At 36.8% G+C, this 288,358-nt stretch overlaps 18 protein-coding genes and 4 long non-coding RNA genes across 37 annotated transcripts in view; 8 read left to right on the top strand and 14 right to left on the bottom strand.

Annotated features, from left to right (window-relative positions):
- Nucleotides 1–11,951, bottom strand: part of LOC110378983 (tissue inhibitor of metalloproteinase) — a 37,664-nt gene extending 25,713 nt beyond the window's left edge. The window contains exons 1-2 of one of the 4 annotated variants that reach the window (XM_064034144.1): nucleotides 11,776–11,951; nucleotides 2,150–2,336 (exon numbers count right to left, since the gene is read on the bottom strand). In XM_064034144.1, the coding sequence (XP_063890214.1) occupies nucleotides 2,150–2,336; nucleotides 11,776–11,936 (348 nt within the window). In that variant the 5' untranslated portion in view covers nucleotides 11,937–11,951. Of the gene's footprint in view, nucleotides 1–2,149; nucleotides 2,337–9,260; nucleotides 9,292–11,619 lie in introns of those variants that run through there. The other 3 variants (XM_021338460.3, XM_021338459.3, XM_049846757.2) reach the window with 3 other exon arrangements.
- LOC110378997 (synapsin) overlaps nucleotides 1–25,582 on the top strand; it is a gene marked incomplete at its 5' end in the record, with an annotated part of 58,473 nt that extends 32,891 nt beyond the window's left edge. The window contains 6 exons of the mRNA XM_049846896.2: nucleotides 20,887–20,979; nucleotides 21,169–21,281; nucleotides 21,506–21,602; nucleotides 22,187–22,354; nucleotides 22,525–22,759; nucleotides 22,942–25,582. Coding sequence (XP_049702853.2) covers nucleotides 20,887–20,979; nucleotides 21,169–21,281; nucleotides 21,506–21,602; nucleotides 22,187–22,354; nucleotides 22,525–22,759; nucleotides 22,942–23,153 — 918 coding nt within the window. The remainder of the gene's footprint in view (nucleotides 1–20,886; nucleotides 20,980–21,168; nucleotides 21,282–21,505; nucleotides 21,603–22,186; nucleotides 22,355–22,524; nucleotides 22,760–22,941) is intronic.
- LOC135116705 (uncharacterized) lies at nucleotides 2,919–4,123 on the top strand. Its single transcript, XR_010276389.1, has 3 exons — nucleotides 2,919–3,510; nucleotides 3,599–3,740; nucleotides 3,877–4,123. It is a non-coding gene; the product is annotated as an uncharacterized LOC135116705 (long non-coding RNA).
- On the bottom strand, nucleotides 4,033–5,564 carry LOC126055596 (uncharacterized). Its single transcript, XR_010276388.1, has 3 exons — nucleotides 5,006–5,564; nucleotides 4,712–4,917; nucleotides 4,033–4,417 (listed from the first exon to the last, which is right to left on the bottom strand). It is a non-coding gene; the product is annotated as an uncharacterized LOC126055596 (long non-coding RNA).
- Nucleotides 25,583–25,675: 93 nt separating the features above from the next.
- On the bottom strand, nucleotides 25,676–30,327 carry LOC110378996 (piercer of microtubule wall 1 protein). 3 transcript variants are annotated; one of them, XM_049846935.2, is made up of 4 exons: nucleotides 30,052–30,327; nucleotides 28,399–28,485; nucleotides 27,932–28,059; nucleotides 26,750–26,885 (listed from the first exon to the last, which is right to left on the bottom strand). In XM_049846935.2, the coding sequence occupies exons 1-3, from the start codon at nucleotides 30,221–30,223 to the stop codon at nucleotides 27,938–27,940; spliced, it is 381 nt and encodes a 126-aa protein (XP_049702892.2). In that variant the 5' UTR covers nucleotides 30,224–30,327; the 3' UTR covers nucleotides 26,750–26,885; nucleotides 27,932–27,937. The 3 variants fall into 3 exon arrangements, with proteins under 3 accessions (XP_049702890.2, XP_049702892.2, XP_049702891.2); XM_049846933.2 differs by lacking the exon at nucleotides 27,932–28,059 and having other exon boundaries at nucleotides 25,676–26,885; XM_049846934.2 differs by lacking the exon at nucleotides 26,750–26,885 and having other exon boundaries at nucleotides 27,742–28,059.
- Nucleotides 30,328–31,010: 683 nt separating this feature from the next.
- Nucleotides 31,011–43,107, top strand: LOC110378979 (uncharacterized protein). 2 transcript variants are annotated; one of them, XM_021338452.3, is made up of 14 exons: nucleotides 31,011–31,460; nucleotides 31,862–31,959; nucleotides 32,219–32,304; nucleotides 32,622–32,774; nucleotides 35,343–35,482; nucleotides 36,955–37,080; nucleotides 37,490–37,581; nucleotides 37,669–37,762; nucleotides 37,865–38,021; nucleotides 38,171–38,342; nucleotides 38,911–39,127; nucleotides 39,279–39,371; nucleotides 39,447–39,594; nucleotides 39,680–43,107. In XM_021338452.3, exons 1-14 carry the CDS (start codon nucleotides 31,275–31,277, stop codon nucleotides 42,421–42,423), a joined length of 4,506 nt encoding a protein of 1,501 aa, XP_021194127.3. In that variant the 5' UTR covers nucleotides 31,011–31,274; the 3' UTR covers nucleotides 42,424–43,107. The 2 variants fall into 2 exon arrangements, with proteins under 2 accessions (XP_021194127.3, XP_049702708.2); XM_049846751.2 differs by lacking the exons at nucleotides 31,011–31,460; nucleotides 31,862–31,959; nucleotides 32,219–32,304; nucleotides 32,622–32,774 and adding an exon at nucleotides 32,948–34,011.
- LOC110378978 (glycine dehydrogenase (decarboxylating), mitochondrial) lies at nucleotides 42,566–49,004 on the bottom strand. Its single transcript, XM_021338451.3, has 18 exons — nucleotides 48,668–49,004; nucleotides 48,472–48,550; nucleotides 48,250–48,385; nucleotides 47,974–48,138; nucleotides 47,489–47,717; nucleotides 47,187–47,410; nucleotides 46,919–47,094; nucleotides 46,608–46,837; nucleotides 46,309–46,485; nucleotides 45,918–46,102; nucleotides 45,570–45,771; nucleotides 45,246–45,395; nucleotides 44,692–44,804; nucleotides 44,292–44,439; nucleotides 43,896–44,103; nucleotides 43,611–43,783; nucleotides 43,449–43,529; nucleotides 42,566–43,365 (listed from the first exon to the last, which is right to left on the bottom strand). Exons 1-18 carry the CDS (start codon nucleotides 48,884–48,886, stop codon nucleotides 43,255–43,257), a joined length of 3,006 nt encoding a protein of 1,001 aa, XP_021194126.3. The 5' UTR covers nucleotides 48,887–49,004; the 3' UTR covers nucleotides 42,566–43,254.
- Nucleotides 49,005–50,911: 1,907 nt separating this feature from the next.
- Nucleotides 50,912–52,468, top strand: LOC110378975 (uncharacterized). The gene is made up of 2 exons (XM_021338447.3): nucleotides 50,912–51,379; nucleotides 51,881–52,468. Exons 1-2 carry the CDS (start codon nucleotides 51,067–51,069, stop codon nucleotides 52,231–52,233), a joined length of 666 nt encoding a protein of 221 aa, XP_021194122.1. The 5' UTR covers nucleotides 50,912–51,066; the 3' UTR covers nucleotides 52,234–52,468.
- Nucleotides 52,326–61,696, bottom strand: LOC110378974 (phosphoribosylformylglycinamidine synthase). Of its 4 annotated transcripts, XM_049846752.2 has the most exons (25): nucleotides 61,588–61,696; nucleotides 61,250–61,385; nucleotides 60,447–60,852; nucleotides 60,040–60,353; nucleotides 59,821–59,957; nucleotides 59,618–59,730; nucleotides 59,278–59,531; nucleotides 59,028–59,159; nucleotides 58,813–58,941; nucleotides 58,596–58,724; nucleotides 58,417–58,491; nucleotides 58,142–58,333; nucleotides 57,871–58,044; nucleotides 57,264–57,412; nucleotides 56,774–56,977; nucleotides 56,246–56,441; nucleotides 55,687–55,816; nucleotides 55,334–55,449; nucleotides 54,813–55,081; nucleotides 54,581–54,713; nucleotides 54,385–54,486; nucleotides 54,154–54,300; nucleotides 53,854–54,070; nucleotides 53,438–53,673; nucleotides 52,326–53,212 (listed from the first exon to the last, which is right to left on the bottom strand). In XM_049846752.2, the coding sequence occupies exons 3-25, from the start codon at nucleotides 60,722–60,724 to the stop codon at nucleotides 53,022–53,024; spliced, it is 4,017 nt and encodes a 1,338-aa protein (XP_049702709.2). In that variant the 5' UTR covers nucleotides 60,725–60,852; nucleotides 61,250–61,385; nucleotides 61,588–61,696; the 3' UTR covers nucleotides 52,326–53,021. The 4 variants fall into 4 exon arrangements, with proteins under 4 accessions (XP_049702709.2, XP_021194118.3, XP_021194121.3 ...); XM_021338443.3 differs by lacking the exon at nucleotides 61,588–61,696 and having other exon boundaries at nucleotides 61,250–61,542; XM_021338446.3 differs by lacking the exon at nucleotides 61,588–61,696 and having other exon boundaries at nucleotides 61,254–61,536.
- Nucleotides 61,697–62,083: 387 nt separating this feature from the next.
- On the bottom strand, nucleotides 62,084–67,258 carry LOC110379641 (probable RNA-directed DNA polymerase from transposon BS). Its single transcript, XM_064034322.1, has 3 exons — nucleotides 65,963–67,258; nucleotides 63,537–65,610; nucleotides 62,084–62,097 (listed from the first exon to the last, which is right to left on the bottom strand). The coding sequence occupies exons 1-3, from the start codon at nucleotides 67,256–67,258 to the stop codon at nucleotides 62,084–62,086; spliced, it is 3,384 nt and encodes a 1,127-aa protein (XP_063890392.1).
- Nucleotides 67,259–68,369: 1,111 nt separating this feature from the next.
- Nucleotides 68,370–75,104, top strand: LOC110379006 (serine/arginine repetitive matrix protein 1). Of its 6 annotated transcripts, none has more exons than XM_049847317.2 (16): nucleotides 68,370–68,455; nucleotides 68,541–68,703; nucleotides 69,164–69,253; nucleotides 69,646–69,768; nucleotides 70,716–70,886; nucleotides 70,967–71,097; nucleotides 71,182–71,288; nucleotides 71,422–71,584; nucleotides 71,671–71,759; nucleotides 71,849–71,951; nucleotides 72,038–72,082; nucleotides 72,268–72,387; nucleotides 72,537–72,614; nucleotides 72,974–73,075; nucleotides 73,348–73,469; nucleotides 73,560–75,104. In XM_049847317.2, exons 2-16 carry the CDS (start codon nucleotides 68,689–68,691, stop codon nucleotides 74,927–74,929), a joined length of 2,829 nt encoding a protein of 942 aa, XP_049703274.2. In that variant the 5' UTR covers nucleotides 68,370–68,455; nucleotides 68,541–68,688; the 3' UTR covers nucleotides 74,930–75,104. The 6 variants fall into 6 exon arrangements, with proteins under 6 accessions (XP_049703274.2, XP_049703273.2, XP_021194165.3 ...); XM_049847316.2 differs by having other exon boundaries at nucleotides 72,941–73,075; XM_021338490.3 differs by lacking the exon at nucleotides 72,038–72,082 and having other exon boundaries at nucleotides 72,941–73,075.
- A 160-nt stretch (nucleotides 75,105–75,264) lies between these two features.
- LOC110379008 (prisilkin-39) lies at nucleotides 75,265–79,404 on the bottom strand. The gene is made up of 3 exons (XM_021338494.3): nucleotides 79,245–79,404; nucleotides 76,076–76,235; nucleotides 75,265–75,848 (listed from the first exon to the last, which is right to left on the bottom strand). Exons 2-3 carry the CDS (start codon nucleotides 76,233–76,235, stop codon nucleotides 75,406–75,408), a joined length of 603 nt encoding a protein of 200 aa, XP_021194169.3. The 5' UTR covers nucleotides 79,245–79,404; the 3' UTR covers nucleotides 75,265–75,405.
- Nucleotides 79,405–82,675: 3,271 nt separating this feature from the next.
- On the bottom strand, nucleotides 82,676–111,453 carry LOC110378995 (collagen alpha-2(IV) chain). Its single transcript, XM_064034142.1, has 22 exons — nucleotides 111,221–111,453; nucleotides 100,359–100,548; nucleotides 97,775–97,991; nucleotides 97,295–97,491; nucleotides 96,892–96,921; nucleotides 96,694–96,780; nucleotides 96,020–96,319; nucleotides 95,561–95,599; nucleotides 95,369–95,407; nucleotides 94,845–94,970; nucleotides 93,984–94,703; nucleotides 93,253–93,540; nucleotides 92,302–92,466; nucleotides 90,948–91,361; nucleotides 89,523–90,332; nucleotides 88,524–88,847; nucleotides 87,606–88,262; nucleotides 86,924–87,355; nucleotides 85,583–86,077; nucleotides 84,629–85,519; nucleotides 83,908–84,171; nucleotides 82,676–83,683 (listed from the first exon to the last, which is right to left on the bottom strand). Exons 1-22 carry the CDS (start codon nucleotides 111,248–111,250, stop codon nucleotides 83,058–83,060), a joined length of 7,341 nt encoding a protein of 2,446 aa, XP_063890212.1. The 5' UTR covers nucleotides 111,251–111,453; the 3' UTR covers nucleotides 82,676–83,057.
- Nucleotides 91,219–92,926, top strand: LOC135116704 (uncharacterized). The gene is made up of 3 exons (XR_010276387.1): nucleotides 91,219–91,355; nucleotides 92,341–92,691; nucleotides 92,863–92,926. It is a non-coding gene; the product is annotated as an uncharacterized LOC135116704 (long non-coding RNA).
- Nucleotides 111,454–127,958: 16,505 nt separating the features above from the next.
- Nucleotides 127,959–162,704, bottom strand: LOC110384111 (uncharacterized). Its single transcript, XM_064034321.1, has 69 exons — nucleotides 162,361–162,704; nucleotides 162,170–162,271; nucleotides 161,502–161,689; nucleotides 160,818–161,141; nucleotides 160,298–160,505; nucleotides 159,821–160,000; nucleotides 159,443–159,568; nucleotides 158,858–159,157; nucleotides 158,508–158,675; nucleotides 157,343–157,465; nucleotides 156,938–157,240; nucleotides 156,620–156,793; nucleotides 155,735–155,869; nucleotides 155,346–155,651; nucleotides 155,080–155,256; nucleotides 153,411–153,542; nucleotides 152,998–153,318; nucleotides 152,739–152,915; nucleotides 152,489–152,623; nucleotides 152,365–152,398; nucleotides 150,907–151,022; nucleotides 150,657–150,791; nucleotides 150,248–150,566; nucleotides 149,991–150,043; nucleotides 149,741–149,875; nucleotides 149,330–149,650; nucleotides 149,071–149,247; nucleotides 148,821–148,955; nucleotides 148,694–148,730; nucleotides 148,152–148,267; nucleotides 147,868–148,036; nucleotides 147,495–147,811; nucleotides 147,236–147,412; nucleotides 146,952–147,120; nucleotides 146,576–146,895; nucleotides 146,317–146,493; nucleotides 146,069–146,203; nucleotides 145,658–145,978; nucleotides 145,399–145,575; nucleotides 145,115–145,283; nucleotides 144,745–145,058; nucleotides 144,486–144,662; nucleotides 144,236–144,370; nucleotides 143,825–144,145; nucleotides 143,566–143,742; nucleotides 143,316–143,450; nucleotides 142,905–143,225; nucleotides 142,646–142,822; nucleotides 142,396–142,530; nucleotides 141,985–142,305; nucleotides 141,726–141,902; nucleotides 141,476–141,610; nucleotides 141,065–141,385; nucleotides 140,806–140,982; nucleotides 140,556–140,690; nucleotides 140,145–140,465; nucleotides 139,886–140,062; nucleotides 139,636–139,770; nucleotides 139,225–139,545; nucleotides 138,969–139,142; nucleotides 138,334–138,462; nucleotides 134,573–134,728; nucleotides 133,756–133,899; nucleotides 132,170–132,300; nucleotides 131,297–131,842; nucleotides 129,940–130,128; nucleotides 128,775–129,034; nucleotides 128,515–128,691; nucleotides 127,959–128,431 (listed from the first exon to the last, which is right to left on the bottom strand). Exons 1-69 carry the CDS (start codon nucleotides 162,416–162,418, stop codon nucleotides 127,969–127,971), a joined length of 13,827 nt encoding a protein of 4,608 aa, XP_063890391.1. The 5' UTR covers nucleotides 162,419–162,704; the 3' UTR covers nucleotides 127,959–127,968.
- On the bottom strand, nucleotides 151,295–152,378 carry LOC135116703 (uncharacterized). Its single transcript, XM_064034141.1, has 4 exons — nucleotides 152,082–152,378; nucleotides 151,823–151,999; nucleotides 151,573–151,707; nucleotides 151,295–151,482 (listed from the first exon to the last, which is right to left on the bottom strand). Exons 1-4 carry the CDS (start codon nucleotides 152,347–152,349, stop codon nucleotides 151,445–151,447), a joined length of 618 nt encoding a protein of 205 aa, XP_063890211.1. The 5' UTR covers nucleotides 152,350–152,378; the 3' UTR covers nucleotides 151,295–151,444.
- A 2,067-nt stretch (nucleotides 162,705–164,771) lies between the features above and the next one.
- On the bottom strand, nucleotides 164,772–174,036 carry LOC110384156 (leucine-rich repeat-containing protein 15). Its single transcript, XM_021345288.3, has 8 exons — nucleotides 173,912–174,036; nucleotides 171,706–171,867; nucleotides 170,635–170,785; nucleotides 168,310–168,453; nucleotides 167,768–168,224; nucleotides 167,430–167,689; nucleotides 167,199–167,324; nucleotides 164,772–165,173 (listed from the first exon to the last, which is right to left on the bottom strand). The coding sequence occupies exons 1-8, from the start codon at nucleotides 173,961–173,963 to the stop codon at nucleotides 164,921–164,923; spliced, it is 1,605 nt and encodes a 534-aa protein (XP_021200963.3). The 5' UTR covers nucleotides 173,964–174,036; the 3' UTR covers nucleotides 164,772–164,920.
- Nucleotides 174,037–181,710: 7,674 nt separating this feature from the next.
- Nucleotides 181,711–212,906, top strand: LOC110384181 (RYamide receptor). The gene is made up of 11 exons (XM_021345328.3): nucleotides 181,711–182,461; nucleotides 193,034–193,128; nucleotides 193,814–194,016; nucleotides 199,648–199,796; nucleotides 204,141–204,262; nucleotides 204,967–205,061; nucleotides 205,777–205,902; nucleotides 210,299–210,399; nucleotides 211,580–211,670; nucleotides 212,257–212,334; nucleotides 212,414–212,906. The coding sequence occupies exons 1-11, from the start codon at nucleotides 182,451–182,453 to the stop codon at nucleotides 212,795–212,797; spliced, it is 1,455 nt and encodes a 484-aa protein (XP_021201003.2). The 5' UTR covers nucleotides 181,711–182,450; the 3' UTR covers nucleotides 212,798–212,906.
- A 494-nt stretch (nucleotides 212,907–213,400) lies between these two features.
- On the bottom strand, nucleotides 213,401–230,095 carry LOC110384193 (glutamine synthetase 2 cytoplasmic). Of its 2 annotated transcripts, none has more exons than XM_021345342.3 (8): nucleotides 229,908–230,095; nucleotides 228,652–228,825; nucleotides 227,465–227,626; nucleotides 224,778–224,991; nucleotides 224,522–224,594; nucleotides 223,324–223,508; nucleotides 219,517–219,656; nucleotides 213,401–213,664 (listed from the first exon to the last, which is right to left on the bottom strand). In XM_021345342.3, exons 2-8 carry the CDS (start codon nucleotides 228,815–228,817, stop codon nucleotides 213,516–213,518), a joined length of 1,089 nt encoding a protein of 362 aa, XP_021201017.2. In that variant the 5' UTR covers nucleotides 228,818–228,825; nucleotides 229,908–230,095; the 3' UTR covers nucleotides 213,401–213,515. The 2 variants fall into 2 exon arrangements, with proteins under 2 accessions (XP_021201017.2, XP_049702929.2); XM_049846972.2 differs by having other exon boundaries at nucleotides 229,971–230,095.
- A 355-nt stretch (nucleotides 230,096–230,450) lies between these two features.
- On the top strand, nucleotides 230,451–237,232 carry LOC110384122 (uncharacterized). The gene is made up of 6 exons (XM_021345228.3): nucleotides 230,451–232,101; nucleotides 232,450–232,672; nucleotides 232,986–233,115; nucleotides 233,203–233,304; nucleotides 233,433–233,574; nucleotides 236,910–237,232. The coding sequence occupies exons 1-6, from the start codon at nucleotides 230,554–230,556 to the stop codon at nucleotides 237,030–237,032; spliced, it is 2,268 nt and encodes a 755-aa protein (XP_021200903.3). The 5' UTR covers nucleotides 230,451–230,553; the 3' UTR covers nucleotides 237,033–237,232.
- Nucleotides 237,233–239,022: 1,790 nt separating this feature from the next.
- On the bottom strand, nucleotides 239,023–286,778 carry LOC110384180 (transmembrane protease serine 12). The gene is made up of 12 exons (XM_021345326.3): nucleotides 286,628–286,778; nucleotides 268,995–269,103; nucleotides 268,248–268,341; nucleotides 268,038–268,170; nucleotides 267,481–267,541; nucleotides 267,020–267,126; nucleotides 265,115–265,236; nucleotides 259,096–259,316; nucleotides 256,230–256,432; nucleotides 249,065–249,221; nucleotides 245,300–245,458; nucleotides 239,023–239,496 (listed from the first exon to the last, which is right to left on the bottom strand). The coding sequence occupies exons 2-12, from the start codon at nucleotides 269,058–269,060 to the stop codon at nucleotides 239,380–239,382; spliced, it is 1,440 nt and encodes a 479-aa protein (XP_021201001.3). The 5' UTR covers nucleotides 269,061–269,103; nucleotides 286,628–286,778; the 3' UTR covers nucleotides 239,023–239,379.
- On the bottom strand, nucleotides 242,952–245,286 carry LOC135116702 (uncharacterized). Its single transcript, XR_010276386.1, has 2 exons — nucleotides 243,290–245,286; nucleotides 242,952–243,202 (listed from the first exon to the last, which is right to left on the bottom strand). It is a non-coding gene; the product is annotated as an uncharacterized LOC135116702 (long non-coding RNA).
- Nucleotides 286,779–288,358: the final 1,580 nt, after the last annotated feature.

The raw sequence follows: 288,358 nt of genomic DNA, 5'->3' as shown, positions 1-288,358 counted from the left end.
AAATCGTTTATTGCAAGTATTCATCGCGGCAGTTGGTCTTAATACTCTTAATTGAAACATTGCAGCTAACCCGTTTTTAGAAAGTTTTGGCTGGATGCCAACAGCTGTTCTGTACCAACTTTTCGTGCCTACCCGGATTTTTGTTTCACCTTAAAAGTCAAGGTTACACATACAGGTGAATATTGCCAAAGGTTAAAATCGCTGGATTCATTCACAGGTGTATCAAAAGATAAGAAAGATCTTACGTATTCTTACGTGGAACTTTACGGCTACTATACTTTAGGTACTAACATAAATGCATCGCCGTGACCGAAAACAATTTATAATGAATACCTAATGTTTTATCGTCTATAGCAAAGTTATCAAGATAATTATAATAGTTCATTGAATAACAATAGGCTCTAAGATAGGCGGTTACAAGAAAAACACTCAAAGGCTTGATAATAATTATCGTCGATAACACTTAACTAGGTATATTTTACCACTCCTGCAGTATTATTATAATGACATAGATTGAACATATTTTCTATCTAGAAGAGTCACTTGATCACTCACGTTTATTATAATGCGGTTATAGTGGTTGTACTTCAGCAATGACGCGTTGTTTAAAAAGATTCAGTTATTGTCATTTTTGTATGCGTAAATAGAATATGTTTATGAACGGAGAAGTTTTACGGTTGTTTCCCGGCCTAACGTCAGATAGTGAAGCGACGCGGCGCTACCTCTGGCTGTAATCCAACGGGTTTATATTAATGGATGATTAATAGCGCTACGTGTCGGAACCATATATCAATCCCGGCGTCTGTTCCTGCCGAATCACCGACGTTCCCCTAAACATATTTCGTAATACGTTACGATTCCAATTGTGATTCAATCTCAACTTAGAGCAATGACCATGTGATGACGACATCTATAAAATTTTACAAGACAACGACGCAAGTGCTTGCTTAGTGCCGCCTGGTATGTGAAGCCGTAGAGTAAATATTTTGTTCGCGTATGGCCTAAGAATTTCGCATACCAAACATGTAATACGAGTGAGCTGGATGTTTACTCCCCTTATCTGATTAATGCCTTAGTTTGGGTTGGAGTTAGGCGAAAACAAACTACTAACTAGCTACGTAGATAAACAATCTTACTAAAACATTAACCTTGACCGACTACCTGGATCTTGTTATTCACAAGTCGTAATTGGCAGGACGTTTACACTAAAAAATTGCAAAATCAGAAGAAAAGTAATGGTTTAAATTGAGTCTGTCCATTTTAAATTTATTTTAGTGCTGAATAATATTTGATTGAAGCCAAACAAATGGAACACAGACAACCTTTTTTACTGTTGCTGAGTGATTGAAGAAATATTAATATTCTCGTGGGTGATGTGATGTGACTGAGTAAATAACCACAATTCATATTTTACGTCATTATATGACTACTTGTAGCTAAAAACAGTCAACATAGTGCTGACTGCAAAGTGCGAAGAACTGTACCTTAGCGTTAATGTCAATAATGGTTAATGACCGGTTGGCCTTCACAATTACATTTATCGTATATCTCTTGGTGTACAAGAGTCATAAAATAATGTAATGTATCGAAATTCTTGTCTTTATCATCAATCACCTTGTAATAGCGATGACGTCATTGTGCATCGCTGAAGGAACAGGCAACATGCATCTGGACACGTTCAGGAAGACTTGTCTGTTACATGTCTAGACGTAAATATTTTTCATATGAAATTCCAAGTGTCGTGAATCAACATCAACGTAAAAGATACATATAAGAGATTCTTTTATATTAACTTTGAGCTTTAATCAAATAATGTTACATGTTACCTGTGTACATTTGTTTTCGTTTGTATACTGCGTCTTATGATGCTTTCGCATGACGCTCAACGTTCATGGTTTTTAAAAGACACTCGAGGCATTGGATTTATAATAAACATTAATATTTAATGATTAGCAAAACCTTGAATGATGAGCAGGAACAAAATATTATTTACGCATTCAAAAAAATTTGCATTATGAGTCACGCATTACGCACAAGCATCGGCTTTAGTTGAATTCATTCAACTAATGAACCGTAGTAATCGAGCTCAACTGTGAAAAATTGTCCGTCATTAATGCGGCTACTGTTTATTTATGTGGACTTCACTCACATTATCGGCTGGTATGACGCCTTTCCCGAAATCGTCATCGGTCACGTTTATTTTGGGAGCCACAAACATTGCCCGAGTCGTAGGTACGTAGGCATACGCACCCGCGGCCAGGCGTGACCGATGCACCTCGCCGTCATCGGAACTATAATTGCTGACTATCTGCCTACATTGGTTCCAACGACTCGAACTATTACAATTAAACACACTTGATTGAACATCTCTATGATCTTACGTGGAATTGTCTACAAGTTACGTAATCATGAACAAATTGAATTAAGCATCTATGACACGGAAAATTTAATGATATGAGTTTATGACTTCGTGTTAGATACGTGTGCATGAATAACTTTATTTTTATTATATGAATAACGATCTATTTTACAGACCTGTTTGACCATTCATTGTATTGGGTGGCATCTTAAAAAAGATAACTAGCCCGGTTAGGGCAAGTGTGAGGAATCAAGTACAGTCAACTTCAGGTCAGTGGTAACAGTTTTATAGGAAAATCGTACTTATTACTATTGAGTTAAGGTGCATGACAGTTACCACTGATGTGCAGTCTACTGTACATGAATTTATTTTAAAAAAGCTTTGAAGAGAGTGAAATGTGAAGTTTAATCATAAGATTTTACACAGTTAAAGGGGTATATAAACAGTAATTAAATTGGCGATGAAATTTTATAGCAGCAATACAGCAATTGCATAGAAAGTATTACAGTAATTATACATGCATTGAGGTTTTAAAATTAATTTAAATTCAGAATCGTGTTCGTGACTTTATCAGCGATGTCGAAAGTGCACGCTAGGGCTTAACTCGCCGAAGAACAGGGGGTCTACTCTAATTCACCGAAAAACGAAGTTTCGTACGAAATTTCGCGAACTTCTTACCATGGTTCTATTTCGTTCCGAAATTTCGTACGAACGAAGATTGTTTGACGTTTATTGTCTATAAACCTACTCTAATTCGAAATGCTACGAACGAATATTTGAGTTTGACAGACGAAACTTCGGAATTTTAACCTCAAATTCAACGAAACCAAAAGAGTTATCGTTTGATTTTCGTGTTACTTTTCGTTTTGTGAATTTTGTGTGAAAATTATTGGCAAAGGCTACAATAATGCTTTTAACCAAAGCAGCTTTACGTAAAGATAGTGTAGAGCGAGGAGGGAAAATATTACCGAAATTCTCGACGTAGAGTTTGTAGGAAATCACAGACTCAGTCGGCAATTTTTCAAAGAGTTGTGCCAGGAATTCGTGCGTTTATTATCTCTAAACAATGCATATTGCAATTGCTAGACCTTCTGGAGCATGAGGAACAATATTTTAATAGAAAATAATTTCATTCTCTGAACACCCAAGTTGTAAGTATAAGAACTAAACATCAATGATTTAATTGAGGCATTGACTGTTATTTATTATGATGCTGATCAATCCTTTATTATTTTCCAGATTTGTGACAGTGATTACCTACTATGTAACAAATGTGGATGTGTCATTTGGGGGAGCAATACACATGATGCTTATATTTGGAGAGAGTGTGTTATTAGAAGCCACTTCAAGGGTCTCCAGAATGATACAGTTTATCTGTTAGGTATGTTTGACTTTATTGCATTTTGAATATATTTGTTCAAGTTGGGACAAAAGTGGTACCCCAAACTTTCACATTTATATTATTAATTTTGTGTAGTAGTGTTATTCACATATTTTCATATACATGTATGTTTTAGGTGACTCTGGGTATGCTCTAAGGGAGCATATGATGACACCTATAGATAAAGCTGTTGAAGATTCTCTTGAAGGCAGTTACAACTTTGCAGAGCTTTGTTAATGCAAATTTTAGAAAGGAATAGGTAGGACAAAGTTCTACTCAAGCACATCATAACATGCTCCAGAAGAACTGTATGTTTATTGATTTTAAGAATTTGACATGATGTTATTTCTTTACTTTAGAGTTTAATAAAAGAATAAATTATATACTTAAAGTTTTATTTACTATTACCCTGTTTAAACATAACAAATTAATAACAAAGAAATACTATACACAATTAATAACTAACAAAATCTTAATTCCTATCCACATATTATTTTATTGTGTTATGCAGCTGCAATAGGGTAGGACTGATGCCTGCCAATTCGCCCCTGATGCCTGCAAGCTCTGCGTTTTTCACCGTCTCTCTCTCTGGGCACGCTCCTCTTCATATTGATACAATCTGCTTCTTACACCTGTGCTTGCAGATCGTCTCCTTGTAGAGTGTGTATGTCGAGAGGCTGCAAAACAACATTCCAATTTCAGTCAATAGCTCAGAACAACAGCGTAAACAAAATATGCCTAAGACACTTGAAAGGGTTAAGTAACAACAAAAAGTTCTCAACTCAACACTTGACCCATTTAATACCATATGCAAACATAATAAAAAAGATGCAATCATTATTCAATAGTAAAGTTAATCTGTATTCTTTATGAAGAGTATTTCATAATAATACACTTAAAACAAAGTTATCTATGTTGTGTACATTTTCTTTATAATAGCATTACTCAATTTACCACAATAAAATACTTACAAGGTGTGAAAGTCAAGCATTCTTGTGTCAACGATAGTGGTGCATAGGCGGCTGTTACAGCTGGACTCCCAGGTTGTAACAGCTGCCTATCTTCCTGGCTGGGTTCAACTATTCAATCTCCCGCGAGCTAAATTTCTATGTTCGTCCAGGAAATTGAGAAGGGTTTCTATTTGCTCAAGAGTTGCCGTATGTGGAGCCATTTTAAACTGAAAATATAAATGGTTATTATTAGAAAAGGCAATGGTGTTAGAGCAAAACCAAATATTATATTTGTATAATATGATAGTTACTTACAAAGTGTTTAAATCCAAAACAAAACTTGTTGCGAACCAAAATACAGCAGACGTCGTACGTAGAAGTCGGATTGTTGTAAAGTACGACATGATACTTCCTTAAGGAACGCGGACCTTTGTATCTCACTTGGAAACATGATTTATTTAATACGACACTTGAGAAACACACTCCAGAAAACTTTACAAAGTATTCAAACAAAAAATTCTTAGTTGACATGTTATGATTAGATTGTATTATGCAGCTATTTTTGGTTGTCATACGTCATTACCCATTTTTGGCATGAAATAGTACTCTTCAAATTAGTTGGTTAGCCATGACTATCGAAGGGTTTTTTGTAGTGTCGAGTCGAAAGTAGTTGAAAATATTTTTTTAATCTAAAAGTTTAAATTGTTTGCATGAATATTACAAGAAATATGTAATGAATCACATTTATAACGCTACATCAATAAGTAAAGCTGAAAAGTTTAATAATTTCAAGTTAAAGTAAAAACCGTAACTTAGTTTAGTCGACATCATAAAAGCCCCACACCATATTATAGATTTCATTCGTTCACGAAAATTGTCTATGGTTCCGAACTTCGTATGCGCATCCGAAAATGAAATAGAGTAGGGTCACTAACGACACTTCGTTTCAATTTCGTTCGATATCGAAGTTTCGTTTCGTTGAATTAGAGTAGACCCCCAGGACAGTCTTACATAAGGGATACCGAGCTAAACCGGGTCACATAATAACGTCACTGGGTTTTAACTTATCAGTTGAATGTCACGATACAATTACACATATAGAGATGTGTTTACTCGATAGAATACATCGTCACACGTAATAATATGCAAATTATAAATGCAAACACTTTAAACCTCTAGTCGTCGGCAAAATTCCGATGTTCTAGAGTACATATGTATGCAGATATTACCACTCATGCTATATTAAATAATCTTGACGAGTCTACTCATATTCTAACGAAGGATGTCGACGTTTCGACATAATGTTTATATTTTCTAAGAGCAGTTGAGACAGCATTTCATGTTATATTATGTATTTGAGTTAGGTTTCTAACGCGTAGGTATTATTCACAGTCATTTGCTAGTCAAGTATTTGCGGATTCATTATTTGCTGCTAAAACTTTCAAGCTTTCGTAACTAGAGGTACTTAAACATTTTCAGTGTAGATTCTACGCGAGCATTTTCCAAGTACGCTAAAATTTTCTGTTTGTGTTTTCAAAAAACTGTGAATTTAACTTTATATCAAGGAAATTCCAGATTGCGTCTATTCTTGAATCTTTTCAAAGTACCGAAGCTATCAAATACATATATGATAAAAATTAAAATTGGTGTTGGTTTTAATAAAAAGTTATGTTTCAGAGCTGTGACTTTCATTGCCCTGAATTTGTTACGATTACGAGACGTGAAATAAGATGACGCAATAATATAATCGAACTGATTCCTTACACTGTTTCATTAAAGTCTTCATTTATAATTGCTTTTATAATTTCCCACTGTATACCTACTGGCTGTTATCTTATTATGAAAGTAACCTTGTTATATAAAGGTGAATGCTATTTTAGTCCTTAAAGCTCATACGTATTACGTTTTACGTTCCGAAATGGACCGTACTCCATGTATCATCAGCCGTTAAAAAAAAAACATTTATGGAATCTACTGAGGTAAGATTAATAGGTACAGATGTGTTTGGACTGGTATTAATTTCATATTTTTTTCCTAAATGAAAATAGGAAGGTAATCAATATTGTACTGATAATTTATTAAGATCTGGCCAATATACAGACGTAAACATCATATACAATTTGTGTATGTAGTCGTGCAACTGCAACACAGATCGTGCACCAAAACGCGGCGCCCGCGCCGTCTCGCCTAAATACCGCGCGTTTCCGATCGCGACGCGAAACTAATTCAGTTTCGCACCACTTGTCAACAGAAACTTTACATTTTCTTGAATACTTTTAACTAAGATTTTAATTTTCTTTAATAATAATATTATAACAAGTTATTTTTCGCCAGTAAGTAAACCACCTTGGCAAAAATTGTTTTACGCAGCTCATCAATAATGTTTCAAAGGTTAATGCGTTGACCTCCAGACGTTAAACACGATTACACGAGCGAAGAAAGTTTTAATAGATGCTGATGAAATTCTTTAACCGATTCCTAATCAATTAGCCAATATTCATAAGGTAATCAATATCTATTAACTCGCGCAATTAAATAACATTTTATTATCTCGATTATAACGATGATCCAACCCGTCAAGTTATTCATGATGAAATCTGCCTGTGAACATTTTTGACGTGAAGCAGGGACCACCCGGTAAATATGGCTGTGTTATATCAGCTGATCCGAATATAAGGGAAGTGTCAAAGACGGTCTAGAGAGAGCTTAAGCTAGGCATCTTGTATTACCGTTACTGCGACGAGGCGCCAACCACTGGTCGCGGCGACCGCGTACTTCGTACACCATATCACAATATTATAAATTGAATACTTATCACGATCAGAACAGCATACATGCTGTTTACCTGAATTTATGAGCAATATACTCCAACTTGTTTGCTAACTTTGTTTCTTCATTTATCGGAACTTAAACAGAATTACTTCCTTAAGGAGTCAAAAGATTCAATGGAATTTAAAAGTAATGGATTTTACAGCAAGAGGATTGTAGCAAAGATACATAAAATGGATATTGATAGGACATATGGTCATGTGTTAGATTAATAAAGAAATGAGAAATCGGAAAAAATAAGTGTGTAGCATGCATTTGCTGGCGCCTCACGTCCAGGACTACATATAAATCGTCGGCTTACGTGGGCGGGGACAATTGTCGGTCTTTACTGATAAACGCTAGAGATGACCCGCGCCCCCAAGGGAAACGCTGTCGTGAGAAAGTGCCTGACATAAAAGAATTCCGAAAGCAATAACATATTCATTCTCTACTTCATCTTTCTAGGAATTTGTCGCATCATGTAATGCAGCGATAGGGACGTCAGTGAAATGTGCGCGACATTTACTAGCATTCGCAATTATAATTTGCTGAAACGGCGCATGTCCCAGTTAGCAACACGTAACAGACTAATGGACGCTCTTTAGCCGATGTTAGTAAATTGTAAATTATGACGCAATCATTTCATTTTAAAATGATTTTGTGTGATTGCAAGGCAACCTTTAATAAGCAAATATGCTTGTAGAAGTAGCAACTTTTTTATAAAAATCGTAAAACGTATGCATATGGAAATGCAATTTCCACCCAAAAACAAACTAAATAAGGTAATTGGTGAATTCAATATTGGTCTGCGGACATTGGACTTTTACATTTTACATTTAGTCTATCTACGCTAGACTTCCAATAGATATGACAAGATTTGCTCTGACTGTAAACAAACCTTCAATCATTTTCAGATTCGCCTTGGCTTTCACTCACTAGCAATCTTTCACATTACGTAACTCTTCCTGGGTTTCTTCAGTCATTAATCTTTTGCTGTCCTTCCTATGGTACTTAGGTTTGTGTCGCATTCTGTTGTGGGTTGTGCTGCGCATACTTATTATTAGGTATTTGTATAGCTGGTACAGTGTTGAAAAGCGCACCGTACACAAACCGCTTTTGTCACCTGCATTCAATAGATGGGCTCATTGTTTTCATTCCAACGCAATGTAACGTGAGCTTACAGCTCACTTGCGGTCGCGGCGACCTACGCGCCCGCCTCGCACTCCATACTATCACAATTTCTACATTATCTCGAATACTCCTAAAACTGGTCCCGTAAAATATTTACATTACAGGCGTGTTCATTTGGCGTTTCGTGTTAAATTATATCAATTCTTCTACTCGGTTTATGTTCGTGAACTCGATCAATAAAGAGGAACGGCGCACGGCATTTTAAATTAAGATAACAATTTTATTGACTTCTAATTCAATTCGTAACGTTTTTCTTATCTTTTCCACTTAAAGCTCTTACTAACTTTCACGTTAGTTGCAACATTGCATAGACAAGAATCGTCGGCTGGTTCTCAATCACAAGTCGTGTTTGAACTTGGCCCGTGTGCTCTGCGACACTGGGTCAACGAGGCAGGGCTGGGTACTGCGCCGCGCTTTGCTGTAGTGCGTTCGATCCGGCGCGACAATTAATATAGTGCACCGTGCAATAAGCGCAGGCGGCGTGTGGGTCTACATATTATACACGTTTGACCTTGTCGTAATGTCCACTACGAGATTATTTATAGTTAAGAATTTGCTACAAGTTGCTTACTGGACCAGCCGCTTTTGATTGAAATTATTAACTGCAATTGAAGAAAAACATTATAATTTAGATTTGCTACTGTATAAGCGTGCACACATTTGTCGCTATGATTGAACTTGATCTCACTAACTACTCGAGCCTATTAACCATGACCCCTGAGTCTGTCAAGTAAGAGTTTGCCTTATGTTGTTGTAACTACCATTCCATTAAGTCATATACTTTAATAACCGCAAACATCTAAATTATACGTTAAAAACAGCGCTATAAATAAAGTTTAATTAATTAATCACAACCCGTCTTTGATCGTCAATTAATCGTGTCTAGTGAGCATGAATAATGTTGAACAAATGCTCAGTGAATTACTGCTTTTCATGAGTAATTATACTTTGAGCCATCCTTTAATATTGTTGTTGGGATAAAATAGTAGTGGTGCTATCATAGTAACAGTCATAGAGAGTTATATTACGTTACATCCTGAACCGGGGCTCATGATTAACATCTTCCGCGAGCAGGGTCAGCGTGCAGGGGTTACGGCCTGACAGGCCCTGCGACTAGACCTTCTGGATTTATCTAATAAAACATGATTTGTGCCAATGGATTAAACGTGCACGGCTCGTACATTACGGTACTCGTAAAATGCGATATGGATTTATCGAAACTTATGTAACACAAACATTGTTATACTATTTACAGAAACATTATACTTATGAACTGGTTCTCGTAGCACGTAGGTAGCTATTTAAATAAGGGTCACAACACAAACAACTGTGAACACAACAAACCCAAACAGAGTACGATGATCTAAACGCCTAGTCAAGCAATTTGCTCCAAATGGCCATTATGCAATAAAATCATTTGAATTAATCAATAGAGCGGAGTGGGTCCTGGCAATACGGTCGCTAACGACACACTTCCTTCTGCGCTGCTTCGGCGGCACTACATCACCCTGGGTTCTGCACCCGACACACTTATTGTTGCAATTGAACGCTATACTTAATAGCGATATAAATAGAACTCCGGTTTCTCACGATTATTGTAACTTATGCTAATATGGTATCAATGTCAATATTACGTTTTTGCTATTCACGGTTCTCTCCATGGGTGGTTAATATTCCTGCCGATCCGCTAATGACGGTGCTAAAGTTGTTGTGTACAAATTGTTTTTCTTCTGATTCTATACAGCGCGAGTTAAAAGTAAGATTTATACATATTTTGTTACGGAATTAAACATCTTTAACAAAATAAAGCAGATCTATTTTAACGAAATTACGTTAGAATATTTACAATTCCTAAAACTCTGGAGGTTTTCCTATGCGTCAGGTGAGTACCTAAGTACCTAGTAGAAATTGATAAAACGCAGTATTTAGATCAATTGCGCATAGTATCACGTAACACAGATTCCGAGAATATCACCTGTTTGTATTAAATAGTATTTCTAAACATATGTCTAGTAACCTGTGCTCAGCAGTAAGTCGAGGACGCTAACCAAACGCTAACGATGTTTACAAAATGGATCACGTACTTTACAAGTAACATTCACTAAATAGGTACAACTGAGCAAATATTTTACACGTTGATAAGGTTACATTCTTAATTAGATTATGAACGATTAATCATAATTTATTGAATGACAATTCGGAATAAATTTGACGTCATAAATAATTTCGGATATGAACAACGAATGTAAACAAACATTGAACAAACAACAAACATTTGTTAAGCGCAAAAAACAGCTGACGTTTAATGTAAGTTGCGACATAAACTTATGTCCGAACATGTTTTATAGTAAATATTTAATTTATTTCATGAACTACCTAACTCATGAATTTATGATAGGTTGCAGACTTAAATCGGTGCCAACTCTCAAGCGCACATGAGTTTAATTGTGTAATTAGAAACGGATTGTTTGTTAGTGCCGCATATTTTAAAAGTAAACATTACTTTCAATTGTGCAACGGTTTCGGAAAAATACGACGCATTAAACAATCATAATATGTCCGATTTTGCATAATGGTACAAATTTTGACTCTCGTAGCGATTTTCGTCACGGACGTTATATTATAAACTGCTTGCTAACGTACACGAAGTAAAGAGCATTATGCATATTTATATACAACTAAATATAAAGTTCATCATTGCATCATAACACATACAGCGATTATCTGAAGGTATATAATTAGGTGCTCGTATCGCATTTGATTTAAATAAGACTTAGAGTTTGTGTTACAATAATTATATGGAAAACAATTGACCTAATAATATTGCATCTTCACCTTGAGACAAACGTTTGTAATAAAACAATACAACACAATTTTCCTTGAAGAAAGCAAAAACAAATCAGCAATAGTAAATATGTAAACAAATGCACCTGCACTCGAGGGTTTTCGATTCAGCTGATCAGGTTAATTCATCCAATGAGGAAGCACATGCACTGCCAAAGACACACTGGTCCTTGTCAAATAGATGATCAAACAAATTGGTGAGTGTTGATAAATATGAATGTGTCGTGTATGCTCTCGCGCACCGGTTCGGAATCGCAGGCGACACGCGCTCCCCGTAACGGACAATCAGTAACTGAACGCTGCGTTGAGTCGGACTAGTTATAATGCGCCCACTGAGGCCATCAATAACTTCACCAACACGTGGGTCCGGCGATGTCGGCCGGCACGTCGTGATATCACACATGCACGGTAACGCGCTTATCGGTGCATCGCCTGTAAAAAGCTCATGATTCATCAGAATTAGGTTTCGCGTGACATCACCACGCTATGCGAGTAATGTAAACAATATGGGCTCGAGCTCCGATCTGCCTCGGCAGCTTCATGTATCGTTCAGCTCTCTGTGTGTGCCAACATACCATCCAAGTACCACGTTTGTGTTATAGTCGTCATTGTAAGTTGTAAATATTTGTCTCCACCGAGCCACGTGTGAAAATGATTACTTGGAAACGCAAAATTCTTGAAATACTTCTAAGGAATACTGGCTTGGCGGTTTGAGCCCGGATTTGCTGGAAGTGTGGGAAAGCATCACATTAATTCTCTCTGTATCTGCATAGTATTTCATCGTAATGGAGGTAAATGTTCTCGGCCGTAGAGAAAACGGACTAAATGATTGTACTAATAAGTTTGGGTGGAGTAGGAAGGGAACCAGCTTAATTAAAAAATTGCCTATAGAAAGTTGTTCCATTTACTCCGTCCATATTTTCCTTATTCAGTTGGTGAACCTCCCTTATATGTTAGACCTCTATTTGAGAAGCATTCGATAAGCGTAATATTCTCACAAGATGTGGAATTAACGCTATTAACGTGAAATTAAGTTGTTTAGTAAACCATAGCTGTCTGGACGTAATAAATGGAATGGGCGTGAAGATTGTGTCATATTGAAATGGTATTATTGTAATACATAGAATCAATAAATAAAGTATAGAGATAGCCATTATTTTAACAGTTAAAGTAATTTATAAGTATGGCCATATAAGGGGCGACAGGTGGTTTTAGCATGAATTGAGTCATCTCTAATAAAGATTTATTCCGCTGTCCTTTCTTTGACCATACTTAATAATATTTATAATGTAGTTAAGAGTGCGGTTAATTTAGGGCTCTTACCCCACTGGGAGGTGCGAAGCGTAGGCGTTTTTTGGACATTTTATTAGTGTGCTATAGGTAAATGGTGTTCTTGCTAAACCTTATGTTGGGTGCTTGCTTGTGTTGCAAAACGTAGCAAAAAGAAAACTGAATTTCAAATTAAAACGAATAAATCCAAACGAATGCATTTAAATAAATCCCACCATCAAAGTTTGTTTTAATTTAGACAATTTAGTCTACTTTAATTAGGTAAAAAACTAAAAAAAAACGTGTCAAGCAAAATGTAGCGCTGAAATATGTATAATGTGATGACAGCATATTCTATATTACTAGTAACATCTTTGGCAGAGGAATGCATTCCATATCCTTTACGGCACATGCACACTGCAAACTTTCAGTCGGCCGATAGCTTGTTTCGGGTCATAAATCATTATGACTTCATGAAGAGGAATGGAAGTATGCACATTATAAAGATCTGGTACTTAGCTAGTTTAAGACCGACTGATAACTATGATTGGAATCAAAACTATCGTAAAAAAAAAATCAAAGCCGTCGACAGTCGGCCGACTGTTTAGTCTTCAGTATGCGCACAGTCTTACTGTGACACAAATGCTGACGAACGGAAGTTTGTGGTGCCAAATCGGACAAAACATTGACACTTTCACGTCTTACCGCGTTTCATTACGTGGTATAAACATCTGGAGATGAAACAACAACAGAAATTGGCAATTGTTTCTTTTCCCGGAAAACGTGGAAATAGAGGAACGTCAATTATAATCGAGAACCGATCTTACGTGGTCTGCGGACAATGCTCGGATATGACTTCTGTTTGTAAACCTAACAGCGTTCTAGCGTTTTGTTTGCAAACATACGTAGATATGCGTATGGGTGCATCTAGTAAGGTTCGTCTTTATAATATTACATGTAGGTTCCTATGTAGGACAGTATTGTCATAGGTCGGGCGATTATTATAGTTCAAGCATGCAACACTCAAACAGACTCTATGTTTACAGGATTTGCAATCTACTGCGTCATCGTCTGCCTGGGTTTTTACCCACTTTTGTTGCGTTTGACTTTCAGACTAACCGCTTGCAGCTGAGTTTCAGTGTTTTACATCGAGAGCTTGTCCATCTGGCTTTCTGTTACATGTGTAACTTAATTCCTCCTTCGTTGTCAGACTTTCTGGCTTTTGACTGCCTGTAACGATTGCCAAAGATATTCAAATGACAGTCGCGAGTGACCTACCAAATTAACTTACTTTCCGAAGTAAGGACCATGATCCTATTTTACGTTATCCGAACATATTTTACCCTTTAACCAGCATTGCATAAAATAAACAATCTTCTACGAGAATATAATTTACCATGATAAAAATTGGGATCCATAGTAATGTCAAACTGTAATCTGAATTTAATCGTGAATATTTGTGACACTTGTATGAATAATAAATTGTGTTGCATACAGTATAAAAGACAAGTAAGTTACGTCGAAGACCTTTCACGATCATTTAAATTCAAATCAGACGAAAGATTTTGTGAGATAAGGTCAGGTAGGGAATCAAGTCATCGGCATCCCGTCACAGTTACATAAAAAGGGCGCAGTGATCCATCCTGCATATTTATGTTAACCTTTCTCGACTGCGAACACGTTAGCATCACCAAGATACATTTTTTAAAATTATTATACAAAGTTCGTAAAATTATACTGAGAACGTTTTCTAAAAAAAAACCTGAATGCGGGCATCGTCAAACAGTTGCGCGTGCAATGGAATAATACCATCGTATAAAACAGAAAATACACATTTCTAAGTAAAAAAACCGGAATTTTAATTGTTCTCTACTTATTTTTCAAATATTGTTCCGAAACTCATCGCTACGTCTTAGGTAACAATTTCCTACTTACGCCTTGCAACACTTAACGAGCTAATTACGTGCAATTTATCAAAGGGCTCAATAATTCTCGATGCGTGTACTACGCTTGTTTGTAGACACGAGCTATCTCTTATCAATGTAGGTCGAGACAAGTTGCCGCAATGTTTCCTACTCCTTGTGTACCTTATTGCATCCTCCTGCGTTAGAAACAAAAGGACTCAAGTGAGGAAGAGGCAGCTTAGGCTCTTCCAAAATAATTTTCAGGAAGACAAATCTTTCATAAACATGCTAATTCTAAAATTTGCAAAATAATAAAACTGGCTTTGTGTTATTAACTTTCCAAGCAATTAATTGTAGCACAATGCATGAAAAAACACGTGAAACATGAAGGTCACACAAGAAAATTTGTACCTAGACGAAAATTGGCAATGATTTTCGTTCTCGTAATGCACACACAATTTGGGACTTTATTACTCTTGGGAAATTGTGTTTTCATTTTCAGTACATTGGGGATTAATTCATGTTTATTGTTTGCATTTTAGTTTGCTGACGTGAAAGCAAGTTTTATGGCTTAGATGACGCATGGCAGGTGACGGGAACCTATTAATCTCGGATATAAGTTGATTACCGTCACCATTGGTACTTCAATCGTTCCCATTTGAATCGTTTCCGTTCCAATAGCTTTCACGTCAATATCAGAATGTTATGACTCATCAATATTTTACGATTGACTATTATGTCAATTTTAGACTTTTGATGCGTTTATTTCGTAGAAATACTAGGACAAGGTTAAATACTCATTTTGAAGTGAATCCAGAATTTTGCGCAGTAAACTGAGACAGAAATCGTAAATGTAACGCATGGGTAGCCTTCATTTGCTTCATTTCAAAGACAGGCTTGTAATTTGACGTCTGAAATACGTCTACTTACTTTGCCAAGTAGGATATATTGCTCAATTTTGTGGGAATACCGTAGGTGTGTTATCTAACGAGGAACATGCTTCAATTAAACAGGCATTAGTAGGTACCCCACGATGGATGGTGTAATTATCAAAGTGCCTCGCTGTAATTTTAACACTTTGATAATATATAAAGATAAAATACTAAGAAGGTACCTACGAGTTCCAGCAACCAACGTAAGGTTTCTCAGCACACTATTAAGCTGGCTTTTATACTGTTATCACAATTTTCCAGTTAATAAAAATGCGTAATGCATAAATAATGCAGCAATAGGCGGGTCTTAGATACTTATTTTAATTGAACTATGTACTATTAATTATTGCTATTACAATTTCCTGTTGACTTAATATTGAGCGCAATTTCCATTCGATTCTTCAAGAAATACAAACTCTGGTTGCGGGTGTTAACAGTCTTAATGCCTACTCAAATACATTGTACTTTGTTTATTAATTAAACATGACACTTGTTCCTCCTTTGTAAAATCACACAATGCGGATTTTAGGATTATTATAGTCTTTAGACAATGGTCAATGGCCATTATCAGGTAGCAATCAGGTGCGTGTAGTTTAAAAAGCGTAGTGTTTATACAACGTTGTAACAAAATTTAAACAATTTACTGCAATACATGTGTATGTAGTTAAATAAAAGTGTTAGGCATGTGGATTAATTTCCCTTATATTAATGAAGGAGGTAAGTATACTCAATTATTAAATATATTATTGCTTCATTGTTGCGAAAAAAAAAGTATTTAGGTCTTATGAAGTTAATTTCCAATGACCCGTTGCCACTGTAAAACCGAGGTCAAGTTGGTATGACTGGGCAACAAGTCGCAAGGGCTAACTGCTACCTCTCTCAATTGAAACCGCAGTTTTATTCCTACAATAAAGTGGACATTAAGATAAATATCGAAAATAAAATAAATTACGCTACCGCATTCTAAATATATTATTCTGCATATCAAGCTGGTCCTTACCTATATAAAACAGGCAGATTATACAATGATCAAAACAGATTCGTGATCTCACTTAGTACTTATTAGCTATGAGCTCAGATCCTGGATAACAGTACGGTGAACATAAAAAGCTCTGAATTTAAAGTAGAGACTGGCGCCGCGATTTTTTTGTCTTATTAACACTTATTACACATGCTTACATTAGAAAATGTAAGCTGCACCGATGTGATAATGATCTCCGACGTAATACGGTCGATGAGCACATTTCTCACCTTCAGTGAGGTCAACAACATATATAGAGATCAATATTGCGTATTTTGCCGACTAACATTATACTAAATATTACAATGTTTACCTCCAGTTTAAGTAAACGTGGACTTCGAGGCATCGGCTAAGATATGTTTAATTTAGCTCGAACAAAAGCTGAAGGCGTGGTCGTAAACAATTTCGATTGTCTTCGAGTCAGTTTGCATTCTAAAGCACGTACTGCCTGATTGATCTCGATGATACCAATACCGGATTTATTACAGAAATACAGGTACAGATGACAGAGGCAGCCATTCAATTTCGTTGATGTAGCACCGATCACATAGAACTGATTTATGATCGCATTCATACAAGGCGGCAAGATAACATCAAACTTCAAAGGCGGCAATTACAGTGATAAATGACAATATTATTATTGTCTTGTCCTTTGCGGACAATAAATACACCATCGAGGACTGTGCGATATTATTTCTCGCCTGTTTATGATCATTAAGAACTATTGTCAGCGAGCATATGCCGATATTTGAATTGAATGCTTCCACAGTCGCCACTGTTATCAGCTAGATTGATCAGCAGATACCTTTCAGATAAAATGATGCCGCTTAAATGAATGTCATTCAACAGTAGCGCCAAGGAATTCAATTACCTTCCTTAGTATTATCAATATTGCAACAGAATATTGTTCATAGAAAGATCTGAGCTATCATTTAACAAATAAGTTTTCAGAAGAATTACTCATCAGAAACTACGCATGTTTCCTTAACCATATTTGCATAGAGTCACAATAGCCTGACTAAGGGACCGACACAAATAGAACGAACGGATATGCCATTAAAACGTTAAATCCCTAAACTATGCGTAAATGTCACGAGGCTACGTTGGTGACGGTCCATAAATAGTATTATACAAGAATTCTTTATGAAGAAGGCGTGCGTCATCGATACAGAGAAGGAAGTGCGTGTGTTGAAGCAAACAGCGAACAGTCAAACACTTGATGTCGAGCCGCCCACGGCGACGCCTCGGCCCATCGGCGCTCGCCATCCGCCCGCTGCACTAACTGTGATTGACACCGCATTAATACTATCCCGAGATGAAATGCAGACCTTTCTTAACAGTTTAATATTAGGATCTACACGTACACATTCCAAAACTATTATAAGCGTCTAAAAATACCTTGCACGTGTAATTATTCCCCTCGTAAAGAAAATAAATTGCTGACTATCATAGCATATTTTTAAATAGTTTTTAGTATTTTAGTTTTAAAATGTGTATCTTGCCCGTCCTAACCTACGGTGCGCAAACCTGGTCTCTCACAGAGTGTCAGAAGTCCAAGCTCAAGGTTTGCCAAAGAGCAATGGAGCGTAGTATTTTAGGTATCAAGCGGATGGACCGAGTACGCAATACCGTCATACGCTCCAAAACAGGAATCTTCGATGTGGGCCAAAAAATAGCAAAATTAAAATGGGATTGGGCTGGGCACGTCAGCCGAATGCATCCAGACAGGTGGGCCAATATTGTTGCTCAGTGGATACCACAGGATGGCCACCGCAGACGTGGTAGGCCCCGGAAGAGGTGGCGTGACGATCTGGACGCCTACAACCCTAACTGGTGGGAGCACTCTAAGGATCGAGAGGTGTGGAAACAAAATGGGGAGGCCTTTGCCCAGCAGTGGGACAATAAGGGCTAAGAAAAAAAAAAAAAGTTTTAAAATGTGCGATCAGCTGAATTGAAGACTGGGTCAAAATACAAAGTCCATATTGAGTTGAACAAATATTAACTACCTATACATAATTATAACGACACAATTAAAAACTAGAACCATTAGTAACAAAAATAAAAAAAAACCTCGTTTAATCAGCCGATTATTTAATCAATTGTCGCTGTAGTTGGCCATAAGATGGCTAGAGAACGATTATTCTACTTGTACTTTGCTGGAGTTCCCGAGTTCCAAATACAAAGCCAACTTTCTTCAACTCGAGAACTTGACTGACTTTATATCAGACCTTTGACTTTACGTAGTCATACGTGAGTCCCAGTTGCACCCATACGTAAATTAACATAACTCCTTCATAATATCGAAACGTGTAGTAATAAAATCTCAGTTATAAGTAAGGTTGAAGTTGAACTGACAAATGTTAGGTTACCATAATTCTACAATAATACGTGGTTTGCCGATACTCAGTAACAAATACCATTTCCAGTTAAGTAAGAAACCACAAGTTGGTCACCAGTTATTATTGCAACTATTGCCGAACCTACGTTTCATTTGCAGATCAAATTACTTACTTTCTTGTAATTTTAACTTTACATTTTCTGTTTTAACGCTTATAACAGGCAATTATGAAAGCGATAATACGTAAAATCAATTTATTATAATCAAAATCGTATGGAAATAGAAAACAATTATGCATTGAAGCTTTGCCAATTTATTCCAATCTGCCACTACAAGTTATACTGCTAGGGTGGTCAGCGTTATTACATCTAATTTATTCAGACTGAATAATAACTGTTATTTGCGTTATTTCCTTAATAAAAGAAATAAGCATAACGTATATTATAGGAATATAATAGCTATTACAATTAACCACAGTTATGCATTAATTCCCTGCATACCTAAATCAGTGTTATTGGATTTTTCTTTTTTTCCGTCGAAACTTATAGCAGAGGACGTTTGCTCCAAAATGTTCACCACAAGTATTAAACTCTCTCCTCTCTTACGGACAAAACTATTTTTTTAACGCAATGAAATCAGAATTAGCTTATCTAACAACACTATTTAATTAATGGCTACCGATATCGATACTTTAATGCGGTAGCTAACAATAGTATTATTCAAACAATTCGTAGCTTTCCAAAAACTTATCCGTAATGCCTTCTAGGCACCATTACCCTCCAACGTGCGATCAATAAGGGAAACAAATTAATAGCCTGCGTAGACGCCCATTTCCCCAACCTATTTAATACACGATCACTACGCAATCCATTATTGTTATATAACGTATCAAATGTAACAATAACAAAAGTATTATTTTCAAAAGCTAATAAAGCCAACAACATATAAGAAAACGTGCAGTGAATTAGGGTTGACATAAAGTCTGTCTATCACACATTAATGATGTAGTTACCATCCAATAGGTCAAATTCAATTTATCCTTCAAATAATATTGGACGATTGTTTCATAGAAAATATTATTAGGTACAACAAAACTATAACGAAAAAAGACGCTTCATCTACGAAAAGAATTTTATTTCCCAGTACTATCGTCAGGGGACACTTTGTTTTTTTTTCGTCTGACTTTGGTCGCAAGTTTCAGAAAAGCGTTTGCTTTCACGATAACAACAGCTGTGGAAGCCGGGTTAACAGTCACGATATAATCTAACCGGTGACAATACGTAGATGATCATTCCGTGCTTCGAAGCTATTAAGATTGTTATCGTTCTACAAAATTAACTGAAGGTTATGAAACGCTAACGCACACACATTGCATATGATTTACTCATAACAAACCTATAATTACATTCATGACTTACACAATACGCCCTTATAAATAGCGCTTTGTTTTCAAGAATGCGCAGCGCGGAAATTCCCTAAATTCGGTTCTCGTAAATTCGGGAAATTGCCAAATAACAGCGTTAGCCATGAAATGTGCTTCATGCAAACCAAATCGAATAATAAGTCATGTCAACATAAAGTAATCATGACATAAATCAAATTAACGATCCCTGCAAGATTTGCGCGTTAGTTGAGTAATCTACCAACTACGGAATTGATATAAATAATAGTTGCTAACTTATTGATTGTTTGAATGTTCTAAGATTTGTATCTCGTACTTTAAGAGTATATTGCTGCAAGAAAAGAATGTTATTTCTCGAGAATATATGCATTTTTAAAACAATGGAATCACGTCGCGGTCTTTCGGAGAGCAGACGAGCTTATGTAAGGCCGAGCTTTGTGCTCAGTGATCACGATAATGTTGTAACGTTTGCGTATGATTGTTGCAGGTCACGGCGCCAAAATTCCCGGTGGTGATCAAGATAGGGCACGCACACAGCGGCGTCGCCAAGGTTAAAGTTGACTCCGTGGCTGACTTCCAGGTAACGGTCATCACTCTTCCAATTAAATAATGACGTGATGTATTACAATGCCTATCACGAAGACACAGTTTTACCATACATTTTATTATGAGGGGAAAATATTTACTTAATGAGTAACTGAATTTAGTAGTAAATTGTTGTTGTGGTTGTAGTAATGTAATGTTAATCCTAATGTTATTTTTATTCTAGGATATCGCCGGGGTCGTGGCTATGTTAGGCACCTACTGCACGGTGGAGCCTTACATCGACGCAAAATACGACATCCATATACAAAAAATCGGCACTAACTACAAAGCTTTTATGTGAGTATTTATTGCACTACCTATTTTTAATCGTCCATAGTCTGGCGCCTACAAGAAACATCAAAGAACCTCGCAATTCTGATTACAAACAAAATGTTGCAGGCGTTCTCAATGTTGGCAAACACGCAATTACGTAGATTTAAGAATGGTATTACGTGTGAAGTGTGATATCACACTTTGTGTCTGTAACAACCGTCTATAAATAAAGCTCAATTATTTTTCAGGCGCAAATCTATATCGGGAAATTGGAAAACCAATCAGGGATCTGCGATGTTGGAAGCTATCGGCATGAACGATAGATACAAGATGTGGATTGACGAGGTTCGTATCTTTTTTATCAGTTTTTCGATTTAACCTTTCGAAGGATAGCATAAATGAGATGTGAAAAAGAATGATGTTCATAAAAACCAATATAATATATACTTAAGTAGGTAGGTAGATAAGCTCTTATATTTTTTTATTCACACGCGGAAACTACATATTTTATTTATTCCTAGTTCAACCATTTGTTGATTAATTGGTATTTATTAAACATAAATCGCTAAGCAAGAAACACCGCATAATATTAGCACACGATTTGAATATATTTCAAACTGTCACGCTTATCTAGGGGTCAATGATAATCATGCATAATAATTAAAAAACACGGCAGGTGTTAGGTTACTTGTATAAGAACGGAAAAATAATTTACATCTCAGTGTTATATCCATTGATCAAACAGGACATAAAGGTTTTTACGGGTGCTATTAGACAACGTAAATACAATTGGATGTTTTTGACATCACTACATAGTATAAAACAAAGTCGCTTCAAATCGTCGCGTCAATTTATAAAACGTTAACTAAATCAGAATCCTTTTTAATATTTTTTACCCTATGTACTGTCACGAAAAAAATCGATTGTAGGTGAGCGAGATATTCGGCGGTCTGGAAGTTTGCGCCTTGGAGTTGGTGGTCGGCAAGGACGGTCGCGAGCATATCATCGAACTCAACGACTCTGCCACCTCCTTCATGGGCGACTCGCAGGAGGAGGACCGCCGCCATCTTGCCGAACTGGTGTTGCAGCGTATGCAGGTAAACACTCGATGAACACAGTGTCTTTCTTCTCCCAACTATGGTTTGATGCCGAAAATCAACACTCTTGTAGCTGTAAAACCAAATGTATGAGAACAAACAATGTTTCCTAGCAGTTTACGTTTACCTCGATGATATGGCTGACTCGAAATATTTTTTTTACATTTCAGGCGGTATGCCGTCCCGGTATAACGAAGACCACTTCCCGGAGCTCAGTATCGGGCAGCTCTGCAGCAGGATCGCCAACTGAGGAGCGCGCGCCGCCGGTGGGAGCGCCGGGGCCACCGAGCGTACCACCACCCGCGCCGCTAGCCTCGGCTGCTAGCATTGACCGCCCGCTGCCGCCGATACCCGCGGAGCCGTCCCAGCCACCGCCGCCACCTCTCACGCGACGCGACTCCCAGGGTAACCGACCACGTGAATATCATCCTTTTAGATATTATTTTTAGTAGATAAGAAGACTTCTTTTCTTAATATCCTTTCGAGAGATTTGCTCAGCTGATGGTTTAGTTGAAGCTCAAGCTGCATTGCTCATGCTGTTGCTCATTGCTGCTACTGCCAATACCATATTCTATTACTGCCTACAGCTTCTCAATCATCGACGATGTCGTCAGTGTCAGCTGCGCCGAGCACCACTAGCAGTTCTGCTCCGACAGCCGCCGCCCCGAGCGCGAGCTCCACCCCGGGCCGCGGGGGCTTCGCGCGGCAGGGCTCCCTCAGTGCAGCGCTCACCGAAGACGCCGAAGACACCATGAAAAATCTGCGCAAGACATTCGCTGGAATATTCGGTGACATGTAAACTCAATGTCATCAAAACTATTCGGACAATAGACGATGTAATTAAAAAGAAAGAAAACGAGAAACATTTTAACAAAACAAACCCCAAAAGAATTCACACAAACCCAAATAAAGTCACTTTCGGCAATGACGACCTAATAAATTCACTACACGTCTGTTGCCCGCAGCATTAACTCGTAGTTAAATAGTCATGTAACTGTCTCAGTATACATTTTACTGAAAAACCAAAATGGTCATGATACTTTAGTAAATTGGTAACGGCAGAGAACCAAAATAACCCAACCCAATGAGAGAATGCTTTTATGACAATTTTAACTAGCAGAGGACCCATCCAATTGCACATGTTTGAGGTCATCCCTCTTATAGTATGTTGATTACAACCTCGTTATGAACAGAATTTTAAGCATAGTATGTAAAATAACTATAGATTTTTACAATAAGTTTATTATAAATATGAAAATACGAATCAACTGAGCTGCATTGTGATCGAACCCGTTCGGTATCCGCGAGGCGCGTTGCCTTGCGTGTTGTAGTGTTTCTCTCTGTCTCCGACTCCCTTCTACACTCGCTGCACCTTCGTACGAGAACAGTATCAAGTGGACGTAAGCAAATATACACTATTCTTTATTAATAGTTGTTACGGAAGACAAATAATTCAAAGCAATACTAGGATGGGGATATAAAGGCGACAAGAACAAGTGATTAGAGTATATCGATTTCGGAAATCGAACTATACTTAATTGAAAACATTCGATTCTACGAAATGTTTAATTACCAATTCTGGGATGTGAAATGAGGCACTCATAGACGTTGAAAAGAGAAATCAATATACGCTGTCGTCCTGTTAGATCTAATTTGTTGGCAATTGGGATATGAGCAATGCTATTGAAGACAATATTGTTAAACGCAAGAATTGATCCACATTTTATATATTATACCTTATTACTAGTTGTATTTCATAGTCTTAAGAATATATTGTTATATGTACGTCTTCGTATGTGTGAATCACGCTTCGTTTATCACGTAGGTATCGATGTATCTACAAATCAATATTGTTTATGCTACTTCTTCATCAATTATTGTAATAAGCATATGCTATCGAGATTTATTATATCTATTTACTACTACAGACTCGTGATTTTCTTGGTTTCATGAGGAGAGGTTGGCGAGGTGGTCAACGTAGTGTGATGATACGTCATATCAGAATGACTCGTGTGCATCTTGGCTAGTGCATTGTGCTATCATGACTATTCAAAGTTTAACTTTAAACTTATTATAAAGTAATGTTATACTATTTTTTAGCTAATGCGAATCCTACGTAGACATTTCAATGTGTAGTTAATATTTAATTTACTTAATCACACTTTCGTAAAACATTCATAAATTAATACCTTGTAAATTTTAAGCGTTTTTATATAACAAACAGATAATATTATAACCAAGCCCACTTGTTATCGTAGATTTTACAACGAAAATAGTTATATACGTATACAAATGTAAGTTAATAACTCATTATGTTAAGACAGTGGTATCAGAAGCAAGCGTTAAGTTTGAGCAAAACAATAGGTACCTGCGTTTAGTTGGTTGAGACTTGAGATACTATCAGTTTATAATATTTTACGACTATCCTTCGTTGTTGGCGCCGCGGTACTGGCATACCGTATACCTAGTACCTAGGTAACGTTTAAGTAAATATACTATAATTGACTCGTGTAAGTCTGCACCGGTAGTTAGATTTTGACACAAATCCTTAGTATCGATAGCCACGACGTAGGTACGTGTAAACTAATTACGTGTCTATAAAATGCGCAATTAGATAATTATTACTACTTTTTCATACAAATAAATTAAATTAATAATTGAATTATATTTAGTGGATGTTATGAATTTCATTTAGTACGACATATTTACTTATTTAAAATTTTAGCATATTTTATTTAATTTATATAGTTTGAAGACTTTGACATATGTTACTTGTTAAGAATATAATATAAACACTCAAATTAATATAAATGCTGTTGTTGTTGTTGCTAACAAGTTATACAATGTGTACTCAATATGAAAGGGATGGAAAGAGTCACGGTGAGGGACGCGACCCGGCTCCTGAGTCGCGCTACCCTTGCCTATGTAACGACTTATCGTGACTTCCATCTTCTATAGGTAATTAAAGGGCATGGTAGGTCACAACATTAGTAGATAATAATCTGCTTGACGGATTTAAAATTAAAACCAAAGGGTTTATGGAACTACCATAATGATATGATAATTTATTAACGTTATAAGCCCTGAGAGGTTTTCGTAGGAGTTTGCAATAATATGATATTTTTATCGTGTGTGGCCTCCATGTCCTAGTTCGGATGGAATATGTTAATGGAATTTGAATGCATGTTAATCTATATAATATGAATAATAATAAATACCTTTTTGGTAAGTCAATACCGATGGTGGTTATTTCATTTCAATTATCCTTTCCTCCTTATATTTTTTTGAATAATATTATAAAATAACAATAAATAACACAGATTTTCAAAAGGTATGTGTTTATTGGAATATTTAAATACCTATACAATCATCGATTTATAGATTAAACAATAACATAAAAATGTGTAAGCCATAATAATTTATTGATTGTAGGTATGCGAACTCTTGCTTTTTTATATATAATGTGAGTATGGTGCGTATGAATAATGACAAATCAATCTTATATCTTTATATCCTCCAAAATTACCTAAATATTCCTGGTGAATGGGTCATGAGGATAGTATGGAGATAAACGAAAATTATTTTCAATAACTGCACTTGAAATATTTTGAATACCATTTACCAGTATTCATCTGTGAAACACGTCATAAATCGATGGCTTGTGCGTAATGTTAGTTTGATAATACTAATATTTATGAAGGATATCGATTCTATTCTACCTTCCATGATAGTATCATAATATATTTCAATGCACACAAAATCCACCAATAAGGTGTCAACAATATTCTCTAGTAATGATAAAATTCTTCAAAATTGATTGTGAAATCCTAATAGAAATAATTCAAAAAGAAAAGCCTAAAAAACAAAAACATGAAATTGCTACAAACTAATGTAAATGCACTATTTTGATTGCAATAATCGCTTCAAAAACTTTTGATGAATGGCTGTTTACAAACTGTCATCATTGGAAAAGATAAACATTGGTAAGATTGAAACCAAGTACTTAGATTAAGTACCTACATAATCAGTTTATCCTTAACTTTGGCGCCATCCTGTCCTTTCATTGTCATGAGTTGAATCAGAGATAAACAGAGGTAGAAGTTCCTCAGTACGGTAAAGTTTCAGTTTCCCTCTAGTTGTCATCATTTGACAGTTGCACGACTATGATAAGGGTACCGAGTCCGTGTTATACATTATAAAATTATCTAGTTACCTGTGTTGTAGGTTATAACTAGGTATTGCCATGGTGCTAAAATGCAATTTCCTTTTTCTAAATTCGATCGAATCTTCAAACTACGTGCAAAGTAATATCTATTTGCGTACTACTACTACATCATGTAAATATTGACACAGAAAATTTTGAGAATTCTCGTCTTATGAATTAGTTAACGTTGGCGGTACTTCAGCTAGTGGTATCCTACTTGATCCATGCCAGTGTTGAGGCTGTAGTTCCTATACATGCCGGCAGCTGACAGCTTGTTCGTGAACCGCTGGCCAGCAGGGAAGAACACTAGTGGTACCGAGTAATATCCTGAAATTATTAAAAAATATTAATTAAGCCACGTAAGTATAGAATCTAAGACGGATGTGTCTATTGAAAAAAACGTGCCTTTGATTGGTGAACGAAACCATTGTGATGGAGATTGATAGCAAAAGCATTTACAGAGCAGTAGCAGTAGTCACCTACTTTATTTTGTAAAATTGCTAGCTGGTTTTCGTGCTTGTTCTTTACATTGGTCAAAAATTATTTGCTCTATTTTCAAGCAATTTTCTCACCCTTTCTACTACTGTGTCGTTTTGATACTTGTTAAAAAAAAACAGTATTCAATAATACCACAATACGATCCTTACTAAGTAGCTCCTTTTCTCATAAAAAATCCCTACCAAAAAAAAACTATGCTTAGAAATGTATCTTTAGTTCCATAGCTTCTTTCCTAGGTAATGCTTACGTTTTACTATTCCATAGATATTTTCATGCAACAAAGTAAACCAGGCGGTAGGTACCAACAACAAATTGGCCACTTTTCAGTAATATATGCGTTAGTGGAAGCCAGAGTGGCTCAAGGCCTCGTAGATAAGAGATATGATTATGTGTGAAAGTGTCATAAAGTGCAATGTATTCGAGTTTTCAGTGCCGTCATTTGTGTAGAAACTAATGTGCAACACATTCTACTTATAACTGAGCATGGCTTAGCCTAAAAGAGAGTGAATTGTACGGAAATAATATTTTAAATGAAAAGAAAAAAAAAAAGAAAAGAAACAAACATGAACATTAAATAAAAATAAAGTTTATTTATTACGTAACATAAGCTCTTCTTCTTATGAATAGATATTAAGAACTTAGTATACCTACCAAGTATACTTATTTATAATTAATTTATGACTACATAAAATATATCCCACCAACTTAAAAAGTGACAAATAGCCGAGCCTGTCCAATTTAAAAAATGCAAACAAATGTTTTATAGTTGACAAATGACAGACTACAGGAAAAATAAAACATGAAGAAAAGATACTCCGCATGCAATGGAGAGTAAGCAGAACATGCAAAAAATAATTCCTTTCAATACTTTATACCCGTCTTTAAACAATTCGTTTATCGAAGCCAGTATTAAGAGAATAATTCCGGTACATCCCACCCTGAGCCAAGCTAGTAGAAAATGATTGCGCTCTGGGAAAATACTCTCTGGTTACTGTACGCCAACCTAAAAGATCGGAACAGAAACAAATTATTACATGAGATATACGATTTAGATTTCATCAACCATGTCTGAGAATGTTTATTAAGCGACTAGACAGTCGAACGAACCTGTAAGTAGAACTTATGTATCTACGTATGTATCTCTAGTGTTGTGTTAGGTACTGTCTGTATCTGAATTGAAAAGATTTTGATTATTGTAGTAGGGAAGGTGATTCGTGTATTTAGCCTAGATTTACCTGAGGTGCCATCATTATATCATTACGTAAAAGGTATTTCTTTTTAGTATATGTACTGATGTAAATATACATATGGGAGTGTAATTTAGGTATATAATTTTATTTACCTGGAGGATACCATCCGTAGTCGTTGGCAGTTGTTCTGTAGAATGGATGCTGCTTGCTCACTTGACACCCATACCCGTTGAACCAATCTGAAATGATCAGAATATTTATAATTGTGCATAAACCATCGTAATTTCTGAAAATATCTACCTCACTTTCAAAATGAAAGTTAAATCAATTTGTCTCCAAAGCTTTATTGAAAACTAGCTTCTGCCAGCGGTTTCACGATAAATGGGCTGTCTAACACTGAAAGAAATTTTCAAATCGGACCAGTAGTTCCTGAGATTAGCGCGTTCAAACAAACAAACAAACTCTTCAGCTTTATAATATTAGTATAGATGCTAGGAAAATATTATGTGTTTTTCTCTAGCACTAAACACTTCTTTAAAATTAAGGTGTGGTTGGACTTAAACATTAATTACTTGTAATGAGATTTATATCTATCTCTAAGGCATAAGGTTGATCGAAATCCAAAAAAAAAGAAACGATAGACACAATGCTTCACTGTTTGTTCCCCATTGATTACAAATGAAAGCCCGCATACTTTTTAACGAGCTAAGATCAATGACACTGTAAAGTTGTTTCCAAGTGTTAACTCAAATTACTCGTGGTGGAACTAAGTTTGTAGCTAAGAATTTTCTTAAGTACCTATTCGAGTAAGAAATTATTCGCAACATTACGCCAGCGTGACGTCGACGTATGTATGATAACATTCATTACGTATGAAATGCCGGCGCCACTTAGTCGGGAGCTCCTTGTCAAAACATCTTAGGGATCACGATGCCCTTGTGGAAACTATATTTAAGCTCCTTCAATTTAAAAACCCTTTGTTTATGAAGAAAGTTGACTCTAATGCCCAGAGAGACAGCTTTAGATGAGTCCCAAAAGTATCACTTCAATTTCTTACAGTCATCATTATGAGAATCTTGTCTTAGTATTTTGGCTTTGTTTCATCTCTAGTGGATGGGAAGGCACATTGTTATTGATTTTTTATAAACTCATCATTTGTGGTAGATTTTTACTTATTCTACACCACTGTACACAATACTGTTTTTTATAACTCTACAAATCAGTTATCAGTAATGATTATGTAAAGTTGGATCCTTGGACTTGAATTATGTATTTTAATAGAACTTTGCTGAAAAGTTTTGACGTTATTATTTTTATTTTTACCTATCAATAGCCACGAAAATTACTTAGCGAACTCGGATCGACTGCTGAATGAAATTTAATTTGGTAAGCCCTGTTTTGAAGAACTTTTTTCACAAACTAATTTTAAGGAATGGGACGTTATATATTAAAGGGCAGGGGTAACAGGTCCTTAGGAAAACAACTAAGGAATTGCCTAATAAAGGCTTCTCATTCGCATGATATACCCATCATTTATTCTCACCCGGGACCAACTAGACATGATTATTTATGAAATATATAAACCGACCAAAAAATCAGCTCCATAAAATATTCATTTTATTCCAGTTTTCAGTATTTATTGTGATATCAACAATTTCAACTATCGAGCAGCTAGACTCTAGTTATTACGATTCATGAGATACAGCCTGGCGACAGACGGGAAGGATAGCCTTAGGATAGGGCACCCTAAAAATGACTGCACTTCTTCACCTAGATTAGTTCGTGTCTTAGTAATGTACACTTACGGGGATGTTCAAATCTTTTTGGTAGATTGCAGGTGGTGTACAAATCTGAGGTCTTCACATCTTCTTTTCTCATTTCTCTTAGCGTTGACTCCTTGTCGGTGCATGTTGCTGAGCAAAAGCCAGGTTTTGCGTTGGGTATAAAAGCTTCATCTTGCGGCTGTTGCTCGCTCATTTCTTTTCACAATCTCTGTTTAGCTCTGTAATTCAACTCGAAATATAATTATCGCCCGCAGTTTCAGCAGTCTGGACAATTGATGTTCGCAAACAAAGGCGTTACCGTGACAACTTGACACAGTTATTTTCCTTAACAACGTAATTTTTTTGTTCTGTGCTATTTTTAAACTGAAAATATCCAAAATTGTAATTTATTTAGGTCGTCAATATAAGATATTTACTTAATTTCGAAGACAATTAAATAGTTAAACTGACTCTGGGAATTGCTTACTTTTTGATGGGCACAATATAAGTACCATTACCTAGGCATTAAAATTCAAGGGTTTTTTCCAATAATTAAGTCGGATTTCGAAAAACAAGTAGCTTTATCAAACTCCGTACTTAAAATATTAGGCTTAACGCACACTGAACAAATGAACTATTGTTTATAGATAGCGAAATAAAATTTAATTCGGTTTAGAGTATTGTGAAGCGCTAGGCACACACCACCAATGAAACAATATAATATCGTTGTTATATCAATACGGATAACACTGTTTATTGCTTCTACTGAAAGTAAATAGTCCTATAGGTAGGTTAATTCATGTAAAGGTTTCGCACATGTTTTCGTATGCTCTACATAAATAATGTCCAGGTAAAGGTGCCTCCTTGATCATTGAAATGCTAACATTAATGTGGAAATTGCCAGTGTCCGGTAACCTTAAGCTCATTGGGCATGCATTCGAATGAATATATTAGTCGTTATCAGCACTATCGGGAGCTAACCGACACTAAACGAGTGGGTGACTATCGCGCCTCCTGCCACCACGCCGCGTCACTTACGACACAGCTCAGCAATCGCACACATTTTAAACTTTAATTACCAAACAGTTCTAAACTCCACAAGTGTCACCAAAGAGATCCATAAACAAGTTAGATTTTTAAAAAAATCTTACAGAGCCAAGACGAGTTGATCTTAAAAAAAAGTAATGTCAGACAACGTCATAACATAACTTTAAACAAGCCGTGAAAATCATAATCATTATCCATAAGTATAAATCAAATAAACAATGCAAACGATAAGTGCCCAGCAACCCATTAATCTGAAAGTCGTGAGGTTCGAATTGGATTTTTCCGCCCTGGTAAATGAAAAACCGCGTCCTGAGAAGAAAACCAAGAAAATTAGGATACCGAAGATCAATAACAAAAAGCAATCTCCGATACCGCCTCCGCCTTTGATAAAGAATACTCCGCAGGTAAGCTACTGCTATTTTAACATAAAGGAAAATTTGGTAATACCTACGTCGAACCTTGGAATGGAATGGACTTTATAAATTCTCACTTCAGGGTATTGTATTCTCTGACAGCAATTCGACCTATAAGCGTATAGTATCGCTATCTCACGAAGCACAAACGCGGTCCTACTACTTATGTTTAGAAGTAAGTATCCAATAAAGTATAGGTTTTCTTTAGAATATGCTTTTTTGACCGACCCACGTACTGACTAATAAAGTGGCTTCAATAATGATTTGAAGAAAAGTCACATCACCAATCTTCAAGTAATTTCTGAATCTTGTCTGTCAGCGATATCTTATGTGAAGTTATGTGACTGGAAATCTTATTTTGGAAATGCTAATTTATTTTTAATTTTATACAGAAACGAGGGGTCAAAGATCTAGTAGAAGATTTGCTTGACGAATTGTATTCGAACCAAAGAGACTGGAGTGGTAACAGTGGAATCGATTGTAGTCATGGGTAAGAGCACAGATTACTTTATATTTACTTAGTAAGAGTTAGTATGGATAAACTGATAAACTTAAAGAGTCAATACATATAATGCGCTTTTCACAAAAGAGGTAAGCAGAGGAATTCTTCAATAATATAACGATGTGCTCCAAGCAGATATCTAAAACAAATAAAGCCAGAGTGACCTTAGAGCCATTACAAAATGCTAATATTCAAGTTGTAGACGCGTCAATAAGTTCGCAGTAATAATTTATGATTTTATGTCTAGTTCTACATCAGCATCCTTCACTTCGTGTCAATCTAATTGTGGAGAGAAAACAGAAGCCATTGAGCGAAGCTATTTGGAAGCGTTGGGTAAGAACACTTTCAATCAATCGCTTATCTTTGTTTATTTAATCAAAGTAATTTACATTGTGAGCGGCTAGACACAAAAATTTAAAAATTCTAGATTTTAAGAACTTGGCTTTTAGCCAAAAGCAATTTTTCTAGAACATTTGAAAGATTGGGTGATGTTTACAAATAAAGTTTTATTCTACAGAAATCTACTATGTAGCATCTTTCCTTCAATTTCATGAATGAACTCTCACAATGTTTTTAAGTTAACTAGTAGGTACCTGTACCTACATGCGTAGTGTAAAAGTCATTTTGAAAGAATTGTCATACAATTACAGATATTGATGACCTTTGGGAACAAAAGATCGAATGGGAAGAGAGACTGCAAATGGCGGGAGAGCGCCTGGCGAAAAAAGTTCGGGTGCGAGATAGACTGCGGAGACAGCAGAACAGACTCTGTGCAGCCTTCACCGTACTCCTAAGACACATCAGTAAGCATTGAATGAAAAGGGAAATTGCTATCATATCATATAGAAATAAGTAGTCATTTATTTATGAAAACTCTTGGATAACTTCGGAGGATTTGGTCATTTCTTGGACGTAAAATTGCCGTAACATTTAAGAATGAAAATCTGACCTTCGTAAAACCGAAGGGTCAAAGCTATACTCGTCACAAGTTATCTCAAACCTGATGAAACAAAATTTCATGAAGTCATTACTCAATCAGTTAACTTTGTGACATGTGACGTCCCATGATCGATATAATGGCTATTATATCATCATATCGATATACCAATAGCTTAACGACCAAAATGATAAACGAGTTAAAATGGCGTAGTGTCAATATTTTCTGAAAATTAATTGCCAGTTAATGTCCGTAAAAGGCCTCCATCACACGGTAAATCAAATTTCTATCTAAGTCCAAATGGGTAAAACATCTTCTTCACGAGCAAATTGTTTAACAACTACCTACCTAATGGCGGTTTCCTAAAAGCTTTGTACAATTTTCGCTAAACAATGAATTGTTTCTGAATTAACATTTCCAATGTAACATTTATGAGCCTTATTCATAGATAGCCGGTATTACTATTTCATTCATGGGACTTAAAATAGATTCACGCATATCAAAGCTAACTTTACTGGGTATGAGGTGCTTTCCCGTCTATCTGTTTCCGAAACTGACGTACACAGCGGCGCTCAATCGATACGCAACGCACACAGACAACTGGCCGGGGTCCCTTTGCGCATGCCCGCTGGCTTGTACTATGAAACACTGTCACAAAACAACATGGCAAGGGTCTATTTTCCCTCTGAGCATACAAGCAGTGTGTACTACCGTAAACTAAAATCTTATTCAGTTCAGTGGTACGAGGTTGGAAGCCCCGTCGCTTCGTTTCACGACTTTCCCAGTAAACATCACATCAGCTGGTCGACTACGCAGTCTCAAATGCTCTCGAGATATGGCTCATAATTTTTCAATATTTCGGTCTAAGTCATCGGAATCGAAAAGCAAAATAGCTGGTAATGTCGGTTCTTAGCGCTGGGATGTCGTGCCCGTACCCACCTGCAGTGCTACTGCATAGACTTAAGCCGTCAGGTCGTTAACTTAGTGCTTAGTGCAGTTGTGAAGATATGCGTTTATTGTCAAATGTGTTCCACTTACAAGACAGATGAGTGCACTCCTAAACTCTCTGAGGAGCTTGGCAGGTGCATCGAAGCCCGGCTCAGGTACGTCGATTCTTTTATTTCAGTTATATGTGTTGATTAAGAAAGTATCCTTAGGAAACCTTTGAAGTACTGCGTTTGTGATCTTTATCATAGTTACGTTACGTCCGTGATTGATTGTGATTTGTTTTATGTTTAAATACTGATTTCCAAGTCAATGTTATTTCTTTATTACGTTAGTTGGATGTAATAATCATAAACCTAACAGACACTCCTTCTTTATTGTCTGAACCAAATTACTTTATTATGTAAATGTGTAGTTTCGTATCAGTCATTGGCGACTCTTGCGAAATTATCCTCATTGTTTCCATGAAAACATCAGTAGATAGCTAAATAGGTTTCATTCGATATTTATATAATGTTATGGTAGTGTCAAACCTAACCTATATTCATTGATATACGACTCCAGTAAATTGGATACAAAATAAGGATATCTAAAAGATAAGTAATATTTGGATAAAAGACCTACATAATGTGTTCAAGATAGTAAATTATTGTATCAGAATCGGTCTTAAACTCATAGTGTCCATTTCTGCACGAAGAAAGATATAAAAATAGCATGTGTGAAATGTATGTTAAATCGATACTTTTTAATAAACAAACTCATACAGGCTTTTTGCATCAGGCGTTTGTAATTTGTCTCCCAATCCCCCAAGTAGATGATTGAATCAAAAATGTAAGCGAGTTGCGAAAATCGTAAAGTTAATGCGAGCCAAATAAAATTTCAGTTAATTGCAATGAGTTTGGTGATGCTCGACCTATCAGTAATTATTATAAACAGATTATAAGAACAGTGATATAAGATAGATTAAGAATGCCAGGTATGCAGAAATATTGCCAAGTTCCTGCAAAAGCTTAGGATAGACCTATTGAAAGAATCTTTTAGATGGATTCTTCAAATCGCAGGCAGCAAATTCTTGGTTCCAAAGATTTATCAAACATACACACAACATTGTCAGTGATGTTAAGATTCAATTTAGCAGGACAGAAGGTATATCGTGATCTTTGTGTGTGACACTGACACCCTTGCGTACCGAGAAAGACCTTTTTGTGAGGGAAATCGTCGAAACTCTTACTGACTAAAACCACCTTGTTCTGCGGTCCTTTATTTACCACGGCCGCAATAACTCTTTCGAACAATCCCGCAGCCCCGGCAGGCTTCGGCCTTAAGGGGACTCCGCTGAATTGGCAGGTTTCAACCCTAATTTTGAATTTCGCTGATTCTCTTTGAGAAACACGAGACCTAAGTTCCTTCTGTAGGTAAAATAAAATTAGCTAACTAAAATTATTTATGTAATTATACATACATTAACATTCGCATTTTTGGTGTAAAGCGGGCGAGAGTGGCGCTCGTTTCGGCGTGACCCCCGGCGGGGGCGAGGGCCCGGGCGAGGGCGGGTATGCGGAGTGGCTGCATGCGATGCGCCTGGTCGCGCGTCTCCCAGCCGGCGTACCCCAACACTTCCGCAGAAAGGTAACCACTAGACATGTCAACAAGTCAGGAGATTATAGAGGACTTTTCAGTAACGTGAGATGCTAGAGAAAACTTCTGGTTTCAGATTGGATTAAACTTCGGAGTGTTATTTTTTATTGTCACTGCGAAGGCTGTATGAAAAGAATTCATTGAGCCCTAAACCCGTGTAATAGAGGAGAATAAAATCTTTGAAAGATATTAACATTCACATTAAGGATTTGCTTCTGTAGAACGATATCCAACCTTCAATTCTTCACACACACGCTTCGCAATCTTTCCCGCCGATTAGCCACCAGCCGAGACCCTCAGCGATTCTCTACGAGGTGTATGGATTTTCATAAAAATCACCGTCACTGTCACCGTCTATTGATGAATTCTAACCATACTAAGAAACAAATGTAGACGCTTTTATATCGAATACTGAAGCTCCAAATAGCAAATACCACATTCATAAATAAACTAAGTTATCCTAAAAATAAACAGTAACCTTTGTCTACTTGTTTTCACGAAATCACATTTCTGAAAGTTCCGAGAGAGCACTGGCGTAGAACTTGTCGTTTTACCTTTCGTAAATAAGTTACGGTTGACGTCATTCTTATTTAGGTATATCCTCTCTTTCAAGATAACGTATATTCGTCGAGTTTTAGAAAATTAACATAAGTTAAACTACTATAAAAAGACTATAAAATCAAATAAGTAGGTAGTAATTAACAGTCCTCGTAGTGTTGCTCAGACTTGGTTAAAAGATAACAATCTTTATTTTTTTTTATTTTCTCTTCAATGACAGTGTTCTTTGTAACAAACCCATAACTAGCGACACACATAGTCTGATGTGGTTTTCATTCGCGATATTTGGTCGCATTGAGTGACCCTGAAAGTCATTTCCACTTATAATCCGAACCAAGTATAATCGTATAGAAGGCTCTCGTAAGATTTATATCTCGATATTCTGTTAGTGCTTTAGTGACCTTTTTCCATTAATCATTTCTAGTTCATTTTGCCTAAATGTTTTTGTTTATTTGAAGACTTCACTTGAGTAAATTAATATGTACGTTTCACTAACAGCGCTGTCGTCGATCGTTCTGAAATAATAGCGGCTCTTGCTTTGTTCTCTAGGGACAAATCTATTAGGTTTCGCAGCTATTTTCTCTCCAGACGAATATATATTTGTCTAGATCCGTTTTGGTATTATTATTTTCAACAACTGGTATATTACATAGTATGATTTAGTACAAGCTGTTGTCTGCGACTCACATATTATAGACGGATATGATATAAAAGTTTGTCTCTCTCACATAACAAAATAATCTATAATGGCAAAACATGACGATCATCATGTCGATCAACATGTTGATATAATGCCGCATTAGCTCGAAATAAACAAACTTTTGTGTTTGAATTTTTCATATAATTTCATTTAACAACATTAAAGTTTTCATTTTATTTACCACTGTTCTTTGAAATATACACAGCTATGGCTGACACTGGCGGAGCGTCACTTAACGGCGAGGAATATAGACTGGCCGTCAGCGGAGCGCGCCTGTTTCCGCGGCACCGCGCAGCCCGATGACACCGAGCTTGGCGCGCAAATACTGAAGGTATTATGTACTATAGAAACAAAATGCAATCGGATTCAAGTTACACCAGGAATAACCATACATTTCATAAGTTCAAACTTGGAATACCTTTACTTCATGTTAATGAGGAGGTTTACATATTGTTTGGTATATGTTCCTAATTCCCGTGAGGATTAGTAATTCGATTATTAAATAAATCATACACGTACCTACATGTATGAAGCTACATAACAGCCAGCCAATATAATTTCTCATATGATCCAGTAAATTGGATGTCCACACTAGATATGAAAGTAGATGGTTTTCTGAAGGTTATTGGATGAGAAATGGCTTGTAAGAAATTAATAAGGTTAGAAACAAGAAATTCGCAGTACATTAACAAGAAATAGCTTGTGTATTTTTTCTTACTGAAACCTAATATATTTCCAAGGATTTACATCGTACTGGATGTTCTCTATTCTGCGGAGCAGAAGGTCGGGAAAATCAGGCGATGCTTCGCAGAGTCCTGTTGGCATATGCAAGGTAACATTACTTTTCAGTGTTGAGCAATACTATGACTTTATTTTCATTCTAATAAGGTTGATAATGATATTTTTATTACATTTTTAGATGGAACAAAGATGTCGGTTACTGTCAAGGTTTCAATATGTTAGCTGCAATCATATTAGAAGTTATGGACAAGTCGGAATCAGATTCGCTAAAGGTAGAGTTTGTAAAATTATCCATATTTTGAACAAAATGGAATAATACGTAAGTATACTTTTTTGCAACCTTCAACAATTAATCCAATTATTTCTGTTTTTAGGTAATGATATACCTAGTGGAGGCGGTATTGCCCGAGGGCTACTTCGCAGATGATCTTCGAGGATTGTCTGCGGACATGGCAGCGTTTAGAGACCTCCTCCGATTACGCCTACCCCGCCTCGCCCAACACATGGATCACTTACAAAGGATATCTGATGGTATTTATACTTCTATATTTAAATCTGATTCTTAAAAAAAGACAACAAAGAAATAAAAACTATAAGAAGTTCTTTCAATGACGCGAGTCTGGACTTCCGAATGGCCGGTAGTAAATTTTAGAACGATAACTTTTTATTTGAATTTACAGGTGGTGGTGTGGAACCTCCTTTGCCTGACGTGTTTACTATGCAATGGTTCCTCACATTGTACGCGACGTGGTTACCGAGGGAGTTCTTGTTGAGGATATGGGACCTTGTTCTTTTGGATGGGAATGAAGTGTTACTTCTCACTGCGCTAGCTATATGGGATATGCTGCAAGAGTGAGTATTTATTTACTCTTTCGCTTGCACTCTTTATATCTAAATAATGAACTATTTGAAGCAACTACCTCATCTCGTATATACTAACTAAAAGATAGTTGAAGCATTTGAAGCATAGTGGGTGATATCAACACTCTAAACAATAAAGCAATTCTTATTTTTATACTACTAAATTCATAAATTCAAATATAAAAATATTATGACCGTTTCGCTCATGATCTAAAAATGATGTTTATTTCAGTTTTATAAATAGGTAGATACGTATATGCAACTTTTCAAAGATAACATTCAGATTGATATGAAACGCATAATCGGATCGGCGACCACCCCCGCTTTCCTGATATCAACGCTATCCATATTAGAGTTATGACCGATAAAACGATAAAATTTAATATGGCTCATTTTTGCTTTAGTTAAGCTTAGATACGCCTACCCGAATAAATATATGCACATATAGTGACATTCCTATATGTATTCAGAACATTATTTACTAGTATGCTAGGCAACTAAAAATTCTGCTAGGTATTTCTTGAATGACCTTGACTTGTAATATTCCTTTTCTTTGCAGCCGTATCCTATCAGCTCGTTCAGCGGACGAGTTCTACAGCTGCATGGGAGGCGGCGCTGGTGCAGTGTGGGAAGCTGGTGACGCTCTCGTGGCGAGGGTCGTGGCATTCGGCTCGGCTCCCGAGCTGCCCCGACTGCGAAGTCTGCACAGATACCGTGTAGCACCACCAGCGCCGCCCACTTCGGCCCCCATATATCACCCACCTTTACATTCTGCTGTAGGTTCTATTTTGTTCTTTGTCAAGCTGCTTTAAGTGTTAGTCCGTTTATTCGAAATTTTACTACAAGACTTGGGTATACCTTTTCTTGACAGGAGTAGCTACTTGAATTCGGCGAAAGTTATGTTAAGACTTGTGTTTTGTATTCCAGATGCAGTCGATGACGAAACGTGGGCTTCGACTGTTTTATTCAGAAGATGAAGGTGATTCTAGTGATGATGGCAACAAAATGGCATTAGCTACGGTAAGATTTATAGTTTTAAAGCCGCGAACTTTAGTGTGTTATTACTACCCACATGTAATTCGTTTTTATTTGTAGTTCGTGCCTCGACGAGAAGACCGCATAGCAGCTGGGGATAGACTGTCGTTAGATATTGGGGCCTTGAAACGTCAATACGCGCGTCTGCGAGAAAGGCAGAGACAAGCTCATGTTATCTTAGCAGCAGCTTGTGCTCGCCATGCAGCAGGTATAAGCTTAAATTAAGTACCGATAGTTTCTACACATTTAGTTTTAAAAATATGCTATAATCGTATGTTATTTACAATTTCCAGTCGGCGTACCTACCTCACCAACATCACTTACGGTGAACAATCTACTCTTGGGCAAGAGCGCTCTCGTGAGTTCCAGAGGACGAAGACTTGGTCCACCTCCTGGAGCGGTACCACCATCACGACAAACATCAACTTTAGATAAATCTGACCATCGATCACGAGGTCATTCGAATGAAACTATTAGTTGGAATGAAGAAAAAAGCCGAAAGACCCTCAGCAGACGCAATTCTGTTAAATGGAAAGATATTAAAAAGGATAAAACTAAACAAAAAGAAAGAAAAGCGTCCATTGATTTAGATGAGGCTGGCGACGGAATTATTGTTTCTGAATTGGAAGCCAATCAAATGATTGCTACCGTGAGATCTCGTAGTTCAAGCGAAACCTCTTCTTACTCTTCACACAGTGCTTCTAGTACAGACACAAGTCTTTGTGATGAAAATGAACGAGGAAGTGATTCCGAACCTGAAATTCCAGATGACAAGGAAAAGCACCTTGTTAATATTAAGAATAAGAATATTTCCTCCTCCCCAACTCTTAAACAAATCAAAAGCACCCATTCTCTAAACAAAAAAGACAATGCTTTAGTACGTTCGCCTGAAATTCAGGCAAAAGTAAATTCCGTTGATAAGCCAATCAAGGATATTTCAGAATATTTAGATTCTGCCGCTGGCGAACCACTGCGTACTTACATCGATGGCTTTGAAAGTAAATTAAAAGATAGCCTAAATGTTAGTACGGAGCTTACGGTTTTCAATCCTACTAGTATATCACCCTGCTCACCACGAATGACATCTGAAAGAAATGAAGTATTGCAAAGACTTAATAGATCAAAATATGAAGAAAATTCAACGAGCAGAGAAATAACAAGGCCTACGAGTTTTTCAAAATCACCTAATGTCTTTACTGAACTGAGTCCTATTGATCTTTCTCCTTGTAATTGTGGCATAGGTCATAAACCTCCTTATGACTACGATTTTGAAACAAATTTCAAACGGCCGGCTGTAGATGAACCTATATCTAGACCCCCAGATATTATAGACAGCTTCACGATGTATGCTAACTTTGTGCCTGACATAGATTTATCTGATAAAAATATCTCCGATATCGAAAGTCTACCGGGAAGTCCTGGAGCTGAAAGTATTATAGTGAGTGAAGACGAACCACCAATACCTTTAAAAATTGATAAATACTTTGAGCATAGCCCGGAATTCTTTGGAGCACGAGTCACAGACCCAAATAGTGTAGATATTCCAAATCGGCGCTCCACTAAAAGACTTTCCCGGCTGCCAAAAAAACCTGACTCTTTGACTTTACAAAGTAGCCATAATGAGAAACTTATTAAGGAGGAAGCAGAAAGAGCATCATCATTACCACAAAGTCATAGTTTTGCTAAGAAAATATCTGATTCAGACTTAAGAGAAACAAGTGATCTGTTTAGTGCGGCAAAACGAGAAACTCCGGAGATAACCAAAGAACAAAAAGATATATTTTCCCCCAAAGATTACATTTTGCAAACTGGGAGGAAAAATAGTGAACGGGCACTACAAATAATTCAAGAGAACTCAAAAATTTTGAGCAGGATATTAACAAAACAAAATATTACTGAAGCGAAGAGCCCTACTAGCAAATATCAAATAACAAAAAGTGATGAAAATGTTCTCGATAAACAACGAAATATTTACTCTAAAATCGCTCCAGAAAAAACTGCTGAGAGTAAGCTTATTGATTCACCTTTACTAAAAGAATCTACCTCGGATTCATTAATAGGCTATAGAAAAAGAAATGTCAATGATGGAGCAACTGAAACTGATTTTGTGAGAATACGACCTATTTCTATAGATGATCCTTTTTCATTAGAAGTGCGGGGTTCATCCACCAGGGAAGAAGAGTTTTCTATAAAAAACACAAAAAGTCCAAGTAGTGAATGTTTAGGTAATAAGACCGATTTATATGGATGGGAAAATAAGGGGTTCTTAGCAAAAAGCTTTTTGGAGAAAACTGATAATTTTGATTATGATTACAAAAGAAAAGCCAGTGATCTTTCTAGTTACGGTGACGCATCAAATAAAGACCTCAAGCCTATTACATCTTCTGAATGGACTCGCCATTCATTTTCAGGTGAGTCCAAACCATCAGTTACTTTGCCATCTACGGAGCCGAAAGATACCTCAACGTATGATAAACGTTACACTTCAGATGATTACAATTACCCATTTTCAAGTAAATATAACGACTTCGTGTTGTCTAAAGCAAGTGATATTTGTAGCAAAACGGTCAACCAAGGACCCAAAGTTTGCGAAAATATATCTAAGACTGATACCAGCCAAGTTAGTGACTTTGCTCATGTTGTGACTTCCTCTATTAGTTTCACGTATGAACCTTCAGTAGAAGACGACTCACCTACGGGAGCGAAAAGCAATTCAAGTGATACTTTGTGTCAAATCACGTCGTTAGATCAAGTGTCTACGCCAATATCGCCTAAGATGTTTCCTCGAGATACTCCCACTATTCCGAAAGACTACACAGAAAAAAGTGATAGAACCAAAGTAGAGTCAGACGATACTTGCAGTGCTATCACTTCGCTGATCGAGACGGACACTCTGTCGTCGCTGTCGTACCCCCGCAGTCCGTCGACGGGGTCCTACCACCCCTTTCCCACGCGCCCAGTGCTCCGCATGCCTAAAGAGTTAGGAGTGCGATTGGGCATGTACCCTAAAGATGTGATCAATTCCCCATCAAAATAAGAATAAACTTATAGGTTACCAATAGCAAACGACACTATTTCTAAGGTTTTTTGAGGCTTAAACATACAAGATCAAGTTTATTATCAACTTTTTTTAGGTTTTTTTTCTCCTTTCATCAAAGTAAGATAAAAATCCATCACAAACTTTTAGAATTCTATTGTTTTAATTTAGTTTTATGATTTACATATTATGTTATTAAATTATATATATTTTGAATGTAAAACTTATCTTCTGCTAGATATTATATTTAAGTATTTGTTTTGTTTTAAAGCTTGGAAGCTAAAATGTTGCTCTATTAATATTACAGTTTAGAAATATTATACGTACATTTGAAATACAAAATGTTTCACTAAATATAAAGCGCTTGCGGGAAGTTTACAAATTAATATTGTTATGTAATGTGAAACTTTGGTATTTCAAATAGTAATTTGAGCTAGTAACAAAACAAACACGTTGCCTTGAATCCAATTTAAATGTTATGCGTAATAAATAATAATCCTTCGCAATATTAAAATATTTGTACAATAATAAGGTAGATAGATTACTGTTTGAAGTCAATATAATTTACGGCAATTACTTATTTGTACTGCTATAGAATAATATGCAAAGTGAAGAAGATTATGTTGTTAGAAGACAATATTTTATTCTACAACAGTATTGAGAAAATATACATAATGCGACAGATGGTTCATTCTTTCATTATTAATTTATTACACCCTTAAGTAACATAAAATATAAATAATACAAAACATTTGGGATATAAAGGGTTAAAAACATTTCGTTTTTATTTAATGTCATCCCATAAATTAATTTAAATACATTGCAAATAGCTTAGAAATCGTCTAGCACCGGTGGGCACGTACACACGAGATGTTTGTCTCCATACATGTCATCAATACGGCCCACTGTTGGCCATATTTTTGTTTCTCCTTTCACAAATGGCTGCAACAAAAATATTAACTTCTTGTACTCTCTGAAAAATGGAAGACCGAATAGAATTTAAAAAGATGAAACGATTATCTTACCGCTGGGAATGCAGCCTGTTGACGACTGTACGGGCGATTCCAGTCTTCAGAAATGACTTCCTCTTGCGTATGTGGAGCCATCTAAAAAACAAAATAGAACATAAAGAAATGCTGAACAATAGGACAAGCACTTATGTATGACAAAACTGTATATAAAATGACCTTTAAGGGATTTAGACGCTTGTCCATATTTCCATCTTCTATGTCTTTAATTTCCTTTCTGATTGCGATCAGAGCTTCACAGAAGCGGTCCATCTCCTGAAGGTCCTCAGATTCCGTGGGTTCTATCATTAGAGTGCCAGCTACTGGCCACGACATTGTAGGGGCGTGGAAACCTTGAAAACAAAAATAAAGTGTTATGGATTTCAGAACTTTCAAATCGTAAATGCCAAATTTTACAGGCCCATAAAACCACAATAGAAATACAGTTTCAATTCTGAAACATACCAAAGTCCATAAGTCTTTTAGCTATGTCACCAGGCTCGATGTTGGCAGATTTCTTCAAATCCCTAACGTCGATGATAAATTCGTGTGCCACAAGACCTCGTTCGCCCTTGTACAAAGTTTTGTAATGGCCCTCCAGCCGTTTAGACATGTAGTTCGCGTTTAGAATAGCCACCTGAGTAGCACGCCTCAATCCTTTGGGACCCATCATCTAAAACATAAATTTTGGTTTATTCTGGGCTCTCATAAGCTTAATAATAAAATTACACTGTATTTATAGTCCCAAAGCTTACCTTTCTTAAATGGTTAAAATAGGAGATTAAACAATACATGCACTTGTGCCAAGGAAACGGGCTTTTCAACATTTGAGACACCTTACAATTGTTCTTTAGTACTTACCTTTATATAAGCCCAGGAAATAGGTAGGATAGCTGATGATCCAAACGGTGCAGCACTCACAGAACCGAAACTATGAGCTGCGTCACCCAGGTCTGCTAATGGATCAACAACAGGATGTGACGGCAAGAATGGTGCCAGGTGAGCTTTCCTAAACAAAGATGTTATCGTCAAGATAAATTGCCATTGATTTGCACCTAACAAAATTGTTTTGGTAACAGAGTCACAAAATTCACGCTTTCCACGTGCTATTTTAGCTGAAGCTTTCCTCGCAGCTCTCCTCCATTTTTGTTTAGACGTACAACAGAAGTAGGTTTCTAGGGTTATTACTGCTTATATCAAGTTTAACTTATAGTATACAGATGTTTGTTATTTCTATCTAATAAAATAAAAGAAAACTTACACTCCAATGGGCCCCATGCCAGGACCTCCACCGCCGTGAGGGATGCAGAACGTTTTGTGTAAGTTTAAATGTGACACGTCGCTGCCGTAGTCTCCAGGTCGGCAAAGGCCCACCTGTCAAACAATATAGGTATTCATAAGATCTATTTTAAAATTAATAACATTTTGTATGACAAACATCATTATAGCCACGGACGAACAAATAACCCACCCAAATTACCTTTAACTTTCTCGATTTAACGAAGTCATAAATTGGACATTACGCCCAAAATGGAGCCCATAAAAACGTTGATATTGACTCCATAAGAAAGGCATTCCAAAATATTTACGATTCGTTTGGCGCTTAAAACAGTTCATAGCTACTAATTTCGGCACAATTTGATCGAAATTCGCGCATCAATAAAACCTACTCCCCATTTAGCACGTAACAGGGGAAAATTCTCGTTTCAAAACAAAATTTGTGAAAGTGAAATAATAATATTTTGAAACATTCGCTTTGAGCCCCATGAAAAATAATAACTGAGATTTATTAAGCTGCATTAAAATCCAAAATACCTGTGCGTTCATGTTGGCTCCGTCGAGGTACACTTGGCCACCGTGTTTGTGCACCAACTCACACACATCAGCTGCACGCTCCTCAAATACTCCGAAGGTACTCGGGTAAGTCAACATCAGACATGATATATTCTCGCTGTGCTCCTCTACCTGAAATATCATTAAATTTTATATATGTTTTCAACAAAAAAAAAACAGGGTTTTCCATGGAGAGACTTGCTCTCTGACTCGGGACTCAATTTCTATTTTCAATTTTTGTCTACTATTAAAAATACAGCTGGAAGAATATATAACAAATATACGAGTACGTGTGAGAGTTCTTACCTTCTCTTTAAGATGTGCCATATCTATGTCACCAGAGGGTGTGACTCGTATGGCACAGACGCGCATACCGGCCATGTGCGCGGACGCAGGGTTGGTGCCGTGCGCGCTCACCGGGATCAGGCAGATGTTACGCTTTGTGTCACCACGGAACTCGTGGTAACGCTTTATTGTACGCAAACCCGCGTACTCGCCTTGAGCACCACTGAAAAATACAAATTCAAAAGTAATATTAAAATGCATGTATAAGAATTTTACAAAAAATATATAGACAAGGGCATATTATATATTCTACCTCCATCACTAGACACTGCATTACATGAGAAAATGGGATAATCGCTTTCGACTCACCTATTAGGTTGGAAAGAGACGCGATCGTATCCTGTAACGGCACAGAGATCACGAGCTAGCTCTTCAAACAACTGATGGTACCCTTTGCACTGGTCTAGTGGAGCGAACGGGTGGATGTCAGTAAAGTGCTTGAACGAACACGGCATCATCTCCGTTGTAGAGTTCAGCTTCATTGTACAAGAGCCCTGCAGGTGGTAACAGAGTAAAGTCATTCAATAAAACGTACATAATCACGTGCAAATAAACTGATAAAGACCCCCACGAACTTCTCACGTTAACTTGTTATTTACTAACACTGTGATAAACTTTTGATTGTGTTAATGATTTTTTTAAAGGTCAAATGATAAGGATATTCTAACTGAAGTTCGCGTTGATATTCAAATGAACTTACCAATGGAATCATCGAATGAACCAGTGACACATCTTTGTTCTCAAGGCGCTTCATGTAGCGCACTATTCTTGTTTCAGAGTGGTGCATATTGAAGACAGGGTGAGTTAGATATGGAGAAGTTCGTCTGAATGGGCCTTGTTGCACGCTGCGGCTTCTTACGTCGTCAGATTTGGTTACCTGTAAGGATATTTACACGTTAATTGGCAGTGTTAACAGCACATTATATTCTTCTTCAGTCTAAAATCGAAATTGTTTAGTTTTGATGCGCATTTGTTATGTAAACTATTTCTCAAGTTTACCTCTTCAACGGGTTTAGCATCGAAAATCCACAGCAAGTCATTAACGTCTTCCATTGTAGTAGTCTCATCCAGGGCTACTCCCACAGCACCATCATCGAAGTACCTAAGGTTGATCTTCTTCTGTTGTGCGCGTGATTTGATCGCACTGGCATCGTGTTCAGAATTAGGGACAACGTGAAGTGTGTCAAAATATACGTCGTTGGATTGCTTGTGACCACGTTCCCTTATACCTGAAATATTATAAAAACAATCGTACTTTTCAATACTGAATGGTAGTAGAGCATAATGTTTTGTTCTAAATGAGCTCTTACCGTGATCGAGTACTAGAGTCGCATTATGAACTCTGGTCGCGATGTCTCTCAAACCTTGCGGGCCGTGGTAGACTGCATACATAGCAGACATATTGGCTAACAGCGCTTGTGCTGTACAAATGTTTGAAGTCGCCTTGTCTCTACGTATGTGCTGTTCTCTTGTTTGAAGTGCTAACCTAAAATTCATTGGGGGTTATGTATGTAGTTTAGATTGTAAGCTTATTTTTTTCTCTATAAAATATTTTATTCTGATATTCTCTGGTAGTACCTGTAAGCATCTCTCCCAGTAGCATCTCTGGTAACTCCAACCATACGGCCAGGCATCAGACGAACTAGCTGATGTTCGGCTGCGAAGAAACCGGCATGTGGTCCTCCGTAGCCTAGGGGAACTCCCAGCCGCTGTGATGTGCCAACTGCGAGGGCAGCACCACATTCCGCTGGTGGTCGCAGAAGTGCAAGTGCTAGCAAATCCGTTGCCACCACCACTAATGTCTGTAAATTGTATTTGTTTTATGAATGAAATTGGTTTATTTATTGGTACTTGATGGACACAGCATGTTTGAAACTTACACCATGTTCATGTGCAGCTGCCGCCAATCCAGAATAATCGTATACCAAGCCCCTTGTATCTGGGCACTGTAGCAACACTGCAGATATGTCTCTCTGAGCGAAGTCCACTTGACGAACATCTGGAACCACGCTTACTTCTAACCCCAAAGCATCGAGACGAGTTTGTACTACAGCTAACGTTTGTGGGTGCAGTCTCTCTGATACTACGAATTTCATTCGCTTGTTTAACCTGTAGAATATACGACATTTTAACTTTTTTAATGTATCTACAATAATTTATTAACAGTAAATTACAATTTATAATAGTAAATTATTGTTGCTTTCAATAAGGGGATATTTTGGCTTCAAAAAATAATTTCAGAGCAAATTAGAACGTTTCCAATTATTTAATGAGACATGCCTTGACCTTTTATCAACATTGTTCATATTTCAATTTCGATAGTACCTAACTCTTAACAATTATTAATTACATGAGTAAGTTTTACCTATGACAAAGAGATAACGCTTCAGCTGCAGCGGTGCCCTCGTCAAGCAATGATGCGTTAGCAACGTCTAATCCAGTGAGGTCGCTGACCATAGTCTGATAGTTGAGGAGACTCTCCAATCTTCCTTGAGCGATTTCTGGTTGATACGGTGTATATTGTGTAGTCCTGTCAAAGTTAACAAGGGTATTTTTAACTGCGTCAATTTGGAAAAAAAAATTGTTGTCGCAAAGTATAGTAAATATAGGTAGAGTTAAAACAAAGTTGAAGAATAATTACCATCCTGGATTTTCGAACAAGTTGCGCATAATGCTGTGTGGGACACAGCAGTTGTGATAACCCATGCCTATGTAAGACCGCCATATTTGATTTTTCTCTGATATTTTACGTACAGTTTCAATTAGGTCATGTTCACCTGAAATAGAAAAGTTATTGATTAATTACCTAATTGAACAAATAATCACAGTACATTGTCAATTAATATTCCAAATGATTACTCACTCATAGGTTCACTGATGTCCATGAGACCATGAAGCTGAATTTTTTGTGGTACTGCATCGTCCGTTAATTGATCTAAGCTCTAAAATTAAAATGAAGGCAAAATAATGAATACTAATTTTCAATCGAATATTAACATCATCATCGCTATAGGATATGATCACTGATTTTAAGAGAGGTGTGTGTGTGTGTTACTTGCCTTATAACCGAGCGAATCCAACATAGTCACTACATCTTGATCTCTAGGTCCTATATGCCTGCTAGGGAAGTCTACACGTTCAGGAAACAAACTATCTGACTTTGTTGTTTGCGTAATACATCGAACACCATTTTTCCACAATTTTTCATTCGAAAAACCTTTTTGCAAATTATCAAGTGCGTTTTTCGGCACTAAACCGCGTTTAATAAATCTGTACATTTTTAAATGTTAGCAAATGTGCAACAATTAATATGTATTAACCATTTTATTGTCCGACTTACGAAAGCGACAGTAATGTACTGATAGAGAGGTCAAAACGTCTCTCAAGTACAGAAGATAAGGAGAATAAGTAAATATTATAATGATTGTTTGTAGTACACAATTGTAGTCATAAACCGGGTCATTATCGTTATTGGTATTATTGACTCCATTTAATAATGACGACATACAAGTAATAGCTTAGAAAATAATATTTACTAGATCAAGAATGTCTGACTTATGTACGATACCTACGCAATAAATATGTGACTCTTCTTTTAAAGGCAAGTTTGAAAAAAAGAAGAGATCTTCTTTTTTTCAAACTTGCCTTTAAAAGAAGAGTCACATATTTATTGCGTAGGTATCGTACATAAGTCAGACCTCCTTAAGATGAGCTCAATTTTTTCCCATATTTTCTCTATTTGTGTTCTTCTTGTTAACTTATTTTTGCTATATACGATACGTGTTACAATAATTTTCCTCGGAAATACAGCTTCTTGAAAAACGCTTAAGAAAATACTCCATGAAAATTGCCTGAGTGTGTGCAATTCTTAACATAGGCTTTAAACTTGTACATGATTTAAAATTATAAAGTGTGAATTAATGGTTATTACAAACAGAATCATATTGATGCACCTATTCGATTTAATTAGGTAATAGTCTTCATAAATTATATACTAAGTACCTACCTATTTATTAGATACCTACTACGCTTCCTTCATATAGTTACGAGAAGATCATTAGCGAAAGAAGAACTTACACCACACCACCGTCTTTAGTTTATTTAAACACAGGAATATAAACGTCATACTTAATCACAGTTCACACTTTCGTCTATAAAGCCCGTATCTATGTGCTTTAAAAAAGATATGGTACTTATGGGTAGGTACTTATTAACTTCTCATTGAAAGACGTTAAGCTACTATGGCTTTCTTTTTAATGTTAGGTACTCACCCGGTGGATTCTATTGTCTATATTCGGGACTTTTCCAATATAACTCTGCTCTATTTTCTGCTTATTTATTTGTTGATACAAAAATAGTTGAAGGTAGGGAGGCTATTTTAGTTCTAAACGAAGCAATTTTTTTGATAACTAGGCATTTCTATTCTTGTAAAAAGTGGTTAGAAACAACCCAATAGATACTTTGTAAGTAAATCAAAATACCTGCACATATTTTTACCTATCAAAATAGGTAGGTTTCAATTTTTTAGATACCTACAGGTTTTAGTAGATACCTATAGGTACCGCAATGAAAAAATCCTTTTCTAGTAGGTACCTAAGTAGGTATGTTTCTATATGAAACGACTACGCAAGTAAAACCATGGGAAACAGCTGGTTTATGAAAAATCTTCGCTTCGTTTGTTTTAAAATTTCAGGTATTTTACTTTTTTCATTTATATACCTATTTACATGTTCTAGTTTTTGGCTTTTATGACATCTAAGAATAAGAAAAGAAAGACATTTTCTACACCTATTAACTAAATTCCAGCTATTTATTAATTAAAACTTTATTTGATGACAACCTTACACTTACGGAGTTACCTTGCATATATGTGCATACATATTTATAGGTACCCTTTTTCATATCTGCTACCTTCGAAGAAAGCAAGTATCAACTGACGTTATAGATCTAGGTAGGTGTATCATATTATTACGTAGGTTTACGTAATACAACACGACACAATTCCGTTTACTAGGTACGTAATTTCAGGTAAATCCCCTTTCGTAAATAAAATGTCAAAAATTGTTGCCACGATACTTTTTACGCAGCAAGTTATATTTCGGAGTCTAGATTAAAATCTCTATAGGTTAATGTGCTACGTCTATATAAAACAAAAGGATAATTAAACTATATTTATTAACTTTGTTTTTACATAACCCACCTAAGCTTTGCACACGTACATTCTGTTGTCTATATTCTTGAGTTCTCATTAAAATTTCACATTTGCCTCAAGTGCATTGGAATGTTACTGTCAATGTCAAAATCTACAATATTACGAATACGTCGTCAACAACAAACTTTAGTAGTAGAACTTCGATCGATTCAATATACTTTAATTTATTTCCCGATACGAATTAGTTATAATTGTAGTGGTACTGCGTATTTTTCTCAAGACTACGATCTGTGTTATAAGACTAACATGACTCTATCAGAATACTCTCAACTAAAGCAATACATAATATTCTCAGTGGGGACAAACGAAAGACACAGTGAAATATTGAGTTCATTGAAAGAGTTTTTCAGAGATAGTATCAATTCTGTGAGAAGATTTGAACAAATCACCAGCATCGGACACCTGTTGAGGGTTTTAGAAATTCGTGACCTACTATCTGAAGATAATGTAGAATGCTTAAAAAACATAGCTTTGAGACTCCCTAATTCTCAGGATGTAATGCAAAGAATAACGGACTATGAACGCTGTCATGTTCCAAGGGAGTATGGGAATTATTACAGTGAGTACCTAACTTTTTGATTTTTTACTATACCTCATCCAGTTTTGCGGATATAGACACAGTTAAAACCGTTAATGTCAACATCATTTAGAACAACAACATAAAATCAAAGATCCTGGCTGAATTCTATACATGTTAAAATACACAGTACAATACAAAGTACCTTTAGTACTCGTAAATTGTATTAGAAAATAAAGTGCAATGCAAGTCTAGTCTGACAAAGCAACTGCAAACTTGATATCAATGCCTATTTAAAATATTTTTCCTTGTATGGTTGACCTACCTACTGCCTCTTGACAGCTTTTAATGAAAGGAATGACTACCACTTTGAGGAATGGGACATCCATTCTACGGTAAGGATGTTAGGCTGTATAATTTTGAGAAGTGGTTTTTGCAACCGAATGCTTGCATGGAGTTCTCCCAAATGTTGCATTTAGTTATAAGAATTATATGTAAAAATAAATTAATAAGACACTATATGAGCCTTTGTTTTTGTTGCAGCTGCTTCAACACAAAATCAGAAAAAGGAGCCAGAAGACAGTTTTATCACCAGCAGTCCATTGACTTCTAATCTAAGTAAAAGGAAGAAACAGAGAATTTTCGAAACTATCATTGAAGAGATCGGCAGCTTCTGGCGTGACCTCGCCAGGAACCTGAAGATTCGTGAATGTGTCATTGATGACATAGATTTCCAGAATAAAACATTAGCTATAAAAGCTACAAAAATAATGGAAGCTTATGAATACAAAGCCGATCCACAGAGATGGTTTTTTGTTCTTTGCGATGCTTTAGAGAAGACTCGCAGGAAAGATCTTGTTAGATCCATACAAGAAATTATGGCAATGAATATCTGACATTGATTGATTGTTGATTAGGTTGTTAAATCTTTTAAGCTTTAGACCTAAGGATCATTTAAATGTATTATGATTTAAAAATAAAACCCATATTATTTCCTTAAACAATTTAATGTTCAAAACATAGTATATAAAATACTTCCTTTATTGATTGTACATATTATATCACTTTAAAATATAAAAATATTTAGATCTGTTACAAACCTTAACAATAATTAAACAACTTTGAAATGTATATTTTGTTTTATAATAGAAGCGATAGACGTTCCTAATAGGTTTCATAATACAATGTGCAATAAATTCATGGAATGTAAAATTGGAAGACAGTACATTTTAATTCAAGCTTATAAAACTACGTTAACAATATTCGAGCAAAATAAGATTGTAATTCTCTGTAAATTGATAAAAAATACTCTTAATTAGTAACAATGAATATAAAACGATATTCGATTCTGCACCTTGTGATCGACAACTATTCTGCACCTTGTTTATTTATTTCATTCTCTCAATTTTCTATCCTTCCATTTAACTATTAACAGCTTTCTTCTTGATTACTTTTCTTAACTTTTATTACAATTCACGTCAAATGACTTGTCCCCTTTAAATTCAGCATTTGATGCCTTGCATTAGCACAGTAGTTTTTGTCCAGACAATCTGACTACTGTGCAGTATTAGTGGCAAACTTTAGAGGGAGAAAGTACTTAATGTGATTGGCAGCTGTATCTTAATTTATTTAATAAATTCGAATTACAAAAACTACGGTTAAGTTTAGTTTTTTTTTTCAAATTTTACTGGTGTGAAGCCCAAGAGTATGCGTTTTGGAAGAGTCTAGACCAGGGTGAGGCTTGGCTGGTGGGGTTAGCGGCGCCGGCGGGAGCAGCCGCGGTCACGCTGCACTGCCAGCGAAGCACGCAGCGCTCGGGGTGCGGCATCATGGCGATGTGACGACCGTCGCGAGAACGGACTCCGGCAATACCCACTGTAGAACACAATCATAAAAGTTATAGGCACTGTAACTTGGTAAACAAAACCGAAATGTTTGTACATATCGGGAAACCGTATACACCGCTTCATGCGAAAAGCGTCCAAAACCCAGTATGTAAAGGTAGGTATTATTTAAAATCTTACATCTAATTTGACCAAATAAAATTACAACTAAATTAAAATGTCGCTTATACACAGATTTCAGTCGACTACTACGTACCTGGGCTTCCATTAGGATTCATGGGGTATTCCTCAGTTGGTTCACCACTATCATCGACATACTGCATGGCTACTTGTCCATTGTCCTGTAGTTTGTCGAGCAAGCGCGGCTCGGCGACGGTGAAGCGTCCCTCGCCGTGAGCCACCCACACTCCCAGTACACTACCGCCCATACCACGGAACCATACATCTGAGTTATTCTCCGTTATCTTTACAGCTGACCAGCGGCATTCGAATCTATAAACGAGAAAACGACTTAATATAAGACCTAATTAACTTTACAGTACCCTGGAATATCATCATTTGGGGCTCTTTGTATACAAGGCTAAATAATACTCAAATGAAAACAGCACAAAATAATATGTCGGCGACACATCGTGCACGAAACTATGACTTAGTAACACAAAATATTCTTACCTTTCTGAAGCATTATGGTCGAGGAATACTTGAGTTTTGTTAGCACTCTTTGCTGTGGTTTCTGGGTCTACCCAGCCTAGAAGGGCCATGAGCTGGCATCCATTGCACACGCCCAACGAAAATGTGTCATTTCTGTTCTTGAAGTGGGAGAACTGTGAGCTAAGAGAGTCTGAGAACAAAATGCCTGCTGCCCATCCCTTTGCTGAACCCAACGTATCTGCAAAAAATACATATTATTTTTAATTGCAAGATAACTATACATTTATTTATATTAAACCTCATTGGTATTTGAAAATTTACCAGCATAACTGAAACCACCGGGGAACACCAAGCCTTGGAACGCATCCAAAGTGATCTTCTTGTTTTGTAAATCACTCATTGTCACGTCGAAGACATCAAAGTTTGCCATCATTAGAGATGCAATCATTTCCCTGTCACCATTTGTACCTAAAAAATCGAAAATAGATTAGAATATAGTTCTTATAAAAATCTGCTGATTTAATTATGTATACATAATATGTATTGGCCTACCTTCTTCACGAAGAACAGCTACTCTAATCGGTTTTGTCTTCACAACCGCCGCTGATGGATCGAAAGTGACATTGTATGTCACGCCCTTCCTCTTAGCAAGTCCTGAAAAAAGTTACCGCAAATGTAAACAAACATGTTATTTTATCTTCCATATTTTATATCAAAATAGCGTCATACATATAATATATGAATTTACCTTGCCATTCCTGACGAACACAGTCGCTGTTGGCTTGCAAGCATTCCAGTTGGTAACTTGTTTCTTCCCACATTCTGTACACGTCAATCAGCTTCGTATCTAGAACCTTTTTGCCGTTCACTTTTATGGTCACCTGCAAAAAATATGTTCTATTAATTACTGCTGCAAAGATTTAATTTATTTTTAATCTCCATATAAAGAAGGTTGTTGATTATAAATGAAAATTACAAACCTCAGAATTCATGCCATAGTGTCCAGAAGTGCCAATTTGTTTGGCATTCACTCCGTTCTTCTTGTATTCGTTGAGGACGTACAATACATTATCGCGTGAAACTTCGACAATTATTCCCAATTCCTCGTTGAAAAGCGCTTGAATGTCTGACACATTCTGTTCTACTTGAATGTCGAGGTTCATACCGCGAATGCCACCGATACCCATCTCTAAGGCTGTGGTCACAAATCCTCCTTCGCTCACGTCGTGCCCAGATAGCAGTTTACCCTCTAAAATAGATATAAGTCATGAGAATAAGATATATAAATGAGGAATGGAAAATTATAAGGATTCTGTACGGAATGTAAACAAGCAATTTCTTATGGGGAATAAATTCACCTAATACCTATTAGCGGTCTCATCGAGTAGCTTTGCTTGTTCGAAGTTGGATGCTAGTGACTTTAGAGTTGTCTAAATATATGAACAAAAGACTACAGACTAACTTCTGAGAAGCAACATGATTTGTCAACGTCTGTACTAACCCTTCAATAGTTTCTGTGTTACTTTGAACATGGCCTTGAGAACCGCAGGGTCGTCAAGATCTGGTGGGTTGTCACCGAGTTGCTTGTAGCATTGAGCCAACGCTGATCCGCCAAGTCTGGAACATTATCATTAGTTAATAAGTCAGTAACTTATGAAGAATGGTTCATAAATTCTAAAAAATACCGATTTCTGAAATTCTAGCAAAAAGTTCGATTCGGTCCCAAAAGAGTGCATATGACTGGATTTACTTAAACAGTGGTGACATATTTTTGGACGTTTGTCGTAAGTCTTCCCGCTCTATAAATAGTATTAGGTACCTACATTTGTTCTTCAAAATCTAAATTTTACAAACCTGTACTTTCCAGGACTGACTGGTACGTAAACAAGAGCCGATCCTTCTTGTAATAGTGCAGGTTCAATTTTGACCGTGATGTCTGGGCAAGGCGCGTAAGTTGATACCACTAAAGTTCCTGGCGACTTCACTGTAGCAAAACAAATTATTATTAACTTCCCTGCAGTCATAGGAAAAGTACCCTCAAAAAGGATCATCCAAGATGGTTAAAAATACTCACGTACTTCTAAGACGACGCAAAGTACATAAGGGGAGTATATTATAGTATATATATAGTAAGTAGAGAGAGTATACAAGGTAGCAGGAGGGAGTATAAAGGGAGAGCACATAAGCGAGTACTAAGAGGAACTATATAAGGGGAGTACATAGAAAGAAGAAATGAGAGTGACGTCACAAGTAAATTAGAGTTGTGGGTTTGTCCACCACTGTCTATTATTACTTCAATTAAAATTGTCTGAACCGACTGAGATGAACATTCGGTGTAGACTTTATCCTTTTATATCAGTTTTTTCTCATGTAAAACGGCTGAATGTGAACCAAAGAAGCAGTAATCACAAACCTTTTTCCCCGGCAACTTGCGCACACATAGACAAGGAGTCCTTGCCACCGTCGACAGCGACGCCGACTCTCGCCATAGCGTCGCATACGGCGCGGCACGCAATCACTAGGGCTCCGCCCTCCGCGCCCGTCTTGCCCGCCCACATCCAGTTGCCCGAGCACTTCACGTCTTCTAACTCGCTAATGCCCGCGAACACCTGGGTAAAGTAAAAAAAATCTGTTGGCATTCAAGTGTACACGAAAAATTATAATTATCAAAATATGTATAAAAAGTTTCAAATGGGCTCCGGGCAAAATGGGAAATAGGTATTAAAATTTCGACAAGTATTGGTTATCAATCAAGGAGTGATTCGGCTCCTTGCTTTTCTGTAATGTAATGTTAGTTCTTTCTTGACTTCAACTGAAGTAGGTTTTACCATAACACGGTATGCCGCCATAACTTCGATAAGAAAGAGATCAATTCAAGCTCTTTTACTGTCCAAAATCAATTTGAATAAGGAATCTGTTGGTATAATATAAAAATACTCACTAAATTAGTAAGAGCCTCTCCCAAAGACATGCGAGCTCCCGCCGCAGGGTCCAACAGTCCCTTAATGTTCTGAGTACCGATAGAAGTGGCCGACCCAACGAGGTCATAGTACGAGAGTGCAATTATTGCACAATCAGCCAGGGGTGTGTGTAGTGGTCCCACACACTGCTGTTGAGCTATTAAGCCTGTGACGCAACGGTCCACCTGAAAAACAAAAGTTGGATATAAAATTACGGCAGAATACATTGACGTGAATTTACAGGTCAGTTAAAAAAAAACTTCTTGAATTTTTTATGTGATACTGATAAACGTGATAAAGAAATAAACCTCATTATTATAAAATATTAGTGTGGTAAAGAGGTCGGCAAAAAGTTTGTTTCACATTATAGAATACAGAAGGTAAGGAGTATGATTGGCTATCAGTTGCACTCAGAAAATTGATAGCCTTTAAATTGCTACCTACACTCATGTCCAACGAATTGCTACCTACCTTATTAGTCAAATATCTCTTGCTAGCAACATTCACCACTCTCAAGACCCTGTTCAAAGCATCATGTACGGTGACATTTTGTGGCAAAGACAATGGCAGCTTGGTTCTCTTCTCCGTGACCAAATCAAATGTCTTTCGCGGCATATTACCTAGAACAATAAGTACGATAGGTATTACTTACTTTATTAACATACAAGGTCATTAACACATAGATACTAATGTAGAAACACATGTTTACTTATTATTTGACGTACATATCTTCTCAATTTTGCTCTTATCAATTGCTATCGAACCATTTTAAATTAGCGCGATCTCTACGTTTAATGTTTTTAATATTTCTATAGAAACAGATGTAAATATAGTATTATGATATTTATGACGCAAAAGTGAAATAAGATTATGGTGGCCTCATGCGTAATAAATGTGTATAGTGAATATTGTCTCCTTACATAAACAGCCAAGTATGATGACATCCCTACATACCTATTGATTATAATACGTCATAATAAAAGAAAAGTCTAAATACTATTACCTACTATGTCTAAGTCTGAATTTAAAATAAGTTGTGCTAGGCATACTTAAATATTGTACAAGTCTAACTACTTACCCAAAACAGCTTCTAAATGAAGATCATACGGCATCTTAGACTGGGTCTCAGGCTTGAGTCTCTCATTTCTATTCAAATATTTGTTGGTGTAAGCATCTTCTACTAAACTCATGTACCCATCTCCCGTGACTTCACCCACGAACGACACTGGGCATCTTTCACGACGACAAATATCTGCAAAAATAAATAAATAAGTAATTGATTAATTAAATTATATAACAATATTAATTGGAAATTATTAAAAGATTTTAATGTATTGTTTTTTTCATACCTTCAAGGACGGCCCTATTTTCCTTGGAACATAGCAAAGCATCGTTCTCTTGGTACTCTGCACCCCAAAGTTCTAAGGTCGTGATAGTCGGGTCTCCTAATTGGAACTCCTTAGTATAAACGACAGCACCTTCTGGCTCCACCAATTCTTTCAGCACATTACCATTACCACCTGCACCTTGGTCATGAATCGCTATAAAAAAATAAAAAAAGTTAAGTCTGTTACATTCACTACTGTTCTAATTTTAAAACCTTCTTTAACTCAATTTTACTCACATTCAACAGGGTTGATATCTGCTTCCAAACATCCTCGAACAACTCTGTTGAGACGGTTACCCATTTCCGCATCACCTGTAATAAAGCTTCAATTAAATCATGGAAATTACAGCAAAAACACATAGATAAAGAATCTCCTTCGTTGGAAGTCGTTTAAACATATTAAACTTTGCGCTCACCTCTCTGTACTGCTCCAAAATCTAAAGCGTGATCTCTAGCATCTCCTCCCTGAACAGCCACCGAAGAAGCGGCGCCGCCTCCCACACCAATACGATACACTGGACCTCCAACCTTCACCAACATCATTCCTACAAGACAGCAAAAATATTTTATAAAAAGTTTTGTTGATAAAAGCTGCAAGTTTATTCTTTATTTAAAATTTAAAATGAATCAAACCTTTTTCTGGTTTATTCTTCTTAATCATATTGTGTGGCATGTATCCAATACCCCCACTGAACATGATCGGTTTAACAAACTCCTCTCTGACATTATCGCCATTCTTCAAACCATATGATTGAACAAAACCTGCAATAAAAATTACATTATAGTGTAAACCTAAGAATTATTAAATTGTTTAAGGTCTTTTTTATAAATTTTATTTGAAAACTTGCCTGAAATCAGTGGTTCTCCAAACTTGTTACCATAGTCCGATGCACCGTTGCTGGCATCAATAATAATTTGCAGGGGGCTTGCAAAGTTGTTAGGGTACTCCCAACCCTTTTCTTCCCAGGGCAATTCATAACCTATAGAAAAATATTTCATATTTTAGCTAGCATATAATGTGCCCTCTTGAAAGCTTAGTAAAGAGTACATAGTTTAGGTCATATTCCATCTTATGTTCATTTTCAAAGGTATAATTACCAGGTATATGCAGATTTCCAACACTGTATCCCGCAGTGCCAGCCACTGTGTGCCCACCACGTCCCACACCCTGAACATCCCTGATACGTCCGCCAGTGCCTGTCGTTGCCCCACTGAATGGAGCCACAGCTGTCGGCATGTTATGAGTCTCTGCAGTGAATATAATGTCTGATTCCGTGTCCTCTTTAACAACCTGAGACGGATCCCTGACATTGGTTGGCCGCAGTTTTGAATGTTTAAAACCTTTGATGGCACTGAAATTAAGGAACAATTTAAATCGCATTCATAAAAGGATTTTATATTAGACACATTCAAACTATAATGTATGTGTATAACATACCTGCTGTTGTCCCCAAACTTGATAACATTATTATCATTTGATGTCTTCTGTGTTGAAGCTACCATATCAATTAGAGATTCATTTATCTCTTTGCCATCTAACACTAATTTTCCCTGTAAAGAAGCAACATATTAGAGTAATATAGGCATCAGCATTTATTATATATTCATAAATGATAAGAGATTTGATCGAATACAATTTACCTTAAAGAACCAATGACGTGAATGTTCACTATTACTCTGGGCAAGGTCAAATAACTCTACACTGGTAGGGTCACGCTTCAATTTATTAACAAACATGTCCATGTAGAAATCCATGTCCCAAGAATCAAAAGCCAGCCCTATAAAAGATAATTAATTACAAATAATACATTTCTTACCATAATCAACAAAATTTCAAAGATAAAAACTCCTTGTACTAACCCAATTTCTTATTGACTTTTTCCATTGCTGGTCTACCTTCTTTCAGAAGGGGCACTACAAACCAAGGCTCTAAATCCTTAGGTAATCCTTCATTGAAACTAACCCTTGGTAGATTTTCTTTTGTGTAAACACATTGGGTCATCCTATCATGCAATGGTGCAGCCAAAGCTTCATGTAACTTTTCCGAAACATTCTTAGGCCTTCCAAATGTGATAAGGTATCTAGTTGAAACTTCCAAGCGTATAACATCATGCAAGCCAACGCTCTCGCATATCTGAACGGAGTTACTTGAGTCTGCCGTTGAGAAATTAAACCTGCAAGGGTCACATACCTCTTAATTTCTATTTAAAATTATTAATTTTAAATCCAAAATGAAAAAAAGTATATGTATAATATTTAAAACATACCTTGGTCCAATCTCTATTATTGTTTGGCTCCCTTTCACATCTTTGTATACAGTTTCATTTCTCAATGCTTGTGGCTGAAGAGGAGAGCTGAGGAGCCACTTCAAAACTTTAATTTGATTAATGTTGAGATAGTCACAGCCTTCCCTGAGCTCCACATGGTAACAAAGTTCAGTGGACAACTCAACTATATCTGCATCAACTTGTTGCAACTTTTCAAGGATCTCCTTGGTCTTATGTGCACTAAATGCTTCAGAACAGAAGAACCTTATAATACACATATTGAACTCTTATGTTTAAACAGAACAGTATCCAAATTCAGAATGATTGAAGAATAAAGTTCGTAGATGATGGTAGTAAATATCTTACATCAATGTCAGAGTTCAATTGTTATCAATTCCAATGTTATCTGTAACAAATAAAGACAAACAACTTTAGCTTATGCAATTCAGCTTACCAATACCAATATGAGTAACACTGTACTTTTTTGGTAGTATTAATGTGTTATTGATTGAACTACTTAAATAGTAAATATAGTTCATAACAAATTTTGAGGTTTAAAGTAAACAACAAACTCACTAATTACCTACTGAAGGTTTTCATCATTTGTTTGTGATTTCACCAAAAAAGAACTATCTACTATTCTTGGGTTTTAGGTCTTACAGTAGTTAATTGATATAAATGACCTTCATACCTATAAAATTAAAGATCCGTAGGCATAGAGGAGTTCTTACACTGGATAATTTTGTTTGAGATAATGTCTTCGTGAGTAAAAAATACCTACTATTATTTCATAGAATACATACCTACATTGAAACTGGATATTAATGACGATTCTTCAAACTTTCCGCTCGATAGTGTATTATCGGCAAACAAATTACGAGTAACACGTGGTCACCAGAGTCACGCACTTACTGCTGCCGAATGCCGACTGGTTGTCGGCTGGGGAAAAAGCTATTCAGTTCAATCAAGCATGAAATTAATTTGTATGTATTGAGCTCATTCAAACGTTAATAACATCTTATCAACTTTTGTATACTCGAATCGAAAATACGCGATTGGATTGCATCAAACTCCAAGACAATTGAATCTAATTTACAAAACACAATAGCTACGTGCTTCGTATTCGACAGCTTTTATTTACCTTCTCATATGTTATGCTAAATTTCAATTCTGGAAGGAAGAAATAAATCAAAAATCTGTATTTTGCAATTATTCAATAGTCGGGAACGAATCACAACAAACACTAAAAAGAATACCAAGAGTTCGAGTTGATTGAATCAAGTTTACAAATGAAAACTTGTTACTTTAACAATAATAAAGCATTTAAACAAACTTCAAAATGAGGTTCTGATTACTGTATAGGTATAAAAGTTAGGCATCAGAGAAAAATCTTAATAAACGTTTAAAATATGAAAAACAATTTGTTGATTTTGAAAAATAGCGCCATGCCACCAAAACAAACGTGTTCTATTCTATTCTATTTTTATTTATGGCAATCCGTGTCGATGTCAATGTCGACGATTCTGCCAATGACAAGTGAAATGAGAAGCAAGTCGTGCTTGTGATTAAAAAAAAAAACAAAAAAACAAAAGGAATTTAAGATGCTGTTGTAGCCGATCTTGTGTAACTTTAACTTGTTAGTAGGACGACACTGAAACAAACAGAAATATATTTACATATATAAAAATAACAACAAAATGTTAGTAACATATAACATATACCACAACCTAACTGTAGTCTAAGAATAGGCCACAGTTTATAATTTAATGTTGTTTCGATGTATAGACATTAGCAGCAACTGGAGCAGTTCTGGACAGGAGTGTGATAAGAGGGAACGGAAATTAATAGGGAGAGGAATTTTGAGTTTTTGGAGACGACCATATAAATCGAAAGAGGAGTTATTAGGGCAGTTAAAAAATATATGGTCCAGGGTACCCTCATCCAGTCCGCACTCGCAGAGGGATGAATCCTGCACCCGAATTTTACGCAAAAAGACCGGAGTGCAACAATGACCTATCCGTATTCTACACAGGACTGAAATAACCTGTTTGGGGTATTTTTTAAAATGAGAGAACCACGGTTTTGGTTTTACAACCGGTTGGATAGCATAATAGGAGCTACCTTTCTTTTTGCTGGAGATATTCCACCATTCCTGCCACGAGGTGTCAAGACTCAATTTAGGGAGGTTTAGTAGGTCATGCCCTTGAAGGGAGAAGTGTGCAAGGTCAGCTGACTCAGATGTGCATGCGTCTTTGGCCAAGGCGTCGGCACATTCATTTCCCTTTATACCGCAGTGACTGGGAATCCAAACTAGGTGGACTACTTTTTCTTGCCTAGCGCAGGAGTAAAGGGACTTTTTTATTTCCAGGACAGTAGGACAATGGAGTTTAGTTCGAAAGGAATTCTGGGATAGGGCTTGGAGACAACTAAGGGAGTCAGTAAAGATAACTCCGAAGTTGATCTCGTGGGACTCTATAAAGCGACAAGCTTCCAATAATGCCACGCACTCGCCTGTAAATATAGAAGACTCCTTTGGACATCTAAATTTAAGAATGATTTTCGAGTTCTGATAATAAACCGCGGCCCCAGTATAACCATCATTAAATTTGGAAGCATCCGTGAAGAACCTTTGAAACCCGGTCCATCGTTCACCCAATGCCGCATTAAAGGCCGAATTTGCCGATGGGGAGTTTTTAGATATGCCAATGTTATAAAATATTTTAGGAGTAAAGCAAAGTACTTCATAGGAGTAATTAAATAAGGGAAGTCTGGGATGTGATGTAATAGGGGATTCTAAATTTTGGAAAAATCGGAATGCTTTTAGGAAAAGGGGGAGTTCTTTATGTTCCCAATATTTTGAACTGTGACATAGGGTGTCAAGCTCTCTGAGTTTTGGGATGAGAGGGTGAGATGACTTGGGAAGAACCCTGGATAGGAAACGGGAAGCGAGATACTGCCGTCTTAGGGCTAGGGGGGGTTCAGCGCATTCGACCTGCAAGGCGTTAATAGGCGACGACTTCATGCAGCCTGAGATGATTCGAAGGCATTGAGACTGAATCCTATCTAAACCGGCCAAGGCACCTTTGTTACCTGGAATCACCAGGTGTGACCCATAGTCCAGGATACTGCGGACTAAGGCATTATAAACTAATTTCATAGTGAAGGGATGGGCCCCCCACCAGACACCTGCGAGAGCTTTTAGGATGGAGATTGCTCTTTCGCATCTCTTAATTAAATAATTAATGTGATGAACGCCGGTTAATTTGGAGTCTAAGTAAACCCCTAAAAATTTAGCTTTTTTCGCTATGGGGATGCCTTGTCCTTGGATGTTAACGGAAACCTGAGGGATCAGCAGTTTTCGGGAGAAAATCACTACCGAGCTTTTTGGGGCAGATAATTGGAGACCATGGTCCAAAAGCCATGTGTGCAGAGAGTCCAGGGAGAGACAGAGAGATGAGGCAGCGTCCACAATTGACGGATTGACTACATACAACACCAGATCGTCGGCGTATTGTAGAAGGTGACAGTCAGAATTGAGGCAGGAGCCGATGTCTGCTGTGTACAGGTTGTACAGTAGAGGGCTTAAAACTGAACCTTGAGGAAGGCCCTTCCACGTTTGTCTCACCTCAAATACCTCTCCCTGCACTCTGAGCATCAAAAAGCGAGACATGAGGAGTGCGCATATACATTGTACCATCTTACCCGGAATCCTCAGCTGTAGCAATTTTTGCCTGAGAACTGGAAGAAGGACGCTGTCGTATGCGGAAGATATGTCAAGGAATGCGGCTACAGCAGATTCATTTTTGGAAAAGGCTGTACGGATATCGGTAACCAGAATTGCCACACTGTCCATGGTACTCAGCCCCTTTCTGAAGCCAAACTGATGACTCGGCAGTAAATCCCTCGACTCTACCAACCACTCAAGTCTGTTTTTAATTAAATGTTCAAGTAACTTGGCCAAAACTGAGGACAACGCAATTGGTCTAAGGCCATTCGGATCATCAGCAGTCTTGCCGGGCTTCAAAAGAGGAATGACTATCTGAATTTTCCACTGGTCAGGGACCCAACCAAATTGGTAACAATAATTTATAATTCCTAAAAAATATTGTTTAGCATCAGAACCGAAGTGAGCTGCAAATGAATACGGTATGCCGTCCATGCCAGGGGCGGTATCCCTAACATGACGTAATACCGCATCAAGTTCCTCCAATGAAAAGGGTTCATCCAGGGGATCATTCAAAATATTAACAGGCGGGAGCAGAAGTTCTGAGGAAGAAGGAACATAGGCTGGAGCAATTTTGTCGAAAAAGGATTCAGCAGTTTCTCGCGTGATGGGGGAAGAGATAGATGGGGAGCAGCCTCGCCTAAAGCGATTAATGCTCTTCCATACTGCTGATATGGGAGTGGAAGGGGACAGAGAAGTGCAGAACTTGACCCAACCTCGACGTTTCTTCTTGTGAAGAAGCCGCCGAGATTGAGCCAACACTCGTCTGTACCGTATAAGATTGTCGTTATTCATCGCATCATTGTACTGTTTTTCGGCCTCTTTCCTTTCTTTAACAGCCGATGTGCATTCTTGATCCCACCATGGGGGTGACGGGATCTTATTTCTGGCACAGTTGCGCAACGGAAAGATAGAATCTGCGCTTGAAATAATGGCCGAGATAAAGCCATCGTAGCAGTTCTTAGCATGGCAGTGACCATTAAAATCTTGGGAACTTGAAGTTAAATTTGGAAGCATACTAATTTTCTCCTCCAGTAAAGATGCAAACCTCGACCAATCGGGTTTGGACAAGTTGTACTTCAATAGTGGAGGAGAAGTTTTCTCTAAATAAGTTTTATTAAGAAAAGTTATAACAATGGGGTAATGGTCGCTACCATGCGTAAGGGTAGTACATTGCCAATGAATTGATGCCGCCAACTCTACGGAACAGAATGTGAGGTCTACACAACTCTTTTGCTGACCGGGAAGGGATCTACGAGTAGGACTACCATCATTTAGGATGCAAAGGTCTAGGTCATCTAAGATTTCTACCAAACCTTCCCCAAAGGAATCACAGCGATTGGAACCCCATCTAAAATGGTGACAGTTAAAATCACCCATGACAAGCACGGGTCCTACAATGTTGTTCAGAATATCTCTAATAGTAGCTAAGAACCTGTGCTGTGGGTGGGAGATATAGACAGATAAAACTGTGATACCTTCTACTCTACCTGCGACTATATTCATATCACCATCCAGAGCAGAAAGTGTCAAGGTCGACAGTGGAACACGATTATTAACAAGAAGAGCCGACCCTCCATAGCCATCAGATCTGTCACATCTGAGAACATTAAAATGTGGTATATTAAAACTGAGACTTGGGGTGAGCCAAGTCTCAGCAATTGAGCAAGCCAAAGGCTTGAATTTATTAAGAAGGAATATGAGGTCGTGTTTCTTATGCCACACGCTCCTCACATTCCATTGCAGGAATATTTGACGGGACGCCATTTTTAATTTTTGAAAGAAGATTTACTAGTTGATAGGCAACGTTGGACGGTATTTCAGCATTATTAGTGGATACAATAGTAGTTAAGAGTTTAATAAGAACTTCTATAATTGATGAAGCATTATTGCCGGTGAATGGATTATTTAGAGCGCAGCCGTCAGGCTGTGAAGGTGCAGGGGAGTTAATAATTTGCTGATGAGCAGCTTTATCATAAGAGGGAGATAGAGGGGCATGGGTCTTCGGCTTGAGAAAAACGGTTTTGCGGTATGACTGAGTGGAGGTGGGAACTGCTTTTGTAGCATTCGCATAGTTGCGAGAAGCAAGTGGGACAGTTTTGCTAGCCTCAGCATAAGAAAGGGACTTCTCAGCCATAACAGTCTTAATGGCCTTCTGTCTGCCCAGCTCCGGGCATGATTTGCTATTTGCAAAATGATTCCCCGAGCAAAGCACACAGAATGCCTCCGCCTCAGAAATGCTGCAACCATCACCAGGGTGATCATGGCCGCATTTACTGCAGCGGGGTTTAGACCGGCACACAAGTTCCACATGACCATACCTGCAACACTTGCGGCACTGGATGGTGGGATAAACATATTGTTGGACTGGGAGGGAAGTGTAGCAGCAAAACACCCTTGGCGGTAACACCTGACCGTCAAAGGTAAGGACACATGTTTCTGTGGATTTAAATTCGGTCACTCCATCAATTATCACTTTCCTATTTATACGACGAACTTTGAGAATTTCACCGCAACCTGAGGGGACTTGTAGGTATCTTTGGGCTTCCTCTTCAGTTAAATCAGTAGGAACACCAGTAACAACACCCATACGGGTTATATTAAACGTAGGGATGGAGGCCACAAAGCTATTCTTGGGAAGAATGTTATTAATTAGAAAAGCATTTGCATCCTGAGGGGATTTAAATTCCACAGAAACACGGTTCCTGCCAACTTTTTTAACTCCATCACGGACAATGTTAACTATGTTCTGTTTTTGGAGAAATATTCCAAAGGTAACAGGATGCAGAGATGTACCGGCATTAGGCTGGGGTTCCAATCGAGAGACGTGGACAATGAACGGTGCCTTATCTGTAGCAGAGTACCTGCTGCGGCCGACTAAATTCCTTTGTTGTTTCGGTGGTGGGGTTGCCACGACAATGTTTGCATCATCTCCGGAGCGTTTCCTGGCATTCGAGGCAGATAAGTTCTGGGAGTCCGCGATGCTGCAAGCAACATCGGCGAATTGGGATAAAGGATAGTTAGGGGAAAGCGGAGCATATGCAGAGATGTCGGGAGGATCGGGATCGGGAGGTTTATTGCGATCCATCGCTAATTAAAACTAGCTATTTACCGAAACAACAGAACAACACTGGTAACGAACACAAGGACAACACACAAACACAACAATAAGTCACAAAAGGTCACTAAAACACTTGAAAAAACTAAAAATTCTAGGCACACGTGCTAACCAATAACAACCTGCGGCGAGAATCTCAAACAAACGTGTTTTTTAAGACTCCATTTTGTTTGACATTGACATTTGTTTTTTTTTTAAGCCAAGTCAATGTACCTTACAGCCATGTTGAACTGATTCCTGTCGCACAAAAGGCCAAAGACGTTTCGTAAGGCGCTTTCTATGCGATCAATTAAATTGCGCAATGTTTCGAATAGGGTAAAATGAAACTTTGGTTTTACAATGTTATTGTAGCGGCCTGCAAGCCGTAGCTTAAAAATATCATAGACGTAATATAGTAAACAGGATTGCGTACTCATACCCAAAAAACGAGCTGAGTGAAGCAGATAGTACTGGGGCCGTCTGTCCCATTCTAATAGGGTAACTATGAGATTAAGCTATGTGAGACAAATCCGAATTTGCTAAGATTATTAAACAGAGAACAAACGGGGACAAACATTCTAATACATACATTATGAATTTAGTATGATCACAGACGTATCTGTGCCAGCTAGATACGCCAGACAATTCAATATTCAATTTTGACATTATTAACTTAGGAGAATCCCCTGTATGCGTGTATTTGCATTGCTTTTTAGATCATTTGGCAACTTTTTGATTTCAGAATGTGCGCAATTTTTTTCGTGGATCAAAAATCATGGGTTTTAAGATTTTTTATAGATTTCGCATCGAGCTCCGCGAAAAAGTAATAAAAAGATACAAATACAATTATTCTTTATTGTGGTACGTAGGTAAACAGTGAGTTGTTACATGGCTTTGTACACAGCTATGACCCGCCATAACGGTATACAATAATTTTAATGTAACATACGATTATAAGATTATAAGATGCTTAGTATACTCTCTGTCCCATATACCCATTCTTCGAGGCGCATTCATTCAAAATGTTCGTAGGGTTTTGTTTTTATGTTTTTGAGTTTTGCTAAAAACTGCCAAAAAGTTTTTTTTTTAATAATTTCTGTCTATGGTTTTTAAGTTTGTCGTTCTCTATTCTATCTAGCTCTGCTTTTTTTCTCTTCTATTTGTCTATTCCCTGATTTCAATATGGCGGTTGGTCACATTTTCGCGTTTTTGAGAATGTAATTTTGTGAGATATTTAATAGAATTTATGTTAAAAGCTGTTTGTTATTTTCAGAAAATAGCAGTAACTCATTCTGAGCAATTGTAGTTTCGTGATTCAAGAGAATAGTTGTGGGGACGACTTCGGCGTCCTCACGCCTTGGGGATATCTTCACCCTAGGCTCCATCGAGTGAAATATTGATTTTATTTTTTCACCCTAAAAATGATGATGTACACGGTAAGATATACTACATTAATTGTATTCGCTTCTATTAAAAAGTCGATAAAATATATGATTAGTTTGTGGTGCTTGTTGGATGTTTTATTTTAAACAATGTATTAGTGTTTGTATGAGCACAACGCGCTGTTTCATGTGGTATTTGCGTGCGCCGCCAGGTCCATTGCAATACATTTCTAAGTAAAATCAAACGGCTCCAGCGATATTATTTGTAAATAATAATTTTAGCACTAAAGATGTTTTGGTACAAGTGACATTTGATATTTCAATTATTATTTGAAGCTGGACCAGAATGCATTGCATAAATGTTGTATAGGTTATAGCGATTTTTGGATATAAGTAAACAAAATTTGCAGTACCTTCAGTAGGATTTGTCAACTATGCAAATTGTATGTAGAAATGGTAAGGTTATTCATAAAATATGTTGCTTCAGTAGAATGTTATTTGTATGTTGTTTCAGGGTACAAGTACGGAGCAGGACACCCGCTTCAGCGACAAGGAGAAGAAGCTGATGAAACAGATGAAGTTCGGTGACTGTTTGACTCAGCAGGTAGATAAACATTTCATTTTTGTTTATTAAAAACAAATGCAATTGTAATATAAATATCTGACTTTTTGAAATTTCTTTTAAATACTGGTTTATCAAAGCAATAATAGATATCAAAGAAATATAGAGTTTTATTTATATCAAAGGAGATATTTAATACCAAACGTGGGGAGCAACTTTATACACCGGGATAATTAACTATATTACTGTAGAGTTTCATCCAAATTCTTTTAGTTTTTGGGTAAAGATAAACATAGCAAACATAAACATAACTTCACAAATTGTTCTCTTGATACAGGAGTGATGAGGGAATTGCTGTTGCCTAATTAAATGGAACTTACTGTAGGGTGTTAAGTTTAAAGTGTTGTTTTTTAAAGTTTCCAAATTGCATATAGGTGGACATGTCGAAGGTGAAGCTGGACGTGCTGAAGCCCTGGATCACTCAGAAGATCACAGAAATTCTCAAGATGGAAGATGATGTAGTCATTGACTATGTCAACAACCAGCTTGAAGAGAAGGTGAGTGACTACCTTTTATTTCTTCTCTTGTGTATTTCTATTAATAACAAAATGTAATCATTGCAGTTTCTTTACAGTAATACTTTAGATTATATTACTAAACATTTGGTATGCAGAAAGTGTATATAATCTAACTCTGTTCAAAAGAAACTGCAATTGAAGTATGATGTCAAATGTATATTGATTGCGTATGGATATTTTTATGGTCCACACCGGTTAGTGCGCCGTCGAAGCCGCCTCAGCCCGCTGCCGCCAGCTCCCCGCCGCCGCCCGCCGGCTCCGCTCTTTCGGAGGCCCTTAGCATTCGCAATCGGTATTTACGGGGAAATTAAATACTATAACCATGCTAACTGTAAAGCATCAAACGCAGTGGAGATCCCTTGTTTGCGACATTTAAGTAATCAAATGTATGAAAGCAGATTTTGTTAAAGTCGTTAAGAGAATTGTTGATTTGACTCGAGGTACGGAAGTCCCGTTTTAGGCCTTGCGTTCAGCATAATGTGGTTGTGTTCGCAAAACCCTTACAGGTGCAAGTGGTAGAAGAGAGAAGAAAGAAATCCGCGAGGCATCGTCGTCAGGCGGCGCAGCGTAGCAGAGCTACGAAGCGGTCAGCGCGCGACGCCGCGTCTTCTCGCTGCCGGCGCGTCCTCGTTGCTGATGCAGCTCCACCACTAATGAACATTTACATTACATGTACTTGCTACACTCGCTTCCTTACCCGAGTCATTTCTCTGCCGGATAGTTCATTCTGACTGGATCATAACTTGGCGCTCTTAACGACTTTTCAATTATTTTTATTTTCCTCAAGTTTTTTTTTGTGAAACACATTTAGTGGAACAAAAATCCATACTTTTAGGGGCAAAAAGGTAGGATGTAAAATAACGATTTTGATGAAGATTAATAATACAAGATCTTTTCTTTCCCGATCCTGTTTCCTCGACTCCTAGTTCCCTTGTCCCAAGAAAATGCAGATCAACTTAACTGGATTCTTGAATGGGAAGAATGCGCGACTCTTCATGGGTGAGCTGTGGGAGCTGCTGCTGAGTGCTCAAGCCAGTGAAAATGGCATCCCGGAGACCTTCACACAGCAGAAAAAAGAAGAGATTAAGAAAAGAATGGTGATTATTATTTCTTTCATGCAATACGCCAAAATAATAGTAAACATGAAATATTTCATTTGTTTATTTAATTGATATAGGAAGAGCAGCAGAAGGACAAGGACAAAGACAAGGATCGTCGCAGGTCGCGGTCTCGATCGCGGTCTCGGCGTCGTTCCCGGGAGCGGCGGCGCTCGCGGACCAGGTCTCGCGACCGTTCTTCTGATAGGAAGTGAGTTCATTCTAGTTCTCGCATAGAATACATCTCATTAAATTTAATGTGCTCAAATATAATTCAACTTTTTAAATATAATAGACACCGCAACGGAGGCAGCCCGCGTCGCTCGAGGAGGCGTAGCCGCGATAGAAGCAGCCAGTCGAAGTCTTCACATGTCGAAGATAATAAAGCAGCTGAGCCTAAAGGTAAAGAATAAACAGCTTGCGAATAATACATATAATATGTATCAGGCTTCTCCTACATTTTATGCTTAGAGTAACTTAATTTTAATGATACTTTTTTCTATTATGAAATCTGAATCGTTTTTTGTTGGTGCAGAAAATGGAAAATCTCCAGAGAAGAAAGAAGAACCGGAGGTTAAGGAGGAAGTCAACCACAACACGTCAAATGACACAACTAAGGACGAGAGTAAAGAGAATGTCCTCAAGGAAGATAAAACTGAAGATGAAGGACAGAAATCTCGTTCTGCTTCACCTGAAAAGTATGATTCCGTCATAAACTTGCCACTACAACGGCACTATTGATAAGCTGATTTTATGGTTTTATTTACCGTTTTATTCATTTTAGGTCCGCCGGCGATAAGCCTGCCGAAGATAAACCAGCTGAGAAAGCCAGGCGCTCATCTAGCGAAAGACGATCCACGTCTGCATCATCACGTACGTATTACCCTCTCTTTTTTTGAACTAAAACAATTACAATCAATTATGTGTGCATACATTCTCAGTGATAATTTAAAATGTTATAGGTGGTAGTGCAAAGAAAAGATCATCGCATAAGAAACGTCAGTATCGCTCTAATCGCGATTCGTCGACGAGCGTCAGTCCCAGACGTAGTTCTCGCAGAGAAAGGTAAGGCTTATTTTAGATACACTACTCGTATGACCGATTAGTTTACTCATTCATTTCTATCACTCATTAACTATTAACGCGGCTAGGTCGCGAGCGCGAGAGGCTTCGGCTCGACCGCCGAGTCCGAAACCGTGAGTATACGGCACAGAAACAACGGCGCGAACACAAAATACAAATATAGGGATTTTGACTAAAAAATTGTCTTTGAAATGAAATTGTATATAAAAGATGGGATACTAAGTTTTTTAGTCAACATCTCTATTGTACGTGGAATTACGTATCTACTAATTCATATTATTTATTTTCGATGATATAGAAGCAAGTCTCGACGTCGCAGCAGCCGACGCCGGTCGTTAGAGCGCCGCGAGAGGGAACGTGAACGCGAGAGAGAGCGAGAAAGGGAACGCAGACGACGGGAAAGGGAGAGGAGAGAAAGGTCAACTTACTATTGATGATTTTATAAATAAAGACAATATTTAAATGAAATCTATTTTAGCCTCTATTTTATTGTAATTATAAACTAAAATACGTAGTATAAGAAAACTGTGGTGTACTGAGTAAATTAGTAAATTTTTTACATTTTAGGTCCCGCGAACGTCGTCGCTCTCTGGAGCGTCGCAGGCGGTCACGCTCGCGTTCACGCAGACGCGGTACCAGGGAGAGGTAATTTATTCAATCTTAATATTACAACTCGTATAATCTACTTATAGCCTTATTCTAACTATGTATTGAGATTGGTTGCTAATCTAAATGGAATCTAAGTACAGTGTTTTGCCCGGGGTCTGCCTCTCTGACCTGAAACCAGTTATTAGGGAACCTCAATAGACTTCTCAACTTCAAATGTGACTTCTTTACTACCAATATTTCTGGACTGCTAAAAGACAGCCAGGACTCAAAAAAATAATTAAAGATGATAATAGCTGAACTTTATACGTAGCATATTAAGTAGTTGGATGGGTTGAATGAATGAATTGTTTGAATATGATGAGGTCTCGTGATCGCCGACGTTCCCGGTCCCGCAGGCGCTCGGCGTCGCGGTCGCGGCGGCGCTCGGGGCGACGCTCGCGCGACCGCCGCTCCCGCGACCGACGCTCGCGCGACAGGCGCTCCAGGGATAGGTCTAGGTAATCTATTACATTAATTTTTTTTACCTACTTCTTGCGGTCTCATCCGCGTCTCGAAGGATTTACTTTTCATACCAAACAGAAAAGTTCCATCTCATATCATATTCTGAAATATATGCACTGAAAGAAATGCCTCTCTAAAGCTTCATCGACATCCAATCATATATTTTTTTATTGAAAGTTACAAAGATTTAATCATCCTATATTTTCTACATTTTCATTGGAAGTTTGTATGGCAGAAGTGTCTTATGATATTGAATGTCTTTATGTAGGGAGAGGAGGTCCAAGGATCGCACCAAGGACAGAAGATCGAGGGACAGGAAGTCACGTGATAGAAGATCAAGCGACCTAATCAAGGAACGATTGGAGAAGTCTGTCTCTATTCCTCGTAAAGGTATGTTTATCGTTGCGTTCTAGGATTTATGATATTCATAAACAGAGTGCAGTAATATCGTGATCATGCAATTATGTATTTAATTTGTAGAAAACTTGGAGAAGCTGCATAAAAAGTCATCTGAACGAGTATCACTGCCACGCGAGCAGTCTAAAGAACGAGCTGTATCTAGTTCGAGTAGGGAATCTTCTGTCGCCAATGAAAAACCGGTTCCGACAAACGATGAGCAGGCTAAACCAGCACAATCATCTGACGACGAAGAAAGAGAGGACATCATTGCTATTCCAACCTTACGTGAATTTTCTAAGAGTTTATCTCGGACCCCATCTCCTTTCTTAAGAAAACATGAAATTGAACATAAGAAATCGGATAGGTCTGGCGATGATGCATCTGTGAAAGAACAGAATGATGAGGAGTCTAAGCCTCGAGAAGTGAAGAAAGGAAAACGCAAAACTCAACAATCTGAATCAGAAAGCGAAAGTAGTGAAGAAGTACCTAAAAGCAAGGCTAAGCCAAAGGTCAAACGCAAAGATAAAGCCACTTCTAAAAAGACAAAGAAACCCAAAAAAGAAAGCTCATCAAGTGAAAGTGACTCCGAAGATAGTTCGTCGAGTGATTCTGAAGATGATAGGAAGAAGAAGAGCAAAAAGACTGCTAAAAAGAAGTTGGCAAAGAAGTCACGTAAGAAAAGAGCCCGTTCCTCTAGTTCGGAGTCAAGTTCGGAAGAAGAAGTCAAACATAAGAGCTCAAAATCTAAGCAAAAGAACATTCCAGAAGAATCTGATGGGGATAAAAAGTCAAAGAAACGTAACAAAGATACCACCCTTGAACACTCTAGGTCAGAAAAGAATGACAGTAAGCAAAGCAAGTCTAAGAAAATTGAGAATTCTGATGACTCGCGTGATGACAGTTCCGACAGTGATGAGAAGTCTAGCAAGAAGAAAGTTGTTAAACGCGATACAAGTTCTGAGAAGGAAACAAGACGGTCAAAGAAACTGGACGCATCTAAAGAACGTGCTGTTTCACCTGAAGGCGTTAAAAGTAGGAAAGCAGAAGAGAAAGTTGTGAAATCGAAGCATTCAGAGGAAGTAAAATCTAAGTCACGTGATGATACTGAAAAGAAAGCTAAGAAACGTGAAAAAGAAGAATCTTCTTCAGACAGTGATCAGGTATCAAAGAAGAAGGCCAGGAAGAAGGTATCTGATTCAGAATCGGAATCCGACAGTGATGAACCTAAGAAGTCTAAAAAAGCTAAAAAGCATAAGAAACATTCTAAGAAGCATAAAAAACACAAGAAACATAAGAAGGCTTCAAAGAAGAAGGATGACTCTTCAGACAGTGACGAAGCTGAAGAGGAAGAAGAGGAAGGCAAGGTGAATAACGAAGATTTAGAAAAAAAACTTCGTGAAAGAGCGTTGAAATCGATGAAGAAACAAACGAGTGTTTCAGGGTCAGACTAACCCATATTTTTTTGTCCACCGCGCTTACAAAACTGACTTTTTGAAGGAGGTTCAGTGGCTTAGAATAATTGTCTTATTTTACGGTATGTTACGATTTTAAACATGAAATAGCATGTATGATTTTAATTAAGATTACGTGTATGTCACACTGTTAGTAATAAAGTTTTAAATTGTGTATCCTTGTTTTCATTTACATAAACAACTCGATGTTGTCTCCTCTGCCATCGTTAGTTATGGGCTAACTATCCAAGTAACTATTTTGGATAAGTGGTGATATTGTAAATTGCGTCGGTTTTTTGCATTATTTAACTATTATATATTTATGAAAACAACCATTGTCATGAACATGATTTATTGTAGATGTGGATTATAAACGTACAGCAGGAAATGAGACAGATACTTAAATTATAAACTTTGGATGTACTTTGGTAACTTACATTGAGAATAAATAGATGTATATTTTGAACATAGCCTCATTATTTAGAATAACCTCTGTACCCTGTAACTAAACTTGGGGTAATGCCGCTATTGTAAATGCTACCACCGTAGCCGGGTCTTCTATAATAGCCGTATCCTAAGTGGTTTGCTCCTTGGTAAGATGGATTGCTGTAGCCGTAGTATGAGTTGAGTCCGCCATTGCCGGCGTAACCACCGTATCCTCCATAACCTCCCTTGTAGCCTCCATAGCCAGAGGTTGCGCCGTAGCTGCCGTATCCTGCGTTCCCGGCATAGCCGCCGTAGCCAGAATTACCGGAGTAGCCACCGTATCGTGGATACTCGCTGTCATAACCATTGTAGCCATATGGGCTATCATAGCCTCCGTATGCTCCGTAGTTGTACCTGCTGTCTATGGAGCCGTACCCTGTTACCCCTTGAGCACTTGGGTATCGACTCCAGTCAGAATACCGATCAGCTGCATCTGAAATAACAAAGATTACTGATTTTTAAAGTTGACACATGAGTGCAAAAGAACATTTTTTTACCGTTGCCTGTAAAACGGCTTAGGTCCAGATTGAGTTTTGTACCTAGATAAGATAGCATTTTGTAAACATCTCCCGTAGAAAAACACTCGCAATAAGTGGTTCAATCCAAATATTTATAAAATAACTTCTGATAATTATATTGGTAGATTTAGTAGGCACTTACATCCACTACTCGCAGCAGTTTTTAAGTCATCTTTGTCGTCGTTTAGAATTTGAGATTCTGCAGCAGATTTTGCGGAGCCTGAGGCTTCGTTAGCAGGTGCAGCACATGTGTCTTCAAATAACATTACTGCAGCCAGAAGGAGAACGACTCGTAACGCCATCTGACAAAGAATACGTTAAGTATTATTTGTAGTATTTACAGAATTTTCTTTTCCTATGAGAAAAGTTCGACATTATTTCCACCCATCATCAAATCCCTTTTATAAGTTTGGTTTTTGATGGTTGGCATTTGTTCATTTATAATTTTACATGAGGGCAAACGCGCGCTGCTTTGTGTGGTACCAAAGCCCAGGTCCTTAGTGCTTATCTTATGCCAAAACTAAGTTATTCAATTAGTAGGGACCTAACTCAGATGTTATTAGGAAACTTAGGGAAAACTTGGCAACATGACCGCCCCGTCCACCCGCTAGAAGTCATCCTGCATAATAATCTGTTAGCACTATCTATCCGTGCAGGTCGCTTCCAACAGGTATCTGTGGAGATCAAAGGGGGAGGCCTATGTTCAGCAGTGGACGTCCTATGGATGAGATGATGATGATGATCAATCCGTGCGAAAACCTGTGCGTTTTGTTGTTTTGTGGAATTCGGTGATTCATATAATTTGCCACAATTTACTTTCTGTAAGCTATTTAGGTACTTGCTTACAATATTTCCCACCGTAGTCATTGTAGGTTCGCCCTTAAAAAGTATCTTATTTAGTTAGATACCTATGTACTAAACTAACCCTATGAACACCTGCTTATCCTTATGCAGGTACTGTGAGTATATGTGAATTTGAATTTTCAGCGATAACTAGGTACCTATCAGATGTAGGTATTGTGGACGTGTAAGTCTCACAATTTTTAGAGATTTAGAGAGAATTCATATTTAGAGAATTTTACTAATCGTACAGAAGTTCTTGATATTACCATGTTAGAAGATTTGATCAAACTCTTCAGCTTAGCATCGTAATATTCCCTATTTGATTGATAGAATTATTCGTTACGTCATTATAACTTAGTTACACTAATTTAGTTGTTATCACTACCGTTCTGACTATATAATAGTTCCGTTCTTCCTTAGTTCCGCTGCAGGTAGTTCAATTAGCTTTATGTGAAGTGATTTGTATGCCAACGCCTTTGACCCTCGAAACAATAATGATCACGTTGTTAAACTTACGTTGTTCTCACGCAACATAAGTGTATAGGTAGGTAAGTTCAAGAGTAGACCGTTTCATAATCTATTCAATGATTCAATGTCGAGGTTCAAAAAGTTGTTTAAAAGTGCTTTTTCTACGCGACGTGTGCCAATCTAATTTGTTGATGCAACCTATGTAGTGGAAAACTTAATCTAGGAAAGTACTGTCAGCAACAAAAGTTGCTTGGGTAGTTCAATCAACATTACAAAATAAGTGAAGGATATAGTTATCACTATCGTCTCATAACATCTCTCACTAAATAAGATGAAATATCTCACATACCGTCAGTTGCACAAAGCTCCATTAAAATTAAAACTCCATTAAATCTATTGCTAACACTTTTTATCTTGTTGACAGGGTAATAACAATATTTAAAGAAGCTTTAACTTTAATGGAGCTTTGTGCAACTAACGGATAAACTTGTAAGCAACGAAATAGCCAATTGGACATCAGAAAATTTCAAAATCCCAAAATTTCAAAATTCAAAGTCCAACTTAAATTATCAGCACTACGTTTGCAGACGCGGTGTCCACTCATGAACATTATTTATTCCTACTAATATTACCATTGAAAGTTGGCATGTCGTATAGATATTATTTGAATGAATACCTATATTTTAATGTTTGCTTTGTTTAGTATAATGTTTGTTCCTCTTTCGCGCTACAACTATTGAACTGATTTTAATAGAACTTGGTAGGTAGTCATGGATAACTATAGGTATAAGGTGGCTTATTTATACTAACTTACCATACCTACTAATATAAACGTGAAAATTGGTAGGTTTGTATGGATGTTCGTTCCTCTTCACGCTAAATCTACATAACTGATTTTAATGAAGGTTTGCAGTAATATTATTTACACTTATCTCAATCACGGAATAGGCTACATTTTGTCAATATGCGGGAAGTAGTTTCTAGGGAGGCGGCCGGTAGCTAGTGGATATTTCTACAAATACAAAAGTTATTTAAATTGGTTCAGCATTTTCTAATAAAGCGGCAGATATAGGTAGTGTAAGACACAGGTAGGTATATCTCGGGACACTGAATAAAAAAATCTGAATGATAAAAAAATAGATGGGAGGAAAAAATGATTGGCATAATAAGTAAAAGTGAACCGGTCACTTATAAAAATAAGAACATGAATACGATGTAATAAGGACTTTCACTGAAATGAACAAGGCGCGGCGTAAAAGCAATACGGACCTGCTATTGCTGTCGTACCGACATATTTTTTTATTTCCAGTTTGTACACTGCAAACTTTCTGCGCTGCCTCGGAAGCGATCAAGTAGGATATTAAATAGAGTTTTATATTAAAAATATGAATGTTACGTTTTAAATACACATAAGTACATAGTATAGTAGAGAAGAAGAGATTCAACACAGTCCTAGTAGTCTGCATTTTTTGCTTTAACAGTTTAATACCAAGTTACTTCGATATTTATATATTCTAGGTACATCTTAAATTTTAATCTGGTGTTTTTTAATTGTCTACTTACTGATTTATAACATAACTTTCATGCATATTTTTACGCTATTGTTTATAGCCGGTACTAAAGCGCACGTCTTATGGCCAGTATTCTAAAACATCTAGCGTGGTACACGATTATCCCTAAGTGCCTAATCTTGCAGAATGGACTACCTATATCCAACCGAGATTTTTTTTTTCTAGCATCATAAAATCATCATATCCGCTTATCCCTAATTAAATGCCAAACCACTTCAGATTATATTATAAATAGGTACTCCGTTTCAAATTATTTAAAATTTTGATTTCGGATAAGTAAATTAGGCAACCACCGTACTCGAATATTTTCATAAGAAAAAAAATATTATATAGAGTGAGGGAAGGGAGAAATAAAATAATTTCTAATGATGAAATTTAAAAAATACCGCTAAATTAAATTACCATAAATATTGAAAATTAAGTACTTACGGCGGCAATATTTTTCAGGAACTAACTTTATAAAAAATAGAATTTCACGAACAGTATGGAGTATAGCACCGACACAGGTAGTACGTTATAAGTGGAGATGCGCTCTGTGTACGTGTGTGTACGTTCCAACCTTTATAAACCGTGGGAGTTTTTGTCTTGTAATTGACAATGGTCACTGGGGAGGTAATGAGTCCGTTTGTAGGCAACTCGTCCTTCTGTCAAGAAGACTGTGACGCATACGTACGTAAACGTAATACAATCATTATCAGTATACGTTATAATGATACCTCTATTCTCTCAGGACTCGTGTTATGGTCCCAAACTGCACTACACAACAATATGCGGAAGCTCGCTCCGGCTAACCCTGAAGGTATTCGCATAGGTGGCTACTTCGGAATGGACAATGGTGGATATTAATATTTACGTTGTCAAGTTCGTTTGGCATCTCATACATATTTAAAGTTAGAATTTATAAACTGTATGAATAAAACTTAGGTTTTAGAAGATAATAATGTACGTAGCTGGTTGCTGACAGTTGTGATCAATTAAAAGGCATGGAAGGCGGTTAAGAACATTATGCCTGATATTGCGGGTTCGAATCCGTTCAGCGGTTCATGCATACCTATTGTTAATTTTTCAGGTTTGCACATTGCAACGAATGACAATTTGAATGCAAGCATGTCATGTCATCCGTGCAAATCGTGCTACGCCCATCGTTTAAACAGATTACTATGGACCACGACTTTACGATTTTTTTCTTCAGATGACAAACTTATTTAATTGTCTTAAGAAAAGTATGAATAAACATAACATAAATACATGGTGAAATGAGCATGGTGGGTAAAGTACTCCCACGCTTGACTGGCTAGGTTGGAGGTCGCGTTGCCAAGGTCGCACTCATCCCTGTCCCCTTCGTTGGACACACGTATAGTTTTTACTTCAAACTTTTTCAACTGCCTGCGTTAGATCCTATTTGTTTGTCATTTTTTGCCCCGCTTTAGTAAGTACCTACGCGTCGTTAACATCTTGGCGTATTTAAACATCTCTTCAGATAATTAAAACTGCACCCTACCAACACTGCAGTCTTGTAGGTAAAATGAAATAGGTCAGTGTGCGCCCTAATTATGTTCCTATAAATGTTTTATTAAGTGTGATAATAAAAAGACAGTTTACACATTTTTGGTACATAGGTTAATGTGCCCGCTGTTGCACGTTCAAAGTTGAAAGTAATGCTTCTAATAATGCCTCTCTACCCGCCCGGCTGCTCAGAATCTGTTTTAAAGATGCATTTGTCCATTATGAGCGTAGCATTGCCTATATAAAATGTAATATGTTCTAAGTATAACTTGTTAAATAATGGCAACAGACGAAGGTAGCACTTTCCCAATAGCATTGCCCAATAGTGTACTTAAAACAAAGTTGTTTGTGTAGGGAAAACCATTTTCTTGTTCTACAATAAGTTCACGACACTATGATGAAACAGTAGATTAGTCACCTATTGTCGTTCTTAGTTTATGATGGTTGGTTAAATTACGTACCCTACGTATTAAAGTTATTAGACAATAGATATCAATGTTTATAAAGTTAGATAAGTCATAGTCAAGAGTGATTACTATGTGTCATTTAGCTGACTGGCGATTTATGTTCAGAGTTATTTTTTTACTTGTTTTCCTGTTTGTTGTTAAAGAAATACGAAAATTTAGACGAATACTGAATGGGCAACTAAAAATGCCTTGGAAAAGTGTGGTGTATGTCTCCAGATATTTTTTTAGGTTTCTTATTTTAGCCTTGTGTTATGTTGAAAATTCTTCCGCATAAATTCGCATAACTGAGAATTTATATTAAAGTACCTAAAAAGACATTAAAAAGATGTCGTGGAGTTCTCAAATTGTAGTTTTTGTACAATTTGTGTGACAATTATGCTGGCAATGTAAGTTTAAACAGCAGATATATCCAACCATTTAGTATGGTGTTCGCGGACAAGGCCATGACTCACATAATATTGTAATGGCCATGCCTTAAAAAAATAAGATTGTCGTCCGTCAACAATTTTTGAATGTAATTATCAAAATTTGTATATTTTGGGCAGAGTTCGAGAATCCAAATCTTATTGTTTAGTAAAATGGTTCCCATGTTTTGTGTCACTTGATAGAATACCAAATTGTTAGACTCTTGGCTCTTGGCAGACAAGTACCTATGTATTTTGTAACACGTAGGTATTTATTCTTAAAGACGATAGCATATTTCCATTGGTATCTTTCTAGATTTACCTAAACAGATAATCCTAAATGTTACATAGTAGGTACGATAAAAATAAATAAATAAATTTTTGTATGCTATGGTTTAAGGTTTGGTTTTTTGTGGGTAATTTTTACAGAATGGCAACCTGTAGCATCCATGCTTAATTGCTACAATAAGATTCTAGGTTTATTAGGTTCCTAAATTAAATGAAATTAAACAATTATAAAGTTAACAGCAAACAGCACTGAAATTGACAACCAATTTGCGTAAAGCTGGCATACAATAACCCTGAAATGAAAAAAGCACATGCTCTACTTAGATTGAGCTGATTTATAGATTTGAGAACAAGGTCGGCATAGATAGTGTGTAGATAAGTAGCCAATGTAAAGCTTTTTATTCACTCAGGACTTATTGTTTCGTAGTCTCATCTTTTATACCATATGAATGAATACCATATGTGAATTTGTGCGTTTTTATCATAAGGTAGAGATCATTAATAGAAACATGTTTCAATGTAAGTACTGAATAAAACAAAAAATATACTCAACCTTTAATTTCAAAACGGACTGGATTTAAGATAGGTAGAGAAAGATGAAACTTTATTGAAGTTACATTTTCTAAGAATAGTTATAAACGTAGTGGATTTGTTTATCTGAGCTGTATAGAAGCCCTGTGAGCCGGAGGATAATGTCTAGAGCCTCGCAGTGACCCGTGACGACGCATTGGAGTCACGGCTGTTGTGCTGTACAATACACCACAAATACGTAACTACTTACATGCATACATGTGAAACGTCTGATAAGAGGATTTTTTACATAAAGGGTTTTTTATCTGCTAACGTATTCTAAAGCGATTATATTCTATCAAAACTGTTCGTTGAACCGAGCTCATGGGTGCAAGCGTTCGCTGCTATTGATTTGGAATTCCTAATTTGTGGGTGTAGGTTATGAGTATGACAATAGGCTGTCTTATTTTCTAATCCGTTGTAGGTACACCTAGTTGAACTGATTTTTTTGACATTGCAGTTCTCATTGATATCAGTAATAATATCAGTTTTCGATTTGCTCTTGATTAATATGTATCTATTTATACTTTTATCAAGGTAATTCCAAAGCTTAACCACATATGCGTGCGTTTAAGATGTTATTGGTACCAATAGTTAATAAAGTGGATTCATTTAAACATCGGAATTATATTAAAATATATTTATTATTTCTTTACAGTTTCCATTCAATACGTCTCAACATTAATGGTTTTTTCAAAATGTTTAAAACAAAAATAATAAATGACATCATTACTTTAAATTGTAAATATTACATACAGAAGCGTATCATGAAATAATAAAAATACTTATATACTTATGCAAATATTATACAATTTTCTAAAACCTATATTTTCATGACGTACATGTACCTATATTTGTGGGCAATAAATATTGTGTTTACGTCATCTTTAAAATTTTGAGATCGTCCAAGAATATTTACCATCGGACAGTCTCAAAATTAGACAAGTTGTAGCCCAAATCACCTGAAAGAATTTTGGCATACAACTGAATAAAAATAATATGGCTACTTAGTTTTTCTCGACCTTAGACCTAGTTTTATTCTCATTCTTAGTTTCATTCTTCTCCTTTTTTTTGTTATTCTTTTCGTTCGTTGCAAGTATACGCGGATGAGCAGCGATAGTGCGCATACCCTTTCTTAAAGGCTTAATTTGATTTCTGAGAAGGTCGTCTAATTCAGACAGAGATTTGATTTCTTTGAGATCGTTGAAATCAGCGCTTCGGCCCCCATTGAGTCTGCCGAGGTATCGGTATATGTCTTGGTTGGCTTGGCATTGTGCACAATTGTATTGCACAGGAACCGCGTTAGGGAAGTTCTCCTGAGCGCTGTTCATGTTTGTGCCGTTTCCTGGGCAGTAGGGTACAAACACTACGGGGATAAATCCAATAATGCCGTAGGGTGCATATTGTGGCTGGTTTTGGTGTTGATGCTGTGGTGGAGACGTTGCCTGTGGTGGTGCTTGAGCTTGAGTCGTACCGTTCTGTCCTGGCTTCAGTAAATAGCACGGGCATGACGACGGACTGGGAACGATAGGCAGTGGATACGGGATGACGTAAATAGGGAATGGTGGCATTTGACCAGATGGGACGGTTGCAGGTGGTTGAACCCCAGTGCCTGATGGTGATACTTCAGAATCTGAAAAAGATGATGTTTTTGTAAGTTTTGCTCAAGTTAACTTTAAAAATAATTACCTAAGTTAACTTGACAGAGATCAAAATTAAGTGTGAAAAGGGCTGCATTGTGTTGGCTCACGCTCCACATCCACCTCCCATAAATTCGGGAGTTTATAGCACTTTATAGCAGCGACACTCAAAATAGTAGGAAGTACCAGAAGTAGTAGTAGTTCTGAAGAAACCAACCTGGGTACTGTCCTGGGTATCCAGGTTGACCTGGTTGTCCAGGATATCCTGGTTGTCCAGGTTGTCCTGGTTGTCCGGGCTGTCCTGGTTGTCCTGGGTATCCTGGCTGACCAGGCTGGCCTGGGTATCCGGGCTGCCCTGGTTGACCCGGTTGTCCTGGATATCCTGGCTGACCAGGTTCTCCAGGCTGTCCTGGGTATCCTGGCTGACCAGGTTGGCCGGGTTGTCCTGGTTTACCCGGTTGACCGGGTTGCGCTGGTCCGCCTAAAAAGAATAAAAATAAATTAGCTGCCTGTAGGTATTGGTTTTTCTTCATCATCATTATTTATTTAGCTTGATGGTAGTTCGTAGCCAACCCATTTGTTTAGTTGTTTAACTGGCTTTAGGCTATCCGTAAAACCTATACGTATGTAGAGCTTGATGAGCGAAGCTGACCGCAGTCTTAGTCCGTTATCGGTCAAAACCGTGCATGTAGCTGGAGCAAGTTAACATGCGCAAGTGAGAAGTGACAAGTGCACGCGGGTGGGTATTTTGGTTAGATACATGCGTATCGCTCGACCCGCACGTTTTTAAGATGTATGTAACCTGCGCATGTGCCTCAACATGCGCAAGCTGCTTGCACCGTGTTATGCACCCTTATTTAACTTCGAACTATTTTTGTAACAAAGATTACCAAATTAATGGCATTAACATTAAACATACTTGTAATTTTATGTCTCACCTGGTTGTCCGGGCTGGCCTGGGTATCCTGGCTGTCCTGGGCCTCCTTGTTGACCTGGTTGTCCAGGTTGTCCGGGCTGTCCTGGGTATCCTGGTTGTCCAGGTTGCCCTGGTTTGCCGGGTTGTCCTGGCTGACCAGGCTGTCCTGGGTATCCTGGTTGTCCGGGTTGTCCTGGGCCTCCTTGTTGACCTGGTTGTCCTGGCTGACCGGGCTGTCCTGGGTATCCTGGTTGTCCGGGTTGCCCTGGTTTGCCGGGTTGTCCTGGCTGACCAGGCTGTCCTGGGTATCCTGGTTGTCCGGGTTGTCCTGGGCCTCCTTGTTGACCTGGTTGTCCTGGCTGACCGGGCTGTCCTGGGTATCCTGGTTGTCCGGGTTGCCCTGGTTTGCCGGGTTGTCCTGGCTGACCAGGCTGTCCTGGGTATCCTGGCTGTCCAGGTGTACCGGGTTGTCCTGGCTGACCAGGCTGTCCTGGGTATCCTGGTTGTCCAGGTTGGCCTGGTTTGCCGGGTTGTCCTGGCTGACCAGGCTGTCCTGGGTATCCTGGCTGTCCAGGTGTACCGGGTTGTCCTGGCTGACCAGGCTGTCCTGGGTATCCTGGTTGTCCGGGCTGTCCTGGGCCTCCTTGTTGACCTGGTTGGCCTGGCTGACCGGGCTGTCCTGGGTATCCTGGTTGTCCAGGTTGCCCTGGTTTGCAGGGTTGTCCTGGTTGACCGGGCTGTCCTGGGTATCCTGGTTGTCCAGGTTGCCCTGGTTTGCCGGGTTGTCCTGGCTGACCAGGCTGTCCTGGGTATCCTGGTTGTCCGGGCTGTCCTGGGCCTCCTTGTTGACCTGGTTGGCCTGGCTGACCGGGCTGTCCTGGGTATCCTGGTTGTCCAGGTTGCCCTGGTTGTCCTGGCTGACCAGGCTGTCCTGGGTATCCTGGTTGTCCGGGTTGTCCTGGGCCTCCTTGTTGACCTGGCTGGCCTGGCTGACCGGGCTGTCCTGGGTATCCTGGTTGTCCAGGTTGCCCTGGTTTGCCGGGTTGTCCTGGCTGACCAGGCTGTCCTGGGTATCCTGGTTGTCCGGGTTGTCCTGGGCCTCCTTGTTGACCTGGTTGGCCTGGCTGACCGGGCTGTCCTGGGTATCCTGGTTGTCCAGGTTGCCCTGGTTTGCCGGGTTGTCCTGGCTGACCGGGCTGTCCTGGGTATCCTGGTTGTCCAGGTTGCCCTGGTTTGCCGGGTTGTCCTGGCTGACCAGGCTGTCCTGGGTATCCTGGTTGTCCGGGTTGTCCTGGGCCTCCTTGTTGACCTGGTTGGCCTGGCTGACCGGGCTGTCCTGGGTATCCTGGTTGTCCAGGTTGCCCTGGTTTGCCGGGTTGTCCTGGCTGACCGGGCTGTCCTGGGTATCCTGGTTGTCCAGGTTGCTCTGGTTTGCCGGGTTGTCCCGGGTAGCCCGGTTGTCCTGGCCCTCCTAAAAGATTAAATCATTTATTTCTTTATGAACATGCATCATATTGCCAATGCGTTATAATGTGTTCCTGAGATTAGCACGATCAATTACGTAAGAAAACATATAAAACATATTTGATATTGAATATACCGTATTCAATATCAAATATGTTTTAAGAGATTTAGGGCTTAGTCAGTGAGTATCATTTCATTTTTTATCTAAATATTTAAACCTTCCGGCGCATACCTCTGGTTTTCCAAATTTAAAGTTTAATGATAAACGTACTGTTCAAGAACACATAAATAAGGGCTCACCGACGGTCATTCTACAGACTGACAGTTCTATTTATCTATCTATCTACCAACCAAAACATCCTTCATATTTATGCTTCAATAGGTTGATCAATGATTTCAGATTTGGAAACTAAAGTCACTTCACGTTTTTTATCGCAGTAAGCTATAAATACACTTTGATAACGCTTAAAGCTACGAAAATGTATATGTATAGGTTTAGGTATATTATAGGTACCATAGTGTGCATTCAAGTGTATGTATGGCCGAATTTCTCAGTTTTACGTAAACTCAGTTATTCATATTATATATTGGCTCTATTAGCGTAAAATGCACGAACTTATTCAATTGGTTGTGCGCCATACTAATAGTCAAAATCATTTATTGAAACGAGGCTGATTTGATGAGCACTTTTTCACGTCATAATTACAAACAGACAGCACCCCCAAAACTTTTTCTTTCACCCCGTGCGGAGACTGGTCAGTTTAAATTCTACATAAATACACAACGCCTGATCTGTACATGTTCTCTGAGATCTATTTAATATAAAAGGCAATTATTATTTAAAATTCCTTACCTGGTTGTCCGGGTTGTCCGGGCTGTCCTGGATATCCTGGTTGTCCAGGTTCTCCTGGCTGGCCGGGCTGACCTGGGTATCCTGGCTGACCAGGTTGTCCTGGGTATCCTGGTTGACCAGGCTGTCCAGGTTTACCAGGTTGTCCGGGTTGCCCTGGATATCCTGGCTGTCCTGGTCCACCTTGTTGTCCTGGCTGACCGGGTTGTCCCGGGTATCCTGGTTGTCCGGGTTGTCCAGGTTTGCCGGGTTGTCCTGGCTGTCCAGGTCCACCTTGTTGGCCAGGTTGTCCTGGCTGACCAGGTTGTCCTGGGTATCCTGGTTGTCCTGGCTGACCTGGTCCTCCTTGTTGTCCTGGCTGACCAGGTTGTCCAGGGTATCCTGGTTGACCGGGCTGTCCTGGCTTTCCGGGTAGTCCAGGTTGTCCAGGTCCACCTTGAATAAAGTAAGAAGTGTTTTTGAGACCCGCGACATTTACACGCATTCAATTACCATTTAATATTTGTAAAGGGCTAAAATCACAATGGCTTTCAATTGTTTCAGAGTTCTTAGAAATACCTAGATTCCACTGAAGTAAAATTCTAAATGATTGCATTTTCAGATTTCAGATTTGCAGAAACTGAAAATTTCCATCTCTAAGACTTAGCAAATACATATTTTAAATAAGTAATGTTTAGTGAATTACCTGGTTGGCCTGGTGTTCCTGGCTGACCTGGTTGTCCGGGGTATCCTGGTTGACCGGGCTGTCCTGGTGTTCCGGGTTGTCCGGGCTGACCAGGCTGTCCTGGGTATCCAGGCTGTCCTGGTCCTCCTTGTTGGCCTGGTTGTCCGGGGTATCCTGGTTGACCGGGCTGTCCTGGTGTTCCGGGTTGTCCGGGCTGACCAGGCTGTCCTGGGTATCCAGGCTGTCCTGGTCCTCCTTGTTGGCCTGGTTGTCCGGGGTATCCTGGTTGACCGGGCTGTCCTGGTGTTCCGGGTTGTCCGGGCTGACCAGGCTGTCCTGGGTATCCAGGCTGTCCTGGTCCTCCTTGTTGGCCTGGTTGTCCGGGGTATCCTGGTTGACCGGGTTGTCCTGGTTTACCGGGCTGTCCGGGTTGTCCTGGCTGACCTGGTTGTCCGGGGTATCCTGGTTGTCCGGGCTGTCCTGGTGTTCCGGGTTGTCCGGGCTGACCAGGTTGTCCTGGGTACCCTGGTTGACCCGGCTGTCCAGGTTTTCCGGGTTGTCCGGGTTGTCCTGGGCCTCCTTGTTGGCCTGGTTGTCCTGGCTGACCAGGTTGTCCGGGGTATCCTGGTTGACCGGGCTGTCCTGGTTTACCAGGTTGTTCAGGCTGTCCTGGTTTACCTAAAAATAAGTAAGATGTGTTGAATATCAGAGCCCTAAGAAATTTTTACGAATCCTTTATTGTTTAAAAAAAAGCTTTAATTTATTTGAACGACGCTTGCCTTCAATTTTAAAGTTCTTTGTTAGTGGTTTTAACAGATTCCATTGAAGTAAACTTTAAAATTATAGCAATGTTTCGGTTTTTTTCGAAGGTAAAAATGTCTGTATTCTGTTGAGACGAAGTGAAAACGTATTTTACATAAGTTATATTAAATCCGTTACCTGGTTGGCCTGGGAATCCCGGTTGACCTGGTGTGCCCGGTTGTCCTGGCTGTCCTGGGTATCCTGGCTGTCCTGGTCCTCCTTGCTGTCCTGGCTGACCAGGTTGTCCTGGGTAACCTGGTTGACCGGGCTGTCCTGGTTTTCCGGGTTGTCCGGGCTGTCCTGGGTATCCTGGCTGTCCTGGTCCTCCTTGTTGGCCTGGTTGTCCTGGCTGACCAGGTTGTCCTGGGTATCCTGGTTGTCCAGGTGTACCGGGTTGTCCTGGTTTGCCGGGTTGTCCGGGCTGGCCTGGGTAACCAGGTTGACCGGGCTGTCCTGGTTCACCTTTAAAAAAGTGAGATGTATTTAAGTTAAGAGACCTTAAACATTCTTTAAATAAAACAATAAAATAGCTATCATTAGACTTTGTTGATGGTTTGTCAGTTTATACAGATTCCATAAAGCGCTTTGAAGAGCAACTTTAGTTAAAGCAATTACCAACTTTTTTTTGAGTTTCCTGTAAAATTTTGACAGTTACTGTGTGTGTATGCGTGGTTGCATTTTTTGCTAAACGTTAGCCATAATTTTATGACGACGTATTGATCAACACTTATCGCTGGGCACAGGGAGAGTAAGGATGGGGATGAAGTTGCGATTGACATTTGAAAAAAAACCCACGACGGTAAAAATCTTATTGAAAAATAATTAAATAACTCAAAACCCCCGACTTAACCCAATTATTATGTTACTAAATATTATAATAGACGTAAAAATACTTTCTAAAAGAGTTGATTATATTATTTGCATTCGTATTTTTGCTCGACATCGATAACGGCAACAGGTAGATACGGTTTTATAATAATGGAACGGAACTTTTGGTGCGCGAGTCCGACTCGCACAAGGCCTACTTACGTATTTTATTTTTTCTTTGCGCAAATTGTCATACATTAACCAGTTACAGACACAGTGAGACTGTTCTCTGGTTTCTTTCTTTCTTTACATTATAATTTTATGTGTTACCTGGCTGTCCTGGGTATCCTGGTTGACCGGGCTGTCCAGGTTTGCCGGGTTGTCCGGGCTGTCCTGGTCCGCCTTGTTGTCCTGGTTGACCAGGTTGTCCTGGGTATCCTGGTTGACCGGGCTGTCCTGGTTTGCCGGGTTGGCCGGGCTGCCCTGGGTATCCTGGCTGTCCTGGTCCTCCTTGTTGGCCTGGTTGTCCTGGCTGACCAGGTTGTCCTGGGTATCCTGGTTGTCCGGGCTGTCCAGGTTTGCCGGGTTGTCCGGGCTGTCCTGGGTATCCTGGCTGTCCTGGTCCGCCTTGTTGTCCTGGTTGACCAGGTTGTCCTGGGTATCCTGGTTGACCGGGCTGGCCTGGGTAGCCTGGTTGTCCTGGCTTACCCGGCTCTCCAGGTTGTCCGGGTTGTCCTGGGGATCCTGGTTGGCCGGGCTGCCCTGGTTTGCCGGGTTCTCCGGGCTGGCCTGGGTAACCTGGTTGACCGGGCTGTCCTGGTTTGCCGGGTTGGCCGGGCTGCCCTGGATATCCTGGCTGTCCTGGTCCTCCTTGTTGGCCTGGTTGTCCTGGCTGACCAGGTTGTCCCGGTTGTCCTGGGTATCCTGGTTGACCGGGCTGTCCAGGTTTGCCGGGTTGTCCGGGCTGTCCTGGTCCTCCTTGTTGGCCCGGTTGTCCTGGGTATCCTGGCTGACCAGGTTGTCCTGGGTATCCTGGTTGTCCGGGCTGGCCTGGGTAACCTGGTTGTCCAGGCTTACCCGGTTCTCCAGGTTGTCCGGGCTGGCCTGGGTAGCCAGGCTGTCCGGGCTGTCCTGGTTCCCCTTAAAACAAGTAAGAAGTGTATTAGATTCGTACGATGACATTTTATAATATAGTTTACAAAAGTGGCAATTTTGTTTACATTTATCCAGTAACACTATAATTTTTTAACTTTGGAATTGAAACTAACTTTTGTAGATAATTTATTTGACATTTTATCGAAGTCTAAAACACAAAGTTAGTCTTGCACGTCGGGATTTAAATATATGATCTTAAAAATAAAATGTTTGGGTTTAAAGCGGGTAAAGTAGTACTACAAGATCCTTTAGTTGAAAATTACCAATAAAAATGGGATCCTAACAAAATATATCAAAAAACGTTCCAAATCGTGTTTTTAATATAAGTTTATCTCTTAAGCCAACGTGCAAGTGCTCTTTTGTGTTTTGGGCTTTACTACTGCATCTAATAATAATTTATAAGAAATTATACATTACACCTCGCCGAACAAAAATGCTTAAGACTGGTGTAATTGACGCTGGTTGTTTACGGACATTAAACGGCATTAAACTGAAATGTATTGTAACGTTTCGGTTTTTCAAAACTTAATTTACCGCTGCTGTTACAAAAGTCAAAGACAGTGAGAACGTACATTACATAAGTTATTTTTCATGAGTTACCTGGTTGTCCTGGGTATCCTGGTTGACCAGGTTGTCCTGGGTAACCTGGTTGACCGGGCTGCCCAGGTTTGCCGGGTTGTCCGGGTTGTCCTGGCTGACCAGGCTGTCCTGGGTATCCTGGTGTGCCGGGCTGTCCGGGCTGTCCTGGTCCTCCTTGCTGGCCTGGTTGACCAGGTTGTCCTGGGTATCCTGGTTGACCAGGCTGTCCTGGTTTCCCGGGTTGTCCGGGTTGTCCTGGGTATCCTGGTTGACCGGGCTGTCCTGGCTGACCAGGGTATCCTGGTTGACCGGGCTGTCCAGGTTTCCCGGGTTGTCCTGGGTATCCTGGCTGTCCTGGCTGTCCTGGTCCTCCTTGTTGTCCTGGCTGACCAGGTTGTCCTGGGTATCCAGGTTGACCGGGCTGTCCTGGTTCACCTTTAAAAAAGTTTGATGTACATAAGTTAAGAGACCTTAGACATTCTTTAAATAAAATAAGAAAATGGCTGTCATTAAGAAGAAGATTAAGATTTACTAAGTCGATTGTTTGTCAGTTTATACAGATTCCACAAAGCGCTTTGAAGAGCAACTTTAATTGAAACAATTATCATCTTTTTAAGGGGATGAAGTTGTGATTGCCATTTGAAGAAATCGGCAACTTAAAAATTTACTTATTATTTAACAGTTGCCCATTGCGGAAATGTAACTGTTGACGATCATTGGAACTCAAAATTAGAGTTTCTTGATGTGCGCAGTACTATTCAAAATATATTGGGTGTATTCAGTGGTTTAGCCACAGGAGTTTTCATAATTTACAACATCATGTGTAAAGCAGAGATAAAGTTAGGAGTATTGAATGTTTTCACCAGTTGACAGCTGTCAGTTTTCAAGGGAGAATTTCAGTTGTTTGTAATATGACTGACTCTTATATGGTGTTCTAATTCTCGCACATTTTTATTCTATTTACTTTTAAAAAAATATTTTTAGGGTTCCGTACCCGAAGAGTAAAACGGGACCCTATTGTTTTCGCGCCTCTGTCCGTACGTCCTTCCGTCCGTCACCAAGCCGTATCACATGAACTGTGATAGTTAGAGAGTTGAAATTTTCACAGACGATGTATTTCTGTTGCCGCTATAACAAAAAATACTGATTGTTTTGCGTATTTTTGCTCGATGTCGATAACGGCAACAGGTAGATACGGTTTTATAAAAATGGTACGGAACCCGTGGTGCGCGAGTCTGACTCGCACTTGTCCGGTTTTATTTTTATGTATTTTATTTTTTCTTTGTGCTAATCGACATATATTAACCAGTTACAGACACAGTGAGACTGTTCTATGGTTTCTTTCTTTCTTTTCATTATAATATTTATGTGTTACCTGGCTGTCCTGGGTATCCTGGTTGACCGGGCTGTCCAGGTTTGCCGGGTTGTCCGGGCTGTCCTGGTCCGCCTTGTTGTCCTGGTTGACCAGGTTGTCCTGGGTATCCTGGTTGACCGGGCTGGCCTGGGTAGCCTGGTTGTCCTGGCTTACCCGGCTCTCCAGGTTGTCCAGGTTGTCCTGGGTATCCTGGTTGGCCGGGCTGCCCTGGTTTGCCGGGTTGTCCGGGCTGGCCTGGGTAACCTGGTTGTCCAGGCTTACCTGGCTCTCCGGGTTGTCCGGGCTGTCCTGGGTATCCTGGTTGTCCTGGCTGTCCTGGTCCTCCTTGTTGTCCTGGCTGACCAGGTTGTCCTGGGTATCCTGGTTGACCGGGCTGTCCAGGTTTGCCGGGTTGTCCTGGGTATCCTGGTTGTCCTGGCTGTCCTGGGTATCCTGGTTGTCCTGGCTGACCAGGTTGTCCTGGGTATCCTGGTTGACCGGGCTGTCCAGGTTTGCCGGGTTGTCCTGGGTATCCTGGCTGTCCTGGTCCTCCTTGATGGCCTGGTTGTCCTGGCTGACCAGGTTGTCCGGGCTGTCCTGGGTATCCTGGTTGACCGGGCTGTCCAGGTTTGCCGGGTTGTCCGGGTTGTCCTGGGTATCCTGGTTGACCGGGTTGTCCTGGTTCACCTTGAAATAAGTAAGAAGAGTATAAGAGACCTATGAAATTTATATGAATCGAAATACAGATTCTTACTAGTGACTCGTGTATGTACCAAAGGAAAATACCCACCTGCGTGCCCTTGGCACTTGCGCATGTTAACTTGCTCCGGCTACATGCACCGTGTAGTGTAGATGCACTTTAGATCAAATTTTTGCAATGTTCGGTTTCCTGATTTCTTGCTTTCTTTCATTATTACTTTACAAGCAATTTTTATAAGTTACCTGGTTGTCCTGGGAATCCGGGCTGACCAGGTTGTCCGGGCTGTCCTGGGTATCCTGGCTGTCCTGGTCCTCCTTGCTGTCCTGGTTGACCAGGTTGTCCTGGGTATCCTGGTTGACCGGGCTGTCCAGGTTTGCCGGGTTGTCCGGGTTGTCCTGGATATCCAGGCTGTCCTGGTCCTCCTTGTTGGCCTGGTTGTCCTGGCTGTCCTGGGAATCCTGGTTGTCCTGGTGTTCCGGGTTGACCGGGCTGGCCTGGGTATCCCGGTTGGCCAGGTTGTCCTGGCTGTCCTGGTTTTACTGGGTATCCTGGTTGGGCACCTGGTAATATTACAATAGATTAAGATTAATGTATTCCCCACACATATGGAAAAATGGAAATAGCGCATGTCCAATAACCCTTTACGTACTTTAAGCATATTGGTTGCTTGTTATATTTTCAAATATAGTATTGCTTCAAAGTTACGGTAGAATATTAAAGAATGAATATCTTATATGCAGGAAGCCCGGTGCACACAATTTGAAACAGGTGTGGAGGTAAGAAGGTTAAAGTTTGTAACAAAATCGCGAAAAATCATATGTATAATTAATTGCTTGTGCATTTATAATATCACAGCCGCCTTTAAAAGAAAAGTTGAAGTGTTGTGGAAAACAATACAATTGCTACACATAAATTGTGTATGTTTGGTATAAATAGTGAATCAATTGTAGATATGGAAAGTGGTCTTGTTTAATGAAATGTGTTCAATGGCGTTCTATCTTACCTGGTCCTCCTGGGCCTCCCGGGCCTCCTGGTCCACCTGGTCCTCCTGGTGTACCGGGTGATCCGGGGCTGCCTGGGGCGCCGGGTTGTCCTGGGTAGTAGCCTCCGGTGGAGGGACCACCGGGGCCATTAGGACCACCGGGCCCTCCTGGACCTCCTGGACCACCTGGACCACCTGGGCCTCCTGGTGTGCCGGGTGATCCTGGGCTTCCTGGGCTGCCGGGTTGTCCTGGGTAGTAACCGCCGGTAGAGGGACCACCGGGGCCGTTGGGGCCACTAGGTCCTCCTGGACCGCCGGGGCCTCCTGGGCCACCTGGTCCTCCTGGTGTGCCGGGTGATCCTGGGCTGCCTGGGCTGCCGGGTTGTCCTGGGAAGTAACCGCCGGTAGAGGGACCACCGGGGCCGTTAGGACCTCCGGGACCTCCTGGACCACCGGGGCCTCCTGGGCCTCCTGGTCCTCCTGGTGAGCCGGGTGATCCTGGGCTGCCTGGTGCGCCGGGTGGTCCTGGGTAGTAACCACCAGAGGGGCCATCGGGGCCATTAGGACCACCGGGACCTCCTGGACCTCCTGGACCACCTGGTCCCCCAGGTCCTCCTGGTGTGCCGGGTGATCCTGGGCTGCCTGGTGTGCCGGGTGGTCCTGGGTAGTATCCACCAGAGGGACCGTCGGGACCATTCGGGCCTCCCGGGCCTCCTGGTCCTCCTGGGCCACCTGGACCTCCTGTACAACAAATAAATATATCATTTATTTTGTAAGTCGTGTTGCGGGAGCCGTCTGAATCTCCCCTTAACTAGAACTTACCAGGTTACGGTCGGCTTTGGCGAAAGAAGCAAATTAGGGAAAAATCTAATATCTGCTTACCTGGTCCGCCGGGGCCGCCTGGTGACCCTGGTGACCCTGGAGAGCCTGGGGTACCTGGGGTTCCTGGAGTTCCAGGGTAGTAGACGCCGTCAGGTCCGTAGAAACCATCAGGACCATTAGATCCTCCTAAAGTGAATGATGACGGGTTACACACAAGTGGTTAATCAAGCCCTTGATTTGTTAGCACAAGAAGCTGCCGATAAGTTAAGAACGCACCTCGACGCTACGCTGCAAATATACTCAAACCAAATATTTAATATTTTGAAATTTATTTATTAAGGCGTTTACTTTTTAATTTGCAGACGAAGTTTGTGCGTTCTTACCTTTCTCATGAAATTGATACTGATTGATAAAGGTTTATGAAGATTTCAGGAATCAATGTCTGATGCCTTTGTTAATTGAACTATAAATCGAGATTGTTTTATTGCTTAACTTCCTAACCGGGGTATTCAAAGTAGCAAGTCATAATGTTTGTTGTTAATTTCACGAGAGTGTGTCGTGGTTGAATGATGAAGAGATCTTACCTGGTCCAATGGGCTGTCCTGGGTAATATCCTCCGCTGCCTGTAAGAGTTAGCACAAATGGATGGGTTAGTGACAAAGATGGCGCTCGTTAAATTGTAAAACATTCAAGGATCTCATGTGTATGTTTGACGTTGACGTTAATTGTTAACGATTAATTAAATGTATTAGAAATGTAATGTATGAATTTCTCACCTAAGTCTGTACCTTGTCCAGGATAGTATTCACCAGAGCCTGGAAGTTGTTAGACACACGCAATAGTTAGTACATGAGATGACAACGAAAATTGTTACTGAACATAATGAATTTATTTTGCTTGTTTTAATAAACTGAACGTTGAATATGATTTGGCTTGACAGTCAAAGCAAACGCAATAAAAAAAGCAAATGTAGTTACATAAAACAGACCACGAACGACACGAATCACGGAATTTCTTAAACCCATTTTCTAAAATATTACAAAGGACGTCAAACGATATTTACTCAGATTTTCCGTGTTTCGAATATTCGAGGAACTATGTAGATTGAATCCACCAACGACGGATACAGCTCCAAAGTTCACAAAGACCTATGTATATTAGTCATGTTAATTCTCCAGTGCGGATCTGGTTTTGCTACTCTACATAGGTGTTAATAAACGTTAGTCACGTCTTACCGGGGTAGTAGCCTGGTGTGCCAGCCGTGCCTGGGAATCCTGGGGTTCCGGGAGTGCCTGCCGTGCCTGGGAATCCTGGTGTTCCGGGAGTGCCCGCCGTGCCTGGGAATCCTGGTGTTCCGGGAGTGCCCGCCGTGCCTGGGAATCCTGGTGTTCCGGGAGTGCCCTCTGTGCCTGGGAATCCTGGTGTTCCGGGAGTGCCCGGGGTACCTGGGCTACCTGGCGTACCTGGGCTACCTGGAGATCCTCCTGTGCCTGGGTAGTAACCACCACTCGGTCCGCCGGGGCCGCCTGGTCCACCTAATGTGACATAAACTCCGTTGTAGAATGTTATGGTTGTTGCGTGAGTGAAATTAAATTTATAGAAAAATTATTAGCTATTCTTTCGTTAAAGTAACATGCAGGATCGTAATATTAAATAGAATTAATGGAACTGTGGTGTTCTATTATAGTTGTGATCTAATGTTTGCCTCTATACAATAATAGTCCGTAAAAACATAAACCATTTACTCTGTTCCTTTACTTAAAACATGATATCATTGGCATATATAGTTTTTATGGTCGATCAAGATCATCGATGTTTATGATTGACAATGAAATCCTGACATGTAATCGATCGTTTTTAGAGTATATATTAGCTTTTGTTATACAAAATTATAAAGTAGTTAGTTCACCTGGTCCACCTGGCGAGCCGGGAGTGCCCGGAGATCCGGGGGTGCCGGCGGTACCTGGAGTACCCGGGGTACCTGGAGTGCCTTGCCCTGGAAACAATTAAAAATTATTATAAGTAAATTACACAATCAATTACCTTTCTTCAAAAGTAAAAATGACTGAAAAGTTAATAAGGTATGAGGGAGATAATGTGAACTTACATGATCCTGGGCCGTAAGGTCCATTAGGTCCTGAAAAACAAAATAAATAGATTATTATCAGTCACAGCAACAGTTGTAAGTACTTAAAGAACACCTTTATTCTAGTGAAATTGACTAAAGGTCAAATTAACTAAGTTATAAATGTTGTTTAGTAAAATAGTAGGTAAATAAGTTAGTTAATATAATTTAAGTTTCGAAATACAGAACCTTTTGAACTTTCAATTTAGTTTCTGTTTTATTGAAAATTGAAACTTAAAACTTACTACTTTAACGAAGTATAAAATAATGTCATCTATACTTATTGATAGGTAAATGTGATAAATTGGGACGTATCCAGCTTTTGTTGCTGACAGTACCTACTTTAGGGTGGGGAAAATGCTTATTAAATTGTTCTTATTTGTACCTTGTCCACTCTGTACGGGTGTAACGTTGGAGTTCTCGCTGCTGCTGTCTACAGGACGCGGCGGTTTCGGTTTCGGTTTTGGTTTCGGCAGAGGTTTAGCGGGAACTCCGCCGGGAGTGCGACCACATCCCTTGGGGAAGTACAGTTTGTTCCACGGGATGAGTTGGCCTGGCTGAGTGTTAGCCGCTTGTCCAGTCCTGTAAGCAGTCAATTGTTTTTATTAGATTGTGCTCTGTGTTTTTTCTTGAGTAGGTAATGTATTTATGTGATAAAAAGGGCTAAATATCAATGATGTAATATTAATACTACACATGTATAGATTTATAAGTATCTAGAGTTATATTATTCCTTTATGTTTTCAATGTATAATATCAAATAAAAAACTAGTTATGACATCACTTTTAGATCATTGATTAATAAATATGCTAGTAACGAGCAATTGTGCAACATTGTATGACAGCAAACTTATATCCAACTTACGCTTCATCGTATTCGTATTTCTCATCAGGGAACACCTCGACAGGTTTCTCTGGTTCCACTACTCTGTACCCGTGGCTGTCAGCGACGTAGTGAGTAGCTCGGAGGAAGCCGTCAGGGTCTACGTAACCATAGCAACCGTAGGTGACGCCGTCCGGACCACGGTTCTCATGGTGGAACTGCCCGTTCGGACCAACGTCATAACCGAAGCCGTATGCACCTGAATCAGACATAAAACCAGTTTAGAAATGATATAAGTCTATAAATTTAGACACAGCCATTAAACTACGTCTTAAACTTAAACAGCGAACATTCCAGTTTGTTTCGAGTATTGTGTTAAAAAATGGTGACCATTTTTTTTTGTGCTACAAGGTTTTTCAGTTGATGTTAGAGGTGGGGTGGTGACGAATTTAGAACATTTATCTCAACAGGCGGTGCCACTATGATAAATTACATGGCGTCAAGCAAGAACTGAAAAACTAACATTTTTGCTTTTTAGGAAAGTGGCTTTCTAGCAGGTATTTGAAGGTCAGATCTGACAGTCAACAATAAAAGAATTTCAGATATTTATTTTATTTTCAGGTAAATCTTAGGCTCAACTTCGTTAAATAAGGTACATTGTGGCATCAGCTTATGGAATTTCGTATAAATAGCATTTACCATCTCAAAACACCTAATACCTATTTAGTTTCTGGTTTGTCATGTTTAAATTCAAGTTTATTCAATGTACCTACTATTATTTTCGAGAGAAATACCTACTAGTTGAAACATGGTTTACAGAATATCAAATACTTGTAGGTATATTGACGTATTATTGCTCGCGACCGCGTATAAGGGTTCACCAACCATAAATGCAAAGGAATCAGTATTACCTAAAATCATAGCTTTCATATAAATTCAATATTACCTAAGACCCGTAGTTTATGTTATGAAAAATACTCAGTACCTATAGTAAAAAAGTCAGTATAGTAAAACTCTTTCACGAAGTCGTGAGTAAACCAAGTGAAAGCTTTTTATACTTCTGTTGAAACTACTTGTGCGTGATATTACTGAAGTAAGCATTGTAATATAATATAAAGAAACCTACATAGAATGGTTTCAGGACCAAGAAGCGGAAATGTTAAATAAACTCTTTAGTACTAAAACGTGTCTTGATGTACATGAAAGTTACAAGCGTGTCTCACGAAGAATGATTACAACGGCAGCTGTTATGTGTCAAAAAACTAACGCGACAAATGAGAGTAATTTCCACTTTCGTCTTCACCTAAAATTTCATGAGCCATTATCTACACGTTCATAGTTCTAGAGTAGTAGAGTCTAAAGAACCTGAGGTTCTTATCTATCACATTATATTGTAAAGCAATGTAAGTACGTAGCACTGCTTGCTTTCCTTAGAATGAAATATTGAGACGAGATATAATTAAAAGACATTTTTGTATCCGGAATAGGCAATCACGATAATGATTATATCTCCGAAAATAACGTCGGACAAAACGGTACATTTGCATAATATCAATAACCGAAAATGCGTAAGAGTCGAGAAACAGGTTTCATTAAATCTTGGGGTACAAAATAAAACGTTAGTGTACGTTTTCTTATGGAATTTATTTTCCTTGGTGTGCGTGTCAAGAATGTGAGACGGGGATCTACTGGTGTGGGAAATTATATCCATTTCAAGCTGTCTCATTAAAATTCAGACTACGGATCCCGGCCACAATTAAGTCCTGACCACCTGGGACAATCCATTAAATTAAAATGGGTGGGCGGTATCTGTGATGTATGCAACAACATTTATTTGGAATCCAAGATAAGTGAAACAAATTTTAGCGTTATGTTCTCAAGATTTTGTAAACATTTGACGAGGTTTAATGATATTTATTTTCAAACTTTCATAAATTAACCTACCAATTAAGAGAACTTTTCCCCTAGACAAATTTATTTACGCAGGTAGTAGCAATTTACCCAAGAGGTAGCAAGTAGTAAATATACCCGGACGGACTTGTGAAGTACTTACTACTTTACATTTACTGCTTGAACAAAGGCAAGTGTGAGATTACGCACTTTGGTAACTGCATACCACTTTGTTACTAAGTAACTAGTTTTATGTTTATTACGAAAGGCGTTAGTAAATATGTTAAGTCTAGCGGCTTCAAAATAAAACACAAACAAAATAGGTCCTCAACGACCTTTAAAATACGTTTAAACGAGATTCTTCAATACACAAGGATTCCGATATTCGCATTCTTAATTAAATACATTTTTAACAACACGAATTGGTGAAAAGATCAATCATTCTTCTTCAAAACTGAGATTAATGTATTTCTCCCCGCATAGGATATTTACATCGTTGGATGATCGATGGCGTTTTGACAGTTAATGTCAAAGTTGTGCGGATCTCTGGAAAGTTAAGATGCTAATCTATGTTTCTGTCTAGACCTAGTGACATAATAAAGAACAGAAAAAACTTGCGAAGTAAGTTCGGGAGGTGCAGGTATCGTACTAAAGTGAGTACCGGTTTTAGGCGACTAGACCCATTTATCTAAGTGGCCATGGAATAAATTGTGATAAATCTCTCTTATACACTTACTTGTGTCATAGTTGGTTTCGTAGTACTGTTTCTTCTCGGCGTCTTCGATGTCTACGACGACTTCGTTGTCGGCTTGTCCCTGGTAAGGACCGTACTGGCGAGCCTCTCGGGCCTCCGCGATTACTTTGGGATCATCTTTTGGTGGGTTCTTTGGAGTATCCTTGCTAGCACTTACTATGGCTAGCGCGGCCTGAAAATAAAAGAAAAAGAGTTATGTTAAATGTGACAAATAACATTTAGTTGTAGAACCTTATGTACAAAAGAAAGAAAAAGAAAGACTAACTTCTTTTTGAGAAGTGGAAAACTCGTTTAAATAACTCTCATAAAAACTCAAGCTACAAAGTGTTTTTGAATTTGTAATGACTTAGAATAGATAAAATTATGAAATATTTGATAATCATGTAAATATTTGATAGTGTTGTGTTTACCATAAGAAGTAAATGACATAATTATGCTAAACATATGGGTCTAATTAATAAAACACGACTTGAGCTCTAGTGACATAATGCCCTGGGTAAGTTCGCTAGCACACGGAATGGTAAATCCAGCATTTTAAAATTACACAAAAACAATTACCTAAGAATTCTGAAAGGTCAAATCCAATAAACATAAAAGTCATTACTATTCTGCATCAAAACGAGGATGACGACATTGTCTATTTACCTCATACAACTTATTATAAAATTACTACGTAATCATTCGTAAAGATATTTAGATTTGGTCATAATATTATGCTATCATGGCACATGGTTATTGTGCGAATGAATGAATAGTCTTTATATCATTGCAATTAACATATGGTATTTACCTACCTATACAAGTTTAAATTTACGCCCAGTGTAGTTTGTGTCATCAAACTGGCTACGACTTTGGTGACTCGCTGATTTTATAGTCATAATCATAACTTTGTGTTTTGTGCACAAGTCAATTGATTACTATTAGATGGTATAATAGAGACTAACAATAAGTTTAAATTGTTTAATAAGCTAATTTTAATTTAAGCGTTGGTGGTTTAATTTGTTTTTAGACACAGCTATTAATACTCGGTACTAACTCGATATAAGTAATGACACTGACAATCACAATCATAATGCCAATGACTGAAAATCGATTGGTCAAAAAATAAAATAATTAATCGACCAAACAAGGCAATTATAGAAAAAATAAAACTCCGCATTTCAGTTAAGTTGATTAGATTTGTCGTTGGGGTCAAACAGACGAAGTGCAAGTGCGAGTGCCGACAGGTTGCACAATCAAACTATTGAGTGAGGTATGTGCAATCATTTACAAATATTATTGTCTAGACTCCACCACTACGACATTCCTCATCATTCAGTTTATTTATTAATCGTTTGTGGTAATGAAATTAAAGATTTAACCATATTCAATGAAAGTTTGTTTTTGTTTTTGGGGTCAAGACGCCAAGGATTTAATCAAGGATTCGTGACTCCAATACCAGGTGTTTTAACACCTTCAATTATTTAGGTGTTAAACAGCACACGGTGACTCTGAAAACATTATTGTTTGCTCCTTGGACCCGCGGTAAGGCAACTTGTTGCAAAACTGTCAATGAGCCTCACTGCTGAGTACATCGTAAATATCAAATGTTCAACAAGTTTTATTGATAATAGCAACACACATGATGGCAAATTTAGCCTTACTTGTAGCATCGAGCTTATTGCGTGACCAGCTATTGTATAAATCCAAGTGTTTAAGTAAAGGTTATTCTATCAGTCGTACATTAGAGCTGTTATGGTAATTTTATGAACACATTTTATTGATCGAGTTACCAAACACATACCACATTTGTTGCATGATATGCCTATTACATAGATTTGTATATTTATAGTCGAGTGCACATTTAGAAAAAGTTTGCGTGAAGGGAATATTTAAGAATGATAACACGGAAGCTAATCAAGTCGAGGACAGAAATGCGGATGATGGTTTATCGGGTCGCAATGACTCATCTTGGACAGTAACTCACAGCTGAATGAGAATAGTTTTATTTTTATGTCAATTCTATTTTTGTCAACAAATCTGATCTCAGATAACGATCAAGTCGGTCAAAGTAAAAGAAATATTCAGTCAGCGTTTGGGGTTTGTATAAATTTATCCCATTGTAACGCCGAACACGTCTGGTTCAAAGTTTTGCACTGTCCGTCAATGTCCGTGACCGTAACCCCCTAAACTGTCGCCTTATGTTTCAATCTCACGTACTAGCGAGACAAGCATCAGAAACAAATTGTTTTTTGATCTGGGACATAAACGTGTAAGCATTTAAAAAGGATTCGCAAGTCACGTCGAATTGTTAAAAAGAAAAATCGCAATACAATGGAGTTGACACAGAAACCTAAAGTAACTTCTGATCCTCTGAATGGCGGCACGTGGTGTACAGCAGAGCGATTATATTAATGACTTCATAGTCATTTGTCGAGTTTCTGAACTTAAACTACAGTTTATCATCTTCGGCACTTGGAGTTACAGAATGTTAAGCAAAGTTTAAGTGAAAGAGTCCCGGTGGGCCGATGTGAACTTAAGTTACCTTTGGCCAAAGCGTTCCTTTTTCCGCACATAAAACTTTTATTTTTATTAAATCGATTTAGGTATAGGTATAATTTATAAATAGAAAAGAAATGTAATTGTAAAACTTTGCGACCGTTTTGGCTTTCTATTTTTTTTGCTTCATGTTTGTAAAATTTGGCTTATTTCATGAATCGTATGTAGACGTAGTCTATTCGTTTACCTTCCTCCGCGGTTATTACGGTAGGTAGGTGAGTAATATATGAAATGTTTCAGTGTAAACGCGTCGCATTATCCCAACATCTTTATGGCTCCGTGGTTACTCAGATTTTATTTCCAAGCGGATCTTCAAGGCACGCGTGCCCTTGCACATTGCCGTTAAATATTTATTAAATTACAACTTCAACAAGACTATAATAAACATCTATTATGATTTTCTATTCTATGCGACATTACACAGCATCATTAACAATACAAAGATCTACCAATGCGTCAAACATTTTGCAAGTGGAATCACTAATTACAAGAATAAGTAATACCTAACCATATTGTGACTTACGATTAACGGTACTTGTGATTGTCAATTATGTCACGTTTTTATCTCGATTTTTCGGTGACCAAGTACATCAGAATAAATCTCGATTTAATGTTTTACATAACAGATTTTATTGTTTTATTTCGTCAATAACCCTTCAGTGTACGCTGTCTGGCTGTTAAGCATTTCCATACTTTATTGCCGAATAGGGTACACGATCCTTGACATAATTCGAAGCTGCGAATTTTTGTATTGTGTAATGAATGGGATCCCAAACACAATGTATTTTATATTGACGCTTCAAATTGTTGAAACACATTATTTTACATATTCCGAATAAAGTTTTTTAATTTATGAATCTTTTATAGCATTGGATTAAAGTATACGCATTAATCAATGTTTAGTTTTTATAATTTGTAATCTTTTTTAGCTGCATACTGGGCGTGTTTAAGGCTATAGTTCAAATGTCATCCAACACCACAGGTTGGCGTATTATTTTTATCTAGGTAATTATTTATTATTCGAGGACATTGTTTGATAGCCACAATAAGACGAATAATCAACTCGTTTTTCTTTTAATTTTATCGTCGAAGTTGTTGAAGCGACGATTGTTTGCATGGAAAGCAACCTAACGAAGTATTTTTGGGTAGTGTGGTGGTAGATACAATTAGATAAAATGATAAAAAAATACTAAACTGCATTTGAAGCTTTTTTCGCATCTGTATAAAAAGTACCTAATTATAAATAGTTTTTCGATCACGAGATGTTAACCAGTATTTATATTATGTCAAGGTGCGGTTGGGTGACGCCACCGGGTTATGTCACACACTCTCCGACGCTCGCCTCTAATCTAAACGCTAAGTAACTCTACAAACTGTCGAAGGTCGCTTGCATCCGGCACCCATAGCTCTCTGAGCTTATTTACTTACTCTGTGACTAACAGTGAAAGTGGTTGGACTCCGTTAACCTTTGCTATTGACCACTTATATCAATGGGTCACAGTATAATACAGTCGATAACCTACATTTCTCCATGACAAAAACTTGCATCACAGGCTCAATCAAACATTTTTTTGATCGTCAATCAGAATGACGGCGATGTCGTCACTGTTCGCAGAGGTCGTTCGTGGTCTTCTTATCGTATTTTTATTCTTTGAACTTTAATTATGAAGTCATCAGCAAAAGAGATTTTTGTTCTGACATTTCACGATGTGAGTAGGGTCATCATTTGTAGCCCATCACTTGTGCAAATATTACAAAAAGTAAAAAGGTGCATTCGCCAATGTCAATATTGTGTACCGTGTTTAAGTGGACAAGTTTGTAAATTATTTATTGGTATTTGTTATACTAATATCGTTTAGAGGCTCATCTAGTGATTAGACTTGATTTCTTAATTAAGAAGACAATTAGAATTTCATAACGGTCAAACAGCGCTTTGCCGGAGTACCGTCGTGAGAATTGGACGTGATTGCTTCATCTGCGGGATCACGATAACGCTTGCGACGTTACACAGATCGATGGCGATCACACTTCGGTCAGATTAGTCCAATTTTCCTAACATTGTTGTCTAGTCTAGCACAATCCGACCCAGAATCAGTGGGTGAATGGGGGAAAGAAAACGTCCTAGCGCTCGGCTGACATCGTTGTGCGTGGCGTGAGAACTAGAAAGAATTGCCCAACTTCATCCAATTATGTGTATAACATACTAAATACTTACAGTAGAATTTTATTCTAGGTATGGCCGATGAATTCTTTGTAGCTATTCAGCATAATTTTATAGTTCAATATATTTTTTTTTACATATATTTTCATACTTCGGAAAGTGACCTGTTGCGTTCTCTTTATTTTGCAAGATAGTGTAAAGTTTTAGTATGAATATAATATTTATTTTATTTTCCTATATCAAAATCTATTCAGTTTTGTTTGTTTTTACTGACTTGAAACTGCGTGATCATTTTCGGCAAGTATTCAAATTATTTAGGTAGAATAAATTTAAAATTCGGTAGCAATTTTGACGTGGAAGTGACTTAATCCTCCTAAAAGCTGCTATAACGAATAATTCAAGTATTATTCCAAGTATTGAAGGACCCTTCATGAAACTTTTGACAAGGATAAGAGGCTTTAAGGTGTATTAAGTAATAGCTAACGTTATTATAAGTTTCCGTACGTATTAGGTATTCGAAGTTATTTACGTCACATTCACACACATTTCACAATGCGAGCCAAAAATATGCCTTTACTCATTATAGTTTAACTGTGATATTCAATTTACGACTTTTACGCCTAAGTACTACTAAATAATCAAGGATTTCAAAGGGTATATACTGTTATTTAACTTAAAAGCGTGAATTTAACAACAGCATGTTCTTGCATAGTAAACTGTTGTAATAAGGTGTTAAATTTAGTGCTTCAAGGAGACATATTTGAGGACTAAGTAAGTAGGAGTGTAGAGGTTTGTTTTGTCGCTACAACATCTTTCGTGATTGATCACCGCAAAACGATGTTCATAGCAAACAAACAATTTGAATACAAATTCCTAGATCCTTGTTTATGCTTGTTCATTTGCATCATGTTATTGCACTTGTGAGTCTGTGTTCAAGTGCTTGTGTTGATTTAGACAGCCTAAACCTTCAGAGATTGATATTTTTGAAAGGCCGCTGTAGTCGCATCAGCTAGGAGAGTTACGTCATGTCATGACCCCGGCACTTGGCCCGTGAGGCGCACCAACAAACATCCTCAACCTTTAAACTATTTGTATCCTCCCGTATATACGACATTGTTTTATTATTTAATGCCGATCCAACCGGTATCGTTGTATCCGAAGTTAAAAGTAGAGATGACTCACATTACGCATTCCTAATAAGGTAATTTAATGCCAGTGACGGATACTCGTTTTATTTAGGTTCCAAATTAATAAAAAAACCTTTACCCAATGCCTGATCTCATTTATGCGTCAAGTATTTAGCCGTCCCAACAGACGAGATTTTGACAGTAAGAAATGCCATAACTGTTTCAAAATACCGCGGATGCTATTTTGAATACTGACCATTCTGCGATGACCTCCCATAATTTAACAAGAACTTAATCCGATGACCTTTGACTAATGGTGATGTTATTAAAAATGTATTATAATATATTTGTATGAGATCATTAGTAACCCCGCAAACGGAAAAACAACCGTGTATTTATTTACCTAACTAATAACAGTTTATATTTTCAAATATTAACAACATTGTTTGTGCATTATCATCACAATGATCAGCACACAATCTGAATCAGAGCTTTCATTCATAAATGTGCAACTTAATCGGATGAATACAAAAGGAGGATTAAAAATTTAAAAATAAATGCCACACACGTGCATAATGGCTATTTTTACCTGGAATGGTATTTTTCACTCAAATTAACTTTGTGAGCCGATTATAATGCAGTCCTAATATGAGTTTGCGTTTTTGTTATCCCGCATTATCTTGGCTTCGGCGGCAAAATAAACAAGTTGATGTGTTAATGATAATAAGATGAAGGTGTCCGGCGGTACTCGGAGCTTTTTAACATTTTAAATCCTGCCAAAGGTTTTGACGAAATGATTGACAGGACAATGGAGGAGACAGATCTCCATCGGCCGGCATCAGAACGCCCATCTGTTGTTCCTCTCGATGAAACAATGTCAATGTCCTGTTATACCATCCTGTGAGAGTCGTTAACCTTCTTACGTATATGTAGAAAACACAATCTTACCTTCCAAAACTGAATTTGTGGTGTTTCTCATATTTCCATAGCTTTAGCGACAATAAAGCTTAATTTAACACGACTTTACAAAAACGGCTATCGTCGCGACATGCGTGGGAGATTAATCGTCATTAAAAATAGAAATAGGCGAAATTAGAAACAGGTTATGTGGATACGTTTAGGCAATGCACGGACTAGAACTACAATTGGAAATTATTTGGAAGATGTGAAGCAACGTCTTTCTTTAACGCTGTCTTTCAGGCTGACTTAATAATAAATCATTACGATATATCGGAATTATATGTAGGTAATCTAGGAAGTTGAGAAGCCAAATGTCAAATATAGTTCTTGTTATTTGTATTTTAGGGTTAAGCACTTCCTCACGTGGAGGGTCGCGGCGGTCGTCGATGAGACAGAAATTACTAACATCTAGCGAGAGAAGTGCGACTAGACACAAGACTATGAGTCAGTTCACGATCAACGTAGCCGACGTCACCACTCATAGATCTCTTAACGGACCGCTATTGTCGGCGTCCCCGACGCCACGCTCCACTATCCAATCATTTGTTATGTAAACCAACACAATGCGTTGTAACGTTTAACTCTAATGATGTCTGCTAGTACCTATAGATACACCATGTCAAAGAAACCAACCCAGTTTTTTCCACTTTTGTCTTTCAATCTATTCACAAATCCCGCTTGAATGCCACTGAATAGCCTGACAACAGCCGTTAAGACAATGCTGAATTAATATTGCTTGGGGTAAACCAGTTCAAATATTGATTTTCGTTTTATTGTGAAGCGACAGACTAATTAAGGAGAGTAAACCAAGTCAGAAAGTTGGGGTTTGTAGAAAGTAATTTAAAGAATAGAGCTCATTTCCGTGTCTTTCTAAGTAACAGAACTACTCACTTTTCCGAGTGTTGGATGAAGAAAAAGTTTTATTCTTAGGTAAAAAATATTCTTTATCGACTTTTATGAAAATTATCTTTTACTAGGTACCAAAGTAAGCCTAGATTTTCTTCATGATATAAAGTTTGTATACAGTTTTCTTAAAACTTATAAAGTAATCCTATTGACTTCGAAAGTCTTAGTAACAGATTTTAGTTACAACAAATGAATAAAATATGTATATGAAAAAGGCCATTATTTTTTAAGTGGAATATTAAAACCAGGAACATATTTTTGCATGTAATAAAATGTTGAGTCGTAACTAAAGCTAAGATCCAACGAAGCAGGATCTCAAAGCCTTCATAAAAAGAGCCAATATTTATTGCGGGCTCTAAGCGCATTGAAATTGATTTCTCTCGCATGATATCTGCACGAATAAATCAAATTTATAGTTCATGTATGAGTCAAAAAACTGGTGTGGGTTCGAAACATCCCTAATTTGCTCAAGTTGCTGATGTCATTGCACCTTTATTGCTCCGTTTCCGAGCATTCAACTTTACTCGTTATTATAATGTCACTCTGATCGATGATGTCCGGACTATAATCGTAGACTTAAGAAAAATATGACATTTATGAAGATGGCAGATACAATTCAATACACTGAGATGAACGATTACAATACCAAAACGTTGTACCTGCCTGACATTACATTTGAATACAAGTTTCATTAATTGTAATCTCTTGTAACATCTTTAAAGTATCAAAAAAAGACATAGATATTTTATATGCTGAAACACTGTGAGTAGGTACAGTTTTGTAAAAAAATATAGTGGCAATATCTATTGATTCAGGATCATTTCAGAACTGGCTACTTAAAACAAAATCTTTTTTCATATGAATATTGCTACACCATAATCAAATATTTACATAAAAAATAAGAACTTTTCTTACTCGAGGAGCTTTTTACAAGCAAATAAGAAAAATAAACACTTGAATACAGTGAACAATTAAGAGCTTATAAAGATATTGCACAAGAAACTGTGAAAACGTGAATAAATATCCGAGAGTCTTTTAATCTTAAGACATGCTTTACACGTCGTGAGATGCGGGTAAAACATTAATGAGACAAACTGGGTTTCTTGTCATTTATCTTTTACACAATTTTATTGTTACTTTCTTAAAACTCCCTTAAAACAATAAATAAATATAGTCATCATTCTGGCAGGATTTTTTGAATACTGGGCTCGATTTGAAACATCCGATACTGTGTGTATGAATGTGAGATTTTGATATTTTTGTTCTATTAGAATGCCTCCTGACTTTAGCGTGTCAGACGTTTTTATACTGTAATCATATGCATCGTATGTACGTTGGTTGCCGAAAACCGTTGTTATCAAAGTAAATTAATTAATCGGATTTTGTTTTTAATTTCTAAAGGATTTTTGTAATTGTTATTTAGACAAATCCTCTTTAGATTTTTTGTACAAATTTATATTTGTTTTACTATATTTTTAAAACTAATATCCACCTGTTTGAAACTAGCTATGCAAATATGCATCATATTCTTAAATAGCTATTTGGGTATTGTTTATTTTAATTATATACAAATAAAAAATATATATTTCATGCAGAAGTAAGTTCTTTTACAACATCAAAATTTAATTTATTAGCAATAAGTGTCAAATAATATGCACACACTATTCAAATTCGCGCATACAAAGTTCAAGGATTAGATTAACGATCATGATGAACCTGTGGTCGTGCGCGCGACTGATTTGTGCAAGGTCCTAGATTCGGTTCTTCAGATGGCCCAACGATATTTAAATTAAGCTGTACTTATGCCTACCGTAGTCTAGTCTACATAATAAAAATGTCAAATTGTGGGAAAATAATATAATGCAACCCTATGTTTCTTCGACGAAATCAGCAAGCATTTTTTTACTTTTTAATGCACAAGACTGTGAGTGTTAAACGCTTTGACGGTTAAAGGGTTAAACGGAATCATTTATACAGGAGCAGTTTTCGGAGGATGCGTGCAAAATCGTTGGAAATTGTTACCTAAACAGGTGCTATTCGATTTTTGTCTCTAAAAATATTCTACTTAGAAAAAACGAGTTTGAATTAATTTTCGGTCTCGTTTTCTATTTCGACAAACCAGTTGAAATTCTTAGTAGGCATTTATCGAGGTAAGATATGAATGTTATTGAGTGGCTGGACATTAGCACGTTGGTCACGTGTGGCTAACTCGTAAACGTCTAACTTGTCATCCTACGCTGAGATAAGGTGCGAACATGTATTTTAACTTGTAGGCATTTAGTTAAGGTTCTATTGTAGGAGACCTGGTTAAAATGTATTTTAAAATGGCGTCTTTAAAGTATGATTTAAATGGTATTTTGCAAAAATGCTTTGTCATTATTTTACTACAAGAAAATAGGATTTGTTAGGAGTTCAAATTTTTGTTTTGCAATTTTAAATCAAAAGCCTTTTCGTATTATTACAAATCTCTACGCAATGAGTAATAGTAACCAGGTAAAGGATAATGTTTATAAATTGCCCTAATTAACCGTCAAACAATTAACACGGTAGTTTTCAGTAATTAAATTTCAGTTCGTTGGGTTTTATGTGAGCTGAATGTCAGCAACTGTGCCAAAGGGTGTTTAATACTCGAAACAAACTAATTAACTGACTGAATTAGCATTTTCAGAGCTCTGCTCATTTATTAAGGAATCGGAATAAAATACTTTGTGATGATGAATGGAAACTTCATGCTACTAATTCCTTAGGTTCTTTATATAAAGGTTATTTTTTTGTGTCATAGAAGATAGTCCAACTTAAGTTGGTCAACTTAAATATGTATTGAGGAATATAATTTATGAAAAAGAGTTGCAAAACAAACAGAATAAAAATAATATTAGGTAATCAGAAACTTATGAAATAACTAACTTATAATAATATTATGTAGGTATTGGTTTTCTATAAATATCGTAAAAAGTCATATCGTGGTACAAAAAAATCCTTTTATAAATAATAAATTCAAATAAAAAAAGTGTTTAAATGTAAAAATTCATAAAAGATGTAAATTTATTATTGACTATTTGCATTAATAACGTATATTATTTTTAACTCCACATAAAAATATTTTTAATGTATTTCTACAAATGTATTCATAATAATAATATAAAACTTACCAAAAAATAGAAAAGTGTTCCCGGCCCCATGGCACGGGATGTGGCCCTGCAGGCCTGGCGATGACCTTGAGACGCAGGTCCTCGTCACTACCTCAGTCCCGACAACACAAAGCTAAGCCTATACACCGCCAATCAAGCATGTACTCCGCTAAAATTCGCTAACATGACCCGCTCTCCAACGGCCGGCTTTTAAAACTAAAATGTGCAAACTCGAAGATGCGCCTCTTATATTACCTCTTACGTTAACGTCGGATACCGCAACGTATTTGGCATATAGGTGTAGTCTCGTAAACATGTGTGGGTGTATTTCGGCGATGAAGCCTCCGATTGTTCATTCGTGTGCGTGATTTTGGCGACACGCGTGATAACGACGCGCCTGTGTGCGCTAGGGAATGTGTCCTTTTACCATATTTTAAACTAAGTAGAAACGTAAATCTCTTATCGCCCTAATTAATTTATTATTAATCCCTTAAACTTTCCATTACAAGGATTTATTGCATAGATAAAACATATTTCGGATGAATGTAAAAGCTTCTGTGTGGCTCGTGCTAAAGGATACCAAATAAGTATTTACATTATAATAAATAAAATCTTTCTTGATATTGACGATTTTTAAAGGAATACTGTAATGTAAAACCATAGCTTAGATACATCAAGTTTCGGTTAGATAAAATAACGAAGTTCCCTTCGCATAAAATTAAATAAGATGTTTAAAATTCCAGTGGCGTTGGTACATATCATTTGAGACAGGTACAAAATCCTCACATATGTTATTCGTGATATAGCATAGAAAGACGTTAATCAAATGTATTGGCCTATCATCAAGCAATGAGGCCCGTTTTGTTATTGTTACTGTTACAGGTTTTTATAGAGCACCACATTATTTTAAGTGAATATATGAAATCTCGAACACTGCTCGTATTACTCAGAATAAGCTTTCAAGAAACCCTTTTAGGCTTTCAGTGAACTTGTATTGAAATAAATAAGTAAATGTAATCCATGTACATATTTCAATACATTTTTTGTTCTTTCCAAGTCTGGATTTTCCAGTCAATTTGTGAAAGTAGAACAAAAGATATTTTAGATTCATTTTATTTAATAATTTGAATTTGCCGTTGTGTGATGTAGGTATGACATAAATATGTTTCGGGGAATGTCGTTTGCTAATTCTATTCGAAATCTGTTTATCTGGCGTCCGTATAATGAATCGGTCTATTGAACTTGGACCAGTGTGAATATATTGCGATCACGCTGCCCGCCGGCAGGACGCATAAATTAATACATATTTTTAACAACCGTTTAGCTGTTTGTATCTAGTTTTACCAACATGTAACAACATAGATGTTATGTCAATTATAAATATCCTTTAGCTTATCTCCTGTCAATCATCAAAATGTAATAACGTCTTCATCATCTATCAAGATTTATAAAAGTTAAATGAGGGTATCGTCCGGTTGTTTGCTGCGAAATTAAAAGCTTTAGAAGTTAGTTTTATTATTTAGTGTCCATAAAATGTTATTTTATCTCAACATATATTAAATATCCGGTTTAACTTGGGTATCTTAAATTCACTCGGGTTAAAATATTACTCGCGGTTTTTATATTATACTCAACATACGTTTTTACTTGCGGTTAGCATTTGGCACAGCCGACATTTCTTAGAAACTTTTGCAAATGACACAATTTTTACGCAGCTTAGGTTCTTTCTTATTTTAGGGTTTTTCTTATCTAAAGCGATATATCAAAACCATCTTAAATTATTTTATTAATTCTCGTGTTGAAGAACGTGTAGTACCTACCTTTAGACAAGAGTACCTACTCTCTTGAATCATATTTTTTGAAATAGGAGATATTGAAGAAAACTAACATTTCCATGTTGTCTTTATTTTTTAGTGCAAATCCGTGGCTTCGCTGATTCAGACAAATTCCTTACCGATCACGTAATTATCAGATAAATAATTATTACTTCCCACAGCGGGACGGTTTTATTGACCAAAAAGTTTTGCAGTGGGCATCGCAATTACTTACACGTTTTAATTCGCATCCGATGTCGTAAGAGGGCGATGTGCCAGCATCCTCATGTTTGACAGCCCTTGAACTGAGACACATGTCAGACGAGCCTTTCTGAGCCGAAAGAGCTGAGTCAGATTTGAGGTCAGACCATTGTCTCAACAATTATGGCCACTGCCCATTTTGCATGCTTTTGTTTTAGGTAATATCTTTGCTTATATAAAAAGAAAACAATGTTGCTGCCCGTCTGTTTATTAAAACTTTGGCACTTTTAAACAAACCAGGGAAGGTCACTTTTTATATTGTGACATGGAATAATAAACTTGGTTGTTTTTTTGTACTTAACTTTTAACTTGATTCACTGCAATCATAGAATAGATAGATGATTCCGTCAGCACACTTGAATAAGCAGCGGTCAAGTAATTACTATAGGTAGGCAATTATGAAGGAATGCGTAATTCTTATTGCTAATAAGTAGCCGCTTAGACTGCCTATACTTGTTGACAAGTCCTTGTATAATATTTGCCTATAGTATTGCATCCGTATCGCTGCGAGTGGTATGACTCAGATTTCATGTTTTCTGAATTTATTAGCTGACTTGATTCTTGTTCCAGAGAGCCTAAGCATGATTTTATTATAAGAAAAAACGATAAATATTTTATTTCATGGGTGATTAGTAATTTACAAAAAAAAATGATGTATCAAATTTAGATTTATAACTGCGTAGCAATTTGAGCTAGACGCGGGATGTCGTAGCCGCGTAGCTACGCTGACTACGCCGTCTACGCTCCCGTAGATCCAGTGTAGGCGGGAAGGACTATAAATTTTGTGGAACATTCTGGTTCGTAACTGCAATTTACTTCAGGACTAAGGTAAGTGTCTTTATATAGGTAGCAAAACATGGTACAGTAATGTCACATAACATTGCGTATAGTAACTTGGTCAAATAGTAATGGCAAATATGTTAATATTTTTTTATTTCGTATAAACAGTCCCAGAGTATTTTTAATTAAGAATCACCTTCATTAAAAATGTAGAGTAGCTTAATGGGTGGTATAGTTAAGTAGGCATAGTCTTTAAATGAGCGTTGTATTTTTAAGGCACCTGGAAATTCTTTTCTTACATTTTACATAAGTTGGCAATGTAAACATTTCACGTATTGTTTCTATGGGTACTTTGAATCGAGAAAGATGCGTAAAGAGATACAGATACTGTGAAAATATTGGCATTTCTTTTCAATACAAACCAGTTGTGGCTCCCTAAATAATAATGTCCTTATAAAGCGTGCGCAATGTAGCGTAACATTTATATTGGGATGCAACAACGAGGTAGCGGTATATTGGTGAAAAAAGACGCGGTAAATTTGGGTACACGTCCATTCTTCGAAGGCAGTCAGAGGACGAGAAATTCAAGATTTTTTCCCTCTTGTTTTTTCGGGTCAGTGACCTCACCTCAGATCCGCCCTCCTCACAAGAAGTTTTCAATTTAAATGCGGACATGAAACGAGATCGTAACATCTATAATAAAACAAAAACAAACCGACCTTATTTGCTTCCCCTTAATATTCCTGTTATTCAGCGAAGAAATTGCTCCAGTGAATGTACTGTCCCCTCATTAACATTATCAAGCTGAGCGATCAAAATTAGGGCCTTATTTGCTTACCTGTTATTTTTAGTTTTGCTTTACTAAGTTTCCGCTTGAAAACACGTTCTTTAGTATTTATAATCTATTTAAGTCTTCAAATCGTTAGATACGCCTACGTTAAAGGTTATCTATTGAGTTTGAATACAAACCATTACTATTCTGGCAACGTCCTAAAACCTACTCCGCGAAATAGAAATAGAAACTGAATCTAATATTATTTACGAGGGCAATACAGATTTAAAATTTAAAATGAAGCTCAACGTTATTCCACGTAAGTGAGCTAGATTTTTAGACGGTTCATTGTATTTTTGCAACATTTGAAAACAAACAACGTTTTAAGGACACACGGACAAACAGTTTAAGCAAAGTAGGTGGTACACAGTAGGCGATGTTTGTGTACAAAACTCGTACATTTACTGTGTGCATTCTTACTTTAAAGGTAAAGAATGAGGAATGTACTGGGATTACCGTTACAGCCACAAATTGTTTGTTTGGGACACCTGTATCTCTGTATCTCATTGTTATGGAGAAATAAAGTTACCATATTGCCTTCGGTTCTTTATAACGTTACGGGCTGAGAGCTCTGTAAGACCAAAATACGTCAAAATTAAGTTACATATTTTGAAAAGTGAACCTTAAATTGAAATCGAATTATAGTAACATCAATTTTCCTCAGTACGAGCAGCAAACAGTTCAGATGTTATTATTTCAAATTCAGTTAAATATATTTTGTATGAAAGTTTTCAATCACATCTGACACACATTCTTAAAAATAGCTTTGTCTCAAAATATTTTGGATAAAAACATTTCGAAAACTGTTAGGTATAAGACTTTGATGGAGTTTATTAATAACCTTATACTTACGTCTGTTAAATGGCAATTTTCTCCTACTATTGTTTGGTTTGAACAGGGTCGTATTCAAGTACCAAATACTGTTCCGCGCCCTTTACCCGTCTTAGCGAGAGCCTCACTAATAGAAGGATACTTGAGAGATCTTTGACCATCAGTCAATTAGACTTTACAAACCTATCTTGCAAGATTTTCATTGGAACTTCTTTAATCTTCCAAAGTAGTCGCAGGTTACATTATAGAAAGGTTTATCACAGAAGGTACTACAGGAGAAAGGAGGGAAAAAAGAAGAAAAGTAACTGAGTGAACTCACTATGACCTAGTGTATTTAGTGCAAAATGTTACTTTCTATTTCCATGTCAAACAAAAGTAACACGTGAAGTGCCAGTAAATAGCACTTTTTTGAGAGCAGACTATAACTATAGGAGCATAGGTATGCATATACAGGATCGGGTCAAAGCGGTGACTCGCTCCCGGCGGTGTAGCCAACGGCAGCAGCTGCAAAATTTTTTACGCATCAAAGCTCAGGTGTAAAAAAAGTGGACAGAATTAAAAAATCGTTTGACTGGGACACACTGTGCTACCAACCGCTAAAATCCGTACGAATTGACCTTATAAAAAGAACTCTAAAACTAAACCCGCAACAGAGTTTCAGTTATTGGTGCTGCGAGCAGAAATGTAGATAATATAATTATGCAAAAAGTTTTGATAAACTTCAAAAGTTACGCGAAGCAGGTAACCAATCTGCTGACTCGCAGAACCCATTAAAAAGTTTGTGCATTTGGAGTTTGAAATATACGCGACATCTAAGATGAGCAGCAATATTTTTAAAGGAATTTATTTGATACCTGACTTGTGGGAATACTTCTGGTATCTAATCTGCGCAAGGATTTATAAGATCTTCCATGTCGCAAATCGAGGGAAAGATTACCTACAATAATAAAACGAATGACGATGATAAAATAGTGCATCATGCTGTAAAAAAATAGTTTCATATAATACTATTAGTTAGGATATTATAAAGAAACGAAGCTCGATCTGGGTTCATTTAATAGTCGGTTTGTCTGTATGCGTCAACGCAATAAAGATTCAAGCGTTTAATTAAAAGACTGAGGTTTGATTTGATTCATTTATTTTTTTGGTCATGCAGGAAGTTAGGTTTATTTTATTGGGACTAATATTAGATATTATTTTATCTTGCTTAAAAACATAACACAAATGGTTAAAAAAGTATTCCGTAGATCTCCACTTGTCCATGATTTTCGCCAGCGGGAAACTTCTCTAGAAGTTTCAGGATTGAAAATTGTAGAAAAAAAGTCTGAGATATACATACCTATTATTGTGTCTAAAAAGATGTGTTTTTCTAATTACTATTTTGCAGAATTATACTCACTTGAATTAATAGATACATAAAATTCGCCACTGGAAACTTTTAGATAGAAAATCACACTGCAATTAGGTTCACTAAGGAAAGGAACCCAAGATTTCATGGACATCAGTCATACTTAAGACTGTTGAACCAACGTGGTTTAAAAAATGTTTTTAACAACTCATTTGAAAAAATGTTAATTGGCATCGAAATTAATAAATCGTCATGGATCACTTTTCGGTCTTCGTGTTCAAAGAAATCGATTCGCAATTGTTTATGCGACTAATTTATTACGTTCCGTTTTACGCTTTATTTATGAATCAGATACGTCTCAATATTTTATTGCGTTAACATAAAAGATTAATTTATGCATAATCTTTCAATTAAACATGCATTAAGTTCGTCGTACAGAATCAATGATTTTGTACTTTGCTGTTTATAAAAGCGAGATTATTGGTAGACACCCAAATCAATAAGTTTGTGCAGACACAAATAAATTAAGAAATCTTTATGTTTAGCTATAAAACGCATTTTATAATAAATTGAAAAGTTTAATCCTTTTTATGTATCACAGATCACAACAGTAGCAGGGCTAAAATGTTCACGATTTTAAAAATAGCTACAATCTAAGGTCATTAACACGATATAATGTAATTCATACCTAATCCTGAAGTCGATGTGATTAATGAGGATGCTGCCTAAACTCTTGTCCACGGCGACTTTTTGTCATATTTTCACCGAATACCTTTCCAAAGATAAATATTGAATAAATTGATTTTATTATAAATGATGTGGTTCTGTATACTGCAAATTAAGTGCTCACTTATCGCTTAAATAAATGGTCATGTACTTTATTGTGACTTAATATACCTTCTTTATAAGGCTTATTTCACATGGTGTCAGCAGATTATCGATTTGAAAAATTTCTGCGATTTTTTGTCTTAAAACATCAATATTTACGCTGAATACATTGCTATTCACATTTATTGTTTTCTGTATTGTTATTCGATCATTATGTGGATCTTAATACTCGCTTGAGATGCGCTTTGAGCGGGTCTTTAATAGTTCGGCGATCGATTTATAGTGATAGAATTAAATGTGTTTCGAGTGTTCACCGGTGATTATAGGGGTGAATGACCCAACATGTGACAAAGAGGCTATCCACCTACATTCAACTATTTTGCATTGTAAATTAATCTTGGAAATTTTTGTTCAGATTCCCTTATTTATGAGTTTCAATGTCCATTTGGTTGTATTTTGGACATTATATTTTCGGCAAAACCACAATCTCCAGGATGTAAACCGTTAGCAGTTTTAAATGCGCCCAGATTTCTATCTAACAGGTAAAACCATGGTTTAGGTTATTTTGTCACATTATATGTAGGCTATTTGGAATCCTGTATGTAGATGGAAGATTAGGTTCGTAATGCAAAGTCAAAGTCAAAGTCAAAGTCAAAGTCAAAATCATTTATTAAAATAGGCTAATACGATTAGCACTTTTTAACGTCAAAATTTTACATGAATGACAGCACCCCCAAAACGCCCCCCTTTCACCACTTCCTAGTGTTATGGCTGGAAAGAAGAAGCGGTGAAGAACAAACTTCCCAGCAACACAGCTGTCTATTACAATTTAATTATTATTAATTTATTTTACAATTATACAATTCAATTTCAATTTCATCAATTATTAATTTAAAACACCGAAAAATACAAAATAAAATAAAGCACTTTTATTCCACTTCAGAGCTGCCATCTGCGTTTATCTGTGAAATAATCATTAACATTATAATATGCCTTTTTAACAAGAATTTCTTTGATTTTGTTTTTAAAAGAACTGTCCGTTAATTCCAACAGATGAACCGGAATTCTGTTATAAATGCGTACACAAAGCCCCACAAATGAACCGTGCACCTTATGTAGACGATAATTAGGTGCGGTCAACTTATGTTTATTTCTAGTATTAAAATGATGTACGTCGCTGTTTTTATTATATGAATCTAGGTTTTGCCTTACGTATATTATATTGGCATAAATGTATTGAGACGCCACAGTCAGAATACCAATATCCTTAAACCTTTCCCTAAGGGAGACTCTAGCACCAAGTTTGTATATAGCACGGACAGCGCGCTTCTGTAGTACGAAAACATTCTCGATATCGGCAGCATTGCCCCACATAAGAATTCCGTAGGACATGATGCAGTGAAAATAGCTAAAGTACACTAAACGCGCCGTGGCTACATCGGTGAGAGCTCTTACTTTCCTGACAGCGTACGCAGCAGAGCTTAATTTACCCGTGATGCCAGTTATATGCTCACCCCATTGAATTTTGGAGTCTACTGTTATCCCTAGAAAAGTCGTAGCATGTACCGTTTCAAGTTCCACATTGTTCAAAATTACACCGGGACCGAGATTTTTTACATTGGGCAAAGCAAATTTAATACATTTTGTTTTCTTCGTATTCAAAACTAAATTATTGGCCGTAAACCATTGCGTTACTAGTGAAAGACAAGAATTCACGTCATCAAAATCTACTCTATTCCTATCAACTTTAAAAATTAGAGACGTGTCATCAGCAAACAATACCACATCACACAATGATTTTAAATAATATGGCAAGTCATTAATATATACAAGAAACAAAAATGGACCTAAAATCGATCCTTGCAGTACGCCCAAACGAACGGGTAGATTGGAAGATTTGACACCGTTAACGTCAACACATTGCATTCTACCGCTTAAATATGAGCTAATAACACTAAGTGCGCTGTCTCTAATACCATAGTACTTTAGCTTCTGGGTAAGCGTTTCATGTTGGACGCAGTCGAACGCCTTGGAAAGATCACAGAACACCCCGATAGCATTCTGTGACTTCTCCCACGCACTGAATATATGTTTCAGTAGAGCAACTCCGGCATCCGTTGTGGAGCGACCCTTTGTAAAACCGTATTGTTCCGCATGTAAAATATTGTATGAATTAAAATGCCGGAGGAGTTGATTTAAAATTAGCTTTTCAAAAATTTTGCTCAACGCGGGTAGAATTGAGATGGGTCTAAAGTTACCTAGATCGTTCTTGCTCCCGGATTTAAAGAGAGGAATAACTTTACTGTATTTCATAAGTTCAGGAAAGGTACCTGAGTCAATGCACTCATTAAATATACGAGCTAAATAGGGCGCAATATCGTCAATAATACAGTTTAAGACTTTAACAGAGATACCCCATAAATCACCTGTCTTTTTTGAATTTAATGACTTGAAGGTTCTTACTATGTCATAAGGTGAAATATAACTAAAGGTAAATGTGGCTTCACATTGACTAACACTACTACGTAAAAGTTTTTCGGCGTTGGTGGCAGAGGAGTCTAGGCCGCTAGTGGTCTTGATTGGAATATTAGAGAAGAATGTGTTAAATTCGCGAGCTACATCAGAATCTTTCTCATAAACTTGATTCTCATTAATGATTTTATACTGATTATCACGCTGTTTGATTTTCCCGGTCTCGCTATTTATAATATTCCACGTCGCTTTTATTATACTCTTACTATTCTTAATTTTATTACTGAAATACATTGATTTTGCCGCATGACAAACTTTTTTAAACAATTTAGAATAATTCCTAACATATCTAATAAAATTTTCATCAAAATTATAATTTTTCATTTCATACAACTCATACAGCTTAGCTCTACTCTTGTAAATGCCGGGGGTAGCCCACTCATTGAAGTTAGCCGTTTCTTTTAGTACGAGCGTTTTGGGTTTAAAACTAGAATTAAATTCGTATTTTATTATATCAAATAGTGCTCCGTACATTAAATGGGGATTGTTTTATTTAATATTTCATTGTCTAGTTTCGCGTTATATTTTTAAAACTATTAAAACGACTGGTTGTTAAGGGCCGACATGTTATTTCCCGCTTGATTTTATTCTTTTTATCAGGAAACCGTGCCAGTTGACCACGGTGATCGGAAGGAAGGCCATTGGTAATCAGAGTCTCCGTGGCGCTACAATTAGTAAATATATTATCTAAACAGGTTGACGAGGTTGCCGTAATTCTTGTTGGTTCTAGAAATAAATTTACTAAGTTAAATGATTTAAATAAGTTTAGCAACCTTGTAGTTAAAGAAGATGATTCTAAAATATTAACATTGAAGTCACCGCAAACTAAAAGTGATTTACTAGTGGAATTAAGTTTAGAAAGAGAATTTTCCATTACTGATTCAAAAGTATTAAAATCACCTGAAGGAGGCCTGTATACACAAATTATAACAAACTGCTCCAGTTCAACACATGATAATTCTACATTGCGCTCGACTGATAATTTTACTATATCTGAACGTTCCTTACACTTTAAATTATTAGATACAATTATAAGAGAGCCACCATGGATGGCTTCCTTTCTAACAAATGAACTTTGTACTGTATAATTACTGTTATTAAGGAATATTATTTCACTATTTCTGTGCCAGTGCTCAGTTATGCACATTACTTGTACCATATAATGTTCAATGAATAAACTTAATTCTAAATCCTTGCCGGAGAGGCCCTGAATGTTTTGATGTACAACATTCAGTTGATGTGGCCCACCCTTTGTCGCACCATGTAGTTTAAACTATCAGGTGTATCAATAGTTGTATTAGTAGAACTACTAATATTATTAAAAGAAGAGGTTACCGTAGTAGAACCCGGGTCAATTTGTATATTATTTGCTATCAATATAGCAATTTGTCGTTTATAATAAAAACTTAGATACATTGTATCATTTGTCACTACAAAATTATTTATAAATTTGTTTGTATCAAAGTACATTATTCTATTATTGTAATGCCTAGTTATATTGTACATTAATAGGTTTAAATTAAATATGTACTGATTTTGTTCTATAGTAAAATTTTTTGAATATGGTAAGGCACAGATTATAAACTTGCAATTTGTTGTATTATTTAATTTTATCATTGACTCAACACTTTCTATTATATTTTGTTTTTTGACTGCTAGACTATCTCCAAATAGCATAATGGCAGTTGAAGTGGTATTAAGGTTTGTCAATTTAATTTTTTCTATTATCTCATTGTATGAGATCATGCAAGTCTAAAACCACCAATTACCTACTTACCTGCCGGCATGGAGTTCAGGAAACCTGTTCAAAAACAGCAGACAATATTTTGAACAACTAGGTACATTTTGTTAACTGTTTTTCATAAATTATGTATCATTGAGTTGGCATCAGTTAATTTAACATTTAGATAAATTAATAGCCATTTTACTTAGAATATCAAATTACTGAGTTCAACATTCTCTCGTAATTTGTCATGAAAAATTTACATTGTATAAAATCTAGACCTGCACATTGTGGCAAGTTTGCAAGTTACTAGTTGATTCCCCTTAAAGAATAAACACGCTTTGACTTAAAAAAATATGTCTAAGTGTCTTCTGAAATCTTGTTTGTAGTGTATGTGTTTAGTGTAAGTAAGTATTTTATATTTAGAAGTTGCCCCAACTTGTTAATCGATAAACTTGTTGCCAACCATTTAACGGTTCCTTATAAGACGTAATTTATTCTTTATTACGTGCCAACTGTTTAGAACCATTATATTTTCTATTTAAATATACTGCTAAAGGATAGTGAACTTTGCACCACAGTCAGTATTTTAAAACCTTCTTATCGCATTATTGACTTTTAGTAATCTTTAAGGTACGGAACCCAACAATATTCGTCTGCCAAAGAATTTAACACAGAGTCCTTTTATTTTTCTGCTTATAATTTAAAACGGTTCCAGAATACCTGCGTTTTGACGTAAACACTTCTAAAATATTTATTTGCTAACTGTAGGTACAATCTAAAAAAGTTGCAACAAACTCGTGTATCCTGTCGATTGAACTTGTAAATGTTTTGGCTTTTCTGCATAATACATAACAAATGACAGACAAATTAAGTATACAATATTTTTAAGCAAAAACACGATAAAAGGTGAAGTGAAGAGTTGCTAATTTTAAACATTGATGTCAGTTTATCAACAAATAGCACCACACCCTGTGCCATCAAAAGATTAATAGCATCTATTAAATTTCTATTAAATTCAGCAATAGTAGAGAATTCTTCAAAAGTATTTGATATAAAAACTTTTGATATATAGATATGTATGCTGATGACGTCAATAGGTGATATAATGCAATGGTTGCAGTGCTTGTTACTCCATAGATTGAGATCTCGAATGTTGAATCACAGATGCTTCCTATTTGATCTCCGGTTTTCGTTTCGTCGCGGGATCGTCGTCGTCGTGTATTGTAGATGCCTTCCTTGTTTTAGCAAAATACACCAGTTCTTAAAATAGTCATCAGAACTATAATAACTTTTGATTCCGATATTAGTATTTAGTATTATTGAAATAAATAAGGGTAGGTGTTTATGATCCGTGAAGGTTAGGTACTTATTTTCCAATCTCAAACTTTCACTCAAATAGAAACAATATCTTATATCGTGCAATTGAAAGCTGGCGATGTTCCAGAACCAACATGGCGAAAGCACATGGCATTTTCCCAGGCTATCCCTTTACCAAGGTGAAGGACAAGATATAACCACAACATTAGGGCAGAAATACGCTCTTACCTATTACATAGGTACTATATAGGTACCGACTTATAAATACAAAATGTTGTACATTCAAGTGATACTTAAGTTATTTGGGTAAAATTCCCACTTTAGAGAACACGTAGAAACTAGAACAGTTTTCTGGACCAAATAGTTTTGACCTCTTTCGGACCTCGGACTTCGAACCTCATTGTACCTTACCTGAAAGTTAGTTGGGACTTGAGTTGGTCTGTGTTTCAAAGTTACAAATATATTATTAACTTTTTCCATGTATAAACAGTTATAATTGTAATTTAATTCTTTTGAAACATTTGTTTACTAAATTATGAATATGAAGAGACATTTGATTTGCATATTCGTCCTTCTAGAGACATCGTAAACGTTCCTAACGGTTCGCTCTCATGCGCAAGTTGACGGCCTTTTAGCGATGCAATAACAATGAAAGTCTTATTGCATTGTAAAAAGTTAAGAAATTTATTAAACTACCATGTGCAAACTAAACGGTGTTAGATGTTCATAAACTATAAAACGCATAGGTAGGTACATCTAGGATATAGTTTTGTGCTAAATAGTAAATGTTTACTTAGCCTTATTTAAGGCAAAATATTGATGTGCCTATTATGCAATAATTGTGATTTGCAGAATTGGTTACATAATCAGTTTTGGAAAACTTTATAATATTTTATTAACAACATAGTGTTGAAATGAGGCATTTTTGGCAAGTCTCATTTAATTAACATAGCGCATCTCCAATAAAGGAAGATAGCTTAGGCCATATTGTGTGCCGTATTTTTCTCAACAATAACTAAACGGAACTGATAGACATTGATAGTCATGTATTTACTTACTGTAACCTTGGACGTAGGTACATGATGTGATACTTAATATAATTATCACATTCGCGGTGATTCCTTGGTAAAATTTAGATTTGTTTACAAAGTCGGGTATGTTTACGTTGTTACTTTAAATTGGACCCCAGATCCGTTTCCAAGCGTACTTAAAAGTTTGCTTAATGCTGCTTATAAATTACATTTTCATATAAATAAGAAACATGAATATTGTAAATAATCCTAGAATATATTAGAGTGAACTTGGTCGAAGTTAGGCACTGCCAAAAGTACCTACACTCGTCGACGGGTATGCTAAGAAGCTTATAAACTCTCGACACCAATTTTCACATAATTTGGTATTAGCGGTAACTGCATCTCTCTTTTGAACAAATTAGAAATACATTTTTATAAAACTACCACATAGCGTGATTTACTTAAAGTCATAATTATGTCAATATAAATTCGTTAACATTTTTATTAATTTCATTTTAAAACAGTTTCCATGACAAAATTGTTTAATAATGGTAATTTATAGCGACGACTTAAGTTCGAAGATCCGTATGACTCATAAATTCTGCAACTTCGTTGGAAGTACCGTTTTCTTTTTTCTGTTAAACTTTAATATATTAGACTTGAAGGATACAATATTGGAAATGTATTAGTGTAAACAGTGAACCCTGGCAGCATAATTGTGAAGTCTTCTAAAATTAAATTCAGTTATGCCCATATTCACCAACAATCTCTTAATCTAAGTGCCACTTAGAATAAGGGCTCTCCCAATTTTGACATAAATAACTATGGCATCCCTTAATTTAGGTATTTGTTGGTGAAAATGGGCATAACTGAATTTAATATATTACCGGGAAGGTGTACACACATAAATAGTAGATTCTAATTTTTTATGTGTTTGGTGTGCACTTAATTCTTGCTGAACATGTAAATCCATGTCAGATCTTACAGTCTGTCGGAATGCATTCAGCGTTAGCACAACACATCGAGTCAGTACTCGAGGCACGTTCCTCAACGACTCGGCATCTGATTGTGATTTGTCTCTTATCACAGGAGCTGCTTCTTGAACGCGCGATATCAGCTGCTGCAAGACCTGAATCATAAACACCAGGGAAACACTTAAATAAATAAACAAAAGCTAACTTGCAAAATGCACATTTAATATCTATTTTTCAACACCAGTCGCTATATTGTAGTCATAAATCATTCACGTAGAATGCAAAGTTGTACGAAAGTTCATGTACCTAATTTTCATATTCTATTTTGCAATTGTGATGAATCATTGTGTTGCATTTGCATTGGAGATTTTGGGACATGCGATAGGCCATGATTAAAAACGTGGGTGGAAAAGTTTGCGTTGCTTACTATTTACATGTGTTACAAAGTTCAAACAAGTAAATACTTACCTAGTGTTTGTCATGTTAAATGGGGAATTCCTATTGAAGGTAACAAAGCGATAAATTATGTTCTTACAAGTAGCAAGAAACACAGTTTCACTGATTTTTGTGTTCTAAAATAAACGGTGTACATTCAATGGCATATTTTTTTGGGAATTTTCCTAAAAGCGTATTCTCTTACGCGCGAGTGTACTGGTACATTCACAAATAAATACTTTTGTGAGTAAACAGTAAAGTTTCGATTTCGCTGGAAGTTGGAACAACAGTATTTAATAAGAAAAGCAGGCAATTATCTCCTAACGGTACAAACTTCTTTTTCTTTAGTTCGAAGTTATTATTTGCTTGTTATAAACTTTCCATTCTTGGAATCGGGCACCAGTCCAAACTTGTCGTTGCCTTGTCCGAACTTCTTGCGTTTTCAGTCAGTCCTACTGAAATTGAACCTTATTGATATTTTACCTGCTTCGGTTTTTGTCCATCGAGAAATAATCAAAATAATTAATATCATTGCTGTGGGTTTTTTTCTCAAGGCCGCTGAAACTCTTCTGAATTGTGTCGCTACACAGCATGTACTGCATTTATTGGACAACTTCAATTTCAGTAACATTCTCCTAAAACTACAAGGAATAATGCTGAGCTACGCACATTGCTTATGTAGTTCGTGGGCTATGCGCGGGAACTACAAGATAGGGGATCAAGCTTTTAGGGGATGCCCTAAAAGCTTAATACAATTTAAGCCATTTTGTATAGTTGATAGTTCTCGATCAAATAGACAGTGTATTATTCTATTCAAATAAATTACATACCTACTAACACAATTTATTCAAGTTGTCGCACACATCTAATTTGTGCTTCAAATAGGGAGGCATTTTCCTTTTATAGGATCTGTTGAAATTATGATGTTAGTACCTAGTGACCACAGTGCTAAATAGGTTGCCTACACTAGTGTATGTAGACGATGCTAATATTGTAACACATGATCAAATCCGAATGTGATGTCATTGTCATTTTATGTACCTACTAAAATCTTAGCCAATCGATTATGCAATATTTTGCTGCCATACCGAAACATTTTCAGGCTTCAAATAGGTACTCTTTATTTTATTCATGCCGTTTCTTCTTGGCACCGAACATGACTGATGATATCAATTAACTTTATGTTTTATATATGTATGTCTAGATTGATAGAGCACTGTTTAATACAACGGGGTTGTGGGGGCGTAAGTACTTGATGATCCGTGCCTGCTTTGTTTTTCATTCTGGTTCGAAAATGTCACTGATTTTATCTCAAACTGCGCCTTGAATATTAAAATCCTATGGGTAGGTAACATTAAACCTGGTTGACCGGCGAATAACTGTAAATACTGCTTTAGTCATAATATGGCTACACGTTTGGCGCAGATTCGCTCAGCTGTCAAAAGTAGTTGCGATAACACCCAGAAGCATCGTCTATCTTTCAAGCTACGTGGCTTTACGCAGGCTCGATACTTTTAAAGTATACGAGCTCGGAGTAAACTGGCTGCGGCATATAAGGTCATACTAACAATAAATTAAACACGTCAGAATAACAATCTAGAATGTAAATGTATTTGAACCGTTAAAAGGAACGCCCAACGCCATTTTGTTTTTGTTAATATTTTTGGTCCATTCTGTGCTTTTTATAAAAGTGTCCAGAATTTTATTTAAAGGCAATTTGTTTGTGCCTAAAAGAACTTGAAATATTGGTAACAACATTTTGGTTAAAGCCAGAATTTCATAATTCGAGTGCATAAAACACTACTGCGCCAGATTGTGAATATGAAATACCCAATACCTTATTGAAAAAATATTGTTTCTAATTCTTTGTATAATATAATAAAGGAGAGCTTATTTCATGATTTGCCACAATCCAAGAGAAACCTTTACTTACGACGGCGCTCTTCAAGACAAATAAAAAACAAAGCGTTATGTTTCGTTGTTTTTATTATAAAATATATAACATAAAATGAGTACCTATAAAAATATTTACAAAAATATATTATTATATTTGACCTATACAAAAATGTTCTGAGTCATTATAACCTGTAAACTTCATACCCAGCTTGTGAGCTATCGCCGTCGTCTTCAGCATCATCTTCAACGGTTATAATTTTTTCTACGTTTTCATTGAAAGTAACCACAGATTTTCTCGGTGCTGTAACCTCCCCAAATTCGTCATCCGTGTCGTCATCATCATCGGCATCTTTCAATTTATCTATTGACTGGATAACTATTGGTATTGGTGGACTAACTTCAGGTACAGGCATGTCAAGTATAGCTTCAACAGGACTTTCGAGTTTTCTCGAAGTCATTGGTTCTACTGAAATCTCTTCAATGGGAGCTTCCAACCTTTCTTGCAATCTCTTTTCGCTCCTTTTCAGATCTTCAATGTTCAGTCTCGGTTTCATAGGTTCAGGTTTTGGTACTTCACCAAGCGAACTATTTCTGGATGCTATGCTGTTCTCTTCACTGAGTTCGTTATACTTTTTGCTTTTCCTCCTACAAGTAAAAGTATGAATCAGCTTGGAATGTTGTAAAAAGATTTGTAAGACAAGTGCTCATTTAAATAACTGTTTACTTACCATCTAAGGAAGAACCAAATGGCTATCACTACGATGAGCATAAACAGAAGAACGCTAAGGACGATCGTGGCTACTAACAACCCAATGTCACGTTCGAATATGTACATATCTTCTAGATGATCTTCCAGTGTTAGAGTACTTATCACGTTTACATTTGCAGCGTTGGTACTTATATCACTGAAAATAAAGTGTGTTTTAAGAACATTTTATTTTATGCAATCAATTAAGTATTATTTTGCAAAGTATCTTTATATACTTACGTAGTAAGACGTTCCACGACTACAGGTTCTCTTGCAATTAATCCGTAAACGTAAAGTTGTAGAGAGGCACCGCCGTTGTTAGCTTCACGTGTCTTCCTGGTAACGTCTCCATCTATGTCATCAGATATGACGACTGACCTCAATGATTTAACTTCATACCCAACCGCGGCACTTAACTGATTCAAAACTGTCGTTTCGTCGTCTAGGAAGGCATCTCTTACCGTCACTACCGCGATATGGCTCAAGTCTAATAGTTTTACCTGGAAATACAAAAATATTATCATATTATCATCAGGCAGTGGGACAAGAAACAGATTTTGCAGGTTAATGCTCTGGTTACGAATAATACCTACTACTATGTTTATTTTTAATTAAATTAAAGTTAAAGGTCATTCACAGGAGCAAACATTTTGCTGCGATTGTGAGATTATCTGAATGATTAAATTATCATATTTTGTAGTTGAAATGAACTTAATTAATACGTTATTCCTTTATTGCAATGAGATTACTTTTAATGTTAACAGGATGTTGTCTCGTCCGGTGTGTGCTGTTGCCCCGAGCATTTTTTTGGTGGGGCAGTACACATTGATTTGTTTATGGTGTAGTTTTATCAAGTGCCATAAATTATTCTCAATCAATTGAAGCCTTTTTTGATCGTTAAAATACCGCTTCATTGTTAAGTCTCTAAGAAAAAGTTCTTGTTCCCGTATGTTTCTTGTGCCCGTATTTAAAAAGATCCAGAGCTAAGATATAATAGCTTGTTTAGATAAACCGTTATAAAACGTATTTAAATTAACATATTTTGTAAATAAATTCGGTAGCTGGATAATTTATTTTTAGATGCTTTTTCCTTTTTAGTAGGAAATAGAATTTTGGCTATATTTGATTTAGGTACGGAACGTTTTGAGGAGTTGTCGAGTTTTAGTTCATTTACCTGATATTTAAAATCAACAACAATTTCAAAGCTTCATATATTTCAAAAGTCAAAGTGCCGGAAGAGGATAAAATGTATGCCGATTTATTTACTCCTAATGAGCATTTGTTATAAACTAAAGTTACACGCTCACTTCCCAAGGTTTTAATCAGGAGTTTGACATTTTTGGACGTAATAAAACTACAGGGGTCTCTAAAATATTGTAGGTATCTATGTAAAAATGTTAATTACCATCAGCTGTATAGTGCCAGTACGACCATTGCCGTTTTGATCAGTGGCTCTGACAGTGAGGATCTGGTCTTGCACGAGGGTTGCTCCACTGCGCACGTGAACGAATCCCGTGGTTGGCGCCACTGCCAGCGAACTTTCTGCACTCGAATACATCAACTGCGCATTCTCTCCTACGTCTGCGTCGGTTGCCTGTTGAAATATTATTTTCTTATTGAATTGTAAAACAAAACAAAATTCTAAAGTGAAAGATTTATGAATTGCTCGTGAAAGCATTGTTGTGCATACCTAACATTTGACTTAATAAAAAATCAATTCCAGAATCGGATCCGCATTAAAAGACAGTTCTGAAATTCTACACATGGAATATCCATTACTACTCACAATCGTAAATGAGGCGGGTTTTACGAATAAATTTGGAATAGCGCAAGGGGTGAATTCGCGTCCTGCCGGCCATCATTCCCCAGGCTACTATTCGGTTATTACCGCTTCGTCATTTCCAATTTCCCGCGTGCTAGCGCGAGAGTTTTGGAGAACGTTATCGAACATCAATTTTGGTTGTTACAGCCGTGGGCAGTACGATAAGCCTTTAAATATCGACACACATCACTGTGGTGTGCCGCTAGGCTTTTAGTATGACGTCAGATATCCATAATGGTGCTTATCAACAGCGTAAAAATAGAAGTTCTTTCATTTACTTAGAAAGTTTAAACGCATGGTGTAATTAAGCGAGCTAATTCATTTGCCGGATTATTTAAAAATATCCAAGAATTAGGAACTTAGTTCTACGTTAATTAGCCACTCTAGCCTAAATTCCTTGAAAAACAGATGTACCGAGTCTTCTTAATTGCGCATTTGCGGACTTTTCTTGGAACGGAAGATATTTTCAGTCCACGTGTATGTAAGTCCGATTTATCAGTAAACACGAGATTACATTGTATAAATATATCTGGGTGCCATGTATGTGTGTCTATATACCGTAGAAAGTATTTAGGACTGTAATTTCCTGGTACAGATGAATCTACTTTGAGTTTAATCGATCTTTATGCCATGGTGGTAAAATTGTACATAACTAACTAAAAGTATAATAGGTAATTGAGTGTCATCATGCACTCAATTTGTGAGGTATTAAAGACGGCTTGAAATAAAAACGTCCTTGTCATTAATAACGTTGGGTTTGGCGGCAATGAGTCAGTCAGGTAAGACAGTTGGTTTTATATTCAAAGATAACACTCTTTCCCGACGTGAATCATGTTACAACGTGAGAACTTAAAATAAAATATAAATGCAAGACACAGACTTTACGACTTTCAATGTTCATGTTAAAAATATACAAAGCATTTGCATAATACGAACGTACCTTTAACTCCACCAAAGATCGGGGTAATATCCTCTCTTCGAGATCATCAGTGGGATATCCGACTACAATGGGTTCGTGTTCTTTACCGACGAATATCGGATCGTTATCGTTAATGTCGTTTACTATTAGATTCACTAAGCTTCGTCTAGAGTTGTACAGGATCGTGTCTGTGAGAATCCACTTATTGCTACCGTAGTCGTAGGGACCGAGCCAATCAGTTCTCTCTGAGCGTTTCGATCTGCCGGGGTTATCATTTTCGCAATGTAAGATAAGTTCTACTTGAACTTGAGAAAGTGCCATGAATGCTATAGATGGATGCTCTCTGTCGATGACGTTGGCGTGCAGTCCGTTTTCATCGACATACAGCCAATTAGCATTAGTGGGCCAACGGTGGGTCATGGTGTAGTGGCAGCCACTCTGTTGTTCAGGGTCTAGTACAACTAAGTTCCTGTGAGCTTGTTCCTCATCTCTGTCGATTATGATCAGAGGTGGGACTACGATCTCGCCATCTTCACATACTGTGACTGCTTCTACTGCTAAAGTTACCTGTAAAAAATATTGTATCTATGTAGTATTTTAAATAAATTTTAATCAGGGAAATTAAATTTTATAAGGGAGGGCGTTTTTAAATTAGGTACTCATTTTTTAATTTTTTTTCTTTACTTAATTTTATTTTAATCTTATTTCAATTTAATTTCTTTGCTCACTTATTTTAAACCTGAAAAGCCTCATATATACCTAAATTAGAGTGTTTTACTTATGCTTAATAAACTCAAGATTCAGTTCAATGAACAAATTAAACTTTGGAATTATTTAATTTTCTAATTAATTTTGAAATAATGTGTTCTAGGTTTTTTAAATTAGAATTCTCACCGTAGCCGTGCCTGTAGCTTGTGTAATAACTGAAGTGGCAACAACTTGGAAAGTGTAGACGCCGCTGTTAGCCGGAGCAGACAAATGTAGTTCCCCTTCATTGTTTATACTAAGACGTGTTTGAAGATGTGCTGAAACGAAACAAAAATATTAAATACGAATATATACACATAAGTTCATTTTGTTGCCGTATTTTATTTGATTTATGAATGTGTCCGTTTCAGTGCCTACGAATAATAAAAAAGCTGTTGCGGTAAGTGACACTGCTCGAAAAAAATGGTAGGCGCGCGCTGTTCAGTGCAAACTTAGTACCTACCTAATATAATATTTAGTAGAAAGTCTTACAATTTACTTAAAAACTTACTATCGATCATTATGCTTTAAAGTAATTTTTGAAAAATCTGCAAAGAAGACACTTTTATGACATTTTCATCACCAATTACGCAGATAATCTTATCGTGCAATTTATTAGACTTGGTCCTGCCTGACAGTAATGAAAACAAGTAGGTTTAACCCACACAAAAGGGATAGGTTAATACTAATTGAACGGCTGAATGATGGGGTGAATACACCAATGAGGAAAAATCAACTCGTTTATTGTGATTTATCTCGGACTGTGTAGAGTGGGTGTTTTCATACCGCCCACCGCCACTACTGTGATTGTAACTTAATAACGAACATCCTCATTTAATTATACGTATCAAATTAAACTTGCATTACAGTGGAGCATATTAGGGTTAAGCTACATAATACACCTTACACAATCGCAGTTTCTAGCGAATCTCGGCTAAACCTAAAACACGTTAACCCTAAGTGCAATTGAAAATAGCGAGACTACCTCTCTCTCTGGTCCTACAATCTCCCAGGTAAAACCGCACTTGAAACGCAAGTAGGTACTTTAAACCTGGATAATTAATGTGGTTGGGATGTTCCAACCGCGTAAATCTAGAAGAAAAACATTTTTCACTCGGTGTAATAAATTTCCTAAGAGGGCTTGGACTGAATAACAAAGTAGAAATATTACAAACAACTTTTGTCTTATACCTGTAATACCATTGAAGCAGCAAGTTCATTCAAATGCAAAACAGATTTTATGAAGTTTGATCCTGCTTATAAGTCTTAAAATATAACAACAAAGCATTGCTTTTTATAATATTCATTCAAGGCAACTTTTGTGTTTTTGAAGTTAGGTATTTGATTTTTTTTTGCGTAAAGTTAACAATTTAATTTAGTCATGGGTTTAGAACGATACCCAGTCAGGCGGATGCTAAGCTGCGTAATAGGTTACGCTTAGTTATGAACCAACATCGTTAAAACTCATATTTTAATCCGGATTTCACCGTGTGGTCATAATGAAACGAATGCGACTGGTCACGTTGCGAATTATAAAATAATCTAAATAAAATGGCTGGTAAGCTGAGTACAGTGCAACACCTGTTAATTACTTTGGTCCGCAAACTAACATCTGGTTACGGAAACACGTACCTTTTTAAGGATTAATTTTATTACTAGCGAGCATCCTCTTTGCACAGGTTACATTTTTAATGACTTCCATTTCTATTTACGAATTTTATTTTATTTCTTACCATTGAGTGTTCCAAGTGAGTAGGTGACTGCCTCGCCGTTGTTAGTGGTTGCTGAAACTCGACCTATGAGGCCGGTCTGTGCTATCCCGACGGTAACCTCGTATGTTTCGGAGGAGAATGTCACCGTTGGAAGTATAGGAGCATCTGACGAAATAAAAAACAAATGATTTAAAGTTTGAATTTTATAGAACACAAAATATGTACTTATACTTTTTTATAGAGCAATCAGTAGGTATTCATAATATGATGCATACAAACATTTTTTAAATGGTTGGATTAGTTATGAAGTATACATATGTGTTGAATGACGATATTCTTGTAATAACTTATCTTATGTACATAGAGTGCGAAATACCTACCATAAAATTAAATTGAAATAGGGCTAGTATCGCATCTACAAGAAAAAGATTAATTTTGCTACGTAATGCCGGATGTAAATTTTATCTCGATTCTTATCAAGCAATAAGTAGTTTTTTTATCAAAAGAGGGATTGGGTTTGTCGATCTGCGTTTAATAATCTTAACCTATTAAAACATACCTATTTAATACCTAATCGACTATATCTACATATTTTCTTTTAAGTAGCTTATCTATACCTATGTACGTATGTGTTGTTACAGATTATTGCAACATTTTCTTAGAATTTAGAAGTCTTATTTTGATATAGGATAGTAAATAATACAAGCCAACAAACTCACTAACTTATTTAGTCGTTGAAATAAATTCCCAAAAAAGGTTTCGTTGTAAGGTTAAGAAAGTCCATAATATGTATTAATTTGCATATTCCCTGTTTGAAAAGCATAATGACAGTTCTTACCTGATTGTTCGACGTTCAAAACCATAGCTGTTCTGGCCCCTGCTGCTTGAAGTTCAAGAACCACCCGTGTGACGTCATCAGGCAGGTTCAACGTACCAGACGCTCCCACTGTTACTACCCCATCCAAAGCGCGAGCCATAAACAAACTCGAATAATCTACAACAAAAACATATATTTTTTACACACAAAGAACGCAAAAATAAAAACAGATTTTGTTAACAAAGTTCCCTCTTTGTGTTATGATAAGCTACCTTCCACCATATCTATAAGGACAATTTCGTGGGTGTTTTCGACTTTGTTAACTTAGTCGCTTTCTCGGAAACTTATCGCCGTAGATAGATCACAAAGCTGATATGTACTTAATAATTTGTTATTATTGTTTTCTTTCCATTACTCAGAATAATAAAGGATTTGTCACTTTAAAGGTCAGGTTTACGAACAATTTTCATGGATTTAAAAATAATTCGTTGCCTGGATTTAACATGACGTAACTGCTGTAATTGGAAGTTATTTAAACACAGCCAAAAGCTGACTGAAGCGAATTCAGCCTCTATATTTACTTATACAACAACAGATTCGAGTTACACAAGAATTAAGCGATTACAGTTGGAATTCTTACATAAAAGGAACTCTAGGTAGGTATATTTATTTTTGGCTCTTCTATTTTCATATCGTTGCTTTATTATTACCTACATTGTTTGTCAGTATAGAGTAGATTTAAGAATGTGTCTCTTAACTCTTTTTCCCTATTTATATTTCAGATATGCTCGACAAAATTTATACAACGTCCCAAACATATACATACAACCCGTGCCGATAAAGAATGGGGTTAGAAATCGCGACAGCTGTATTTACCTCTCGCTCATACACTATAGCATATGAGCGAGAGTTGAATACAGCTGTCGCGATTTCTAATCCCATTCTTTATCGGCACGGGTAATACATAGATTCACGACTCAATATTCATTGTCATGCAAAAACATTATATCAGATTTTTTCAACAATCTGACACTCAAAAACATGGGCTTTTTTGCATTCTCCCATTAAGTTCCAAGGATGGAGTGTGACTGGTGAAATGTCAATGGCTGATCCTTAGGGACCGATTATACTGTTATCGACTGTGGAGCGTGGGTGTGCGCCTGTGCTTACTCCTACCAGTACTAAGCCCTTCGGGTATGATATAACAGATGGGAAGCTAAAATATTGCCAAAACCTTTCCATCCCGCCTCTTTCCAACTTTCATACGACAATTTGAAGTGAAACGCTATGGTATCCTTAACAGTTAAATAATCTTTATTTACTTTTTTATGATAATGTTCGGTATTAGAGCTACAGATTACTAGGAGTCTGCTAGGAGTTACAGGTTCCTACGTTGGTATGTAACAAAAGTTAAGCCCATATACTCAAGCTTTAAGACCAGTCCTGAATAAATGTAATAAGGTATCCAAGTGTTTTGGTTTTCCGTGACCATGCACATTATTTCTGATTGCTTAGGCTGCAAAATCATTGTTTATAAGACGTAAGTAGGAGCATATACCACTGAATAAGTTTGACATAGGAGTTATTTCGAAAATACAGATATTGCTTAACACGAAATAATATGGGTAACTGATATTACTTTTCAGAACTCCAATGATTTAATGATCAAACAGTTTAAGTTAGTTTCAAAGTAACTAATATTGTTGTGGGTTGTGATACTCTTAAGATCATAAACTTATTAAGATTTCCAACACGCAATATCTATTCAAATATTAAATCTAGAACTTTGTAGACAGTATAGAAAGTATCGTACGAACGGAAGCAGACATACCTTGAATTGAGAATCTAGTTTTACTTAAAATTACATTTTTTAAAATGCTTCAGCCTTTATCGTTTCAGCATTATTGTATGATAGACATGCCTGAAGTAGTAATGGTAAAATGTAACAAAGGTATAAGTGCATACCTCCGAACCGAATATTTCATAAGATAAGATAATATCGACGGTAAAAAGGCAAAAGGGGTCAAACGCCACATTTTGCGATTTTAACTTTTTTATTGACCCCAACTCCACTATTTTTTCTCTTTCGAATGGTCGTAGTATCGTTTTCCTAGCATGAAAAAAAGTCGCTTGTACCAAAGAATTATTTGTACTGAAGTGCCAAATCGATACTTACCAAAAGTGCTCAAGCGACACCAACTTTACGTTTTTGTATCGCCTTGTCATTTGGCATAATTTTAAAAACAATATTAGAAGTAAATATGTCGTTTGTATCCATTTTTCTTTTATTTGTTTAATAACTATAACGTCGCTTACACCAATAGTAAAAATTGACAACTAAACATAAATTGGCGCTTGGCCCCTTTCTTAAATAATTTTATTTTCATTACGTTGCATTTGATCCACTCAGCACGCGCGACAGCGCCCTTGCAAATGGGTATAACTGACATATTATGTCTTATGTAGGTACTTGAAAGCAAGTTCACGCGTTCTTGAAACGCGATCGCAGTTTTTAACACAGATTAAAATTTTATATAAAACATGTCTGCAACTCCAAAAAACGTGAAATTGCGAAGTGTTTTAGGCCGAAAAAGACTTGCTAGTACCAAGAAGGTTATTTGATTATAATGATAGCAATAGAGAGGTCGAAGAAATTTAAGATGATGTGATTCCCCTACTAGCATCGGTAAATTCAACCTCATTTTATTTATTTTATAAAAATAAATTTAACGTTTCTTAGGATAGTTTTTAGGGTTCCTAACGGGACCCTAATGTTTTCGCTCCTCTGTCCGTCCGTCCGTCCGTCTGTCACCAGGCTGTATCTCATGAACCTTGACAGTTAGAGAGTTGAAATTTTTACAGATGATGTGTTTCTGTTGCCGCTATAACAACCAATACTGAAAACTAGAATCAAATAAATATTTTGGGGGGCTCCCATACAAAAAACGTGTTTTTTTTTTAAGAACTGGTAATAGGTTTCATAGGTACATGTTGGATAATTTTATTACGAGACAACTTGAAAATGTGTTTATCGAGATATCTTAACGATATTGGTGTCAAATAAAAGCTTAGACCTTTTATTTGACACCAATTTTTGTATAAAACCATTTTATCCGTTTTTGAATTAGGTAAATCGGTTCACGCGTTTAGGAAATCATTAAAAATTAGTAAAAATGTAAACAATCATAATTTTTACCAAATTATTGTGGCTTATTTACTCAAATAATTTGATAACATGCTGTTGTATGTCCTATCAGTTAGGTAACTGCTGTTTTTTGGATCTCAGTTTTGTTCCTTGTATTGTTTTAGTTTAATACATAATTCATAGTTCTATTACCTACCTGCTGTGCCAAATATAAAATAATACTGTTAATTAAGATATTTTAACTTAAGCCAAAATCTGACTTAGTTCTATGATGTGTTGTGCCAAATAAAATAAAATACTTTACTACTTTATACACATGGAGCTTAGGCCAAAATCTTAATATTCCAACATTCAATATTGGTGCTTGACCCCCTCGCAAATGCGATAAACATGGTAAAAACCTGGGGTCAAGCGACATCTATCTTTGAAACTATTGATCTCAGGCTTATTTTGATCTTAAATTATTAAAGAGCATTGTATTTAAGTAAACTTTTCTGAAGATTGTGATGTGATTCAATAAAGCAATAAAGAGATATTATTTTTTAAAACTTTCTTTTTACTCTCCTGAACAATTTGATCTGTGGTGCTTGACCCCTTTTGCCTTTTACCCGTCGATATTAATAAAGAGAGAACTAACCTCCAATAACATCCACTGTAGTGCCATCGTAGCCAAATATTCTGACTAACTCGTGTCGGACATCATTGCCTTGAATAACTCCTTCGTAGAAAGCATATTCAAACTCGGCATCATTTCCATTGGATGAACCTGTTAAGTAAACCAAAATTATAACACACAATATTGGTTTGTCATTACTTACTAATTGCTAATCTTAACCTAAAAGTTTTAATTAAGTACAACGTAACGAAAACCACAGTAATTGAGCAGAAAATTATAAAGCTGAAATAAAAATATATAAAATTAGAAGTGTTATTTTCATGACCGTCTATATTGTTAGTTATGTTATTAATGATATTCTTAAATACGGATAATATCACAAATATTCCTAATCTAATCAAAAATATCGATAGCAATATGGCGGAACATGATTTTTCATTTTCAGATATTGACGGAACAAATGGAAAGATAAATAATTATAAGTCTAACAAATACCTTAAAGGTACCACTATAATTAGAGAAAAACGGAAGATGATATGAATCAGTTTATAAGAGAAATACATAACCGAGAAAATAAATATAATGGCACAAGGTATCTTCAATGCCGTCGTTGAACTGAAAAAGTCGAAGTACTTAGATAATAAAACAAATCTTACCTTCAGTTACTGCAATGACAATCGTCGCTTGCGCTGAGAGAGCTCCCGGTCTCTGCGCTGTGATGAGGAAGACGAATTTCCGATTGCTTGCTAGCACGGCCTCCGGGATCGCACTGGACACCACAATAGTGACGGAATTCGAACCTGCGCTTACGCTGAACCACTGAGAGTTTTCTGTAGTAAAAGAAAAGGCAGAGATATAGGAGAGTGTTTATAGAAACATTATCTGCAGACTGATTACATAGCCGATTCTCACCTCCTTGGAGGCCGAACTGAGTGTTGGCGTCATGCCCTCCGGCTAAAGCGATGGACGTGTCAAGACGTAGACCATCAATCGTGTTGTACGATCCTGTGTAGAACGGCGCGTCGAACGCTAGCTGAATCGTTGGGGGAGTGTCGTCCTCGAGAATAGCTTCGAGTACTATGGTGGCGAAAGCGGTGTTCGCTTGTGGTGATGACGCTCGTATTTCCAGCACTACTATACGGTTATCTGGTATCAGTTCTGTCGGAATGGGCGTCACCATCGTGACTGTGACTACAGAAGCCTCCCTCCGAGTGGTGAAGTAGACCGCCAGATCTGAAATTGATGAACTTGTTAACTACTCGGCCACCATACACTATCAAAGGCTTTACGGTTCGTGCAGAGTAATTGAGCTCGGGAATTTACCTCCGTACAAAGCGAGTGTGACGTCATCAGTGAACCCTTGGATGATAGTAATCGGTCCAACTTGTGCCACGTCATTCTGTATAGTGCCGAGGTATGTCACTCGATCGAATCCAAGAGTGGGGCCTTGTGGGCTTTCTGTGAAACAAAGTAAATATTTAGGGTTGCCGTAGTTTATTTTTCCATGTAAGGCGGACTCGTGTGAGGCTAAGAAAATTAATTTAAGCAGCACTATTTGGAAAAGTCCACCTACCGTCCGCAGTGAGAGATATGACAATCGTCGCTTGCGCTGAGAGAGCTCCCGGTCTCTGCGCTGTGATGACGAAGACGAATTTCCGATTGCTTGCTAGCACGGCCTCCGGGATCGCACTGGACACCACAATAGTGACGGTATTCGAACCTGGGCTTACGCTGAACCACTGAGAGTTTTCTGTAGTAAAAGAAAAGGCAGAGATATAGGAGAGTGTTTTAAGAAACATTATCTGCAGACTGATTACATAACCGGTTCTCACCTCCTTGGAGGCCGAACTGAGTGTTGGCGTCATGCCCTCCGGCTAAAGCGATGGACGTGTCAAGACGTAGACCATCAATCGTGTTGTACGATCCTGTGTAGAACGGCGCGTCGAACGCTAGCTGAATCGTTGGGGGAGTGTCGTCCTCGAGAATAGCTTCGAGTACTATGGTGGCGAAAGCGGTGTTCGCTTGTGGTGATGACGCTCGTATTTCCAGCACTACTATACGGTTATCTGGTATCAGTTCTGTCGGAATGGGCGTCACCATCGTGACTGTGACTACAGAAGCCTCCCTCCGAGTGGTGAAGTAGACCGCCAGATCTGAAATTGATGAACTTGTTAACTACTCGGCCACCTTACACTATCAAAGGCTTTACGGTTCGTGCAGAGTGATTGAACTCGAGAATTTACCTCCGTATAAAGCGAGTGTGACGTCATCAGTGAACCCTTGGATGATAGTAATCGGTCCAACTTGTGCCACGTCATTCTGTATAGTGCCGAGGTATGTCACTCGATCGAATCCAAGAGTGGGGCCTTGTGGGCTTTCTGTGAAACAAAGTAAATATTTAGGGTTGCCGTAGTTTATTTTTCCATGTAAGGCGGACTCGTGTGAGGCTAAGAAAATTAATTTAAGCACCACTATTTGGAAAAGTCCACCTACCGTCCGCAGTGAGAGATATGACAATCGTCGCTTGCGCTGAGAGAGCTCCCGGTCTCTGCGCTGTGATGACGAAGACGAATTTCCGATTGCTTGCTAGCACGGCCTCCGGGATCGCACTGGATACCACAATAGTGACGGTATTCGAACCTGGGCTTACGCTGAACCACTGAGAGTTTTCTGTAGTAAAAGAAAAGGCAGAGATATAGGAGAGTGTTTTAAGAAACATTATCTGCAGAGTGATTACATAACCGGTTCTCACCTCCTTGGAGGCCGAACTGAGTGTTGGCGTCATGCCCTCCGGCTAAAGCGATGGACGTGTCAAGACGTAGACCATCAATCGTGTTGTACGATCCTGTGTAGAACGGCGCGTCGAACGCTAGCTGAATCGTTGGGGGAGTGTCGTCCTCGAGAATAGCTTCGAGTACTATGGTGGCGAAAGCGGTGTTCGCTTGTGGTGATGACGCTCGTATTTCCAGCACTACTATACGGTTATCTGGTATCAGTTCTGTCGGAATGGGCGTCACCATCGTGACTGTGACTACAGAAGCCTCCCTCCGAGTGGTGAAGTAGACCGCCAGATCTGAAATTGATGAACTTGTTAACTACTCGGCCACCATACACTATCAAAGGCTTTACGGTTCGTGCAGAGTGATTGAGCTCGGGAATTTACCTCCGTACAAAGCGAGTGTGACGTCATCAGTGAACCCTTGGATGATAGTAATCGGTCCAACTTGTGCCACGTCATTCTGTATAGTGCCGAGGTATGTCACTCGATCGAATCCAAGAGTGGGGCCTTGTGGGCTTTCTGTGAAACAAAGTAAATATTTAGGGTTGCCGTAGTTTATTTTTCCATGTAAGGCGGACTCGTGTGAGGCTAAGAAAATTAATTTAAGCACCACTATTTGGAAAAAACCACCTACCGTCCGCAGTGAGAGATATGACAATCGTCGCTTGCGCTGAGAGAGCTCCCGGTCTCTGCGCTGTGATGAGGAAGACGAATTTCCGATTGCTTGCTAGCACGGCCTCCGGGATCGCACTGGACACCACAATACTGACGGAATTCGAACCTGCGCTTACGCTGAACCACTGAGAGTTTTCTGTAGTAAAAGAAAAGGCAGAGATATAGGAGAGTGTTTATAGAAACATTATCTGCAGACTGATTACATAGCCGGTTCTCACCTCCTTGGAGGCCGAACTGAGTGTTGGCGTCATGCCCTCCGGCTAAAGCGATGGACGTGTCAAGACGTAGACCATCAATCGTGTTGTACGATCCTGTGTAGAACGGCGCGTCGAACGCTAGCTGAATCGTTGGGGGAGTGTCGTCCTCGAGAATAGCTTCGAGTACTATGGTGGCGAAAGCGGTGTTCGCTTGTGGTGATGACGCTCGTATTTCCAGCACTACTATACGGTTATCTGGTATCAGTTCTGTCGGAATGGGCGTCACCATCGTGACTGTGACTACAGAAGCCTCCCTCCGAGTGGTGAAGTAGACCGCCAGATCTGAAATTGATGAACTTGTTAACTACTCGGCCACCATACACTATCAAAGGCTTTACGGTTCGTGCAGAGTGATTGAGCTCGGGAATTTACCTCCGTACAAAGCGAGTGTGACGTCATCAGTGAACCCTTGGATGATAGTAATCGGTCCAACGTGTGCCACGTCATTCTGTATAGTGCCGAGGTATGTCACTCGATCGAATCCAAGAGTGGGGCCTTGTGGGCTTTCTGTGAAACAAAGTAAATATTTAGGGTTGCCGTAGTTTATTTTTCCATGTAAGGCGGACTCGTGTGAGGCTAAGAAAATTAATTTAAGCACCACTATTTGGAAAAAACCACCTACCGTCCGCAGTGAGAGATATGACAATCGTCGCTTGCGCTGAGAGAGCTCCCGGTCTCTGCGCTGTGATGAGGAAGACGAATTTCCGATTGCTTGCTAGCACGGCCTCCGGGATCGCACTGGACACCACAATACTGACGGAATTCGAACCTGCGCTTACGCTGAACCACTGAGAGTTTTCTGTAGTAAAAGAAAAGGCAGAGATATAGGAGAGTGTTTATAGAAACATTATCTGCAGACTGATTACATAGCCGGTTCTCACCTCCTTGGAGGCCGAACTGAGTGTTGGCGTCATGCCCTCCGGCTAAAGCGATGGACGTGTCAAGACGTAGACCATCAATCGTGTTGTACGATCCTGTGTAGAACGGCGCGTCGAACGCTAGCTGAATCGTTGGGGGAGTGTCGTCCTCGAGAATAGCTTCGAGTACTATGGTGGCGAAAGCGGTGTTCGCTTGTGGTGATGACGCTCGTATTTCCAGCACTACTATACGGTTATCTGGTATCAGTTCTGTCGGAATGGGCGTCACCATCGTGACTGTGACTACAGAAGCCTCCCTCCGAGTGGTGAAGTAGACCGCCAGATCTGAAATTGATGAACTTGTTAACTACTCGGCCACCTTACACTATCAAAGGCTTTACGGTTCGTGCAGAGTGATTGAGCTCGGGAATTTACCTCCGTATAAAGCGAGTGTGACGTCATCAGTGAACCCTTGGATGATAGTAATCGGTCCAACTTGTGCCACGTCATTCTGTATAGTGCCGAGGTATGTCACTCGATCGAATCCAAGAGTGGGGCCTTGTGGGCTTTCTGTGAAACAAAGTAAATATTTAGGGTTGCCGTAGTTTATTTTTCCATGTAAGGCGGACTCGTGTGAGGCTAAGAAAATTAATTTAAGCACCACTATTTGGAAAAGTCCACCTACCGTCCGCAGTGAGAGATATGACAATCGTCGCTTGCGCTGAGAGAGCTCCCGGTCTCTGCGCTGTGATGACGAAGACGAATTTCCGATTGCTTGCTAGCACGGCCTCCGGGATCGCACTGGACACCACAATAGTGACGGTATTCGAACCTGGGCTTACGCTGAACCACTGAGAGTTTTCTGTAGTAAAAGAAAAGGCAGAGATATAGGAGAGTGTTTTAAGAAACATTATCTGCAGACTGATAACATAACCGGTTCTCACCTCCTTGGAGGCCGAACTGAGTATTGGCGTCATGCCCTCCGGCTAAAGCGATGGACGTGTCAAGACGTAGACCATCAATCGTGTTGTACGATCCTGTGTAGAACGGCGCGTCGAACGCTAGCTGAATCGTTGGGGGAGTGTCGTCCTCGAGAATAGCTTCGAGTACTATGGTGGCGAAAGCGGTGTTCGCTTGTGGTGATGACGCTCGTATTTCCAGCACTACTATACGGTTATCTGGTATCAGTTCTGTCGGAATGGGCGTCACCATCGTGACTGTGACTACAGAAGCCTCCCTCCGAGTGGTGAAGTAGACCGCCAGATCTGAAATTGATGAACTTGTTAACTACTCGGCCACCATACACTATCAAAGGCTTTACGGTTCGTGCAGAGTAATTGAGCTCGGGAATTTACCTCCGTACAAAGCGAGTGTGACGTCATCAGTGAACCCTTGGATGATAGTAATCGGTCCAACTTGTGCCACGTCATTCTGTATAGTGCCGAGGTATGTCACTCGATCGAATCCAAGAGTGGGGCCTTGTGGGCTTTCTGTGAAACAAAGTAAATATTTAGGGTTGCCGTAGTTTATTTTTCCATGTAAGGCGGACTCGTGTGAGGCTAAGAAAATTAATTTAAGCACCACTATTTGGAAAAAACCACCTACCGTCCGCAGTGAGAGATATGACAATCGTCGCTTGCGCTGAGAGAGCTCCCGGTCTCTGCGCTGTGATGACGAAGACGAATTTCCGATTGCTTGCTAGCACGGCCTCCGGGATCGCACTGGACACCACAATAGTGACGGTATTCGAACCTGGGCTTACGCTGAACCACTGAGAGTTTTCTGTAGTAAAAGAAAAGGCAGAGATATAGGAGAGTGTTTTAAGAAACATTATCTGCAGACTGATAACATAACCGGTTCTCACCTCCTTGGAGGCCGAACTGAGTATTGGCGTCATGCCCTCCGGCTAAAGCGATGGACGTGTCAAGACGTAGACCATCAATCGTGTTGTACGATCCTGTGTAGAACGGCGCGTCGAACGCTAGCTGAATCGTTGAAGTGTCGTCCTCGAGAATAGCTTCGAGTACTATGGTGGCGAAAGCGGTGTTCGCTTGTGGTGATGACGCTCGTATTTCCAGCACTACTATACGGTTATCTGGTATCAGTTCTGTCGGAATGGGCGTCACCATCGTGACTGTGACTACAGAAGCCTCCGAGTGGTGAAGTAGACCGCCAGATCTGAAATTGATGAACTTGTTAACTACTCGGCCACCATACACTATCAAAGGCTTTACGGTTCGTGCAGAGTAATTGAGCTCGGGAATTTACCTCCGTACAAAGCGAGTGTGACATCATCAGTGAACCCTTGGATGATAGTAATCGGTCCAACTTGTGCCACGTCATTCTGTATAGTGCCGAGGTATGTCACTCGATCGAATCCAAGAGTGGGGCCTTGTGGGCTTTCTGTGAAACAAAGTAAATATTTAGGGTTGCCGTAGTTTATTTTTCCATGTAAGGCGGACTCGTGTGAGGCTAAGAAAATTAATTTAAGCACCACTATTTGGAAAAAACCACCTACCGTCCGCAGTGAGAGATATGACAATCGTCGCTTGCGCTGTGAGAGCTCCCGGTCTCTGCGCTGTGATGAGGAAGACGAATTTCCGATTGCTTGCTAGCACGGCCTCCGGGATCGCACTGGACACCACAATACTGACGGAATTCGAACCTGCGCTTACGCTGAACCACTGAGAGTTTTCTGTAGTAAAAGAAAAGGCAGAGATATAGGAGAGTGTTTTAAGAAACATTATCTGCAGACTGATAACATAACCGGTTCTCACCTCCTTGGAGGCCGAACTGAGTATTGGCGTCATGCCCTCCGGCTAAAGCGATGGACGTGTCAAGACGTAGACCATCAATCGTGTTGTACGATCCTGTGTAGAACGGCGCGTCGAAAGCTAGCTGAATCGTTGGGGGAGTGTCGTCCTCGAGAATAGCTTCGAGTACTATGGTGGCGAAAGCGGTGTTCGCTTGTGGTGATGACGCTCGTATTTCCAGCACTACTATACGGTTATCTGGTATCAGTTCTGTCGGAATGGGCGTCACCATCGTGACTGTGACTACAGAAGCCTCCCTCCGAGTGGTGAAGTAGACCGCCAGATCTGAAATTGATGAACTTGTTAACTACTCGGCCACCATACACTATCAAAGGCTTTACGGTTCGTGCAGAGTGATTGAGCTCGGGAATTTACCTCCGTACAAAGCGAGTGTGACGTCATCAGTGAACCCTTGGATGATAGTAATCGGTCCAACTTGTGCCACGTCATTCTGTATAGTGCCGAGGTATGTCACTCGATCGAATCCAAGAGTGGGGCCTTGTGGGCTTTCTGTGAAACAAAGTAAATATTTAGGGTTGCCGTAGTTTATTTTTCCATGTAAGGCGGACTCGTGTGAGGCTAAGAAAATTAATTTAAGCACCACTATTTGGAAAACCACCTACCGTCCGCAGTGAGAGATATGACAATCGTCGCTTGCGCTGAGAGAGCTCCCGGTCTCTGCGCTGTGATGAGGAAGACGAATTTCCGATTGCTTGCTAGCACGGCCTCCGGGATCGCACTGGACACCACAATACTGACGGAATTCGAACCTGCGCTTACGCTGAACCACTGAGAGTTTTCTGTAGTAAAAGAAAAGGCAGAGATATAGGAGAGTGTTTATAGAAACATTATCTGCAGACTGATTACATAGCCGGTTCTCACCTCCTTGGAGGCCGAACTGAGTGTTGGCGTCATGCCCTCCGGCTAAAGCGATGGACGTGTCAAGACGTAGACCATCAATCGTGTTGTACGATCCTGTGTAGAACGGCGCGTCGAACGCTAGCTGAATCGTTGGGGGAGTGTCGTCCTCGAGAATAGCTTCGAGTACTATGGTGGCGAAAGCGGTGTTCGCTTGTGGTGATGACGCTCGTATTTCCAGCACTACTATACGGTTATCTGGTATCAGTTCTGTCGGAATGGGCGTCACCATCGTGACTGTGACTACAGAAGCCTCCTCCGAGTGGTGAAGTAGACCGCCAGATCTGAAATTGATGAACTTGTTAACTACTCGGCCACCTTACACTATCAAAGGCTTTACGGTTCGTGCAGAGTGATTGAGCTCGGGAATTTACCTCCGTATAAAGCGAGTGTGACGTCATCAGTGAACCCTTGGATGATAGTAATCGGTCCAACTTGTGCCACGTCATTCTGTATAGTGCCGAGGTATGTCACTCGATCGAATCCAAGAGTGGGGCCTTGTGGGCTTTCTGTGAAACAAAGTAAATATTTAGGGTTGCCGTAGTTTATTTTTCCATGTAAGGCGGACTCGTGTGAGGCTAAGAAAATTAATTTAAGCACCACTATTTGGAAAAGTCCACCTACCGTCCGCAGTGAGAGATATGACAATCGTCGCTTGCGCTGAGAGAGCTCCCGGTCTCTGCGCTGTGATGAGGAAGACGAATTTCCGATTGCTTGCTAGCACGGCCTCCGGGATCGCACTGGACACCACAATAGTGACGGTATTCGAACCTGGGCTTACGCTGAACCACTGAGAGTTTTCTGTAGTAAAAGAAAAGGCAGAGATATAGGAGAGTGTTTTAAGAAACATTATCTGCAGACTGATAACATAACCGGTTCTCACCTCCTTGGAGGCCGAACTGAGTATTGGCGTCATGCCCTCCGGCTAAAGCGATGGACGTGTCAAGACGTAGACCATCAATCGTGTTGTACGATCCTGTGTAGAACGGCGCGTCGAACGCTAGCTGAATCGTTGGGGGAGTGTCGTCCTCGAGAATAGCTTCGAGTACTATGGTGGCGAAAGCGGTGTTCGCTTGTGGTGATGACGCTCGTATTTCCAGCACTACTATACGGTTCTCTGGTATCAGTTCTGTCGGAATGGGCGTCACCATCGTGACTGTGACTACAGAAGCCTCCGAGTGGTGAAGTAGACCGCCAGATCTGAAATTGATGAACTTGTTAACTACTCGGCCACCATACACTATCAAAGGCTTTACGGTTCGTGCAGAGTAATTGAGCTCGGGAATTTACCTCCGTACAAAGCGAGTGTGACGTCATCAGTGAACCCTTGGATGATAGTAATCGGTCCAACTTGTGCCACGTCATTCTGTATAGTGCCGAGGTATGTCACTCGATCGAATCCAAGAGTGGGGCCTTGTGGGCTTTCTGTGAAACAAAGTAAATATTTAGGGTTGCCGTAGTTTATTTTTCCATGTAAGGCGGACTCGTGTGAGGCTAAGAAAATTAATTTAAGCACCACTATTTGGAAAAAACCACCTACCGTCCGCAGTGAGAGATATGACAATCGTCGCTTGCGCTGAGAGAGCTCCCGGTCTCTGCGCTGTGATGACGAAGACGAATTTCCGATTGCTTGCTAGCACGGCCTCCGGGATCGCACTGGACACCACAATAGTGACGGTATTCGAACCTGGGCTTACGCTGAACCACTGAGAGTTTTCTGTAGTAAAAGAAAAGGCAGAGATATAGGAGAGTGTTTTAAGAAACATTATCTGCAGACTGATAACATAACCGGTTCTCACCTCCTTGGAGGCCGAACTGAGTATTGGCGTCATGCCCTCCGGCTAAAGCGATGGACGTGTCAAGACGTAGACCATCAATCGTGTTGTACGATCCTGTGTAGAACGGCGCGTCGAACGCTAGCTGAATCGTTGGGGGAGTGTCGTCCTCGAGAATAGCTTCGAGTACTATGGTGGCGAAAGCGGTGTTCGCTTGTGGTGATGACGCTCGTATTTCCAGCACTACTATACGGTTATCTGGTATCAGTTCTGTCGGAATGGGCGTCACCATCGTGACTGTGACTACAGAAGCCTCCTCCGAGTGGTGAAGTAGACCGCCAGATCTGAAATTGATGAACTTGTTAACTACTCGGCCACCATACACTATCAAAGGCTTTACGGTTCGTGCAGAGTAATTGAGCTCGGGAATTTACCTCCGTACAAAGCGAGTGTGACGTCATCAGTGAACCCTTGGATGATAGTAATCGGTCCAACTTGTGCCACGTCATTCTGTATAGTGCCGAGGTATGTCACTCGATCGAATCCAAGAGTGGGGCCTTGTGGGCTTTCTGTGAAACAAAGTAAATATTTAGGGTTGCCGTAGTTTATTTTTCCATGTAAGGCGGACTCGTGTGAGGCTAAGAAAATTAATTTAAGCACCACTATTTGGAAAAAACCACCTACCGTCCGCAGTGAGAGATATGACAATCGTCGCTTGCGCTGTGAGAGCTCCCGGTCTCTGCGCTGTGATGAGGAAGACGAATTTCCGATTACTTGCTAGCACGGCCTCCGGGATCGCACTGGACACCACAATAGTGACGGAATTCGAACCTGCGCTTACGCTGAACCACTGAGAGTTTTCTGTAGTAAAAGAAAAGGCAGAGATATAGGAGAGTGTTTTAAGAAACATTATCTGCAGACTGATTACATAACCGGTTCTCACCTCCTTGGAGGCCGAACTGAGTGTTGGCGTCATGCCCTCCGGCTAAAGCGATGGACGTGTCAAGACGTAGACCATCAATCGTGTTGTACGATCCTGTGTAGAACGGCGCGTCGAAAGCTAGCTGAATCGTTGGGGGAGTGTCGTCCTCGAGAATAGCTTCGAGTACTATGGTGGCGAAAGCGGTGTTCGCTTGTGGTGATGACGCTCGTATTTCCAGCACTACTATACGGTTATCTGGTATCAGTTCTGTCGGAATGGGCGTCACCATCGTGACTGTGACTACAGAAGCCTCCCTCCGAGTGGTGAAGTAGACCGCCAGATCTGAAATTGATGAACTTGTTAACTACTCGGCCACCTTACACTATCAAAGGCTTTACGGTTCGTGCAGAGTGATTGAGCTCGGGAATTTACCTCCGTATAAAGCGAGTGTGACGTCATCAGTGAACCCTTGGATGATAGTAATCGGTCCAACTTGTGCCACGTCATTCTGTATAGTGCCGAGGTATGTCACTCGATCGAATCCAAGAGTGGGGCCTTGTGGGCTTTCTGTGAAACAAAGTAAATATTTAGGGTTGCCGTAGTTTATTTTTCCATGTAAGGCGGACTCGTGTGAGGCTAAGAAAATTAATTTAAGCACCACTATTTGGAAAAGTCCACCTACCGTCCGCAGTGAGAGATATGACAATCGTCGCTTGCGCTGAGAGCTCCCGGTGTCTGCGCTGTGATGACGAAGACGAATTTCCGATTGCTTGCTAGCACGGCCTCCGGGATCGCACTGGACACCACAATAGTGACGGTATTCGAACCTGGGCTTACGCTGAACCACTGAGAGTTTTCTGTAGTAAAAGAAAAGGCAGAGATATAGGAGAGTGTTTTAAGAAACATTATCTGCAGACTGATTACATAACCGGTTCTCACCTCCTTGGGCCGAACTGAGTGTTGGCGTCATGCCCTCCGGCTAAAGCGATGGACGTGTCAAGACGTAGACCATCAATCGTGTTGTACGATCCTGTGTAGAACGGCGCGTCGAACGCTAGCTGAATCGTTGGGGGAGTGTCGTCCTCGAGAATAGCTTCGAGTACTATGGTGGCGAAAGCGGTGTTCGCTTGTGGTGATGACGCTCGTATTTCCAGCACTACTATACGGTTATCTGGTATCAGTTCTGTCGGAATGGGCGTCACCATCGTGACTGTGACTACAGAAGCCTCCCTCCGAGTGGTGAAGTAGACCGCCAGATCTGAAATTGATGAACTTGTTAACTACTCGGCCACCATACACTATCAAAGGCTTTACGGTTCGTGCAGAGTGATTGAGCTCGGGAATTTACCTCCGTACAAAGCGAGTGTGACGTCATCAGTGAACCCTTGGATGATAGTAATCGGTCCAACTTGTGCCACGTCATTCTGTATAGTGCCGAGGTATGTCACTCGATCGAATCCAAGAGTGGGGCCTTGTGGGCTTTCTGTGAAACAAAGTAAATATTTAGGGTTGCCGTAGTTTATTTTTCCATGTAAGGCGGACTCGTGTGAGGCTAAGAAAATTAATTTAAGCACCACTATTTGGAAAAAACCACCTACCGTCCGCAGTGAGAGATATGACAATCGTCGCTTGCGCTGAGAGAGCTCCCGGTCTCTGCGCTGTGATGAGGAAGACGAATTTCCGATTACTTGCTAGCACGGCCTCCGGGATCGCACTGGACACCACAATAGTGACGGTATTCGAACCTGGGCTTACGCTGAACCACTGAGAGTTTTCTGTAGTAAAAGAAAAGGCAGAGATATAGGAGAGTGTTTTAAGAAACATTATCTGCAGACTGATTACATAACCGGTTCTCACCTCCTTGGAGGCCGAACTGAGTGTTGGCGTCATGCCCTCCGGCTAAAGCGATGGACGTGTCAAGACGTAGACCATCAATCGTGTTGTACGATCCTGTGTAGAACGGCGCGTCGAACGCTAGCTGAATCGTTGGGGGAGTGTCGTCCTCGAGAATAGCTTCGAGTACTATGGTGGCGAAAGCGGTGTTCGCTTGTGGTGATGACGCTCGTATTTCCAGCACTACTATACGGTTATCTGGTATCAGTTCTGTCGGAATGGGCGTCACCATCGTGACTGTGACTACAGAAGCCTCCGAGTGGTGAAGTAGACCGCCAGATCTGAAATTGATGAACTTGTTAACTACTCGGCCACCATACACTATCAAAGGCTTTACGGTTCGTGCAGAGTGATTGAGCTCGGGAATTTACCTCCGTACAAAGCGAGTGTGACGTCATCAGTGAACCCTTGGATGATAGTAATCGGTCCAACTTGTGCCACGTCATTCTGTATAGTGCCGAGGTATGTCACTCGATCGAATCCAAGAGTGGGGCCTTGTGGGCTTTCTGTGAAACAAAGTAAATATTTAGGGTTGCCGTAGTTTATTTTTCCATGTAAGGCGGACTCGTGTGAGGCTAAGAAAATTAATTTAAGCACCACTATTTGGAAAAAACCACCTACCGTCCGCAGTGAGAGATATGACAATCGTCGCTTGCGCTGAGAGAGCTCCCGGTCTCTGCGCTGTGATGAGGAAGACGAATTTCCGATTACTTGCTAGCACGGCCTCCGGGATCGCACTGGACACCACAATAGTGACGGTATTCGAACCTGCGCTTACGCTGAACCACTGAGAGTTTTCTGTAGTAAAAGAAAAGGCAGAGATATAGGAGAGTGTTTTAAGAAACATTATCTGCAGACTGATTACATAACCGGTTCTCACCTCCTTGGAGGCCGAACTGAGTGTTGGCGTCATGCCCTCCGGCTAAAGCGATGGACGTGTCAAGACGTAGGCCATCAATCGTGTTGTACGATCCTGTGTAGAACGGCGCGTCGAACGCTAGCTGAATCGTTGGGGGAGTGTCGTCCTCGAGAATAGCTTCGAGTACTATGGTGGCGAAAGCGGTGTTCGCTTGTGGTGATGACGCTCGTATTTCCAGCACTACTATACGGTTATCTGGTATCAGTTCTGTCGGAATGGGCGTCACCATCGTGACTGTGACTACAGAAGCCTCCGAGTGGTGAAGTAGACCGCCAGATCTGAAATTGATGAACTTGTTAACTACTCGGCCACCTTACACTATCAAAGGCTTTACGGTTCGTGCAGAGTGATTGAGCTCGGGAATTTACCTCCGTATAAAGCGAGTGTGACGTCATCAGTGAACCCTTGGATGATAGTAATCGGTCCAACTTGTGCCACGTCATTCTGTATAGTGCCGAGGTATGTCACTCGATCGAATCCAAGAGTGGGGCCTTGTGGGCTTTCTGTGAAACAAAGTAAATATTTAGGGTTGCCGTAGTTTATTTTTCCATGTAAGGCGGACTCGTGTGAGGCTAAGAAAATTAATTTAAGCACCACTATTTGGAAAAAACCACCTACCGTCCGCAGTGAGAGATATGACAATCGTCGCTTGCGCTGAGAGAGCTCCCGGTCTCTGCGCTGTGATGAGGAAGACGAATTTCCGATTGCTTGCTAGCACGGCCTCCGGGATCGCACTGGACACCACAATAGTGACGGTATTCGAACCTGGGCTTACGCTGAACCACTGAGAGTTTTCTGTAGTAAAAGAAAAGGCAGAGATATAGGAGAGTGTTTTAAGAAACATTATCTGCAGACTGATTACATAACCGGTTCTCACCTCCTTGGAGGCCGAACTGAGTGTTGGCGTCATGCCCTCCGGCTAAAGCGATGGACGTGTCAAGACGTAGACCATCAATCGTGTTGTACGATCCTGTGTAGAACGGCGCGTCGAACGCTAGCTGAATCGTTGGGGGAGTGTCGTCCTCGAGAATAGCTTCGAGTACTATGGTGGCGAAAGCGGTGTTCGCTTGTGGTGATGACGCTCGTATTTCCAGCACTATTATACGGTTATCTGGTATCAGTTCTCTCGGAATGGGCGTCACCATCGTGACTGTGACTACAGAAGCCTCCCTCCGAGTGGTGAAGTAGACCGCCAGATCTGAAATTGATGAACTTGTTAAATACTCGGCCGCCATACACTATCAAAGGCTTTATGGTTAGTATACAGAGTGATTGAGCTCGGGAATTTACCTCCGTACAAAGCGAGTGTGACGTCATCAGTGAACCCTTGGATGATAGTAATCGGTCCAACGTGTGCCACGTCATTCTGTATAGTGCCGAGGTATGTCACTCGATCGAATCCAAGAGTGCCTTGTGGACTTTCTGTGAAATATAATAAGTTATTATTCAGGTTTCGGTCTCCAGCTTCAATTATTTTCTGTGTTTCTGTGATACTAAAAAAAGTTAAGTCTCCATTTCCCTACAAATCAAGATATGATTCTCAAAAATAAACATTCATGTTTACTTAAAGTTTAATATTAGGTACGTTATTTTTTGGAATTTTCCCATTATGCGCTGCATTTTTAGTAGACATATTAGTGAACATGAAGAAGGCCTGATGTTCAACGAGATGAGACTTGACGGCTATACAAACGACGTTTTCTATGCCTTCGCTGGCGATACGCTTCACTAACTTTGAATGACGTGGTTTTTTACATTACATCATAGCCATTTGTGAAAATTATGTATGTTATGTATTTATTTTTCGATTATGTTTAACATATCAAAAATTAAAGTCCAACTTCACTGAATACAATTTCAGGTTATTAAAATGCATTAAAAATATTAATACCTATGCATTATCCGTTCGCTCCCAATAAATATATTTTTGCTCTGACAGAAGGTGTATGATTTGTCACTGAACTACGTAAGTCGAGGTATTTTCGGACTAGTTGTAATACTATGAGAACTTTCTATAAAGAAATATAGGCTTCACATTAACCCTGTTTACATAAAGCTCAGTTACGTCGGAGAATATTCCAAGCAACGTGGATTACTGTTTGAGAGCACAATGCTTGATACAGGGATTTGGTAAATCCGTTTCCTATACTTTAGACGGTGGTAACTACATGAGATAATGATGTGGAATACCTACAACACACGTAATCCATCTACGGTTAGGGTTTGTGATTTTAGATAAGGAATTGGGAAGACAATCTATATTAAGGTAAGCATAATGTGAAGCCTAGATCAATCAATTGATAAGGAACGAGAAACGTATTTGAGGAATAATTTATGCATTAACATAATATTTCGATTAGATAACAGTCGACTCCGTTGCGTAGGGGTCGTATTACACGTCATTATCAATGAGAAACTCTCTCTCGCACTAGAATCTGGATCACTATCACGTATTATAATATGGGACATGATATTATAATAAGCTATTTATAAAACTTGGTGACACCGACATGTATGTAAGGATTACTTTGTCGGTATGTACCTACTGGCGGTACAAGCAGCTTTTGATTGAAGATTATAGACCAATCGAAGCGCATGCACAACGTGAATAGGACTTAGAAGGTAGGTAATCTTACGGACGTGGTCGGCGAGGCATGCAAATAGGAAAGCATGCTATTGGAGTTTTTCTTTTCATTTTTTTTCTTATTTAAATCTGTTAGTATTCTGTTTTTATTGAAAGAGTTTTTAGTTTAACCTTAACCCTTTAAGGATATAGTTAAGATTGTTGTGGCAATTCGAACCAAATTCGTTCTACATCATCCAGGATATTACTTGACGAAAACATTACAAAAAAAACTCTGTTTGCAGTGACAACCAAGTTTAAAATTATTTGCTCACCTTTTAGCAAAACACTACATAGCACCGTAAAAATTTAAGTAACTTATGACAAAGTACCTACCTTTCACAATATCGATAGATATTGTTGCACGTGCAGTGTATGATCCCGGCTTCGTCGCCACAACAGTGAATAACAAGTGACTATTATCTTTTAATACCTCTTCCGATATCGGAGCCAAAACCTCTATGCTTCTAGATTTACTGTCCAACTCAACCAACCTGAACAGTGATGAGAATTCTGAAATAGAAGTGCATGTTTAACAACGTGGTATAATTTTAATAAGATGCTAAAATTGAAACAGGTTACATAATTGTTTTCAAGATTACCTCCGTCTAGATGGAAATCTACCGTGTCGTCGTGACCGTACAATAAGGAAATTACTTCGTTAAACTGCAAACCCGATTCAGGATCATAAACACCTCTATAGAATGGCTGGGTGAATTTTGGCGGAACAATTTCTTCTTGAATTATATCAACGACTATACTGGTTGAGGCAGATACAGCCCTCTCTCTGGTTGCCGCTATTTCCAATACTACGAATGAGTTTGGTATAACGTCAGTTGGTAGAGGATTGAGCAGCGATAATGTTACTCTGTTCTCATTTGGCGTTATAGAGAAATAGCTTGAATAGTCTGAAATAATAAGAGATAGATCAGTAGTGGTAGTTGTTTTGCGAATCAATAATTATGTCTATAGATATTGTGTAATTGTATACCTCCAGTATGTACAAACTCAGTTCCTGGTGCATATCCCGTGCTGAGAACAATATGGTCAGCCGTCAGTCCATTGTTGTCGATTGTGGCGGTGTAAGTATTCTGCGCAAACCGCATAACGACAGGGTCTGTCAATTCTGAAACATATTTGTAGTGTCACTTAACATACAAGCGGATAAAAAGTTCCACGTTTAATTAAAAGGCTGATCATGGTTAAACAATTAACAAAAGCTATTAGAATAAAGTTTATTGATTCGAGATAACCGCTTTCAGATAAAGCTATGTTCAACGGTTTGAGCCCTTTTCTATTCCGTTTTATCTTATTATGTACACCCACGTTTGGATGTTACCGTAAATAATAATTATGAAGGTATTTGACCCGGAAAGTAAAACATCCAAGCAAAACTTGGATTGAAGATTTCCCTGTCGTTCGATCCATTATGAGTTTTTTCCTGTGGCTTATGTTTGTTTGTGGGAAATCTTCGTTCTGTTGTGTTAGTTTTTATTGTACTTGACAATGATAAATGCTTTATTGTTTTCTGTTACTACGGTATAGGAAATGTTACACTTATCAAGTTTAAGTATTTTGATTATTTTTCATGGTAATGTGTCGGTATAAATAAACAAGATGATATACCTACCCGTATATGAATTATGGAAAGTTAATTAAAAAACTAACTTTTTCGACTATTAGATATTTAGAAAAATACATAAAATGCTTATGAAACCGTCAAATATTTTATCTACGTTTACGCTCACAGATTCCGTGTTTATACTCATTCCAGTTTTATTATTTCGAGGAATAACTGGGCTGCCAACGCTAGCTTTATTTACTAAATATTTAGCTGAGTAAATAGAAACATTTTTCATCTATACAGCTTACTCACCTGACGGGAAACTAATTGAAACAGCCGCGTTCGCGCCAACAGTAAGTGCTTTTAAAGCTAAAACGTTGAAAACCAAAACCTTCTCATTGTGAATAACGCCCTCAGGAATGGGAGATAGCTGAACTATCTCGACTCTGTTTCCGGTGTTTGATACATCGAAGTATTGTGCATGATCTGTGAAAATATTTTCATTAAAAGTCAAGTATCATCATCATCATCATCTCAGCCATAGGACGTCCACTGCTGAACATAGGCCCTTAGATCTCCAGAAGTCAATTACGCACAAGAATATTTTGAAGCTTGTATTTATGAACTTACCACCATCAAGCCTGAAGGTAACGCTACTATCATAGCCCTGTGTCAAGATAATATCGTCGATATTAATGTTGGAGCCCAAGTATGTGCCGTAGTAAATATTACGACTGAATACAGGTGTCGTTGTGTCATCCTTTATTATATCCAGGAGTACACTTGTGGTGGTCGTTACAGCGTTAAGACCAGATGCGGCGAGCGTCAACATTACGATATTGTTTTCTAATATAACCTCGTTCGGTATCGGTGTTTCTAAGCGAATGATAGCCCTATTTTCTTCCTTTGATACTCTGAAGTAACTGGCGTAATCTAAAAATATCAATCACTTAGTATTTATGAAAGAAAATTACATAAAATGAGCATCAAAGCAATCGTAATAAAATAAAGCATAAATTAAAAAAGTAAACTTACCTCCAGTTAAAGAAAAATCAATGTTTTCATCATATCCAAGCGTTAACGGAATGGGATCAAGAGTAAGCACATTATTCTGCAAACTGCCTCTATAAGTAGATGATTCGAATCCCAATTCTCTAGCTGTAATAGGTAAGGAAAGGAAAAAGTAAAGGGAAGATACCCCATAAATCCGCTTAGGAGTAGAATAAACTAAGCCAAGTGGAGATTTATAAGAAATGGTAAAATACATAAAGTAGGGTTGGAAGAAAGATTTAGGTGCAGGATAGAATGTTAAATACCCAACTTACCGTAATTTGCTCGTATAAAACAATTACTGTGGTTTTCGTTGAATAAAAACATACCTAACTTAAACCATACTTATTTAATAATAAATCATATTTTACATTTAGAAGCAACTATTATGACGAATATTTTGTTCTAGACGGATTAAGATAAATCTTTCATTTGAGAAGGTTGATTGAAAAGGAAAACAGTTTCTCTATAAATTGTACTTGTAAAGCAAATTGAACAGCGCTTGCCGGAAATTCCATCAAAGGATAAGTTTCAAAACGTTTAACCAGTCACTTTTTCATAACTATGAAATGCCTTCAAAAACAAAAATGTTCTAAATAAAATCGCTATCATTATTATTACGAAGACAATGATAATATTTAACATTGATTTGTCATCGGCTGATTTATTCAGATGTGGCCTTACATCGAGATAAGAATATCGTTAAGTGCACTCTCTTGTACAATATGATATCTCTGTAAAGACCACACAAGTTTTGAAGCCTACATCATATTTAAAGTTATAATTCGGTTGGTATTAAAACATCGTAAGTAACCTGGTTCCTATAAATAAGACACGATTCATTTTGCTTGCGCATACTTAGCCGTTTCTTTACAAAAGCTTCATATTAAAAAACGCTTTCACACCAGCAGATTTCCCGCTCAGTTTATTGTCACGTGCCATCGTTTGAACCGGTAGTTATGTCAATTGTTTCCAGAAAACAGAGATTAAATCCGCTAGTGTGAAAGCGTTGTGAACATCAAAATATTACCGCTGTAATTTGATGCCCGGTTCCTATACTTGTGTACAGGAACCGGGCATCAATGGCAAACGGTGATGAGTACATCGGCATAATACATTGTGGTAGTTAAAATGTAATATAGTTACTTACCTCCTGGTAAGTTGATGATGAGAGTAGCGCTGGCACCCACTGTTCTCGGTTTTGTGGCTCCTAAGGACAACACGATGCGTCCCAAGCTGTACAGTGCAGGCGGAATTGTGGACACCGTAATTCTTACAGACGCACCTAATCGCGTCGCGGTGAAGTAGTTTGAATTGTCTACAAATAAATAAAAGAATAAGTATGCCATTTATTAAGGCATACAAAAATATGTTTTTTAACATTGGTTTCAACAATTTTCATTTTATCGGAGTAAGTTAATTATAAGTTTAAACGTAATTAGTTTCTTTTAGTTCATTATTCGTTTATCTCTTGTACAAAAATAAACTTGCGTTATTTACCTCCAAATAACTCCAGTGAGTCGATTCCATCATATCCCTGTGTAAATGAGATTTGTTCGATGGACAAATCAGCTCCGGGGTTATAAGATCCTGTGTATATGGGTTGATTGAATACCGGCGTTATGTTATCATCTTTTATTATTTCCAAGGTGACGACAGTCGTTGTTATACTACGGTCAGTAGAAGCCACTATTTGGAGATAAATGAAACTATTCTGGTTTATAATACTTTCTGCCAATGGAGTCATTGATAACGTGATTGTATTTCCTTGAACAACTGCGTTGAAATTCGATGTGTAATCTGGAAAAATAATACAAAATATTAACGCTAAGATGGCAACAACCTGTGCTAACAGACGCGATGTTTAACTTTCTTATTTTCCGTGCAGCGGTTAAATATGGTTTAACCGGATCTGCTTTAACTGGATTAAATATTCTTGCTGACTTTAAAAAAGCTCGGTGAAAAATACTTCGCTTACATTTTCAGTTACTTTTTGTTATAAGTATTGCGATTTTTCATTTGAAAATTCTGAGTTTAACTGTTAATAAAACTTGTTATATTTGGTTGTTACTTTATTGAACTTACCACTTATGACGTTTGCAGATACAACTGTGCCCTCGTATCCTTGAGTTAAAATGAGTGGTGGAACATCAAGGATATTGTTTTCGATCGTTCCCTCGTAATGAGCTCTTTCAAATTCCAGCGGAATCCCTGAAAAATATGGCGTTTGATAAGCATTCATACGCGTATTATTTGAAACATTAAATTAGATGAAATTACTTCGATTACCTTTTACTTTCAGATTCTGTTAAACTTATGCTTGATTATAAATTGTCTAGCGTGTTTGATTGATTTAAAAAATGAAAATAACAATTTTCAATGACAAAAAAATGTCCGCTGACTAACCAGTATGCACCTGAACTATGGATATTAGAAGAAAATAAAAGTCTATATGTAGTTTACCTTGAGGCAGTCGTACCACGACAGTTGTCGAGGCTCCACTTGTGTGCTCCCTGTTGGCTTTCACGGCTAGCAGAACATTTGGTTGATCAAGAACATCGCCCGTCAAAGGAATGGTCACACCGATGGACATCTGATTCTCGTATTGTGGATTCGTGACGATCTCAAAATTGTTCTTAAATTCTGCGAAAATGCAATTAAATAGGTTTTTAATGTTAAAAAAATACAATTAATCATCACAAAATTGTTTAACTTACAACAATATAACTAAAAGAGGACTTTGAAAGTCTACTAGTGTAAATAAATGATGATAGTTTGAGCTGCATTCTTGTATCAAACTTACACCCGGAGCAACTGAGTTTATATCACAACGCTTAGTTGCACAAATATTGGATCGGAAATACTGATGTAGTTACCAAATACTGAAGCTACTTAACAGTTAATACTCAAAGCGCTACGTTTGCGTCAGTCAATAGTTACCTCCTTCTATACTAAAATCCACATCTGAGTGATATCCGCTTCGTAGAGAAATAGTTTCTTCAAGAACCACTCGATTGTCCTCCGTGTAGTCGGCGAGATAAAAAGCCTTCGTGAAAACAGGCTCTTCAGGCATTTCAAATTCTCTGTCACCAATTATTGTAATTTTTCCTTTGGTAGTAATCGGAGGATCTCCAGTGTCATCAACGTCCTGTCAATGTTATTTATTTAACAATTTAACTAGTATGGCTTAGACTATATGTTTTAGACTTTGGGGATGGAACCCAAGATTTCTTAAAATTACTAGTAGTTACATATTCGATTCAATATACCGCTTGTGACGTAAGACTCTGCTTTCACTTTAATGAATTTATCTACCGTTTAGCAATTAGCTGCAAAGTAAGGTTGTTATGGTGATAAACGGTAATAAACTGGTCATTGAACTTTATTAAAAATAAAATGATCTACGAGTCTTGCAAGAAGATGTAGACTTTTGAAAAATTAAGTGCTATTTAAAGCTTACCGTAGCTGAAATAGTAAGCGTGATAGGTTCCGGTATTGATCTAATGAGTGTCTTCGTCTTCAGAATGCCCTGGAACTCCTTTGCAACAGTAAGACCACCGTACTCAATCTCAAAGTAATCATTGTCTTCAATAGCAAAGTCAATTCTTGAGGTCGTAAGGTCGATATCTCTAACAATTAAGTCGTCCAAGCATCCAGTTATTTCAAACCCTGGTGGTAATGGGGCTATGACGGTAAACTCGAATTCGTCCCGTGGCTGACGTTCGACCGCATCCCAAAATTGAGGCGCGTTGTTGTTCGTGTCCACGACATTGATGAAAAAATTCTGTAACATATTTAATTTTCATGAATTTCCACGGATGCGTGAGATATTCAGATTTGTAACAAGGTTGCATCTTAGTAAGGTATTGCAAGGTATTTCGATTCAAGAACGTATGGCAGTATTGATCATACCATAAGTATTTGTTTTACGAAATTAATAAGTTTATCGTTTGATAGCAAATAAATCGACTGTCCATTTAGATAAGTCGTCATTGCGAAAATATGTGTACCTATGTCATTTGGCAGTAATTCCCCGGCAGAGATCCCTCGTAGAACTCTGTCTTTGATAACTATTACAGATTACATTATATAGCTCTAGAAACCAAACTACCGACTAATTTTATTACCATGAAAAATAACTTACGTAAGTAACAGGGCTCGACCCATCACTACAGCGGAAAGTGACAGCTGCCTGCATTACAAGCACTGTCTGCTTTTCTTCATATTCATCAAAAAGGGGATTAGTACTAGCCACCAGTCGTGAATCAATGAAGTTAAAATCTACGTACTGTGTGTAATTGATTGCTGCCCCATAGGTGACACTCTCTATGCCTGGAATTATGATCATTCGGTCATTAACATGAGAATAGTGACATGCTGGCCTTATTGGGGAGGCCTATGTTCAGTAGAGGACGGAGGACTAAGGCCCTGTTTCATTGGTTACCGATAAAGTGCCAGTTAGTTACCCTACAGTTAATGCTATCTGCCAGATAAAAGCTGCTTATTATTTTTGCCAGATACCTATTGCTATTCGAGACCTGTGAAACGTAAAAGTTATAATTTATCTATCAGATAAGTTCCTGATAGACTATTAGAGACTTTATCAGTAACCAGTTAAACTGGCCATGAATCTACATGCCAAGCACACTCATAGTAACCTTCAAAACTTTGGATTTAAAGTTGATTATTATAGCAGGCGTATGCATAAAAATGACATTCAATACGATCTAAGCTCTCAGAAAAACTTTTGTCAGTTCAAAATCTACGAATCCCTATGAGTAAGATTTTTTTCTATAAAATGATGTAGCTTACCATCTATTCCTCTGGTTTCTATATCGAGAATAACGCCTCTATATGTATCTACAACGCTCCCTGAAACTGGGTTAGGCCAGCTCGTACCGACCACCCTGCATCCTGAAACATGTATGCAGATATTTTTGATGTAGGCACTAGTAAGTACTTCCCTAGTAAAAGTACCTAGTTTTCTTTCAATTTCGACTTACCATGGCTGATGCAGAAGTATGTTGTAAGAAAAAGCAAAAATATTATCAATTTTGCCATTGCATTACATTTCAGTTTCACTGTGACTTTGTATATGAAGAATTTAAAAATGTGACGTTGTTTAATATTCACTTATGTTACTGTTTCCATGATATCACTTTCTTTTATCGATAAAAACCCTAAATATTTTAAGAAATACACAAAGAGTAATACTTTCACTAATCCTGGTTTATTTTCTTGTGACTGTATATGAAATACAATTATTGAGCACTATAATATCCGCTTTGTGTACTTTATTATCAAGTACGTCAGATACCCAAAATACTTCATAAAGAACTGAATATATTGTTGATAAGTATCAATGAATTTGATGATGATTACAGTAATCTGACGATTGATATCTGCGCGGAACTAGCATGTTAATGATAACAGTATCATTAAACACATACAAAATGTACTTTTCTTTATAAACATTAATTTGAAAAAGTGTTTCTTATGATTTTCGAAACCTTTTCTTCGACGCAGAATGGCCCAAAAGCTTAGCTATTGATAAATCTGAAGAAATAGGCTGGTACGAATGGTTGAAGGAAAACATTATACAGGGACGCTGGTCAAATAGTCTTCAGATGCATACACTATGTAAAAACTGTATATTTTATGGGTTGTCATTTTATAGATAAGCGAAACGCATGATTATGTAGGTATGATAGAAAACTCCATAAACACTGTATTTCTGTGCATTAATATGGAACCCCAGACATGCACTTGAATTTGGACGTTTGTGCGAAGCGCACGTGTACTCAGTGGGCCAATTTTATAAGAAGCAAAAATATTATGAAATTGCTCATATGGTACATTTATCTACATATAAAAGTGACTAATAAGCAATAATTTAAATAGATTTAATCACTGTATTGTTTCAACAACTTATCGTTATTTTTATCACGGAAAAGTCTTATCTGTAAACTCTGACGTTGGCGATTAAATTAAAATTAATAATTACTTTTAGAAATATGCATAAAAATAATAAACAATTTTTTGATCTATTGGCAATTGTTTATAAATAGATGGGACGATTAAAAATCTATATCCTCCTACGAAAAGTCAAAAGCATGTACATTACAGTAAAATAACACTGATTATCTACAATAAATTTACTTCAGTCTGTTTCCTAATAACGTCTCATTATAAGAATAATTGACTTGATCGAAAGGTCATGAGTTCAAACTTTGAACTCGGAATATCCCGACTAGCGTTCGGCTCTGTATTGAAAATTAGAGACGCTAAAATGTAGCTTTAAGGGTTACTTTGTTTTTATTTAAAACATCCTTCTAATTAATTAAGATTCACTTAAAATTAGGGATTTAAAATAGATTTCTGTCTGAGGGTGTGCAGCTGTCCGAAGCTAAGTATTTTTTATGAGTATCCCGAGAAAAGCCCCTGAGATTTAGGACGAATGAAGAGAAAACGAGAGATTTACAAAATGTTAAGCTTATAGAAAGCGATTCGTTATTCAATCCACTTTAGATTCGCGTTTTTAGAATTCTTCGATCTTCATCAATTGAAGACGAATTGAAACAGTGTGCAAAAATTGAAATGTACGATGACAATCTCGTCTTCATATAGTCCAATATTTCCAGCGACTTAACTAGTCATGAAACTGGCCAGTATGTTCGCACCCTGAAGCTATGATGCGGTGTGGATGACCAAAGTCATAAGACAGTACAAACCTTGGTAAACGCTCATATCGTTTGTATCTTTTAATGCTGGTAAAACATTGTTAAAGTTTTATTAAGTATCAGACGAGATAATGCTTTATTCCAACATCTAAATCCATATTAAATGTGAGGAAATATTGCCAACTGGGGTCCAATTAAGAAGTTTTTTTTATTATTTAAACGTGTAATATTTGATGAATTTGAGATTTCTTATTAAGAAAAAATTGCGCTGCTGTGTTAAAGTTATATTTACGATACTTTCCTTGTAAACTTTTAAATATCAAATTAAACGGTTCATATATTTTTATGTTCAAATAACTTTTTATGACGCAGAGTAATCTGAAATTAAGATTTGAGATAATTACTCTCGTTTTAGAGCTTGTCTGTTATACAGATTTATTACTGTACTAATAACTTTAAAATTAAATACGACATGTTGACATAAACACCGTATTTTTGAGTAGACCCTTATCTACTCAGCATATTTTCTAATAGATGCTTATATAAATATTTTCTTGTCTTGTAAGTAAAAATAGTTAAGTAGGTTATTATAATACCAAAATAAGGACGTTTAAACAATAACAGAAGTCAAAAATAATATGTTTTGTTACACATCCTACTTATAAATTATGAGTAAGAAATACAAAGCGATTTCACCTTGTATTCATTCATATGGTTTAATTAAAAGCGTACTTATTTTCGTGACTCCGTTTATTTATTGCAATATTTTTATTAATAGAACATGAATACAAAGAACTGGAATCCTGATAATCACATTCAGATAAAAGATGGTACAGAAATACATCACACAATGGAGATAAAGAGAACAAGTGATGAAGCCAATTTAATGCCAAGTATCAATGGTAGTGACGTCATGGTTCTGCTCCATACTGTCTTGAGGTTTTCTATTCACAGACACATTTAAAGCTAGCAAATGTTGTATTGGTAACCGCGGGGAAAGATTCACCATACTCGCCCATTGACCAGCACAAAGCTCGGGAAACTTCAACTTTTTGAGAAAGTGACCTTCGAGGTACCAGGGCGACACGCAAGTCGGAGAGTAATCCCATATCTTCATCTCGTTGAGGCGAACCCAGCTAGAATGGAAATAAAGGACAGTGACATCGTGAACTCAAATAATATTTGAATAGGGTTAGCCAGAGTTCTAAATTAGAAGTAGGTGATTGTTCTCAATAAATTTATTGATTGCAGTAGGTACACTCGATTTGAATACATAGTCATAGTCAGTTCACAAGCCTTCATACGTTTCATCATTAGCATGTCTGCAGGCTTTTTCACAGAGAGCCCCTTCGTTAAGCACCACGATAGCTCAGGGCTTATTGGCGATTTCAAACTTTAAAGATCGGGTTTTTTCGAAATATTTTTCTTCATTTTTTGCAATCCAGTTCACCGTTCCAGTCTTTGGTGTTCAAGACTTACACTAGTAAGTACTATCTAGTACTAGTACTAATCGAATCTGCGCCCTCATTTGCGAGGCTACCACTAGGCCTAATTTATAGGAAATGAGGTCTAGCTAATGGCACCTAAGCTAATGTGCGCTAATTTTCACTTCATCATAGGCTTTAATTAGTCACGATGAAAATAATTTTCATGGCCCATTTAGTTGAAAACAAACTGTTTATTTTTTCCTAAAATGTATTGTTACATGATTTCTGTTCAAGACAGAGCTTAACGTGGGTGTTTGTTAGTATGTAATTAGTTTTCTGTTCATTAATCGCCGAGATATAAATAGAAGTTGGAGGCCTGAATTACTAATTTTGTTTATATGGACTGTGGAAACAACTTTTGAATATGGACTAAATATAATGTTTCAATTAACACTTTTTGAACTACCACATTGTCCTTCGGATCAAATGGGAATACTATGTAGTAGGACATGTTACAATAATTAATATTACCTATGTATTTTAAAGAGGTAGGTTTCTGCAATTTTGAAAGCTAGTCGGTACAGGATTTAAAATCGGTATTATAATCGCTGTGATTTGATTGCAAATACCGATATGGTATTATAATTGCACAAGTGTAGTGATAAGATAATCTTTTTCCGTGGATTACCTCAAACTGGAATTTGTTTTGTTAGACTGCTGTCTACAATATAGCAAGTTTGATCCTTTTCTGATGAGACCTGTGTTTCAGGCACTGCATTATGACTTAGGTAAATATAAAGTTTCGTATTAATCGAGATGCCACCCAATTCTTATCGAAATGCAGCACAATTGTGGAAAATCTCATCGTTTTTTTTTATTAAATTACAATCAAAATTGGTTACTACAATTTTCTCTTTTATATTTGGAGAAAACTTTATTTATTCATTCTCTGTAAGAATCATACCATATTATTATGATAAAAAACTGCTTGATGTGTATAAAAATTACGGTAAAAATTAAAGCCTGAAAAAATAACGTAGACTCCGGGTAAAAGCTTAAACGTATTACCGTAAAGAAAAATCGGATGATGGTTACTGAGAAAAAGCAATATAATACGGCAGCATATTCTTGAAAATTACTGCAACTACTACATACTAAATACCTATTTGTTAAGTATTTGGTGGGAGCACGATATAAGAGTCAAAACTACAAAACATTTGAACCTACATTGATAAAATGATTACCTATTAACATCATAACACAGGGTAATACATCCGGATAGATTTGAATTCAATTGTAGAGGAAAACGATGTTTGTTTATCGATATCCATTACATATTGGCTAATTACTATAAGCTATTGATTATTGCTGGCAACGCGTGATGCATATGTGTAACGTTGCGGTGAATTACACCTAACATAAGTATGTAGTTAATTTTACTCAGATGGCAATGTTGATAGCATGCAGTGATTATTTGGTTCACAAGAATAGCGCGATATAAAAGTAAATAGAGACAATTCTTGAAACTCGGTAACGATTTCTTCCAGGATTTTATTCCGACTTTTCTATTCATTTCAATTTCAAGCTCCATATTGCTTGATATTATTTTAAAGGTGGTTTTGCCTAAGGCGCAGCGGAATGCATGTGCATATTAGCGATACGCGCGAAGGAAATGGACTTTGCGACCTGCATCTGAAGATAATGTCATTTGCATTTGAATTGCGAGGTACTTACGCTGAAATATACAATGCATGGCAGTCGCAGTGCCACGGGTTACCGGATAGCTTGACGATCGCTAGTTTCGGCATGTAATCCAATGTACGCGATGGTAATGAAGGAAACATGTTGTTGTCCAAATGCCTGCAATCAAACACAAAATGATTCTATAACGCGCAGACAATAAATACCTACACAAAAACGTAATGTAATTTTTAAGATTTATGGTTTTACCTATTTCATACTTACAGTGTCGTTAGATTTTTCAATGTTGAAAAGGTTTTGAAATGCACCTCGAACAATTTATTTTCCGATAACAAAAGCGAGGTGAGATTTTCCAATCCAAGAAATGTGGTGACGTTTAAAAATCGCAGTTTATTTTTTGATAAGTCGAGCTTCTCCAAGTTTGTGTTATTCGAAAACGTAAAGTCTGGAAGTTCGGTAAGAGCGTTATCCTTCAAATCCAGCGTGCGCAAAAGCTTCAATCTTTCAAATTCAACGCCCGTTAACTGCAATAATTCAAATAGAATTATTAATAACCTAAAGAAATTATCTATATCATATTACTTAACATCACATGAACTTACTCTCATTAAATTGTTACTGGATAAATCCAGAAAGGTTAAACAATCCACATTGTGAAAAAGACGAGTTGGAATACTTTGCAGCTTATTTCGCTCCAACAATAAAGTTTCTAAAGCCTGTAGGCTTTCAAAAGCGTTTTCACTTATATTACATATCTTATTATCAGACAGTTTTAATATCTGAAGTGTCTTTAATGAAAAAGTTCCGTTTTCGATTCGTTGAATTTTATTTTTTGATAAGTCTAATATTTGCAGCGATTCCAGACCAACGAAGCTGTCTGAAGGCATGTACATAATATGGTTATTAGAAATGTCGATGGTTTCCAAAAATGAATTATTTGCGAACAATTTTTCTGGAAGGGAATATAAATAGTTATTTGATAGGTCTACGTGAAAAAGTTTCTTCGTTGATCTGAATGCGTGACTATCAATTTCTTCCAGGTAATTTCTTTGGAGCCGTCTGAAAAAAATACATGTTTCGTTGACTTTTTCGAATACCAAAAAATATTGGTTTCATTACACTTCCTAGGTGATGTATTACTTACAGAATTCTCAAATTGACTAAGGAATCAAATATGCCAGCTGGCAGATATTCCACATGGTTGTCGAACATGTCCAATTCAGCGAGTGAGCGCATGCCTTTAAATGTCGTCTTGTGCAACGTCCGCAGTTTGTTAGTGCCCAAGTCTCTGGAAATGATTAACGGGGTAACATCTAGATGATGCATTGGACCATTGTGAAGATGTCCAACAAAATTAGGAATCACAGAGATATAATCCTACTGCTATATAAATTTAGGTACTGAAACGGTCACAAGGATGAATTTACTACAGTTTAAATGAGTATCCGTGCTGCTGTAGGTATATCCTGTTCTTTTTCAAATAATCATTCCATGAATAAAAAGGGCAAACAAATATGTATGTTTATTAATTTATACATTTAATTTATACAACATTCAATGTTATCTGGTGCAAAATATATTTCTCTATAACTTTATGCTCGTATTATGAAAGTATGCAAACTTTAAAATACAAACAACGCACGTGATACTGATGATAAAAAAAAAATATTTGCTTTAACTGCAAATAGTCGTGTCTAGTTTGTACGAGCTCGTTGTTTTTCAATGAAAAACAAAAGAAAATATAAATTGTTTCTGCATATTTATTTTAAAACTTCTGCTTTTATATAATTATCTGAATAGTATTAAAAGTACAAAATATCGTCACCTATGACATTTTTGCGCGTTTGGGTCGCGAATTTTTCTATTTTTTTTGTAAGAGTTGTTAAATGAGTTGTATTGCGAGTGACACACGCTTATTTTTTATAAAAAACGTAAAAAATACAAATGTTTTTGATAAATGTAGGTAGATAAGTGACTTTGGGTATGTTTTCAATATATAGGTAGAACTTATTGTGATAATCTTTATCTTATTTTATGAAACTGAATCTCAAGAGTATAAGTTTCCATGGGGTGAGGGAAAAACCATAGGAGGATGCTAGTAACAATATAAAATTAATCAAAAACTCTGATAACACTAATGACAACTGTTTGCTAAAAAATACTATAAGTATTATGTTGTTTTTAGAACTTAATAATGGTCTACATTTTCTAAGCGTTATTCACTGCGTAACGAAAGTTGTACAATATGCTCCACTTTGGTAAACTTTTACCTTATTTAATATCAATACCTAAACTAGGTCTCAGGTTTTTATATTTTCTAAATACATTTATAGATGAAGAAAAAAGTTGTAGAACCAGATGTCACCCCACGGCTCTTGAAGTTCTGCAAAGATGTTGCTTCTAAGGATCTAGATTTATTAAGAGTACGCGCACACTACCTCTTCAAACTTTTAGTCGGCCGATAGCTCGTTTGGGCTGATACGTCTGTATGAAGATGAATGGAAGTACACACGTAACAACGATCAGGTATTTGTACCATATCGGACTAAAAACTTTGATTGAGTTGACGATAACCAATCACCGGGCCAACAGTCGGCCGACGGTTTAGTTTGCAGTTTGCGCGTAGGCTTAATGTTACACAATATTCAAAGTTTTCAAGTAACAAAATCCGAGTGCTCAGCAAATATACGAATTCGCGTATCTTACGTAAAGCCAAGGTTTCATCGAATCGCGTTACTTTGATAAAATGTCTGTAATAACTTCAAAGGTTGGTATCACCAGCCTACACAAAGTAACAAATGGACAACCGATTGTTCAACCCATTTACTAAAAATAATATTTTATATTTGTTCTTGTCCATGGCTTGACCTACATCCTGAGGGAATTTTATGGGTTAGATAAAGTTGACCGTGTTAAGCTATTTTTGGATAAAACAAAGTTATGGACAAATGATGTTAGTTTGCACTAAAATGTATATTTAAACTATATTTAAAACTACAATGTTAAGCTATTAGAATTTTATTAATTGTCTATAAATACCAGTGTATCCATTTAGAGTTTATTATTTATATCAAATAAGTCTGGTAACGAACTAATGTAAAAATCCCTGAAATTAGCGACTCGATAACATAGGTTACGTCTAATGTTATGTTTATTAGAAATCTATTCCATACTTATCTGTTATTAAATTAATATTTAAAACACTTAATTGCTACTTGTTAGATACACACCAAACTATTAAAAGTTCTTAGAAATCTCCAGATTATCAACTCAATAAAGTTTAATTACAATCTATTAAAAAATCATAACGCTATCCCATTATCTTTTAGTCAAAATGAATTACTAATCATATCAATATTTATGGATCGACGAGCACCCAATCTACTGATGAATCTACGAGTAGGATAATGTTATCAATATCCTATTAGATCGTAGTCGAAGAAGGTACGTACATTAAAATGTTACTCACATATTGACCAAGTCGGCGGGTACGATCAAGTCCGGCGTAAGCGTGGTGAACCCAGCCCTCCAACAATTAAGCGAACGTCGGGCTGAATCGCATCGACAAGCACTTTTCGCGCATTGCCTCCAACGAGATTGGCCGAAGCTTATTGTCCATGCTGTAAAAAATGTAAATTGAATGTTTTGCCTCAGCAATTCCGGATAGTTTTATTCGATCAAGAAACTTTATGAAAGTTAACATATCCCTTGCTGTGTTTGCCTGCAATGTGTAACAATATGTAATTCGTTGAACCAAAGTTGCCCCAAGTTGAGGAAAATGGCACCGATTATTGCACATACAAAACATAACTGGGGTATTGTCTGCGCGGTATTCATTATGCCACTATTAATGGAAATCCGCTAGTGTAAAAGCGCTGTGCCAGTAACATCGGAAATTATTGAAAAGTTTCAGTAAATTGATTCAAACAAATATAAATAGAAATGACAATGACGGTTTGTTTTTGTTATTTTTACACCGGGATACACGTTTATTCTACAAACGCAATTTATTTATCAATGGTCCAACGTTCTACGTTTAAAATAATAAGCACACCAATATGACGCACCCGGTGTAATTGTTTTATTTAACCTGCATTGATTATTATTTATTTCCCGAGGTTCAAAAACAGAGGTAATCAACCCTCACATTGAATTTTATAAAGATTGTATGTACTATTACCTACCTATCACAGTTTACTTATCTACTATATTTGAGATGGTATGTCTTCTTGATTAATTTTGCATAATTGAATATGACTATATTTAAATAGGTACCCAAATGATAGTCAAATAACTGTGTTAGCTGCCCGGATATGTTAGTGGCGTGGTATGAATGTAACCTATAAATTATTTCACGAAGGCATTCCATACATCTATTCGTCCCGGGTATCCAATAAATAAATCAAGTGCTGATTTAAATTGTTGCAATGTGAACCACTGAGCTGGATTGGTTTTGAAAACTGGTACAAATATATTCACCAATAGCTGGATTGAAAAGTGGGGAGTAAAACATTGATATTTGTTACACTTTACAGCTTACTTGGTTGTTCTATAGCTCTTAGCCGACGATCTAACTGTCTCCAATGCAGGTCTGGACTGCAAGCACTCGAAGGAGGTGAAGGTTCGGCTCGGCTGCTTTTCGTAAACATTTCGACCACATCACACGCATTCAGACTACATGACGATTCAGCTGCCTGAAATACTAACAAACACAAATGCAAGTAAAAATTTTACGAGGCAACAAGTAAGGTCTGACCATTTCTTGGTGTGATAGTTCTGTCAGTCAGTTCAAAAATTTCCCCTCGAAAATCGTCAGTTGTCAACTTCACAATAGATTAGGTACCCCTATAAAATATCATGTTTCTTTATGATGACCAAATATTTTCACTGAAAATAAAATATGAATAGCTTCGTACAAAGATATCAAAGCTGCAAAGATAAATATACAATTTGTATTCACCGCAACAACGTTATCAATAATTACTTGGTGATCCTTTTTGATACTTAGCTTTGTTTATAACTTCCTTATCTTTGTGATTTCGTGTTAAAGGAAACTCAGTTTACAGCATATGTTTAAGTCGAATCCGATTTCGTGTGGGTTTCATGAATTTGTACTTTTAATCCAGCTTAATAATATCATTTTATGAACTACCTAATTCACAGCTTTTTGAACAACGTGCAGTACCTACGTTGAATTTAAGAACAGTGTTAAATGAGCTAGAATGGCACATATTAGAATATACTAATGGGAGCAGGCTACTATTAATAGCGTTATACTAAATGAGGCGAGTACTTGATTAATTTTGAATACGTATTAAAATATTGGTGAAGTAAAAACGAGCAACGGTCTGTCTAAAAAAAGGAAAGTGTCAACTACATTAACCCCTGTTACCAACCTGCTAAGAAATTAATTTTAGTATAGACGCAAGGATTGTTAAGCATGGTTAGGTTTCTATCCTGTTAGGTAGTTCTAAAGTGAGATTATTCAGAGAACCGTGGTTATGTGACGAGGCAAGTTTCCTTTGAGCGTGGTAGCAATGGCATATATACATGTAGAATATGTATATATGCCATTGCTCAACAGTTACAAGTAAATTACGTGTGAAGTCGTCGATCTTGATATTAGTTTCTCTAAAGATAAACTTACTCCTGCGGCTACATTATATACCTATCTAACTTAGCTCTCTATCGTACAAACGCTGTACCTAAATACTGAACAACTTATTTACCTTGAAAATTATAATATGAAAAAAAAAATCAAAACTATTGCGGTTTTAGCCGTAACATATAGGCACTTATATTAGTAGCACGATCTTACACAAACTCTTATAGGTACTTACAATTTTAACTAACGACTATATTGATAAACAAACTGGACGAAAATGGCTGCAACACTTTTATAATAGCATAACGGACTTTTACTACGCGAAACGCTTATTTTGCATAATAATAATAAATGGGTAGCTTGGAAAGTTATTAAAGGTCGTTATATTGTTGAATCCTTTGGTCGTGTCCTTTGTTGACAGAGTTCAGAAGGCTAGCCAATTTGTACGAAAATTCTTGAGCATTCATTCTTGTCTTTTGTTTGAGAATTATACTCGACGTTTTTTTAGCATTATGCCATATAAATCTCTGATGCTATTCCTACTATAAAACGGGATATTTGTAAAAATAAAGTCGTATATCAATGTTGGAGGGCACGTCATCACGCTTGAACGAAGCGGCTGCCGCGTCAAAAACTATCGAGAGCGAAAGCATTGTTTTTACGCTAAAATAGATAAATGAAAGTTTTACACAGCACTACCAGTACGTTACCAGTCAGATTCCCGAGAATTTATGTGAAAAAATATTTATTTTTGTAAATACTCGCACAAAAATAGTCACCTATGTATGTGTGTGAAATCCATTTATTCCACAACATTCTACGCACTTGGGTATCGTTCTGTTCGTTTATGAATGATTTATTTATTCCAAAAACGCATAAGTTATCAAAAGCTTTTACAAAAATAAATATAATTTGATACATTTTTAATCGTTCTTTGAACTGCGAGGTGGTTTTGGTGGTTGTGTTGACAAGAAAAAAAAAGTATTAAATGACATACATATGCTTTATAAGAGACTGTTTTTAAGGCCACACAGCATCCTATAACTTGGACTTCACTGAGTCTGTCCCAATGACCTCATTTCATTAGAATTACATTTTAATCACTTTCAGAAAAATAAAAATAATTATAAACAATAGTTACCTTTTATGTTTAGAATGAAAGCAATAATTATTTCTAGCAATTTGATGTTCATTGTTTTATTCACTTCGAACGAAAGGCAACTACTACAACAGAACGACTTGCCTTTGTTCCACGTATTGCTGAAGTGCAGTTCCATTCTTTATGTAACATTGCACTATTTTCATAAATGTTTTACAAAAACAGTTCCAGTAATAGCAGAGTGGGTATTTAAAAATATAGGTATGGTTTTTATAATAATGCAAGTTGTAGAATTATTCAGAAAAAAATTGTACATTATAAATTACATATTTATAATTTAATTGATATTATGTATCTACCTATGACGTTCATACTCACTGATGCTAATTTTGCAGGCGGTCTGCCATTCACTGCCCATAAGCTGCTTAACCAATCATTTATAGTAAACTAATGAGACTTTGGTATATATTTACTTCTCAATTCTATTTACAGCAATAGTATATAATAAATAGTCTCACCGTTCACCGTTTATCTTGCACAGTATTTTCTAAGAACCGTATTTCTCGAGTGGTTAAGTCCTGTAACTATTTAGGTAAATACGTTTATGTACAAACGTATGTGGAGTTCTTTTGTTGGTTATCGGCCTTTGTAATCAGATTAGTTCGACTTTACGGGATTAGGTACCACAGAGAAACAAGAATTGTATACTGTAGCGGAGAAGAAGTTAGGATGTACATACATAATCGTGTTTGTAACTTTAACTTAGGTCAGTGGAGCAGACTTTACGATTTATGTAAAGCTACTAATAGTAGGTACACCATTAGATCTGATCTATCGGCATAGCTGCTATACACAAGAGCCTTTAAAAATAAAAAGGGATATTTTATTCCTTGTAGGTACTTACTGAACGGTACTGGATTGGAGCAACGCGCCTGAAAAAAAAACACGATTGAACGTAACGCTCATCACCAATACCTATTTGGGTTTTCTCAGGGGTTTCTAAAAGTATCTTTAAAAAAGTCATAAAAAAACTGATCACATGTTGTATTGTGCTTTCTTTTATTACTGATATACAATTAACCAGTTAGCTGAATTGATTGCGTCCGCTGGCCACGTGCATAGGGCCGACACAGCCGTAGCGAAATCGGATTCAAACATTTATTCAATGACTTGTGAAACCAATCTCAGAAACAATTTGTTTTGTTCTATTTATAAAAAGAAAAGCAAATGTCAAATTACTTTTTAGGCTTTGATTTAATATCGAATCAAAGCTTTGAGCCTCTCTCGACATATAAATAGTATCAATATTAATTTATATTTGGGTATTATGTTATTTGTCTTTTTTTAGGACTTATTGGCTGTGATTTATCAACTATCTAAGGATCTTTTAAATGAACTTGTCTACGTACTATCTAGGGACGGCTTGCTAGTTAACTTAGTTCATAGTAAGAATAGAACAGGTGCATGCCAGTAATTTATATAGAGTTTAAACTTACATTCCTTATTTTGCTCGGAAGTGTAATAATTTACTAGCTGACCTAGCCAACTTCGTATCATTTTAAGCTTTCCCTGGACATCTACAAACATTTCAAAACCAAAATAAACCAAATCGTTAAAGCCATTCTCGAGTTTTAGTGAGACAAAAGTACAGCAATTCATTTTTACTTAGAAGAAGAAGAAAGAAAAAGATTAAACAAAATAATATTTTACGATAAAACAGAAAACATTTAGGTCCATAGCTTTGAAAAGATAGAAAGTGTGAGAGTAAAGCGATATATAACAATTCCACTATTTCTATTAAACGTTTGTAGTGTCGCTAAATGCAATAAAGTCTTGTATTGAGTTTTCCAGGGAAAAATATTTTATATATTTATTCTTGCTAGACGTTTACGAGAAATTGTTCAATACCCTGAAATAAATGAAGATGATTATGAACTATTAATGTTTATACCTAGAGTTTTCCTCTTTTATAGATAAGTATCTAATTGTAATATATCTACGGAGCGTAACTGGTTTATTGTTGCACTAATTGCATACTTATTATGCAACACGGCTACCGGAACTTATGAATGCAGTCGAACATATCGGCTCACCGCGGCTTTGTTCGTATACAAAAATCAATGAAAGACATATGAAAAGGATACAAAAATAGCTCTATTTAGCGTAGCATATGTTTCATTTTACGCAGGACTTATCTTGAGATACATATTGTTTCACATAAGCATAAGATCCCAGTTATTATGCTCTCCAGTCTTTTGCTGCATAATTTTTGCTTCCAACAGACAGACATCAAACAGTTTTAAACATAAGTAAACCAGTCATAATCTTTTATTATCAGCCGTAAACATCGGAGTGCAAAACATGGGCGTCCCAATGACCGCTATTCACACCGATGGGCGTATGCGGTTACTTATTGTATTAACTATTACGTGTTAACTGCCGCTTTTTATGTCCCCCTTAAACAACGTTAACTCTAATCACATTATAGTGTCGACCCTTATTTGATGAATTCGAAGGCTTTCCAGCCCTTGAACCCATAAACGTCATGGTGAAATGGATGAGCGACATCGTACATAAATAAACTTTGAAGGATTGTAAAACAAATATATGGGTATTTATTTAGATTGGACCACATCAATCAGATAGTGGAAATTGAGTGAACTTCAATAGACATTAAAGTAACTACTAATAATCACATACCGTTAAACAAACTACGGGTTCCTTGGTACTTACCCACTTTATGTTTATTCGATAGACATTATTTTAATTAGGTTAAGATTATTGTAGGTGTATGTGTTGGCTCTCAAATTATAGCCTAGTACTTAGTTAATTAAGACTACTTGGCACACGCTCCTCAATTCGAAACTGATATCCCCCGAGATGAATTGTGATGATAAATGTATGGAATTTAGATGAATTTTGCATTTTGAAAACCCTATCTTACTTTGTGGTTTTAGGAGCCGTGTTAGAATTAGCTCTATTTATATGCTTTGAGATTAGCACTGACCTTACTGTCCCCGGGGAAGGTAAAGCCTTGTGACCATTTTAAGTTCTGAATAACTTTGTACAGAGTAATGAAAATACTCGTGACGGGTTCAGGTACTATCCAAACACAAATCATCATTTGATGAAAGTTCCTGTTTTACGATAGGCGTAGGCATCTACTGTAGCATAGTCATTCCCGTACATAGTTAAAACGTTACCCTATTCAAATAATAATTTAGTTTACAAGTGAAAGTTCATCAAGGGGTTACCCTTTTGCGAAACAAAGTACATATCACAATAAAGTAAGACAAAGACTTCGTCTTCTAAGGCTTTACGAGGCTCTGAAAGTGGACGTGTTACAGATTCACACCATTATTAATTCATGTGCTCTTGAAGTGAATGTTAGTCGAAGTCTGTGCCAGTTAATCTTGATACCCACTGTGGATAAGACTTACGTGTCTTATGAACTTACATAATTTTAATAAAGATGTAACATAAATATACGACTATTAGATTTCTTTCGACAAAAAGTAGTGTTAAGCCAATAATTTTGATAAATAAGCAATATATTTTATTTTTTTTACATACCTAAAAACATAAGATAAATGCGTGTTTACATAAAAAGACAGGATAAAGAGGATTAAAAAATAAATAAAGTAGTTTTTTTACAAGTGCACTATAATGACTAAAATATAAATAGGCCTAGTGGGCAAAGAACCGACCTCTCGAGTATGAGGGCGCGGGTTCGATTCCAGGTCAGGCAAGTACCAATGCAACTTTTCTAAGTTTGTATGTACTTTCTAAGTATATCTTAGACGCCAATGACTGTGTTTCGGATGGCACGTTAAACTGTAGGTCCCGGCTGTCATTGAACATCCTTGGCAGTCGTTACGGGTAGTCAGAAGCCAGTAAGTCTGACACCAGTCTAACCAATGGGTATTGGGTTGCCCGGGTAACTGGGTTGAGGGGGTCAGATAGGGCAGTCGCTCCTTGTAAAACACTGGTACTCAGCTACATCCGGTTAGACTGGAAGCCGACCCCAACGTAGTTTGGGAAAAAGGCTCGGAGGATGATGAATTTTCCAACGACACCACACCGTAAAGTGTAAGTAAGTAAATAAAAAAATCTGAAATAATGTTCACACGAAGCGGCCCTTGTTGCAGGAAACGAGGATCATGCAGGCGACATAATAAATGGCGTAAGGCGAGATCCTTCTCAAATAGCTCTTTATAAAGTGCGCCCAGCAACTTCATACGGTTGGACTTTAATGAAAATTATTTTTAACTACGAAATTATGAAGTATAAAAAGTGGTGATTATATGTATATAACGGTTAATAAGAAGCCTCTTCCGAGCCTTTTTCCCAACTATGTTGTTGGGGTCGGCTTCCAGTCAAACCGGATCCAGTCAGTTCAAGTGGAAGCCAATGCCAATGGTTAATAAGTAGCATGTTTCTAATTTTAAGAGATAGTAGGAAAAGTCTATGTCGGCTAGAATGATGTTCCATAGACGTCAACGCTGCGGCACTTTACAGTACTGTTATAGGTATACTGTATACCTACGCATGTAAATTGATACCTACAGTGTGGCCGACGTACGCGACCGTCATCGTCGTCTGAGGGCCGCCTTTAGACAACAGCTACCAAGTACTTAACTAATCACCTTAGAAATAACGATCCCATAATGACTTATAGCTCAGCATAAGTATAATCAAAACGCATACCTTATGAGTTCAATAGATAAATTATGTATCGTTATTCCATAATTAACAGGGATTTTAATCATACTATAAACTCCCCACTACAATTTATAATGTATTAACAGCAGTTGGTTTACTATTGTAAACCTGCATCACTCTTAGCAGATTACATGGCTTGGATTCTGTGAACAATCTAGCTGCATCGCATGTTTGTTTTATGTGAGTCAAACAGTCTACCTGGAACTACACGTTTGTATTTCAGACGCTTGAGATTTGTTTCTCCGATCCTTTATTAAATAAAACTACGCTTAGTGGAACAAGACATTAAATGCTTGATCTGCGAATCGCTGGAATGCTAAATACGTTAACGAAGACGGTTTGATTCAGAATAATGGAAAGAATCTGCACGAAATTATGTGCCAAGAAATTATTCGGCCAAAATCTCCGGAGCTCATAAATAGACATTCGTTAAATTGTGACGTTAATTTAATATTCAAAGTGCTCCATTAAGCTACGAAAAGAATTGTCACCAATAAAAATATGCTAACTATGTTGAAGTTACTTCAAATAAGGTAGAGTAGTTGAAAACTTCAACAAAGAAATTCTCTGAAGAAATACTTTTACTGTCAGGGATCCCACGGCGACATTAATCAGTGTAATAATGAGGAATAAAATGAGGACAGACAGTGAAGTTTCTACTCCGTCAATATTGTTAAGGACAAGGTAATGTTTATAGTATTTTTGTGATTATTTTGTAACTTTAAAGTATATATTAGACTTGTAAATGAAAACCATGGATGAGTTATTAATTAATAATTGAAAAGAACTGAATTCTGTTACCTAAAATACACTTTGTGAAACTGACAAAACTCAAAAATTCCTCGAATTAACTATTATGCAAAGTCTTGTCTGTTTCGACATGACACATCAATGCAACTAAAAAGACTTTGCTATCAGCGGTTGCTTAACCAAGAAGGACGGATTTGCATAAAATACGTCAGTGTAGTACTTGCTGATAAAAAATATACGACCACTAAAAACAAGCGTCTACGCTCTACTTCTTGCACGGAACATAAAAAGTCTGTCAACTGCCGCGCTGTCGTCGTGAACGGGTTTACTCACCACCCTCCGTTGTCGCCTATGCTTCTATTTTTACTAAAGTAAAATAAAATTGTCCATCGAGTACGCGGCCAAGTTGCAGTGTATTTAGTTCCCTGCTAATGAATTTACCTGCAACATTTGTAATTGAAATAGGACTTTGTTCCAATTATGTGCTGCGACCAGTGGAGTTACAGACTGATTGATTTCAAATCACGGAATGACGTTGCGTTTTGATGAACATTTTAGATAGGATGTTGATGTATTCAGCGTAATGGTGAAATATCTAGACAAAGTTGTTCGTTGTTAAGGGTTGCTCTTTGGAAGTTTCTAGATTTGTGTTTTCCTAGTAATGTAAAAGTAAATTAAAGCATCCATTAACTTAATTCATCTAATTTGCGAAGTAAGCACACTACACGAGAAACATGGTTTAAACTTGTAACCGTATTCGTTTTTATGTACCGAGGACAAAAACTTGGGAAACTAAGTCTTAGTCCCTGTAACAATCCTAAATTACAAAGTTAATCCTGGCATTAGATGGATTTAGAGGATTACTTTGACTTTTGTTTTAGAAATCCTTGTAACAATATTAATAAACCAAAGCAAATACGAGGACTTCGCCCTAATGTAACTACCTAAACTTTCTTCAATGATCTCCCTTCTTTTTTATTCATCTAAGTATATACCTACAAATTGAAAGACACCATCACTCCATCGTTCCTAATAAGAAACGAAAATTCGTAAAAATAAAAACCAAACATAGCAATATGTATGTATAGCTTTGCAGTTATAGGGATCAGGCTTGCCAAAAGCTACGATTTGGAACAACTTATTATCGATAGAAAGAGTGTTTTTTTATCTTGCGTAATGCGCATGAAGTGCAATAAACACAAAACAATGAACAACGCATTATTATATAATTATAAGCGCAACATCTGAACAGGTTTTCCTTCATAATGATACTTTCCTTTTATCATAATGTCCTCAACTGTATGTTTGTCAACGAATAAATTAGGTAAATATTTGTTCTTACCTTTACGACGTTGTAATTGAGGCAGACACATGTCACAACATATCCTTATCTATATTGGAGATAATAAATATCTTAACAGAATTTAAAGAACAAAAATATATATAAATTTAATATATTTAAATAAGTCACATTGTCGCAAGTCAAATGTACTTACCAAAAAACTACGACAAGGCCTGCAAGATATCGCCCATTAAGTTCAGAATTACGAGCGTCTCTGATAGAATTTGCATTTCGCAGACTGATAAGAAGTGAAATAGTTCAGTTTCCAGACTCTTAGCACAGTCTTAACCAAATCGGTTTACACCAGTGGACATATCTTCAAACTAAACAAACTTCTGTTTACCTGAGATAAATGGGAACTAAAGGCATACAGTACTCGCAAAACTCAAAAAGCTAATTTAACTAGCTTAAATAAGAATTTAAGGACTTAGTAGTTTTCTCTAAGGTAATTAAATTTTGGAAAGTTTCAAAGGGCAAAAGTTCAATCTTATTTTTGGGTTACCTGTTTGAGTGTGATGTGTGAAAATATTGTCCGTACATAGTAAAGGATCACAATACATATTCGGACTGTCCTCCCACCTTTCTTTAAGTAATCTTCTTACTGTACAAGAATCAAATTGTATCGTTCATCGAGTTTTAGCTGGAACATAAAAAAAAGAAAATGCTTATTTTAGATTAGGTGTTAGATAAATATTGACTTTCAAAATTACAAAATGTATCTATTTATCATCCATAATAATCGCTACATAATTAAATTAATTATGTAGTCAAAATTATTATATTTATTGAATAGTTTACGGAACTTACGGAAGTAAATGCTCCCATTCAGTGACAAGTCAAACAAATTACTTCAGATTTATGTTATCGTATGCAAGAGTTAATATTTACCGTGCTTTTATGTCTGAACGTGTTTAATTGTTGCGGCAATTATTAGTTCAGTAAACAATTCAGTAGTACCTATAATCATTGTTGGTGCTATCTGCGTGTACTCGAAGCTAATGAATTTGTCCACACGGGCAAGTTGACAAATAAAATTTTCATGAACAGCGTTAGTGAGGGGTAGGCACGTAGTATGCGCGCCGGCTTCAGCCGTGGCCCATTCGCCTTCGAATACGCGTCGCGGCGCGCCGCTTCCGCTGCGAACTCCTGAAACTTTCCCTCGCGCGATTTTCCGACGCGACTATTGTAAAAACTTGTAAATGATACATACATGTAAATTATGATGTGAATATTATAAAACAAACATAGTTATTAATAAAAAATATTCCGAATTCTAGTAACAGTGTAGTAAACTATTTTCCTCTTTTAGTAAAACCATTAATGAATTTAAAATTTAATATCGTATTGTGATTAAAAATTGTATTGTAATAGTGAAAATTAAAAAAAGTACTGCAAATGCATTTAATACTGAGCACTGAAGTGTTGTGATTAAAGAAATAAAAATACACGTGTAAATAAATAAAATAATAAGTTGTGTGTCTTGAATACGGATATTAATTTCAAGTGAAGACCTAAAAATATGGACTAAAGTTTACAGAAGTAATTTCTACGTGAAGGTTAAAAAATCAGTAAGTGCGCAATGTCAACTTTGGGAGCGGGGACAAGAGTGCTAATCGTTCTGCAAACACGCTGTAAGCGAAGCCGTGCACTCGTTGTGTGTCGAGTGTTAGCACAGTGAGCCAACCAGGCTAGTGAAAAGAACAAAGAAACCTGGCGTTATCAACAGCCACCATTCTGCTCCAAATCGTGGCCTCGTCCCTCTTCGCGATGGACACTAGGCAAGTTCAAATCAACTTACATATTCTACGTGATAAGGCTATTTTAAATGCATAACGCATCTCGTTGAAGGCAATTTAATCCAACCGGATGATCTCCCGTCCTATTTTTCAGAGAAACCTAGGTAGTTACGAAAACTACCTACCTAACATCCAGAGCCACTTTTTACAATATTAGATTATGAATAAATTAAAAAACAAGGTAAACATTTTAACTTTAATGGACTCAATTACGTAAAGAAATGGAAAAGTTAATTACTAAAACATGAACTTTCAACAAAAAGTAATTTTTCATCGTTATTATATTTGAGGTATACGTGTTAACTTCGTTACAAAAGTATCATATTGTGCGAAAGATTTGTTTCACAATTTATTCAACAATTAGCACGTCTCATTGAGGTTTACAAAACATGACTTTATAATTTAGGATAAAAATGATCTCAACTGTGTGTTGAATGTATTACATAACAAGATGTATAAGCTTTGCTATCTTTGAAAAACAATTTTTATCCCTTAAAAAAATATTCTATCCCAAGCCTCTTCTGGCATCATGACCCAAATTATAAAACTTTTCATCGTTTCAAAATCTGATCAGCAAAAAATACCTCGGCTAAATAATACGCCTTCTTGTGCGTAGAGGATTACACTGTAATATTTGGCCCATATATAATAAAGTGAAGGCCCGTGCCACAACTTTAATTCCACACTTCGTCCCTTATCATACCAGAGCCGAGTGGAATCAGTAGACGCAGTTGTTCAGCTCTATTAAATCTCGATAGGAAAATCTCTTTCATCCTTTGTTGTCATATTGTTAAGATCGTCCCCTCATTGTTAGGAAACTTTATGGAAGCTGTTTACTAAATTCAGGTTCAACCGCACTTATTATATTATGAGAGGGACCCGTCATAGATTTTTTCACAAAAATAAAAGGTAAGGTTTTAGGACAATATTAAGTACCGTAATGGGGGTACTGTTAGAAAGATAATAAAACTAAATAAATATGAGTGATTATTTTTTGTTAATGGCCTCTTTGTTGGGTCTCTGTTGTAAGGTAATGTCACTCATTTGTCTAACAAAAAATTATAATGTTATGATTTTATGAGCATAACAATTCTAAGAATCGTCCGGTATTAAAACATTTTTCATGCCTAAAGCCTAGCCAGCACGTCTAAGTGCAGTGAAGAGGTACTTCACTAAGATAAGAAGAAGGTCAAGGCTTCATATCGAATTCAGTCGGAAATTTAACTCTTGGAACCATGGCGATGTCCGGTAGTAAATTCTTTTTCCAACAACTCGAACATGTTAATGATTTCTCTGCCAACTTGGCGTCCAATCTGGACAACATCGCGGGTACACTACAGAATTTTAAATAGAAATCGCTGCCAAAGAAAAGTGCGTGTTTTCTCTAGGAATCTTCAGTGTGTTTGTGGGCTTTAGTTTCAGTACTTAGAAATCGTTATGGCGAACATAATAATTATTATTGTTGTACCTTTACTTAAACTCATTTTTGTGAAATTAAGCTTCTAAGTGCCTCAAAACCAAAGCAGTAGGTATAATTTTACTACAGTGACCGCACAGAGCATAGCACAAAAGCATTGCGGGGACATAAAATTCCATTTTTTTGGCAGGGTCTAAAACAGTAATAAAAATTCCAACGATACCAATTGTATAACATATTTTTTTATTGTGCTCCATTATTGTGAAATTATTTATGTTCGAAATTCGATTGTGTGCTGCCACCGCGCCGTAGAAACTATTTAGTAATAGGAATATATTTTATGAAAATAACTTTGATGTAACAAGTATCATATTTTGAATATTTCAGCTATTTTATATATAGCTATTTTCTAAGTGTGTTTATTGTAATAGATTAATGAAACTTTGTCAGTTTTGGAGATCGGATTCAGACCTCTATCAGTACTGGCCTATTGCTCGCGCTGAAAACCTTCCTTATCGTGGCATTAACTGTTTCTGTCTTAATTGGCTTGATAGATAATAAGCAAGATTAGCATGCATAAATATTTTTTAGCATTCCAATTAGTTTTTAACCCTATGAAACACGTATTGGCCCCTGAACTGCTAAAGATAAATATTCGAATATCAATGTATGTTGGAATGGCGTAATCCATTAGGTACATTTATTGAAACAAAAATTTCATAAATGAATCAGAATTACAAAAAATATTTCATATAATAATATGTACTATTTTTTTTGTTCAGTTTTGGAATAAAATGCTCATATTTGTTTTTATTATTCACTTTTGTACGAGTTCCTGTACTGAAGCTCATTTATATACCTGTATATTGGATCTATTTACAATACAAGTTAGGAACAGACAGAATGCAAATTATGTAATTATAGTTTTGTTGTTATTCTATCTATGGTACAAATTATTGTTATTATGCTATCTACTACTTGTCATGTTCAATATGTATAGAGGAGCACACTATGGGTGCTCGCAAGAAAGCCATTATAAGACAGAACTATTATGTACATACATTCTACTTATTTGTTTACATTACCTTATGTTTTATAGAATAGAGTCAGTGAACAATTATGATGAGTACATAGTACATAATTCTTTGTACATTGCTCTTTAAGTATGTAAATGCAGAGGTTACATAACATACAATACTAAATCCCAGAACCTACATTACAGCTACATTTTAGAATTTCTTGAATTGTTCCAGTACAAACAATTTAGAAGGTAATACACAACTTTTTATTTGAGACGTTGTTAGTATCTCGTAGCGTGATTAATAGAGTAGTATGATAATAAGTATCAATAAACTGATGATATTACCGAATGCATTCAGATATTAGTATTAACGATTGTCATGTGTGTCATGCGGGGTCTGTTTTCCGAGCCATATTCCGGTAACACAATCTAGAGGACGCCACATGAACTATGACTGGTATTTTATTTGTTAGTAGGTATATGAATTGCAGTTGTACAGTTTAGCTAATGTAGTGTAAAAGTCAATATGAACACAGACTTTTTGTGAGCATTACTCTTGTCTTTGACATTTTGTTACACAGGATTAAACAGAGTTCGACTCAGACGAAAATAAATAAATCATGTTGTTATTTAGGGCACAAGCCATTTGCTGAACGGTAATTTTATTTTTTACGATTCAAAATATTGATATGTACCAAAATATTGAAGTCGTAATTTTTGGTTTGTTTGTACTTTCTTTAAAGAAAATAATCATGATCTGGAAGTTTACACACCGCAATAACAACGCCGTCATAATAATATGGTAAAAGCTCTTTTTCAGTTTCAGTTTATGGTAGGCTTACTATAAATCAATCTTAAAAACAATAAAAGTAAAACCGGCAATAAATTGTGAACCAGTGTAGTTTAAATCCAATTATATGTAGAGTTGCGTGAGAAGTCGTGATTAAGCATCTTTAACTTACTTACAGCACTATTTAGTTGAGAATAGCCAAGAAATTTCTTTATCAATGTTGAGAGCGAAGCTTTTTTGCCTAGTTTCTTTATCCCACCTAATACCAAACCTTGTTAGTATTTCTGGATATTCATTTGTAAACCGTGCCCCCATCAGTCAGGATTCACTTCGCGGTTATAATGCTGTTCTTTTGCCTCATCCATCATAAATATTTTTACTGGGATTTTAGGATCAGCGAAATAACATTAAAAAGTTCAGAATTCCGTTTAAACTTTTTATAGGAGAAGATTTATAAGGAGTTTAATTTTATTTGAGCTCGATTTATGTAAATGTGGGGGTTCCGGTAGTTAGTACTTGTAGTTTATTGTTCGTAATGATGATTGTCAGTTCAGATTTACATCGATAGACAGCTGTGATGTAAGTATACGGGCGTATGTGTGACACGTGACCTACTGGCTTGTTTTAGATAATGTGGTCGGAACTGATCCCCGAGCCGTCCAATCACAATAACATGCATAGCGCTTGCCTAAATGTAGGCAAACATTTTGATGGAAACAACATAAACAACTTGGTTAGGACATTATTTTGAACTGTTATAATTTAAAAAGAAAAAGCGAATACCATTTTCTCCCCGAAATACTGCATTGGATGTTCTTAACGACTACAAAAATATCACGTTTTAACGCGACCATTAACACCGCACATAAAATTAAATATAGCACACAAAAATATTTTTTTGATTTATTAGAAAATCTCGGATGGTGTACGAGTATTTTTAATGCCTTCCGAGTAAAGGCCGAAATAAACATGGAATAGAGTTCATTATGAGAAGTTGTGCTGTTTCTTCCGTTGTGTGTTCACAGTGCGAGCTGCGCCTTTGTCGTCCACACAAATATAGGGCATGTTGAGCCAACTTTAATGCTTTTAAAGGCAGAACTGAAAATAGATTGCTTTTGTATGATTGATGATTTGTGTTATGTATTGATGACTTTTGTTCCATGATAGTGTCCTCTTAGTTGAAAATAAATAGTAATAGTGTTGATAGTTCGTGCCAAAAATAAAAATATTAAAAGCTACTGAGAATAATTGTATGGGTACTGTGTAACACGCCTACATACGTTTTATACCTTTATTTTAGATGTCTAAAGTCGAATTTACCTGACACTGTTTAAAAATACACAAATAGAATGGCGAAAAAATAATTAAAAATACATTACCTGTTTTCCAATAAAGGTTGAAAACATCTGTAATTTGAAAACCTGAGGATAATGTTCTTTTCCCGTTATTATGGAAGTGTACAAATGTGCTTTACAGCCAGTTATAACGTTTATTTAGACAACCGTTAAACAGATATCGTAGCTCGTATTTCCTTGCGATATAGTTAATATCCTCATAATAGCATTCAGCGCGTTTCTGAGACATAAAGAAGTTAATAAAAGTGAAAGATAAATCGCTGAAAAAGGTCTAGACTTTAAAAATGGAACAGACTATGTTTCGGTAACTTTATTTTATACTGTTTCTCTCAATTTCTAGGTAAGATCTGTCTAAAGCGTAATTTTGCTTATTTTTATTATGTTTCTTGTTAATGTTATAGAAGTTGAGATTTTTGTTTCGTGGTGTGTTTACTTTTCATGTATGACTCATTTCAGTGAAGGCATTTACTTTGTCTTAAAGCCTAAAAAAGAAAAGTTATCTCGTATTCTAACTACGATATGTGTGTGTAGAGAATAAATGAAAGTAAAGAGATACACCACTTTGTGCCGTGTATTGTGCGTTTTAACAAGGCAGTATACAAAACGATTTACTTTCTTGGAATTTTAAATGTTACGTTGATTATTTTTCACAGAAATGGCAGTAAGTATACTTTTAAAAAGAATGGAATTCTTTGTGAAAGAGCTCGTCCGTGGAAGTGCAACTTCTGTCTTTTGCGATTTCGTAAAATGAAAAAAAGCTTCCAGAAGAAGTTAACGCAACAATAGGTACCAGCTACATACTTTTAGGTACAAACATTCCTACACAGCGTAATTTCGTTTTGCCAGCTTTAGTCAAGTGACACCGGCATTTGGACGAATCTACTTACTGCTATCAACTGATATAGGTAATCGATCCTAATTGTTACTGAGAAATGCATCATCAAAATAGACTCCAATAACATTCCGATTGGCTTTAGAATCGCATCCAAGAATTAAAGCCTCTTATGAATGAACATGGATCAAAGTTACATCTGGAATAACCATACATTTTCATAGGTTAAAATAGGTTTAACTGACGTTTAAACTTAGAACGACTTTAGACCGTAATTATTAATAAGAGGTTAAAGACTAAAGAGGCAGACCTTAAGACCTGTAATTCAGACCGTTTCATTAAAGCATAAATAATTTGAATAGGTAATTATTACTCTCCAAGAATAGGCACACGTAACTATCGATATAACTAAACGTAGTCGTACTAAAAGTCAACTTTATTCCTATAAAATGTCAAGGTCCTTACTTTTCTCAAAATCGAGTGTCCAGACTATTTTCTAAAGAAATTGTGCTTGCCCAGGCTGGTCACATAAATAAACTGTAAGTTAATATTTTCACTTCGCGAGGACATTTAATTGAATTTGAAATATTGGCAAAGTAATCGTATCGATATCAGCAAACGTTATTTCTATAACGTGATTATGCCTGCGACGCGGCCGTGGCTATATCGAACATTTTATATTTAAGGTCTGTATAACGCAACTTAGAAATACATTCCTGTGACTAGGTACCTTTTTTTTTCAAGGGAAATCGTCCAATGACTCCTCTCGCTGTGGGTCAGCAGTGTGAGGGAATGTCAGACTCTTTAGAATTTAGAACAATTCCGCAGCCAAGACTAGGTATTTTTTTTCCAATGGCAAAGATGATTAAATGACCCCTAACGCTGTGGGTTAGCAACGGTGACGGAGTGTCAGACTTTTACTGACTCAAACCTATCGTGTTCCTTCATAGGCCTTTTATGTACCAGGGCCGCGGTAACTCTTTCGAAAAATCCCGCAGCTTAGACTTACCTGAATTAGATTCAAAATAAACAATAAACAACAAAATCATTACATAAGTTAATAAACTATAATACTGTTTCAAGCCAGTCAGTAACAAGTAAGTACTTTCCGCCTTGTTATATAACGGATCGGAGGGTCACGGTCGTGACACTAGCACAATGGTGGACATGACCTACGGGAATAAAGGAAAATCAGAATTTTAGCTATAATGTCTTTCAAATCTACCTGTACCTACCTATTGTGGTATGACGAAGGTAGCGGCACCTTATACGTAGAAGCTAATGTGGAAAATAAAATTAGCTATAGGTATACCTATGTACCTAGGACTAGAAATACCTACCCACTTAACGGGTTTTCACTTCTTATAAAATTAAGACAAATATAATTTATCTGTAGCCTCATCTTGAATCTTTAACATCCTGAGGACAAAATAATTGTTCAAAATACTTACTAATTTACCAAGCAGACATCTTCCATAGGTGACACTATTTCATTAATTCAATAAACCCAAATTCATTGATAGCGTCGTACGTAGTCTAGTTCTCTTCCAAACTTTTGATATAAAATGTTAAGGCACAGTCCACTCACGCTTTACCGAACTACGTGACGATCATAAGATAACATTTCCTGAGCCTGGCCTTAATTTTCTGGGATTGTACGAAGCATTTCATGTACAAATACATGTATTATATCTGTGGGACTGAAGACGCCGAGACGCACTGTAAGCTTTTCTACAAACGCTAGAAGCGCTAGACCTAATAAACCATTTCTACTGAAAACTTTTACCTTCACTTAATATTCTTTTTATTTAATTCCTTACTTTTATATTTACTTTTTTCAATTTTTTATCTTCTGAAAGCTTGCCTATATGCCTACTCATGTCAAAAACGAATGTTTGTCAGTAAAATTGGCCGATTCCTTATGAAGCTACACAAGGTGATAAAGAATTTTTGAAATTTTCCATCCAAACATATCTGAAGTTAACCTTCTATTTGTTATGAACATGAAAAAACGAGGAAAACAAAAGCTGATAACTGATAATACTGTTTATAGGTATGTTCACATTGACCTTTATACGAGTCATTAGACAGTCGTTCATGTCTGCGTGTAAGATGTTGTGCAAACAACGTTGTTATCACCTGGCCCAATCACAGGCTCGCGAACAACCAATATGTATTGTAGGATTTTATTGCAAAGATAGGTATAGATAGTTCAACTCAGATTTGCGCGCGGCCCTATGTGTGCGTCGGCTTGTAAATATACAACTTTCGTTCGTGTGACAGTGACGTCGTCCGAGCATGACGTGTTCTCATCGCTTTTTGTTATGGGTACAGTCGATTACGAAAATGTCTAGTTCTTCACGGAGAAAATGATTTAAGGAGTCAGGTAGCGTTTCAAAAAAATGAAACAACATTCAAAGCTTTTTATTATTACATTTTACAGTTTATCATTATTTTCTCATACGGCTTTTCAAATTGACATTGACAGTATCTAAGAAATAAATGAAGTGAAATATCTAAGATGAATTAAATACTCCTTACATATTTTCTAGCTCGGGGTACGCGGACAATAAATAAATGTGTGGACTAAGAATGTAAAAAGACCTATAATTTAGTATAATAATGGAAACAAAATGTGTGGAGAATTTTAAAAAATTATATTGCTTCGCATAATGTCGACCAAAATAAGACGGAAATAATGAAAGTCATTAATGAACGTTTAAGTCAAATTGATGAAGGGATGTTGGGTAATACTTGTCGACATGTACAAAAGAAAAAAGAAGAATACTATAGATACATTTTGACATGGAGTCAGAATTTATAATTAACATTGGTGAAAGTAGCGATACAGAATCATTATAAATAAATAAACTAAATTACGTAATAACTGTACTTTAAACAGCCGTATACAACCCCTAAATAACTGTATTTGTACCCGACTGTACCTCTTGTCACGCACACAAAGTCACTGTATATGTACAAGGGTTACCCACACATAGGGCCGCGCGCACGACTGAGTTGAACTTACTATACGTCGCGTCTGCCCGCATTATAATGCCTGACATAAACAAATGTTTTGGTGCACACTTTTTAACATATAAAAACAAATAATAAATTTTTAGCAGTCGCATAAACGAGTTATGCCCGATTCGTCATTTTAGTGATTTGGCATCCATAAAAAACGTGTCCCAGTTGGTCATTCAATAAAATATTTTATTTTGCTTAGTCCCAATTGGTCATCCGTACTTTATTTTGTAAAAAGTACTGTCAACAAGATAAGATTTACAATATTGTAATATGTTTTTTTTTATTTATTTTGGTTATGTTTTTTCCGAATATGGCAAGACGCTATTAATAAAATCGCGATTTCAACGGCGTCACACACCGCACGGCCAAAACCAAAATACCAGGATCGCATAAATCAGATGAGTAATAAACCAATCAACGAGTGTCCATGGAACTGCCCACCGTGTACCAGGACCGCATAACTTAAAGGAGCATAGCAGTCAAGAGTGTCAGGATTTTAAGTTTTTTTCCTAATTGTAGATAAACATACCAATTTACACCATCATTCATCATTTTTATGTATACAATCTCTTTGCTAGTTATGGGCCCCTGGTACTTTTGTTACCGAAACAAAAAGTATCGAGTCACATTTTCGGGTTTATAAAATGCCCAAGTTGTCTTCACCTGTGTTTTAATGTAAATTTTATTATATTTATATGAGAGCTATACCTTTACCTACATCGAAGTTTTTCATTTAAAATTTCTTCTAACACTTTTATTTCTGACGGTACTCTGATACGTGAAATTTTATGCGGGTGACGAATCGGAACTCAAAATTTAAATATTAAATTATTTATTTTGCTCGAATGACCAATTGGGACTTGGTGTATGGAAAAAATAGTTGGTGACCAATCGGTACTAATGACAAATTGGGAATAACTCGCATAAACTAAGTAGGTAATTATTACAACTTAATTTTATGACTAAAGTTCATATTACAACTTAATTTTATGACTAAAGTTCAAGATAAGGTGTAGATACCATTTATATCGATTAGCCTGTCAATAGGTTCCGAAATTAAATAACAGCCTAAATCGAATAGAATTCCGTGGGAAGGTATTTCATTGGTTTGTGTTTATGCTTGTCTCTTTTAATTTTATTTGTAGCGTCAAACAAATTAAAAAAGTCCAAGCCAACGAACATGGAATTTGCTAGGTGGGTTCCTTATGGGACGTACAAATCCGCTAATAAAATGTTTTCGAAACTCTTACCCCAAGAGGGTCATATGGGGAGGGAGCAGTCGCAAGAAACAGTCGTGTTGTATAAAATAAAAGAAAATCCACGTCACTGATTTAAACAGCGCTATATAAAGTCCCTACGTGATAAAGTCCAATTGCTTTATCGTCTTTGTAACTTGGTGAAATTGATTGACGTCGAGCGGAGAGCTTATTTCGAACGAGAATACCTGATATCGTATGGCCATCCATGTTTTATTAAACGTGGTCGGACTGCTAAAGCATGGCCATCATCGCTCACTTTCAGCTTCAGACAACGAAAACGCATTAATCTTGAGAGATAATCAATTTTCGCTATTGTGTAAAAGCGGAACAGATTTTAAACGTGGAGCTTGTTATAGATTGTTTGACCCGCATGACCAAAAAGGGCACGCAATTGAGACGTTGTGAATGCCCCTTGTTAGATAAAGTCAAAAGATTGTGTTCCTTTAGGCTGATGTAAAAAGGCATACCGTATCTTATTTTTTATTTAATACTACATATATAGGTACGTCAGCGATCTTTTCATCACCTTTGTGAAAATCATAGATCTTCAATATTATAGCATAAGAGAAATGTTTGATACTGTTAAAGTTAAAACTGTTTGAAGTATCTAATTTCGGTAACGGTGATAGAAGATTAGATTTTAATCCTCGTCATTTTGATTCTGTTATAATGCTATAATCATAATCGTGATATTAATATTTACTGTAAGATGAAACAAACACTGATCTCTAACTGTAACGGCAGACAAACGAACCTTTATATGCATATTGTCCTTATAATTTAATTAGTAATGGATTACTAAGTGTTGCTATGATTATAGTAAGTCCTTTATAACGTGTTTCTTTTGTTACAGTACAACAAATTCGTCACAAGATGACGACGCGGACTGGCCAAGGAACAGTTCCCTTGATGAGTATATAATACACAATGGAACTAATGATACATTCGGTAAGTGTAAAAAATTGCGAAAATATACTCACAGCTATGGAAGTTATCGTTTTTCGTACATTGTAGCCGTAAATTACAAGAGCTCCAACGATAAATCTGGCATCAACGTCCAAATTGACTGCTGATCGAATCTCAACTTATTTTTTGCAGAAACGAAGCTTACACTATGCCAGTGATGCGTTTACCTATTCTATTTTGTTCATGGAGCAATATCAAAATAATTGCCATTTCTAATATTACCGATTTACAAAATAACAAACAAAAGACAACTGCATGAAATTCTTATTAATTAAACCAGCATATTGTTATTAGTATAAAATATATTTTGATGATAGTCAAATACTTGGAAATATAATAAAATTGCAAAAATATATTAGGTACCTATGCCTAATTGTCTGTGATGAATGATTTTATCTCTTTGATGTTCAGTATTTCAATTAAAGAAGCGTCTAGCTTTTGAACACATTGGAGCTTACGCTTTGGCAAATTAAACGAACGAAATATTTTATTTATTTGATATTGAAGATATTGGATGTTGCTGACTCGAAAAAACTAGTATCGTTTATTATTACACAGCTTATTTTTCAAGGGTATCAATACAATAGTCATATGTATTTATTTCTTATTTTCTAGTTTGGCATATTAAACTACGGGACATATTTTCATGATTACGTGTTTGTTTCAGAGACGTTGTACGACGTGCCGACTGGTATGATAGTGCTGCTATCGTTTCTGTATGGCTCGATATCAGTCCTTGCCGTGGTGGGGAACTTCCTCGTGATGTGGGTCGTCGCCACCTCGAGAAGAATGCAGAGCGTCACAAACTGCTACATAGCCAACCTAGCTTTAGCCGACATAGTCATAGGATTATTCGCTGTACCATTTCAAGTAAGTAGATCGTGACACCACGCTAATATGTTTCACACCCGTTGCAAATACTCTGAAGGTAAATTGATATAGCAAATATGTAGACTTCTTATCAGGTTTTTAGTAGCAAGATCAGTTAACTACATAGAAAGATACAACCTTTGCTGTAGTTAACCCTGTGCTTGAATTTAAGTCCAATCACGTAACTTTCACAGGCTGGATTAATGAATTTCGGGGAACTAATTTGCATTCAATCAGTTGATAATGAATGTATCTGAAAAGTCCCATACTCAGTATCGGCCTGATGAAATATGTAGTGAAGCTCTGAAGCATTTTATTGATATTAAAATTCTGATAAATTATTCAAGGTTATATTTTTACTAATAAATGTTAAAGTAAATCTATCCTACATTTACGCTGTTATTGTAGACGGCTGAACAGTAATACGTAGATGAAAATAAGAATAAATTAATTCAGTAAAGAATGAACTTTCATAAAAATAAATTATGTTCTACAGATATAAAAAACGAACATAGGTAGCAGATATAATTTTGTGTCTATAGTCATAAAAGCTTTTCATTTACTTTGCCAGAATGAAAGCAGTTATTTTAGTGCGGTACTTAATTCTATTGACGTGTAGTCACAATCTTGTTACAACGTTTGTGCATTACTGCGTATGAGTGAACGATAAATCAATTGAACTTACGCAAATGATAGCATGAATCAATAAATCCATATAATTAATTTTCACCGTGGTCATCTCTTTTGCTTCTTTCAAAGTAATTGTTAATCCATTTTATTTATTACTTTTTTTTAGAACTCCATCGGCCATTAAACCAACTCCATTAAATCGCATATTGGAGAGGAACGCAGATTGATTAATTGCGTCCAAATATTCCACAAACCTTTATAGGCACTTCCATTTCATTCAATGGGGTAAAAAGCATTGTGATGGGAATCCATTAATTTATAAAATCTTCCCGCGGCTATCTTCATGGCAGAGTTTTTTTCAAATAGCATGGCAGATTTACCAAATAATTTAAACATGATTACGTTAATAATGTTTACATTTTTTTGGTAAAAAGAACAGATAGGAGGCAATAAAGAAGTAAGTGGTGTGCAAGTGTAAGTGTACAAATAAACAGGCACTTTACCTTTAATATAATACGCGGAAAACTACTGAACCGTTACAAAATGAACAAAAGGTTTGCCTATTACACCGTTGTTAGTTCGCGAAGAAGGGAGACTGATACATAGGTAAATAGGTGTATCATTAGAGTAGTTTAGCTCAGTGCCACAAAGACGGCTTCCTTCCTCTGTGTTTGATGCGCTGTTAGGCTTGTTGCACACTGTGTACGTAAAGTGGCATCTTGTCTACAGTCGGGAATAATTTTATGCAACGTAATCCGTTTAGAATCTAGAAATAGAAGTACAAATTTTAACATTACATTTACTTATTGAATTACTGCTCTGGCTCTCATAGTTTTTTAGTTTCATAGTCAAAAACAACAAAATATTTAATCATGCACCAGAATGACTACAACGAGAAGATATAACTAGATTAAACTGGACGGCAATGGTTGATTCAAAATATAACATTCGAGAGAAGATTGTTCTCAATCTTAAATAAACAATTTCAAAGTTAATAAGAGACCCAGTGGAAATGATCTGACCAAAGTTCTGTTCGAAAGACAGTTGCGACCCCATGGGTAAGGAAATAAATTAATGAACTCGAAAATACTTTATCGCTCTTTTTAATAAATCTTGATATCTGTTTGATAATTGTGTTGGAGAAGGCGAGCTTATATAATTGCATTAAACTCTGATTTCCGCAATGTTATATAGTGGTTTGGCTGTGTATTGTGTGAAACGCAAATTGTGTATGTAAAACGCAACCAGAAGTTTTTTTTTTGCAGTAGCCCTAGGACCAGTTAGCTTAATTAAAACTTCCAGTCAATAATTTTTTTCAACGTGTTTTAATTATTTTTATAAAATATTTGTTAAAAAATAAATACTATTGCCCAGCTAGCTTTTGTGGCATATTGCTTTAAATATATAAAAACGAAACGAAGAGTCAAATACAATTCTTGAAAAAAAGATCGATTAAATTATATCAATATAGTGTTCGATAGAAAATCTGATAAAAGAAAACTCTACAATTATTCTGGGTACAAAAAAGTGCTTCAGTGACAATTAGGTATACAATTCCAAACGTTCGCATCGTGTCTCTTCCCACTTACTCGTGTAAAAGCTTCAGGCTATCTTTTGACGAAACCCACTTTCATTGCAAAACCCGCCGCTCTGAACGTTAATTCTTAGAAGTGCAATTTCGTGCTGCGAAGGATTTAATTACTTTTAAGTATTTCCCACTTTTACAGAAACTTTACTCGAATTTTAAAATTAGATACCGGTTTATCGTGGAATATATTTTTAGGCTCCAAATATTATTTTAACATTTCCTCTTCGTCACATTTTTCGGGAATTGCACATGGGTTTAGCAGAGTTAAAAAGGGTTTTATAGGGTCGACCTTTACGCGAGTGACGAGGAAAGGTCTCCACAACGTACACTACAGATGTACGCCTCATGAGCTTGGAAACTCTTAGAAAGCTTAGTACCTGTTACTGGGTCCAGTAATTCTTTATGGACAATAAATTCTTATCGTGGCAGCCCAGGCTTAATATAATGATAATTTTTGACGTAGGTAGACAGATATCCGAGAGCAGTTAATACCGCATGATGTATGTTGTACGTTCCAATATAATCGCTCCGCTGCAGTACATTTATCTGAAATACTCATCAATGTTTTAACGTTTCCAGTTCAGATAACAGTTATTATTAGTTCGTTAATTTATTGTTCTGTATTTAAAATTGAAGACATCAGCGTTATCCAACACGTCGATCAACTATGTCATCCATAAAAATAGATTTTATTTTTGTTTGATCTATTTACTGTTACTAGATACGTACGTGTTTATTTATACTGATATGATAAAATACTTTTTTATATAAGAAAAAATAAATAACTTAATCGTCTTATTCAGGGCCACAAGATATTTAATAAATTAACCCAGATGAAGTTGCTGATAACATCTTTAACTTAAACTAAATTGCTGGCAGTTTTAATACGTTTTACAAATAATTAACTCAACAATTTAACATAATTAGCACCCTCGTTATATCTTCAGCAAACTTGATACTTTGTTACAGCTTTGTTTAACAATTCAAATAATAATTCAAGTAGACACTTATAAACTTAACTCTGTATCAATGAACAATATTGTCTCGCTATATACCTGCTATAATATATTGAGGTTCGTTCCTCGTTGGCTAGTGGTTTAAAGCACGACAATTCAGCATTGTATCAAGAGTCCCGTGATATTGGGGACTTTCCTGAAGAATTACCGAAGCAACCTAAAGTTTGAAATTGATGGCAATTCTTTGGAACATATGCTTAAATATCCATTACCTAATTAGAACAGTATAGTATACCTATCTACACCTACCTACTAAAGAGAGAAGGAACATTATTTTACGAAGATTCAGTAAAACATCACCCGTATGATAATCTTTCGACATATTTTATCATAAGACCTATATATTTTCACATTCCTGATAAATTGCGACTCACCTTAAACCCTGTACCATTTCTTACCGCGTTATTTCAAACCATTACACGGTACATTAAACCAATGTATTTCACGTGCCGCAAAGATGTACGAGAGGATTGCCTAGACCCGCTAAATATTTAAATGGCTTGAAGTTTGCCAACAAATTAATATAATTTACATAATATTATGAAGTGATATTGATACTTAATATGTCAAGATAAAAATTAATAGCAGGATTAGCAGTGCATTAAAACGATACTGGAATTATTCATCATAGTGTGACCTAATAACTTGGTCATACAAAAAGAAATACATTTTTGTGTATGGCCCACCAATCACTGGCCAATTAAACTATATTCTCAAGTTTACAATTGAAACAGTAACTACAAAATTGAATCAAAGTTAAACAATTTTCATTATAATGATGATAGGAGTTTCGACTTGTATGTGGGTCCAACATAGTCAGTTTAAGTGGAGAAAGTTTGTATGTATTACCCAGCCAATGCACCACTGAAAACCTCGTTAGCCGTAAATATGTTAGAATCACCTGATAAAACGGTAGTTTGCAACATTAGGTTGACAGTTTATCGTTGCTAGTTCGTAGACTTAATAAAAAGTTACGTTATTTACCGACGGCTTGATATCTTTTTATTGTACAATTTAAATGTACATACATGAAATCTAATTTCACTGAATGACCTTCAGTCCAAAACTCTTCAGTTGGCTAATGGTTCAATGCTTGTTCTCTACAGCGTGCCAATGCCAACTCGGTAATCGATTAGGATCTTACCAATCCCCTCAATATTTGCGATACAAACAATATAGTAGTATTCTAGTAGTAGTAAATACATTGTCTGTAGGTACTTTTAGCATCATTTCTCGATAATTACTATTTATGTACACGTGGTATTCCCATCATCAAGTACTCACTACAAAGCCTAAAATCCTCTCTGATATGTAGTTTATCCTCTACCATGAATTCAAGATAAGCGGGTACTAAATTCATGGTAACAACATATATGGGTATCATTGGGATATATCAGCGATTTATGACGTACATTGTCAATTTGTAATTCCAGTACAATATAACGCTTACAAAGGCACTTGTCAGCCAAGAATTGCAATGTAAATGAGAACATTATTCCCAGGAACACGAACTATTTATATCACACATGTTATATAACGTATAAAGTATTTACCGCAGCCCGTGCCTACAAACTTTTGCAAATTCGTTTCACAAAATGTATGCCAGCAAGTATGCAAATTGAGTGTGCTCTGCACATACAAAACAGCACAGTTGCAAAGCTTTCAAACTTGTTGATTAAACATAATCAGAAGCGATAGGAAACCGCCAATACCCACTTTATACCCCACTTGTTCACGTCGGACTGAGGCTCATGTTTGTGTGTTTATGTCATTAGAATGGAGGAAAATTTACGTTACGCATTGTTGCTGTAGTATTTTTAAGTGTGATAGAAACCAAATAATTACCAATAAATGGCCATTGACAGTAACTAATCGTCGGATACCAGAGACCAATCATACTTAAGAAATCCCGCCTACAAATTAACGAGTCCTTCATTGCGTTTCCGCTGCGCAGCTGATTTTAATTCAAATTTTCACACAAACTTTGACGAAGGAGTTATGAAGTATTTAAATTGTTTGGTTCTAAATACTTCAAGAATTTGTGAAAATGTAAGTCCACAGTTTAGAAACTTGCTGTGATGAAACCAAATCCAATGGAACTCGTTTGCCGTTTTTATTGCATTCTTCAGTTAGTTAAATCAAAGTGGATGCAAAGTAACACATGTTTCAAGAACTGTTATTTTTCCAATTACTTTATTATCCATTCAAAATTTTTTATTCATCTAAAGTTCACAATAGAAACAATTGAAGCTCGTTAGCGAGCGTTTGTGTCACATTTCAGCGGCCTTTTAGTGAGCGCAAAATTTGGTGCGCTATTTACGCATTTTGTTCATAAATATTTATCACATGATTTTGTATCATGTTTTAATATTAATATGATGTCGTGGTTGTTGACAGTTCCAAGCCGCACTGCTACAGCGGTGGCTGCTGCCGCACTTCATGTGTCCGTTCTGTCCGTTCGTGCAGGCGCTCAGTGTCAACGTCAGCGTGTTTACACTCACCGCCATCGCAGTTGACAGACATCGAGCGATAATAACACCGCTCAGGTAATCAAATATTCAATTACATGTTCACTTTATTTAAACACGTAAAATTATGAGGATACTTTAAAAATGTTGATTATTTAAACTAGCATGAAAATGACTTTAAAAAAAGCTGAAAAATATTGGTTATGACATTTGTACTGTAGTCAAATCAGTAAGTATTTAAATGAAAGCTACCAAGACCTAAATAACATTTATATCAAAATATTAATGTTACTAGCGGTCGCCCGCGACTTCGTCCGCGTACAATTTATTTTTATCGTAAGCGGGCTAACTACAAATTTTAAGACCCTCACTTCTAAAACAGGACTTCCATGGGAACTATCAACCCCTCCTACAAACTCCTACAAACTTGAAAGGAGGAATGTTCTTTATAGAGGGAAGACATGCATTAAGGAGGGATTTTACAAAAATGTATTCGTTATGAGGTTGAACGGGGGTTAAATACATAGATAATACATAGGATAGTTTTAACACATTTGCTTTAAAGTATAAACTTAGGTATTACAACTTATTCAAATATACATACTTTACATGCCCGGTCGTAAATTGTCCATAACTGAGACGAAACGTGTCGGGAGCAATGCACTATCCGTGTGTATTTTTCCTACATTTTGAAAGCCCTCAAAGGGTCTTATGACGTCATCATTTCTTGCGAAAATGACGCGAAGGGGTTTTGCTGGTCCATTAGGTAAATGATTCTTCGGGTAAACAAAACCCCGAAAGTCAAACTAAAAGCTGTTTGCTTATAGTATATTGTAAGTTTTGTGTATCAAGTTATTATACTGGCCCAGATTTTGTTAAGCAACACAGACAATATACCAAAAGCACTTATTTATAGTCTTAGAATGACAGGCATTTTATAAGTCAAAGTACAAAATGAAAGATGGATGTAAATAATCTTGTCACGGCCAGTTAGACGAACCCAAGTGTCTGCTACCTTTTAGAAAAAAGACGCTTCAATTATTCACGAGAAGCCTTGTTGGCAACGATTGTTTAATGGACAAAATACGACGATCACAAGATGAAAAAATATATTCCCTCAGAACATCACTCTTAGCTACAGTCTAGATATGCCTAAAGTCATAAAAAATATATCTCACTTATATGTTCGTGACTTCCTAAAATTTTATGCGAAAGGTTACATTTCAAAGTGGCATAAATGTCACTAAATAGGTGGTACTTAGGTGATACAGTTTACAGCTGTCCTTTGAGGATCTAGACGTAAAGGATATAATAAGCATATAGAGGCTGTTACTTATGATTACGCGACACTCGTAAATGCCAACTGAAAAAGAAATGTGAATTTTTATTAAGTACGAGAGGGTTTTATTTGTATGTGCGTGTTTACAAGAGGTTCTTATTTTCTGTCTAAATAATCTGTTTTGATGGGGAAGTTGACATAGGGCTTAGTTTAACTGTTTCAGTCTTTCTTGTTAATTTTAAAGGATGCTTATACTTAAAATTATTATAATATGTATAAAGTCCCGCCACTCATATACAATATTATGCTAACTAAAAAAGCCCTTCCTTTTTTAGTTAGCATCATCAGACAAGTAAAGCTTCTCAAAATATTCTGTAAAAAGAAATGAGCAAGAAGTCAAAAATGGCTAATATCGGAATCGCAAAGTTATTTGGAGCAAACTGTACTTGTTATGTCATTGCTGCGGTATTTTCACTGCAATCTCATTCATCTGAAACTGCGATCAGATTATTGAATAAGCAAACTTCCAAACTTTTCAATACGATGCTGACGGAAATGGGTCAAGCGTTAGATTTGAAATATCTCGTCTTATATTTTATACAATATATTAGAATTTCAGGCGTGTACTCGATCTTATGATTTACGCAAACTCATGCATCAGCGATAAGCACCCCTTGTGTTTATTTCACACGAGTAGGTTCATTATAAATACGCCTCAGACCGCGACGGCACGCTGCCTGTGAAAATATTCACGATTTAAGAATTCACGCATCTTTTACAGTATCGCCTTTTCAAACGTTTTCGAGTCATGGTACTTTGTATTTTATAATAAAATTATGCGAAACGTTTTGGTTACGGATAAAAGGTAATTTTGGGAATGTATGTATGTAGGTGCCTATGCATTTATTTCCTGATTACTGAACCGAATGTTATAAATAGGTTCCTTTACGAACGTAGCAGGAAAACTTCAGTTTATCAGAATATTTTCCCTTTAATTGCTGAACACAAAATTGTTTCTCCATTACACTTTATTATTTAGCAGTAAACAAATTACTGTTAACCGAAGCTATTTCAAGCAAGACGAGTGAAATAAAAGGTATCCAGGTAAACTAAAAGGTTTCTGTTACTTAACAGTTCTGCTATTAAGGTCGAACGGCTAATTAGGACCAGCAATTAACACTTTATAACCAATTTCATTGACGCACCGATAATCGTGTTTTATTTTGTGTACGAAGGTCGTAATTTCGCGGTCGTACATTTTTTACTTTCACTATTAAAAGAGGAAACAATTTGTGAAAAACATCTTATACGTACACGTATATTAACGTGAAAACCTCTGTTATTGAATTCCTTTATCTTGTAAATGTCCGGCGTTCGCGTTTTTCTTATCTACAAGCCGGCAACGCCATGAAACCACTGACAATTTAAATTAAGTAAATATGCGAAACTTAAATCGGAAAGTAAACTGTAGCATGAATAAATATTTGTCATGTTTCATAAGCCTGTAATTTTGGTTGCGACGTTTTTATGGCGTACAACATTCCAACATTGCAAAGCTAAAAATATGTCGAATATTGATACTAACTGATATTGTTGCGTGTGTAGGCTCGGTTCGGATACCGCGACTAATTCAGAGCTGAAAAAAGGCAGATGTTATTTGTTGGATACCGCACGTAAACGCGTAGTGCCCATATACATAGTTTAAATAATATATTGATAACGATTAACGATTGTAGCATGAAAGTTAATTGATAGAACCTTCTATCAATTAACTTTCATGCTACTAACTACCTTCTGCTAAGTTAACTATGATAAGCAGTGTTTTCTTCACCAAATGTTTACAATGGAAAATGTTGTTATACCGTACATTGTATCGTAAAATGCAAATGCAATTTACAGCTAGTATTTTTTTTTCAACAATGCTCTAAGTATTTACTCTTAAGGAAAACTTGTACATAAGTTTAACGAACTTTAACAGTGTTTAAACTATGTTGACTCTGCTAAGATTGTCAAACAAGATAATAATTAGTCCAACCATTTAGCAGGAAAAAGTTAGCTTCAATTTATTTAAGCCTTTCATGATGGTTAATTACTAAACACGTTCAAAAAAGATGTGAGATGAATAGAAACTCTTGTAATTGGTAAATAAATGTTGTGTATAGAAATATAAATGGAAATGGGAACATTGTCCAAACAAAATATCAAATTCTAATTAAAAACCGTACAGTTGAAATTTCAATTTGTTATTAACTATGGCAGACCTATGAAAGGGTATTTACACAACCGCAATAAAGGCCTGTAGGTACCTACAACTGAACGGGCCGATCCAACTGATGAATGAGTATTCGTTGTGCTCAAGCTTGTTCAGATTGTAGGTACTTATCCACTATTTCAAAAGACAATACTTTTCTGCAAATTGTTATTTCAAGACGTTACTGAATCACTCCCAGCACAACACCTCATCAACCATCGAAATTTGGATTTGATAATCACAAAAGTTTATTCAAAGACTAGGCAGATTAATCATAAGGGCCATAGTTCAAAAAGCAATTAAGAACCCTGTTATCTCTATATGATGGAGAGACCAAAAATCTATCGTAAGCCGTTTAAGACTCACTAAAGGTACTTAGTACATCATCTTGTCGTTAACCCCTTGACCCATTTGCCGATATCAAACTTGAGGACTAGGCTCAAGGGTCTACTGTCTGATTATATAATTAACAGATATCATACGTCCATTATTTGCACATACGTTAAACTAATTGCGTAAGTTATTTGATATAGCTATGTGGATGTTACAGAAGTAATTAAGTACTTACGAACAATCAATTCATAGATTTATTTGTATGTAATAAGCAATTCGGCCGAGAACGTGAGTTTAACATTTATACAATTATAAAACAAGTTGGGAATCACTAAATCTATTTCAGACCTGCTAAAAAGATACGTGCACCTTCTGCTCTATAAATCCCGATCTCGTGAATTGAATATTCGATGCAATACTTTTTTCACTTTCATCTTTCTACTCCAATGTGTTAACAATAGCTCTTGCTTCAATTGTACGCGCGTACAAGAAGTTCGTATCGTAAAATTCAAATGTTTTCTCCATTCTTTTGATAATAAATACGTAATGTTTGTTTCAGCGCGCACACTTCAAAGCGTATTGCCAAAGTAATAATAGTGGTTATATGGTTTCTGGCGCTCTCTTTAGCCGCTCCAATGGCTATGTCTTGGGAGGTTATCATGGAAGACGAATTAGATCCAGGTGAGTGTATATTTAAGGAAATCTCTACGGCACCATCAATATCAATATTGAGAATAGGTACCTACATTTTCTTTGGTTTTTAAGTAAATTGTTTATACTACATTACGTGGAAATTTAGGATGTAAACAATTTGATGATACCTACCGCTAATCAAAGTGACTATATTATTTACTTTTGTCATAACATTTCCACGTATAAAAACGCTATAAAAAATAACCGCAAATTAATATTTAGAACGCATGTAGTATTTACCCAACGAAATACCTACATGGAGGTATTTGCGGAATGTGCCTCGAAGTTGCAAGTTTAGTTTCAGCGCTAGTGGCTCATTTAGCGTGACATCTCACTATACAAGCGAACTTCACGCTTGTACTCCTACTAACCTACTCCATATTATAGCTTATTATATTAAGTCAGTAAATGAACACACAATATACAAACTTAGCTACGCTGCTACCGCCTAGCTGGGAACTATTCCGTAACTGTAATTGGTTTTACTCTGATCGACTCTCGATCTAATATTATCTAATGGTCCCACTGCAGGGTTGGCGTCCCTTCTCCTACAATGAGTATTGTTTACCGTGTGTAGTTGTTGAGTTTCGTTTAACAGAATGTAAATACCCCTTTGTTTAAGACGTATTATTGAGGTGTAGATATACTGTATTCACGATATAATGTAACAATAATTATTTCTCTTTTTGCAGTTGCAAAAATCTTTTACAAAAAGCCGTTTTGTGCACCCACCGAGTTCGGCTCACATTCGCTCGCCATTTATAGACTGTTGTTGTATGTATTTCAGGTAAGTTTAATTTTTCCATCGCCTTTGTTGACGTAAATTGCGTACCTATAATTCATTTTGATTCCATTGCATGCCGCCGAAATATACATCTGAAATTGTATTGTCACTCTAAATGACTTGGTCATTTTGAAACTGATTGAATGTGAATTACGGTAGATTGGATGCTATTGATTATTCAAGAATTCACGAATGTTATTACTGTTTTGGGATAGTTAAAGGCACCCACACTGATATTACTCATACATACATATTTATGATCCTTATCGTACAGAAAAATTAATTGTTTTACCAACGCCTATAAAAATAACATTATTTTATACTTAAATGGCAATTTAACAAAATTTTGCATAGGTTTTCTGAAACTCTTTACCTACTTTTTGTACGTACGTGACTGTATGTAACACGTGGCGAAGTTTATGATCAAAAGTTGTGGATAGGTACTTATTACTTTGATATCTGATATTAAAAGATAAAAAACAGGTGATTTGGATTTAATTAATAGGAACAAACATCTATCAAATTTTCCGATCACCTATATTTTTTTCCAATACCTAAATAAATTTTAATTTACCAACAAAGAGATTAATTATAACAGAGTAACAACACTGTGTTATCAAAAACATTGAAAAGAAAAACGACATTAAAATTTTGTCAAGGTGAACTAGTAATTAAAAGTTCCATAAATTCTCACCAGTGGCTTGTTTATTCTCTTTAGTACGTAATCCCGTTGTGCGTGATTACGTTTGCCTACGCTCATATGGCGATGAAGCTGTGGGGAGCGCGCGCCCCAGGGAACGCACAGGAGACCAGGGACGCTAACCACATGAGAAACAAGAAGAAGGTAAGTTTCTCGAACACACGTCTATAAGTCCAAAATGTTCAGGTTCATTGATCATGCTTTAAAAGTGTATCCAAAGCAGGTCCAGGAAGGCATCATTAATTAAACAATCGGTATAACAAGCTAACTACTTTCACTACAAAAAATACGAAGTCACAAAATTCAGCCCTCTAAAGATATTCTCGTTTATTTACATTCCTTAATTAAATTGATGGATATAAAAGATTCAGTGGGTCAACCTTCACGGAGAACGTAAGCGTCAAATACATGGACCGCAATTCGAAATCGTAAATAAACGTTCAAGAGCACGAATTCGGCATTACCATTGATCTCCGTGGCCTGTGCTGAGAGCAAATTGATCACTCGTACGCATTCTATAGCATACCTACGTACTGCAGATGGTTTGTAAAACGCGGGAGATGTCAGAACACATTTTCATTCATTTCCAATGACCCCGACAGCATAAGCCTCTACAAGATAGATGTCTGGGCGATATTTTCGTAAAATTACGACTGCATCTCTCATTCTGTAATTCCTTCCTCCGAAACAAACGACATAAATTTCACAGACGTTGAAGACACAAAAGAAATTGGAAAACAATCGCTTGCAAACTGAAGTTAATGCGAACATGCAACATTTTATAAAATTTTTGGTATAAAAGAATTGACTTATTTATAGATGCTGTTTTTAAAGTTTCTGCAGGTATATTTTTTTACTACTTAATTCTGGTTAAATCTTGTTTGATCCTTCCATGTAGCCGTAATTCTCAGTGAGGGTTTACCGATGTATCTATTTTCAAAATCATGTACCTATTGCAGGAAAAATCCTTTTTACAATTGATAAAGCTCTGTTTTCCGCATGTTTATTTTGTTACTTCGGTAAATCGACTAAAAGCATTGTTTTAATGGTAGATCCATCAACAGGATAAACATCAATAACAATGTAGAGATAGTGACAAATAAATAGCACCTCATTTCTTTTTATTTACATTTTACACCTTCCACCGTACGACAGACAGGAGGTTTATAGATAAACTTATATTTACTGCTCCAAAGTTTAAGCAGAGAAGGTTTAGTTTGATAAGCTGTGGGTATTTAAGGGGACTTTAAATTCTCCGGTAATTTATATAATGTAATATTTATTTTATATAGTGTTCTTGTTATTATTTTTTTTATAAAAATTTTCATTACTGCTAAATCCTACATCTATCAGTTCAATTTCGTCGTTTTAGTATCACTGAAGTTAGAAAACATTGAGCCTCAAGTTGCGGTTACCAGAAAAAAATACGATTACGTTTCCCATAACGCAAGATATCCCTAATCAGTTAGGATTAGGTAAGGTTACGAAAATTTTATGGAAAAATATCCCAATTCTGACACGAAAGGCCGATCCATCATCACCAGTATAATGATGTGGCTGCCTTAAGAAGCTGTTACATTTAGAAATAGCGTTCTATTTCCGTGTAACAGATGGTTAGCCGATTTAAATCCATCTGGTGCAAATTGAATGCAATGTAATCTAATGTAAATAAACACGCTTCAACATTAGCTAGTTAAACGCATGTTGCATTGGAATTCTAATGTCATTGTTTGAAAGATAATGAATAGGATATGTGTGATAATTATGTGATTTCTGTGTCTCTTACGTATCATTTACAACATGATATACGTGATATTTCACGTGTTCAACACCCATCTCTTTATCAGAAGCAGTTTATTGATGAGTAAAACATAATTTAAAATATGAGGTAATTTTGGGTGAGAATCACTATTTATTTATTTCATTTCATCTTACAAGTGCCAGTAGCACAACTTAAAGCTTAACATGCTACTTTAAGCAGGTATCTAAAATAATATGTAGACTTAACTTCTAAAATAATTTTAAGAATGAGCGTCTCGTAAAATTACAGCGTTGAAAAGGGCGTTAAGTATTTTTATAAGACAAAAACCTACAAGACAGTACCTAATTGTCAAACGTTTTACGATTAATTAATTATGTAATATAAACAGTCGACTCTTCTTTCTTGAAGGTTCTTCACATTAATTTGAACATATGGAAGATTTCACACGCAATTTCCTTTCGTAATTAATTGATTAATTATCCTGAAAGCAATTAAGTAAACTTGATAATGTAAGAACTTAAAATGTGTCAGTGTAACGTGGCAATGATCCGATAGCTTGCTCACCTGCTTCTGACGTACAACTGACGTAAACACGGACAAACAGACGGTGCGAAGTATTTTAAACCTGAGCATGACGTCATATTCCACCTGCAATGTTGTGAAGACCCTTCACAACAACTAATAGTTCACTGCAAACAAATTGATTCTACTGTTCATGCTAAAAATAATAAAAACCCTCCCTTCATATAAAATAAACAGCAAAAATCTTTTATGACAGTTTTGAGGCCAAACAAAATTACATTCCGATACTAAAACATTTTTTGAACCGTTCACGTAGGTATGGATATTTAACTTTCGTTAAAATGTTAGTAGAGTCACTTAAAAGCTTTCAGCTAATAAAAAGTAATTTTACTACCAAAGCAGGGCTTTCGGGAGCTTTACATTTTAGTGTTTATTTAAACGGAAAAGTTTCCTTGTAACTTTCACTACTTTCACTTACATTACTCGTTGTTGCCTACAAATCTTTTTAGAAGTAGAATAGGGACAACCTATTTCCAACCATTTCATGGTACATTTACCAATGTCGTTCATCTTTTTTCGATATTTCGCTGTTGTGGTTAGGTCTCCGGTATCTATAAAAAGAACATCATTCGTACTCCATGCGTCGGTTCACCTATAATGTGGATTTATAAGGGTGCGATCCATGTGTGAGGTACCTATAGCTATAAATGTTCGAACATAATTATTGATTAAACCCGTGAGATGCTAGTAGATTTCGATAAAATTGGGTTGCCAGCTTTTTACTTATCATTCCTTAGTGCAACGATTAGGAGTATCAGTTTCGGCCGACGTAAGGTAGCTCAAAACGATTTATTTTACAAAACAGTCCCAGTAATAACCCATGTACAAATATATAGCCCGCGATTTTGTCTCCGTTCGCTTCGGGTTATACGAAGTAGCAAAAGCTGGTGATTAAACACTATTGAAACATTTTTGTCATATTGTAACTAATTTGTACCTAACCCACCCCCTAACCAACCTAATTTTCCCAAGTCTCAGTAAACGCCTAAGGAACCACTGAGCAAAATTTTAGCCTCCTAGCACTATTTTTGGTGATAGTGATTTCCGTTGTAATATCTTATTCATAGATAGAAATAGCTAATAATAACAGTATAACTTGTACCTCTACATAAACCTGTGTTTGTGCATTTATACGGGAACGATAAACTGGCATCCCTTATTTAGCAATTCACAGAAATCCTTCATATGCATAAATGTCAAGATACCTTTGTGCTTGTATGTGCACATTTCGGGTTCATAACTCATTATTAAGAGCCTCTAAAATGTCAGTATGTCAGTATGTCTTCCACTGAAAATGTTAATTGTTATATTTATGTAAGTAGGATTTGGCAATCAAAGAAACAGCTTTCTAACTGCATGCTCATAATACTTACAGACCTTCTCAACAACCTACCATGACTATTACACAAACGTTCTCCTGTCACTTAATAGCTACTCTTCCGAATTACTTTACTTCCATTAAGGGTGTGTCTCAACGACTAACAGCAAGCTAAACATAATTAAAATACTATTTTGTGTCTAATGTCGCGAGCAGAAATCATATTTTGATTATAATGTTTGTAGCGTCGTTGCTGGCGTTCATTATAACGCTTTCTTTGCGTGATTTTGAGGTTTATTTAATCTGATTACAGTCTATTAGCTGTTCCTCGCGTTTTCACCCACGTCCCGGGAAAACCACATTGCGCAAATGAGTAAAAAGTAGTCGGTGTTCTCTTTTGGGCTCTACACTAAACTGTGTAACTTTCATTTAAATCGGTTCAGCAGTTTTGGCTTGCAAGTCCGATAAACAGACAGATAGTTACTTTCACATTTACAATATTTGTAACGATCGTTGGAAGCATCGGTCGAACCGAAAACAAGTAGAACAACAGCTATAAAATGCACGTAAGGGAAGATTCATAGGGGTACCCTACTTACTGAAGAGTTGACAGGATAGACGATGATTTCAAAAAGGCATCACGAAAATATTAATCAATTTTAGCGATACAGAATAAAACGAAAACTTAAGCTTGTAGGTAAAGACTAGTTTTCTACTTAATAACAAAGGTTTTCGTTAAATAGGTTTATGTTATTCAAATAATATGAAATGAGATAAACACGAAGCAGCAAAGTGTGGTCTGAATAAACATAGACAACCTTTTAGCATTTACATAAAATATGAATGTTGCTCATTTTAATAAATGAAATGTTTCACAGGTGATAAAAATGTTGGTGTTGGTTGTCGCTCTCTTCGCATTGTGCTGGCTGCCACTACAGAGCTACTTATTACTACAATCGTTTTTTCCATCAATTAACGAGTAAGTATTTAGCAGAATTAATATTTTATAAGTATAAACAATTAAAACGTATTTAGAAAAGATAATTGAACTGCTTCAAAAATTAATCAGGCTAACAAAAGATTTAACAACCCTCGAGCCCCTAGGCGATGACCTTAAGGTTAGAGTATCGAGATTAATATTATGAGAGCAACTTTTCGCCTTATTTTATCTTGAGACTTAGGTTTAATGGTGCTTAAAATATACTAAGATATAGATTACAGCGAAAACTTGTTTGGTATTTAGCTGTCTTTTCACTTATGAAAAATAAATCTACTACAGAAGAGATTTTCATTTCTTCGCTACGTTACATTTTCAAAGAGGGGATCGAAAATTGTCTAAATAATTTTACAGTAATAACTGCATGAAAAAGCATGCATGAAAAAGGCATTCTTCATTACAATGTGTAGCAATATCCACGTTTCAAAATTACATTTTTATTCACAGTCATATTCGTTTCATGAATATGATTTTATTTTATGGGACCTGTGTTGAGGGAAACATTCATTTCAAATAAAATAAAAAGCATGATCAATTCATTGAATTCCAACAGGCTTATTTTTATTCAACAACGCCCTGTTGATGGAAGTAAGCGAAAAAAAATCACTCCGTCGTTTATCGCACGAAAAGGCCCCCATTTTTTGGCAACTCTGTTCACGCCTGAACCGAAGCGCTCATTGTGTATCCTTATGCGGAATAATATTTTGTGAAAACCAGTAGTACGTTATGGAACTGTTGTTTCTTGAAACATAATGTACACATTTATCTATGTATCACTTGCATTTCACAAACAAACGTTATGAGAGAGGAAAAAAATCGAATAGTAAAGTAGCTATCTATAACTAAATGCAAATACAATTGCCAGCTCAGTAAGCATTTAACTGCGATGTTTGATTGGCTAATTCAAATCAAACTACATTTGATTAGGTTCTAATTACTAATTTATAATACTAATACCTATTTACAGTTATGATCAAATCCAATTTGTCACAATATGAGAGATTAATGAGTTATACTGATTGAATGAGGAGTGCACCACACGTTACCATAGTGAATTGAAAATTACACAAATATTTGTACTAAAAATGTAAAAGAGTTACATCACTTTTGTCCAGTCATTGACATTTTACTTTGAGAAAACACATGACTATTTCTTTTCCAGGTACAAGTACATCAACGTGCTTTTCTTCTGCTTCGACTGGCTAGCAATGAGCAACTCTTGCTATAACCCGTTCATCTACGCTATTTACAACGCAAGTTTCTAATACTTTTTTTTAATAGTATTTTGTTATACCATATTTTACCAAAATCTTTATAAAGTTCGTAATGGGCGATGAAGTTGATAACATGGTTCAAACTTTGTTTTATTATTTAATTAGAAGTTTTCGAAACTAGCTCTTATCACTTGTTTAATCTTAGAGGCAATTCCAGTTTTGTTACATTAATTCGAACACTTAAGTAACACGCAACTACCAAATTAGGTACACGGTTTACTGTGGATTTTTCTAAGAAATCTGAAATTACCTCATTTCTTACCCACCTCGAATAGATTTATCATGTAAGCAAGGGTCATAACACTGGTTTTATAGGCTCTTGTGCGTCGTGACGAACGCTGCCCTTTCAGCTTCGTTCGCAAAGATTTCCCAAAAGAGACCTTCACTAGGAAGGGTGAACCAAATTGCCCTCTATATTCAGAAAACAAAACATATGATCGACTATAAAAATATCTGTATTAAGAAGTTGTAGAAACAGTCAGGTAGCCTTTCAACTTTATTTATTTGGAATCGGAGTGGTTCACAACAACTGGGAGCCAATTTACACCGAATCATATTTTTTCAGGAAAAGTTCAAGAAAGAATTTAAACAACGCTTCACTTTCGGGAAAAAGCCAAGCAGATTTGTTAACGATAGCTACGAGGTAAAGCGATTATCGACATTTAATAAAACTAAATTTAGTCTAGTCTGATCTAGTTTAAAACCTAATTAATCTATTTCAGGACGGCCAGTCGTACCGAACAAGAATTTTATCGTTCCGATCAACCAACGACAGAAGTGGCTATTCATCCAGAAAATCATTGAACATGCCGCCGGGGGACACTTTAAAAGTTCCTTCTAGAAATTCATGTCATTGTATGGGAAATCAGAGCAGAGAAAATGGATTTAACTTTATGAAAACTGAAGACATGGAGGGGCACGGGAACAGCAGGCGGTATCTGAACATAAGAATGAGTAATCCAGATATTGGTAAAAGAAGATTAGCTAAGAAGCTATCGAATAGAGACGACATGCCTATAGGCGATGAGAGAGTCAGTGAACTGTACATCTTCCCAAACAGTAACATTGTAGAATTTACAGACATATCATACGATGACAAAGTGTAAATACGTTGAGATTTCCATTATTTTTAGTACTAAATAATAATAATCAAACATGTGATGTGATAGAATTATTAATAATGTTAAACTATAAGTTAACAAATTAAAGTGATAAGCTGAATTTGGTGGTTTCAATTGCTTGAATGATATTATCGAAGTACTTCCTTTGTGATGGTAATATGGTGAGTATTGAATTACGAACACCTACATTTTTAATTAATGATTGGCAATATATCAACAAGCATTGGTAATTCTGAGGTTGAAGTGAAAATACTGAACTATTTATCTGATGCAAAGTACAACTGACTGATTGATTAATTAATGTGTGTAACTGTAACTATAGACATCAGCTTCATGAAATAACTGAATAAACTCATTTGCGTAGGTAGGCCGTGCTGAAAACTAGAAATTGTACTATGAATCACAGATTGTTTCATTATGTGTGGGCTATTCAACTCTCTTTTGTAAACAAACACAGTCTAATACGAGACTTCTTCGAAACTCACAAATGAAAAAGTAATAAAAATTCCTTTCATTTTACGCAGTGGCAATAAGCCCTGAGCGCATGTTACACCCCGTTACAGAAAAGAAAGAATTGAAACGAGAGACTAAAGAGGTAAAATTTATTACGAACAAAATGCAGGTTCAGATTAACTTTACTTTTTGAACACGCCTAAAATGTAAAAACAATACACAATCTAACAGGGACGTCAAAATATGATGATTACTCGTCAAAAATACATGTTCTAAGCATAATTGAAATCACTCTGTAAGGATCAGCATTGGCGGCGGGTCGTCGGTCTTCCAAGTATCCCTTCTTGTCTTCGGAGACATGGCGAGGTATTCTCACAGAACAGCACCTGTTAGCCACACCTGGAACAAATTACTTATGCTAATTGCCAAGTATCAGGACGTGTCTACGCTGACAAAAGTTTGTCATCTGATGCAGCATACGTAAGTAGTAGCATGTGGCTAGGAAGTTAAAGACAAACTTCAGTGCTATTCAATGTTTTTGTAGCGAATAGACAGGAAAATTGCACCCGCTATTGGGTTTAACTTCAGTGAGGTAAAATTTATAGCCCGCTATAATGACCTGCACGCATCGGTTGAACAAGTTACCTAACGAGTACCTATTTACGCGTAGACATGTGAAAAGAAAATCCTTTTAGGAAACACAAGTTACCATGTATTTACCATGACAAAACCATCACGTAGAAACCTTTCATGACTAGCAAGAATCCATGTCAATTTACTTTAAGCTCAGTGGTGCTTTCCGTTAATTGTGATTACGGTTCGTGCTCGAATAAAACAATCTGGATCGATCAACCTCTTTGTGTGTATTCTGTATATACTATAGCTTTTTTGGGATTACTAGGAAGTACTCGAACGAGACTAGGGAAGGGTTTGGCTGCATTACAATTTATTGAGATGGTGAATATTTATTTACAAAGCAGACGAAGCACCTACTTCAGCAGAGTAATAGCAAAAGCTAAAAGCAGGTAGGTACTAAATACTCTCTTAGGCTCTACTTTACACCCTCGACCAACACGAGAACTCGGCTGGATAGAAATTCATCTTTGCCTAGTTATTAAAAGGATTTTTTGCAAATCTCAAATCCGCTCCAGGCCATTAAATGTGATTGGAGAAGTTAAATATTTCAAATCTTAATCTCTTTTCAGATAGACAAAAAGTTGAATCATCAAATTAGCAAAGATGTTAGTAGGCATCGTTTCTATTCTTTTTGCTTCACCGATAGGACGTTGCAATTTTTTTTGGATTACCGATATAGTCAAGTTCAATGCTTCAACCCTTGGTAGCGTACAGCGGCATCCAAAAAACGTTACGTGACCTTCGACCTTAATATCTCGCAACACTGCACACGCTGAATTAATTTCGGATCTCTCGTCGGTTTACGAACACCTATTTATTTACTGCATAAAATACGCATCACTTTTAATGTGTTTACTATCAGTATTTTAATAGAGGGTTTCTTTAAGGCTTGAGACCCTTGGCGAGCAGGGCGCGTAATTTAAACTTGGATAAGTAAGTAAGTATAGGTATACTTAGCATAAAATGTTCGAACACGAAAGTAAAGTTGCTATAAGCTATCAAATAAAATTTGAGTACAAAGGGTAGAGGATTATCGCTGAGATGGGAGCAAATATGAATAACTAATCTTTTCAGATTCTTAGAACTTAGAAGAGAACTTTTCAGTTGAGAAGCTATGTTAATACTCAGAGCATGGTGTCATAAACTAATCGTTTCAATTAACATTAAGTCAAGATTAGGTACGTTAAATGTTTTTAAATCTACATCTATAGACAAACACCTGAAACACCATTTGAGATAACAAAAAAATAATAATATGAATCTGTCTACAATTCACACTCTCAATTAGGAAATTGGTTTCGATCGGTTTTTTTAAGTAAAAATTTACTGTAATTTCTATTTACATTAAACGTTGTTTCAAATTCAAATATTAGGTTAAAAAGCATGAGGTTATTTAGTGGTTTGCACAAAATCCACCTTGATAGAAAAACCTAGGCTAATCATCACATAACTTCGAAAATGCTGTTGTAAACTTGCATCTATTTTAACAGGCACTAATAATGGGGTCGTTAACTTAGTCGCTTCAGATCCTTCTGTAATCATGTCAACTCTGATCTAGCGATTGAAGCAGAATGATAAATGGCATTGGCCGCGGCCGCAAGCCAACTATTTGCGGCTGGATGCTTGGCTTGTGTTAGCGCCCACCACTATTTTATACAAGCTTCACACTGCCGACAATTTGCGGTTCTTTGTTCACGAAAATCAATCGGTGAGCAACTGTAGCAGCGAAGTATTGTTAATTGTAGAACTAAATTAGCCTGATAGATTTCGCTAACTCATAATGTAATTACAAACTTCCAACTTTAATACAAATAGTCCACCATTCTGCAATTGCAACTGCACTGCACGTTAATTTTATTTCCAGTATAACCTACAAAAACTTACGTAAAGTAGCACATTTCAGGACTACCAAGATTTTTCAATTGGTGCGCACTAAAAAGACCACTGCTGTCCACAATTTGACATACAAAAAACATAAATAAACGAGTAAACTTGTTTGCTGGTGTTATTTATTTAGGATACAGTTCCGGTTTTCCGTAATCTGTTTTTTATAAGTTTCATAAAAAATATCCAAAATCCTTCTATCCTGGTGTTAAGCCTACACACCTTATATCAATTCTTCTACGGGTTATAAATATACTTCAAATATTCCGCCTACTCATTTTCTGAAGGAAAAGATAAAAGTCATGGTTCCATTAAAATAAAGTGTTTCACAACACTATTTTTATAGTGGGATTAGATTTACAACACACTCACTGTGGGTGATTTTATACGTATTTAGTTTAGATCACCACCAACAATAGTAAACAAGAAACTGTTGCTTTCATTCGATTTCTACAGAAATGTTACGAATGGCCTATAAAACTAAAGTACCAACAAACGCTACAAACCGAACGCAATTTGAAAAATTTACTTTGACTATTAACAAGAACACTCGTTACAGAGATTTAGTGTGTTTACATGCAAACAACTTTTTTAACGTTTACACTTTTAACTACAGAATTTCACACAGCATTTCAGAAAAATACTCGTATATTTTTGTTTTACTGTCTGTGTAACAATTTGTTGGAGATAAAGTACAATTTTAGGTAAGAATGATATACTTAAGTACTGTTAGTCGACTATGAAAGCAAAGTATTTTATGAGTGTAGGCACCCATAATATACTAGTAAATATTTTATCATTGTTATACCCATGATATACTAGAGTCATAGTCTGTCACAGCCTGTATTACATTTTTTGATAGGAAATTTTTTGTTAACAGTGAGTTTACGATTCCATTATTCCAGCAATAAAGAATTTTATGCGAGTCAACGAGGCGACAATATGACATAAACCGTTTTGAGGCGTGAATATGTTTAAATTTATATTTCTAATAAAATAAGATTTATGGCACGTATTAATGATGTCCATTTCCTAGGTCTTGAATGAAAAGCATATAAAGGAAAGTAGTTATGACTGGGCAAAAGGAAATTTTGTTCTATAAGAAGAATAAGTTCTATTGGCAGGCAAAGCTTTGTAGGAAATTCAGAGTGAGATGGCAGTTTCTCGATTCTAGGAATATGGTAAGAAATCATTGTCTTCATAAATCATAACTTAGGATTGCTTTTTGGTAGTTAAATAGTTGGAAACAATCCTCCCTAAGCAAAATATCTCACTTACACTAGAAGAATGAAAAACACCATCATAAGCGAGTGTTCAGTAATTTTCTGGAATATCGATATAATACACGGAATATTCATTTTATCAACTGAAACTAATGTGCAAAACTAAAATGTTTCTATTTTTATTACAAGTCCCGGGATTTCCTCACTTATATTGTACGGGACTTATATTGCAACTGGAATTTGACTCAGGCTTGAATACTTAACTCGTTGTAGTGGCACGAGGCAGGCAATAAGACGAGGCAGAGACGACTGTGTTAGCAATATGAGCCATAATATTGGTTTATTCAGTCCATGTAAAGGAAATAATAGGAAATATTATATTTCCATTTTATGAATATAGGAGAGACGTGATGCCATGCTACAAGCACAATATGGATATTAGGATGATTGATGATTAATTGTTGATATTAAGCTGTTGTCCTTTCCATTATTTGGAAAGCTTCTACATATAATAACGTTTTTTTTTTATAATAATCTAAAAATACTTTCCTCAAATGTAAATAATATATATTTTTATATCCTTAAGGATAAGGCCGTTACAATTCTTAGAAATACAAAATATTTCGGCACCACTCACATTAATGGAAAATCTATTTATTGGCATCTATTAATAGTGTTCAAATGTACGATATCGTACTCTAAGATTAAACACCCGTTCAATAAATACGTTAAAGTCTTACCGTAAGCAACGAAACATAAATCCTTTTATGAGTTGGTATAAAGTGGGGCTTATTTTCGTATAATTTCAGACTCCCTCTTTCGCTTTGCCAACTTATTATGAACACAAAACTCAACTGAAGTTTTAATCACTGGAAACACGTGGCTAATAGGGATTTCAGATATACACGATGTAAGTAATTATTTTGATATATCCGCATCCAACAGTCATTGATGTTTTTCTACTACTACAATATTACGACAATAACAGCTACTATTTTTTACTAAATAAAAATGCCACATTGTTTGAATACCAACTAACTAAAAAGGGACTAGAAAAATATCCTTTTAAATATTTTAAATGAAAGTTGGTAAGGTTTTCGTCTCAACAATTAGATCCTTCTGTTGGCAATCCGCCAAAGTTAAGGAAAGACTGTCAGTCAGTGGAGAACACGTTCCGTTTTATTATCTACTGCTTGGCTCTGTTTTATCTCGACGAGTGTAGATTATGTGGCCTGGACGTTTAGAAATTGTAAATACCCAAATTTCAAATAAAAAGTGGGTAACTTTTCAATTTTTCAGTGTGTTAGGAAAGAAAATAAATAATAATTAGGTACTTTTAAACCTGGTTTAAATTCTTGTGGCATACGTATATTATTTCTGATATCACTATTTATATTTCATGTAGGTACCTAGTACCTACTTGAACATATCACGTCTGCTGAACAAGTACAAAATTAATAAGTAATGCCATGCAATAAATACGTAAGATATTGTTTCAAAGGAAAATATTTTATGTCATAAATAATTATTACGTATTTTACAGCAGGCTTTGCCAATAAAATGTAACATTCATCTTTAAAATGTATGGCAGTAAAAAATATCACGCTGAAAATCCGTATTCGGTGTTGTATTCACTTACGAAATTGGCCTGAGGCAATAAATCAAAGAGATACAAAGGATTTTACACATAAAGCATAACACGTGCAACATTTTAGGAACATCGCGATTGTGGTGCAACGGACCGTTGGAGAATCGGATCAATCATTGTAATGTCTGTTATTTCAGCTTTGTATCCATGCTCAATGTCTGTTGTCTGTACCTACTTCACATATTTCAGAACGTGATTTTGTTGCTAAAATACGAAATAATTTCCAAATATTTTGTAGAAATTATCTGAAGCAGAGTACGTATTAAATGAAGAGTTCTGAATCACTTTAAATAATTTGATAAGTTTCAGAAACTTTGCTCGGTAGGCATGACCCGTAACCACCGCACGGCAGAGGAACAAATCCTTTACCAATTTTGCGAATGAAACTGCAAAAGTAACTTGGTTAATATGGTTAAATCAGGTTGATTCACTGAACTGAGTCAGTACAATTATCAACAGTAACAGAACAGTAGGTATAATTATCGTAACGATGGTTGAAATCTGAAAAAGTGCAAACTTAGAAACATAATTCTTTATAACACGCTTATATTAGCTTCACTTGTAACTTACTACGTACCTATGTAAGAAAATCTTTTAATCTTAATTTGACCGACTTCCAAGTCTTCAATTCGGATGACATTTTGCAACTGCTCTGAGTGCTGTTGACAATACGTGACTAGCTAAGAAACGTCAATATGGCGGCCTCCCCAAGATGGTGGATTGGCTATTTGAAAATCAAAATCAAACGCGTGTTTTCTAGTTTTTAAACTATTATTTTTACTTTACGATACTTACGTTAGTATAGTCTAAAAAAATATGCAAAATAATTAGGAACCTAATTATGTAAACTGAATAGTTACCTGCAGTAAAGTCTCTGATATGCGGCAGGCCATTCTTGCCGGTGAGTCGGCGAACATTGTCGGCTCCATTGTTAGCATCATACTCGTTAATGTGAGCCCCGTGTCGCCGAGCCAACTTGTCAATAGCGCGTTCAATTACACTGCAAAATGATGCTGTATTTAATACAAGCTTCTGCCAGCGGTTTCACCCGCATCCCGTGGGAACCCCTACACGAGCCCGGATAAATAGTAGCCTTCCTCGATAAATGTGATATCTCACACGGACGGAATTTTTCAAATCGGTCCAGCTATTTTTCAAATCGGAGACCGGTTTATGTAATAGGGTATTACATGCATTTTTGAAATATATCTCAAATAAATTCTTTAGTCTTGATATATCTCTAAAAAATTAAAAATATTTTTTTTTCTCACGTTATGTACGAATATAAATTAATTGTTTTATCATAATTTCAAATTTCGCGCGTATTTCGCGAAAACGCGGCACACAACGGACGCCATGATTGTTTTTTGGTCATGACGTCATTACGCTACTACAGCTGTCAGTAATACATATTTGGATAGGGTCATTTCGCCTGTTGGCGACCATTTAGTGCAGTTGGCAAGTTTGACGGCGATAATAAAAATGCTCCAGCACTCATTTCCATGTCAAATTTGTGTAATGTATTCCTTATATACTCTATTTTAAGATTAACTTTCAGTTGTATAAGAAATATCTTACGTTTTCTATTTAAATCGATAAACCTCAGAATTAGGCGTTTTACCCAGTTTGCGTCCACAAAATCCAATTCGCGTCCACCAATGGTCCAGTTCGCGTCCAGCGGCTTTGAAAAGGAATATAGGGGTGAAATTGTTAAGAATTAATAAAGAAAGATTGTATTTGAACAATTTCTTTATTTAACAATACACTTAATTATTAAAAATCAACATTATCATCATTTAAAATTCACTTTACAAAATAAAAATAATTCTTCTCAACATTGGTTTAAGTAACTTAAAATTAGGCAATTAATTTTGAAACTTGAAGAATAAACAGTAATCCATTCTGTTAATTTTACTCTAAATCACAGGGAATGCTTAAGATCCGCCTTGATTATACTAAGTTTTTGGCCATATTATTTTTTTTTTATTAGCCTATGCTGTCCCACTGCTGGGCAAAGGCCTCCCCCATAGCCTTCCATTTTTCTCTGTCCATCGCTATTTGTGGCCAGTCCGAGAGGAAGCTGTCCAAGTCTTCTCTCCAGCGTTTTCTTAGTCTCCCTCTCGGTCACCTTCCATCCTCAGGGATCCAGTGTGTGGTGATGTTGGCCCACTTGTCCGGGTGCATTCGACTTCAACTTTGCAGACTTATTGCCCAAATCTACTATGCCCGGATCTTGGACCGGATAATGGTGTTGCGTAGGTATCCGGTCACTAAGCCGTACGCTGAGCAGGCTACGCTCCATGCTCCTTTGGCATACTTTTAGCCTGGACTTTTGAGATTCTGTCAAAGACCAAGTCTGAGCGCCGTAGGTTAGGATGGGCAGAATACACATGACTAGTTTCCGCTTCAGACATAAAGGGAGTTCTCCCTTCATGGACCAGTAGCTCTTCCAGGCGTTTTCGATCCGTAGATCGATTTCCTTTCATATTAAATTAACAAAACAATTTAATAATTTTGTGTAAACATACAACTAAAAGAATTGTTGAGTCAATAAATTATCAGACAAGGTAGCATATTCTTTGCATATTTTTTATCGATTTATTCTTCTCTCGAATAACATTTAACGCTTTATTTAAATCTTCTTCTGTGTATGTTGTCTTTTCCTTCTTTTTTCCTGTATCGGAAGAACTTATCTTAAATGAAATTACTTATATCAGTTGATAATTTAATTATAACCACGTATATATCGTATGTTTTAATTATTTTTTATAAGCAAGTATTTAACGAAAACAGTGGACGCAATTTGGTTTATTATTATAGAGGATAGTTTTAGTTCGCGTCCATTGTGGACGCACAGTGGAAGTTTCGTAAAATTCGATGTAGTAATTCGCGTCCACCTTATTTTACTCGTTAAATATAAAAAAACATTACCAAATTCATAATAAACATTATACTTTTATTCATCATTCAACTGTAGAAATAGCTATCTATCCTAAAATTCACATAAAACAATATAAAACTTACCATCAAACACGCCGCTGCACACTAATTTTTATCTAAAATTCTGCGTGTTTTCGCTTTCTTGTTGAAGAGCCTAGACTAATTATTTTTTCTAAAAGGATTGGTTGGACGCACAGAACGTTTGTCTATCTGTGCGTGCCTCTTATACATTAACGTATTAGCGGTAATGACTTTTCGTTTGATTAGTGTGTTAATTGACTTGTTTTCGAGGATTTTTAAAAGGAGATCGGCAAAATGGACGCGAACTGGGCTATGGACGCGAACAGGCGAAATGACCCTATGTATTGAAAATTTTAACTGACACTACCGTAATGACGTCATTAGCATGGCGGCGACATTTCGTAGTGTTCAAAGACAGATAAAAAAACCTAAAAACTTTAAACTGCAATAAAAAATATATTTATGTACCTTACGAAGTGAAACTAACATTTCCCGATTGCTTTTCCTCTAAACAATCATTGTAATTCACTTTTAATTTTTTTCTCATCTAGACTAAAATACCCTATTAGCGCGTTCAAACAAGCAAAGAAACTCTTCAGCTTTATAATATTAGTATAGATTATAACAGAAAAAATTAAACATGCAAAACAAGACGCAAGCACAAAATGAGCAAATACTGAATGATGTTCAAAAACACTGTGTGGTCAAATTAAAAGGTTTGTAAACACAACTTTTATTACGAGCTTACACCGTGAAAAGACTCCTTCGAGTTAATTACTCAAACCGTACTTCTCCGCAAGCGTCCCTCTGCAGTATTCGATTCATTTGTTTGTTTGGGATCCAAGTGAAACTGAAAATTCTTAAAATCTCTAACTCGGCTAGAAACTCTGAGCTCTTGATTGTTTTTTAATCTAAAGGTTGTTTTTATCACCTTTCCATGCAAGGATTTGAATCAAAAGTCTTGTTTCTTTGTGTTGTTACATTTATTTTTCTTTCTAAGGAAAAATGACTGAACCCTTAACGTGCTGCATTTTGATCTAGTGAGCCGTCTGAGTTATCATAATAAAGGAAAAAAACATAAAATCTAAAAAAATTACCTGTCTTAATGCAACAAAATAATGGTACAATCTAGCCGACCAGAATATAAAGTAGAGAAAGATTTAACTGCTTAGTGATAACATAGTAATAAATTACAAATGATAACGATCAACCAATTTAAGAACTGTGGGAATCCACCGAAGGAAAGTTGATCGTCATCAGCTAGAAAGAAATATCCGCCACCAATCTGCTTTTAAAATCTCAAATGATTTCATTATTGGGGATTGCTATCCTTACACTGTCTGTTTAAAATAGATCCTTTTAACTTAAGTTTGTTAATAAACCAAACAATATGCGAGTACCTATCCATGAAAAAAACTCGCTTCTTTATAAATACCAACTTTATAAAAAGTTTTCTTTGAAGTGGATTTCATAATGAAACCCTCATCGATATTTAGGTCGTTTTATCATCTCTTTGATTAAGGCCTACAATATCTATTTTGTAATTAAGACAATTCAATGTAGGTAATAGATTTCACGGCAAAGTTTGCACGTGGCGTCTGGTTTCTCTTCGAACAATTTTAGTTGTAGAACAGTTTTGGCCGTTATATTGTTTCTTTCAATTTGACACCAGTAAGAACGTACATATAATATGCTTAAATACTTACAGTATACCATCATCTTCTCTCATGTCTTTCGAAGAGAAGTAGACAAAGGCGCCATTGCCTGGCCAATCAGGGATGGGCTGCGGTTCGAAGGTAGCCACGGAACCATATTCCTCTGCTAATCGCTCCAACAAGTAGCGGGCCATCCACAGATCATCGGCTGACTTGATTCCCGGACTCGGCCCCACCTATAAAACATCCATTACTAATATTCATATACCAAAATAATTATTAAATCTGTAAGTAAGTATACATATTTTTTAAACCAGAAAATATAATATCAATCAAAATATCAATATCATCTGAAAATTTTCTTTGAAGATAAAATATTTGTTCACTACAGTTTCTTTGTGCTATATGGTAACTTTAAATTGTGTCTAACTATGATCATTACGTTTTGCAAGTAGGCTAAGATGCCAACCATTCTAGCTTCCTCCTCAATTTGATTTCAAATTCGTCCTAATTTCAGGTTATCGCATTGCATAATGAAAATGGAGATTGGAACATCTTCTACATTCAAATTATACAAGTTCTAAAAATGAATGGAGCATTTACGTAATAAACGATGTTATTTAAACGATTTCGTCGTAAAAGCACCTAATAGTCAGTGAAGCGATAACTAGCAGCGTAAGTAAATGGACCGAGCCGGGTGAATGCCAAGCACAAACCCGTTTTGATGTACGCAGCACAGTTATGGCTGTTCTGGGAGATTGTTAAGCGAAATATGTACACCCCTTTTTGTTCGCAAAGAGAAAGGTCATAGGTAAGATCTATTTACGCAAAACACTAAAATAGGCCAAAGTAAAAGTCTCTTTTAACACTTTTCGTTACGCAAATTTTGTTTTCAAATAAGTTAATCTCACTTTGTCACGCAACTGCTACAGAAATCCTAATGTTATTTTAATCGGATTCGCTAGGAAAACAAGTAATTGACCTCAAAAATGGTCCGCCATAATTATCATTGTTTCGTGTAGTTTGGCATTTTACGACGTCAAATTAGGTGGTTTATGGAAACTATTATTTTTATATAAGCTGTTTATAAAAATGGTAAATAAGATCTAATTAGTAAGTTTGTCCTTGGGTCATAGATGAGAATCCCAACAAATAAAATCGAGATCGACTGAACCAATATTTCCCGCAAAGTAGGGACTTCTCTAGATTCGTTATTCGATGAAACCCTGCCGGTTCATTAGACGTTTACCTGGAAATTCCACTGGGATGGCGTCGTCCCCGGATTTATACCATTGATTTGTATGCCTGCATAAAGGCAGCATCTAAAACATTGTACAAAGGTTTAAATTCATCTTCAGATACATTTTGTTTTTGTTTGGTTTGGATCAGAAAACGAATCTATTGACATAATTTTTATGACACCATAAATTAACATAGTACAATTCGGTAACAATCTTAATAAAATGGAGTCATCTAAGTCCTTTGAAATAAGGGTGAAATGATACCTATAAAAAGCCTCCATGAGATCTCTCGCAACGATTTTGTTCGCTCCCGTGGCGCAGTAGTAGGGGCCGGGCGGGGCGGGAAAACCGCCGGGCGGCCAGCCGAGAGGCCGACCATCTGTCGTCATGAGAAAGAACTCCTGGTTGAAACCAAACCATGGCTCCTCAACTTCACCCTTCTCACACAGTATTAAGCAGGCCTTGCGGTAGTTCGTGTCTGTGAAGTAATTTTAAACTTTATTATCTAAGCAGTTGAGTTTTAGATAGAGTGCCAAATTAGGTAAATGCTATTTTATTTTTTGTGTTAAAAAGGATGTTACTTGTAGGGTGACGGTAGATAGAAGACTATGGAAGGAGGAAACGTACTCCGCCGACACCAAATAAAATTGGGGCAAGAGCGAGATAATGTTGGGAGGATGATGATGATAATGATGACGTTTAAAGTGTTTTTGTTTGAGAATCTAATTTATTTGATTATAGCACTATGGAGTATTAAAAATGCAATCAAACACTCAAACCATCGCCACAGGGGTCCGGCTGGTTGAAACACTTTTCTTGTTTGTAGCCCATTTCCACCCACTCGGACCTTTGACGAGCTATTTTTAACAACTTTTGCGAAAAAAGCACGTGTACTGTATTTTTAGACGTCCTAAACATATAACATTTTACAAGAATAGAATTTATTTTTGAAGAGACTTCGAAAGAAGTTTTACAAAATAATTTCAATAGCAATCTTTATTCGTAGATATCTATCTCGAAAATCGAATGAAACTTTCTTCAATATCAATAGGTATCCATTTTTATTCAAAAATATATTTTAGTATGAGGATACAACACGTTTGTTTTAAAGTAGAACATGCTTCGTAAAGTTCGTTAAGGAATCTTTGACTTAGTTACGACCAGCTAACAAGTGCGATAGATGTAGCAAGTTAGCGCTCGCTACTCTCCTGCATTGGTTCACCGGTCACGAGTCGAGCTGCCAATGAAAAATTTCATTAGCTCTAGATTCAGTTTACCGGTAAACATATCCTCGATTTCAACTGTCTTATTAGTATTGATTTAAAACATACCCTCACATAGTTTGTTATAAATAACTGCATCTGTTAAGTCTTCTTTACAAAATGTATCGTTATTTTTCTTAAAATATCTCTCGTTTTCTCAATTTTGTTTAATAAGTCGTCTATGAGAAAATATTCTTCAGTTTTTAAACCTCACTAACGATGCCTAGAGTTTAAAAATAAATTCTAAATTAATTATTTTTCTAAAATGAGTCATAGGATAAAGTTTCATTTTGTTGTCATCGATTTATTCCATGAATTTGTTTTCGTTTAACAAGATTTGTCGTCTATTTTCCTCTCATTACAATTCATTAAGCTCGTCTTTCATTGTGGATGGAGGCTGTTAAAGAAATTAGCAACCGCGCATTTCACGGCAGATTGCCACTTGATGATTTCATTTGGCTGCAAATGGCAGGATTGTAAAAACAGCGTTCCGTTACATTATTACGCTTGGTTCAACCAAACAGCCAGTGAAGTTGAATCTGCTACTAAATAATACTTATACCAAAACCAAATGGGTCGAGTACACGAAATATACAACTTGCTGAATTTGCGAAATTCTCATCATACATTTTGCTAATGCCAAAGTGGGAGTGCATTTCCTCTCAAATGCGGACTAATTATAATTTACTAGCACTAGTCAGCACTTGAATGCTAATATTCTAAATACCTACTACATACACAGCTATTTTATGCAGCATGCCAACAAATTAAATTCAGCAACAGCATCAAAATGCATTGAATTTTTAGTCCGGATTTTGGTAGAAAATATATATAGGTCAGTCTCTACCCATTTCCACAAATACTGTTAGTCGTTACGGAACTACAAATCTATCGATGGACATAAAATCACGTGAACCGAGATGGCGGATCGCGATCCAGTTATCAAAAGTGGATTTCACGATACACGGGTAGCTCGTACTGCTAGAGTTCCAGAGAACGGAAAAGCCACATATCAGAAACACTATTTAATGCGAAAATGACTTTTTAATACGTGGCCTTACTTACTATATCAGAACTCCCGCTGATTCCCACAAAGAATTCTTCAGAAAATAAATACATTTTACACTTAAGATCGCTGCTCATTTTCACTTAGTACCTAAGTATACTTATGTGAAGAAGAAATGCAGCAATTCTATAAAAAATAACGATCAAACGTAAGAAGGTTTTACCCAAATGTTTGAATCCGTTTAAGGTTGTATTAAGGCGCGCCTTTAAGGAGATGGGTATTTTGCAAGACGGGAAATCTCGCCACCGCTGCCGGCGTTTTTCAAAGAACAATCATCTGAAACTTTCTCTCTACTATGACTTTACGATTATTAACCGCATATATCACATGTATTTTGATTGAGGTAATTTAAAATGGTCGTAATACTATTTACTTAGTTAATAATTCAAAACCAAATAACTGTTAAATACTAAGTGTTACATTAATTTCTGCGATTCGCGAACGTGATATTAAACGCTGAATAGTTAAAGTGAAAAATTAATCTCATTTCCCGGTATAAAACAAGTTAATGAGTGACATTAATTTTAAATTATAAATCGAGCGGAATATTCGTACAAATTAGTTCAATGTTGGATACACTTGTGAATAAATGGTTCACAGTCAAAATTACTTGAATAACTAACTTGTTGGTTGGTAGTTAGACGAATACGTATCAGCCAGCACCATAATATGGCTTCCGCGTCTGAAAGGGTCGTGGTAAATCACTTGTGGAAATATATACGTGTCCGAATTGTCGTCTTTAGCTTGTGCCGTGTTGCTGCCATCAAAGTACCAGATTGGCAGATCTGTAACAAAACAATAAAACTGGGTAATTAACGTGATTTAAACATTGCCAGACTTTGAACACCTAATTGTGGTTTGTTACCCAAATAGATCTATTCCCGTTCTTCACAGTCTCACTCATTTTATGACTCTTGGGAGTAAAAACTTAGCTTTCATGAAAAAGTTATCTGAACTTTATGAGTTCGCCTTTATCTCTAGATGAAATCAGCGTGGAAAATTTTTATACACTTTTTATGCACGGAATACGGCGACCAAAGCAACTTAGTAAAAGGTTTTATGAGTTGAGAATTTCATCTGTCTTTGTATCTGAATAATCATGGCATAAAATAAATTAGGATGCTCATTTCATTTGCGCCATGTATGTATGATGCGTTAACCGTCGCTTCTAATAATATCGTTGCGATTTATCTGCACAAACCGACAAATTCATTTTGCTTGAGACTTTTTCTCTTCATGTGCCGGCAGATATTATGAACATTACACAAATATTACGCGTATCTCATGCCCCCAAGCATCACGTAGATAATGCCTCCTTTACGCGCTTATGTTATTCAAAATGTTTCTCATATTATTGTATTAATAATATTGTGTACAAACATTGATAAGGTCGTGGAAACATTAACATATTCTAAACAAAATGTATTTTTGTAATACTTTTGAAATTTTTGCAATCCGTAAAAAGTTTTTGATAACCGAAAGTGATCAGAATACGTCAACCAGCCAACATCATATTTTTTTTTATCTTTTGTAAAACAGCTCTGGTGGTCAGAAGTCTGAGTTTAACAATGGAGATCAATTCTTTCGGATAGGCACCTACTTACTTCAAAAAATGCGAATAGGTATATGACGAAAACATTCGGTAGTAAAAGATGTTCAAATATGGGATTACAACCCAAAACCTAATACATTTCACTCACGATCGATGTTCACGATTACGACTTCTAAATACAAAATCGCTTAGAATTTCTCATGGGACAGACCTATCTGACTTCGTTACTTTTTGTTCAATAAATCGTTTTGGAGATACCTTTAACTGTTTTCGGAACAAAATCGAAGGTCCTGTCCTTAGAACGGAGATTAATGCCTGATCCATCGATCCATACGTAGCTGGATAGCACTGCTTCGCAGGGGATCTCAAGATCCTCGTATTTACGCATAGCAGCCTTGTTCAGAATCACAGGAGTCGCATTCATCTTGATTCCTGAAATTAATCATTTTTGTTTTTACAATCAATTTTATTTATGAGCATGTTCAAATAAATCTTGATTATAGCACAATGCTCCAATTTGGTGGAGGTCGTAAAAGTGATTGCGATGAATTGGAATTTTTAATTATTATTGACTCCGTGTTCAATCGGCTTTCCCTTTATTATATTGAATTCACATAACGTGCAGATTAAGGGTTTTCATATTACCTCTTATATTTGGTAAACGACCCGTGCCAAAATTTTATAGCTAAACATACTTTTTACCTAATAGGGTATCGATGGTCACATTTTTGGTAAACCTTATCGATAATTATAGCTATTCAAGTACGCCTTTTTAGTCGCTAATGCCGTGCGTCCTGCTGATTAGTTAATACAATACAAAAAATCTAAGTGGTATGAAGTGTTACATGTATGTATACCGAAAAGAAGAGAGATTCGTTGTAGTAGCAAATTCTATGATAATAGAATGGTCTGAATTTAAAATAAAAGCCGCCAATCTGCGGAGTGCTGCCGGTGCTTCGTTTAATTCCTAACAGGTCTTGTTATACAAAATTAGCACTACGACTGATTTAAAAGCAACCTTAATATTATGTTACAAAGGTTCATTATTGAGGTCACAGTGGCTGTACCGATGCAGCCGCGAAGCTTTTTGTGGTTAATCGACATCAGAAAGCTTTTTTGGTAAGCCTAAAGATCATTATAATCATATTATTGATATTTATGTTGAAATGCTTGTGCACAGGTTGCTGGTCTATTTATATGAGAACATTTCCAAAATCAGCCTTGGACGCCATTATTATATTAATATATTTTTTAATATTACTCCTTCCACTCTTCGTAGTAAGAAGATAAATGATTAGCGCCTGGGCAGGATATGAAATGGTTAACGATGAGTTGCATTTTCTGGACAAACTATTATTGTGAGCATGTGGACCATTTTATATTCTAAAATATAACATTACTTATTTTATCGTCAATTTTAGATAATGATAAACAACATAATTTCTTTACGCAATATCTGAAAACTTAGGTTTATAACTTTGCATCATTAAAGCGAACATAATTACATAACATACCGTTTGTACCGTTGTTGCCAATGTAAAATTTTATTATTCGCACACGATTTAAAATAAACACACCTTTTGAAATGTATAAACACAATATTTACACTACAATTTGCATAATATTTTAATATTCACAAAATAATTTCTAAATTAAATCATAATTTCATAATTTGTACATGAAGACATTTTGATGCCTTCAAACCCTGTTTGTTCGAAATTCAAATTGAATAACTCATAGTTAAAAAAAAATCTTTATTCCAGCCAGAATCAAAATATGTTTTAGAAACTATGATTCTGATATTTATAGCAAGGACTTTATTTAGTAGCAGATATAAAAATATTAATGCATATAAATTTTGTTAGCACCTAACGAATTCACACTAAATGATCTAGCTTTTGTACGAAGTTTTCGGTCAAGGGTGTTCAAGAGCATAAGCATTATTTGCCAGTGTTCAGACTTCTTTCTATATTTTTTAGACCTTGACTTGCTAACTTGCTATGAGGTCCTACAGTTTGAAGAGGTTTATTGGTTTCTTATTTTTATTAAACCGTCTGTCTGGGTGTGTCACGTAGCGTGCATGTCACAATTTATTTATTGATTTTGCAAAAAATTCTAGTGATTATTTATTATTATTGGTATGTATTTTCAGATCAAATTATGAAACTAGCAAAACTGCATGAAATATTATTCGTTCTCAGTTTTGTTAGTGTACAAATTTTTGTGAAACCCGTTCAAAGTAATCTCTCGTATGAAAATAAAAATGTCATCAAAATCAAACAAGATCCTACTAGGTACCAAGCGGCAGCAGCGTATCGGAACAAGAAGAATGCATTTGTTACCAGATACTCGAATATGACTACTCTACGAACAAATAAAAATGTAAAAGCATTCATAACATCACGGCTTACTTCAATGGGTGCTGGCAAAAATAACAGCAAAGTCATAAATAAGATTGGTATTAATAATGATAAGAAGATACCGCAAGCGAATCAATTAAAAAAATGGCAAGTAGGGCGAGTGAGCCGAAAACAGTATGAAATCATAAACATGCTATGGAGAAAAACTAAAATATTTGTTGATATGGAACACACTACTCCCAATGATCACTTCAGAAAAAGTAACGAAACTGAGAGAATTATCGATAAAATGTCTGGTTTTCGTCGACCGTTTGATCGTCTCCCATCACGTCCGAGTTTGCCATCAACAACTCCAAGTTACATCGAATTTTATTACTTAGACGAAACTGATGAACGCAAAGAATTTACGGTTCGCAATAATAAACAAGTCTCAAAACAAAAGGGAGATCGCCAACTAAGAAATCTTGGCAATCGTAAATTTGTTCTCTCTGATTCGCCTATGTTTTCTTTTCGCATTGATAATACAAACTTAAAACGGTCCCCGATACCTACTCGCTTTATGCAACCTACCAATAGGGGAATGAAGCGAAGAAAAACCAGAACCCACGACTCGTCACTCACAATGTTTAATTCTCTCAATTCGTTAACGCCTTCGTATAAGTATCCACGTCAGCCTGCACAGCAAAAAAAAATTATGTCAGCGACAAGAACTTCACGAAACACATGGCTAACATTAAATATCACTCTCAATGTGACAACTCAAAGTTCTATAATTTTTGATAACCAAACTTGTCCAGATACTACAAAAACTTTTAATATCTTAAGTAATAGAACTAATTCTGTAAATGTAACAACTGATTCGACTAACGACACTGTATCAGAATCTACCACTGCTTACGACAAAATTAAATTCTTCGAAATGTATGATAAACACACTCCTATACCATACTACGATGAAAACGGAAGATTAATCGATTCTGACAATGTTGACATACTTATAAAGGGTAACGAATTACAAAACAGTGAAGATAAAGTACTTTTAGAGCACGTTGATCAAGCTATTGGAAATGAGCACAGTAACCACAAAGCAAAACATTCTAAAAAACACATAATCGATACTTATAAGAAGGGCCCAATAGATCGAAGTAACGATAATTCGATCATTGTTTCATTGAAGCCAGCATTATTAAATTTTTCGAAGATTATTTTCAATGTTACTAAGGAACCGACCAAGGAATTATTACAGTCTGATTCAAAAGCTCCTAATTTTCTTGAATACAAAAAAAGCAAAGAAGTACCATGGTCTCAATACCCTTTTGCTGCTGCCTACGTTTATGAACCTTCTCAGGTAAAATATAAAAATGGTTTACATAATTGAGTACTCAAATTAGAAAATTTTATCCACAAATATAGAATATTCTTCAAGTTGCTTGGCTTGGAATTAATAACAGAAACCATTGAATTGTAAATAAACAATTTGAAAAGTTTTGGTACAAGGTTTTGGTAGCGACAGACTGGAATAAGTTTTATCTCTAAAAAATGCCAAGAATAGACATAAATTCATCTTCAAGTAGTAGTATTTTATTCTATTACTTACTTAGGCTAAACAGGCCATTACTAGAACCTCTTGCTTCGAAGATGAAAATGCTCAATAACAGAAAAGTAACATAGCTACTTATTTTTATATTTACATTAGGTACACTGTGATGCGGCTGGTATTAGTCCACATTGGCTAGTGACTTCTGGATCATGCCTATCAAGGCATCACAAGAATCCTGGTGGGGAAGGTCGCTCGGCCTTCGTGACGTACTGCGGAGATTCCTGGTGGAACCCTGAACGTGTGGCTTACGTCAAGTATAGTCTTGTACATCCACGCTACCACCCAAGAGACAAGACACGAAGACATCTTTACAATATCGGTATTTTTTTTACTTTATTGGCACACTAACGATATTACATATTATAATATTACAGACGAAAAATATAATAATATACACAGTTGTAATAAAATTCTAGCTTGCTTATATTTAGGCCGCATGCCAGTTTATAGTTCGTCCTAAATAAGATATCATAATTGACTATCTAGCGACTGACAATAAACGAATAAACTTTTGAATGGAAAAAGTACTAGATTTTTTATCAGTACCAACAATAGGTGTTCATCGATCGTTAACGCCATCTAATTGTTTATTTTACTTTGGATCTCCATTGTAAAAGTTAATTTATTTCTAGGACTTATTCAAGTAGTGACTTCGATGGCGTCTGCTTGCAATTCTTGGTCGTCGATCTCGTTGATGTCTCATCAGTTTGTTGCTGATGGTCAAGGCGCTGTTGCTAATGCCATTGGATGGGGTTTGGATCGGTAATTTAGCATTTTTTTACGAACCGGTGTTAGCACAAAAATTCAATAAAATTATTCATGCTTCTATGTTATACAATGTTGTTACAGATTCGACACAAAATATTCATCAAATGATTTACCTAAATCACTTCTTATGTCTTACGAAAATCAAGTCTTCTCAGATTCCTGCCCTGGAAATATTGGGTATAGGTAAGTTTTAATTAAATGAATTTACGTCGTCCCACGTTCATCATGTATGACATTTAAAATCACACCTTTGTTATGAACAGATTACCATGTCAGTTTAATTAATATTTGAAATTAATTAATGTTTTCAGTAAAGCGAAGCGACTCGACGAAGAGGGCGGCATCAAAAACGTGTACTGTTTAGCTCTGCCACCGTATTCAGGTGAAGAAACCGACCCGGTTCACGGCGGCCTGATGCTGGTAGGGGGGAAATTAGTCGCCTTATATTTACAGGTGATTTATAATGTCTTTATGTATTTATCTTCAAACAGATTACAGTATCGTATGTTTTATTAGTCTTAAGGTAGAATTCCGTGGATAGCGGCTACGACAGCCGCGCGCGGCTTACGACAGTCGTCGGCCGCGCGCGACAATAGTCAACCTATGAAAATGTATGGCACCGCTGCCGAGGCTCGCGACAGTCGCGCGCGGCCGACGAATTTCGTGAGCCGCGCGCGGCCGTATGCATCTCAACATGGTCTAGCGCTTAATAACATCTATAGAATTTTAGTAAAACCAAAATTGAATTGTTTTTTATTTAGTCGGCAAAACTTCCTTTTTTTTTCATTACAATACAAATGCTTTTGAATCAGTATTTGGTAGTATCCTTCATCATTTCTACTTTTTAAAGATAGGGTAGATTGGTAATCTATTTTCATAATACAGCCACAGCAATACGTCATCCTCTTCTTCTTCAAGGATATCAATTAGCACTTCGACTAGAGGGAACGGACGAACAAAATCTACTAATTTCAACACAATGCCGCGCGCGGCTTACGAAATTCGTCGGCCGCGCGCGACTGTCGCGAGCCTCGGCAGCGGTGCCATACATTTTCATAGGTTGACTATTGTCGCGCGCGGCCGACGACTGTCGTAAGCCGCGCGCGGCTGCGTCAGCCGCGACCCACGGAATTCCAGCTTTATCAATTATGTAATTTAATTAATCGGAGGACTCAAATAAGTAACGAAATATTGTTTTTATTAAAACGCGGAAAAATTTGCATGTCTATTGAGTTATTATATTTTTTCTGTCCCGTGGAATATAATCCCAAACATTTTAAACTTTTATTTTGTTTGGACCCACTGGAACTTGTGTCCGGTTCTCCAATAGAATTTGCATTTAAATTGCTCGTAACCAGCAGCATTAATTGAGTGAATTTCTCACTGCGTTTGTTAAGGGAAAACCTTAACACGGGCGCCATGGCTAAAACATTTAATACATTTGAATTTTAAATTCAAATGCGGTGACCTTTCCCTTTTACTTAGACTTGTATAAACATAAGCCTCCAAAAACATAGCACGTGAATTTTAAGCGCATGTCAGAAATAACTGCATTAAAAACATCTCCAGCATTACAATACATAAAGCGAAACCATTCCGGTTCCTCTGTGTCTTAGCGGTTATCAGAAGTCTGGCTTGCGGGGGATCTCATTTCCTGATATCATGTCAACCTCGGAGAGAATATTCAAAGCGAGAGCCCACGCGTTTGTCACTCGCTTTACAATCTCACACTGATTGCACTCCATAATTTAACGAACCCTTTCCTGCTTTTGGAATTACACCTAAACCGAGATAAAACAACTACAATTTGAAATGTAAAACACAAGAATTAAAACTATAGTCTTCAATTCGTAGATTTCTCTCAAAGCCCTCGTTTATTGTTTAATAAATTATTTCAAGCATGTAAAACAATTTGGACATACCGTAGCGTAAAATTGGGGGAAAGAATCAGTAAATTCTGAAAGAGCGTCTAAGAAATAATATCATAAGACAGCAATTATTTTGATTCGAAAGAGACACTGAGTATTTAATTAATCCACTTATAATTTGAACGCAAAAGAAAGCCTCCTCAATTTCGAATATAAAATATTAATCACGTTTCTTACTAATGAGCTGACATTTGAGAGAACCTTCAATTTATTATGAGGTTCGTTTACGAACGTGATAAAATATTTAAACGAATGCTGGATAAGCTCTAACCGCAGATTTTATACAAATTAATTAAAACAAAATTCCTAGAAATTTTCGAGTTCTGTAGCATTAATTAGAAATAAATAGCTGTTTTGCAAATTCTGCGCTATCAATACGTTGCTTAAAACTGACATCATTAGTGTTTCTCTCTTTAGCGTTTATTTTATTACCAGCCATTTTCCGAGGTACTCACTTCCCGTGGAAATAGTTTTACGCTCTGAAAACTACCGGTTTTCACGTCTTCGTGTAAAAACATAAAGCACAGGCAGCGTTAATCTCGTCACAAATTCGTTTCTTCTAAAGCGTTTAGGCTATTTATCCCTAGTAGTGAAATATTTTTAAAGATTCTGTAATATTTTTCTATCCTATCAATTTATGCGAATACGGAGTATGACACTATTGTATCGCTAGTTCCATTCCTTTTAATCTTCTCTTCCCTTTTCATCCCATTGCGTTTGTGTGATTGTAGTCACAGGTGCATTATTGAAAATGGTTACCTAATATGAACGAAATTGTGTACCAGTTACGAATAAGTACTCATAGATAGTTCGAAAATAAAAATAAGGTACAACAAAAAATCTGAACAAATTGTACTGGTATGTAGATGAAGAGTTTTCTTTATTGGAATATTTCCCTGTATCTAGGCACATATTGAGCGTAATGTCGATTGAAAGTGTTGACGATTGAATACCTTACTCAATACGTATGACAGTGACTGGTATCGACAAACTATGACAAAGGTTACGCATGTTTTTACTTATTTCGAATCTAGGCCCTAAAAGATAGATCAAGATTTTTCTCAGGCAGGATATTGGCACTACGTATCATTTTACTTTCATTTTCGGGGTATTTCATCTTACTCAGTTTGCTTATATCTTTTTTGTCCTCCGCACAGACAATTGTCGTTCAATACGATTATACAACAAAGAGAAGCAATATTTTTTGTATATTTTCTGTCAGGATAAATTATTTCAAACACAATATTTTCATGCCTTTTGTACTGTCAATCAGAGACACCAGTCTACTATGACTTATTTTATAACAAAAGCCTTGTTTCTTTGGAGGTTGCAATAACACAGCTTTTTGCTTGCCTTTTTACATTTAATTTAGAAATTTCCTTTCTGATAGTAGAAGTAATATCCCTTAAATGTTTGAATAAGTTATTGAATCTGTAAAACGGTTATAAATTGCCTGTTTATAGTTAGAAAAAAAAAACAATACAAAAGGCGACAATCGGTCTACAAAGCCAACTACTAAAGCTAGCTATTCCGACAACCGGCCAGCCGTAGCCAAGTTTTGTTAGCTAATCACTGCCATGACCTCATTGGGTATTGGGATAGACAATACCTAACTAACTATCCAATAAATAAATTATTCAGATCGAATAAGATAAGTTCAATGCACTAAATAAAATTAGTATACCCAAAATTATTTTTTCCCTTCTTTCTAGGAAACATACTTCCAGTGACTAAATCGGACTTTCATAGAAATCCCAACAACCTGTGTAAAGTCCATTTCACAATTTTGGCAATTTCCTCATCTATTTTCCATTGTTGGGCTTGGGATAAAAATGACTACAAATGCTTAACAAATTTCAGGAGGAACGTCGTCCGTGGGGTGATCAATGTGCCCAATATACAGGAACGTGGCGATTGGTCCCTTGGGTACTCGACGTAGCTCGGGAAAATGACGAGACAGACGCCTTCACTCTTGAAATCTAATTCCGATAGACTTTTTTATATTTTTACTTTATTTTTTATAATTAGATTTTATTTTTTTGTATTTTTTCTTGTTACCTTTTGTTTACTTCTTTGTATTTTGTTTACATTTTTTGTATCTTTTTAACGTTTTATTATTTTTAACTTTATTGTTTTAGTATTTTTTATTATGTTTTGGTATTTTTTTATGCTCTTGCATTATATTGTCTTTAATTTTATTGAATTACTTTTTATTTCTTGTATAATATGTATGCGGTTCGACCGCGATGTGAATATCTTTCATACGAATGTGTGTGTATCTTTCATACGAAATCTATTTAGATACCACGATTACGACAATTTAGTGCAATTTGACCAAAACTATTTTATATAGAAAATGTTCACATACCTGATGAAAACGCCTTCCGGTTAATTATCGAATCTAATTCACATTTTTCCTTTACGTTCACGTCCGTAAAGACCGGAAAATAACCAGCACCACCCTAGATAACCATCATTAGCTGGTAACCTTCGCCCGCATTAGCAGCCAACACTAGTGTGTGGAAAACGATGAGGTAGCACGCTAAATAAGGTATTTCCTTGATGAAAATGTCTAAATAAGTTATAACCTCCACCGTGTACTAATAATCATGGCCATCATCGAATAATACTCGTACTTTATGATTTGGTAACAAACAAATGACAGTTTTAAAACTTTTTATAGGTATTCAAGAAGTTTCACCTGCATCCCGCGGGAACTACTTCCCGAAAATTATTCCTTTTTTTCTCGAAAAACCATCCTTGGACTTCAAATCTATCTTCTTCTCTAATATATAATATCTTCAAATTTATCCAAGCATTGTTTTGTTCTATCTTTATATTTATTTCAGTAGGTATACTGACAGTCACAGGCATCTTCAATAAATAAATAGGTCAAATAAAACAAAATGTTACTTTTCACGGACATATGTAACTTTTCAAGGAAGTTATTTCCACCAAAGCTGAACACAATCAGAGTTTGAAACCCGTTCAACTGTGTCTAGCAACTACTATAGACGCTCTATTGGCCATTGCTATTATGCCGGAATAAAATACCAATACAGTTCTGCGAATTTATAAATCTGTAGCGTTGTATTTCTGATTTCTCGTGAAAATATCTTAAAACCTAAATGTTTTTTGCTTTGACTCACTATTTAAGTAATATCGAGATTTAGGTAGAATTTTTTCGAGCGTAAACGGTGAAAACAAAATAAAACAACACTATACAAAACTTAGAGAGACTTTATTTATCAATAACACTATATTTAGACTTACGTAAATTATAGAAAACAAAAAACAATGTTTAAGTACTTAGTAATGGAAAGTGCTCACACAATGTGATGTTGAATTTCAGTAAAATTCTAACAAAATCTAACATTTTATTTTGTATTTACATTTTATTTCGAAAGGATAACAATAAATAACTTCTTCAACAAACTTCTTTAAGAAGTTACTAGAATATAAATGGTGCCGTAAAATGCAAAATTGTTCGCGAATTGTTTACAAGGTCGGATTAGTATAAACATTGTAATTTTCTGTTATGTTAACAGACTGTGTATTTCGTCATTTCACAAAATCTAGTTCACTAGAATATTATAGTCATGCTAACTATAACATCTGAGGAAATCAGTGACCATTTATACATAACTGTCTTCATAAATTACGGTACAAAAGTATTCATAAAATCCCTGCGTTTCGAGTGCCAACAGCTCGATGAAGCTATCGATGCCATAATCAATTTATGTTATTAACTTTCCTTACAAAATTACGAGAACGGAATACTTAATGGTAAAAATGTCCTTTTTGTTAAGTTTTCAAAGCTTGAACCAATTTACGAAGCCGTGCTGAAATATTAATTAGGTATTAACTGAACTTTGTGTTAAAGTCTTTATATACAACGAATACCTACATTCTATTATAATTGCTAAGATTCCGAGCTAATGTTACACAGCGGGGTTTTTTGAAAACCTCTTCGTGAAACTATCGCAGACGGATCTAATCTTTTTGCCACCGGAGGCGGGCTGTTAAATTGTGTTGAAAAGCTTACATTTGTGTCGTAAAATAGTCTGCGTATTTTTAATGCGTAGATAAACGTTGCTATTTCATTTAGGAATAATCTCAATTTGAGATTTTGTACAAAATATCTGACTTACTCTATAGTTACAAAATAATAAGAATTACATAACTTTAGTCACTTTTAACATTGATCACAAATTGTCAACTGAAATACAGTTTCGTTTTGGGTCCTCGCTTTGTTCTCATAAGAAAATTGAGTCGTATATACCTCAGCCTGTCCTTGAAGGCGAGGGGTCTCGTCAAACCTTCTGCGGTTTCAGTCAAAATACTTATTGTTCATGACGTCGCGCATCCACGCTACGTAGCCTGCGGTACGGGTGTAAATGCCGTATTTGCCACGCTTGCCGCAACCGTCGCCGAAACTCGTGATGCCCTGTCAATACAAATTGAACACTTTATCGGACATAATTTAAATTAAATGTAGATTGTCAACGTTCCTGATTTAATGTGTACAGATGACTGATCAATAAATTAAATTAACTTTGACCATTTATTGAAACAGTCATGTAGGTAAGTTGTTTTATTTTGTTGGTATAATTTGCTGGTGCGTTCCAATTATGCTTGAATAGATTTCTATCAAAAAACAAATAACAGATCAAAGATTTCACCAATTAATAAATTGGTAAAATTAAAGCCTTAGGTTAAGGATATACCCTTTTTTTTCCGACGTCAAAAATCATCGAATGACTCCTCCCGCTGTGGGTTAGCAGCAGTGAGGGAGTGTCAGACTCTTACTGACTAAAAACCGTCGTGTTCCGTCATAGGCCTTTTATGTACCAGGGCCGCGGTATCTCTTTCGAACAACCCGCAGCCCCGGCAGGCCTTGGCCCTGCTGGGCCCCGCTGAAGGATATACCCTTAATTTCTTTAAATACTTCTCCTTAATTTTGATGTGCTTGTAGGCAACTCAAGTTAACGATTTTTGTGCAGATGTAATTTTGTAGAAACACGTTATACATGCATTTCGATCAATTCATATAGGTATTTACATATGTACATGTTAATAGAGTTAAACCCATCAGATGTACTTGGCTCTACAGTGAACACAGGCCATACTAGGAATTTCCATCTAATACCTCGCTGTTAATATGCACATATAAATGGACTCTAAGCCAGAGTTCAACAGGTCGAATTGTATAGGCTTGGTGCATCCAAAATGTGGTCTCTCTTTTAGATACATACATAAAGAAGTCCCTAACAAAAAAAATACCCGTACATTGTAATGGACATAGTTGCCTATAAAAATCATATTAAATAAAAGTTTTCATAAAATTTTCTTTCTCTAAGTACTGTTTAAAAAGAAGCTAGTAAGCACGAAAAAGAGTAGCAATTCATTTTTTTATTCTGCTTGGAAGTAACGAGAAGTTTTTCAGAAGGTATGAAACTGCCAAACATTACCCTCAGGCATACACCTTATTTATATTCTACTTCGGCTAGGTAGATATAAATTTTCTTAAATGTGACGTAGGCTTTCAATTGAAAACAGGTATCTGTAGGAATTTTCTTACCTACATAAATATGAAGGTATCTTGATGTAAAAGGTTTTACTGTCTTTAGTACCCTAAAAACGGACCATTAAACACCCAGGATTGCGAATAAAATTCCCATTGGGTACTGACGCCCACGCCAGTATATTTTATATTATATGCACGTTATATAAATTGATATAAGGCCTACGAACATAAAAGGTTTAATTTGTGCTTGTTACTGTTTTAATTTAATGAGAGATAATATTGTTTGACAATGTAAACGCGCCACGCGTGTGGTTGATCATTACCTCCGCCGTCACAGAATATAATATTTATAAAAATTCTTGCTTCATGAAGAAGTAAAATATACACACACACTTACAAACTTTCACCTTTATATTATTAGTGTGATAAATGTCAGTTATGCATAAAAAGTGCTCACAAAAATGTAAATTACAAAGGACACTACCCTCATTACGTTTACGACTCTGCGCCATTTAATTCGGAATCCTCAAAAAAATTATCCCTCTTAACGTTCGATAAGCTTCTTGCTTTCTCGTCAAATTGTAGAATGTCACGTTCATTTTATTGTGATTGAAGAAAACCTTTTGAAAGGTTGGCGTGTTTTATGTAAACCCACTGTGCTGTAGGGACGGGACACTCGTTATTGACACACGATAATATGGCGGTAGCCGGGCTCATAAATCATGCCAATAAGTATACGTAATCAATACGCATTTTATTGACAACCAATAAAAAATAACAAAGGAAGGAATTCATCATAGGAGGAATATTTAAAAGATATATATTTTTTCATGCTCGATCTTGTTCCTATAAACTAAATAGCTTTAATTTTCTTAAGTCAAATAGAATAGTTTACGTCAGTATTAGTTAGCTCTGGAAATTGTCAATGGTAAATGTGTACCAACGGTCAATTAAAGTCACGAGGTGAACTAAAGGATTTAATGAACAACGACAGCCAGTATACCGTGGTCCCCAGCCGCTTGGAGTTCAATTTAGCCCGACAGTTCGGAACTGTAGAACATTTCCTATAAAAGCGCACGTTTCTATTTATTACTCGGGACCCCACGAAGGGTTGCTCGTTTTATCGTAAAAATATTCCTTAGTAAAACTGCGTTATTTAGTCAGAAACATTTGAGAAATAAAACGTCAATTTCTTAACTTATTTTTTCTACATCTGCGATAAGATACCTTACTAGTTAAAAAGTAGAAATTACTATAAAAAAATATTCTAATGCTCTGGAAAATTCTAAATGATACTTCGTAGCAACTACATTCTGTAGTAGGTAATATCAGCACACTGAGACATTTTCATTATAGTTGACAAGAATATTAAAGCTAATAAGGCTGAGATAGTTGCTAGTGAATACAATGAGTCCCCGGTTGCTACGTGCAAAGCTTCTTGATGATTACTTATTTCTTATGATTGGAATCACGTCAAAGCGGAAAATGACAATAAAAATAATATCGAAATATTATGACTTCTAATTTCAGTGCAATATTTACTAACCTACAAACAGCTTTGTTTTGTGTGACTAAAAAAATCCATAGTTTGTAAATTAATGAAACGCTGATTGTGAAATTCAATATATGATAGACGACAGAACATCTATACAAGATTAATTGGAGGATAGAGGAGAATACAAAAGATGTCTAAATTATGGCAAACAGAACTATAATGATCCGAAATCCTTAGAAAACGAGCGTCCTGTGACGTCTTATGACTATCATTACAACTTAACAGGATTTTTCAACTTCTACCAACTGGAACATAGATCTGAATAATCGTAGACAACTTTTAACTCAAACATAACTTCCAAGCGCCTTTTTCTCTAGTGGTAAGTGTCGTACGGATTTCCATTGAAATTCTAAAAGCGCTTTTGATATAAAACACCTTTTAGAAAGGAACTGAAGTGACACATGAATCAAGATTTCATTTCTTTCAAATTGACGGTGCGAATTCCAGTGCTAGAATGTCTATCACATCGTCTTTTGTTTTTGTGTTCTCGTTAATTCAATTTTACTATTTCTTCGGGATAGGTACCTACCTAAATTTTTATAAGTATAGGCACCGTGCGTAGCGATGACCCTGCCATCTCGTGACTTATATCCGAAACTGTTCCCTCAAGTGTCAAAAATTGTACTATCAAACCATGGAAAAAATTCTGAATATTCGTGTTAAATTTTGCTAATTTAAGTTATGAAAATGTATTGTTGTATTGCTGGATGCTGTAATACATCCAAAAACAACTCCAAGGGTGTAAAATTTTACTATTTCCCTACTAATAGTACTCACATGCCATGGCTTAGGGATAAAAGAATTAAATGGATAAATGCAGTTGTAAAACACACGTAATACTTTAATACTTATTGGTGGAGTTGGAAATAACTCTGCCATTGTCACTCCTTTATCATAACCCAGTAACTGTCGGTACGTTGGTTTGCCCCATTGTCGTGCATAACTGGTTTTCGATTCTGCACTTTCTGCAGAATTTACGTAATGCACTAAGGCACAGACGTGCTAACATTGTCCTGATAGACCTGCCTTGCATTTACAAGTTGCACTTTTAATGTTTCTATTGCAATCAAGCTGAAAGGACAGAGATAAAAATTAAAAATAGAAATAATGATTTTCTAAAGATATTGTAATAACAATTAATTTAAAAAAGGTACTTACTGTTATCTTAACATCATATACATTTGAAATTTTTGTCTGAGCAACAATTTTGCCAGTTAATATTGTTTCTTGTTCTTGGCCAACTGTTTCTATGACATCAAAAACATGGCCCGACTCGAATAGCTTTTGGCCTTTTGATATATTTTGACCACGCTGCCGATCATTGTTTATTGGTAGAAAACCATATTTTATAATTTTAATCATTGTATTTTATATTTTATATTTTTAATCATTGTAAAATCACATTTACAGACTAGACGGTCACAACCAATGGGTTTGGAAAGTTTCTTTTTTTACTCGCATGGTGTCTCTACTGTCGGGATTATAACGCCATCTATAGTTTCCGCACGGTGCCCATACCTACGTGTTCCTAAAACTATGGAAGCGGATCAATTAAAATAAGTTCACGAAAATCTACCTTTGAATATTATTGCCAAGCGAACAAAAATCACATTTAAATCTGTTTTGAAAATTTTTCACAGCTTCTTGTTTCTTGGGTCTGTGTCATCATTCTCCGAGCCTTTTCCCAATCATGTTGGGGTCGGCTTCCAGTCTAACCGGATTCAGCTGAGTACCAGTGCTTTACAAGAAGCGACTTCTTGGGTTTGTGTAGTTTCGGGAAATCTGGCGAAAGCAACGATCATAGTTGTTGAAGACTTACTTGGATGATTTCACAAAGCTTCTCTTTGATCTATATTATATTTTGATTTTTCCGATTATACCTGTGAAAGCTGTTGAATTTACTTTAGGATTCAATTCAAGAAATTCTTAATTAAACTTACAAAGGAAAGCTCAAAGATAAATATTAGTGTAAGTTTACACTTTTGGTCACAAATAGGTATCATTTAAGCGCCAACCCTGTGTGCTGGTTTCACGGGTAATTAATTTACAAGAAGACATTAAGGTAAATATTTAATTGTACTTAACACGAACCACAAGCACTAAAGAAACTCGAACATTTGCGAATTATGTGAAAATATGAAATAACATTTAGGAAACACATTGGATACCTTTTAACTGTTGTTTTGTGCAAAATAAACCAAGAAAACTATTATATTAACGGGTCTTGATAGTCCCTACTTATAAATAATTTGACAAATTGAAATGAGATTTTCGAAATCAAATAAAACTGCTTACTCAGAGTGAGACCTATCTTAAGTGCGTATTTATGTCTTGAATATTTGATGGTTAATTCTTGATTTCTCGTCGACGCCTCATGCATTATTCCAGTTTATTAACAGTTTTTATGAAAGGGTCGGCCGTGATAACGAGCCGCTACTGCCATTTCAAAATTTCCTAGTTTTCTTTGTTCTTACTCCGGTTTTCTTTGTAAGATTCTTTTGTTTTATTTTCACGATGTAGAGATAAAAGTTGACAGTCGCTTAATTAGGTATTGTTGATTGTGTTTTATTAAAACATTAAGGGCCTTACTACAAAAACTTTAAACCCTGTTTTACACTTGTCTAATAAAATTTTGGCTGCAAAATGAACCATATGTCAACGTCATAATTTGACATTTTTTTAGACAAGGCATAAACTGACGTTTAAAAGTTTTTGTGGTAAGCCGGTTATTGTTTACTAGGATTTGTGACAAGCTTTCCAACAAAGGAGTTTTTGACTATGATTTTATAGCTGAACTATAGCAACCGTTTTCTTAATATCGTCTTTCGGGATTTACTAAAACTGCCAATAAAGAACACAACAATGAAAACAAAATCAAATAAAACATTCCCGTCCCGTCTCCTAAAAAAATAAGCGTTCTATTGTTATTTGTCGGGCAGCCGATTTTCCTGTTTATCAAACACTTTCCTTCTAAGCCGTATCCATAAGGCTACAATAAAACTAAGATATTATTGAGGAAGCCATTCACGCCTTCTTATTTAACGGGTTTTTACCTGTTACAATACTTTATTACATTGAATTTCTCGAAAATACTGGATTAGCCTCATTTCTTGCCTTATAAGTTATCCCTCAAAAGAAGCGGACCGTTAAATGAAAGCTCTTTATTACCTGTAAGAAATATCTCATAGAGCGGTCTTTGCATAGCAGTGGACCGCCAGAGTCGCCTGCGCAAGAGTCTCGTCGCCCCCTCCCTGCGCAAACCATGTTGTCGGTGATAGCGTACTGCCAGTATGAACGCCGACATACTCCTTGTTGTATTGTCGACACCTAGAAAAAAATAAGAATTTCATTTCAAATAAGTAGTTAGGCATAAATTATAGCTGAATGGATAATATAAAAACATGGTTTTAAACTAGGCGGAATGAATTATGAATTTCACCTCAAAAGCAACGAACAATTTATTCTTACTAAAGTATTTGCAAAAAAGCAGTCATCACTATCATGGGAATATACTAGCCCACAATATATATTATTATTAATGAGCCGATTCTATCTCCCTAATACTGCACCTTACCTTTCACGTCTCAATTTGTAACTTGAGACCACTCGACCGCTAACACCGTACAGGCAAATATAATCGCCAAGTCATTTCCTGGTAAAATCATAATAGAGCGATCGACCCTCTATCGCATGAATGCTTAGACAGGACAGGACATAATAGAAGGCATTATGTAATGTAGTATGTGCGCATGTCTACTGTTCACAGATGTGCAATTGTTTTCGTCAATATTATATCTGTGGGCACCGATGATCGAAGCCTCTGAGATCATGTATGAAAGATGGATGTTATTAGTTCATCAATTGACATATCAATTCAATGTTGATCACAATCAACACTCATTTAATTTTGTAGTTGATTTCATTTCACTAATTAATTACAAATAAATTTATTATCAAATTAGGTAACCTAGAATTCAATAATTACCCTAGATTATAGACTTTCTACGTCAAGAAATAGATGGCAATTAACCGTCTTACCACAAAAACTTTTTAACGTCAGTTTAAGACTTGTCTAAAAAAATGACAAATTATGACGTTGACATATGGTTCATTTTGGAGCCACATTTTTTTTTAGACAAGTGTAAAACAGTGGTTAAAGTTTTTGTAGTAAGGCCATTAAATGTTTTAAAATAACAATTATCACGAACAGCGTTTGTTCCAATCCAAAAAACCGTTTTCTTCGAGCACTAATCTCTCAGTTCTTTAAATATTTTGTTTGAGTAAAGTTTAAATTAAAAAGAAAGTAACAAGATTCAAGATTAAGACTTTTAATTAAAAAGCCAAGACTTTTATACCTTTTAATATTATTTAAATATTATGCATGAAATAGTTCTCGTTATAATTAATTTTAATTCGTCATCTGGATAATTTTATTTATAAAACTGTCAAACGAACTTGTCTCAGGGTAAAACGATTATTACTTTCGAACTAAATAAAAAACAAATATCTGAGTAGAGGTTTCACAGCCGTACATATAAATAACAATGCATAATATATCACCTCCATTTGAGTGACAAATGTACATCAAATGAGGGTTATGACAAAGTGAAAGCCAGATGGAAGCGAAAAAATACGTTAAATGGTGAAATTTGGGCATTGTCCGGCAATATGTGATGGATGAAGGATTTATATTGATATATATACACTCCACAAATAATTCTTTATTTTATCTAGCTTATGGTTTTCATTTATGACTACTCTCTGCGACAAAATATAGTCGCGATGTAGGTAATGTGGTTATTTAAGTCCCACCACCGCCCGTCGCCCACTCAAGGTATTAACTTCAACGAGTTTGCCGATTCTCGCCCCGGGCTTGCTTTGCCTTACTTTTAATAGATTCAAAGATTATCTTCCGTTACTTAATCTTGTTCATACCCCCACAGCATCTAATCTTTTGCTGGCACTTTGTAGCCAGCTCAATTGCACAGTAAACAAGTATTGATCGGATAATGAGAGAGATGAAAGTGTCATTCTGTGCAGATATGTGCATACTTGATTGATAATGAATGTGGGTGTCCTGAGATGAACTTTAATTTTATCCTCTACCTATAAATCAGACACAATCAACACCAATTACGATTTTGCAAACTCAGAAGCAGCTTGTTACTACTAGAAAGCAGAGGGGTGTATGAATTCATGAATATGGTTGATTTACATGAGAACTTTTGTAAGCACAATTAATAAAAACCCGTATTCAATGCTCGTTAACTTACAAAGAAAGATGTTATTCTACAATTTGAGACATAACGATTCAGATATAATCATGAAAATCACAGACTAAACAAATATTTGAATCATTTTACTCTGAATAAGCTAAACATTTCTGTTCACGTACTTATTTATAATTTCGCTCTTTGATTTTGTAATTTAATGTTTCAGTGTGCTGTTAAGAAAATAATCTCGAAATAAATTAATTCAAGATGAGCTCTCTCGGTCGTAATTACTAGGTACCTAATGACTTACATCTTTGAAGGTGCGGCTTGGATTTAGAAGTAATTTTAGGGATATAAATACTGAATGCTTATAACACTCGCATGGGAATAGGATATAATGAAAGTTAGAATGTAACGCCGGTTCAATAAATCTAGGCTCAAGATTTTGAAACACTTAAGGTAAATAATGGCGTTACCTAGCAAAAGTTATAAAGGGTTTTTTACATGGAAATACGTGATATTGTTACGAGATCGTTCCAACAAAAACTGTATAGGCCCCTCGAGACCAGTAGTGAGTTTCACTAAGTCTTATCGCAAAAAGGGTTCCAGGCTATAAACCATACATTATTTGTTGGAATTCATTTCTCTTTCCCCATTTACATGAATATTTTCTGTAGACCAAATCTTTTCAATAGTTTTTCGATTGAGAAGAATTACCTTTTTTATAAATGGCAGGTAAACGATGATCATTGAAGGAATAACGATGAAATATTAGAAACTCGGTCATATAACTAATCATGAATAGATTAGAGGATACTAAAATATTCTATGAACTACCAGAACGTGTAGTTCAGGCTTACAAGTTTGTAGTCTTTATTTGTCTCCTGTGGTTTAAACTGAGTGTCTCCGAGATAAACTGCGTTCATGAAACACTAAGTGTATCAAGACCTTATCGCTATATGCCGTACAACTTACAAGAGTCAATTGAGAAGTTTGCGTGCCACATAACTCGCTGACGACAAACTATAATGTGGGTGGTAAACCAGTACGGAGAGCTTATTACAATCTTAACATTTGAAGCGACATCGTTGGTAAGGATTATACAATATACACCTACATATACGTCTATTCTAACTATCGAGGCTAAGGATGAAATATGTTTATAATTTAATAAAGGCATTGTGTACATACATAGGTGTAGGTATATAGGCAAATATGATCGATGGTTCTTCAGGAGTTGAGGCATGTAATGGACAAAGTGCGTGTGCGCGAAATATCACATTACGGGAGTTAATTCTGCGCTTGTACTCGAAGCTCGCATTGCTTTGTGTTCGGAAATAGCTATTGATATTGGATTAAATCGATTCTGATCAACAAAGAATAAACATCTTCTGACGTTAAATTAAATCCAGATGTCAGTCAGTTTTCTTTCAGGTCAGAGAACAAAATGTTTCCGTGTTATTCTCCTCCTAAATCCATTAATTTGCCCTAAAATCATAATTACTTACTGTTCTTATTTATTTTTATTTATATTACGTACCTACGTTTATTTACGTAGGTAGTAATAAATAAATGAAATAAATTTGGTCAATATAAGTAGTAAATTGGAATAGAGATATATGAGGCCTTAATACTTCCATACACTTAGCTAATATTCCACCTTTATATCATCTACGCTATAGCACAGACATGCACTTTCATTATCATGAGGTTAACTAACCTGAGCTTCATGCAGTACTCGTGTGCCGTGGACATCAGTGGGCCTCTTCTTTCCCCAGCCCAGGATCACGCAGGAGGTATGCGGCGGCAGGGGTTGATGGGGAGGCGGCAGACACGCCACACCGTGCCCTAAATCCGGCCGGGCCGGCTCTGGCAATCTGTCAATTAACAAAAAATATTAGTAGGCGGTAAAATATAAAGAATAATTCATCATCATCATCATCATCATCAGCCTATCGCAGTCCACTGCTGGACATAGGCCTCTCCAAGTGCACGCCACTGAGATCTATTTTCGGCTTCTCGCATCCAGCTCCTGCCAGCCGTCTTGCGCAAGTCATCACTCCACCGTGCCTGAGGACGTCCTACACTACGTTTGCCGAGGCGTGGTCTCCACTCTAGAACACGTTTACCCCAACGGTTATCGGTTCTTCGGCTAATATGGCCAGCCCACTGCCACTTCAGCTTGCTGATTCGGTAGGCTATGTCGATGACCTTGGTTCTCTGACGGATTACCTCATTCCTGATGCGATCCCTCAGAGAAACGCCGAGCATAGCTCTTTCCATAGCCCGCTGAGCGACTTTAAACTTGTGGACCAGCCGTACCGTCAGTGTCCACGTTTCGGCTCCGTAAGTCATGACAGGTAGGACGCACTGATTGAAGACTTTTGTCTTTAGGCACTGTGGGATCGACGATGTTAGGACTCGACGTAGCTTCCCAAATGCAGCCCAACCCAACTGAATTCTCCTATTCACCTCGTCCTCAAAGTTGTTTCTACCTAACTGCAATGTCTGCCCGAGGTATACATATTTCCGAACAACTTCGAGAACGGCGCCGTGTATCGCAATCGGTTCCGGTAGAACATGTTCATTGAACATGACCTTGGTTTTGTCCAAGTTCATCCGTAGGCCGATGCGTAGAGAAGATTCAGCCAGGTCGTTCAGCATCTGTTGTAGGTCCTGCAGCGTTTCCGCCATGATGACGATATCGTCAGCAAATCTCAAGTGGGAGATGTGTTCGCCATTGATGTTGATGCCGCGCCCTTTCCAGTTCAGCGTCTTGAACATATCCTCCATTGCATTAGTGAACAGTTTCGGGGAAATAACATCCCCTTGTCTCACTCCTCGATGCAACGGTATGGGCCTTGTTTGCTGATTCTGTACTTGGACGGACATTGTAGCGGCTTCGTATAGACATCTCATCACTTGGATGTATCGCCAATCTACTTGACAACGCTGCAGGGACTCCAGAACAGACCAGATTTCAACCGAGTCAAAGGCCTTCTCATAGTCCACAAATGCTAGACACAGGGGCTGATTATACTCGTCGGTCTTCTGTATAATCTGCCGCACCGTGTGGATGTGGTCTATGGTGCCGTATCCGCTCCGAAACCCAGCCTGCTCCGGTGGTTGGAATTCGTCGAGTCTTCGCGCAAGTCGGTTCGTGATCACTCTTGAGAACAGCTTATATACGTGGCTTAGGAGGAAATGGGTCGATAGTTCTTCAACTGGGTTTTGTCTCCCTTTTTGAAGAACAGGACGACAACACTCCTACTCCACGCCTCTGGAGTTCTCCCTTCAAACAGGACGGCATTAAAAAGCTTCTGGAGCTCCCACAGTACGGGCTTACCTCCTGCTTTTAAAAGCTCTGTTGTAATGCCATCCTCGCCAGGGGCTTTTCCATTTTTGAGCTGTCTCAGAGCGATCTCGATTTCGCCACTGCTGACTTCTGGCAGGTCTTCGGTGAAATGGCGTGTTAATGTGGCTCTAGAATCCTCATTTCCGGGATCAGGTCGAGATGCATGCGATGCGTATAACCGGCCATAGAAATTTTCCACTTCCGAAAGGACTGCCGGCACCGAAGAAACGACTTCTCCACTTGTTGTGGTCAGCTTCGTCAAGTGGCTTCTTCCAAGAGATTGTACGAACACCTTTGACCCCCGATTCAGCTCAATTGCTCTTTCAATAGCAAGAGTATTGGAGCACCGGAGGTCACGTCGTACGTGCTTGTTGATCTCTTGGTTTAGAGCCCGCTTAGCTGACGAAGTGACAGGCGGGTTTTCACGTCGTTTCTTCATAAGCCCTAATGTCTCTTCCGAAAGCTTTGATTTCTTGCCCTTACGCTGCATGTTACAGAATCTCGAACCTTCCTCCCTGAGGATCCGAACCACATATTCGTGGTTCTGGTTAACGTCTGTTGTGGTTTCCACGGCGGCAAATCGGTTCTCCAAATTTGACTGGAACGTTTCGGATCCTGTCATGGTTTGGAGCAGTGTTGGTCGGAGCCTGGCCTTCATCAGACGGAAACGTTCGGCCTTGAAGTTGATATTCAGAGAGCCTCGGACAAGTCGGTGATCGCTCCCGGTATTAAACCTATTGATCACGGAGACGTCTCTGAATATGTGCTTCTTGTTCGTCATGATGAAGTCAATCTCATTTTTAGTCATAGTGTCGGGGCTTTGCCACGTCCACTTCCTTTGGGGCTGCTTTTTGAAAAAGGAGTTCATCAAAAAGAGCCCCTCGCGCTCGAGGAAGTTGACGAGCATTTGCCCCCTATGATTCCTGCTTCCAAATCCATGGGATCCTACTGCCGATTCGCCGCAAATCTGTACTCCCACTTTAGCGTTAAAGTCCCCCATGACAACGGTGTAATGGGTCTTTGTAGTGAAGTGGAGGGCCCTTGATATATCATCAAACATATCCTCCACTTCATCGTCTGAATGTGTCGAGGTCGGTGCGTACACTTGCACTACCTTGAGGCTATACCTGTCGGTGAGCTTTATGATAAGGTACGCTACCCTGTTCGACACACTAGACACCTCCACAACGTTATCAGCTAGGGACTTATTTACCAGAAACCCAACGCCACCTTGGGATTGTTGGTCTCCCTCTCGGAAGTACATAAGGTGACCTGATTCGAGGGTTATGGTGTTCTCCCCCTCTCTTCGAACTTCACATAACCCTAATATGTGCCACCTAATCTTCCCAAGTTCCACCTCGAGTTGCGCCAGATGCGAGTCAAGCCGTAGCGTGCGGCCGTTGTACGTCGCAAGAGTCAGTTTAGTTTGGTGGCCTCCCGTAACCCGGAGATTCTTCGCACCCCCTGCCCCGCCGTAACCACGGTCGCCACCGTGACCGGGAATAGCGGGACTGCCGGGAACTAGGGGCCGTGGCTTTTTTGTGCTGCTCATGGAGGTATTTAGCCTACTGCTATCACGCTGGCCAGACGGGTTGATAGAGGGTTTTTTTTCGAGTTTTCCTTCTCTCGCACTGGTGTTCGGTGCATTTTTAACTCCATTAGTCGACTTCTACGACACCCACTGGAAGAAGGGGGTAGCGACACATGTATTCTTAAGCCGTCGCTACACGGCTAAAAAGAATAATTAATTGAATGAAAATATAGAGTTACATCTTTAGCAATCCTTGTCTTCAATAGTAAAGAACAAATAAACTCTTTTGCAATCTTGGTTTTAACGACTTTATGTGTATTTCAAAAGGTTTTAATGACTGGAATATGTTCCTAGCATCAAAAGGGCTAGATAAGCATGCGTCAGAGTGTATTCTAAATTTGAATTGTGGAGAATTGCTAAGAAAGTGGTTAGACCCTGTTTGGGACTAATTCCTTGTAGAAAGTTCGTCGGCTTTTTGAAAAGTTTCCGATGTGATTTTCAGAAAACTGATATTGCAGTTTTAATAAGTGATTAATGAACTTTTCTGTTACAGCAAAACATTTTTGAAAAACTGTGGACATTTAAAAAAAATTACACCTGTTCCAAGTGGTCTATACTGGTGTTTGATGGCAACGTAAAGAATATTGGTATTTTTGTGGGAACCGTTCTTCTCTTTAGATATTGTAACCACGTTGTTAAAAATATCCCTTTCTCATTAATAAACACGATCTAGAGGTGTATCGGTACTTTGGGTTGCGATAAAATCAACTTAAAGTTAGTAGTGCCGATCACAATTCGTCTCCTATCAGACTTTAACATTTTGAAAAATCTTGTCTTATTGCAAGATACGGAAAGTAACGCATAGACTGTGAGCACGGGACCTTAAGGCCTCGTAATCATTGATTTTTAAATAACCTTGCCCATTGGGAAACCCCGTAGACCTCTGAAGATCTGTGAGTTCTGAGCGTTCAAAAAGCGGCTCTTCATCCCACGGAGATTTAATTAAATAAACCCTAACTGAACCGAGGTTTTCTGGTATCTACAGCATTATTCTGCTTAAATTACAAGAATATTGAGCTACCTGATCATTTACATTTTTCGAACATACGTTTGATCAATAATTTTGAATTCATGACTTCCTTTCAGCCAAATCATCGTTTCGTAACCCGACAACTACGGAGTTATCGAGAGCTTAGACACGGCAATAATTAGACTTTTTAGATATGTAGCTTTAACCTTCTTCATTAGTTTTGATATGGTTATTTTTGCATTTATCACTAAATTCGTATTTTTTTAATGTCAAAGACTGATACACGGCGAATTGTGATCGGCCCTACTAACATAAAATTGGTTTAGTCGTAGCGCAAAGTACTGATACTCCTCTAAATCATGTTTATTTATAAGAAAGGGATATTTTAAACTGCGTGGGTACAATATCTAAACAGTAGAACGGTTTACAAAAAAATACTGAAACTCTGAGCAGTACCATCGATCATTAGTACAGACCATTTAGTACAGATGATAATTTAACTAAATTTGCATAATTTTTCAAAAATGTTTTGACGTAGCATAAAGGTTCATTAATCGGTTATTAAAACTGCAATATCAGTTATCTGAAAATCATATCGAAAACTTTTCAAAACGCCGAAAAACTTACTACCAAGAATTTGTCCAGAGCAAGGTTTGACAACTCTCTCTAAGCAATTCTCCAAAATTAAAATTTAGAATACACTCTGACGCATGCTTATCTAGCCCTTTTGATGCTAGGAACGTATTAAAGTCATTAAAACCTTTTGCAACATACATAAAGTCCTTAAAACTAAGATTTCGCATAGGTGCCCGTTTTTTTTGCAAAAGAGTGTATTTCGTGTTGCCATGCTAACAAGGATCGCTACGTAAATCATTACGGCAAATGTCAACACAACGAAATCCTGCCAAGGTAGGATAATATGTTTTTGTTTTTTTTTTAACTTGGCTCTCAAGACACGTAGATATCGCTTTATGTACTTAGCTTATATGTACACAATAACATATTTCGTATTTATACATGAACAATTTAGAAATGTATTTCATACCTAATGTTAATATTTGGTTGGTATAATTTTCGAGATAAGCTGCCGTTATTCCTATAATAATTTTTCATTCTCGACTTATGGAAATTTAATTCTATTTATGACTTCACATAACAGTTCCATTCCGCTTTTCACATATGCATTACTTTCTCAGCACGAAATATTGCCAATAATAACTTTATTATTGTTAAACTTCGGCAATACGCACGGGGAAATAAAGTTATTATTATTACTGGCCAATGGGGCGTGGACATGAAAGCCGATTGAAAAGAACACCGGAGGTAAGCTCACACAAAGGGATAAAGAACTTCAACGGAAACCCACAAATATATTCAATTCTTGGAATAAAACTATAGATTTCTCTTTCGTTTATCAGTATTTAATGAAATAATAATTTGAAATACTATTTTGTAATAAAATGAGAATAGTCAAAAAATTGGCAATATTATCTAAGGTTTTTAAACCCTGAAAAGCATAAGGAAATATTACTCTTGCTTTTATTGGAGCAGTCAGAACCATACGCAATATTGAAAATGGGTCGGATGGCTTAGATATTTCGAAAGCATAGCCAATAGAATAATATTCACGATGTGTATTGAACGCAAGCTGGGTCGAATATTGAAGCCCAAAATAATCATAAAGAGATACAACCCTAATCTGTGTGAGTACGACTGAACTCGTTAACCCTTACTGATTCTATATACCAAACGTGGTTGAGAAATACTTTGTATTGTTCCTTCTAATCTAATTAGACATTCTCCGTACAAAAGCATCATTTATCCTTCAAACACGTATCAAAGTGTAAACCGACTTTCTCAATTTATTAATAAGATTTACATATACATTTTTTGTTTCTGAAATTAGTACATGTATCATAATAAGTTAGAGCATTCATGTTAACAAATTCAATACTTTGCATCTACTTGATAAATGTAACTTCTATCAACTTTTATTTTTTTTATTGAAATTCTGGAAGTTATCGACGCCTACGATATGTCTGCGTAGGATGTAATCTTACCTAAATCATAAAATATGGAACAGAAAAATGAATTGGAATTACTCAAATTCTAAAACTTAGGGTTAGCATTTAAGTACAGTCCGTCATAAAATTGATAACATGCTATTAACGCTCCTCCGAGAAAAATATAATGTGGAGCCTTGAAATTCAGACCCTGTTGGAACGGCGATATTGTGATGCTGCCTACTATAATCTTATCAATTTCGTCGTTATGAGGTAATAAAAACGCTTTCAATTTGTATAAGAATAGAATTTTATAACATATATTTTCTTTTACCTGAAAATATCTCTCCATAGGATGCTATCCTAAACCAAATTAACTATAGTATGTTAGTAACATAATTAAATACACGAAGTGTGGGCAGTGCACGTGTGACAGAAATTTAACGACCTTCTCAACTCATGTGAAAGGTACCGGCCACTTCGTTAAATATTTAATGAAAATGGTTTGTTGTTCATCCACTAGCTAACGACTGAGAAGAATGTAGCCGGGCATAATTCCGGGTATTAATGTCTTAGCGAGCTCGCTTTACAACCATTTAGGGCCAAATTACGAAGTTGTCGCAATAAGGTTGATACAATGAGTCGTAAACTATGATGAGTGTTACCCATGGAGTAAGGAAAGATGAGCGGAGATGCCATAATGCAGGTAAAAGGTCAAATTCGTGTGGTGAGCATGACCAAAACGATCAATTACGAGTGAACTAACGAGGTGGTCGACTTTTCGGGCAACCTCAACAACTTTTGGTATTTTAAAAAAATGGTCGGTCCTAACAAGGCATATAAGGTACAGTAGCAACCTTCCTCGTCGCACTTTGGCGCGTTTCGTTCTTGGGCGATTTTCCATTGTGGCACCTTCGCTAGTAGGTAATTTTATTCTCCATGGACGTAACCTATGACGAGTGTTACCTCAGCATGGCGACGTCGTTGACAACAGTGTCAGGGTCGTAGCGAGGATGGATGACGGCCTCCGTGACCCTCATTTCAAGCTCGCCTCGGTTCCGGAGCAGCAGGTCGTGTTCGCCCAAGCGCACGTACAGTCGCTTGCGCACGCAGTGGGCCGCTGTCACTACCCAGCGGAGTGAGACTAGGGTGCCGCCGCAAAATGCTTCCTGAGAAAAGTATATTGATCAGAAATATGAAGGAATAGTATGATGAATGTCGGCAGATATATAAGTATACTCTGTAAGAAATTATAAAGAAAAAAAGCTCTATAAAAATTAATAACATCTTGCGCCATATGGTAGTACGCTACAGTAATTTGATATAGGTAGAGTTCAACACTTGAATTTTGTAGATTAACACCATGATTCTTCTATTTCATCCCATCCTGAATATTGTTTTAGGATATCTATAAAGGTGCTTCTGAGGCTAAATAGAAGATAGCCATAAATGATTTAGACCTGAAATAGTACTCAAACTCGAAAGCACAAATAGTGCAGTGAGAGTAATATTTCCTTTGGCTATCTTCCATACAGGTGTAATAAATAGCCGCACACAAAGGTCTAGCGAGATAGAATGGCCGTTATAGCCCATTTGTAGTCGCTAACTAGGACGTTTTTGACATTAATTGTGTTATACATTAAACTTGATAACGTGTTTATCGTTTGTCCATAACATTTGTCACTTTGGTAATGTTTGCAAATAAATAGCAACCGGAATATTCAAATATTGAAATGCAGTCAAACGCAGTCTATTTTTATCAACACGATTGCTAGCATAGATATGACATCCTCACATCAACTAAGAGAACTTCTAATAATAAAAAAAAAATTTTTTAGCTATTCCTTTTTCAAAGTCATCTAGAAAGAAAAACAGATGAACTTATAATATGTCATTTTTTAATAATCCACGTTAATGGACATTGTATGTGACCATACATACATAGATTGTGATCCTTTTGTCTCTGACCCTACAAGGCGCTGTAATCTGATAGCGCTTGTCTCGACCCTATCCTTAATCAAGTAAATGTCGTATAGAACTGCACTACAATTATGTAGGTTCCGTAATTTATTTAATTAGGAAATACTGTAGACGTTACACAAAAGATTACGTAGAATTATCTCCAGATTGCCAATCCCAAACTGTATTTGTATTTCCAATGAAAGTTTTCTTAATCCACTGGTGTACCTCAGATTTAATAAAAGGAAATCAATTTATCCTACCCCTTAATCCATCTTAAAAAGTTTTCCGACTGCTCATACCGGGAACAAATTAAGTTCCTACATAGAGATACCGTTAGTAATTTACTCCGAAATCTGATTAGTATTACTTACTTAGTACTCTCCTAAGTAAATGTTATACTTAGCCCTATCATCAGTGAAATTAGCAAAATTAAGTTATTGTTTTATTTTAACAGGACCGCGCTCACATAATTTTATTTTGCAATTTTCCAATACTGTCTTACTGAGAACTATTTATTGAAACAAACAAATATAGGCATTATTTTAAAATAAGATTTAAATAGTTACACAAAAGCGGTGGCATATGCGAATTGGGACGCTTACTTTACCACCGTTTACTTACCATTATGAAGCCTCATTCACATTATTGCAAATGATTTAATTAGATTTCGATTTGCAAGGCTTGCAAAATATCGTCAGTTTCATCATCATCATCATCATCATCAGCCTATCGCAGTCCACTGCTGGACATAGGCCTCTCCAAGTGCACGCCACTGAGTATCGTCAGTTTACTCAAGTACAATCTCAGTTACGATCCGGAGTCTGGATTTTGGCTCACATCTTGTTTCATGAGGCTTAACGTAACTGGCGGCATAAGGCCTAAACCTACTTATTGAATGCCTTACCCTTCAGGGATTATAGGCGTGATACTGTTATGTAAACAACGGTTCTGCTGTACAAAATTGCTATAATCTGAAACCGCCTCGCGTGATTATGCAAATTACAGCGAGCAACTAAATCGTGCTCAGTAATTTCTAAACAAATTAGTCAACAATGAGACGGAATACTTTTGTGCGTGACTGTTCTTAGGCCGCACCTTTTTTCTATCAACTACTTTTACTTGACTGCTTCCTAACAATTTGTATCACTGTTGAAATACAATTAAGCTGAAGACCATCATTTATTTGATGTAATTGAGACGAAAGTAAAACCAAAGTACTTATGTAATCAATTACAACTTTTTTATAATACAACCCACAAGCTGACCCCACTTCGGCCCACGTACGATTTATGTTCCCGAATACATACATATGTGAGTTTAATTACTCTTTTATTATTTATCTAACTTTATTTGTATGGTCGAAAATTTATACGAATTCGGACTGAAATTCTCGGGTAATTATTATGAAAGTGTAGTTTTATGGCTTAGTCATAAATAACATTGCACGTACCTAACCGTTGGGTAAAATTACTTCAGCAATTTCAAACTCGACCCACTAAGGTCTGTAGAGGTTTTTTATTGCAAATAAAAATATAATTAACGCGTAATTTACCTCCAAATTACAAGGCGTTTTTTATTGCAGTAAAATTATGGGGACCAGGTAAAGTTTTCAGAAATTGAATGGTATGCAACTTTTCTTTTTTTATTATTAGGGTTTCGTACCCAAAGGGTAAAACGAGAGAGCTTAAGAAAGGGTAGAGGTGATGGATTTCAACTGCCGCCATAACAAAAAATATGAAGGTGACTCCCATACAACAAACATGTTTTTTGCAAGTTTCATAGATGCTACGAGCTTGACTCGCACTTTGTCAGTTTTTCGCATATTCTTCTTCTCAAATGAGACTGGCTAATTTATTTTTATATTAATTACCTTATATCGGTTAAGCACAGCAACTTGCCAAGGCCACTTCCCGGGTGGTGCGGGCCTGCCCCCTATAATACGGACCATATCACGCATCCTCTGTCGCAGCCGCGCGGACGGGGAGCCGCGGTATCGGCCCAATTTCCCGCACGGGGGCAACGGCGGACTTGCGCGTGAGTCTTCTGGGTGAATTGCCGGCGCTGGCGTCGACAATGATTCTATTACCTGACCTGGAAGATATGATCGTTCATAGTTGTGTATATATGTAAATTTAAAAATAAATAAGGACATTGTGAAATCTATGGGTACCTATATTATTCTTTAAATATAAATAAGGAAAAACTACCGACAATCAAGATTACGTAAATCTCAAAAATTCTTCTCAAAAAATGAAGACGAAAATCTTTACTAAAGATCGCTCATCAAAATGGTTTACATAAGACATGCCTTAAATTAATCCAGACCACCTGTGAAAACAATCCTACATTATGATTATAATAGTATAGTTAGTATTGTTTATAAGCGAAGAGAAATCAATCAATTTTCATTACGTTATAAATATTGATAATAATCAACGTGATAAGCGCCATGTGTTTTGTTGTCTGGTTCAATTTTCCTACGGTTCCTTGAAGAAAATGTTATTTTGCATGCGGTTTTATGCTGATGGCAATAGAATTTTCGTAAGCTAGAAAGGTATTATATAAGGTTCCATAAAATTCAAAATGATCTTCAAGTTGTATGAATAAGTTGGCGTTTCATAATAAATACGGTACTTAGTTAGCTCGAGTAGACATATCCCTATTTCAATTTGCCAGGTTATTTCAGAAGAGCTCATAAAACAAACATCTTGGAATGAACTAACAAAATAATGAAATTCTTTGTATATTTTCAATGCCACAACTTGGGTGCAGAGTAAGTGTTATTACATTCTTTTTTAAGTATTTATTTAACGTAAAAATATTAATATAATATTTATTTAATAATATTATCGAAACTTCTGTGTTATTTGCACTGTATGTACATGAAAATATTTTCAATTGTACCCCCTAACAATATCAGAAACAATTCAACTGCATTATAATTTCTCAAACGTACTCGGCTATTTCCCTTGAGTTTGGCTGCCGTGACCGAAATCGGTTTGAAACAACTTTATGGCTGAAATTTTCATACACAAAACACGTTCACGAACTAAATATGTGCCATGTGACATCTACCTTCTCCTCAGGTTTCAGCTCTGAGGGTCGTAATTCCCCTGTCGAATTAGTTTGGTGACTTTACGTACATCTGTGTTCTATGCATGGAGAATAAGATGGCGGAGATGTCATAACGGAAAATCTTCTAAGAAAATAAGTAGCTCGCAAATACGGGTGTCCGAGGGACGAGGAACGTTACTCTATCCGCACTTGTTTGGACATCACCCATTTTTTGTAATACAACAAATTGTTGACAGAAGCCTCGAAGAACGCTCATTACATTACTTTACCCGTAACTTATCACTTTGGTCACAACCAGTTTGTGTACATAGAAGGCTGACCTATCTACCCCATGACATCTCTGCTAATTTTTCCTTACTCCATGTTTCTAGGACATACAAGTCATAGCAATCTCTGTATGTGTCCAGCATGTCGATTCTATAAAATATCACAACTCACTTCGACATCACTCTCACTTCGACTTCGATCTAAAGGTAGAATTCCGTGGACGCGACAATAGTCAACCTATGAAAATGTATGGCACCGTTGCCGAGGCCCGTGACAGTCGCGCGCGGCCGACGAATTTCGTAAGCTGCTCGCGGCATTGTCAACAATTTAATTCTGGTTTTACTAAAATTCTATAGATGTTATTAAGCGCTAGACCATGTTGAGAAGCGTACAGCCGCCAGCGGCTCACGAAATTCGTCGTCCGCGCGCGACTGTCGCGGCCCTCGACAGCGGTGCCATACATTTTCATAGGTTGACTTTTGTCGCGCGCGGCTGCGACAATCGCGACCCACGGAATTCTACCTTAAAGTTTCGTGATTGACATTGTCAAACTACACTAGCGCTACACTATCGAGTGTGTTGACAAGTTGAACTAAATTAAAGTCGAGATTTTGACAGATCTGCCAAAATCTGTCTATCTATAGGGAGGTAGGGAGAGATGGGCAGTTGGAGACATGATCAAATCAGATTAAAGGGGGTCCTTTTATTCTGATTTGATCATAGTTTTTTTTTTATTGGGTAGTTTACGTTACCGACTGGTAACGGTGTTCATCCATAGACTATCTGTCATTTCTGTGAGTTGTCAAGAACAAACACTCGTAAAAGTACTTAAATATTTTGTTGCGGTTTCGGATCGTTATAAAGAGAAACTAATGAAAGGTATGTGTATTTTCTATTATTAATGATTGATTGTCAAAATCTCCAGTTACGATTATAGTAAGTCGATGCAATCCACACCTATTATACCTCTAGAAGAGGTACTACAGCAATAGTTTATGGGCCCCACGTTTTATTTTAGTCTAATATGACCGGGACCACCTACGTAGGTTGACAGGTAAGTAACTATTTTTATTTTCTAGTTTTCAGTGCACATAAGATAAAACCGTTTTACTTAAGTTTTTTACCGATTTTTTTTATAAACTAAGTCAAAGTGTCCAATGCTCCCTATGGTAGGGAGGCTTGGACATACCATGTAATGTATAATTTGTAAATTTTGTTCTTCTTCTTCAGTGAAAATTTGTGAGGTTATAAATCTGCGCTAAAAATCCTTTATAGAATCTTGTTTCAGGTACCGTTGCCAACTTGATCTAGGGACTCCATATTTATCAGCTGTTAATTTTATTTTTAACCTTTTGATACCTCTTGTATTGCTCGTTATATTAAATCTTTAGGAATTTCCCGTCGCAAACCATTCTTTTAACCCCGACGCAAAACGACGGGGTGTTATAAGTTTGACGTGTCTGTGTGTGTGTGTGTGTATGTGGCATCGTAGCTCCCAAACGGATGATCCGATTGTAATGCGGTTTTTTTTGTTTAAAAGGAATGTCATTCGGGAGTGTTCTTAGCTATGTTTAGTGGAAATCGGTTCAGGTCTTCAAGGTCATCAGCTCGTTTGTTAGGTGTGATAGGAATGTTACACGCTCAGTTTACTTGCAAGCATATGTGGGATCTAAAATTTGAAATACTAATGTCTTCTGGAACCACTGAGCTGGTCTGCTGTTAGGACACGAAGATAGGTAACCCTGAACTGCCTTTTAGTAAACCCATCGAGTTTGGGCTCGTTTAATTTGTCTTGACTAGTTTTCTTCATGTTTCTAATTGACGAGAACCTAATTCTGGAAATGGGATGTGGCGGATGAAACCCTAGAATGATATATAACCCTGGATCAACAAAGGTCCATCTTTATTGTTTCTCAATCTGTGCAATTCTCCCAGAGCCAGTTTGTCATGAGGATTGTTAAACAGCTTCCTTTGGCTGAGATCGCATTAGCGAACCCATCATAAAAGAAGGAAACATTAAGGAGCTCCTTTAAAAACCATGAAATAAAATAAAATTATAAATTAAAAACCCCGACCCAAAAAGTACGCAATTATTATGACAAAATGTTATAAACGATAAACCCTATAAAAAGCAAAAAGTAACTTTAAACACTACGTAAGTACCAACTAAAGCATGTCAGACTAAACAAAATTTTGACGTGTCGACGGTTTTATTTAAACCGTTTAAATATCTCGTAATGTTGAAACTGATTGTAATTTTTAGGATAGCTCTTTGATTTTATCTAGCCAAACATAAGAAATGGCAATAAAAGTTGATTATCTGTAAAATTTGATTTTTTATGCAATAAATGTGAAAAAGTGCCCATCGCTCCCCTACCTCCCCTAAAGTATGAAATGACATTACGAATCGAAGTGAAATGCGAGTTGTTGATCGAGTTTTATAGAATCCCAATACAGGACAGACATAAATAATGCTTTCACAAGACATTCAGTGTTTGAGTTTAGTACTACACGAGTTTCAAATCCGTGTCCTGTGTATAAATATTTTCATCGTTCCTTTCTAGCAACTCTTTTCAAACTAACAACGTTTTATTCTTTAAATATATTAAATGTTTTATGTTGTCAGAGTTTAGCGAGCTTATTTCATTCTGCAGTTAGTACTGAGTTTATGTGTTTGATATATTATTTCATATATTTATCAAGTTTAAATGTGTAGTGCATCTCTATAAGTAATTTACGGGTAATATGCATCTCTATAAATAATTTTGAGATGCTTGTGCACTTAACTATTGTGGACATTAATATTTTAACAGTACATTCGCCCATCTTCGCCAAGATTACCTGCATAAATGGGCAACCAAGCAGTAATAGCCTTCACCAAAATAATGGAATATTAATAAACATTCCCGCACATATAAGTATCGTACCCAGTATCGGGACCGGCAACCCGTGTCATTATGCAAGCACCCTAAGACGAGAAGATTCTTCGCCTTACCACACCGACAAGTATTTCTTTATTAGTTTAGCTAAACTATCGGTCGTTGAACTTTTAATGTTCGGCAATTCAATCCACTGCGAGCCTACACCCTCTAGGTAGGAATTTCTATAACCACATTCTTACCCAACCTACGCTAGAGAAAACGCGTACCTACGTCTAGCTTACTTATCCATTGCCCACTTATTTATATACCAGTTACCCAAGCTTGTACTGGATATTCTGTTCTTTACATAACAAGTTTGATTTGTTACAAATGCCATTAAACTTGCAAACCTGCTGCAAAAATACAATATTGACAATTCACGTTAATTTAAAAATAAACAACAGCATATTCAGCGTAAAGCGTAATAAACTAGTGACGCGGGGATTACTTTACCATCTATTAAATTAAATTTCAGTGTTAAACTAAGCCAATATTGCTAGAAAGCCTATATGGATTCCACTTTTATTATTAATAAAGCTTTGATTTACATTATTAACGCGATCCGATAGAATATCCAAACACAGTTTGGTAAATAATTGCGTATTAATCAAAACACCGGTGTATATGTTACAGCCAAAGTAATAAGTCCGCATATTATACATATTATCTAGCTATTATTATCTAGCTATTTTTTTTTATTACTCAATTTGGATAAAGTGATTATTGAAACAGAATTAATCACATTAACTAGCAATTTTATATAATATCTCCATAGACTTAGATAATGTAATAAAACAAGTAGGTAAAGATTATTATTTCATGTTAACTAACTAAAGTGCCTGGTAGCTGACCTTAATATAATTCGAAAAAGGCTAGTTAGCACAGTGCGCCCCATAATAGTAGCGAAAAGTCCCCTCTTTGAAGTGTGTCTCGGGCCACTGTACCGACGGCCCGGAGTGTGCCCTGCCCGGGAAGGGCACCGCCGTGTCCTCGTCGAGGCAGTCGGCAGCGGCGACCTCTCGCACCCGGCCCTGGTTCAAGCCAAGGTCCTGGGCGAGAGGTACTGGGATGCCATCGTCTCCTTCTGTGTGATCGAGAGACGACTCCCAGCCACCGTAGACGTGGGCCTGTGCGATGAGTTCGGGTGCCTTATCGGCCTTCCGTCTCCTGGGAGACACGGACCCGTCTCGGCGGCGCGCGTTGTTCAACGCGTGGGTTTAAGCCACTAACAGTCTGACCTCACGCTGCACGCTCACGCTCTCCGAGTCCCTCACGCTGCTCTCCCACAGTGGGAGGAATCATTTGATGATTTATCATATAAAGAGTCGATAATAACTTGAGCCGTTTCTAAGTGTTAGTAAGTAGTCAGACGATTATACCATATTTATTAATTTGGCTAACTTTGACCAGCTATTATAGATTAGATCCAGATAAAGTGATTAATCTATCACACTGTCTAGTCAATTTGGGTATTATATACAATGACCAGTCATTATGTATAATATATATTTAATCACTTTGGCTGTAACATATAAACTAATTAAGTATTAATAGAATATGTGTGAATAGAACAGAGTGGTTAATGTGAATAAATACTGTTAGCTAGGTACCTATGTGCTAGTTCACCTGGGTCCTTTCTCCTCTGCAAGCGGGCGCGTATCCAGAGATGGCAGTAGCTACCTTCCATGTAGCAGTAAGCTGACTGCCTCACGATTTGCCGGCCACACAGCGACGGCTTTAAACACTGCCTGGAAAACATTGGCTATTCAGCATTTTTGTACCTATATACACAATGTAGGTATATGATGATACCTGGGTTACTAACAGAAACTTCCCGAAGTAGAAAAAATAATTAAGATACGCATCTGAATTGCTGAGTTAGACAGACGATTAATACGATCGTCCCAAATGTTTGTACAATAATTTACGTTCATATTGTAATACGTTATATATAATTAATATCGTCTGCTATTAATTTGAGGCTCAATGTGTTAATAATAACTTTTGGACTTTCTCATTACTTATGTTTGGCCTTTTCGTACATGAAGGCATTGTAGTCGCGAATTCATTTACGTTACAATATGATTACGTGGTTGCTTCATACTGTGATAAAATATAATGAAAACAGTAAACTGTGTCATTAAAAGAAGCTCAATAGAATTTAATGACCTACAAAATGTATCAATCATCGGCACAGCTAGAAGTTACTTTTTGGGTAGTGCTGTGTGGGCGGTGTTAAAATTAATAGGTAGGGAAAATATTTGATCGATTATGGAAATTAAACCCTATTTCACATGTATCTTTGGAATGCCCCTAAGTATCATAATGCTCTTATAATATAAATATTTTAAAAAATCAGAAAAGTACGAACAATGCAAAAACTTTCATGTGTCCGACCTTATTTATTTATTGTCTAGTGTGTGCGGTGTGTATTGTTTTGGAATAATGAAATTACAAGTTAGTTTTCAGCAGCCGTTCGCTTCAGTTTAACAGAATTGGACTAATTCATTTATTGATTGCATATATTTTCTTTTTATTTTGTTCGTAACAATGTTTAGATTATGATAAAAAAAAGTTGCATTCAATTGCTTTAAAGAACGCTCCTGTAATAATTGATGACGTAATAATTGATGACGGTTATTGTGTATCTGTGTCCAATACAACAAGTCATCAGCTTGGTCAATTGTTTGCGAAATTCAATAAACATCACCGGTACTGAGCCCAAGATGATTAATGTTGATCTGTAACGAAGCTGTCATTTCGCGTTAATTAACGGATTTGCTGTTTAATGTTGAGTCAAACTTTAAAATCTTCTTAAACAGTTTTCACGTACCTGATATTTTTTAATGGTATTGAACAAGCAGCTTATTATAAATTGTATGGGACATAAGTACTTGATTATTAGGAGCGCTTGGTTGAATGGGTATACTCGAAATTAGCTTACCAATAATAGATGGCGCAAAAGATTTTTTGTTACCTAATTTAATTATTTATTAGCAATCAGTAACAGCTTATTTAATTAAACATACAATGTGAGGATCATATAATTTCATTAAATTGATGAAATCTTTGTGTTTTTGGAATTATGTATGTTATTAATGATAAATTCTGTTTATTTCAAAATAGAGATAATCCCGCGCTTTATAATTATATACATTCTTACTGACTGACTCAATACCCATGGTTCCGCTTGTTCGTTCATTCGCGTTAACGAGTCCCAACTGATTGATAGACCACAAATACGTCATAGTCATAATAATTTCGCAGAAAACTGTAACTATGTGGGACCTGTTAATTCGAACCTCTGTGATTTTATCGTCAAAATTCAGTAAATTAACTCTGTGTCAAATTCCGAAATTCAGTTTAAAATACGCACACGAAAACCCCAGTTATATTATATAAGCCTTCAGTTTACATAAAAAATTGACAAATTGAGTAGAGTGTGAGTAGGTTTTGTGACCAACAGGTACCTATCTACATCTGCCAATATTTCAAAAAGAAGATTATAAAAGTTAGTGGTTAGTGGCTTACCTCCGTCTCATAGTAGTACATCTTCTCGAACAAGCACTCCACGAGCTCCACTGCGAGAATCCTCGGAACCTCTTCTGCACATCTTCAGCCCTCATCTGTCTTCGTTGCTGCGAACATTATCGAACATTCAACCCGTAACGTTATCTTATCTATCGTCACCGCCTACAGGTGGTAGTTACTCAGTCAATACTTTATTAGTCTATTCATCGCCTCCGCAAACCACTTCAAACGATCTACTGTTTGTTTTACGTATCTAACGCTATATAAACAAACATGATTCATGCCCATTAGCCAAAATTTCATCCATCTGAATATTAATATGTAATAACGTTAGGATATTATTCAATCAAACATTGTGTACAAATGGAGTTTTAAATTCAAGTAAGTCGACATTTTTTGATGTTTTGTGTACACAGTCTTATAAATTACTTTTTGAAATCAATTGTCACTTGTTTACTCACAACATGTTTTAGTACTGTTTGCTCCTCCAGCCGGTGTAGAGGGTGTGATTCTTCATCACAACTGTGAACAAAATATTTAATTAGTACTACGCTATTTTATGATTAACTCCTGCCTACAGTTATTTTTGAACTACTAACTCGTAACGAAGTATTGCGTTAATTATTGTGAAAATGTTAATTATTTAGAAGCTTTCATCTGTAGTTTTTGTTTTAGTATATAAACATTAAACAGAATAACATAATTATTTAAATGCGTAAGCTAAATTATCTCATTAAATTCTGTACGGCTATAATTATTTGTAAACTATACACACTCAGAGGAATGCTAGGATGACTCATCGCTTAGCCTAACGGTGGTTAGTATCTCTTCAAATGTTTTTTGTCTATACCGATGAAAGACTTGATCCAGCCTAGGCTAAAACCAGTAAAAACTGCACCTACAATAAAAATGTAAAACGAAATCTTATTCCACAAAATCTTTTACATTATTACAACATTCTGTTCCTTTATTCACGCCCAACGTATGAAATCGTTTCGATAAAATATTCAAACATCACCTTGCGATTTCTATGCGAAGCGAGTCGCCGCATATTTGACTTAGCAAGCAGTGTCGTCGGCGGGTCCTATGCCCGCCCTGGCACGCGCTCCACCGACCCCAAAAAGAATATGCAGACTGCTTTAAACGTATACCTAAAAATGGAAACAAGAACATCGCATAACTTTTATGATATATTGTGACGTCCAAACATACTCGTATAAACACTAACCTTTTTCATCTTCAATGAAATATTTTGATCCTTTATTACGCTTGGTATTAGTCATCAGTACTTTTTCATGGTGTGTTGTCACCTCGTTTTCAATCTGTAACATTCATAAGCCTGATTCACAAGGTATATCAATATCGCAACAATACATAATAGATGTGTGATAACAATCAGTTTACTACATGGATAACTAGGTCAATCCTTTTCAAAAGCCACAGTTTCTATACAATCGCTGCAATCAAGCAAGACGTATATATTTCAATTTGGCTGAGCGCCAGACATTTTTTGTGATCGGAAATGCATTGTCAGTTGCAATGCTAGTAATGGATCTAGAACTTTTCAAATTTGCGGTGTCTATGTGCAATAATGCAGTATAATGCGCTTCGACGATTCGATACAACGGAAATGAAAATACATTGACAATATTGCAGGTTTTAATATACAGTAAACGTGCCATTTTCCTCTGGAGAATCATAGATACCTAATATGTATCCTTACATCATTCAAATACCTATAGTCTGTATATGTTTACCTATTTTCCTACCCATTTATCCCTAAGTACCTTCCTGAAGTATTCAGAAAAAAGTTCTGCCAAGTCATGCACAGAATTTTCCTATCTATACAAGTTGTGACAGTTTCTTGAAAGCAATTTATCGCCGATAGCAAAATTTACATGAGAAAGGGTTCTGTACAATAAATAGATAGTAAAAATCCTCCACTTCTATTGTTAACCCTAGCCTTTATACTCACGTGATATCCAGGAATGGTTTCTATAACTATGATGCTAAAAATGATGACAGGACATAGCCACTTCATATTCCTCAGTCCTGGCCACTAATTTTTCGTCAAAACTCGGCATCTAAAAAGTAATAAAATACCATAATGAATTATTTACTTTTTTTCAAAGAGATGTCACGGAAAATGATTTAGAATTGTGTTATTTTCCTCTTGACAAATTATCCAAAGTACCATCTTTTTAGAGAACAAATAAAAACACGTGCCTCCGTTATAAATTTTCATTTTAAATGAAATACACTAATATTTTGTAAAAAAGTAGATTTTTAAAATTAATTTGATTTGAATTTTGTCAATCAACATTTTTTTCAAAAGAAGCCTTCGTTATTTGTCAGTCTCGTATTTTATCCGGCACCCGGACTAAATATAACTCTTTTTGTAGCCGTTCTGTAGGATTATCCGTCTATAAGAAACAGTTTCCTCAGAACTTAAATGAAACCGCGGGAATTAGTGCAAAATAAAAAGGCAGCTAAGTATATAACGGGTATAATTTCTTTGGGACTACTTTTCGTAAATAAATTGGGATCCGTAAATCACTCTCATGAACGTTACGTTACTTTGACAAAGGTTTTTCTAACCGTTGCGCTACCGACAGAGATAACCAGATAAGAAGAGGTAGGCCCAATTTTCTTTTTTGAAAATGAAACGAGAATTAATTATAGCAGTGGTCGCGGAGAGCACGTCCAATGACTAGGTACCTTCACCATCGTGAAATTTATTTTAACGGTGCATGTAAGGTGTTATATTAAATGTACTTCATTAATCTGAAAATGTCATAAGTAACATATCTCAGGGACATTATCAATAGGACAAAATACCTTATCGTAATACATTGTTTAGTAATGAAAAATTATGAAGTGATGACCACGACCACTCTGTCAAGAGTGATAACGACAAGAAAGAATTACCTAGTGAAAACTAATACTAATAACTAATACTATAATACTAATGGTAATAAACGCCTAAAAAACTTTTACCGAATTAGTTTGGGTAAACGGACCACCAATTAGCTTGGTCGTTAAAGTATTACGTTGAATTACATTCAGTAACAGGCGGTCGTATGTCTTGATTATAGTGGATCCCGGTTACCTAACAAGCAACGAGAAGGAACGCGTAAAATGATCATCAATATATGTCCGTTACGGGTCAACGCTTTTTTGCTTCGTGCAGTCAAGTAATGTACGGTAAAATATGCTAACGGTGAATTTTATGTGTGTACCGCATTATACAGATATATAACACAATGGCGCCTTTAAATAACTTGGAAAAATATGCATGAATTGAACGTTTACCTATCTTTGCATAGCATAGTTTTCGTTGAACATAGACTTTCAACGTCAAACAAACAGAAACGTTGAAAATATTACCTATAAATTACTTCCTTTTCCAAAGAATTGAAAAGTTTACCAAGTCACTGTCAACAAATCAATTTAAAATTAATTGACCCCAAGAGAAAGACTGGTTGTGTAACTTCTCAGAGAAGACTGTTTTGAATCCAAATGAAAAACAAACTTCGTAAATACGCATTGAGAGTTTAAATCCCTCGCTTTGTGCCAACTAAACATTCAACTGACAGTGGTATTTTCAACTTGTTGTTACAACGCTACACTGATAGACTATCTGTGTACCTAGGTATGAACACAACACGAGCTGTATTTTCTTTTTAAAACTTAATTGGGTGGCGTTGCAAATAAAACAGCGAACAAATGACGCTTGCAGTGCCGCTAACAAGGACAAAATAAAACAGAAAGACCTTCTAAATTGGTAATAAGTGCTTTTAAAATTATTCCTTAAATCTACAAGAGCTTTGTAGAGTAAAAGAATTCTTTATTTTATCATGTAAATGTAAACTAGCGTAGAAAATGTTATTTTATTCACTGAGAAGCTTTTCTTTTAAAACACTGCATTATTCCGACTTGATTTTGTAATATCACCATGGTCTGTTGCTGGTACTCATATTGTTTATAGTATACAAACATACATCTCATATAAGCAAAATGTCAAATAGTGAATCATCCTCATTTTTCAAATTATTGCTTATGGCAGAGCAACAATAATTTCACTTTTGGAATTACGTAGTTTATTTTGTATTTGGCTCTTACCGCCAACGACCGAAATTCATCTTTGTAAAATCAAACCTATTGTCCAATAAAATCGAACTAAGTAAACCTAAATCAGCAGAAAAACAATCTATAAACTGTCTTCCCCAGATTGATTTTTGTAAGTGATAAATCATACTTTTACCATAAGCTTATTAAATTAGTCTTCTATTAGACGTGGCTTCATCTAGTGTATGCCTATAATTCTATTTATTTCAGTAGTAAACTGAATTCGATTTACAAATTGAACCCAGATCTCAAAGTTACAAGTCAAGCTTGTTAGCCTTAGACCAACATAATAGTATTTCCATGAATCATGAAACCAGCCTCTCCATTGTGATGTTGACTTAGTATAAATCACCGAAGTGTCTGTCCTGACAGGTCTGGTATAACCTTTACCTTGATAGATCATGCATAACGTTACCGAATGTGCGATGATCCATCAGAGTACGGTTCATACATCTGCGTTCACAAACCTAAGTATAACATAACATAGAAGGCGTAAATTTCTTCCTCGTAGAAAACATTTTGGTCCTCTCCATAATGATAAAATACAAACATTTTAATTAAAATTAACTTGAAAGATTTACGATATGTTTTAACCGGTAAAAGCCTCAAGAAACTCTGCATGCAAGACATTCTGAGGGGTTTTATACACGCTGTTCATGATAGTGAAGTGCTCTTAAAAGTTCACAGAATTTCATTTTCTGCATAGTTGTAATGGGAACAGTTGTAGTAGCTATAAGACGGAATTATGTCGTTTGAAAAATGCACCTTCTGAATAAAGTTACGAATTTCACAACTTTTTTAAAAATAAGTACCTAGGTAGTAACTTTTTAAGTTCCTATATGTCATTTTATTAAAAAGATGCACACATATTTCTGTTGAAGATATATGTTTTTTTAGTCGTGCACCTAGGGCTGCTAGTATTCCAGTCCAATCCAGTCTACCTCATTTCAGATTTAAATCACATAATAAAACTTTATTTTAAAACTTTACTTTATTTATTTATTGATCCACAGTTACATTTACAGATTTTACTTAAGGCTAAGTGAATTATAAAGTAGTAAGTACTCTGTAAATACTCTACGTGAGACATTTTCATCAATTCTGTGGTCCCCAAACTAGGCGCAGCCTGTATCTTGGGCCGATGTGATAATCATGTTAACACTTAATTAAAATAACTACCTGGAATCACAACATCATAATTAATCTGTCAGAAATAATCAACAATCCCGAGAAATCTGTAGACGAAATATGTCAAAAGATATACATATACAGTATTGTATGTATATGAAAGCGAGTATTAAGATACGAATTACATTGCAGAATGCCCAAATTCATAACTCAAATAGAGAACATAATAAACCTATTCTTGTGCCATGATCGTCAAAATAAAAGAACAATAGACTACAGTCAAATTAACACTCGTACAATTTAAGACCAAAATGCATTTATTGCAGCGATAGTTCAAATAAGGTTCGTCTGAGTCGAACTAATTCACGAACAATGCAATTAGTGTCCAAGTGAGAATGGGGTGTCTAAACGCGTTTAACAATTCGCTCTGTTGACCATATTGAGGTTCTTGCATTTAATCACTGTGTTTAGAAATGTAAGTGGTGCAAACACGAAAATGGTCATAGGTCAAGAGCATTTTTAATAATACCTCAATTTCGGGACTGCCATTATAAAAGCGACCTATGAATACCTAACCTATCCCGGTGACTTATAAAATACTAACAAAATATTTTTATTATAAATAGCAGTAATTCGAAGTAGCTATTGGTGTTTCAGCTGAAATCGATTAAAAAAGAAATCTCCGAAACATCAGTGTATTTTCAGATACATAAAAGATCACCTTTTGGATGTGAAAAGACGAATCATGCATACAGGGTTTCGTAGTAAAAATCGTATTGCAGCAATGTTAATCAAATAAAATATAAGTTGGAAAAAAAATGGTTGTAAGTTGGTATAAAAATATTCAGAAAAGCTACTTCAATATATTTTGAAACTAATTTGTATTGCAATTCATTTTGTACTTACAAACTTCCAACGGAAAAGCTGAAGTTTTCATTTTCTTAGAGATCGCCTTTCATTAAAATAGCATTCTTTTTTTTAAATTCTTGTTCGTTTGCATAGTTATTGAAGTAAAGCACTTCTTCTTCATTTATTAATGTTAGTTTTGTTCTTAATTAAAAAACATCATCAAAACATTACAGAGATTAAATATTAAACATGTAATTAAAGCATTTTTTTTTTGTAACATTGTAATTTCTTTATCTTTTTGTATTTAGTTCGTAAGCTTGGATGTAAATCGGATTAAAAACTTGGAGGGGGATTTAAAGAGGAATGATAAAACCACAATTTGTTGCGATAGAACACCTAGCCATTTATAGCAACCATTACTGCACAAAAATATTCTAATTCATTCATGTTCAAATCACGATGATGATAGACATGAATATGTGAATGATATAGATATAATTATACAGACGACCTCGATGGCGCAATGGTCACCATGCCGGACTGCCGGACCTGAGGTCCCGGGTTCGATTCCCGGTTCGGTCGACATTTGTGTGATGAGCATGCTTGTTGGCCGTGGTCTGGGTGTTACAATATGTATTGATAAATATGTATACAGGGTTATAGGTAAATCACTAACAACCTTGCAGGACCATATTACTAATATCATAAACTAAAACTTTTGTTCTATGACTTTTAATAATTCTCAAATTTTAGTTCATCAAAATTTTCACACAAAAATTAAAATATTTCAAGTGAACGCTCTAAAAGTTACGAAGTCTATGCGAAGCACAGTAAACAGTAGTACAAAAGACAGCGGAGGGGAGCAGGGAGCGGGGCTCGGGCGGGGAGCGTTTGACCTATTTACGAGCGGCCGTCAGTCGTTTTATGCGCCCGCGTCGCATCATACGTGTCCTTGTAGGGAAATTCGGTGGTGCGAACGTAATTATCTTTACAGTATGGCGTATCGATATTCAAATGTCGAGTACACGGAAATGGTGCGAACGCTGGCTAGGTGTAATGACAATGTTTCGGAAGCCTGTCGCCAATACGCCATACGATTCCCAAACATCCCTACACCTAGCTGAGTAACAATGCTAGCCGCCACACAGCGAGCGGTTACGAGATTACGGGCAATTCCGGCATGCCATCAGGGATAGTGATCGTCCACCGAGGCACACAGTACGTGAAGAAGACGATATTTTTTTTTATTTGACCTTTTCGTAAAAAGGCGGGAAATCGTAGCGTAGCGAGTTACCAATTCAAAAGTATGACTAGGTACGAGAATAGTGCGCGGGAGGCGTAGGGTAGACAAAGATCTTGCATTCATTCTAAAAATGCAAACCCTTCACCAAACGAATTTATTGTAATGTGTGATAATCTCGACTCGTCCGCACACTCTAAGGTCGACTAATCGCTCGACTGGTCTCGATCGGGCCTTTTGTTGGTGAAGAAATGGTAGGGGCGTGCTTATCACTATAGCAAAATAGAGTTGAAATGTGTTAGATAGACCAATGAAATCTTGTAGGTTTGTTTTTGGCAAATGTATTATGTTTTATAAAAAGTCATAGAACAAAAGTTGTAGTTTATGACTTTAGTAATACGGTCCTGCAAGGTTGTTAGTGATTTACCAATAACCCTGTATATGTAGCTATATGTAGTTTATCAGTTGTGTTAGCACCCATAACACAAGTTAATTAATAACTTACCATGGGGCTAACCGACCGTGTGTGAGAAAGGTGTCCCGACATCATATTATTATTATATATTATTATAAATGTATGTCTCTTCCAGACCTCGGGACTATTGGAGTCCCGGATTTTTGGGAGGCGAACGTGGGTCCGAAGCCAACACGCTGAAGCCCTTTTGAGACAACTTTAATGAAATGGTGACACAAAACCGACGATTATCCCTGTATACACTATAGAAATGTACCCAAGGACAATCCCCGGTTCTGTGCTAAACTATTGCTAACTATGGATGAAAACTACTTGGGCTATTGTGAAGGGATGCTAATGGACTAGGGATGGGGAAACTACGGGAACTATGGCACCTGCCGATGACAATGTGTTAAATACATGTTAAAATGGCAGGTGGAGACTCGCCAACTCACTTACTGGGCCCCCGGGAATCAGTTACTAAAAGCAACAAGAGGGCAACAGGGACAGGAGCGGCTGAGAAGGGTGAGGATACCTCGGCGGACTTTAAACGCAGATCACGCGCTCCCTGTGGGTCCAGCATCACCGGTCCACTCGCCACTTACCACGAGGCACCTACCCTCCGAGCAGGACTAACCTTGCTCTAGCGACTCCACTCTGACCGGCCGATGAAGGCAAGCCAAGAGGCGGGAGACCTATCCCCCGTCATGCTTCACTCCGGTAAGCCGGAGATGGGGGGCAGTATACTCTCCCTGGAGCTCTCGGATATTATATATTATTATTAATTATTATGACTTTAGCTTCAAACAGTTCAATCAAACCTAGTTAAAAGAGCAGTGCAATAAAAACTTATCCCATTTAATGTTCATTGTTTATTTTAATGTGTGCAATAAAATGACTCAGATTCATTGCTCCAATGAATGTTATGACGAGTAAGAATTATTTACACTTTAGTAGGTAATATGGGATTTGATGATAGCTCAGCATCGTATGTTCACGGACTATTAAGGCAGCTACAGTTTTTTGCCAATTCGGCATGTCGTAAAGTTGCGACAATTTTACGATCTCGAAACGTACCAATATACAAATAAAAAACTTTATATCAGAAAATATCTTCGAGACCCGAAACTTTCAGGGAAATCTATATCTCGTTCTGAGAACGTGATATTTCAAGTATGAGCTGAGGGTAAAAGGCACCGAAGTATTGAAGGTGACAGCTGATTATTATCATCTTGTGTAAATCGAAATAGAAAGACTTGTTTGTATGGATACTGATCATAAGCTATGGCCTAGACGCCCTATTTTCTAGGAAAAAGGGATACTATCCTTTTTATTTATCTCCATATGGTGTAACATAAAAGCTTGAATAGAATCGAATCACGTACTTACTCTTTGCTTTTTGTATGAGAAAGACGACTATGAATTTTATATGCATAGAGTTCAACGGGACGGTTCTGACAATTCTGTCATTGATACTCGTATATTGAATAGCCTATTGCCATAAAGAGCTCTTCAACATATCCAATTCTAATGCTTTAAATATAACATAAAACAGTTTATATAGCAGAAGTCGCAAACGGCAACCAGAACAGGCAAAGATAACAGATAAACATTGCTACAGCAATACAAATCTTAACGGTATCTTAAAAATAGATTTACGACCACAACAAAAAGGAGATTCATTTCACTTTAAAAATCTGCGCTCAGTTTTGACTGGAGTCATTCAACTACAATGATTGATGGTTTAATAACCTCCCACTTAACATGCTGCAGATCATTATGAGTTCACGGTTAGGTCATTGGTGTGCGAGCGTCATTCAACGCTAGCTCGTAAAAACTGTGTTCCCACAGCGATAGCTTTAGTAAGCTATCTGTCATCCTACTATGTGTACGTACTTAAATCATTTTTGAACAAATGACTATTCAAATGATTGCCAATCTTCGTTAAGCTTCAAGAAAATATTGGACTATTTTAAATTGCAATTTTATTATTTATTTGATGTAACAAGATAGCATTTTTTTAATACGTTTATATAGTTGGTTATTTAGTAATAGAGAAATAAAAAAATAATTGGGTACTCGTACAACGCTTATTACTTTTCTGTATCAGAGCATTAAAGAGGCTAAGCGTGGTAATAATATTTTTTCTTAAAATATAACAAGTAAATATTAAATGCGACGCTTAAAAGTGACAAAGATACGTTTAAAAGATTTCCAAGTACTGTTTATTTTGATTTCCTTGAAATAGGCAATTTCAAATATTTTTCTAGGAACATACCTAGTGGAATATAAGATTATTAATATTGAGCCTACCTAATAGAATATTATTTAAATCAGTCCGGTTTAGGACTTCTCCGAAAATCTAATCTATCACGAAGTCGCGGACACTCGGTAGAATATATTATCTAAGTTTCAGTAATAAATATTAAGTTTTACGTAACTCCTGCTGTATCTGTAGTTTACTACTCTACTCGGTTTTGCTGAGATAGTAAACCTGTATACCGTAAAATTAAGCTCTATTAACTATTGCTGTGGGTTCTAAACAAAAGCCTTGGGAAATCTCTCACACATTCCTGTTGATTAAGTTCCTAAAGAAGTGTAAAATGAGATTTTTTATCTCCATTGACACAAGGCTTGGCATAAACAAGGCGGGCGTGTGTTCAGTAATGTCATAATATCACTGTTTTACGACGAGGCGTGGCGGCCGTGATGTAAACCTACCGAATATCTACGTCCTCGTCTAAGTACCATTCATTTACTCGGCATCCAGCTGCGCGCAAACAATCGCCCTATGTGTTGTGGAACTAATTGCAGCCGTGAGACAAGTGTGGCGAAATCGCTAATACGCATAATTTATTTATTAAATCCCCGTTATATTATTTAAATTAGTCACAGAAATTCCAAATATTTAAAATAAATTAAAACACAATCTGGTTTATTAGGCGTCATCTTGATTTATTGGTTTTGCTTCTTGTTTGTTGCTTGCTTTCATTATTTTAATTGAATCGATTCGATATTCAAATTAGTTAATCAAAAGCTGCCAGTCTCGCGCATCGAATCAAACCGCCCGCCCTATCGTTATCGATAAATGTCAGAGGAAGTAAATGGGATTAACACGAAATAATACAAAGACAATTAAATTAGTAACGTCACCACTACTTTGGCTATTTTTGGCTATTCGAATATTCTATTCTTATCCGATTAAATATACGAGTAGGAAGTTTATTTTTAATATATATCTAAGGATTCGCATGTTTGGTGTCCTGTTTTGAGAAACACGTGGGAAGTACTTATCTTAAAAATATATCTATGTCACCTTGATCGTATCAAATTCGTTCAATCAAAGTTCACGCGCACATAAGTTCAGCAACCTTCCTACAATATCGGATAAAACAGATGTTACTCGTAGAACTCTATTATTAAATCAATAGTACAATAACATCAAAGGGTATTGCCGTATTTCACTCCAGATATATCAAAGATTTTTCCGCGTTGAATCATGTATAGGTACTGAAAATATCTTTCCAATACCTATACATCGATGGTAGGGAATATCGTAAAGACATTTCATATACTCGGCAACCCCAAATCACATATCTAAATCGAATCATTTGTCTGAGCATGAGCCATTTATTTATTTGTTTAAGAATACGTACGGTTTTATATCCATGTATTGTTTTTCCGCCCGTGGAACTTACATTACCTACAAATGGAACCTATCCGAATATTCTTACCCGTAGAAAAATGTTCGTAGTCTAATATTAAAGCACTTTACGGGTTTCTAAATTGACGCAGAAGGCACTCAACAGAGTTTTACTTTTATTCTGAAATATTTGCAACTTAATCTTCTCCTCTGGTATATTCATAAAGCTGAGGAAAGTCATATAGCATAGGAATAGCTCATGTTGTGTGGAATATATTAGCCTGTTAGGAAGGTAGTGTGGCTGACTAGGAATGCGCTAAAGCTGCAGTAAGTATTACCACTCATTTCAAATTTTCATTTCAGTCTAAAGTAGCACAGCAAAAATTGCACACCAAGATCCATTTGTTAAACAATATATTTGACCCTGACAGTTAAGTTTATAAATCTAAAGTATGTATATTTTTGTGACAAAGCATCGGGCGCGGCGTACAAGCCAATGCTAAGCTATAACAATAAATCAGAGGCACTTGTCGAACAGTAATATATGTTGTTATGCTATGCGTGTACCCCACAGACCTACAAGCTACTGGTCATGGATCATAGCACACGCCTCGCCTCGCTGCCTCTGGAGACTAAGTAGATCCCACCAAGATAATCAGTTAATACATCAAATCTTGTTGGCTGTTTGACAAAGTTGAGCGACAAACAGCCCCCGGCTGCAATACCAAAAACAACGGGAAAGTAACAATAACATTGTCGAGTAAAATAAACACTTATCGATCCCTTGTTTACATTTATTTTTAGACTCAAGATATTTCATATCCTTGAGGAAACGCGGAAATCATTAATTATTTGGAAGTAATGGCGTTTAATTTATGTAAGTATATAATTTCGTCAATTAAAACAAATAGCTTTAACAATACATTACCATCCACAATCAATTTATTTTAGGGTTTGTTTTGTTGGTACGACCTAATAAATTATATTATCATTATGAAACGTCTACATACTTAACACTTTCCATAAGAGAAAAGGTGTTTGACTCTTTGGCGTTGTTTGTTTTATTCATTTAATGTAATTTGTTTCCAAGCTGATCCTTGAGGAACGTAGAAGCTTCAGAGGTTTTTACAATATACATAAGTAAATCTAATTATCGAGTTGAAGGTTCTATTTAAAGCCAGAGTACCGTAACTATAACAATAATACAATGCTTCTTCGGGGCTCTTCATGGCCCCGATGTAGACTTCAATGCGTCCGTATCTTGGCTACGCTTCGGTGACTTGTTTGGAGAAACCGAAGGGTTTGTATGTGCAATTATGGACGAAGTTATCCTTACGAATAACTACCGGAGATATATCGTGAAAGACGGGACGGTTGACATATGTCGGGCATGTCACCATCCGGGTGAGTCTATCAGACATATTATATCTGGTTGTTCTCGTTTGGCTAATGGTGAATATTTGCACAGACATAACCAAGTGGCCAAGATTATCCACCAGCAGCTTGCTCTGCAATACAACCTTGTAGACCTTGAGGTACCGTACTACAGGTATGCGCCCGACCCAGTTCTCGAAAAGGACCATATCACGTTGTACTGGGATCGATCTATCATCACTGACAGGACTATTGTAGCCAATAAGCCTGATATTGTGGTGATAGATCGATTAGCGCGCCGCGCGATGATAGTCGATGTCGCCGTTCCGCATGACGAGAACCTTGTGAAAGCTGAGAAAGAGAAACAAATAAAGTATCTCGACTTAGCGCACGAGGTTGTCGCCATGTGGAGTGTCGACACGGCTGTTGTTGTGCCGATTGTCGTTACGGCCAATGGTTTAATAGCCAAGAGCCTCGACGAACACCTCAGGAGGCTCTCGTTGGGCGGCTGGATCAAGGGACTGATTCAGAAGGCAGTACTCCTTGATACGGCACGTATTGTGAGGAGGTTTCTGTCTCTGGGACCCTAACCACCGGTACCTTGGACCCTGTGCCCGATATCGGTGGCAACCTATTTTTTATATTTTTAAATGTTTTTTATTTTTATATTTAATATTTAAAAATGTAAATCATATGTTAGAAAATAAATAAATGATCACAATAATACTATAGATTAAATCTTATAAGTCAATATTTTTCTCAGCATGTTTTCGCCAGACATTCCGCAGACGACCTTTGACGCATGTCACTAAGTTATAAATAGCTTATTGAATAAAAGTCTATACTTACATAACAGTTATGTGCTCAAGCTCCAACTCTGTATCGTAAAGTGAGTCATAAAGGAACATTACGGAATCGCGATGTGTTTTCTTTGAAGTTTTAAGGTCGGTTGTAAAGTTTAGTTCAGTGACTGTGAAAGTATGCAGACAATGTTTCGAACTATTTGTTAGGCAAATATGAAATCATGCAACGGTTCTTTGCAAGCGAGATGAAGTATCGCTTGTGAAGCTAGTCTATTCTATGAGGTTACCGACGGATCAGTAACCAATAGTCTCGCATCAAACAGCTCGGTAAATCCCGTGGACGATAAACGAGATGTTAGTTCGCCGTGAATATTCACCGACGCTCGAGCGGTGCCCGTTGCGATACATAAAGTGATCACATTCATCAGTGGTATCCGGGCTTACTCTGATTTGCATCACAGTCGCCTTATAGCGTCCTTAATTCAGTCGATCTGAATGACGACGAGGTACTGTGAAAAATGTTCTGTTTGTGTTAGCAGCGTTTTCACACCATCTGATTTTCCGTTAAGTTTTTTGTCCAAAATTGCGATACAGAATCTTGAAGCGCACACAGGTTTTGTCGCGCGTTATCAGCCGGTTCAAACTATGGAACTGCGTACCAGAACTTTTGTCCCTCGGAATTTGTCGCGCGTGAAATCTCGACCGTATACGCGTATACGTCATGTGCCTGAATAATTTACAGAATACGATATTGCATCATTGATTACAAGTCATCTTCGAAATTAGGCCCGAAGACCTTGAAACCGAACAATACCGTCACCCTCTTGCATACATTACTCATAAATTAATTGTTCCTACAACTGTACTACCTATAACAAGCTAAAATGAATTTATGCTCCATAAAATTATTGCCTATCGTACGCCAGTCATAATTTTCTAGTTAATTTAGTAGAGATGTTAAAAGCTCCTATAAAGCTCGGCGTCTAACAAAGATACCTAAATGATAATAAACATATTTCTATTAGACATTTTTATTTTTGGATACGAGTCCATAATTGGTGCAATTACAGCAAATTTAGTATCATTGATTTTGATATTGGTACCACCCAAACGAAGGTAATTTGACCATTTATTCGTATTATATGAGGTCTATTAATTTTAGTTACACGTGGACTAGGTATCTAGAATGTGTTTTTATTAACAAGTTTCTTAGATGAGACAAGCTTACTGTCTATTTTAAAACAATTTAAAAATTACTTTTTCAATACCTACTTGTATCTACTTTTTGGAACACTAATAAATGTTACTCAAAAAAGTTTAAACATAATTACCAGTAACACAGGGTTTAGTTTAAAAGCTTTTAAAATTACCTTTAGGAATTACTTGAAGTTAGTATAATAAGCCGAGCGAGATTCAAGTTACAGGGAATTATATTATGTAACCACTACACATTCAGTCGGCGTCAAACGATGCTTGGAGCCCCATGCCTTTTTGGCAGCCGCGCCAAATTTACTATTCATAATTTAGAAATTGAAGAGGAAACATTATATGCAGCCACTAATTAAAAAGCTCTCATATTTGCAGAGATATTTTCATATAGAGTTATTTTCCAGATTACTTGGATGAAATATGTATGTTAAGTATTATTTAAGTTATTAGAAAACGAATTTTAAATAAACGACGTTTTCATTATTTTAGTGGAAACATTGCGGTAGTACACACGGGGAGTTCAACCACAATAGTTTCGGATGCATTCAGTGGCACGCGCTAAAACACTAAACTTGCTCCAAATTAGTTTCCAACCGCAAGTAAGCGCATGTTCATGTGTCAATTTCCCGCAGCGTTTCCAGCCCATATCTGTTGTTAGTAAGTTTGACGTAATACCTAGTTTCGACAGCTGTCGACGTGGTCTTGAATTTGCGCCACATTGAGCCGAACTATACAAGTCCACATACACGTGCTGCCAGCTCGTCTACCAAAACCAAACGGTATTGTAACAGCCATGTTTGTTTAGCTTTGTAATTACGTAATGTTTTAGTATTTGTATAACATCAAAATTCATCTGGAACTGTTATGAAAAAAGTTTATAGTGTTTAGGATTTCATTGCGTAGTTGGGTTCGGGGAACAATTCAAGGCTGGGAAATATGTAGAAGGCTTATTTTTCAAGACAATCTCTTTCAATATTGGGTAAACAATCAATATAAGCCCAAAGGCCTAACCCTTGTAACTAACGTAACTAGAAAAGTTGAATAACGTGAAGAGCTCATAAGCAACTCAAGCAGCGTACAGAAAGGATTCGATGAGAACTCCTGACGTTGAATGGAAACCATTCTTAAAGAAACCAGTAAACCGCAATCTTCACAAACGAGCGAATCCCTCGTCTTGTCTAAGAACTAAAATAAAATCACAGCGCTCCTAGATAAAAGAAAACCTTTATATCCGGTGCTATGCTAAATCTTTTTGTTGGATTGCGAATAAACCAGTGTTTTCATAATATTTTTATGTGAAAATATGCTTGAAAATATGAACCATGTAATTCATAAGCTTCATTCTCGGAAATATTGCGGTTACCAAACTGCTGAATAATTGGAAACAGATTTATTGGAAAAGGCTGTTTTTGTTATCAATTAATAATACTGTTGCTATTTTTATAACTATTTCTGCTATCAGGATTGAGAATTCTTCATAAATATCACATGAAAATTCAAACGCTTAATTTAGTAGATTTAAAATAAAATGCCAAACATCCAGCTTTAAGTGAGTAATAGAAATTTAAATACCTACCGAAGTTAAACAATTGGTGAACTGATCGCCAACATTAGTAAATGTCTCTCTTAGTCATTACTTACGCTTTAAGATTTTTTACTTGCAGAATTTCCAAATACAGTAATGTAAAAAAATTACAAAATATAATTAAGTACCCTAGAGAAAATAACACAATTTATCATACAATTCAAAAGCATTCCTACATTTGTGAACCTCACGAAATGCATTATAACTTTTTGGACTTGTCTGAAAGTTTTTGAACGTCTGAAAGCTTGCTTTAAGTAATTGCAAAAGCAACTGTAAAAGGAAGCTTGGGGCTACGAAACTTTGTGAACTTTTTCTACCTATCAGTGTCACATACAGTTTACAGCGTCACAGCTTTATTTCGTCTTTTATTGTGAGATTTTATTTACGTCGCAATGTTTCGCTTTTATTACTTTTTGTACTGAATATATTTTAAATAAGAAGGGAGTGTGTTTAAGTTAATGGAATTAAATACTGCACTGGGTAAGTATAAAATAGAGCTCTTATACCATAAATCAATTAATAAATCTGCCAACTGATTATATGCACAGATATCATTAATATCGACTCTAAGAGCAAAAGTGTAAAATTTATATTTTCAGTTGCCCAAATATTTACATAACATCAAGGCAAAATAGAACCAAGTTTAAGGTTAGCTGAAAATATGAAAACCTATTTATATCAAATGAGTAACACATTGTCTCATAAAATATCTAAAACGACTGTTACGAAATCGGCGCATGCACTCGATTTTAAATATTTGTGTTATGTAGAACAATTTGCTGATACAAAAAAAAATATTTCTCAAAATCTGTTAATTTTTGATTTAAGTGCAATCAACTTGTGTTTTGACAGTTCAGTGAAGCATATACAAGTATTCTTTAGTACAACAAAGCCGTTGGCAACAGAGAATTTTGACGTAAATAATGGTAGCAGAACTGATAGTTTTTAAACAAATTTTAATTGCACATCACTGTTTATTTACACAGGCAATCCATTGACCAATTAGATTCGCAAGACTCGATCTTACGTCATTTTCATTGAAACTGATAACTTGACGGAAGGAATGATCTTAAATTAAACAAATCTATGGAACACTAAAATGTATCTAAAAATAGATAACCTATTTAAATATTGGTTTGTTTGAAATAGTTTCATTTTTTTGCATTTAAAACGAGTTAAAAAAACAATTTAGAATTGATTGTGTCTCGATTTTGTTTAAAACAAAACCTTTAAATTTCTTCTATTTATTGATATTAATAAATTAAAATAAATGTTGCCGTCTGCTTGACGAATTTATTGTTTTAATTTGTTTGACCCTTGTCGCTATGTGGGTTAAGTAGATACAATTATAGAAATTGAGTTTTAACTCCTCCCTTGTAATATCTTAGTAGTAGTAGTAGTGGTAGTTTTACACAGCTTACCTAACAGCTGTTGAAAATTATTATTAATCCAAGTCTACTCAGAATTAATTTATTTTAGTTACTTTCGACCTTTTTTGCGGTCAAATATTTTCAAGAAGAAACAATGATGCTCTATATGGAGTCTTCATTAAAATAACATACCATACATATGGGTATTCAAACCAATATTGAAGTTAACGTACCCATAACATTCCAGTGATTTATTTCATATTTTAGGAACTTTAAGAGGTGAGAGGGAGTCGGCACAAATACGGTTTCAATTGATTGACAGGGGTTCCGCAAATACTTAGATAACTTGAGACCATTTTTGGAACGATCGATTTCGCATTCGGTCTTCAGAAAGGAATTATAAATAGACAAGGCGTAAACTGGAAACTGAATATAGTCCATTTATTTATTTAACGGAAAATAAAGTTTTTAGTATAACTTTGACGTTTTTTTGCCCTTAAAACATAACACGTAAATACAAGTACAGCATTAATATAACCGAATATTACAAAGAAAGTAATATCTCAACATTATGGTTCATAACACTTCATCAAAAAACAAAAAGCCAGACACTATTATCATATTATTTCTGCAGATTAATATATCAAGAGTCAGCTAGCATGTTATCTAGAAAAAAAAAACAATTAATATGGATCATCTTATGTAGCACATAACATTATCGGATTCTAGAATGTGTTCTAGTTAAACAGAGATAATAACGCTGACCCTCGAAATCATCAAACCTATTTTCTATAACCTTGTGCACGTGTATCAATTAATTTATACATGTTAATATCATCCAATGTTTCTGGTTTATTTATTTTTTTATTTAAGTATCCACTAGAAGGAAGGACTTTAAAAAATACAAGTTATAGAGAATTCTCTATTCGAAGTAATTCTTCTTTTATGACGATAGCTGTTGCATTAAACTGTTATATATTATGATATGATTATATTATGATACATTATTGTGAGGAGTCATATATTTTGAAATTCTGTCTGTCTTGCTAACATGACACGTTTCCCAGTAAACAACATCTCCACAATTAAGTTTTAAAAAATGTATTCTGAGAATAGAACTTTTCTAACTAAATCAAGAAGCAAACGGTAGGCTTTCCTTATTTACGACTTATGGCTGAATGAATTGTGACGTGTTTCATTAGCAAGGAATTCTAAAAATGTCTGTATTGACATTAACTCTTCCTTTGGAATTGTTATTTGTTTATTTAATTTTCTCTTAGGTATTACTATACATTCTCACACAACGATGTACCTTTTGAAATACGACATACTTTAAATTACAAAAAAAAAACAACACAACATTTTCGTAAACGTGTGTCTGACGTCTGTTTATTTCTTTTGTAATATCACCACCAGATTCAATATTGATACTGAAATGTATCATCGTTATTCAATATTAAAAAAAAATACTTAACAGATATATCATGTTCTCTTAACAATATTGGACTCAATAAAATTATTATGGTTAAGAAACTAGATTTGTAAGTGTTACCTATGGGTCTTCTGAATAATAAAGTTTGTTGTTTAAACGAAGTCATAAAATATTCAAAGAAACGAACTGAAAACAAATTAACTTTAGTTTCTAATTGATTCTTTATACATTAATGTATTCCGAGCATCAAATTAAACCTAAATAACTTGATAGTTCTGTTATTTGAGGAAGCCGGTTAAACAACAAGAACATACATTTCTAACCAGAATTGAGTGGCTAAAAAAATTAACTAAAGAGGTTTTAACCAAATAGTATAAAGTATATACATCTTACCTCAAACGCTCGGCTGTTTATAAGATAGGCACAACATAGATGCTTAGTGATAACGTAGTACACGGCACAGATAACGGAGATCGCAGCGCCGACCGCGACTCGAGGAGCACTGGTGCTGCGCGCGCGCCGCCCGACGTCTACCGCCGTATAACTAAACTATAGCCCATTTAACATAACAGATCTGTTAACATTGTTGTTTCCAAGAGTTCAATGTTACGCTTTTGCTTCATTCAATTACGTACGGCACATATCGATAATTTGATTATGTATTGTCATGATCTAGAATTTGAATTGAGTTTTTTTTGTTAATTTAGAAGTTTTTTTTATGAATGCTTAAATACCGTTGTAGAAGTTTGACGATAAAGCATTTCTTTTTTAAAAATAAATACAAACAAAACTTCACCCCAACATGATTGAGAAAAGGCTCGGAGGATGAAATACAAACAAAACTATTTAAAAAAAAAAGTAAAAATTTCAATTTCACAATAAATTTTCCTAGAAATGGTTCCCTTGTTAAGATAAGCCTAGCAAAAAAGTAGGTTTGTTTGCACTATTAGTTACATAGACGCCTAGTTACGAAAGATAAAGTAGGTACTAACAGCGTAAATTAATGGATTCTTTTCTTATTTCTTCGGTGTAGTTTGTCTAATGTGCTGAAAATAGCAACTAGCGTCTACACTCTTGGCATAATCGGATTTCCATTAAGTTCAGCAAACGTATCAATCGAGATAATGTTTCTTCGAACTATTTATAAGCAATTAACAAGCAAAGATTATCAAGAGATGTTTTAGACAGCTTTTATTTTCGGCAAAAGAAACTGTGATATTTTTTTGCAAACCAATTGTAGAAAAACCGTTGTATATTTTTGTTAATTATGTACAAAAAAAGGCGAGTTCTTGGAAGATTATCTGTTGTTTTAGCGTCCAATCTTTGTCCAAGGAATTTAATTAATTGAACGAGAGATATCATAACAAACTAGTGGTTTAGCAGATTACTTCAGTGGGGAAGCGATAACGCCCGGGCGGTGACCGCGTAATCAAATATTGGAACAGCTTCTGCCAGATGTAGGCGACGCGATTATATCTTTGCCTTTTGATTTGTTACACCTTTTGTCTATTAAAAAGTAATTATTGTTTTTTTTTTTTATTTTGTGAGGACATAACTAATTTTAATTAACTGTAGTTGCTATTTGAAACTGTTGGCATCGTCGTAACATTTTTTATTTTTTACTAAAATTATGTGGGTATACATCAGGCATTAGTTTGCTACTCCAAAATATAATACTATAATGAATTGTCAAAACAGCATGATTCTATAGATTTTCCGCAAGCAGCATCGGCAGAACAAACGCTTAACATAAAACGGTGTAATAACGAGTAACCACTGCTAAGGTTACAACACAATACCCAATTAACTCCAATTTCAAAATTAAACCAATGATCGATACACGTAATACCGGCCACACAAACAGGTATCTATTTACCCTAATCAAAAGCGCTTTGATTCCATTTTATGGTGAATTTAATCGCGGTTTGTCTCGACACGGACATTTGAATTAATTGTGGCTTTACTGTGTCCGCCACAGACACAATAAGTACTGTGTTGATGTTGAAAATAAAACTCTTTATTACTTAACTGCTGTGTCTCAGTAATAAAGGTCCGTTTCGACCGTATGGGACCAACTCCAGGAGGTGTGATTGATGAACTGAAAGAGTGATGGAATATATCTGC

Source organism: Helicoverpa armigera, chromosome 4, assembly GCF_030705265.1.
Source record: "Helicoverpa armigera isolate CAAS_96S chromosome 4, ASM3070526v1, whole genome shotgun sequence".
Classification (NCBI taxonomy): Eukaryota; Metazoa; Arthropoda; class Insecta; order Lepidoptera; family Noctuidae; genus Helicoverpa; species Helicoverpa armigera.
This window is presented reverse-complemented; position numbering and strand designations above follow the sequence as displayed.

What these genes read in the sequence shown, in the direction of transcription:
- LOC110378996 (XM_049846933.2), bottom strand. Translation starts at nt 30,223, where the DNA reads ATGAGCGAGCAACAGCCGCAAGATGAAGCTTTTATACCCAACGCAAAA. An exon ending in AAAAAGATTTGAACATCCCC is followed by an intron (nt 28,486 to 30,051) that starts GTAAGTGTACAT and finishes TGATCATTTCAG; the next exon opens with ATTGGTTCAACGGGTATGGG. An exon ending in CTACGGATGGTATCCTCCAG is followed by an intron (nt 26,886 to 28,398) that starts GTAAATAAAATT and finishes TAATAATTTCAG; the next exon opens with GATATTACTCGGTACCACTA.
- LOC110378979 (XM_021338452.3), top strand. Translation starts at nt 31,275, where the DNA reads ATGCAAACGATAAGTGCCCAGCAACCCATTAATCTGAAAGTCGTGAGG. An exon ending in GGAATCGATTGTAGTCATGG is followed by an intron (nt 31,960 to 32,218) that starts GTAAGAGCACAG and finishes TTTTATGTCTAG; the next exon opens with TTCTACATCAGCATCCTTCA. An exon ending in CCCAACACTTCCGCAGAAAG is followed by an intron (nt 35,483 to 36,954) that starts GTAACCACTAGA and finishes AAATATACACAG; the next exon opens with CTATGGCTGACACTGGCGGA.
- LOC110378978 (XM_021338451.3), bottom strand. Translation starts at nt 48,886, where the DNA reads ATGTACAGATTTATTAAACGCGGTTTAGTGCCGAAAAACGCACTTGAT. An exon ending in TGGATTCGCTCGGTTATAAG is followed by an intron (nt 48,551 to 48,667) that starts GCAAGTAACACA and finishes TTTTAATTTTAG; the next exon opens with AGCTTAGATCAATTAACGGA. An exon ending in TGGCACATCTTAAAGAGAAG is followed by an intron (nt 45,396 to 45,569) that starts GTAAGAACTCTC and finishes ATGATATTTCAG; the next exon opens with GTAGAGGAGCACAGCGAGAA.
- LOC110378975 (XM_021338447.3), top strand. Translation starts at nt 51,067, where the DNA reads ATGACTCTATCAGAATACTCTCAACTAAAGCAATACATAATATTCTCA. An exon ending in GGAGTATGGGAATTATTACA is followed by an intron (nt 51,380 to 51,880) that starts GTGAGTACCTAA and finishes TTTTTGTTGCAG; the next exon opens with CTGCTTCAACACAAAATCAG.
- LOC110378974 (XM_049846752.2), bottom strand. Translation starts at nt 60,724, where the DNA reads ATGTGTATTATAAGGTTCTTCTGTTCTGAAGCATTTAGTGCACATAAG. An exon ending in ATAATAGAGATTGGACCAAG is followed by an intron (nt 60,354 to 60,446) that starts GTATGTTTTAAA and finishes TGACCCTTGCAG; the next exon opens with GTTTAATTTCTCAACGGCAG. An exon ending in CACGTCATTGGTTCTTTAAG is followed by an intron (nt 59,731 to 59,820) that starts GTAAATTGTATT and finishes GCTTCTTTACAG; the next exon opens with GGAAAATTAGTGTTAGATGG.
- LOC110379641 (XM_064034322.1), bottom strand. Translation starts at nt 67,258, where the DNA reads ATGGATCGCAATAAACCTCCCGATCCCGATCCTCCCGACATCTCTGCA. An exon ending in CCAACGTTGCCTATCAACTA is followed by an intron (nt 65,611 to 65,962) that starts GTAAATCTTCTT and finishes TCCCACCCACAG; the next exon opens with CACAGGTTCTTAGCTACTAT.
- LOC110379006 (XM_049847316.2), top strand. An exon ending in ACAACCAGCTTGAAGAGAAG is followed by an intron (nt 69,769 to 70,715) that starts GTGAGTGACTAC and finishes CTCGACTCCTAG; the next exon opens with TTCCCTTGTCCCAAGAAAAT. An exon ending in ATCCACGTCTGCATCATCAC is followed by an intron (nt 71,760 to 71,848) that starts GTACGTATTACC and finishes AAAATGTTATAG; the next exon opens with GTGGTAGTGCAAAGAAAAGA.
- LOC110379008 (XM_021338494.3), bottom strand. Translation starts at nt 76,235, where the DNA reads ATGGCGTTACGAGTCGTTCTCCTTCTGGCTGCAGTAATGTTATTTGAA. An exon ending in AACTGCTGCGAGTAGTGGAT is followed by an intron (nt 75,849 to 76,075) that starts GTAAGTGCCTAC and finishes TTGTTATTTCAG; the next exon opens with ATGCAGCTGATCGGTATTCT.
- LOC110378995 (XM_064034142.1), bottom strand. Translation starts at nt 111,250, where the DNA reads ATGGGGCCGGGAACACTTTTCTATTTTTTG. An exon ending in CGGACAACCCGGACAACCAG is followed by an intron (nt 86,078 to 86,923) that starts GTAAGGAATTTT and finishes TTAATCTTTTAG; the next exon opens with GAGGGCCAGGACAACCGGGC. An exon ending in CGGTCAGCCAGGCCAGCCAG is followed by an intron (nt 85,520 to 85,582) that starts GTCAACAAGGAG and finishes CTGGTCAGCCAG; the next exon opens with GACAACCAGGGCAACCTGGA.
- LOC135116703 (XM_064034141.1), bottom strand. Translation starts at nt 152,349, where the DNA reads ATGGTGACGCCCATTCCGACAGAACTGATACCAGATAACCGTATAGTA. An exon ending in TCAGTTCGGCCTCCAAGGAG is followed by an intron (nt 152,000 to 152,081) that starts GTGAGAACCGGT and finishes CTTTTACTACAG; the next exon opens with AAAACTCTCAGTGGTTCAGC. An exon ending in CACACTCGCTTTGTACGGAG is followed by an intron (nt 151,483 to 151,572) that starts GTAAATTCCCGA and finishes CATCAATTTCAG; the next exon opens with ATCTGGCGGTCTACTTCACC.
- LOC110384111 (XM_064034321.1), bottom strand. Translation starts at nt 162,418, where the DNA reads ATGGCAAAATTGATAATATTTTTGCTTTTTCTTACAACATACTTCTGC. An exon ending in CATATCTCTCACTGCGGACG is followed by an intron (nt 145,284 to 145,398) that starts GTAGGTGGTTTT and finishes TTTGTTTCACAG; the next exon opens with AAAGCCCACAAGGCCCCACT. An exon ending in CATATCTCTCACTGCGGACG is followed by an intron (nt 142,531 to 142,645) that starts GTAGGTGGTTTT and finishes TTTGTTTCACAG; the next exon opens with AAAGCCCACAAGGCCCCACT.
- LOC110384156 (XM_021345288.3), bottom strand. Translation starts at nt 173,963, where the DNA reads ATGAACATCAAATTGCTAGAAATAATTATTGCTTTCATTCTAAACATA. An exon ending in TTTCATTCTAAACATAAAAG is followed by an intron (nt 171,868 to 173,911) that starts GTAACTATTGTT and finishes TGTGTTTGTTAG; the next exon opens with TATTTCAGGCAGCTGAATCG. An exon ending in CCCGCCGACTTGGTCAATAT is followed by an intron (nt 168,454 to 170,634) that starts GTGAGTAACATT and finishes AATCATTTCCAG; the next exon opens with AGACTTGGGCACTAACAAAC.
- LOC110384181 (XM_021345328.3), top strand. An exon ending in GCGATAATAACACCGCTCAG is followed by an intron (nt 199,797 to 204,140) that starts GTAATCAAATAT and finishes TGTTTGTTTCAG; the next exon opens with CGCGCACACTTCAAAGCGTA. An exon ending in GGAAGACGAATTAGATCCAG is followed by an intron (nt 204,263 to 204,966) that starts GTGAGTGTATAT and finishes CTCTTTTTGCAG; the next exon opens with TTGCAAAAATCTTTTACAAA.
- LOC110384193 (XM_021345342.3), bottom strand. Translation starts at nt 228,817, where the DNA reads ATGAATGCGACTCCTGTGATTCTGAACAAGGCTGCTATGCGTAAATAC. An exon ending in TGTTCCGAAAACAGTTAAAG is followed by an intron (nt 227,627 to 228,651) that starts GTATCTCCAAAA and finishes GTTTTGTTACAG; the next exon opens with ATCTGCCAATCTGGTACTTT. An exon ending in TATCAGAGACTTTACTGCAG is followed by an intron (nt 213,665 to 219,516) that starts GTAACTATTCAG and finishes AATTTGTTCCAG; the next exon opens with GTGTGGCTAACAGGTGCTGT.
- LOC110384122 (XM_021345228.3), top strand. Translation starts at nt 230,554, where the DNA reads ATGAAACTAGCAAAACTGCATGAAATATTATTCGTTCTCAGTTTTGTT. An exon ending in ACGTTTATGAACCTTCTCAG is followed by an intron (nt 232,102 to 232,449) that starts GTAAAATATAAA and finishes TATTTACATTAG; the next exon opens with GTACACTGTGATGCGGCTGG. An exon ending in AAGACATCTTTACAATATCG is followed by an intron (nt 232,673 to 232,985) that starts GTATTTTTTTTA and finishes ATTTATTTCTAG; the next exon opens with GACTTATTCAAGTAGTGACT.
- LOC110384180 (XM_021345326.3), bottom strand. Translation starts at nt 269,060, where the DNA reads ATGAAGTGGCTATGTCCTGTCATCATTTTTAGCATCATAGTTATAGAA. An exon ending in CTTCGCATAGAAATCGCAAG is followed by an intron (nt 267,542 to 268,037) that starts GTGATGTTTGAA and finishes TTTTGTTCACAG; the next exon opens with TTGTGATGAAGAATCACACC. An exon ending in CTGTGCTTAACCGATATAAG is followed by an intron (nt 256,433 to 259,095) that starts GTAATTAATATA and finishes TACTTTTCTCAG; the next exon opens with GAAGCATTTTGCGGCGGCAC.